Source organism: Pelobates fuscus, chromosome 2, assembly GCF_036172605.1.
Source record: "Pelobates fuscus isolate aPelFus1 chromosome 2, aPelFus1.pri, whole genome shotgun sequence".
Lineage (NCBI taxonomy): Eukaryota > Metazoa > Chordata > Amphibia > Anura > Pelobatidae > Pelobates > Pelobates fuscus.
In genome coordinates, this window is record NC_086318.1 from 68,222,120 (window position 1) to 68,510,477 (window position 288,358).

General features: G+C 43.0%; 3 protein-coding genes across 5 annotated transcripts in view; all 3 read left to right on the forward strand.

Moving 5' to 3' along the window:
* Nucleotides 1–27,907: 27,907 nt before the first annotated feature.
* On the forward strand, nucleotides 27,908–222,570 carry LOC134585477 (C-C motif chemokine 20-like). 2 transcript variants are annotated; one of them, XR_010086523.1, is made up of 5 exons: nucleotides 27,908–27,988; nucleotides 29,007–29,115; nucleotides 29,821–29,895; nucleotides 31,020–31,338; nucleotides 222,543–222,570. XR_010086523.1 is itself a non-coding variant. In XM_063440899.1 (4 exons), exons 1-4 carry the CDS (start codon nucleotides 27,913–27,915, stop codon nucleotides 31,078–31,080), a joined length of 321 nt encoding a protein of 106 aa, XP_063296969.1. In that variant the 5' UTR covers nucleotides 27,908–27,912; the 3' UTR covers nucleotides 31,081–31,512. The 2 variants fall into 2 exon arrangements, 1 of the variants encoding a protein (XP_063296969.1); XM_063440899.1 differs by lacking the exon at nucleotides 222,543–222,570 and having other exon boundaries at nucleotides 31,020–31,512.
* Nucleotides 46,718–56,557, forward strand: LOC134585476 (C-C motif chemokine 20-like). The gene is made up of 4 exons (XM_063440898.1): nucleotides 46,718–46,822; nucleotides 50,755–50,860; nucleotides 53,376–53,477; nucleotides 55,879–56,557. Exons 1-4 carry the CDS (start codon nucleotides 46,744–46,746, stop codon nucleotides 55,973–55,975), a joined length of 384 nt encoding a protein of 127 aa, XP_063296968.1. The 5' UTR covers nucleotides 46,718–46,743; the 3' UTR covers nucleotides 55,976–56,557.
* A 63,038-nt stretch (nucleotides 222,571–285,608) lies between the features above and the next one.
* The window catches only part of PPP2R3A (protein phosphatase 2 regulatory subunit B''alpha), a 191,941-nt gene continuing 189,191 nt past the window's right edge, over nucleotides 285,609–288,358 (forward strand). The window contains exon 1 of one of the 2 annotated variants that reach the window (XM_063442241.1): nucleotides 285,609–285,708. The gene's annotated coding sequence lies outside the window, so the exon portion shown is untranslated. The remainder of the gene's footprint in view (nucleotides 285,709–288,358) is intronic. The other variant, XM_063442239.1, reaches the window with a different exon arrangement.

Here is a 288,358-nt window from a genome sequence, read left to right on the forward strand (position 1 = left end):
GCGTCATTTTACACAGTCAATGATATCAGGCTTCATGTCCAGGTGCAAGGTCTCTTATGAATAGAACATTTCATTACTTCATTACTACTCGGTCCCGAGTAAGATGTCTGGTACCTTGAGATAGGCAATGTCCAAGGAAGATCACTGAAGATTGACAGAATTGTAGCTTGATGAGTGAAGCTTTGCATCCCTGTTCTGCCAAATAGGAAAGAAGACTAATTGAACACCTTTCAGTAGTAGGTATATCATCTCCACACAGCAGTAGATCATCCACATACTGAAGCAAGACAACTTCTGGGTGCTCAGCTTGCCATGGGTCAAGGATGGTACCCATGGCCTTTGCAAATTGACTTGGAGAATTTTGTGCCCCTTGGGGCATGACAGTCCAGGTATACTGTTGCATCTCATGAGTGAAAGCAAACAGGTATTGACAGGATGGGTCCAGTGGGACACTGAAAAAGGCATTGGCCAGGTCAATAACTGTGAAGAATTTTGCAGATGGTGGGACTCCAGAGAGCAGAGTATGGGGATTAGGTACAAGAGGGGTGTCCAGGACGGTAGCTTCATTGACAGCACGGAGATCCTGAACCATCCTGTACTTCTCTGGCTCACCCTTTGGAGTTTTCTTTTTCACAGGAAATAACGGGGTGTTGCATTCGGATTTACATTTTACCAGGGCACCCTTCTCCAAGAGTGCCTTGATGTGGACAGAAATTGCAGCAGACTGTGCTGGTTTTAATGGATATTGTGGTTTTCTTGGTAACTTAGCTCCTGGAATAAGCTTTACCACCACAGGGGGAACATTTAGGTGACCTATGTCCTCTGGGCCTGAGGACCATAACTTGGCGGGCACCTGTGTTTTTAATTCCTCTGGGAAATTGGACCTTAATTCTGCTGCTTCCTCACGGGGCTTTTCTAAATGCAGCATCAGAGGCAAGGAGCACAGGGCTGAGGTGTCTGATACAGATAGAGGTGTGAACATTTCTACTTGCCCGTCCGGGGTGAAGGTGATGGATGCTTGCAGGCGTGAGAGGACATCAGCACCTAACAGGTTAATTGGGCATGTGGAGGATACCACAAAGCGAGCGAGCAGGCTAGAACCAACTCGTAGTGGAGTTGTTAGAGGGCTATGTCTCGGCTGGCCATCCACTCCAACACAAGAGACATCAATATTTGACAGAAAAGATGGGTCTGGCAGGTCTTGTTCTCGCAGAACACTACGGGCTGCACCTGTGTCAACAAGGAATGTGGTAGGGTGGCCTTCAATGGGCAAAGTCACTGTGGCAAGTGGCCCCCCTTTATCCCCTGTAGACACTGCCATTACAGGGGTTACAGACACAGGCTTGCCAGTTTCCTAATCATCTGGTTCTTCAACAATTGGAACCTTTTTCACTGTCTTGGGGCCTGGGGCAGGCTTGGAGAACTTTTTGGGTGCCCCTGGTTCCCTTTTAGGTTCCGGACAATCACTTCTGTAATGTCCCTGAGCCCCACAATTAAAACAAATTACATCCTCTAACTTGACTCCCTTGGTGCCAGAGGTGATGGGGGTAGCGCGGGCCACCATGAGGGGAGCTGGATTGGGTCTCCTTGGGGTCTGAACAGATTCCAAACCTCTAGCAACTAAAAGCAGGGTATCCAAGGGAACAACCTTATATTCAGGGCGTGCAGCAATGATTCCCTTACGTATAGAGTCTTTAACACCTTGGACAAACGCACCTGACAGCATTTGTGAATGAATTTTGTCAGTAAGATCAAATCCTAAATCTGTAAACATTTGATACAGTCTTGCATGGAACCTTTCTACTGATTCCCCTTTATCTTGAATAACATCAGTGAGGCCAGCAGCCTGATCTGCAAGTTTGTCTTTAGCCCATTCTCTTAATTGGGTGCAAAAGGTTACCCCGGAGGGGTAATCAACATCACTGGAAAGCAGATCTGTACTGAGGTGACGGGCCATGCTCGGCCAGTATGCATCCCCTGCTTTAATAGCACAAATGCTCAGTAAATCACGCCATGCGGCGGAATAGGTCTTTTGAATTTGAACTATCCCTCGGTAAAAAGGCATAGGCTGTTTTTCTGGGTCGGGGAGCGATTTCATTAATGCACTAGCTTGAGTGGGGTTAAAGGCAACATATTTAGGAGGGGTCCGTTCACCCCGGCCCTTGTGTCCAAAGGGATCATCGATGGAACGATGAGTTGAGGCTCCTGCAGCGGCTCCTGCAGCCTCCGACGAGTCCTGGGATGAACTATCCTCGTCTCTCTCATCTAATTCTATGATCTGAGCTTTCTTTCGTGCAGGGCCCGGGTAAGGTGACAGGACCGGAGGATGAGCGGGGGTCCCAGATGCGGGGGTGGCTAGCGAGTCATAACCGGGGGATAGGTAGTCACCGGGAATTACTGGCATCAGGGCTGTACTGGGGGCCGCCATATTAGTGGCCGGAAAGGGTAATGTATTAGGGTTAAGGGAAGAAGTGGCGGCCATGTTGGATGTGGGCACATCCGGAGTAGACTGTGTCGGACTGGGCATGACCGGAACCTGGGGAGTGGCTTGGGGAAGGGGTAGTGGATATCCGGGATAGGGCAGAGTCATGGGATACGGGAAGGGGTAGGGCCAGGCTGGGGAGGGGAAGGAGGTGGGGTATTGGACTGGGGTGGAGATGGGAGGGGACGGAGAGGGATTGGTAGGGGTGGGTGTAGGGGGAGGAGCCGGGGCGAGGGTGGAAGAGGTGGTTAGCTGGGCGGATGAGGAGGGGAGGGGATCATGAACGGAGAGGGAGCGTAGGGAAGGAATGGCAGATGAAATGTTAGGGGAAGGTACAGTAGGTAGCGTAGGGATGGATGAGGATGATGGGAATGTTAGGGACGGGGAAGGGGAAAAGAAAGATCCGTCAGAATTCAGGACCGGGCAGACAGGGGAGGTGATGGGAAGGGTATTGGGAGGATTGGGAGCGGGGAACATAGTCAGCTGACTATCACTTATAGCTGATTGAACCTTGGGGATAAAAATCCCCTGGGCGCCATTCTGGGGCGCTGGCTGAGGGTAAACCCCAGTAACACAATTATTATGATACACAAACAATTTCACACCTTTGTGATTTATTTCTTCCTCAACCCAACCTTCTAGCTGAATAGCCTTCGCTACTCTGTACCATGCTTCAGCAGTCTTTAATAAACCATTATCTGTAAGCTTGCCTTTCATTTCTGCCAGTAACTTACGCCAACTTTCTGGTTGCAATCTTCCACCCGTTGGTACAGTAATTTTACATACTTTTGCAATCTTTACAACACCTTTAACCATCTCCTCACCCTCTCTGTTTTCTACCAAATCACATGCTAACCAGCCCTTACTGGGCTTGCTTAAATCCTGCCCCATAATCCCTTTACCCCTATACCAGCGTCCTAGATATAGAGAGAGAGAGAGAAAACTGAACAAGAACGTCTACAATGCTCGACTGCCACCCGAGAACCGTGGGACTTTCTCAGGTGCGTCTTCCCAAAACGTAGACTAGTCACTGAATCCGCCTACCCGGGGTGGTAGACACGGATTGGAGCGAGGTGAGAAGTGTGTGACCAATCACTTCTCTTTTAAGAGGAATGGGAGTGGATAGTATAATAATATAGGAAGTATAGTAAAGATGAAAGGCAAGGAAAATCCTTAGAGACAGACACAGGAGTTCATGAGACTCCTAATTAGACAAACAAGACAACAATACAATTGAAATACAGTGCATGCATCACAGTTCAAATGAAATCAACAATAATCCCTTTCCTTTTACATGTGCTTACTCCAAAGTCACCTCCCTCAACCTCGTAGTGTCCCCGCTCGGAGAATGACTTCCTCAAGTCTCACTACCACATGATGCGGAAAACAAGCAATGCCTGACTGAATCCCCCCGGGAAACTGAGTCCCCTGCCACAATTAAATAATCAGTGGACCTTCAACTCAACTAGAGCCGAAGGGTCCGGGTCAGGACGTCCCCAACTCAACTAGAGCTGGATGGTCCGGGTCAGGACGTCCCCAACTCAACTAGAGCTGGATGGTCCGGGTCAGGACGTCCCCAACTCAACTAGAGCTGGATGGTCCGGGTCAGGACGTCCCCAACTCAACTAGAGCTGGATGGTCCGGGTCAGGACGTCCCCAACTCAACTAGAGCTGGATGGTCCGAAAGCGCACAGTGAAGCTAGCTAGGCTATCAAAGTGACACAAAATTGGATCACAGGAAACTATGATTCTACATAGATCCCACAGTTCCACAAACTTCTTTTTCCATACAGCCACAGCCACGAGGCTCCTAAAAGAAGTAAACAGGCAACAGAAGACCCCCAGGAACACATCCACAGGTCAACCCCCCCTTTATCCCAAAAGAGGTAAAATACAAACAGATAGACAGACACACTGAAGACAAGTCCCCTCAGGTCCACCCCTTTATCTCAAAAATGGGGAAACAGGCAAACAATTCAAACACACCCAGGCAACAGATAGACTAAAATGCAGGTAAACAAGTGAGTAACGAGGCACCGGGCAAGATATTACCTGTCTTTGATGTCCTCCCGGGAAGCAGTCACAGACACGTGGACGGGTCAATCAAAGGGGCCGGAACATACCGGTGGCTCTGCAGAAGTCTCTACCGTGTACCTGGAGGTGATCAATCTCCTTTCCTTCCCCCCGGATTCCTCCGTCCACCCTTGTCTTCCTTAGGACGGCTCACCGGCCGGACATAGCCCGATGCCCCACGTTGGGCGCCAAGTTGTTATGGTACTTTTTGAAAGTAAACCAAAATGTTCAAATGTCTATCTGTTCCTGTCCAAATCAATAAAATTAAATTGCGTATATACGCTGAAGTAATTAAGTCTGACACACAAGGTTCAGGTTAAAATAACTTCGAGAAAGTTTATTGGCAAGTGAAGTAAAAGCGGGCGCGCAGGCCCTTTTAAGAGGCATTTTGCGTCATCATTGATTATTAGAATATCAGCAAATAAACATCATCAATTGGATTAATTGTTAAGTGTCGGTGTTAGTGTCTTACCTATTGGTTCAAAAAATTAAGAGGTTAGTCCCGTGTCCACCCACCAGAGGTGGGATTATTCTGGACACGGGTGGGGATAAGGGGGTCCTAAGCGTCATTTTACACAGTCAATGATATCAGGCTTCATGTCCAGGTGCAAGGTCTCTTATGAATAGAACATTTCATTACTTCTGTGTTCTGTGGCCTTCAAACTATACTATCTTACAAGTTCTAAGGAGTAGCCAGCAAGTCTTAAGGAGTAACCAGCACCTCCTGGTATTTGTCCTTGCAGGAAAACACAGTCTTTGTCTACTGTACTAATTGGGTTGAGAAGTTCAGTCACGTAATGTAGTTTTAAAATGAACAAGTTAAGTCATGAGGACAAAATGGAGGATTGAAGAAGTCAGGTTAGGAGGACAAAATGGAGGATTGAGGAAGTCAGTTTAAGAGGACAAAATGGAGGATTATCACAGTATAAAGTTAAAATGGAGTTAGTACAATAATTCAATACAAGTACAATAAGGATTTTTAATAATCCCACATCAGTTTGATGAACATGACAAAGAGTTTAAGGTATTGCCTTGCCCCTTCAAATTCCCCAGATCTCAAACCAATCTCAAATGCGGTTCATGGAAGCCACAACTTCTGGTTCGGGTCTTAAATGATCTTCTGCAAATGTCTTGGTGCAGGTACACATTCAGAGGCATTGTGGAGTAGATAGATAGATAGATAGATAGATAGATAGATAGATAGATAGATAGATAGATAGATAGACGGATAGATACATTTTCTTTCAAAACCTGATGGAAAGATTATTAGATTAAACTTTTTTTTGAGGTAACAATTGTCTTTTAATTAATATGGATGAAGTACAATTTAATGAAAGCACGGGGCAGTAAACTAATAAAAAGAGAAAGTAAATGCAAGATGAGTAAATGGCGAGCAACAACAAGTGTGCATACATTTAGTTCTTGATTTATACAGGGGATTGCAACTTGGTCTCAAAAACATCCCCCTTCACTTTGCTTTCACGAATAAGTGATGGCTGGGGTTATTTGTTTAGCCAGTTACAAATTCTTCTGGGCACAACTTCTGTTTTCCATTCGTTAGTTTACTGAAATACATTGTAGATAATGTCATACAAAAGGTGTTAATAATTTACAGATAAGTAGATGGGAAAAATTTTATCTACTGTCTTCCAGTGCAATCATAAATATTTTATTATGGGGTGTGAGCACTTGATCCTGGTAAAATGTGAATCTTATCAATAAAGTATATCTTATACCTAAATAAGAAAGAAACATTTTAAAAAATCACTTATTGAATAATAAAGTTAGAACACAGCGTAATTGTAATTATTGTAATTATATTTCTGAATATTTAACGTTAACAAATGTATCCACATCTTCTATAATTATCTTGAACATCTATTATCCCATATGTATTAATATTGTGCATATACTGTATTTATACAATACATAAGACCACAAATTGTAATCATAAGTGATTTATAATGAACAAATTTCACTTGCAATTCCCAAAATCATGTACTCATGATTCTGGGGTATGGGAATATACATTTCAAATCAGTTAAATATAAATTAAACAGTGAATGGGTTAAGCTGGTGAATATGAGGAATTCCGCACTAAACCCTTTCCCTCTTGTGAAACTTACCGCCATGAGGTGTCCTGTGCTCCTACTTTCTAGATCAGTTGATCAAACATTTGGAACATAACTGACTAGTATTAGTTGGAGTGCTACTGAACCCCACTACTTGACCAGCGATTGTTAATCCCAGTTACCAGAGGAGTCTTCACTTTCCTTGAGATACCAGGCTAAATTACGTATGTTCTATCTGATAGCACATACCCAGGATGACAGCAGATCCCATGCTGAGGTTGAAGTAGAAGCCCATGATGCCTCAAATCCCAGTGGACAATTGCTGATGCTATTTAATAGGAACTTGACATCAGTTCCCAATTTTGGGATAAACCTCCTCATCCTAGCGTCCACACTCTGCCTCAACCCATGGGCAGCAGAAGGTCTTTTCATTTAATAACAACATTTTAATATAAAAAAAAAACATGCAAGCCAACCAATCAGAGAGCTCTAACAGGCAAGACTGGCCTGGAAATAAAAATGTAATAATAATTCTAAGGTTAAAAATAAAGTTATTAAGCTAATAGCCACCTCTTGTTGACCATGGGTGAGGGCAGGGACACACACTAGAAGGTCCCACATTTTTTTTTTTATTAAATGTTTTTATTTAATAGCGCTTACCCACTGGCCATAAGTAGGGTTAGTGTAAACGGTGATATGTCTACTCCCCATTATTTAATTTACCAATCATGTAGAACATGCCAGTCAATTACAAAGTAAGATAAGGACAAAATGTATATTATTTTCTTAATTATGAAAGAACGTTGACAAAGTGTTTAAAAAAGTTTAACATTTGAATACAGCTGCTTTAACATCTCAAAGGCTAAGGTTTTTATTTTTTACTTAGAGTTTATGAATTCCACATACTACCAGGCCATACTTTTAAATCCTATGCTGCATAAGGACCATGTAAACATATTTAAATTTCCCAATGCTAGTGGGCCAAAATCTACTTAATAAATAAGAACTTGGAAGGGAATTTTCTGTGATCAGTTAATCAAATCATTTTATGCTGTGCATGCTAAAGTCCTTAATGCTAGATAGTCACTTGGCGCTACCTGTATTGAGAAACATACTTATATATTTAATGAACACGTTGCTATGACCTCGTACCTATTTCTGTAAAAAAGCACCTGTTCCCCAATGCTTAACTAGACCCACAAGCCGTTGTTCAGCCATGGTTCTCATGTGTTCAGTCTGATCTGATTCCAAATGAGTGACAGGCTAAAGTGAAGAGTACCTGCAAAAATACACTTAGATTTTACATTGAACTGGCTGCAAAGTGATCGTATAATTTGTGCTTTTGCCATTGTCACTCAAAGTACATCTACTGCATATGAAGGGGACGTTTTTACAAAACCTGTTTAACCACTTTCTTAAACAAATAAATACCCATTATAAAGGAAGTGGTAACGTGCCTTGAAAAATAAAACAACCATTAACATGGCAATAATACAATGTGTATCTTCATAGCGTGACTGTCATAAAATGATTATATGGTAATGCTGCCATTGGAAACGGGAATAAGGTTGTCACCACTCTTCGGAATTTTTTTTTTCTTTCAGAAATGAATGGAGCACAATAAACACTTCAAATGACTATATACATACCAAGCCCTTCTGTTGCTACTGAGATTAAAAAAAAATAAAAAAAGATGTAATACACACTGCTGTCTCTAATCTTTTCTATGTACAGTAATCGAATTTGAGTGGTGATATCAGCACTGTGGAAAAGAAATCTGGGGCAAGAAATCAGTTTTGCCACCCAGATCTCGACAACGGCCCTTTTCAAAGGATTCATGTGATGTACAAGTGGTATACAGAGTTGCACTCTGGTGGAATTCAAATTTTAGCCCTATATAGCTGACTTCAACATTTCCTTTTAATTTGTTTATCTTGGCTTAATTTTAAATTCTCTATTCTCTACCTATTGTACAGCGCTGCTGAATATGTTGGCATTGTATAAATAAATGTAATAGTAATTCACACTTTAGTGAATAATTCTGAAAGTGTGATGATATTGGACTGAAGACAAGATGCTACTTACTTTATATGTACATTGTTATGGGACCCAAGATGGGGGTCCCCAGCAGGGCCGGACTGGGACAAAAATTCAGCCCGGGCAATTAAAGGCAGAGCAGCCCACTATTAGGGGCGGGGCCAGAAAGGGGGCATGTCATGTCACCACCATTGACACGCACACCCCCTTCCCCCCCCCACCAAATGAGTATGTTAATGTGACTGCTCCAGAGCATCCAGTGCTCCTGGCTAAAATAAATGCCAGGATTTTTTTTGGGGGGGAAGGGGGGGGTTGAGTTTGTGCTGCGTTTGCTGGCGATTTGTCTCTGGTGTCCTCAATAGTGGGATACCAGAGATCAAAACAGGAACCGGACTGTTAAAGAGTGTTGTGCATGTGTGGGGATGTTCCTTGTGTTGTTGTAAATGTTTGGACGTTGCATGTGTGTAGAGCAATTGTGTGTGTGAAGAGGTCTGTTTGTGGCGTACTACATGTGGCTAGTGGCTGTAGTGTGTGTGTGTCTCTGGGTTGTAAAGTATGTGTGTTTGTGTGTGTGTATTTATATAGGCCTGTGGAGTGTGTGCATGTAAGGAGCTGTACTGTGTGTTTGTGAGTGTATCTAGGGGCTCTAGTGTGTGTATGCATATGGGAGCTGTAGAGCACATGTGTATAGGGGGGATAATGTATGCATAGGTGGTGTAGTGTGTACAAGGGGTGCAGAATATGTATTTATAGGGGATATAAATTAGTGTGGTTGCATGCAGGGGGTGTGATGTGTGTGTTTATAGGGGTATAACGTATGAGAGTGCAGGGAGTGTAGTGTAGGTTTATGGGGTATAGAGTGTGTTTAGTGTGTGTATGTGAGTGTCAGGGGAATAGTGTGTATATAAGGGGTATAGAGTGTGTGTAGTGTGTTTGTGTGTAAGTGCAGGAGGTGCAGTGTGGATATAGGGGTATAGAGTGTGTATTGTGTGTTAATGCAGGGGCTGTAGTGTGTATGTAGGGGTATAGAGTGTATGCAGTGTGTTAATGCAGGGGGTGTAGTGTGTTTGTGTGTTAGTGCAGGGGGTGCTGTGTGTGTAGTGTGTTAGTGCAGGGGAGCAGTATGTTTGTGTGTTAGTGTGTTAGTGCAGTGTGTGTTAGTGCAGTGCGTGTTAGTGCAGTGCGTGTTAGTGCAGTGCGTGTTAGTGCAGTGTGTGTTTGTGTGTTACTGCATTGTGTGTTAGTGCAGTGTGTGTTAGTGCAGGGGAGCAGTATGTTTGTGAGTTAGTGCAGTGTGTTTTAGTGCAGTGTGTGTTTGTGTGTTACTGCAGTGTGTGTTTGTGTGTTACTGCAGTGCGTGTTACTGCAGTGCGTGTTACTGCAGTGCGTGTTACTGCAGTGCGTGTTAGTGCAGTGTGTGTTACTGCAGTGTGTATTAGTGCAGTGTGTGTTTGTGTGTTACTGCAGTGTGTGTGTTAGTGCAGTGTGTGTTAGTGCAGGGGAGCAGAATGTGTGTGTGTGTTAGTGGTGCAGTGAGTGTTACTGCAGAGTGTGTTTGTGTTTTACTGCAGTGTGTGTATTAGTGCAGTGTGTGTTTGTGTGTTACTGCAGTGAGCGTTAGTGCAGTGTGTGTTAGTGCAGTGTGTGTTAATGCAGGGGAGCAGAATGTGTGTGTGTTAGTGGTGCAGTGAGTGTTAGTGCAGTGTGTGTTTGTGTGTTAATGCAGGGGAGCAGAATGTGTGTGTGTGTTAGTGGTGCAGTGAGTGTTAGTGCAGGGGTGCAGTGTGTGTAGTGTGTTTGTATGTGTGTAATGTGTTTGTGTGTGTATATGGCCTTAAATTATTATTATTATTAAAAAGTAAAAAAAAAAAAAAATCAATGTATTCCCCCTTTTAACTTTTATGTGGGGGAGGGAACATTCACATACCTGGTGGTCCAGTGAGGGGGGGGGGACTACGCCACACACACATCCCTGGCGGTCCAGCGGCAGGTAATTCAGTCTGTACCCCGCAGGGTACAGACCATCTCTCTCTCTCCCTCTCGCGAGCGCCGTTTTTCAGAGCGTTGCCGCCGGTTACCATGGCAACGCTCTGATAATCTCGGAGCTCGCGAGAAGAAGAGAACGGAAGCTGCTCGCCGTGCGCGGAGGGAGACCGGCTCACTTCCCGATCTCCCGATCGGCCCATGATGGGATAGAACTCCATCTTGGGGCCGGTGCTGCTGCGCATGGGCCGGCAGGGGAGATCTCTTGATCTTTCCTGCCGGCCTCGGCCCATGGCCATCGCGGCCCACCGGGCATTTGCCCGGTTTGCCCGATGGCCAGTCCGGGCCTGGTCCCCAGGGATCCCTAGTAACCAGGAAGAATCAAATGTTGAGACTTTCCCTATGAAACAAATATGAATAGCAACAAATAATGTTGGCTTTTTGTCAAACATGAAAGAAAATGAGCACTTGGGAAATAGTGACCATAATGCATGGTGTCATTTACAACCTATTCAAGCATATTGAATAATAAAATATCATATTAATAGGCAGATTTAAATAGGATAGCCACACCGCTGGTTTTAATCTTTCAGGGTTCTTTCCCGGAATTAAGAATGCAAACACCCATGTAATGAATGTATAGTGCAGTGTATGAGTCACATGTAAGGCATCAACATAGCTTCTAAAATAGTCTTAGGGATAGTACCCCTCTTGTCTAAATTACATAGATCACAGGCAACTGGCTCAATGCCTAAAATATTGGTACATTAAAGGAACACTATAGTCACCTAAACAACTTTACCTTAATGAAGCAGTTTTAGAGTATAGAACATGCCTCTCAGGTTTTATTGCTCAATTCACTGCCATTAAGGAGTTAAATCACGTTGTTTCTGTTTATGCAGCCCTTGCCACACCTCCCTTGGCTGATTGGCACAGCCTGCATGAAAAAAAAATGGTTTCACTTTCAATCAGATGTAATTTACCTTAAACAATGTTATCTCTTGCTCTGTAAATTGAACTTTAATCACATACAGGAGGCTCTTGCAGGGTCTAGCAAGCTATTAACATAGCAGGGGATAAGAAATTCTAAATTAAACAGAGCTTGCAATAAAGAAATGATAAAGTTTAGATAACTCTTTACAGGAAGTGTTTAGGAAGGCTGTGCAAGTCACATGCAGGGAGGTGTGACTAGGGTTCACAAACAAAATGATTTAACTCCTAAATGGCAGAGAATTGAGCAGTGAGGCTGCAGGGGCATGTTCTATACACCAAAACTGCTTCATTAAGCTAAATCTGTTTTGGTGACTATAGTGTCCCTTTAATTAAAGAACCTTTATTATTTTTAGGAATTGTGTAAAAGAATTCGAGAAATCTAGATAACTTGTCCATATTTAAGAAGGGATTATAAATGCTGTCTGTGTGTTATATTCAGGAATTCGGTGTGATGAATGATGTCATTCATGGTAATGAACATGTTTTTTTTATGAAATGCAGGTGACAACAAACTAACTTAATGGCATTCTGTAAAGAGGTCAATAGGACTATAGATTATGATGTAGCAGTGGATGTGATCTACATGGATTATCCTGGGGCATTTCATACGGTCCCATATGAAAGGATACTGTACAAATTAAAGCAATAGATTTTAAATGAAAACTGTTCTTGGTTGTACATTGAGTACAGTGTCGTTTTTAATGGAAAACTTTCAATTTGGACAAAGGCGGTAAATTGAATCACTTAAGGGTTTGTTCTGGCCCCACTTTTCCACAACCTGTTTATTGACGTCTTTTCAATAGGTATTGAAGAGTACAGGTTCGTGGTTACAGGTGACAGAATGAATAGGTAGAGTATGAGAATAGTATTACTTTTCCACAGAGGGATATGGACTCACCAGTCAACAGGCACATGAGATTTTGGTACCAAACAATCCTAAAACAAATATTTCTTAAATAGTTGAGTTAAGGAAAATCATAAATAAGAAGGACTTGGTAAATTGTTATATACAACAAACTAGGCCACAATGTGCAATGCCACATAGCAGATGCTAAGGCCAGCAAGCAGTGGCGTACATATCGGGGTCGGTATGTACGCCAGTGTGGCCAGCCTCTTCTCCTGGGGGGCCCAGGAGCTGGCTTCCTCAGGGCACCCAAGGCTGGCCCTGGTGTCACAGGGCGGGCTGGCTGGCAGGCGCACAAGGGAGCACTCTCCCCTGAGCACTCTCTGCCCAGCTCCCTCGCGCACCGCACTGATGCCGGAGCGGGAATATGACGTCATATTCCGGCTCCGGCATCAGTACCTGGCGCGCGAGGGAGCTAAACAGGAAGCACTCAGGGGAGAGTGCTCCCTCGCGCGCCCGCCAGCCAGCCAGCATGCCCGGTGACCGGCCGCCCAGCAACACCACTGGACCCCAGGGAATACCCTCAGCTCTCCCAAAGGTAGGGAGGCTGGGGGATTATTATTTTTTAAAACGTATGTGTGTGTCAGAGTGTGTGTGTGTGTTAGTGTTAGAGTGTGTGTGTGTGTTAGAGTGTGTGTGTGTGTGTGTTAGAGTGTGTGTTAGTTTTAGAGTGTGTGTGTGTTAGTGTTAGAGTGTGTGTGTGTGTGTGTGTTAGTGTTAGTTTTTGTGTGTCAGTGAGTGTGTTAGTTTGTGTGTGTCTGTTAGTGCGTCTGTTTGGTGTCTGTTAGTGAGTGTGTGTTTTGTAAGTGAGTGTGTATGTGTCTGTCTGTCAGTGAGTGTGTATGTCTGTCTGTCACTGAGTGTGTGTCTGTCAGTAAATGTGTGTGTCTGTTAGCTAGTGTGTATGCGTCTGTTCGTGAGAGTGTGTGTGTGTGCCTTCAGGACTCCCTTGGCGCTGGGGATCCCTCCGCCCCGATCCGCCTCTCAGCTCCGAATGCGCATGCGCGGCAAGAGCCGCGCACGCATTAAAAGCGCCCATAGGAATGCATTACTCAATGCTTTCCAATGGACGTCCAGCGTCTTCTCACTGTGATTTTTCACAGTGAGAATTGTGGAAGTGCCTCTAGCCGCTGTCAGTAAGATATAGGGTAAACGTTGCTTGTGAATTCTGCACTCTGAAGTGCATAACTTCTACATTAAATGTCATCTGCCACTTGTGTGCTCAACCCCCCCCCCTCCCCATTCTATCTAAATCCCTCTGCAGCAAAGTAATATCTTGCTCACATTGTATTACTTTACAGAGTTTTGTGTCATCTGCAAACACTGAAACATGACTTTCAATGTTTTTTTCAAGATAATTTATAAACATGTTAAATAGAAGGGGTCCCAGACACCATTTGCCACTTTTGTCCAGCTTTAACCCCTTAGGGACACATGACGTGTGTGACATGTCATGATTCCCTTTTATTTCAGAAGTTTGGTCCTTAAGGGGTTAAAATTTACCATTAATGACAACTCACTGTATTCTATCTTTAAGCCAATGTTCTTCCCAAGAACAAGAATATTCACCTAGACCAATTTATTTGAGTTTGAAGACTAACCTATTGTGTGGAACCGTATCAAATGCCTTGACTAAATCCAAGTAGATCACATCCGCTGCAACACCCTGATCTATACTTCTACTTACTTCTTCGTAGTTTGAAATTACCTATGTTTCCTAAAACCATGCTGATAACAATGTTCTTCTAAATGAATTCCTGAATATTATCCCTTAATAACCTTCAAATACTTTCACAGCCACATTTTGGTAGGGGCCAGGAGCTGCTGCTGTGCTCCATCTGTGTTACTTCCAAGATGGTTTCTTGCTTTTTTCTCCTGTCGACTGTAACCCCACCCCCTGGTGCCATCAGCCAATGGTGGCCCCAGAAAAGAGAGGCCAATAGCATGTATCCACTCAGCAACGTTTACCCTAAATGGAAGCAAATTATGGATAACAATACAGGAGAAGGATTTGGGAATTGTTATAGACAACAAACTAGATGACAATGTGCACTGTCAATCAGCAGTGGCTAAGGCCAGTAAGGTTTTGTCATGTAAAAAAGGGGCAATTATTCTTAAGATGAGAATATAATTTTGACTCTTTTTAAATCACTGGTAAGACCACATCTTGAATATGCTGTGCAATTTGTGGCATCTGTTCTAAAGAAAGATATAGCATTAGAAAAAGTGCAGAGGCAGGCTACAAAATTGATAAAAGGAATGGAACATTTCAGCTATGTAGAAAGGTTAACAAATTTAAACAGCAACTGGCAAAAATACACTATTCAATATATAATTACACCCTCTGTAACTATGTAACTATGTAGAATGTTATATTTTTCTCATCCCCAAGCCCCCCCCCCCCCCTCTCCCAAGGATGCCCAGAGGTTACAAGGGGAGGGGGGCATTTCTGGCACAATGATGCCTGTCACTAACAATTTTAATAACTACTGCACATACCCATGACATTTGCATAGTCGCCTTATCAACATATGCATAACACCACCATTACCCATTTACCAATAAAACACTGACACCATAATTTTGGCAAAATTATATCACAGCTTTATTAATTATTAACAGTGAATTTAAAAGGTCTTTGTCAACAGCATGTCAACATTGGCTTGCACAATTTCCATCCTGCATTTTACCATTTAAACCCCCTGACATTGACCCACTCCTACATAAACATAATACTCAAAACATTGTAACCATGTACTTAACATTGAACACATCACCATTGCCACCAAAGGGCACCACCCATTGCCACCAATGGGCACCACAAGTGTAGGGGCATACCGAGACACCCCTACACACCCAGGTTCGGAGCTACCGACGAGCTTGAACCTACCAAACCAGTCCAAAGGTGTCATGCCTTAACTATGGTATCCTCTTACTTCCTGGTTCCACGGAGCCTAGCCACACCCCTTTATGACACGGTCTGCCTATTTAATCTGACTGCACCAGCTGATCAGGGCTGGATTATTGAACTACGTTCCTTACTCACAACCCGGCTACAACTTCATTGTGAAAGCCTCTGCTACCAGACCGGACTGAAAGACTCTGCAAAGTTCCCTTCACCTCTCCTCATCCACGACTAAAGATTAAACACTCTTCATACGCCTCTGAGGAGATCTCGGGAACCAGTGTTCTATGTGCCGGAAGCTAAGTAAAACCAATGTGATAAGAGTTGCATCTAAAAGCTGTTATTACTTGTCTCCAAAAGTCCTTCGGTAAAAACAATCCCGTTACAGCTAACTTCAACTCATACTTCATATCAGTTATCTGCATCTGTCTTGCTTCAGTTAAAGTATGGAACAGCTATTGTAATTACTTATCACCTAAACCGTTAACTCTACTAAGAGACTCTTTATTGATTCAGTGTCTGCAAATTACTATCGTTTACTCCTTAAAGCTACAGTGCCTGTAACTGTGGACTTCAGTTATCATTTACTACTTAAAGCTACAGTACCTGTAAATTGGAATTAAAGTCTTTACCTTTTACTTTCTTTAATAAATATTCAACTATACGAAATCTGCAGTTGTGTTCCTTCATAACAAATGTTTAAACGTGACAGAATAATCCAGCCATTGTAATGGATCCAGCAGATTTCGATTCTACTATAGCTACGCTGAATCAAAGAGTTAATGCACTAGCCCAAAGTGTGCAAGACCTGCAAGTTACTAATGAAAGACTTCTCACTTATATCAGAGATTTACAAACTCATACTCCTCATACTACTCTGCACTCGGCTAGTGATCCTGCTGTGTGTAACCCTGAAAAGTTCTATGGAGATCGTTCCAGATACAGGGAGTTCCTCAACTCTTGCAAACTTTTAATTGCTTTGAAACCTAGATCCTATCCTACAGAAAGAACTAAAGTTTGTTCGGTTATTTCCTTTCTAAGAGGTGAACCTATGTCATGGGCTCATTCCTTTCTGGAAAACGATGACCCCATTTTAGATTCACTAGATGAATTTTTTGAAGCCATGTCTCTTCTCTATGAAGATCCTAACAAACAAGCTACAGCTGATTTAACAATCAGAACACTACAGCAAAGAAATAGACCCGTTGAAGATTACATTGCTGAATTCAAAAGATGGGCTATAGAAACGCAATGGAATGACATCACATTGCGCAACCAGTTTCGAATTGGTTTATCGGAAGCTGTAAAAGATGAATTATCTAGAACAGAACTCCCTACTAATTTGAACGCTCTAATTCGCCTATCAATCAGCATTGACAGAAGATTAAGAGAAAGAAAGGCCGAAAAAGCCCTTTCACATTCAAAAGACCGCAAACCTTTCACTCCCTCAAAAGCTCCAGATAAGAATTCCATACCAATCGAACCTATGGAAATAGGGATAATAAGAAGTTCCCTCACTCCTGAAGAGAAAAATCGAAGACGTATGTTAAACCTCTGCATGTATTGTGCCTCTCAAGTTCATTTAGTCTCTGATTGTCCTTCATTAAAACGGATAAAAGGCAGAAGGCAGTCTCATGCCTCTTCCATCCTAAGTGTACTTCCCTCTACAGCAAATACTCAAATGTCCCCTATCGTTCTTGTATTACAGTGGGACAATAAAAGAATCATAACCAAGGCTGTTATCGATTCCGGTGCAAATGGAGTATTCATCGACTCAGCCTTTGTAACAAAGAATAAAATTCCTTGTGTTCGTAAAAGAACTTCTGTACCTGTTAAAGTGATTGACGGGTCCCTCATCTCATCGGGACCAATACTTCATGAATCCGTCCCTCTAACAGTAACCATCAATCATACTCATACGGAAAGTCTTATATTTGATGTTATCTCATCACCATTTTTTCCCATTATATTAGGGATCAACTGGTTAAGGAACCACAACCCTCAAATCTCATGGTTTCCTTTCTCTCTCACCTTTAACTCACATTATTGTAAAGAAACATGTTTACAGCAAATTCCAATTCTTCAGTCTACGAAAGAACCAGCTAAAACCTCATGTTGTTCTGACACAGAACTGGAGTCTCCTCCTCCTACAGTCATTGGTGAATTAAAGAGAAAGTTTACAACAGCTCCTATCCTTCAACTTCCAAATCCTTCATATCCTTATGTCCTTGAAACGGATGCTTCGGAATTTGCAATTGGAGCTGTCCTTTCTCAACACAAAACTCCTCAAGAACCTCCTTTGCCTAAAGTCATTGGAATCTTATCTTCTCTTATTGATGACATTAAAGATCTCAGTGAAGATGCTCTCGAACTTCCTAAATCAATTCAATTATCCAAGAAAAACGGTCTCTACTACTTCAAAGACCGGATTTACGTACCTCCCTCTTTCAGAATTAAAGTACTCGAATTTATTCATGATTCTCCTCTGGCAGGTCATCCAGGTATAAAAAAGACCCTTGAATTGTCTAAAAGATACTGTTGGTGGCCTCGTCAAGACCAAACTATCGAATCTTATGTCAAATCTTGTTCTGTATGCCAAAGATCCAATCAATTGTCCTTGTTGAAGCCTCATCATCCTGACCCTTTCCAAAGAAATGTCACTACTTCTCCTGATCCCATATTGGTCCAGGGTGAAGAAGAATACGAAATTCAAAGTATACTGGATTCAAGGATCCATCGTGGCTCCTTACAATACCTCATCAGATGGAAAGGATATGGAATTGATGAAGATACATGGGAAAACTCCTCTGTCGTTCATGCTGACAAATTGATTTCCAAATTTCACAAGCGTTACCCTTCTAAACCAAGTCAATAGCACCCAGAGGTTGCTCATTAAAGAGGGGGTACTGTCATGCCTTAACTATGGTATCCTCTTACTTCCTGGTTCCACGGAGCCTAGCCACACCCCTTTATGACACGGTCTGCCTATTTAATCTGACTGCACCAGCTGATCAGGGCTGGATTATTGAACTACGTTCCTTACTCACAACCCGGCTACAACTTCATTGTGAAAGCCTCTGCTACCAGACCGGACTGAAAGACTCTGCAAAGTTCCCTTCACCTCTCCTCATCCACGACTAAAGATTAAACACTCTTCATACGCCTCTGAGGAGATCTCGGGAACCAGTGTTCTATGTGCCGGAAGCTAAGTAAAACCAATGTGATAAGAGTTGCATCTAAAAGCTGTTATTACTTGTCTCCAAAAGTCCTTCGGTAAAAACAATCCCGTTACAGCTAACTTCAACTCATACTTCATATCAGTTATCTGCATCTGTCTTGCTTCAGTTAAAGTATGGAACAGCTATTGTAATTACTTATCACCTAAACCGTTAACTCTACTAAGAGACTCTTTATTGATTCAGTGTCTGCAAATTACTATCGTTTACTCCTTAAAGCTACAGTGCCTGTAACTGTGGACTTCAGTTATCATTTACTACTTAAAGCTACAGTACCTGTAAATTGGAATTAAAGTCTTTACCTTTTACTTTCTTTAATAAATATTCAACTATACGAAATCTGCAGTTGTGTTCCTTCATAACAAATGTTTAAACGTGACAGAATAATCCAGCCATTGTAATGGATCCAGCAGATTTCGATTCTACTATAGCTACGCTGAATCAAAGAGTTAATGCACTAGCCCAAAGTGTGCAAGACCTGCAAGTTACTAATGAAAGACTTCTCACTTATATCAGAGATTTACAAACTCATACTCCTCATACTACTCTGCACTCGGCTAGTGATCCTGCTGTGTGTAACCCTGAAAAGTTCTATGGAGATCGTTCCAGATACAGGGAGTTCCTCAACTCTTGCAAACTTTTAATTGCTTTGAAACCTAGATCCTATCCTACAGAAAGAACTAAAGTTTGTTCGGTTATTTCCTTTCTAAGAGGTGAACCTATGTCATGGGCTCATTCCTTTCTGGAAAACGATGACCCCATTTTAGATTCACTAGATGAATTTTTTGAAGCCATGTCTCTTCTCTATGAAGATCCTAACAAACAAGCTACAGCTGATTTAACAATCAGAACACTACAGCAAAGAAATAGACCCGTTGAAGATTACATTGCTGAATTCAAAAGATGGGCTATAGAAACGCAATGGAATGACATCACATTGCGCAACCAGTTTCGAATTGGTTTATCGGAAGCTGTAAAAGATGAATTATCTAGAACAGAACTCCCTACTAATTTGAACGCTCTAATTCGCCTATCAATCAGCATTGACAGAAGATTAAGAGAAAGAAAGGCCGAAAAAGCCCTTTCACATTCAAAAGACCGCAAACCTTTCACTCCCTCAAAAGCTCCAGATAAGAATTCCATACCAATCGAACCTATGGAAATAGGGATAATAAGAAGTTCCCTCACTCCTGAAGAGAAAAATCGAAGACGTATGTTAAACCTCTGCATGTATTGTGCCTCTCAAGTTCATTTAGTCTCTGATTGTCCTTCATTAAAACGGATAAAAGGCAGAAGGCAGTCTCATGCCTCTTCCATCCTAAGTGTACTTCCCTCTACAGCAAATACTCAAATGTCCCCTATCGTTCTTGTATTACAGTGGGACAATAAAAGAATCATAACCAAGGCTGTTATCGATTCCGGTGCAAATGGAGTATTCATCGACTCAGCCTTTGTAACAAAGAATAAAATTCCTTGTGTTCGTAAAAGAACTTCTGTACCTGTTAAAGTGATTGACGGGTCCCTCATCTCATCGGGACCAATACTTCATGAATCCGTCCCTCTAACAGTAACCATCAATCATACTCATACGGAAAGTCTTATATTTGATGTTATCTCATCACCATTTTTTCCCATTATATTAGGGATCAACTGGTTAAGGAACCACAACCCTCAAATCTCATGGTTTCCTTTCTCTCTCACCTTTAACTCACATTATTGTAAAGAAACATGTTTACAGCAAATTCCAATTCTTCAGTCTACGAAAGAACCAGCTAAAACCTCATGTTGTTCTGACACAGAACTGGAGTCTCCTCCTCCTACAGTCATTGGTGAATTAAAGAGAAAGTTTACAACAGCTCCTATCCTTCAACTTCCAAATCCTTCATATCCTTATGTCCTTGAAACGGATGCTTCGGAATTTGCAATTGGAGCTGTCCTTTCTCAACACAAAACTCCTCAAGAACCTCCTTTGCCTAAAGTCATTGGAATCTTATCTTCTCTTATTGATGACATTAAAGATCTCAGTGAAGATGCTCTCGAACTTCCTAAATCAATTCAATTATCCAAGAAAAACGGTCTCTACTACTTCAAAGACCGGATTTACGTACCTCCCTCTTTCAGAATTAAAGTACTCGAATTTATTCATGATTCTCCTCTGGCAGGTCATCCAGGTATAAAAAAGACCCTTGAATTGTCTAAAAGATACTGTTGGTGGCCTCGTCAAGACCAAACTATCGAATCTTATGTCAAATCTTGTTCTGTATGCCAAAGATCCAATCAATTGTCCTTGTTGAAGCCTCATCATCCTGACCCTTTCCAAAGAAATGTCACTACTTCTCCTGATCCCATATTGGTCCAGGGTGAAGAAGAATACGAAATTCAAAGTATACTGGATTCAAGGATCCATCGTGGCTCCTTACAATACCTCATCAGATGGAAAGGATATGGAATTGATGAAGATACATGGGAAAACTCCTCTGTCGTTCATGCTGACAAATTGATTTCCAAATTTCACAAGCGTTACCCTTCTAAACCAAGTCAATAGCACCCAGAGGTTGCTCATTAAAGAGGGGGTACTGTCATGCCTTAACTATGGTATCCTCTTACTTCCTGGTTCCACGGAGCCTAGCCACACCCCTTTATGACACGGTCTGCCTATTTAATCTGACTGCACCAGCTGATCAGGGCTGGATTATTGAACTACGTTCCTTACTCACAACCCGGCTACAACTTCATTGTGAAAGCCTCTGCTACCAGACCGGACTGAAAGACTCTGCAAAGTTCCCTTCACCTCTCCTCATCCACGACTAAAGATTAAACACTCTTCATACGCCTCTGAGGAGATCTGGGGAACCAGTGTTCTATGTGCCGGAAGCTAAGTAAAACCAATGTGATAAGCGTTGCATCTAAAAGCTGTTATTACCTGTCTCCAAAAGTCCTTCGGTAAAAACAATCCCGTTACAGCTAACTTCAACTCATACTTCATATCAGTTATCTGCATCTGTCTTGCTTCAGTTAAAGTATGGAACAGCTATTGTAATTACTTATCACCTAAACCGTTTACTCTACTAAGAGACTCTTTATTGATTCAGTGTCTGCAAATTACTATCGTTTACTCCTTAAAGCTACAGTGCCTGTAACTGTGGACTTCAGTTATCATTTACTACTTAAAGCTACAGTACCTGTAAATTGGAATTAAAGTCTTTACCTTTTACTTTCTTTAATAAATATTCAACTATACGAAATCTGCAGTTGTGTTCCTTCATAACAAATGTTTAAACGTGACAAAAGGCCTACCTATTAGCCCTGAACTCCAAAGTTTACCCCATCTCACTCTTTTCTCCCCCCAACTTTACTCTCCATCCCCCGCCGCTGTGACCAGACGGGCAACACCTGAAAGCAAAGGGAGTGTGGGTGGGACAACAACAGGTAAGTGCAACTTAGATTATTATTATTATTATTGCAATTTATATAGCGCCAACAGATTCCGTAGCGCTTTACAATATTATGAGAGGGGATTTAACTATAAATAGGACAATTACAAATAAACTTACAGGAAACAATAGGTTGAACAGGACCCTGCTCGATCGAGCTTACATTCTATAGGAGGTGGGGTGTAAAACACATTAGGACAGGAATTTGCAATCAAATAAGGTGGACTGCCCTTTAGGAGAGGGCAAGAGACAGGTATGTGAGGTATTGGTTAGTCTTGGAGGCCATAAGCTTTCCTAAAGAGATGGGTTTTAAGGCACTTCTTAAAAGATGCAAGACTAGGGGAGAGTCTGATGGCGGTAGGCAGGCTATTCCATAGGAAGGGAGCCGCCCGCGAGAAGTCTTGCAAGTGCGAGTTGGCCGTACGAGTGCGGACAACAGACAGGAGGTGGTCACGGGCAGAGCGGAGAGACCGAGAAGGGACATACCTATGGATCTGTGAGGAGATATAAGAGGGGCTAGAGTTGTTCAGTGCTTTATAGGTGTGAGTTAGTACTTTGAATTGACTCATATAGCATACAGGAAGCCAATGTAAGTGGCTCCCCTGGGCCCTAGATCTAAAATGGCCCCTTTTTATACTCCCTTTATAACTCCACCCCACTTTCATTTTCTTAACCAATCCCCAGCTAACTGTAATAATGTGCCTGTCTCCTAGCAATGTCAAGGCCCACTCCCCTTAGCTACGCTGCTCCATGGGCTACATCATCTTCTTTTAAATGCTCAGTTACTCTACAGCTGAGACCCGCGACACTCATGCTGTGATTCTGATTTCAATCTGTTTAAATCTGTAATGATTGTTGATTCTATTAACCATGTCAGCTACTTCTTGGCTCCATATTACAGGTGCAGACTAATTATACTGTCAGCTGCAAAGTCTATCAGTATCTTGATGCTTTAACCATGTGCACACTGTGTGATGAGAGCTAATGGAGTAGCTGACATGTTTCATAACAGAAACAATACTTAACAGGAAACTAACATATCATAGCAGGAGCACTACTGAAGATGAGATTGTGTAAGGGAGAGCTAAGAGAGCGCTAGGGAGAGAGAGAGAGAGACAGTTAAAGCATTTTAGCATTTTACACAGACATGTACAGTGTGGGAATCCATCACAGTGATCCTAACTGTGTGGGATACTTACTAGTTCCCAATATTATGCCCAGCTCTGTGTGTTAGTTTCTCAGATGGCTACCTGTTGTGTGGGTATGTTTCTCAGCTCTGTTAGTGGTATGGTTATCTCTGTATTATACTCAGTTCTATATATTTTATAGATATCTTTATGTTGTGCCAGCTAGTTTTATTGTATTATTTATGTATTATGCGTGCGTATCTCTTTGCATTCTATTATTATCTCTGTGAAAGGAGGAGTATAGCGCCCCAACATCTTAAAACTTCACCAGCTGCCACAGTAAAAAAAATAATTGTAATTCAGTGGTAAGTCCCCACATTCAATACACTGTGCATTTTTGAGCACCTGTTTTGAAAAGAGAGCTGCTATGGATAATGGATCTATAAAGAGTGCAGAGACAGGTCACAAAATTAACTAGGGGAATTTAAGATTGTTAATTACAAAGAAAGACTGGAAAATCTGCACTTGTTTACCTTAGAAAGAAAAGGCAATAGGACATATGATAATATTATACAAATATATACAGTCAGTGCAAACACCTCTCTGGTAACTGGTTCATTAATGGGACTGTACAAATAACAAGATGTCACCCATATTACTTTGCTGCAGAGAGATAGATAGAATGGGGGGCTGGGCACTCAATTTGCAGATGAAATTTAATATAGATAAATTCAAAGTTATGCACTTCAGGGTAGACTTGAAGAAAGGAGATTTTGCCAATGGTAGTGGATTTTTTACTTACCTTTTGCCCCAGTAAATGCTACAATATCCTTTATTGGGATGAGGGAACAAGAAACTGTCACTTCTTTGGATTATGAATGGAAAGTATGAACAGTGTCTGTGCCTCATCTGCCACAGATCTCCATTGGTGTGCTACCTTGTGATTTATCCAGTGGAGAATCGATGGAGACACACCACAATGTATCTTGAAGGTTACTACCCCCTAACTCCAAGTCCCTTTTAAAGAGCACTATAATGTCAGGAACAGAAATGTGTATTGCTGACACTATAGTTATAAAACCACCATTTAGGTGGTCAGCCTCCCTTACCTTTTACTAGTTCCGCACGGGGTTCCTCGTGTCTGGCCATGCCGCAAATGTGCCTCCTTGGATTGATGATCTCAGGCAATCACAATGCTTTATCATAGGAAGCATTGGATTGGCTGGGATACTCAGTTTTGATGATCTCAGCCAAGGAGGTGGGGTGGGAAGCGGCACAGAACACTGCTCTGGGCAATCAGCATCTCCTCATAGAGATGGATTGAATTAGTGCATCTCTATAGGGAAAGTTCCTGTGACTATAGTGTCCCTTTAAATCTAAACCTCATTTAAAACAGTGCCTTTATTCATGGCTAGGCAATGACAGCGTTGACCATTTCAGTGTTTTCCTCAAACAATGCTGAACATTTCTAGCTGTAAAACTGACAGCAGTATTTTAATGCATATCTGATGAGCCCCAATGACTTACTCACCTTAACATGAATATCTTGAATGTAAGAATTTCTGTTTCTTAATTATTATATAATCAGTCACTAGTCCTACCTTCTTTTCTTTTTCATTAGGTTTGGTATAACCTTCTGTGCTGCAGTGCTCATTCATGTTTGGCATTGTGAGATGATGATTATTTTCATTTAAAATAAACCAAAATGTGCTACTTCAATATACCAAACAGAGTGGGAGCTAGAGCAGTGTTAACAAGAGAACTACCGTATATACTCGAGTATGAGCCGACCCGAATATAAGCCGAGGCCCCTAAAAAGTGGGAAAACGTATTGACTCGAGTATAAGACTAGGGTGGGAAATACAGAAGCTACTGGTAAATTTCTAAATAAAATTAGATCCTAAAAAAATATATGTAAATTCAATATTTATTTACAGTGTGTGTATATAATGAATGCAGTGTGTGTGTATGAGTGCAGTGTGTGTATGAATGCAGTGTGTGTGTGGATGAATGCAGTGTGTGTGTGTATGAGTGCAGTGTGTGTGTGTATGAGTGCAGTGTGTGTATGAATGCAGTGTGTGTGTGTGTGTATGAGTGCAGTGTGTGTGTGTATGAATGCAGTGTGTGTGTATGAGTGCAGTGTGTGTATGAATGCAGTGTGTGTGTATGAGTGCAGTGTGTGTATGAATGCAGTGTGTGTGTGTGTGTGTGTGTATGAGTGCAGTGTGTGTGTATGCGTGCAGTGTGTGTGTGTATGAGTGCAATGTGTGTATGAATGCAGTGTGTGTGTATGAGTGCAGTGTGTGTGTATGAATGCAGTGTGTGTATGAATGCAGTGTGTGTATGAGTGCAGTGTGTGTGTGTACTATGACCCCGCGGCTCTCACGAGACTTATACTGGGAGCTGACAGGGGAGCTGACCGGACCGGCGCGGAGGAGAAGGGAGCTGACAGGAGCTGCAGGAGAGGTAAGCGCTCTCTGCCAGCCCCCAGCCTGTATTATGGCAATGTAAATTGCCATAATACAGACAGTGACTCGAGTATAAGTCGAGTTGGGGTTTTTCAGCACAAAAAATGTGCTGAAAAACTCGACTTATACTCGAGTATATACGGTAACTAAAATGAAATATTCCTTCTTCTCAAATTAAAGGTACTCTGTAGGTACCAACATCACTTCATCGCATTGTCCCCTTAGCCCTTCAATGCAAAATACTAGAAAATATCTGCTGTTTCACTGAGTTTAACTCCGTAAAATTACCCCGGACTTCCTCTGGTTTTGCATGAGAACATCCATCGTCTTCAAATACCCCATAGGAGAGCATTGAAGCAATGCTTTCCTATGGGGAAGGCCTAATTTGTATGCGGAGCTCGCCACGCATGTGCATTATAATCCCCCCATTGTTTGACGTCGGTGAGGATGGGTCTTGGCGTTAGAATCAGGTACATTTAAAGTGTATTTAACCCTTTCCTGGCTGGGGACACCGGAGGGGGGCAGAGACAGAAGGATACTTTAGTGTTAGGGATTTTGTATTCCTATCACTATCGTGTTCCTTTATATAAACGCAATATCTGCTTTACCTAGATCTAAAGTTCAAAGTAATGTATGCTCTGCCAAATATTTATGGATATCCTGTGGAGATGTCCCGAATAGTTCGCTGGCGAATAGTTCCTGGCGAACATAGCTTGTTCGCGTTCGCCACGGCGGGTGAACATATGCGATGTTCGGTCCGCCCCATATTCATCATCATTGAGTAAACTTTGACCCTGTACCTCACAGTCAGCAGACACATCCCAGCCAACCAGCAGCAGACCCTCCCTCCCAGACCCTCCCACCTCCTGGACAGCATCCATTTTAGATTCATTCGGAAGCCGCATTCTTTTTTTTTTTTTTTAGACAGAAGTGTGTTATATTTGAGCATGCTAGGCTGAACGTGCGTATATCATGGCTAGTTGCACTGAGGGTATGAGTATATAGCAGTACATTGTTGTGAAAGATGGCTGTCATGTTTAGGGTGTAGCTTGCACGTTATCAACTGTGTCCCGGTGGTGCTTCACGTCCGGTGCGGGATTGTGGTGGCTTAAGGTGGAGGCGAGTGCTTGACGTGGGACAGGCTCTGCATTTCTGTTTGTGGCAGCAAGGCCCCGCCCCCCAGAAGCTGCATTCTTAGTGAGAGGAGGGACAGTGTAGCTGCTGCTGATTTAATAGGGCTAGGCTAGTGTATTCAGTGTCCACTACAGTCCTGAAGGACTCATCTGATCTCTGCTGTGAGGACAAGGAACGGGACATGGCTTGCTTGGTATCCAACCTTGTGCAAATGGGGAGTTTGCGGTTGTGCAAATGGACTGTTTGCGGTTGTTTGCGGTGCGTTAAACGGGGAGTTTGGTCTGTCACTGTGAAGCGGGCATAACCCTTACACTACCTGATCGATACAACATCATACCTGATGTTTTAAAGCACGTTATTCCAAACAATTTAGGAATGTTAGGTGATTTATGCCCTTTATGGATTAAAACCAGACTCTGCATCAACTATGTGATTTTCCATGGGAGTTTTGCCATGGATCCCCCTCCAGCATGCCACAGTCCAGGTGTTAGTCCCCTTGAAACAACTTTTCCATCACTATTGTGGCCAGAAAGAGTCCCGGTTTTAAAATTCGCCTGCCTGTTGAAGTCTATGGCGGTTCGCCCGTTCGCGAACATTTGCGGAAATTCGCGTTCGCCAATGGAAAATTTTATGTTCGCGACATCACTAATATCCTGTTGTCGCAAAACAGAGCAACCTAGGTCTTTTACAACAGGTTAAGTGGTATTGCTTTAACGTAATTCGAGAAACATTATTAGTGGCAGAGTATTTATTAAAAAAAATAATAAAATGTAAACAACCAGTTAATAAATTATCTAAAGATCCCCGTTTTAGTGGTGCGGTTTACATTTATAATTATATAATGTGCTGTCATGCATCACAGAACCTATCATTTCCCTGTTGTCTTTTGTGTTGTGTGGTTAACAATTATAGAGATGTCGGTGAATGAATGTTCTATGACCAAAAAGTGGAAAGTATATGGGAAGTCCCTAGATGAGTATCACCTGTAGGTGGTGTCTGGTCCTCTAGTATATAACTATCTAGTCTGTGCACAAGCAGTTAATCAAATGACACCTGATCACAAGATGTTAGGAGCCAGCACTTTGTCACTTTTATGTCTGTTAGCATTTGCAAGCCTGTTCTATGTCAATACAGCAGAAGGTGAGTTTTTTATTCTATATGTTTTCCTTCTTAACAGACTAATATGTTGATTTGCAAAAAATATATATTTTTTATGCTTATTAGATCTATATACATTTTTCTATTTGGCTTGGTTAAGTCAACACTGTTATGTTTTAATATTTTAAAGTTCAGCTTCTAAAGTCTTTCGACTGTAGATTACACCGCTAATATACAAAGCACTTCTCACCACAAGACGAGGACTGGGGAGAACAAGCTAATTGTAAACGTTGGTCAAAAATTCCCTTTTAGGAAAAATCTGCACCTTTTAATTTTACCATCTCGGTTATTTCTACCTAAAACGTGCAATCCTGTTTGCAAGCTATGCACATATCGGTAATAGAGAATAAACTTTTATATGGTGCCATTATCTTAAAATTCGGACAAATGCAGATACATATAGAAGGTTATGGATAGGGTAAGGTAGTATAGAAAAGATCCAAGCTTTTACCGTTTTAACTAAAAAGGTCTGTATTTATAAAATACTTTGAAAATGTAAATGCACTATTAGCACTATCCTGTCCCCCATATTATATTTAAAACTGAAATATATTGCATGAACAAAATATCAGATCTTTATTAAGTTGTATAAATGACATTCACATTTCTTTTGGATCGAATTGATCTTTACGGAAATCAGAGAAAAATGTTCTATAAATAGAATAGAAAGTAGTTTTTTTTTACTTATTAAACATTAACATTGTCTATTATCAAGTTCTTACGACAATCTGATTCTTTCTTTTCGTAATAATGGTATCCAGGCAGTGTATTTCTACTTTCTGTTTATATATTGTGGCATACAGACGAGTGTCTAGAACTATTTCCAGTACCGGAATACAAATAAATTATTTTTATATTTTATTATTTTACTACTCGGCTACCTTAAAAAAACAGAGCAAGGACAAGTGAATGTGTTTTTGCTATTACTAGAAGGTTTATAATTGCTACATAAAGTACATTGTACTGAGATACATTTTCTATTCCCTTTTTTATGCTGTAGGCTTGTTTGATTGTTGCTATACCTACACCAGGAAGCCTCTGCCTCCAAAACAAATTAAAAGTTATGTCATGCAGAATTCGTATGAAGTGTGTGATATAGACGCAGTAATGTAAGTTGTATTTAATTATTTTAAAAAAATCTATTTAATTTGTAGGCAATGCATATTACTTAGTTATATCATTTGTATGCATCTTAAAACAGATGGTTCTCGGTGTCCCAGACATTCCATGGTTTTGTCATGACCCCCCACAACTGCCTTTAAAATAAAATGGAAAAAAAAACACCTTTATTGACATGGTCAAAATAAAAAGTCTAACCCTTATTGTTCATTCTTTCATAAAATTATCTCTAAAACCCAAGGTGTACTGGGAAGGTAAGAAACACTGTATATATCATGTGTTCTCAAACTCCGGCCCCCCAGATGTTGCTGAACTACAACTCCCATGATTCTCTGGCTATCTATGTAATTCAAAGAATCATGGGAGTTGTAGTTCAGCAACATATGGGGGGCCGGAGTTTGAGGACCCATGGTATATACCTTGAATGGTTAAATATGTTGATGCTATTGTTTATTAATAGGTTATCTGCTGCAGATATCCTGTTTGCAAGATAGTGTTGGAGGATTGTCTACATTGTAAATACGCCAGCTATTAAGACACATGTTTGACGAGAAGACATTACCCACTTCTGAGTCAAATGTTGTGTTTTGTAATAGTGTTTTTGTGTGATTATTGTGTTTAATATGATGTTCTGCTAGTGTATGGTCCTGTGTGAGATCATGGGAGACAAATCAACTTTCTTACTTCATTTCCAGATTAATTACAAAAAGATTCAAAGTCTGTGCCAATCCCAAGGATAAGTGGGTCATGAATATCATTAAAACAAAAAGGTAGGACATTTTTTACTAACGCTTATTTTGTAGACAATAGAAGAGTCAGATATTCTCAAAATGATCAAATCGGATCACCCAAAAAATAAGAAGCAGGACTAAATAACATTTTGCAAAAAAATCACTTTGCTTCTAGTTTCAACCGTAATAAACTAAAACAGTCCATAAACAAATAGTGGTCAGTTAACCAAATGGCAAAATTTAGGGTATTTTTTTTCAACTTTCCATTTTAGCCTAAATTTTGCAAATTGGTTATTAATTCCTCTTAGTGCAGACATCAGTGATAAGGCTCTACAACAATGTACTGAATGCTTCAAAAAAATGCAAATCTATTCACCGAAGAAAAATTAAAATAACACAGAATAATGGTGAAGACAAATAGCTGCTGTACAGTTGTGTATCTCTGATTTTTTTTATTATACAGAAAGCAGTCCGGGTATTAAACCTCTCTCACAAGTAAGTGTATGTTGAGTTGTTAACACACTTTTTTGGAGTTAACATACAGCGAAATGTAGAACATATGATGTAGAATTATACCTCCCATGAAGCTTTTCCATCCTTAAGTCCTGCAAGGCATCCTGGAAGTGTAGTTCTATACAACAGTTGGAAATCTACATTTGCCTATTTTTGATCAGCGCTATTAGTAATAGTCTGTTTTGTTTTTTCTTCCATGTATATTTGAGATATCAATGAAATTAAGTAATCGGAGATGGTTAAACTACAAAAGAATTATGTCTTTGTGGTACTACAATTTTATGGTTTTGTGTTGTTTTTCACATAATAAAATCATTATATAGTTTTAAATATTTGATAAGTACACTTAGGACAATGAGCTCAATACTTCTCTCCTGTGGGAGAAGTAGGTATAATTTAATATTTTTTTTATTTTATTTTATAAACTGGATATGCTTTTTCCATTTTTTATTATTAGCATAATACACGTGCTAATCACGAGCAATGCCAAGTAAATGTCTTATTTGTAGCAGAGTTGCAGCTACTGCTGTTTGATGTTGGATGGCATTTTAACTGATGTAACAAAGATCATTATAATGGATTTAGGCCAAATACATTCCAATGCCAGGATCAAAGGGCTAATCATGTAATTTATTTATCATTATTTACAGCAAAGGACCGAAAAGCCCTGGGAAACGTGTGAAGCCTGCAAGTGACAGTTCTGGAAACTAAGCTCCTTTTTTTTTAACCTTTCATAATTTATATACTTGCATCATTATATTTACCTTTTTGTTTGCAAAAAGCTGCACAAAACTGGTTTCTGCTGAAACTGCTGAATATTTCTTTTCTATGACATTCTGATCATATTGCATCGTTATTGCGTGTGCTTTTTGGAGCATGTACACATACAGGATTATTCGCTAAAATGAAAACTGATCTCAACCTGAATTTTAAATTTAAGGTCATATAAGCCTAAATGGAACAATTCAAGTATGCTCCACATTCAGCTGACCTTAAATTTGAAATTCCGAATCAATTTACTTTGAATTCTCTCTTTAGTGTTTTTGTATATTGGGCTTTCAATGGTGTATGTGTATATTCCCTATTTCTTTGAATGAAAGTATAATAAAGGTCCTATATTTTGTCTTGCCTGGAGAAATTCAAATAAACTATAAAAAAAAAAAAAAAAAAATGTTTTGAGTCTTTGCTATTTTTCATATAAAAAATATAAACATAAACCGGATACCAAAAAGGAGTACTTTTCCTTACTGTAAACAACAATATGTACAGAGACTTGATGATGAAGAACAGGGTGAATTATTTTGGGAGGCATTCCACTCAGAACAGAATCGAATGGCTACAGAATCCACTATTCTGGGAATCACCAGGCAAACAACAAAGATCTCTAAAAGGAGGAGAAATAGAAAAGGAGGACAAGAGAAGAGAGAACAAACCTAAATATAGAGGACATTTTCAATCTAACAGGCCAATCACTAGAACCAGCTCAAGTGAAATTCTTGCAGAAAGACCTTAAATTTGCTGCCACTACAGATTGAAATGTTTTATTTTTTTTCAACGACCTGAGCCTTTTCAAAAGCAAATTGTTTTTGAAAACATTTTTTTTTTTTTTACAAAAGAGAGGAGAGGGGAATGGATGAGAGAAGTCATTTCACCCATGCAGATTTAACCCCTTAAGGACACATGACGTGTGTGACACGTCATGATTCCCTTTTATTCCAGAAGTTTGGTCCTTAAGGGGTTAAAAGATAAATCCGAATTATTTCCCAAAGGAATGATTTCAGATGAAATGGAAATATTTCAAACACTGATAACGAAAGACCTAAAAAATAACTTAATACATTTTAAAAAGTAAATAAATATCAACAAAACTTATCTTACAATGAAAATACAGCTTTAAAAAATATGCAGAGAAATAACAACATCACAATAAAAATAGCAGATGAAGGGGAGTAGTTGTTCTATTAACAAATAAATATATAGAAGATGCTGAAAGGATAATTGCTGATAACTACGTACGAGAAGCTTACAGCTAATCCTACAGAACAAATAAAAATACATTTGAAGAATATATAAAGAAAGGCCTAGGTGCGGGTATCTTAAAGTTAAGGAAGTGAAATATTCATCAATATCTAATCCAATAACCATCAAATTTGATCAATTACCAAAGATTCATAAGGATGTTAATAACCCACTGGTAGACCAATCATCTCTGCGATAGATTGTGCCTACTGTACTGCAACCTATAGTGATAGTGATAATCCAGCACATTTAAAAGATACTATCCATATTTGACAAATTTTAGAACTAATAAGGAAAAAAAAATTGCCTCCTTAACCTGTGATATACATTTCCTACACAGCATAGTTTCCCATAATATTGGCATAAAGGTAGTCTAACATTTTTTTGAAATCTGATATTAGAGAATGACAAGCAAATTTTATCTTGGAAGGAATCCAATTGATCCTTACCAATAATTATTTTTCACATTCAGAAGCAAAGAACAACGATGGGCATCAAATTCGCTCCCAGTTATACCAACTTATTCGTGTCCTGTTGGGAGGAACTCCATGTCCTCCAAGACCATGACTGGAGTGGGAGTTTGATGTCACTGTTTTATAGCTGACATATTTTTTATTTGGAAGGGTCATACAACAGATCTTAATTCCTTTTTATCATATCTTATATTTATTATATCTATAACAATAACGACTGGGGGATTTTACTAACATCTACTTTCAGGGCCCAATAAATCTGCATTGTTTTTGCACTGTATAACATTGAAATTATAAGATTTATTTATACTTTTAAAAATTTGTATTACTCTATAGTGAATATACCCCTCAGAAAGTAAATACATATTTATGATTAATAATACTAATTTCACTAATAATGTTACCTAAAAAAATAGACAAGATTTATCTATAGTAAAAACCAAAGAAAATAAAAAGTTACCTGCACTCTCTCCTTAATCCCTATGTATATTTAGACAAATGGAGGTCATTTAGTTGCTTCTATGGCCATTGGAGGGAATGCCCGCCTGCCAACGTCAAGACAGACCCCCCTAAAGCGGGTCCTACACTGACCTTTCAGCCTGCTTCCTTGGGCTTCTGGCAAAGATATCTCTAATGAGACGGAGAGGGGTATTTTTTATATACACCCCTATATACTTATTAACCCTTCATAGGGAACACATAGGTTGGGTGGCAGCATTGTAACAAGGCTGTGTGATACAACGTATATACAAATACAAAAAGATAAGTCCTGCGCTCACTCCCATCACTACTGGGCCGGCAGCAATGACCTCAGTACACATCAGCCCCAATATATAGTAAAAACCAAAGAAAAGAAAAAGTTACCTGCGCTCTCTCCTTAATCCCTATGTATATTTAGGCAAATATGGCCATTGGAGGGAATGCCCGCCTGCCAACGTCAAAGCAGACCCCCCTAAATTGGGTCCTACACTGACCCTTCAGCCTGCTTCCTTGAGCTTCTGGCAAAGATATCTCTAATGAGACAGAGAGGGGTATTTTTTATATATACCCCTATATACTTATCCCCTGCTGATTTTGAACGTTTGCCTACTGACAAAGAAAAGATCAGTCTATAATTCTAATGGTAGGTGTATTTTAACAGTGAGAGACATAATAACCAAAAAAAATCCAGAAAAACGCATGTCAAAAAAGTTATAAATTGATTTGTATGCCAATGTGTCCTCTTCGACTTAGTACTTGGTGGCAAAACCCTTGTTGGCAATCACAGAGGTCAGACATTTCTTGTAGTTGGCCACCAGGTTTGCACACATCTCAGGATGGATTTTGTCCCACTCCTCTTTGGAGATCCTCTTCAAGTCATTAAGGTTTCGAGGCTGATGTTTGAAAACTCGAACCTTTAGCTCCCTCAACAGATTTTCTATGGGATTAAGGTCTGGAGACCTTAATGTGCTTCTTCTTGAGCCACTCCTTTGTTGCCTTGGCTTTGTGTTTTGGGTTATTGTCATGCTCGAATACCGATCCACGACCCGTTTTCAATGCCCTGGCTGAGGGAAGAAGGTTCTCACCCAAGATTTGACAGTACAATCCATCGCCCCTTTAAAGCGGTGCAGTTATCCTGTCCCCTTAGCAGAAAAACATCCCCAAAGCATAATGTTTCCACCTCCATGTTTGACAGTGGGGATGGTGTTCTTGGGGTCAAAATTCCTCCTCCTCCAAACACGGCGAGTTGAGTTGAATCCAAAGAGATCATATTGGTCTCATCTGACCACAACACTTTCACCCAGTTCTTCTCTGAATCATTCAGATGTACATTAGCAAACTTCAGATGGGCCTGTACATTTGCTTTCTTGAGCAGGGGGACCTTGTGGGCATTGCAGGATTTCAGTTCTTCACGGAGTAGTATGTTACCAATTGTTTTCTTAGTGACTATGGTACCAGCTGCCTTGAGATCATTAACAAGATCCTCCTGTGTAGTTCTAGGCTGATTCCTCACCGAGGTGAGATCTTGCATGGAGCACCAGACTGATGGAGACTGACAGTTATTTTGTGTTTCTTCCATTAGTGAATAATCGTACCAACTGTTGTCACCTTCTCACCAAGCTGCTTGGCAATGGTCTTGTAGCTCATTCCAGTCTTGTGTAGGTCTACAATCTTGTCCCTGACATTCTTGGACAGCTCTTTGGTCTTGGCCATGGTGGAGAGTTTGGAATCTGATTGATTGATTGAATGTTTCTGTGGACAGGTGTTTTTTATACAGTTAATGAGCTGAGATTAGGAGCACTCCATTTAAGAGATTTAATTGGAGGAGTGCAATTCTCGCTTTTCTTCCCCAATTCTCCTCCATGAGGAGCACTGGATTGGACGAGAAGAAGAGTAGGCATGATGTCGCGGGAGGCAGGTCAATCAGTTGCATGGACTGGATCTTGGTGCCAGAAAAAGGATATAGGAGTAATTATTTCAGATGACTTAAAGGTAGGAAGACAATGTAATAGAGCAGCTGGAAATGCTATCAAAATGCTTGGTTGTATAGGGAGAGGTATTAGCAGACAATGTAATAGAGTAGCTGGAAATGCTATCATAATGCTTGGTTGTATAGGGAGAGGTATTTGCAGTAGAAAGAGCTACTAAACTGGTTCATGGATTGCAGGATAAAACTTACTAGGAAAGGTTAAAGGAACTTAACATGTATAGCTTGGAGGAAAGACGAGATGGGGGGGATATGATAGAAATATTTAAATACATAAAGTGAATCAACACAGTAAAGGAGACTATATTTAAAAGAAGGAGAACTACCACAACAAGAGGACATAGTCTTAAATTAGAGGGACAAAGGTTTAAAAATAATATCAGGAAGTATTACTTTACTGAGAGGGTAGTGGATGCATGGAATAGCCTTCCAGCTGAAGTGGTAGAGGTTAACACAGTAAAGGAGTTTAAGCATGCGTATAGGCATAAGGCTATCCTTGACTTAAGATAATGCCAAGGACTAATTAAAGTATTTAGCAAATTGGGCAGACTAGATGGGCCGAATGGTTCTTACCTGCCGTCACATTCTATGTTTCTATGGTTTTTTTTCGATTTAGACACTAAATACAGAGGAGAACACTTTAGCGTTAGGAACACGGGTATATTTATTTATAAAAGATTTCTCTCATGTTCAAATATGTCCTGGGACCACAAACAATGCATTGTTACAATAGGGTAAAGCATAATATATATATAAAAAAAAAGTAATATTAACCCCTTAAGGACACAACTTCTGGAATAAAAGGGAATCATGACGGAATATTTCCCTCATGTGTCCTTAAGGAGTTAAAATACCCAGAACAATATTAAAAATACAAAGTAATATGTAAATACACATATACATTTAACACAAAATAGGTAAGAAAAATAATCAACCATGATTACAGGTGCATTCTGCACTGAGATATGTGGACTGGGATTTCTTAAGGGATTTTAGTGTGGAGGAAGATTTAATTGTGTCCTGGAGGTTGTTCTATACTTGCAGTGCTCTATACTTGCAGTAAAATAAGGATCAGGCTACTTTTTTACATTGCAGTATGCTAAATAAAGTGCTGGTACACTGAGATTATAGGAAGTGGGAACGGCTGGAGAGAACATTCTACTCAAGTAGGGTGGGAGCTTTCCAGAATACAAAAGACAAAAAAGACTTGAGGGACAGGAGAGCCTGGCCCTAAAGTCCAGAGAAGGACTAAGTGGGCAAAGAGGACATAACCCAAATAATTCAAGAGAAAAAGAGTACCTTAAGCAGATTTTGAGGACCCGAGTGCCAAAGACACACAGATATTAATTCTCAAAGAACCGCCAAAGATTTACCCACATTAAGAGTAACGACTCAATCAAAAGGTTAAAAATACGAATATCAATATCTTTATTCAATACTATACATAAGACTGTTTCAAATACATAAACGTGAAGCCAAATAAACTAGTGATACAAAAAATCTACTAGTGACTTAAAGCGGCACTGTCAGGGCCGAATCACGTTTTTTTTTACGCCCACCCTCCCGACTCCACTACATCTAACTGACCCCCTAGTCACCCCAAAATGCCCCTAAACCCCCCATATTACCTATTTTTTTTTTAACTTTATTTTGTGCCCAGACCTAGGTCCTGGGCGCCGCCATCTTTGTGTGGGTAGATGAAGTGCCTGTGGGACACGTCATCTGCCCACACTAGATAGCGCTGTGAGATTCCCGCGTATGTCCAGTTAAACACTTGGGCATTCGAATGGGAATTTAATCTATTCATTCATCAGAAAGACGAATGAATAGAAATGTCAGATGAACAAACAAACACTGAATATTGGTGTTTGTTCGTTCAGTTTATTACAAGGAGGGAGCTACCGCTCAGGGGTAAATAACAATGAGGGGGGGACTTATTGTCCTTCCCCCCAGGCCCCCACCCCTAAGCGGCGGGTGTGGGCCATAAAAGAAAATGAAGGGGGGGATTGTCCTCTCCCCGGCCTCCACCCCTGAGCGGCGGGTGGGGGCCACAAATGATAATGGGGGGAGCAATTGACCTCCCCCCCGGCTCCCACCCCTGAGTGGTGGGTGGGGGCCATAAATAACAATGGTGGGGACCTATTCTACCTGGCCCCCACCCCTGAGGTAGTGGGAATAAATAACAATGAGGGTGGGGACCTATTGTCCTGCCCCCTAGCCCCCACCCCTGAGTGGTGGGTGGGGGCCATAAATGATAATGAGGGGGGGACCTTTTGTCCTCCCCCGTGGCCCCCACCCCTGAGCGGCGGGTACAGACCATAAAAATGATGGTGGGGACCTAGTGTTCTGAGCCAAATTGCAGGGTGGGGCAAGGCTTTATAAGCCTTTCCCCGCCCTGCGAAGCTCAGTCTGTGCCGTGCCCTCGCCGGGTGAAGATTAATAAAAAAATATATATTTTTCGTCTTAATTTTTTTTGGGGTGGGGGCTGGGGGGAGGACAATAGGTCCCCCCCCCCCCCCATTATCCAGCAAATCATGCCGGGGGGACAGGTTATAGGGAAATCCTCCCCAGCTCTGCCGGCCCCCCTCATGCTGCAGCCGCCCGAGCACTCTGCAGAGAGCCTCTGGCGGCTGCAGCTTTGCCCGGACTCGTGCGTCCATGAGGGCGCAACGCCTGGGCGCAGCATTAGGAGAGGGGCTGACAGGAGGGAAGTGCTCAGCGCTCCCTCCTGTCACTCCCTCACTGTAGCGTGGCCAAGCCCTGTATGGTCCGCAGGTACAGGGAGCATCTGTCTCCTGTACCCGGCCGGACTGAGTGTGCACTTCCTTTTAGCCCGGCCGGGTATAGGAAACAAAATCTCCCTGTACCCGTGGACCATACAGGGCTCGGCCACGCTACAACAGAGGTAGGGGAGGGTGGGGGGATAAATTGACGGGGGGGAAGAAATTGACAGGGGGGGAGGGAGAGGGAGGAAGAAATTGAAAGGGGGGGAGGAAGAAATTGACGGGGGGAGGGAGGTGGAGGAAGAAATTGAAGGGGGGAGGAAGAAATTGACAGGGATTGGGGGAGGAAGAAATTGACAGGTATGGGGGGAGGAAGAAATTGACAGGGATGGGGGAGGAACAAATTGACAGGGATGGGGGAGGAAGAAATTGACAGGGATGGGGGGAGGAAGAAATTGACAGGGATGGGGGGAGGAAGAAATTGACAGGGATGGGGGGGAAGAAATTGACAGGGATGGGGGAGGAAGAAATTGACAGGGATGGGGGGAGGAAGAAATTGACAGGGAGGGAGGGAGAAAGAAATTGACAGGGAGGGGGCAAAAAAGCTATTGACAGGCAGGGGGGAGAGAAAGAAATTGACAGGGAGGGGAATTGACGGGGGAGGGAGGGGGAATGAGAGTGGGGAGGGGGAGGGGAGAAGAGAGTGACAAGGAGGGGGGGTAGAAGAGAGTGACAAGGAGGGGGGTAAAAGAGAGTGACAAGGGAGGGGAGAAGAGAGTGACAAGGGAGGGGGGGAGAAGAATGTGACAAAGGAGGGGGGGGAGAAGAGAGTGACAAGGGAGGGAGAGGGGGGAGAAGAGAGTGACAAGGGAGGGAGGGGGGGGAAGAGAGTGACAAGGGAGGGAGAGGGGGGAGAAGAGAGTGACAAGGGAGGGGGGAGAGATTGACATCCATCACACGCACACAATCACACACAAAGCACCCCTTACACACAAAGACAATGCACCCCTTGCACACAGAAAAACACACAATGCATTACACACACAATGAATTAGACACACACACACAAGCAATGCAACCCTTACACACAATGCATCCCTTACACTCACAGAAACACACAATGCATTCCTTACACACACTCAATACACCCCTTACACACACTCAATGCACCCCTTACACACGCACACACTGCATCGCGTACATACACAGAAACACACCTTGCAGCCCTTACACATACAAACACAGTTTCACACAATGCATTCCTTACACACATATCAGGACATCCCCTACACACTCCACCCCCTGTGAACAGTTGGTGGAACATGAAGGTGGACCCTGGGACCCAGACCTTGAGCTGTGTAAAGGGCCCCCAAAAATGGAGCTGCTTCCCGTTCTCCCAGAACATTGATTTTTGTTACCACAGTTACAAACAGCCTCCAGAGAGCCTGTTCTACACCAGACCAGTGGAGCCAGACTGCAGCTAGAGCCCATCATCATCCTCATCTGGTTGTAAGTAGGCAATCTAGCATATTATTCGTGGCACTAATCTCTAATTTACCTCACATTAAAGAAACACTATAGTCCCCAGAACCACTGCAGCTTAATGTAGTGGTTCTGGTGTCTATAGCCTGCCCCTGCAGGCCTTTTAATGTAAACACGGCGGCACTCCAGCACTGGCGTTAGTTAACATGGCAGATCATATGGGTGGGGCATTGTGATGTCAAATGGGGGGGGGGGGCAAACTTTACTTTTGCCTAGGTCGGCCGAGGTCCCCCTGCTATGTCAGGTAAAAGGGGGGACAAAGGTAGAAAATTAATTGGAAGGGTTTAGGGGGGCTACTAATATGGATGGGGGAGGGGTAGGTAGAAAAATAATTGGAAAGGGTTAGGGGGCTACTAATAAGGATAGGGGGAGAGGGGTAGGTAGAAAAATAATTGGAAGGGTTTAGGGGGGCTACTAATATGGATGGGAGGAGAGGGAGGTAGAAAAATTATTGGAAGGGGTTAGGGGACTACTAATATGCATGGAAGGGGTTAGTGGGGTACTAATATGCATGGAGGGTGTAGGGGGGTTAATATGCGTGGAAGGGGTAGGTGGGGTTCTTTTGTGCATGGAAGGAGGTTCTAATATTCATGGGAGGGGTAGGGGTGGTTCTAATATTCATGGAAGGGGTAGGTGGGGTTCTAATATAAATGGAAGGGGTAGAGACGGGTAGTAAAATGTATGGAATGCATTTCTGACAGTGTCACTGAATGGCAGTTAGGAAATGTGGTCACCCTAAGTCAGGGGCAGTATTACACAATCTGTATAAAAAATATAAAAAGCAATCTGCAAAGTACAAAATGTTTGTGTCATATGTCGTGCTAAAAATTAAGCTAGGAATGTGCATATTTTTTTTTAAATAATTTTTAGAATAATGATACAGACATTTTATTTCTTACATTTGTGATGATTCTTTTTTTCCTCTCTATATTCAAGGGACACTATAGTCACCAGAACCACAACAGCTAAACGTAGTAGTTCTGGTGTCTATAGCATGTCTTTGCAGGCTTTTTAATGTAAGCACTGCCATTTCGTAAAAAGGCAGTATTTACATTACTGCTGAGGAATACCTCTAGTGGACACTCAGATGGCCACTAGAGGTGCTTCCTAGTCGAGACATGAATGCCGGCCTATGAAGTATCTGCGCATGTGCGGCAAAGCTGCGCATGCGCACCAGAGAGCAATGACGCTTCTGAATAGAAGCGTTTTATTGCTCCCTGCTCGCACCCTCCTATTTCGTCATTTTGGCATCAGGAGGATCCCGGCGCTGTATCCGGGTAAGTAAAACCCCTTCCCTGTAGTGACCCTTTAATGTTATTATTTAATCATTTATATAGCGACTGCAAATTCCGTAGCTCTGTACAATGGGATAAACAACTCCTAGTTTACGGAATAAGAATATACCCGGCGAGTAAAAATGCTATCCCCCCAGATTTTTGGGGGTTCCTACGCCCATGTATAAACATAATCGCCCCATCAGGACCAAAGCATGCCGTTTCCCCTGTAAGATACTTAAACACTATGCCTAGGTATTACACTCCACACTAACTATAAGTAGGATCGTTAAACTACCCCATTCTCAAAAATCCATCTGTTGAACAATATTCTGACTCCCTATCCTAATCCTGCAACACACTAGCTGCGTAGAAGCAGATCTAAAGAAAAATTATCAGGCTATATAGAGAACCTTACAAAGATTTAAAAAAATGCCTAACGGCAGCGTCTTAGCTCGATGCACGTTTCGGCGCTATGGTGCGCCTTTCTCAAGAACATTGAAGTCCAGGGAGCCCGTCGCCTATTTTAAAGGGTGAAGGATACACCCCTCAGGTTGCATCATGCGGCCAATCCAGTGCCACAACGTCAAAGTGGGAGGGGGCTGAAGATTACTCGCGGCATAAAGCCAATTAAATAAGCGTGGAAACAATCGAAAAGTAAACAGCAGGCACTGGGACCACCTGCAGAGCCGAGTTAACCCCTAAGAGTTTGAAATAGACCATGGGCAATAAAACCGCCTGTTTCTCTGAGCCAAATTAACCCCTAGGAGTCTGGAGGCATTCAGAGTAACGTTCCCTGTACATAATACAAGTCTTCTACTATATGATAAAAGATACATTATGCATTAGGATCACTGAATATTATTTTAAGTTTGTAGACCATAGGGATATATATTAATTAATGAGGATCAGGAGATATTTAAAAGAGATGGTATTTTATGGTTCAGATGTAAAAGTAGATGCTGATTAAATACATCGTCATATTTCTAGATATTATGAAATCATAAACTGTCAGCATCACTAATTAAGGGCCCCTGTTCATAAATGTCAGTTGAAGTGTAATAAAATATATGATGAAATTAGGATACTTTCACAGTAGCTATTTATAAGATACACTAGGCAGGCTGCATAGATTTTTTTCCTTTTTTAAGTCACTAGCATGGTTTTTGTATCACTGGTTTCTTTGTTTCACATTTATGTATTATGTATTATGTACTATATATACGTATAGTATTGAATACACATATTGATATTCATATTTTTAACCCTTTGATTGAGTTGTTACTCTTAATGTGGGTAAATCTTTGGCGGTTCTTTGAGAATTAATATCCGTGTGTTTTTGGCACTCGGGTCCTCGCTCTCAAATATCCGCTTAAGGTACTCGCTTTCCAGAAAAGGTTCTTAAACACAAGGCTGGAAAGATGGAGGGTGCGTCTGGATTCCAGCGATAGGTAGTTTAGCTTTTAATTTGTGTTGGTCATGTAATTAGTAATTACGTTGTACTACAAAGCGATAGAAAGAGTTATACAATGTAGTAAGGTCCATACCACTACATACTCATTTTCAATGACCGACATTAGCATTTGTTGTACAATCTGTTTCCTTACTGCGGGGCTTAGGCAGGGTTTGTTTCTGTACCTGGCACCTAGAGTTTTTCAACGTGGAGTCCAATAGATAGATTAGGGTCCAGTGTACTATGTGATTTTGTTTTGACACATAGTTCTGAATTTATTAATTTACGTAATTTAGGTACTGTTTCAAAAATCATTGTGACAGTTTTGTCAGTGTTTAGGAAACGTTTGTTATCCGCTATCCACTTTTCTACCTGTGCAAACTGGTCTTGGAGCACGGCCTGAAGCTGTGGTAAATTTGGTTTGCTAGCATAGATTACTGTGCTCCTTTAATACACAGCACTAGAACTTTCGTAGGGAAACGTAAATACTAATACAATAAAGGAAATTCAGTAATGGATGGGATATTTATAAAGCTATAAAGAAAGTGCAGGTAAACAAGTGAATGCCAGTACTAATAATGTTAACAAGTAAGAAGAAACAGTCTGAAATTCAGTTAGTCCAAATCTGCTCTCACAGTCTATGTTTCTTTTCAGGGTTGTACCTGATGGTTAAGGAACTCCTTTGTTACAATTTAATAACCTCACAGCTCAAAATATCTAATGAGTTGTTTTTAATTATTTCATGACGTGTAGCTGAAGGGTGTGACCTGGTGATGGGATATTTCTGGGGATTTTTCATATTGTTGCAAACCATTTATCTACGCAAATACATTTGTAAACACTCATTACTGTTTATTTTAATTTTTTTTTGTTTAAACGCCTTCTTACGTTCATACACACCACGCGTTACAGATAGTTCTCCTAAACAGTCCCAAGCACGATAGCAAAAAGGAGGAACTGAAAGATATGTGTTCCGAAGACAGATTGCTGTTCTGGGAGAACCTGGCAGTAAGAGGTGTGCATGACTCCAAATTAGGTCAAAAAGGCCAGTAAGTTCACAGAGTGGCTTTCACATTACCAAAATTTCCCAGAGTGGACCAATGGGCTTGTGAACTTAGCTCCAAGGAGCTCACTAAATTGTCACCTCTATTCTGGCTTGCTCCCCAGATTATTTTCATGAGCTATAAGTTATGGGATCACTGGGTTTATATAGTGATATATACAGACAATTGCTCCTTTAATAATGTATGTAAAAAGATAGATAGATAGATAGATAGATAGATAGATAGATCACATTTTCCTGCTCTCAAATTCAGCCCATCTGTTTAAGTCCAGTGGGATGATGCGTTGTCATGAGAATCTGTTTAACCCTTGGGGGTCGCAGGTTCAGTTCCCAGCAGTTACTCAATAGTAATATCCCCTGGATGTTTGGCAAAGGTGCCATCCCCAGGACGTACTTAAAAAACAGAGCAATCTGAATGTACCTTTTCTGGTTAAACACTTTTTTTATCATTGCAGACAATATGAACATAATGAGTGAAGGCTCCACCTAAAAATCTCTAGGTTTAATCTCTACCTTAACTCGGGTTGTGGGTGAACAGGGATGGTTTAGGACTGGGTCAGGTGCAGTACCAGTGGACTCCAGGCACTATAATCCATTCAATGAGATAAAATGTTTATACTGCCTACAGTGTCCCTTTAAGAGTATTCTATTTAGGAGATGGTGCTTTATTTAAAGGATACTCCAAGCACCATAACCACATCAGTGATTTGAAGTGGTCATGGTGTGTGTAGCCTGTATGTGCAGCGTTTCACTATGAAGACATTTGCTGATCGAAGTGTAACTCCAGCTCTATCAGCGTCATTAGAGTGTCATTGGCTATTACAAAACAAGAGAGACTCTGTGAATATTAGACAATAAACAGCTTACATTGCATGCTGGTGACAGATGACTAATGATGGCACGACTCCATCACAGCCTCAGCCCTTCCTCCCTGGCATCACTTCCACTCCAGCCAATGGGTGTGACATCACCAGAGGATGGGTGACATCACCAGAGGAGTGACATTACCGGGACAACTTGCCCTTCACCGTGGCATTACGGGTTTTTGCTTCATTCATTTATTTCTATTTTTGGGGTATTTGGGCGGTACCAGTACAGTAAGGGTTACTTAATTCAAAACACCGATTTTTGGTTGGAGTAACCATTTAACCCTTTAGTTAGGTTTAGTTCTAGTTTTTCAGCGATTGATTAGAAGACGATTCACCTATACAGTAACTAACACTGGAGCCGGCATACCTCGGGCACTCAGAGAGGTTTATTTTTTTTTGCAAAAATCATTGGGACGGCAATATCAGGACACTGTTCACACACAGAAATGACAGCAGAACGACTAAAAATTGGATCTTAAACATTCAAACTATTTGGTGACTGACAGTGTTAGCAGTAATGAGATAACTGGCCACCTCAGGCTAGCCAGCCGCTACAAAAAAAGTTAGAAACAAATATAAAATAATAGCCTATAGAGGTCTAACAATTATATAACTATCAGGAGGATTTTATTGGCTTTATTTTTTTATTTATTTGCTGTTTGTTTGTTTTATTTTGCCAGCCATCACACTGCTTAACTGTCTAATTTTGTCCAATTTTTTATATTAACCTGTCGTTAACATCATCTAGCAATAATAACTTAACAAAAGCTCGATGAATCCCATTAACAGTGTCCTTGGGGAAATTATCACACGCATTGAGTTTTTTTATCTCACCTATTATGGAAATAATAATCACAACAAGAATAATCAATTTGCCTCAATGGATTGAATTTGGCATTCTTATTATTGTTATTTTATGCATAAAATACACCATAGTGTTTTTAAACAAAAAGAAAGAAAGTTTCAAACAGAGGCTTAACTAGAAATCACCGGGCCCCGGTGCAAAAATTACCCTGTCATTCCTTCCCCCCCAGCTCCTCCATGTGTCTCACCCCTCCCCCCCAGCTCCTCTATGTGTCTCATTCCCCCACCCCCAAGTCTACCCATGTGTCTCATCCCTCCAGCTCCTCCATGTGTCTCATCTCCCTCAGCCCATCTGTGTATCTCCTTCCCCCCAGTCCCTCCATGTGTCTCATTCTTCCCCCAGCCCTTCTATGTGTCTCATTCTCCCCCCCAAAGCCTTCCCATGTGTATCATCCCTCCATCTCCTCCATGTGTCTCATGCCCCTCAGGCCCTCTGTGTATCTCCTTCCCCCCAGTCCCTCCATGTATCTCCTTCCCCCCAGTCCCTCCATGTGTCTCATTCACCACCCAGCTCCTCTATGTGTCTCATGCTTCAGAGCTCCTCAATGTGTCTCATCCCCCCTGCCCCGTGTCTCACTCCCCCATGTCCCTCCATATGTTTCAATTCCCCCAAGCTACTCCATGTGTCTCATTCTCCCCCGTGTCACATTTCCCCTCCATGTATCTCAATTCCCCCTCATCCTTGCATGTGTTTCAATTCCCCCAGCCCCTCCATATGTCTCATTCTTCCCCCATGTGTCTCATTCCCCCTTCCATGAGTCTCAACTCCCCCATCCCCTTCATGTATCTAATTCCCCCCCCCCCCCCATGTGTCTCATTCACCCTTCATTTGTTCAGCTTTCACCCTAGTCCCTTCCATGTGCCCCCCAGGGCCTTCCATGTGTCTTCCCATCCTCCCCCCAATGTGTCTCTCCTCATCCCCTTCTGTACTTGCTCTTCTCATCTATGTAGGATGGCTGACGTGACCGCAGTACCCAGTCTGACAGAGGAAAACAGAGGACCCTCTACCGCTCAGCCACACTGCATACAGTAACTGGTAGAAGCGGAATGCTGTGCATCAGTGCACTGGCCCTGAAGTTATGCCGGTGTGCTCACGTTCACAGGGGTTCACAGGGCAGCTTTTTTGCGACCGCTATTATTACGCTACAGGTTCCAAACTCAATAACACAGGTCACTCTATTCAAACTCAACGGGAATTATTCACTAAATTCCAAACAGTAGTGAATTGAATTTAAATTGTGAAATAAAGCAAATGTAAAAAGCTCCAATTCAGCTACAGTCACAGATCAGCTATTATAATCTGTATGTTACAGTTAGATTTTAAGGTCACCACGATTTACTGTTTAGTGAATAAACCCCAGCTTGTTTCCCATGGCCTTCCAAATAAAAGATTAAACCGGTTTTGTCATCATGGGAAATGCCATCCATAATAAACAATTTAGGAATGACCTTGTATTTGATTTAGAGTATGTTCAATCTTAGGAGGAGACAATGCAGGGGAATTCCTCAAGATAGGGGAGTGAACGTACTCGTGTGATCACTGACTACTACCGTATATAATAACCTGTCCTCAGTAGGAGAGACTAAAACCTTAGCACCTGAACCACGGATACATTGTTAAAGATTAATGACTACTTCAGGGATTATCATGCACGCCTTACCCTTCATCGTTATATCCCTTCTGTGCATTGCTAGTGTCACACAAGGTAAGATGTGTATGTTATTTCAGTGTCCATGTATCAGAGTATATTCAAACAGGATTATTCACTAAATACAGAATTAAAAGAGAATTTCAAATTGTAGAGCCACAGGCTTATTTACAAAAGTAAGACTTTTCAGGGACTCAAAGTGAATTTTACATTTAAGGCAATAATAGTTTAACTGCAAAAAAATCTCCAAGTCAGTTATATAATTCTAGTTTGGCTATTTTGGTCTAAAATTTGAAATTCATTTTGCTTTCTCAAATAGTCTTTCTTTAACCCAGCAATGGAGCCAAAATTTAAATATTCACAAAGACAGGTGTGTTTCATTTCAGGTCAAAAATGAGAAATTCACCACACCGTAAATAGCCTTTCTAGTGTGTATTTGCACATATATTATTATTATTCCTCAAACGCCGGCCCTCCAGATGTTGCTGAACTACAACTCTCATGATTTTCAGCCTATCTATTTCATTGATAGGATCATGGGAGTTGTAGTTCAGCAACATCTGGAGGGCTGGAGTTTGGGGAAACCAAGGGTACTTACTGGTGAGAGGATCTGGCTGGGATTGAGGGTCTGGCAGATTTTGTAGTTAGAAGTCAGTGACATCGCCACTATTGTAACCAGCTGATCCGTGTTTGTGTATATGTGTAATTAGTGCGCTTACATGTGTCAGAGTTTGCTGTTGATAAATAATTAAGTAACAAATATTCATAAAAGTTTGTAAAAGAGTGTAAATCAAATGATGTACAAAGTAGACACCATTTAACAAATTAGCAAACATAGCGCAGATAAGGAGTGATTTATTATATGGACAGACAGGGTATATGTAGTAATATTGTCCTCTTCACTGACATCTCGACTGTCAGAAATCGCAAAGGAAGTGTAATAGAACAGAGTAACTTATTAACTCAGTAGTGTGTTGTTATGCATGTGGTCAGCATTAAATCCCAGACTCTGCACCATGACTACTTAAACAAACATATCATATTCAATAACTACAACAGGAAGCTAATTAAAGGGGACGTAAACAAAACAAAAAAGCATAAACTACTAGCTATTTCTGTTCTGAGGCCAAGTTTTCCAATCCTCCACCACTGTTGATATTTTCCCTAATTGCCCAGGAAGGGGGGCCTTGTGACCATTGGCTGTTGAAAGCAGACGTATTTGCACAGACTTCATATTAACCCCTTAAGGACGCAGGACGCAGGACGTCCTAAATTTAAGATGTACTTACCCGATCGCCGTCGTTCCCCCGGCGGCGATCGGCGGTGCTCCCGTTGTGGGGAGACTGCCTGCAGCCCAGACAGTCTACCCATGGCAGATTAGGACCCCTGTGGCCATGTGATCGCTCAACAGGGCGACCACATGGTCACAATAGGTGTCCTAGTGTCTGCCTGCAGGGGGACTGTCTGTGCTGACAGGCAGGCTCCCTGCTGCTGTAAAATCATTAAAAAAAAATTAAAGTTAAAGTCAATAAAAAAAAATTATTATTATATATGTGTGTATATATATATGATATATAGACATATATTATACCTATATAATATACGTCTATATATCATATATATAATGTCATGCTAAGTGTATTTTTATATTAATATGTACATATATTAATATAAAAATACACTTATAATTAAATTACACACGTATATATATAATATATATAATAACTATATATATTGTATATATATATATTATTATAAAATACAAATAATAAGTAATTTAAATTAAATTAAACATAATAAAAATAATAAAAAAATTATATATCTATACGAAATTTTATTCTAACTGTATTTTGATATTAATATATATATATTTATATCAAAATACACTTAGAATGAAATTGTATATATATCTATGTATATATAAATAAATAAAAAGAATACGAACTATTCATATGTCCATATACAAAATTACATAAATAATTATATAAATATACACGTAGACTTCAAATATATAAATATGCATATATATTTAAATTCTACGTGCGTATTTATGTAATATTTTTACATAATTAAGTTATTTTATTGATTGCAATTTAAGGGACCTGCCTGCCAACCCAGGCCGAAAGTCCAGAGAATTTAATTTGCTATCACTGTATTTTACCCTGTAACGCTCTACGACACCCTAAAACCTGTACATGTTTTACTCGGGAGACTTTGCTGAACACAAATATTAGTGATTCAAAACAGTAAAACATTTCAAAGCGATGATATTGTCAGTGAAAGTGAGTTTTTTTGCATTTTTCACACACAAACAGCACTTTTACTGATGATATAATTGTTGTGATACATTTTCCAGTTTTGAAACACTAATATTTGTGTTCAGCAAAGTCTCCTGAGTATAACAGTACCCCCCATGTACAGGTTTTATAGCGTTTTTGAAAGTTACAGGGTCAAATATATGGGTCAAATATTTTTACATTGAAAATGGCCAGGTTGGTTACGTTGCCTTTGAGAGCGTATGATAGCCCAGGAATGAGAATTACCCCCATGATGGCATACCATTTGCAAAAGAAGACAACCCAAGGTATTGCAAATGGGGTATGTCCAGTCTTTTTTAGTAACCACTTAGTCACAAACACTGGCCAAAATTAGCATTCAATTTAGTTTTTTACTTTTTTCACACACAAACAAATATGAACGCTAACTTTGGCCAGTGTTTGCGACTAAGTGGCTACTAAAAAAGTCTGGACATACCCCATATTGAATACCCTGGGTTGTCTACTTTAAACAAAATATGTACATGTGGGGTGTTATTCAGTGATTTATGACAGATAATAGTGTTACAATGTCACTATTGATACATTTTAAAAATGTATGTTTTGAAACCGCAATATCCTACTTGTACTTATAGCCCTATAACATGCAAAAAAATAGCAAAAAGCATGTAAACACTGGGTATTTTTAAACTCAGGACAAAATTTTGAATCTATTTAGCAGTTTTTTTCATTCGCTTTTGTAGATGAGTAAAAGATTTTTCACATAAAAGTAAAAAAACATGTATTTTTTTCAATTTTTCATCATATTTTTTCATTTTTTAAAAATTAAATTACATGACATTATATAAATAATGGTTGTAAAGAAAGCCCCTTTTGTCCTGAAAAAAACAATATATCATTTGTATGGGAACAGTAAATGAGAGAGCGGAAAATTACAGCTAAACACAAAAACCACAAAAGTGTAAAAAGATGCCTGGTCGCAAATGTACAACATCGCAAAAACAGTCCGGTCCTTAAGGGGTTAAAGTTCTGGACTGGCTAATTATGTCCCAATGACGCTAAAGGAGGGGGAGTTATACCTCCAGCAGCAGAGTAGTTTAACTCCATATGTGCAGTGCTTCATAGTGAAACAGACTCCGGCCACCATGGCCACTTTAAATCACTGAAGTGGTCATGGTACTTGGAGTAACACTTTAAACATTAAATTGTAATGGCTTTAAAAAATGGAATTGTTGCGCCAAAATAGACGCAATTGGAAAAATGTTTCACTTTAGTTGTTTTTCCAATATGGATATTTTTGCCTCAATTTTTCAATAGCATTTTAAATTCATTGTTTATTTGCAGGTAGGTAGCAGACTAAACTGAGAATAATATAGAATGAATGCGTAAATTGCAACGTATGGTCAAAACATTTGCACAGGAAAACTAAGTTGGAATTTTTATTTTCTAATTTGGTAATGTTGGCTTAAAACTTCCAAATCCATTGTCAATTTTCTTTATTTCGCAAGCTGGTGAATTAAACCTCTCTTACCTAAGAAGTGTATGCTTAAATACATGAGCGTGGTAATTCATTGAGCATCAAATTTTAGCACATTATGATTGGCAAAATTCAAGATAAAACAGCTAAGCAGTGACTGGATGTTGTTTTGGCTACAAATCAAAATGTATCAAATAACCCCAAGACTTTACTTATATGTTCTGTTTGATTTTCAGCATTTTCCTGCTGTACCAAATATACAAAACAGTCCATACCTTCGAAGTACATCATATCCTTTTATGATCAGAAATCCACTGAGGTCTGCGATATTGACGCTGTTGTGTAAGTTACTATTTTCTGCTGTTATTAGTTTCTTAGTAAGCAGTTTAATTTTAATAAATCGATTTGCTACATATGTATGTTTATTGCTTAATGGATAGCAATAATTTTATTGATCATAACTAACAAGGATTTTCAATCATACGAAATCCCGTGTAGATTTACAGATTGGAGTGGTTTATTGAGATAAAATACAGCTTTATAGCGAACAAGTAACCTATAGTTTGATAATGTTTCAAAGAAGTGGCTTAGAGTGAAGTTTCAATTTTACAAGTATGTTTTTAAAACAGTCAGCAAGCTGTTGTGTTATGTCATTGTTAAAAGAGAGAGAGACAGAGAGGACTTATAAGATTGTATTGTTTACTATACAAAGTCCAAAAGATTGTTAACACCTTATTACCAATAAAGCGTATAGGTATCATTGCTTTCATTCTGTCTAGCATTGCAAAGCCAACAAAAATAACACTAATATATTTAATACACCCTTAACAAATCAAAGCAGGTCAATCAGTGCAGGTTTTCTGAAAAGCTTACAGGAAAGAGAAATACAGCATCCGAATTCTACAATGTATTATTAAAATACAGATACCTGGTCTTAGCCAAGCAACTATATTTTCTGCATTTTGCCATTATTCACTGTCAGAATGTCTGCATATTACGTATATTTTAAAAACCTACATTCTGAAAATGCTATCTTATTCCTTAAAGGGACACTATAGTCACCAAAACAACTTTAGCTTAATGAAGCAGTGTTGGTGTATAGAACATGCCCCTGCAACCTCACTGCTCAATCCTCTGCCATTTAGGAGTGAAATCACTTTGTTTATGAACCCTAGTCACACCTCCCCGCATGTGACTTGCACAGCCTTCCATAAACACTTCCTGTAAAGAGAGCCATATTTAGGCTTTCTTTATTGCAAGTTCTGTTTTATTAAGATTTTCTTATCCCCTGCTATGTTAATAGCTTGCTAGACCCAGCAAGAGCCCCCTGTATGTCATTAAAGTTTAATTTACAAAGATATACAATTGTTTAAAGGGACTCTCCAGCCAACCCGTTTTACTCACCTGGTTCCAGCGCCGGGAGCCTCAAATTACGAAATAGGCGGGCATGAGCAGGGAGAAATCAGACGCTTCCATTTGGAAGCGTCATTGCTCCCTTGTGCGCATGCACGGCTTCGCCACACATGCGCACATACTTCAGAGGGCGGCATTCATGCCGCCCTCTGAAGTCCTTAGCGCACTACCGCGCATGCGCGCGGTGTGTGCGGCCGCGAGCTGAGCTGAGTGACAGCTCAGCTCGCGGTCTTTGCCCGCCCCCCTCCTCTGCTGACAGGCTGGAGAGAGAAGGCGCGCACACAGTGCCTTCTCTCTCCTGCACACGTCAGACGTATTTTAATACGTCTGATGTGTACAGGGCCTTTTTAGGGCCCTGCATGATAGGAAGTCCCTCTGGTGGCCGTCTGAGTGACGGCCACTGGAGGTATTCCTATCAATCAATGTAAACACTGTATTTTCTCTGAAAATATGGTGTTTACATTAGATTGCCTGCAGGGAGCTATAGATCATACCTGAACAACTACATTAAGCTGTAGTTGTTCAGGTGACTATAGTTTCCCTTTAAGGTATATTACAACTGATTAAAAGTGAAAACAGTTTTTTTTCATGCAGGCTATGTCAATCAGAGCCAGGGGACGTGTGACAAGGGCTGCATAAACAGAAACAAAGTGATTTAACTTGAGCAATGAAACCTGAGAAGCATGATCTATACACTAAAACTGCTTCATTAAGCTCAATTTTTTTAGGTGACTATAGTGTTCCTTTAAATATATCATACATAGCAGAACATCTAACCACTTTATTTGTGATACTTTTTGTAACACTAACTGTATGCTATGAAATGATTTTCTGTGCACATTTCAAATTAATGTTACCCATATTTAAAGCAACACTATAGACACTATAACAACCTCATCTTGTTGAAATTGTTATAGTGTCTTCAGACTTACCCCCCCTCCCCCTTGTCCTATCCACCAAAGCCCTTTATGTTAATAATTAGACGACTTTGAAGCACAGTTTATATACAAGCTTTTAAACCATCTGGGTATAAGAGCTGTGACTTGTCATAGAGAATTATTCTACTTAATGATTCTTTATGACAGAATTATAGGTGCACTGCTGCGCATGCGCCTATGGTCCCCAATGCTCCTCTGAAGAGCATTGGATTGGAACGTCATCAGCCAAGTTAGTGACAGTAGCAGTGCCAAGTCTCCATTGGCGCATTAAAAAAGGTGAGTAATTTTGTTATTTTTAATTCGTTTGTTGTTTTTATTAAAATTGGTGGACCCTTGAACTATTAGGCACATTAATACTATAGCGTTAAGAATACAGAAATGTATTCCTAATGCTACAGTGTTCGTTTTATGAAGGGTAACAGTCAAGGTGATAAAAGAGCTCTAGACTCATGATAACGAGTGATTTGTTGACTAAGTTTTTTTGTTTGTTTTTTCTTCTCCTCCAGTTTTAGGGTAATTCCTAAACCATGTAAATATCTGGAAAAAGTTGAAAATATCTGCGCAGATCCCGAGCAGGACTGGGTTAAGAACCACGTGAAAGCTTTGAAGTGAGTATTGCACCATTTTGGCAACAAGCAATAGTTAGCAAATAAAGCAGAGCATGTTGCAATGACATTTTATATAGCTAAACATATGGGTGCATGGAACGGTAATTATTTAAATAAACAAATTCCCACATTAGCAGAATTTACAAAATGAGCAGGTTGCCCATAAAATACACTTAATTACAGTATAGTTTGTGGGCACATAATTACAGAGGTGGGTTGTTGGTATCTGTATTTTAAGATATCTCTGTGTTCTCTGAAATGTATTCACTAAACAATAGATGTAATAAATTGAAAACCACATTGCAAAGGTTAGGCAAGAATTTAAGAAAAAAATCAAAAACTCCAATTTACTTTTCAAACCACCACCATTCACTATTAAGTGAATAAATCCCACGGGGTGATCATATGCATTGGTTAAACTGTGCATGTTAAACAAGTGGAAGAACAAGATAAACAGCAATGTGAAATGATTATAGCTGTTAGCCAAGAAACTGTCAGCTCTCTAACAACTAAAAAGCATTTCAGTTTCCTATTTCCTCATCGGCATTCCAAATGTCTGTATATGCGAAACGCGCCGTTTAAATTCACACTATTGTTACTGAAAAAACATTGTGTGCATCGCTTATATGAATCAACCTACTAGCCTGCTATATAGGTGTAATATAGAAATTAGTATTCAAGAATCTTCTAAAGATTAAGTGGGTAATGTATAAATAGTGTCATATTCACGTACATTTTCTAATGTATAAAACTGTTACTTCATCCTTTTGTACATTGGAGATTTGTTTTACACCTCATCTGTAATGCGTTGAAATAATCAGTTTTTCCATCAATTTTTAACTCCTGTTTTGGATTTTTGCTCCTTTCTTTTCCTAATGCTTGTACCATTGATTACATTCACAAACTAGAAAAGCTACAATTTCTGGGGAAATTGTGTGAAGTGTTCTTGCCTCCACCAGTAGTCTACAACTGGAGTGAGCGGAGTAACTGTTATTATTTATATAGCACATTTAATTACAACGTTGTTGCACAGTTACATTAAACCATACATTTATAAAAACATTAGCAGGTGTACAAAAGGCTTTGTATATGACATCACTTGCTGCTGCAGCCTGGCACAGGTCAAAGTATTTTGGCGATTGCCATCTTCAAATGGTCGTATTTTAAAAACTATACATCCTACAGCGAAGAGCTTTATATTGTGAGAATCACAAGACCCAGACCTACATTTTGATGTATAGTATGTCTCTGAGATATTAACAATGAAGGCACAGTCGCAGTTTAGAAATTGCCCTTCAAATGTGAGCTTTGCAGAGTGGAGTTTCAATGAATGTCAATGGACTGCGTGAGTTGCAAACAAATGGTCATATTGTGAAAACTATAAAGACTATGGCTTGGCTGTGGACATTTTTAGTGGCAGCAGGGATAGCTGAACGTTTTGATATAAGATTTGTGTAGATGGGCCTGAAAATGAGGGAGTGGTGGCAGTTTAGAAATCATGTCCTGATTTTTCAGCTTTTGCCAGCTCCCACTCTAGCTTTGCCATTCATTCCTATGGGACAAATTTCGCCACATGAACGACGATATTCCGAGAACCATTCGCCGAAACGTTCCACAAAGTAATAGCAATCCGATCGGGAACAATCTGCACATTTTGGTATATTTTTGTCTATGTAGTGTAAAAACTGTGGGAGGAGTTAGGGTGGCAAATTTGGCTATAATAATATATATGTGAGATAACATTAAGTGGTCTTGCTATGCAAGAACACTTAAATAAGAGTGAGTGATATACAAAAAAAAAATAGAGAGACATTTGTAAAAGATTTATTTAAATGTCTTAATTAAAAATAATGAGAATAAAAAAAAAAGGTAATACTACTTACCTGTCTCAGAAAAACATCACTATGACCAGGATGGAAAATGTTTATAGGAAAAAAAAAAAGGTTTATTTTTGCACTTTGTTTTTTGTGCACTGGAAGCAACATGTTTGTTAACCAAAACAATGAACCGAAAGTTAACAGGAAAATAAAATAATTCAAGTGAGGAATATTTTGGTGCAAATAAGGGAAAATAATGGGAAAAGCATCATAAAATTCAATTAAAAGGTAACATGATACTTTTTGTAAATAAGCCCCATAGTTTTTACATTGAATCCACATACTGAAATAACATATTATCTAAATTCTATCAAGTAGGGGCTATTTACTAAGCAAGAACTTTTAAAGTTTATGTTTGTGTTTGCATTTTCTTTAATTCTATGATGAATTAACCACTAAAAATAAACCACCTAATGCACGTGTAGCATATTTAATATTAGATACATTTGAACTGATTATTTTATTTACTTTTTTAACATTTAGTATGTTTTTTTTTTGTTTTTTTTTGTGTATGTTCATTCTAGGAATTCCACAAATAAATCAATAAAGAAGAAAATTCAGAGGATGAAGAACAAATGTGGACGGCGCACAAAAAAGCAAAGAAAAATGTCTAATAATTAGACATTACGCCTGAAAATATGCTGTTTCTTTAAGCCATATTGCTTATGGCAAACTCTTCATCCAGTTGGATTTTATTTTCTTTATTTCTGTTTACCTTTCAAGCTTGCAACAAACGCAGAAGCAGAAAAATAAAAGGCAAAAAATAAAGGCAAATAAATATCCCCACCATCCACTGTCAGACTCACTTATTGTCAAGAGACAGTCAAAGGCCAGCCCGTCACCATCACCTGTCATAACCAATCTTTTCAGAAAATCAGTAAGAATATGTCATTTGCTGGAATCACTGACTATTTCTGGATAACAACAATTCCCTAACCATCAGTTTTCTAAATTGCAGAGAACTATCTTTTAACAGAAACTGGCTGTTGTCTGTTATTATACACCAAGAACGATGTTATAAACATTTACCTCTTATGTAGTAAGAGAGTTTATTGACATAAATCTTCGCTTGCAACTGCTACATAGGCCACGTTCAAAAGGGACATTTTGAAGCTACCATTCTGGCGCACTGACCATTTTGCACCAAACAGTAATGACACACGATGGATAGTGTATTCATTTTGTCAATTGTGCTCTGAGACAATACTTTACATCAATGTTGTGTCAGGATGGCCGAGCGGTCTAAGGTGCTGTGTTCAGGTCGCAGTCTCCTCTGGAGGCGTGGGTTTGAATACCACTTCTGACATTACTGCTTTTGGGAAGACTAGATGGGCCGAATGTTTCTTATCTGCCGTCACATTCTATGTTTCTATGTTGCCCCACAACAAAGTGGCCGGGGTCAATCCAACAGGCCAAAATACTCTAGGACTGTACCGTACATTTTCCATTTTATTAGAGTATTTGTCTTGCCAGTAGGCATTGTTGCCCCCTTTAATTTAGCTGTGTTTTTTAAGGACGTCCTTATCATGACAATTATATTTTAAATGTGAAATTCCATACAATATTGCAAAACAGTGAATGTACTAAGTCAATATTCAACTTGAATAATTATTCTGAAATGTCGCATGCCATCAATTGACACCAAGGACATCTTTTATGTCCACATCTGGAAAGCCGACAAACTTTATTTTTTAATTCTTCTTATTTATTTAATTATACATTGTATAATTTAATTTTATAATGTATAAACTAGATTCACGGCATTCCATAACATGTCTTTAATATTCTTAACCCCTTAAGGACCAAACTTCTGTAATAAGAGGGAATCATGACATGTCACACATGTCATGTGTCCTTAAGGGGTTAAAGAGGAACTGTCATTGCCCATTTACTATCATGTTTTCCCATACAGTATATTGGACAAATATGTGTTTCGGAGCTGTAAAGAGATAAGATTAAATGCAGAAATACGCACCTCTATCCTACACATGGGTGCCTCCATCTTAGCTGTCTGTCATTCAGTCACTGTTATAGACTCTGTCCTTTGTACCTGGCAGTCAGCATAGAGCAAGCATATTGAGAAAAGGAGAAATGGAAAAAAAATAAATGAAAGAATTCACCATTTTATTTACAATTCTTGTCTTTTCTAAACTGTTTTAAGATGTAATTTGTTAAAACTTAAATCTAAATGTAAAATATTAATTGGAGTTAGCTATGATTTTCAATACTTTACTCAATGGTGTAAATGACACAGAAGTGACAGTTCCCCTTTAATCCTTTATGTCTGTTTTCATACGCATATGTACTTATTACATTTCTAGAAGTCTCTGCTTTTTTTTAGCGGAACTCTTCATATCTTCTTAGCTCATTGACCTAAAAAGTCAGAATTTACAGTTTCCTCTGAAACTAAATACATTTTTTGTGTGTCGATTCATATTGCATCGTAAATGTAACTTAGCTTCTTGAAGCTTGAAAAAAAATGTTTCCATGTTTTCATATGTGCAAAATAAATGTTCATTAATAAACAATGAATCTATGAATTGTGAGAACATGTGTTCATTTATACTACAATACCAGATATTTCAAAAAACACGAACGGGCATGGTGTTGTATCACTTGTTAGGCTGCTGGAGCTATCTTATACAGTGTATTGTGAGTTTTTATAAGTGAACTGTAGCAAATTGTACTGTCTGGATACATAGGGTTAATTCACTCAACTAAGAATTGGGGATTTTAGGTTAACCCCTTAAGGACACAACTTCTGGAATAAAAGGGAATCATGACGGAATATTTCCGTCATGTGTTAAACAGGAGCATTCTCGGGCAGCTATTTTTCGAGCTCCTATGGTATGACCTAAAATCTTCACTTCTCAAAAATGAGGATATTGGCAAATAAGCCTTATATAATTACTTTGTAACTGTAGAGCTGCAGAAATGAGAGCGACAGATTCAAGAATAATATGTGTATTCCAGTACTAAAAGCTGACAAAATACAAAGCCTCAAAACCTTTTAAAATCATTTTCAGCCCGGTGTATTCAGCAATAACTACCACATCCTTCTTGTTGCCTTCATACAATTTACACCTTCTTAACAACAACAAAAAATATATTTTTTATAGCTTATAGGCATCCCAAGAAATTTATGGTGGGGAGATAATGCCACACACCTTTTAAGTCTCATTGTCCTTTAATGGGTAATGGAGATATTTTACCATTTCAGCAAGCTGTTACCCTCACTGCTCATGTGAGCAATAGTCTGCTCACTGTAAAGCTAAAATAGATGTTTATCAAACATGATTATGTACAAGAGAGATTTCCCAAGGAGCCTGTTGGTGGGTTATGATTGGGGCATCACTTTAACTGATAACCTCATGTAACCCCTCCAGTGCCTCTGAGATCATATAAACTTGTATCAATTATTTTAAATTAAGAATATGGTTTGTAAGGTTAAGTGTTAAATTGAAATGCATTTTTGTAACATATAATATAATCCTCGAAATAATCCACTGGGGTTTTCAAAATTGGACATCCTAGCATTGAACAGGCTCGTAAGGGAAGGGTTATCCGAAACCATGCACATTTGTGGCAAATCAATGCATCTCTATGCAGAGCGTGTAGATGCTGACCTTCAGTCCTGCAATTTTTGCATGACCGAACCCGGAAGGTCCCTCTAGTGGTTGTCCGAGTGACAGTCACTAGAGGTGGAGCTATAGAGGTGGCATTATTCTCTGAAAAGGCAGCATTTACACTGATCAGCCAGTAGGGACAGGCTACATGCCCCAGAAACCATACATTAAAGGGATACTCTAGTCACCCAGACCACTTAATGAAGTGTCCCTTTAATATATTGAAGACTGTTGTGTAAGAGCATATAATGTAATTAATTGGCTGCAATTGTATAAGATAATACAAACTATACCTAAGTGACCTGTAGCACTGTGTGAGAGTACTGTTTCTAGAGGCAGATAGATAGAAAAGTGCTTCTATTGGCAGTGTTTAGTGATAGTTATTCTGGGTTTTGTGACAATATTAACCCCTTAAGGACACATGACATGTGGGACATGTCATGATTACCTTTTATTCCAAAAGTTTGGTCCTTTAGGGGTTAAAGACTTTAAAACTGAAACTGACTGTAAATAGGTAAGGTAACAGAAATGGAATGATATGCTATTTTAAAAGGACACTCCAAGCACCATAACCAGAAAATCTTTTAAATCCTCACCATTTTCTTTCTTAGTCATCTTAATCTGGAACACTCAGAGTCCCTTTCCACTGGTTTCATATGAAGAAATATCATTTTTCCTTTCATCATCCAAGTGTTTACACAGTCCTTCTCTTGAACGTCCAGTAATTTGTGCTCCTTGTGAGTGTATGAATGAATAGAAACAGATCTATAAGTCCTGTGGGCATGCAGGATGAAAAAGGTAACATGGGAACAGATTTTATGCTTTTATGTGTTTTCACAATTTACATAAAAATTGTCTGTTTGTCATAATTGTTCACCTTATGACCTTGAGTGTCGAAGATTCCTTCTGTCTCTTTACATTAAGGATTGTGCTCCTTGGCATTTGAAGACGTTTCTGATCCATTGGCAGCATTTAAAAGAGTGAAAGTAACTTTGTCTTTGACCACTGCTACTTGGAACTATGGAACTTGCTTACGTTAGAACCCTACTGGATCCAATTTTTAAGTGCATGGTTGAAATCTGATGTACATGTTGTGAACAAGTATGTGGACGGCTCACTAATAGAACACCGATGGGAAAGGAACTATAGTCTGGACTTGACAAATATGATGAAAACAAGCAAATTGGTTAGGATTTTAAAAAGTAGGTTTACAGGGACTGCTACCTAGTAGCCTTAACATTTTACTATGCTGCAGTGATTGTGGTATTTGGAATGTTTCTTAAAGGAACACTCTAGCCCCAATTCAGGTCACATAACTTGTCAATGAAAAACAGTAGAAAATGCCTTAACAAAGAATGTCTGTCCATGGGCGCTCATCTCTCCACCTCTTAGATCTTTCCCGTTGCTTTTGCATCAGCTAGTGCTCTTAGCCTATCACTGCCCTCCTACAGCGAGTGACATTGTGTACTATGACTCGCAATGGGTGGCCAATGACAGGCTGAGATGAAGAGATTGAAATTAAGTTGTTATGGGTTGGAGTGGCCCTTTAAGTATTACTGAGAAAATTGCTATAACTTGTGAACTGCTGTTAACCGAAAGTTAAACAAGAGTAAATCTAATAATTATTAAACTGTGAAGCTGAACAAAGAAACCACTCACTTGGCAGGAATCCCTCAATGCTATTGATGATTCTTGCTGTCAGATTTTCATATTTGCCAAACACAAAATAACTGGTGGAAGGAAAATCATGACATTTGGCGGCAATCATGAGAAGGCTGGTCTTTACATTTGTCAGCCTATATAAAAATGTATTATTTAAAAAAGAATAAAATATATCATAGCAAAAACGATATACCTGTAGCTAGACTGTGAAAAACAACTATTGCACCATCCATAGTCAATGATCAACTTTATAATAATAACTTGCGCCTACAAAAAAGGTGTCTATAAAAGTTTTATAAAGATACAGATAGACGGGGACACCAAGATATCCCACGTAAGCAAGGATATTTAGCCTTTATCAACCATCCCCCAACCCCTTCCTAAGCCTTTTTATTCTTAAATGATCAAAATTCTTTATAAATGATCAACTATGGACCATTTGTATACTACGTAAATCACAATCACAAGCCTATGTGTCTGAAATATTATGTTTATTTTACAGTAGGCTGATAGATGCATTTTCATGCCATTTAGTTTACAGATCAAGTGAGAAAAAACTGTAGATAGAAAAAGAGGGGGAGAAGTAATAAAAAAAACTACATTTATACAATATTTATGTATTTAATATATGATGTATATAAGATATAACTAGAGATATTTTTTTATTGCTCCACCTTTTTTCCCCTCTATTGGTCACTTCTCACTTAAGCTATGAATAAAATCAGCATTTAGTGACTGCTCCCTAGCCATCAATCATCTATTTTCCCATCAGTCTTTTCTTCCTTTGGTGTCACAGGTGGATATAAAAATCACAAATCAAAACTGAAATGCTTGCTCTTCACGCTTTTCGTTTGGTTTTTCATTCGGCTATATTTCGGCTTGGAGTTCAAGAATTTGTACAATCCCAGTTTTGTAAGAAAAAAAAAAAAAAAACAAAGCTCCCAATCTAATAGCAAATATTAACATCATTGCCTTGAACTGCATGTGAATCGCTACCAGGGTAATGATGTTGAGATTAATGATATCTGTTACTATAAGTCTATACTGACCCCACTGATCCCCCTTATCCTCTTGTGGAAGGATGTGTCTCAGCTGTCACTCCAAGACTGTATAGATTTATAAACCCCACCCAGGGGTTGCTGCATCCTATATAATTTATGCAAAGAGCGCTACTGGCTGTATCTCCTGACTGCATGGCTCTGTCTGGGATACTTCCTCGCTGGAGATGTAGTAACTGGCCAGGGCATCAGTCTTCATTTTAAAGGTTAGTCTGTAGGAATGAGCTGATGGATACAAATAAAGCAGCTGAAAGGGATTTTAGGTAATTACTCATTAAAGGGAAACTATAGTGCCATGAAAACAAACTTTTTTTCTGGCACTATAGCTTCACCCTCTGTCAAGCCCCCCTCCCCCGTGGTGCAGAAGGAATTAATAACCTGGGTCGAGTGCCGATTTCCCTCAGATGTTATAAATAAATAATTGTCACTTTATCACCTATGCCCCCTAACCCCCCCAAAAAATATCCGTATGCAACTCACTTTAAAAATCAGTTTCTTCAGTTTTTACCAACATTAATAATACCCTGTTTCCATGAAAATAAGACATCCCCGAAAATAAGCCCTAGTTTATTTTTGGGGGATGCTCGTAATATAAGCCCTACCCCAAAAATAAGCCCTAATCGCCAATCACTAGTTCACTAGAATTTTCCCCCGAGCGTATTCCATTCGCAAGTAAGCTAATCTATGTTCGGGGAAGTTTCCCCAAGCATAGATTTGCATGATTCTATTCACGAGTAAACTAATCTATATTTAGGAACGTTTCCCCAAACATAGATTCGAGTGATTCCATTCGTGAGTAAGCTAATCTATGTTCAGGAAAGTTTTCCTGAACCTAGATTCGCCGGATTCCATGCACTATTGAATTGGTCTGGTCTATGTTTGGGGGAATTCTCCCAAACGTAGACCTGCTTTCTAGCGCATGCTTGAAACCGTTTTCCCCCGAAATAAGACCTCCCCAAAAAATAAGCCCTAGTGTGTTTTTTTGGGGAAAATTAATATAAGACCTGGTCTTATTTTCGGTGAAACATGGTACATTGTAGAACTCAGCTGGGCCCCATATATATCAAGAATCCATTTCCCTGTTTAAACACTTTGCATGAGGAGCAGGGACAGCACCGAGTGATGCCCACAGTATAAAAATGATTAACCTCTCCAAAACCTAAACAAACCCGTTCATTAGTCCCACATTTTTTAATTCATTTATATTCTTATTACATCATTATCAAACATTTCGATTAGTTATGATAAATGAGCAGCTTTTGGTAAGCAACATATTAGCTGACTACAACAACATAACTACTGGTGGTATGACTGTCTCTTGGGATCAACAGGTATGGCGACCTTTGAAAACTTGGTATTTGGAATCTAATGGTTAAGCTATCGGTGCTAGTTAAGTCCCGGTCTCTGAGCAGGAGGTGGTTAGGTCTTCGGACCCCGGACCCCACAGAACTGTGAGGCGTCTGATATGGTCTGGACTGATCAGTGTTCCCAGAGTGCCGAGGCCGGCATCCCGGCTTCTTAATGGTGGGAGCACTTTCTTGGGTATGGTCTTTGACGGTTGTGTAGTCGCATTGTTGTTCCTGGTTTCCCGGTCCCGGCCTTTGTTTTTTGCCTCTAGAGAAGTTTCCCGCGGGTTGATGGGCAATCCCAGTGTCTGCAGGAGCTGTTCTGGGTCTTCTGATGACGTCAGCGCTATGGTCTCTCCTCCATTCTCTACCAAGTGGGATCCCTCTATTCCCCAGCCGTATTTCATGGAGTGTTCTCTTAAACGACTAGCAATCGGAGCCAGCTTCCTCTTCTCTACCAGGACTGAGAACGGGATGTCTGCATATATAGCAACAGTATGCCCCTTGTATTGTATCATCCCCATCTCCCTCAAGCGGGTCATTATCACCGATCTCGCTGTGATATCTGTCGTCACTGCGATTATATCTCTGGGATCGTCACTTGCTGATTTTCTCACTCTGAATGCGGATGCTATCATAGGCTGTGCAGGGGTGTCTTCATTTCCCATGTGTGTAAGCATGTCTTTGATAAAGATAGGTAGTGTCTCTGAGCTTACTTGCTCTGGGATGCCCCTGAGTCGTATGTTTTTCTTTCTGTGACGCATCTCTAGGTTGGTCACCACTCTGTTGAGGCGTTGAACTCTGTGTCTTGTATGTGTTTGGACCTATCAGCCTCTCTCCCCTCCAGCTCACCTTTTTGTGAACTGCACCGAACTCTGCCTGGGCCACCTGGAGGTCTTCTTTCCAGACCCTCCATGGTCAATCAGGAGACTCCTGATGTCTACTTTCATGGAGGGTCCTTCGTCCTTGCCCGAGTCAGAGGTGGGGGTTGTAGCCCCAGAGCGGGGAGAGGTGAGAGGATCTTCTTCCTCCAGCGAGGCCTCTGACGGCTCCGGCACGTCACCTGGCTCCAGCACCAATTTAGACTGTAGCGGCCGCAGTCTCTCAAAGGAGAGCCGAATATCCGTCTGACAGGGAGCCTCTACCTTGCGGTTCTTCGAGTTTTTTCCCCCCATTGTCTCCGCTTGTGGGCGGTGCGTTTTTGGTGCATAATACCCTCTCTTTGTGGCTTTAAGTCTCTGATTTCTCATAGGCTGGTCAGAGCTCAGGGAACGTCTGTGTTGGATCTCTGTTGGCCACGCCCCCCATTAGTCCCAAATTTAAACAATCAAAGTGTACACATCCTAATCAAGAAGCTCAAAAGAGCACTCCACACACCCAAAGCACTTTAACTTAAACATAAATATACACATCACATAAGTATGTGAAAGTATCAGATGCATATATATTGTTTCAGACTTTTTTTACATTTTACATCTCCAATATTCAGTTAAAAAAAATAATTAAACTCACTTTCCCAGCCTATTTATATATATATATATATACATATGTGTGTGTGTGTGTATATATATATATATATATATTTATTTTTTTTTTTATTTTTTTTTAAGAATAGGGGTTATAGAAGGAGCTTTACAATTCTCTACCTACAGTCACCTGACATGTAAATATAGCCCTGCTCACAGCAGACACATGCATGTTTGTTACATTCAATGCATAGATATTGTCAAGAGAACCAGAAAAACAGGCCAGTCTCAAACCAAAAGAGTAATTGAATTTCCAACGTGGGATGAAACAAACAACAATTAAAAGCATGTCACAACAGACAGAGCATTACATTACATCTATACAGCAATGTTACTTATTTTTCCAGACGAGATTCATATGACAGACGTTATCCATTCAGATAAAGCAAAGTCCATAATTTCTAAAAAAAAAAAAAAATATCAAACAGAACATTTTCAACATCACATGTACTGTTGATCATCCAAACCCAGTGTGTGTTTAACGTGTTTCCATTCTTACGTTGTTTCTCTTTTTGCATTACGTTTCTCAGGGTTCCATCGACATTATCAGTCAATCTGTAAAATATACTAGTTCTTGTCGATTTTGAAATCCTGTCGAGTTTCAAATCTTTTAAGCTCTTTTTTATAAATAGAAGTTTGTCACACCGAAGATGCACTGGCAAGCCTCGTGAGAAACGAGACTTGCCTATCACGGTGGTCAACAAGCCAACTGGTGCCTACAAGTGGGGTGAAGGGGGCAAAAGTGTGTTCCTCGCATGTTTTTTTATTGATCTAGTAATCTTGCTCTGCATCCAGTGACCTGTCCACATCCCTACTTAATTTAACACGTGGGCCAATAGTTTTGTTTTGTTTGTTTTTTTAATCTAGGCCCGCATTTTAAACATCCGGATCCAGGATTCTCCAACCAGCAGTGTTTGGTCCAGCTGAAATCCAGACCAAATTATTGTTCGGAACAACTAGTACAAAATCCAGATATTGATAAATACTGTGAACAATGTCCAAATATTGCAGTACAAATGGCCCCAGTGTTGCATTAAATTATTTTTTATGTGGCCATTCAGACTTTAGTGAATAGACTACACTATCTCCACAAGACCTGAATCCTCATAGCATCCCAACTGCTGGGCATAAAACCATAAAAGAGAGCAACAAAAACTGCTTTTATAGTACTATTACATTGTTTTCACCTTTGATTTTCTTATAGAAGCAAAAGATTAAAATGTATTGCACTTAGTAAGAAGATACTTTTTAAAAATATATGACATTTTATACGCTGTACATTTTACAGTTTGTGTTTATTAAAAAAAAAAAGTAGCAATTAGATTAATTAATTATATATTTTAAAAAGTGTCACTTTAAAACCTTCACACACTTCCTTCTCATTTTAAAAATAGCACTCAGGAGTAGTTGATCAATCATTTACCACTTTAATCAGGCATGTAAATGTATTCTTATAGAGTTGTAACACCTCCTGATAATGTTATCAAAGAATGCTCAACCATCCACCCAGATTCCTATCCCTGTACATTTCCACTTGGTGCTTTCCAAACAATAAAAACATATTCTTCGCATGATGTAGTCATTCTACCATAAGGTGTTTAATGAATTGAGGGCAGTGAACTCAACTAAATAAATCTCTATTAGAGTAATTCATTAAACACTGAATTGCACCGAACTGAAATGCAAAGTACAAAAATTAAGGTAAACTAGACACGTTGTATCTATAAGTGTGAGATTTATTATTGTTGTATAAGCTTTCCAAATTATTTAACCAGTGGTGCATTTTGGATTTGTGCTACCAAAGGCATGACTAAACTAGGGCACCCACCTAATCTAAATTTGCCCCACCCCTTCCCATCAAGGTCACACCTCTTCCTGTTTAAAACCCACCACATCTTCTGTAAACTCCACCCTTCTTCCTTAGTGTCCACCTTTTCCACCTCTTCCTCTCTTACAGTAAAAGTGGATAACAGGCACCTATATACCACCAAACACTAGTATATATACATATTGCATGGTGTGGAGACTTAAATTTGTGTGTAGTTTATATGGTGCTTGTGTAGTGGATGTAGTGTCTGTGTGTGTGCGTATAGAGGATGCAGATTGTTTGTTTATGTAGGGGATGAAGTGTGTAGTGGATCCGGTGTGTATAGTGATTGCAGAATGTCTGTTTGTGTAGTGGATGCAGGGTAACGTTAATAATAATTTTATTCCCCCCTCCATGACTCTTACCTGGGGCCAGGGAGGCGATGCATTACACTTCATGGTTGTCCGGTGGCATTGTGCTGGCTGCAAGGCTTCAGGGTGAAGAGGTGTAAGGTGAAGAGGGGCTATCTTCAGCTTCCGGCAGCTTCTCTCTCCAACTCTCAAGAGCCTGGTCTGCGTGCCATGTGGAGTGTTGTCACGGTAACCAGAGGCAAAGCTCTGATAGCCGGGGGTCATGCAAGAGTTGGAGAGAGGAGCTGCCAGAAGCTCAAGAATGCATTTGCTGGGCACCCTCTTCACTATACATGCAGCCAGGGGGCCAATAGGGGTGATAATCACTATATATATATATATATATATATATATATATATAATATTCCACTGGTACCCTGCACACACACTTTCAGATATTAACAAAATGCCGGGTGCTTACAGCCATAGCCAAAAAAATTGTAGTGTATACAAAAAGAAGGCTTGCACTCACGGTCTGTCTCATGGTAACATTTTTCTCTTTATTCCAGTATTATTAAAACATGATTCAATTCATCAACGTTTCAGCCATCTATTGTGGCTTTCATCAGGATTAGTTTAGCACAACTTGAGCAGTTTTGCAATTTGGATTTTAATTGTTAACAATCTGGCTGTGTGTATATGTATTGTGGCAGGCTGGCCCGGTCTTGGGTTATAAACCACAGAAACAGTTCTTTCTTCCAATTTTTCCTTTCTAAACAGGCTTAGCAGTATATTTGACTCTGTCTCTCTGTCTCTCTGTCTCTCTGTCTCTACCCCAGCTCTTCACAGGAGAGACTGATTCCCCTCTGCATAGGGTTTATGTAGCTCCCCAATTAGTGTTCTAGAGTTCTGATTTTTAACCCCCTCTAGTCAGGGAGCACTGAAAGTGCCATTCTGGGGCTAATATAGTGGTGTTCCCTCACACTGCCACAGTATATTCACAATATTTTCATTTCCTAAATTCACTATAGTATCCCTTATGAACCCCTTAAGGACACATGACATGTGTGATATGTCATGATTCCCTTTTATTCCAGAAGTTTGGTCCTTAAGGGGTTAAAGACAATATTGATTGATTATTAAAGACAATATTGATTGACAAGCCTGTATTACTAACGCTATAGTGCCCCTGTCGCTAGTTTTATGCAACTCCCTCCCTCCTTATATTTTTCAGTGCTGAATTGGTGCTTTCTCATTGACTTCCATGTCACGTGACCTTGTTTTACTTGGTCAGTGAGGTGGCCGTGCCTATAGTGGTGCCTATAGTACTGTTACTATTTTACATTGTAGGGTTAAAAAGACAGGGCCACTGCAGCCAGACCACTTTATTGAGATGAAGTGGTCTTGGTGACTATTGTTCCTTTAAACTAAGTACTAAGTTATTGCAGTGCAGTTGAATGTAAGCAGCCATTAGCTTATTGGAAGTCCTCCTAGCCCATTCACACTGTCGCCTGTATGCAGCTGGGCTCTACTATAGGATCCCTACAGATTGTGTAGTCCTACAACAAAATGAGGATTTGCCTAAACCTGAACTTGTGTTTTTTTTTTTTAAATAATATTATTCCAGTGTGGTTGTGGACACTAGATTCTCATTGGCTACCAATATTCACCACTGAGATCTTCCTTTAAAAAAATAGATATGTGTACACTCACAGTGATATCACATACCCTATGTGTAGAGGAAAAACTCTAGCGCTACTTTATACTGTGCGCTCTAGCACCATAACCACTGCAGCCTGAGGGTACTGACCTCAGTGAACATTCTGCATGAGATCCCTCTCTATAAATACACTGCTTCCTTTCCTGGGCTATAATCAAGAGAAAGTGGGCCACACAAGCTGTTTTAGTAAAATTCCATGAGAAGTATTCAGGTTAGTGCCATTATATGACATAAAAAATGTGATATAAAATAAATATTAAATGTACTTTTGTACTATTGGATGTTCTAACCCCACAAGAGATGATATCTGTTTCGACATCTGTCTTTCCGGCTATATTTGCATTCCATTTGTAGATAGCCGTGTGTGCCAAAGTCAATACGTAGCACTCTAAGGCTGGGAAATTAATTAGCTAACGTTTGTGGGTATGAGAAGCATTTCCATTTCCATTCCTACAGTGAATATCAGAAAGAGTAAACATTGTATTCTAATGTTTAACTAAAGTATTACGAACCGGTTAATATGTAACAAGATATATTACAAAGTGTATTAGGCATCACAGCAATGATTACAAGCACAAGCGTAGGCGGGCAGAAATTTCTGATCTGATAAAGAGAAGGTTTGTGTATGTGTGTATTGTAGGATGAGATGAAAGCAGGTGTATTAGTAGTTCGTACTGGACTTTTGCACATATGCTTTTTTTTAAATCATTTGTTAATTGTCGGATCCCCTTTTTTACTCTGCTTGTCATAAAATAGCCATAAATTCCAAATGTTATTATTTAATTTTAAATATATTTTTGTCACAGCCTCTGTGTGTAATATGTTGTAACTTAAGGTATGTTTAATAAAATGCTTATCTTTCATGAATTTCCTGGCATACCCTTGTCTATCTTTAAAGGAATTCTAAAGGGTTAGGAATAAAAAGGTGTGTTTTACTTGCTCCCTTGTCGTGCTGGTCTCACCGCAATTGCTCTGCCACAGATGATCTCAGTCAATCTCATTGTTGCCGTTTCAAAGTTAAAATGACAGAACCACTGCACTCAGACCAGGCCCGAACTGGCCATCGGGCATACCGGGCAAATGCCCAGTGGGCCGCGATGGCCGTGGGGCCAAGGCCGGCAGGGAGATCACAGGACCTCCCCTGCCAGCCCCTGCAGGGCCAGCGCTATCCGAGCGCCGGCCCTGCTGTGTGCCTCCATGGGCCGGTGGGGAGATCAAAGATCAAAGATCTCCCTCACCGGCCCAGAGACAATTCTAAGTGGCCGCCGGCTGAGGAGTGAGGGAGGGAGGAGAGGACCGGCGGAGCTCTAGCCAACAGCTCCGCCGGGTCCTCTCGCGAGGTCTGAGTGTTGCCGCAGGTACCACGTCAACGCTCAGATCTCGCAAGAGTGAACTACCACCACTGGACCACCAGGGAAGGAAGCATGGCAGAACGGCTCCCCCCCCCCATGGCAGCACGGCTCCCCCCCCTCCCAGGCTAAAGGTAAGAAGGGAGGGGGGGGATATAACTTTTTTTTTTTAATAATAAAAAAATATTTAAATTTAAAAAAATACATTCACACACACACAGCACCCCCAGAAACACTGCACCCTCACACCCAGCACCCCCAGACACACACAGCACCCCCAGACACACACAGCACCACCAGACACACACAGCACCCCCACACACACAGCACCCCCACACACACAGCACCCCCACACACACACAGCACCCCCAGACACACACAGCACCCCCAGACACACACAGCACCCTCACACACAGCACCCCCAGACACACAGCACCCACACACTGCACCCCCAGACACACACAACACCCTCACACACACACAGCACCCACACACAGCACCCTCAGACACACACAGCACCCTCAGACACACACAGCCCCCAGACACACACAGCACCCAGACACACACAGCACCCTCAGACACACACAGCACCCTCAGACACACACAGCACCCCCAGACACACACAGCACCCCCAGACACACACATCACCCTCACACACAGCACCCTCAGACACACACAGCACCCCCAGACACACACAGCACCCTTACACACAGCCCCCCAGACACACACAGCACCCCCAGACACACACAGCACCCCAGACACACACAGCACCCCCAGACACACACAGCACCCAGACACACACAGCACCCAGACACACACAGCACCCTCACACACACACAGCACCCTCACACACAGCACCCTCACACACACAGCACCCTCACACACACAGCACCCTCACACACACACACCACCCTCACACACACAGCACCCTCAGACACACACAGCACCCCCAGACACACACAGCACCCAGACACACACAGCACCCCCAGACACACACAGCACCCTCAGACACGCAGCGCACCCTCAGACAGACAGCACCCTTGCTCACACACACAGCACACACATATATACATATATAATATATAAAATAACCCTCAGTGAGTTAACAGACAAAGAAAATTAGAAACCTAGAATGTGACGGCAGATAAAAACACCCTCACACACAGCACCCCTCTTACATACACACACACTGCGCCCCTCACACATACAATACGTCCATATAAATATATATATATATATATATATATATAAATATATATATATATATATATATATATACACACACTACAGCACCCCTCACACAGCACCACTACACACATTACACTCCAAATACACGCTAGATCCCTTACCCTATATGCACTCTTAAACCTCTTCACACACACACACACACACACACAATCTCCTATACACACTCTGGGTCCTTTACACACTAGATCTCCTACACACACACTGCACCACCTACACACACACTACATTCCTTGTCAGCAAACACATACAACATTCTCTAAACACACCCTCTCTACAACCCCTACACACACTACGTCACCTATACACACACACTACAGCCCGCATGCACACACTCGCTACATCCCCTATAACACTATGCCCCTATACACACACTCTGTACAGCCCCTAGCCACAGATATTACACCACAAACACAAATTAAATTGACCTATTTACACAATACCACACCACACTCTACACACACGCAATCCCACAAGCAGGCTCCAAACACATGCACCATATACTTTCCTGGCCCTTTTGTCCTCTGGTATCTCACTTGTGGAGACACCAGAGACAATTTAAAAGCAAACTGCAAGCATGTTATAAAATTTTCTTGCGCTGCGCAGAACAAATTCAGGGCCTTTTTCTAATGCTAGAGCTCTTCAGCGGGGCTCTGCGCATTGAACCAACATGCTCACTTTGAGGGGGGCATGCTTGTCATTAGTGATGACTAAACACACCCTCTCTGGCCCCGCCCCCTTCTTAGGGGGCCGCTCTGATTGAAAAATGCCCGGGCCTAATTTTCTTCCCAGTCCGGCCCTGACTCAGACCAATTCATTGTAATGAAGTGGTCTGGGTGATTGTAGTGATCCTTTAACCCCTTAAGGACCAAGCTTCTGGAATAAAAGGGAATCAGGGGCGGACTGACCGGTCAGGCACTTCGGACATGGTCCGAGGGCCCGGCCGGGAGGGGGGCCCGCCATCAGGGGGCCCGGCCGCCCCTTTTAATGCTGCAGCCGCCTGAGCGCTCTCTTAAGAGCCTCAGGCGGCTGCAGCTTCTCACCTCCCCTCCCCTGTAGCGTGGCCGAGCTGCTCTCCGGTCCGCGGTGCCCGGCCGGAGTGATAGGAAGGTTCAGTGTGCACCTTCCTGTCAGTCCGGCCGGGTACAGGAAACAGAAACTCCTGTTCCGGTCGGAACAGGAGTTTCTGTTTCCTGTACCCGGCCGGACTGACAGGAAGGTGCACGAGTGTGCACCTTCCTATCACTCCGGCCGGGCACTGCGGACCAGAGAGCAGCTCGGCCACGCTACAGGGGAGGGGGAAAGAACAAAGAGGGGGGGGTAAGAACAAAGAGGGAGGGAGGGGGGTAAGAATGAAGAGAGAGGGAGGGGAAGGGGGTAAGAACGAAGAGGGAGGGGAGGGGGGGTAAGAACAAAGAGAGAGGGAGGGGGGGTAAGAACGAAGAGGGAGGGGGGTAAGAACAAGGAGGGGGGAGAACAAAGAGGGAGGGGGGTAAGAACGGAGAGAGGGAGGGGAGGGGGGGTAAGAACGAAGAGGGAGGGGGTAAGAACAAGGAGGGGGGAGAACAAAGAGGGAGTGGGGTAAGAACAAAGAGGGAGGGGGGTAAGAACAAAGAAGGAGGGAGGGGGGTAAGAACAAAGAGGGAGGGTGGGGGTAAGAACAAAGAGGGAGGGGGGTAAGAACAAAGAGGGAGGGGGTAAGAACAAAGAAGGAGGGAGGGGGGGAAGAAGAAAGAGGGAGGGGGGTAAGAAGAAAGAGGGAGGGGGGGTAAGAAGAAAGAGGGAGGGGGGCTAAGAAGAAAGAGGGAGGGGGGCTAAGAAGAAAGAGGGGGGTAAGAAGAGAAAGGTAGGGGGGTAAGAAGAGAAAGGGAGGGGGTAAGAAGAGAAAGGGAGGGGGGTAAGAAGAGAAAGGGAGGGGGGTAAGAAGAGAAAGGGAGGGGGGTAAGAAGAGAAAGGGAGGGGGTAAGAAGAGAAAGGGGGGGTAAGAAAAGAAAGGGAGGGGGTAAGAAGAGAGAGGGAGGGGGGTGTAAGAAGAGAGAGGGAGGGGGTGTAAGAAGAGAAAGGGAGGGGGGTAAGAAGAGAAAGGGAGGGGGTAAGAAGAGAGAGGGAGGGGGGTAAGAAGAGAGAGGGAGGGGGGTAAGAAGAGAGAGGGAGGGGGGTAAGAAGAGAGGGGGGTAAGAAGAGAGAGGGGGGGGTAAGAAGAGAAAGGGAGGGGGTAAGAAGAGAGAGGGGGGTAAGAAGAGAAAGGGAGGGGGTAAGAAGAGAGAGGGAGGGGGGTAAGAAGAGAGTGGGAGGGGGCGGTAAGAAGAGAGAGGGGGGGTAAGAAGAGAGAGGGAGGGGGTAAGAAGAGAGGGGGGTAAGAAGAGAGGGAGGGGTGTAAGAAGAGAGAGGAAGGGGGTAAGAAGAGAGAGGGGGGTAAGAAGAGAGAGAGGGGGTAAGAAGAGGGGGGGGAGTAAGAAGAGAGGGGGGAGTAAGAAGGGGTAAGAAGAGGGGGAGGGGGAGTAAGAAGGGAGGGAGGGTGGTAAGAAGCGGGGAAGGGGGGTGTAAGAAGAGGGGGGAGGGGGGTAAGAAGAGGGGGGAGGGGGTAAGAAGAGGGGGGAGTAAGAAGAGGGGGAGGGGGTAAGAAGAGGGGGGAGGGGAGTAAGAAGTGGGGGGAGTAAGAAGAGGTGGGAGTAAAAAGAGGGGGAGGGGGAGTAAGAAGAGGGGAAGGGGGAGTAAGAAGGGGGAGTAAGAAGAGGGGGAGGGGGGAGTAAGAAAAGGGGGAGGGGGGAGTAAGAAGAGGGGGAGAGTAAGAAGGGGGAGTAAGAAGAGGGGGAGGGGGAGTAAGAAGAGGGGGAGGGGGAGTAAGAAGGGGGAGTAAGAAGAGGGGGAGGGGGGAGTAAGAAAAGGGGGAGGGGGGAGTAAGAAGAGGGGGAGAGTAAGAAGGGGGAGTAAGAAGAGGGGGAGGGGGGAATAAGAAGAGGGGGAGAGTAAGAAGGGGGGTAAGAAGAGAGTGAGGGGGGAGTAAGAAGGGGGCAGCCGGCAGGGGAGGGAGGAAGAGAGGACCCGGGAGCTCAGCCTTCAGCTCCTCTGGGTCCTTCTTGCGCGAGCACAGATCGTTGCCGCGGTTACCACGGCAACGTTACGGCTCTTGCGAGAGTAAACTTTAGCCCTGGAGCTACAGGCTAGAGTTCACTCTCAACACTGTGACCACCAGGGATTCCTGGTGGTCGCAGTGGTGAGAGTGAACTCTAGCCCCATAAACACACTGCCCCCACACACCATACACATTCACACACTGCCCCCCATACACCCACACACACCATACACATTTACACACATTGCCTCACACACACACACATACACTGCCCACCCATACACACACAGCCCCCCATACTAACATTGCCACACACATACACAGCCCCCTCATACACACATTGCCCCACACACCCTACACATTCACACACTACACCCCCTCACACACACTAAACCTTTCACACACACTGCACCCCTTACACATTGAACCACTGCTCCTATACCCTACTACAGCCTCATATCCCAGCAGACCCCAGGTAAGTTGTCAAACAGTTTGACTACTTACTCTGAAAGGGGGGCCCGGCCCTCCTGGCACCATAACGACTACACAGAGCAGTAGTGGTTATTGTGCATGGATTATTTCTTTAAATAATCTACAAGTGCCCCAGTAGCCAGCAAGCCAGCCCACAGGCCGGCCAGCCAGCCAGCCAGCACACAGGCCGGCCAGCCAGCCCACAGGCTGGCCAGTAGCCAGCCAGCCAGCCCACAGGCCACCAGTTAGGCTTACAGCCAGCAAGCCCACAGCCTGCCAACCGCAGCCAGCAAGCCACAGCCTGTCAGCCAGCAAGCCACAGTCTGCCAGCCGCAGCCAGCAAGCCAACAGCCTGCCAGACGCAGCCAGCAAGCCCACAGCCTGCCAGCAGTAGCCAGCAAGCCCACAGCCTGACAGCAAGTCCACAGCCTGCCAACTGCAGCCAGTAAGCCCACAGCCTTCCAGCAAGCCCACAGACTGCCACCAACAGCAACAGTAATTAAGGTAAGAGGAGCCAACTTGGCCTAGGTATCAGCGAGCTATGTTGTGTTGCTGTATTGTGAATAGGAACCAGAGTGTTGGAGAGACCCCCCCTCCAGGCCCCATTACACTCCATTGTAGTCTCTAATGGAACCTGGAGGAAATTCTTTCTAACACACTCTCTAAAGGACACTGAGATAGCCTCTGCTAGAATGCTCCCCCCCCCTCCATGGCCCATTAGCCCTCAATTGTAGTCTCTACTGGGGCCTGGAGGCGACTGTTTCCAGCAGGGACACTGAGATGGCCTCTGTTAGAAAGACCCCCTTCCAAGCCTATTAGACTCCATTGTAGTCTCTAATAGGGCCTGGTGGGGATTATTTCTAACACACTCTCTAAAGGACACTGCTAGAAAGACCCCCCTCCATGGCCCATTAGCCCTCAATTGTAGTCTTTACTGGGGCCTCGAAGGGATTATTGCACTTTTGTTCCTTGTGTCTAAAGATTGTGTAGGGTGTGGCTGGAGGCGGTGCATGGAGGTGGGACATGGGTGGCACTTGCTGCGGAGTATGGGTGGGGCCTGTAAGGGGGCCCTTGATTTATTTTGCCCGGGGGCCCTGAGGGTTCTCAGTCCGCCCCTGAAGGGAATCATGACATGTCACACATGACATGTCACAAGGGGTTAAATTAAGGAAAGCCAATAATAATTCACAAATAATTCATGAATCCTGATAAACACGCATATATTTTAGACATCTAAGACATCTAAGGAGAAAAAAAAGAGCTAAGAGCGGATTTTGTCGGTTCATATCATATTGTCTTTGGTATGATATTTGCTACTTTTAAACAAAAAAAGACTCGGAGATGGCTGATCCCATAAACCAAAGGTTTACCAGAATATGCACTAAAAAGAGATATTAATTTATATGTATGTAATACAAACAAACAGAATTTAATACATGGAAACTTGTATTTTCAATAGCATGGAATTTACTGTTTTCCTTGCTAAGACTATATTGTTTGCATATATGTTTACATTTTCAGATACAAAAATACTATAAATTCTGGTCTGTTAAAGTTCGGCTTGGCTGGCTGGACTACCTATCCTTTTTTGCTACATATTCTGAGTGCTGACACACTTCTGAAACAGAAAGTGTGGAATTTAGTAGGATTGGGGGGGTGGTTGATGTGGGTCGTTAGTAGGATTGAAGGTCGGGGCAAAAGAACCACCTTATTTGTTATGAGAACAATATGTCTTTTTACAAATTTAAACAACTGTAATTCGCACGAACAAAATCAAAACATTTTACTGATTATTCTTAAATATTATGTCATCGCAACCCCCTCTAACCAAGAATAGAAAATGTTACATTCTTATTGACCGGCCAGATTCCTCACAGTGGCACTGTTAAGCCATCAATATTTCTTTCTATGCTACGGCACAAGTTAAAGTACATTTCTCAGCAATGTTCAAAGTAACAGTGTTATTTCAAATAATTCCCAGACATTACAGACTGCCCTAAATATGGATTGTATAAAGTGATTCACATTATAAGTGCAGTGTAATAAACAGGATAGAGAGGAGTGTGTATGCTACTATACCTATGTCACAAAGTAAATTAACTAACCACAAGGTTACACATAGCCATACTGTATCTACATGTGGTTAGATGTTACATCACATGACTTTGCTTTGGGTCAACCACGCACTGCCAGTGTGCACTTCCCCTTCTTTCTGATTAATGTTTGTGACAAACGCTCCTTACCCTGTAAGTTTGCCACGAACTCCTGGAGGAGTGTAGAAGCTGGGTCATATTCCCTATTTTCCCTTATGTTCACCAATTCATTTCTTATGTTCAGCAGTTACAAAACTACCAAAGACCAACCACCCTCTGGCTCATTAACTACAAAGAAACCACAGACTTAAGTGTTCTCCCTGTGTGGCCGCTATTCGTATTAGCGAACAACAGGTGCTGGAGAAAATGGTGGCCATCTTTTAGCACGAACGCAGGCAGTGGGACTTGGTCGTCAAGTGTCTGTAACTATAAGTCGGACACTCGACCTTGTGAACACTAGTAAGATCACACAAACGCTTTCTTCTTTCCACGACAAGCCAGGAGAACACTGTTTGGTTGGATTGTGAACAATCACTACTTATGAGCCAGGGAAACCATTCGACAGTTTGTTAGCATGGAACTCCTGAAAATGACCGACCACTACCACTGAATCTCTGAAACTGATTTGGGAAGACGCCATGTGTGCGGTTGGTCAAAACTTTATCCCGGTGGCAATTCGGCTGTGTTCATGGGATCTGAGCGCTATTTGGACAACTTGGGCGCTCAGATACAGGCTATCCGGGGATATAATATTTGTGAGGGTTCCTGTTTGTATTACGTATATTTTTAATATTTTATGTTTTATGGTTTGTAAGTCTCATGCCTGGGAGATAATTAGTTTAGGCAAAGTACACTCAATTATCTCCCAGAGACTCCTGGACGTATTGAGGGAGTGTCATGGGCGTGTTGTGGGAGTGTTAAGCTATGTCTTTGCTTGAGACCCCCTCCTGGGGTTCTGTGTATATAAGTGGGCCATCTGGCCATAATAAAACCAGTCTTCTTGTGCTCTTCATCAAGAGCTATACAAACCTATTAAAGAGAGCAACACCCTCCCTTGAAACTGTACCCACAACCTACTTGCGAGACCATTGAGACCTACCTTTGAAAATTACATAAAATCACATGTAATCCCTTTGTTGTTTTCCGAGGGGAAAAAGAATACAGGTCCAAAAGGTGTCGGTCCGCCCCGGACGACACCTTTTGGAGGGAGGCTCCGCTCTGGTCCGCGGTTCAGGAGCTTCAGTTTCCTGTACCCGGCTGGACAGACAGGAAGTGCTTGCTCGAGGAACACTAAGGGGAAGGGAGGGGAGAGGGCCACTAAGGGGGGAGTGAAAGGAACACTAAGGGTCAGGGAAGGGGAGACACATTAAGGGACAGGGAAGAGGGGGGAACCACTAAGGAACAGGGGAGGGGGGGGGACCACTAAGGGACACGGAAGTGAGAGGACACATTAAGGTACAGGGAAGGGAGGGGAGAGGACCACTAAGAGAAGGGGGGAGTGAATGAGATCATTAAGGGATGGGGTAGTGGAAGAGACACACAGAGAGGCTGAGGAAGGGGTGAAAGAGAAGCACAAAGGGGTTGGTAGGGCAGAAAGAGACACACAGAGGGACTCGGGAGGCAGACACACAGATGGGCCTGGGGGTGAAAGAGACACACAAAGGAGTTGGGAAGAGAAAAAGACACAAAGTGGATGGGGGAGTAAGACACGTAAAGGAGTTGGAAGGATGTAGGAGACATCGAGCAGGGAGCAATCAGACGCTTCCATTTGGAAGCGTCATTGCTCCCTTGTGCGCATGTGCATATTTAAATCCATGAAGTTCCCTACTTCATTGCCCTGTCGTGGTTTCTGTTCCTGGTTCCTGAGAGTGGGTTTTCTTTTCCTGTTTTTTATATTCCCAGCATTTTGACGTTGGCTATTCCCGACTATTCTAAATTTCTGGTTTTCCTGACTTGGCTTGTTTAACAATATTTTGTGTATTTCTGGCTTCCTTGACCTCGGCTATCCCTTGACCATTCTCTGTTTTTAACGTATTAGTCCAGCCATTCTAAGGACCGGTTTACGTTCTATCCGTTTCTGTTCTGCCCATGTAGACGTTACATAGTTCTGCGTGCTGGGCGATACTAGCAGCTGTGACACATTACTGCCGCCCAGGAGTAGTGGGAGTTTGAGCTTAATTTTCTTAAAGGTCTTTTTCATAAGACCATTCATTACATACTCAGGGTCATTCATTAAACTCCAAATTTTCACAAATTAAATTTGAATTGCAAAACTCTAGCAAAATAGCCAAACCATGATTATATTGAATAGGAGAATCCTTCCAAACCAGCGATTTTGCCATCCAGGCCTAATTTACGAAAATTCTAAAATATAGTGAATAATACTGCAAAAGACACTTCTCTAATCAGTATGTTACTTTTTCCTGCCTGTGCAACATTACATCTTTATTGTCAAAATGCTGTCCTTCAAACACAGAGAAAAAAAACTCCTTTTTTTTCTAGGCAGGTCATTAAATAGAGTTACGGGAGTAGGAATCCAGAAACACCTGAAAAAGAACTGTTTCATATCCAACCCCCTCTCCCACTAAGGTGCCTTAGTGGTTAAGTCATAGAGAACGTACAGTCCTAGATGTCACTTGATGTACTTTCATTGGGTATTTCCCAGCTTCTTGTTTGGAATTTCCTGATTAACAGGTGACCTGCGTTGTAATTGGAAAAATGTATTTCAAACAATACTGTCAACCTGCTAAAATAAGGTAAATCAGCTTAACCCCTTAAGGACACATGACGTGTGTGACATGTCATGATTCCCTTTTATTTCAAAAGTTTGGTCCTTAAGGGGTTAAAATAGCAACACCATAAGAGGACCTAAACAAGCGGGACGGAATATTTTTACTATGTTGTAATTTAAAACGTGGGTTAAGGTTTGTCAGTTCAGTATTTTTTCTAGTTTACTTCCTTATTAAATACTCTCTCTTTTATTAAGAGATGGGAATACAACAATGGTATGTCCTGGAGGTCCTGGAAATTAACGTTCAATGGTATTTTTCATTCAGAGTTAGGGACAGGGTGAATGTGTGGGGGGGGGGAGGGTGAGTGGGATAGAGTGAATGCCAGGGGGGTGAGTGGGATAGAGTGAATGACAGGGTGACTGTGTGTGGGGGTGAGTGGGATAGCATGAAAGAAAGGGTGACTGTGTGTGTGGGAGGGGTAAGTGGGATAGAGTGAATGACACGGTGACTGTGTGGGGGGGTGAGTGGGATACAGTCAATGATAAGGAGACTGTGTGTGGGGGTGGTGCTGAGTGGGATAGGGTGAATGACAAGGTGACTGTGTGTGAGTGTGGGGATTATTGAGTATGTCAGGATGAGTGACAAAATTTGTTTGCAATAAAAGGATTTCACTATCAATATATGTATGACATATCTTGGCAATCATGTGTACACTAGTGACGGAATGAAGGGGTTAAAAATTAATGAGTTTCTGCTCTTTTTAAATGCATCTCAATGCAGCAGATTTGATTAAAAGCAGGTCCAGCTTAATTATAATTGAATAGCAATCTAATTGCAGCTAAACTACCCTGCTTCGAGAAAAATAAAGACGCAGCCAAAGTAAAAGTACAGTTGGGGTGGGGTGATGAATTTTCTGAATTTATCAGAAAAATTTGATCAAATAACTGACTGGGATTCCTTTCCAATTTTACTGTTTGTGATTTGACCAGGTTTAACTGCTTACACAAGTGAATAGAAGTGCAAATACTGCTGAAATAACAGTTTGTCTTTCCTAAACAGTCTTTTCTCATAAACAGTCCTATGCTCATAGCCAGTCCTTAGAAGTTACTAGCCACTGCAAGACATAGCATACACACCGGGAGGGAATTTCTACTGCCCCTGGCTAAATTTTCACTGGCCAATGGCTAGTGCCGAGTGGAAATCGTGAGCCCTGTGCATTGGACAACTAAACCATACACTGGGGTAATTCAGCCTTCTCTCGGGGAAAAGATTTACCTATCCAACTTTACTACCTTGTTCTTCATTTTGCACAATGTTATGTTTCATTAAGAAACTACATTTAATGGGCCAGTCTATGCACCATAACCTCACACACTGTCCAAAGTTAAGTAGACTGATTTCAAACTATTCAATATTCACCTGGTCCTATTGGTGCCTCCACTTCAGATATCACTAAAGTGGAAGTTCTCCTTCCTCTTTAGATTATAAATGTCTTTCATGTTTAGACAGAATATCCGAGGGAACTAGATTTCGCAATTTCTGATGTGGCCTGGAAGAGAGGCACCTGGGAGACTCAAATAAATCGTAAACCTTTCAAACACACTTTGACTAAATAGGGTGGCACCAGGGGACACATGGCACCATAACTACTGCAGCACTCAGTATTAGCTATATTGCTTAGATTGGCCATGTCATGTTCCTGGAAATCGCCAGCCTCGACAAAACACTGATAATGGTCACGATTTGGAAATCAACTCCCTATATAACCAAGCTGGGATTGTGATGGCATTGCACTGAGCAGGGTATCTTCTACCTTTGCTTTGTGTACATGTGTGGAACTCCGAGGACCTTAAATATATGTTTTAACACTGTGTTTTATATTTATTATTTATTTAACGAATAATTAGTTTGTAGGGAAGACACAGTAAGAACATTAGTAATAGTATAGAGATATTTCATAGGGCGCAATAGGATACGAAGTCTCTGCCCCATAGAATGTACAATTTCAATGAGAATCTGTTCTTGATAATAAATCAGTTGCACAAGAAATGTTAAATATGATGTCTGTACTAATTATAGAGCATGTAAAATCATAACTATGCAACCTTTCGGTTTTGATGTTCATATATACTTTGTTGACAAACCACTTCCTCCCAGTGCTGCAGTGCAGTAGAGGACTAGGAGCTGTCAATACAGCCTGGCCTGTTTTGCCTCAAATCCAGAAAGCATAGCTGGTCTCTTAGTCCGGCCCAGTTACTGGATTGCTTAGCACCTGCGGGCCCTAGGGCATTGCCGGGCCCCTTAATAGAGTACTAGCTGTCGCCCCCTACTGGCGGCTCTGATTGCAGGCCAACAGCTCATGCACAATCCCACATAATACTGGGCGATCAATGGCCCTGCTCACTTCTTGCCTGTTGCCTCACTCCTGCTGTACTGTGCCATCAGACATCCCAAAGTACCTCCAACTGGATTTTAATCCACAGAAAAAAAAAGATGTGAGGCAGCAGTCCTAATCACTGTACCCAGTCCTTCCATGCTAGTTAACCAAGGGGGCATTTACCCCCTGCCACCTTGCCAGCGCCCCATAGCATTCAAAGTAGTACTGAGAGAGATCTGCACCAACCTGAGAGCAGAATCCACTTCCTTGCAGGTATGTGTCCATTGCCCGGGGCCATTAAATAACTGGTTTCCTTAATGGAAAATAAAGTAGACTGTACAAAACAAGTATTGACATAAATGTTCTAAAGTAGCACCCGTTCACACGTTGAAGAATGTAAGTACTGACAGGAATAACTGTGAACACACACAATAAAATAAACTACTCATTGTTATATGCACTTAAAAGTACAGTCTATTTGACTTTAGAAATCTATCCAAAAGCAATCAAACATACCAATCATACCAATCATAACATCATAACACCGACAGTTTGGCAAACTAAACATGCAGTGAGAGACAATGTTAGTTTTGCACTGGTGTTTTAAAAAAATGTATGGTTTTTAATTATCATTGCTTTGTTTCTTAGGACCTCTAGTGGCCAATGAATGGTGTGACCTCTTTTTTTTATTTTTTTTTTTTTTGCTTTTTACCGAAAGAGCCATTTGAACTAAGAATTCTCCCTTTTACAAATGAACCTTGTTATACCCCCCTGGCTGTCAATCATAGGACCAGTCCTGTTACCTACTGATTGTTTATCTCAGTGGAGCTAAAGTCAGCAATTTCCCAGAGCACCTGCCTTGCAAAGACTTCTCATTGAGCTGCACTAGGAAGCCTGTCAGGGTTATACACCAAAGTCCAAATGTCCCCGTGCCATCAGGGGCAAAACCATTCGGCTGCATACCATTCGGCCATTCAGACTCAAAAATCCAGACATTGTCCACGTTATTCACATTATTCAACAATTCATTACCCCATACCAACTGTACTGGATTTTTCAATATAGGCCCCGAACAGTGACAGATTACTGAAATCTGGGAAAAATGCTTCAAATTTTAATGCATCAATTTCAAGCCCAGTATTAAAGTTAATATATACTATATATCCACAGGCAGCACTAGCAACCAGCGTGCAAGTAGTTAAATAACTCTGGACCAATGGTTAATTATGTAGCGGCTGGCCAGCGCATGCTAACCAGCCATTACAATAACTTCTTTTATTTTTTTTTATAATTAAAGGGACACTATAGTAACCAAAACAAATGTGCTTAATGAAGCAGTTTTGGTGTATTGATCATGACTCTGAAGTTTCATTGCTCAGTTCATTGCTCATAATTTAAATTATCATTCACTTGCAAAAAAACAAATTAATTATACTTTGCAAATGTGCATCCTGCCGTATGCATTTGGTTCTGAATTATTTTAAAATCGGTGTTTTGTGAATTTTACAAATCCAAATCTTTGTTCTAGAAGTCATGTGTTAAAGCACTTGTTTTAATCTGGAGACTGAATGCACCTGGAAGATTGCTTCCAATCCAGCTGGACCAACTGAATTCCGACCTTTTAGTAAACTTGCAAACTGTCAGTGCAATAGGAATTCAGCCATTCTGATGGACAGCCACGGAAAGTCTGGGCTGGGAAATAATGGGGAGGGCTGTCAAAAGATGTAGGTCGTTTGTCTGTTTTTAGGTTTTCGCATCAATGAAAAGTAAATGTATGCATGTTTTAAATGGCAGTAAATCTACTCAACAGTGTTTTGTATTTGATATAGGCTGTGGAGTAGGGATGTGCATGGGGAAAATATTTGATTCGGTTCGGCATTCCGAAATTCGGGACTTTGGCACTTCGGAACTTCGGATGTTATCTTGCAGCCGCTTAGTAGATTACTCCCTAATTCCCACGGTATTAGGGAGCTATCTACCAAAAAGCTGAAAGACCTAAATTGGTCTCTACATTTACCTGTCACAGCACTCTGATTGGTTAGTTTGAAATCCAACCAATCAGAGTACTCTGTGTCATTTTACACAGTGTGGGAAAGTTCTTTGGAATTTTCCCACGATGTGTAATTTCACTCATAACAACACTCTAATTGGTTGATTGAAAGCACATGTCTACTGTGGAGTGTCCCTTTAAGTGCTAAATAATAACTGCACAAATCAAATAGTTTGGGATTGCTCCTGCTCTGTACTCTCTTGCTATATTTTATGTACCGTTCTTTCCTGCTAAATACAATAAAACTAATTTTAACCAAAACAAATAAAATAATAATTAAAATAGAAAAGGAAAAGTTAATCTACAAAGGTATAAATAAATAATATGCCAGTATCATGGGAGAAATGTCCCATTGAGCACACACATGTACAGCATTAAGGAAGAAGATTGCAAGTCCATATGTGACTGACCCATCACCAAGTCCAACTTCACACTGCGTAAGGTTGACCTGCAAATTTCCAGCTTTCACAAAAAAAGGCAAATTCTTGTGTTGATTCTTGTGTTGCCTCTATGTAATTGGGGATTAAGTGCTAATTGATAAGAAGATACATGCTAAGGGCAAATAGATTTTTAGATAGACCTTAAACAGCTTAACCCCTTAAGTACCAAAGCTCTTTTGAGATGTGACAAATACATTTGTGACCAAGGCTTTTTTGGCATTTTTTCCTGAGTTTATTCTATGTTTACTCTACCAAAATCTCTTTTTAAAGGGACACTGTAGGCACCTAGACCACTTCAGCTCATTGAAGTGGTCTTGGTGCAATTTCCTATGTCCCTTAACCCTACAGTGGTAATTACTGCAGTTTCTGAGAAACTGCATTAATTACCTGCTAGGGTTAACTCCTGAACTGTCTCCAAAGTATCAATATCCTCCTGGAGATACGGTCTCCAGTACTGAGTACAATACTCCAAGTGAGGTCTCACCAGTGTTCTGTACAATGGCATGAGCACTTCCCTCTTTCTACTGCTAATACCTCTCCCTATACAACCAAGCATTCTGCTAGCATTCCCTGCTGCTCTATTATATTACAAAACAAACAATAAGCGTGCACAAACCAAAGTGAAAAAGTGCTTAATAAATATTAGCAGAGAGGAATTTCCTTATAAGGGTAAAGTATCCACAGGTTCCCCAAAGACTTCCTCTTGTCTTCAATACAACATATACAAAAAAAAAATATTAATACATTTTTATAATTCTAATAGCATGTTTTTGGTATGAAACACCAGGTAAATACTGATATTGGGACTCTCTAATAAATAATCCTTTGTGAACTTGTACCCTCTTGGCACATATACTAATGGGATGTGATATAAATACATTCATTGATATGTATTCTTTTGATACAAAAATGTGGAGTAAAAGTAATATGGAATAAAGATAAATTTTATTATTCTTAATTTTTTGCCTGTATGTTCATGAATAAGAGTATGCATATACATTACAATTTCGTCATATGTGTATATGAATTCAGTAGTGAATACAATCCAGAGTTTTTTTAACCTCCCTCCCCTCCCCCTTTTTTTTGCACCCTTTTGTATGTATATTGAGGAAAAGAACATCATCTAAAGATATTTGCCCTTCCGGATTCCAAGGCGGAACGCAGGATGAAACGAACGAACTTCCGGAAGTTCGTGATGGAACTCACGTCTGGAACGCACGCATCATGGCAAGCGCGTGCAATCATGAAGATTGCCGGCACAGGGAAAGTCCACCGGAAAGGAATTTCATCAATTATGAACTCATGGGGGGGTGTATATAGGACTGGGGAGGGAAAGTGGTTTTATTGTATTTTGTTTATGCTGTTATTACTGAAACACCACGCAAGTCCCTGAGGAAGTAGTGGATGAAACGCTTAGGACGCCTAGTGGTGACACAAATTGTTTTTAACTTGAATGTAAGTTATTAAATTTTCCTTTTTATACTCTCGATAGTCTATTTCAACTTTGTTTTATTTCCATTTCCTCCTGAGTCCATATACCTATGGAATAACATGATGGAAGTATCCAGCTGACCTCTAAGAAGGAATTCTTATTCAAGGCTTTTATACAACTGTGAAAGTGTCAGTGGCCATTTGTCACATAATTTGTGGTTCACTAATTAACACAGTTATACGCTATGTGATCTTGTCTTTCTCCAGTTAGCAGATTATCCCCTATGTTTTTGTATATGCTCTATTATATTGTCTGCCTACCTTTAAGTCATCAGAAATAATCACTCCTAAATCCCTTTCCTCAGATGTTGAGGTCAAGAATGTATCAAATATTCTGTACTCTGCCCTTTAGTTTTTACGTCCAAGATTCATTATCTTAATCTCATCCACATTAAACTGTCAGTTGCCACAACTCTGACCATTTTTCTAGTTTACCTAAATCATTTGCCATTTGGCTTATCCCTCCTGGAACATCAACCCTGTTACATATCTTAGTATCATCAGCAAAAGAACATACCTTACCATCAATTCCTTCTGCAATATCACTAATAAAAATATTAATGAGAATGGGTCCAAGTACAGATCCCTGGGGTACCCCACTGGTGACAAGCCCATGCTTCGAATATTCTCCATTGACTACAACCCTCTGTTGCCTGTCACTCAGCCACTGCCTTACCCATTCAACAATATTGGAATCTAAACTTAAAGATTGCAGTTTATTGATAAGCCTTGCTGAAATCTAGGTAAGCAATGTCTACTGCATCACCCTTATCTATTATTTTAGTTACCCAATCAAAAAAAAAAAACAATAAGATTAGTTTGGCATGATCACCCTGAAGTAAACCCATGTCACCCTATGCTACAAAGTGCCACCAAATGCCGCAGCACTGTACAATGAGTTATACAATTCCCTTGAGGCCCAGAATACATTTCAGATCTGTGTGTATGTGTACACTTGGCTGTGTTTGTACCTAGTAATGTGTGAGTGTCTGGCAGTATGTGTGTCTGGCAGTGTGTGTATATTTGTCAGTGTGTGTATCTGTCTAGCAGTGTGTATTGGTACAGGTGTGCGGATGTGTCTGGTATTATATATCCATGTGTGTGTGTGTCTGCGGGTGGGGGCCCTATAAGTACGTTTGTAAGAGGCCCCAAGTGTACGTTTAGTGAAGCACAACAATTGCTGAGCATGCTCCCAATACTTCTGTTTGAGAAACATTGGATTGGACAGAATTCATCATTACAGCTGACCACCATATAGAGAGTGGTTGCTCCTTCGAGACCCGGTGTTGAACTAGAGGTAAGATGGTAATTTTTAACTAGATGGGGGACAATAATTTAATCAGTAACACTTTAAAGTTCCAAATAAATGTTTTTTTTTATATGTTGTAGTGTTCCTTTAAGTTGTATATGTGCCTGGGATGTACTGAAATGTACTTTTAAATCAGAGATAAAGTCTGTATGTATTGTGTAATACCATTTTAGTTTAATAAAATATTTGCAATTGGAATACCACCTTTATAACAATGGATCTCAACAACAGTGCTACCCTCTGAAAAGCTAGATCACGTTTAAAATCCCACATAGTGGTGATGTCAGGACTGCATTGGTAGAGGTCCCGTAATCTCAGGAGAGCTGCTGGTATATGAATATCCTTCACCCACAATTCTACTATTTTTAATAGGAGCTGGGGAGACAGAAACAATGTTTAATGTCTCCCCAGGACCTCTGTGCGCATATCATTATTGTTAGAGTGAGTGAATTAATGGTGGCATCTGTTGTCCAGGAATATAACTCCCACTAGACGCAGGCTTCCCTAAAATTAAGGATATGTTCCCATATTGAATATTTCTGTTGTATGTTTACCCCAGATATGTGCGAGAGTGTACCCCAGCCTCAGGTAACGCTCAGGTAACGCTTTATGTACTAGGTACAGAATTTTGATTTGTCATCTCATATTAACTTTTAATACCACTATAGGGTATTTAGTAATGACAGAAATACATTCTTTCATGTTTACAATTTAATTATATTTATTTTTCCACAATCCCCATACCAGGGATAGTATCAGACAAATATATATGGCTGGATATTTAAACAGATACATTTCTGGTTTAAAAAAAAAAAAAAAAAAAAAGAATCCACGCATCTACATTATATATCTACATTCAATTTACATAGAAAACAATACAGGGCTGATATGTGTCTTTAAGTTTTGCAGTTTGTACCTTCACTTGCAATATTTGTATCGCACCTCCTCTATACTGTAATAACAACAGCTTGTAAAAGTGGTAAACACATCAATTAAATTTATGGAAATACAACATGAGTACCTACATTTCGTAAACCGAGATCAATAATTTTTTTTATTTTTTTTTTAAAAGACCGTAATGATCACTAGAGGGCAGCATAATGCTGTTTGTTGCGTATACACTAACATGATTATTTACTAAAGACAGAGACTTGTCAGGAATTCAATGTGAATTCAAGGCAAATTTCAAATTCAGGGCCAAAATGGACAAATTGGAAAAATTCTAATGCTTCCAGTCAAGCTACGTTGGCCCTTAGTTTAAATTCACTTTGAATTCACATTGCATTCACACCAATTCTCACTCTAGTGATAAACCAGTAAAATGTGTATCTATATAAATTAAAACAGAAATACAATATATATATATATATTTATATATGTATATAAATATATACACTGCATAGTGTGATCCAATACAAATATTTATACTCAGGGCTGCTGGGGCTAGCCAGAGAGAGGTATTGTGTCTCACACTCACCAATAGCAAAAAGGGGCTCACTTATTGTATAGTATTTACCTTTAGCGTGGCATTCACACAGGAGCAATGTGCAAGTTAGGTTACAGCTATTAATAGAGCATGCTTTTTTATTTATCTTCTTTTGTTTTTTTACAAATTATTTTTTTTACTTGTAAGCCCAAAACAGGGACTACTTTCTCTACTCCTTAGAGACAGAGTGTAACGCCGTGAGTTAAAAACAACCCAATTCATTAAACAGTGATCGAAGCTGGGTATAAACTAATAGTAGCAGCCGTGGGGATTTGGCTGCTACCAGTTTATTGAGCACTTTCAATAATCCTGTGTGATGATTGGAGCAGCTCTTTGAGGCTAAATCATTTATCCAAAACCACCCCATGTGCAGAGTATTATGGGATAAGAACGGTCCCCATTAACCAGAATGAGACATTCCTCAGTGGGATATCTCAACATGGTGTGAGTGAGGTCCTCCCATAAGTTCAGACAGATGCGCTCACCAGTGCACTGAGGGATTCTTTAAAAGTTAAGTCATTTCTTTCTTTCTTTTTTTATTTAAATTTTTTAAAATATTTTTAATGCATTATCTAATGTTAAAGCTATAGGGCCACATTTTACCTAGACAATCCCTTTAGTGTGTTATAATAAATAAATGGATCATATGCAGCACAGAGCGTAGTTTTAAGTCTGGTATAGCATCATGGGATACATTCTATATCAACTGGGCATCTAACTGCTATGTTAACCAATATGATTTGGAGTAATTTTACAATGCATAAACTGTTAACTATAAATGGTACTAGTCAGGTTACTCTGCCAGTGGATTGCATGTATGTTAACATAGTTTAATTGATAGCTAGTTAAAGGGGCACTATAGTCACCAAAACAACTTTAGCTTAATGAAACAGTTTTGGTGTATATATTATGCCCCTGCAATCTCAATGCTCAATTATCTGCCATTTAGGAGTTAAATCACTTTGTTTATGAACCTTAGTCAGACCTCCCTGCATGTGACTTGCAAAGCCTTCCTAAACACTTCCTGTAAAGAGTCATCTAATGTTTGCCCTTCCTTTATTGCAAGTTGTATTTAATTTAACTTTCCTTATCCCCTGCTATGTTAATAGCTTACTACACCCTGCAAGAGTCTCCTGTATGTGATGAAAGTTCAATTTACAGAGCAAGAGAAACAATTATTAATGGTAAATTACATCTGATTGAAAGTGAAAACAGTTTTCTTTTTCATGCAGGCTCTGTCAATCATAGCCAGGGGAGGTGTGGCAAACGCTTTATAAACAGAAACAAAGTGATTTAACTTCTAAATGGCAGTGAATTGAGCAGTGAAACCTGAGAGGCATGTTCTCTACACTTAAACAGCTTCATCAAGCTAAGGTTGTTTAGGTGAGTATAGTGTTCCTTTAGCAGTTTTTGCTAAATCTGTATTGCCATTTTTTAGCAAAATAGTTATTAGCTGATATCACAGGAGAATTATTTGTGAGTTGTATCTAAGCTCAAAATTAATACAACTGATTTTCTAGGCAGTGATTTTTTTCCTTTTTAGAAAATAGTGCCACAAAGCGTCAGTTGATAAATTATATTTTAAGTATGTGAATTTCAAATACATTTACTTAAAATTCGTACTTTCAATGGAGTCTGTCCACTGGGAGATTGCAAATCTACGTTATTTTAGAACAATGTATTCCACTAGACTCTGAGATTTTGTGAATTTTAGAATTTAAAACTTAAAACAGAATTGATGCTGAAGTGTATCTAAAAATGTTTATATGGCAGCGACGAGAAACGATACCTAATGAACACTGGGAGCAGTCAAAATCAGTAAAAGGGGAACAGTATTAGGTAGATGTAATAGTGGTAGAACAGTTGGAGTGAATTCATGAAATTTAATGTCTTCATATAAGTTAATGTAATAATTGTATAGATCAGGGTTTCCCAATGATTTTTTCCCTTGGAACCCTTTGACAAGGTATAGCAAAACTTTGGAACCCCAACAAAAAAATGTGCGCCGTAGAGTAGCGCAGCGCAAACCTTTCAATGAACAGAGTGTAATGTTCTCTTTTGCTGGCAAATTCTTTTTATATCTGGTGTAATTGTTGACAATTGTATTTGCATGTCTGCAGTTGCGTCAAGTCGATTTCGATACTTTGTTTTTGTTGCAGAGTAAAGCGAGAATCTAGTTTCACATAAGTACGTGCTGGCGAATGGCAACAGAACATTGATTGCCCGCTTGGACAATTCTGGGTATTCTTTGCGTAAATTACTCCAAAAAGCAATAAGAGAAACTTCTTGAAATTTTTGGCTTAATTGACTGTCAGAAGTTATATCAATCAGATTCTCAAAATCTACATCAGAAAAAATGCCTGGCTTGTCTTTTATGAATGGATTTCGAACCCAGTCATTATTGTTTTCATTCAAGAATGGAAAATACTGATTAATAGATGTGATTAAATGGCGAAGATGATCTACAATTTCATTGCAAATTTCATTTTCAAGTTCAATTTCTGATTCTTCAAGAAAATCCTTAAAGGGACACTCCAGGCACCCAGACCACTTCTGCCCATTGGAGTGGTTTGGGTGCCAACTCCCACTTCTCTTAAACCTGCAAGTGTAATTATTGCAGTTTTTAATAAACTGCAATAATTACCTTGCAGGGTTAACTCCACCTCTAGTGGCTGTCTGCTAGACAGCCACTAAAGGGCACTTCCTGGTTTCTAGCACAGGAAACCTGTGCTAGAGCGTCGCTGGACGTCCTCACGCCGTGTCAGGACCTCCAGCGTCGCTCATTTCCCCATAGGAAAGCGTTGAAATGCGCATTAGGTCTCCCCGGCCGGTGGGCAGGATCAGTCTCGCCCACCGGCCGACGCAGTCAGAAGGAGGAGCGGTGTGGAGGGAGAAGCAGCAACGTGTGACATCGTCGCTGCCTCTGGTAAGTTAATGAAGGGGTTTTCACCCCTTCAGCAACCGGGGATTGGGGGGTGGGAGGGAGGGAGAGGGGACCTGCAGTGCCAGGAAAACTGATTGTTTGGGGGGTGGGAGGGAGAGGGGGCCTGCAGTGCCAGGAAAACTGATTGTTTTCCTGGCGCTGGAGTTTCCCTTTAAGTGTTTACAAAGAGTTCAAATTATTTTGCTCAACAGATGAGGTCCAAAACTGCAGCTTACGAGACAGTGAAAATATTTTATCTCTTGCATTAAAAATATTAGTGTTTTTCCTTGGAGTGATAAACATACGTACCGTATATACTCGAGTATAAGCCGAGTTTTTCAGCCCATTTTTTGGGCTGAAAAACCCCAACTCGGCTTATACTCGAGTCAAGGTCTGTATTATGGCAATTTGCATTGCCATAATACAGACTGGGGGGAGAGGGGGGCTGGCAGAGCTGTAACTTACCTGTTCTGCAGCTCCTGTCAGCTCTCTCCTCCTCTGCGCCGTCCGGTCAGCACCTCGGTCAGCTCCCAGTGTAAGTCTCGCGAGAGCCGCGGCTCTCGCGAGACTTACAGTGTAAGCTGACAGAAGAGCAGAACGGACGGCGCAGAGGAGGAGAGAGCTGACAGGAGCTGCAAAACAGGTAAGTTACAGCTCTGCCAGCCCCCCTCTCCCCCCCACTGAACTGCCACTGGACCACCAGGGAAGGAGAGCCCCCCTCCCTGCCATATATCAAGCAGGGAGGGGGGACGAAAAAAAAAATATAAATAAAATAAGAAGAAATAATAAAAAAATAATAATAATAAAAAACAAAAAAAAGGGGTATAAGGACCACTATGGGAGGGGGGGGGTATAAGGACCACTATGGGAGGGTGGGGGTGGGTTAAGGACCACTATGGGAGGGAGGGGGGTATAAGGACCACTATGGGAGGGAGGGGGGGGATAAGGACCACTATGGGAGGGGGGGATAAGGACCACTATGGGAGGGAGGGGGGGATAAGGACCACTATGGGAGGGAGGGGGGGGGATAAGGACCACTATGGGAGGGAGGGGGGTATAAGGACCACTATGGGAGGGAGGGGGGTATAAGGACCACTATGGGAGGGAGGGGGGTATAAGGACCACTATGGGAGGGGGGGGGGTATAAGGACCACTATGGGAGGGTGGGGGTGGGTTAAGGACCACTATGGGAGGGAGGGGGTATAAGGACCACTATGGGAGGGAGGGGGGCTAAGGACCACTATGGGAGGGAGGGGGGGATAAGGACCACTATGGGAGGGAGGGGGGGGGATAAGGACCACTATGGGAGGGAGGGGGGATAAGGACCACTATGGGAGGGAGGGGGGTATAAGGACCACTATGGGAGGGAGGGGGGTATAAGGACCACTATGGGAGGGAGGGGGTGGGATAAGGACCACTATGGGAGGGAGGGGGTGGGATAAGGACCACTATGGGAGGGAGGGGGGGTATAAGGACCACTATGGGAGGGAGGGGGGGTATATGGACCACTATGGCAGGGATGGGGGGGGATAAGGAACACTATGGGAGGGAGAAGGGGGATAAGGACCACTATGAGAGGGAGGGGGTGGGATAAGGAACACTATGTGAGGGGAGGGGGAAGTAAGGACCACTAGGGGAGGGGAGGGTAAGGACCACTAGGGGAGGGGTGAGTCAGGACCACTGGGGGGGGTGAAGGAACACGGGGGTGGGGAGGTAAGGACCACTGAGGGAGGAGGAGGGGAAGTCAGGACATATGGGGGGGGGAGGGGGCGGCAAAAAATGTTTTGCCTACGGCGGCAAATATCCTTGCACCGGCCCTGCACACACTGCATTCACACACTGCATTCATACACACACACTGCATTCATGCACACACACACTGCACTCATACACACACTGCACTCATACACACACGCTGCACTCATACACACACGCTGCACTCATACACACACACATACGCACACACTGCATTCATTATACACACACTGTAAATAAATATTCAATTAATATATTTTTTTTAGGATCTAATTTTATTTAGAAATTTACCAGTAGCTGCTGCATTTTCCACCCTAGTCTTATACTCGAGTCAATAAGTTTTCCCAGTTTTTTGGGATAAAATTAGGGGCCTCGGCTTATATTCAGGTCGGCTTATACTCGAGTATATACGGTAATTTAATTTTATGAATATGTCTGCAAGATATGCTCTTTGGATAACCACAAAGTGTTTGTTACTCAATCAGATAATCCAAATTTATGATCCTGGAAATATGCAAACAGCTCTTGACTTTACCTCTTGATAGCCAATGGACTTCTAAATGCAAAAGCAGAGCACAGTGGTGACTACCCATATCTTCACATATAATTTGAAATAGTCGGACTCGTGACTGTAATGGTCAACTTTTTATAAAATTAATCATCGCGACCGATTTTTCTAGCACAGTTTTTTAAAGGACCACTATAGGCACCCAGACCACTTCAGCTTAATGAAGTGGTCTGGGTGCCAGGTCCAGCTAGGATTAACCCTTTTTTCTATAAACATAGCAGTTTCAGAGAAACTGCTATGTTTATAATAGGATTAATCCAGCCTCTAGTGCAGGGGTCAAGTCCTGGGGAAAAAAAGTGTGTGAACTCCCCCCCCCCCGACCCCTCCCAAAAAAAACACTCGTATGCATATATAAACGCGTGCACACACATACACTCACAGACACACACATGCACTCAGACACTCACAGACGCACACACATATTCAGACACTCACACAGTGGTGCATTTTAATTTTATTTATACCTGAGCACCCCCTAATCTAAATTTACCACCCCTTCCTGTCAAGGGCGCACCGCTTCCTGATTAAGAACCCACCCCTTCCTCTTTAGACTCCACCTTTTCCTGCTCCTTTTAAAGAAATACTATAGTGCCAGGAAAACAAATCTGTTTTCCTGGCACTATAATTCCCTATAGTGCCCCCCTCCCTCATGTCCTCCCCTCCCCGACTCGACACTGATGGGGGTTAAAATCCTATGAGTATTTAGCAGATGCTGGATGTCCTAATGCACAGGGTGAGGACGTCCAGCATCAGTTAGGTGACTTTTGGTCACCTAACCACCCGAAAGTCCCTCTAGTAGCTGTCTTGAAGTAATAATTACCTCAAGGTAATTATTGCAGTTTCTGAGAAACCGCAATAATTACACTTGCAGGTTTAAGGGGACTGGGACACTGCACCCAGACCACTTCAATGAGCTGAAGTTGTCTGGGTGCCTATAGTGTCCCTCTAAGCACACTCTCTGACAGACACCCACACTGGCAGATACACACTGACAGTAACACACACACTCAGTGACAAACACACAGACGTCACTGATTTGACACACACACATTCACTGACACACACTCATTCATTGACAGAGAGACACACACAAACACACTGACAGATACACACTAATAGTCACACACACACTAAATGACAAACAGACTCTCATTGATTTGACAGAAACTTACAAACATACACTAACAGAAGCACATACACGCAAACATGCACTAACAGAAGCACATACACACACACGTGCATACACTAACAGAAGCACATACACTCATACGCACACGCGTACATACGCTAACAGACGTAAATACACTCATACACACACACACTGACACAAACACACACATACACTAACAGACATAAACTAACAGACATACACACACATACATAGACTAACAGACATACACACACACTAACATACATACACACACACATACATACACTAACAGACACACACATACACTAACAGACATACACACATACATACACATACACTAACAGACATACACACATACATAGACTAACAGACATACACACACACACACACTAAAAGACATACACACAAACACACACACACTAACAGACATACACACACACATACACTAACAGACACACACATACACTAACAGACATACACACATACATACACATACACTAACAGACATACACTTACAGAAATAAACTAACAGACATACACACACATACATAGACTAACAGACATACACACACATACACTAGCAGACATACACACACACATACATACACATACACTAACAGACATACACACATACACTAACAGACATACACACACATACACTAACAGACATACACACACACTAACAGACATACACACACACATACATACACTAACAGACACACACATACACTAACAGACATACACACATACATACACATACATTAACAGACATACACTTACAGACATAAACTAACAGACATACACACACATACATAGACTAACAGACATACACACACATACACTAGCAGACATACACACAAACATACATACACATACACTAACAGACATACACACATACACTAACAGACATACACACACACATACACTAACAGACATACATATATACAAATTATTAAAATTAACATTTCCCACCCAGCCTCCCTACCTTTTAGGAAAGCTGTCATGGATGGGTCCCTGGGGTCCAGTGGGGCTGCAGTGAAGCGGGCGGCTCTCTCCCTGTCACACGCGGCAAGGGAGCTGTGTCCTCTCTGCTCCCTTTTGCCACGTGGGTTGTCTACTGATTCAGGGAGCCAGAATATGACGTCATATTCCAGCTCCCTGCATCAGAAAACGGCGCGCGGCGAGAGGGAGCAGAGAGGACACAGCTCCCTCGCCGCGTGTGACAGGGAGAGAGCCGCCCACCATGACAGAGGGAACACAGGGCATTTGGGGGCGGCATTTTTTGCCGCCCCCAGATTGCCTGCAGGGGGAACGGCGTTCCTCCTGGGAAAAAAGTGCAGGAACGCCGTTCCCGCGCGTTCTTGCAGGACACACACATTCACTGACACACACTCATTCATTGACAGAGAGACACACACAAACACACTGACAGACACACACTAATAGTCACACACACACTAAATGACAAACAGACTCTCATTGATTTGACAGACACTTACAAACATACACTAACAGAAGCACATACACGCAAACATGCACTAACAGAAGCACATACACACACACGTGCATACACTAACAGAAGCACATACACTCATACGCACACACGTACATACGCTAACAGACGTAAATACACTCATACACACACACACTGACACAAACACACACATACACTAACAGACATAAACTAACAGACATACACACACATACATAGACTAACAGACATACACACACACTAACATACATACACACACATACATACACTAACAGACACACACATACACTAACAGACATACACACACACTAACATACATACACACACACATACATACACTAACAGACACACACATACACTAACAGACATACACACATACATACACATACACTAACAGACATACACACATACATAGACTAACAGACATACACACACACACACACTAAAAGACATACACACAAACACACACACACTAACAGACATACACACACACATACACTAACAGACACACACATACACTAACAGACATACACACATACATACACATACACTAACAGACATACACTTACAGAAATAAACTAACAGACATACACACACATACATAGACTAACAGACATACACACACATACACTAGCAGACATACACACACACATACATACACATACACTAACAGACATACACACATACACTAACAGACATACACACACATACACTAACAGACATACACACACACTAACAGACATACACACACACATACATACACTAACAGACACACACATACACTAACAGACATACACACATACATACACAGACATTAACAGACATACACTTACAGACATAAACTAACAGACATACACACACATACATAGACTAACAGACATACACACACATACACTAGCAGACATACACACAAACATACATAACATTTCCCACCCAGCCTCCCTACCTTTTAGGAAAGCTGTCATGGATGGGTCCCTGGGGTCCAGTGGGGCTGCAGTGAAGCGGGCGGCTCTCTCCCTGTCACACGCGGCAAGGGAGCTGTGTCCTCTCTGCTCCCTTTTGCCACGTGGGTTGTCTACTGATTCAGGGAGCCAGAATATGACGTCATATTCCAGCTCCCTGCATCAGAAAACGGCGCGCGGCGAGAGGGAGCAGAGAGGACACAGCTCCCTCGCCGCGTGTGACAGGGAGAGAGCCGCCCACCATGACAGAGGGAACACAGGGCATTTGGGGGCGGCATTTTTTGCCGCCCCCAGATTGCCTGCAGGGGGAACGGCGTTCCTCCTGGGAAAAAAGTGCAGGAACGCCGTTCCCGCGCGTTCTTGCAGGACACACACATTCACTGACACACACTCATTCATTGACAGAGAGACACACACAAACACACTGACAGACACACACTAATAGTCACACACACACTAAATGACAAACAGACTCTCATTGATTTGACAGACACTTACAAACATACACTAACAGAAGCACATACACGCAAACATGCACTAACAGAAGCACATACACACACACGTGCATACACTAACAGAAGCACATACACTCATACGCACACACGTACATACGCTAACAGACGTAAATACACTCATACACACACACACTGACACAAACACACACATACACTAACAGACATAAACTAACAGACATACACACACATACATAGACTAACAGACATACACACACACTAACATACATACACACACATACATACACTAACAGACACACACATACACTAACAGACATACACACACACTAACATACATACACACACACATACATACACTAACAGACACACACATACACTAACAGACATACACACATACATACACATACACTAACAGACATACACACATACATAGACTAACAGACATACACACACACACACACTAAAAGACATACACACAAACACACACACACTAACAGACATACACACACACATACACTAACAGACACACACATACACTAACAGACATACACACATACATACACATACACTAACAGACATACACTTACAGAAATAAACTAACAGACATACACACACATACATAGACTAACAGACATACACACACATACACTAGCAGACATACACACACACATACATACACATACACTAACAGACATACACACATACACTAACAGACATACACACACATACACTAACAGACATACACACACACTAACAGACATACACACACACATACATACACTAACAGACACACACATACACTAACAGACATACACACATACATACACATACATTAACAGACATACACTTACAGACATAAACTAACAGACATACACACACATACATAGACTAACAGACATACACACACATACACTAGCAGACATACACACAAACATACATACACATACACTAACAGACATACACACATACACTAACAGACATACACACACACATACACTAACAGACATACATATATACAAATTATTAAAATTAACATTTCCCACCCAGCCTCCCTACCTTTTAGGAAAGCTGTCATGGATGGGTCCCTGGGGTCCAGTGGGGCTGCAGTGAAGCGGGCGGCTCTCTCCCTGTCACACGCGGCAAGGGAGCTGTGTCCTCTCTGCTCCCTTTTGCCACGTGGGTTGTCTACTGATTCAGGGAGCCAGAATATGACGTCATATTCCAGCTCCCTGCATCAGAAAACGGCGCGCGGCGAGAGGGAGCAGAGAGGACACAGCTCCCTCGCCGCGTGTGACAGGGAGAGAGCCGCCCACCATGACAGAGGGAACACAGGGCATTTGGGGGCGGCATTTTTTGCCGCCCCCAGATTGCCTGCAGGGGGAACGGCGTTCCTCCTGGGAAAAAAGTGCAGGAACGCCGTTCCCGCGCGTTCTTGCAGGACACACACATTCACTGACACACACTCATTCATTGACAGAGAGACACACACAAACACACTGACAGACACACACTAATAGTCACACACACACTAAATGACAAACAGACTCTCATTGATTTGACAGACACTTACAAACATACACTAACAGAAGCACATACACGCAAACATGCACTAACAGAAGCACATACACACACACGTGCATACACTAACAGAAGCACATACACTCATACGCACACACGTACATACGCTAACAGACGTAAATACACTCATACACACACACACTGACAAAAACACACACATACACTAACAGACATAAACTAACAGACATACACACACATACATAGACTAACAGACATACACACACACTAACATACATACACACACATACATACACTAACAGACACACACATACACTAACAGACATACACACATACATACACATACACTAACAGACATACACACATACATAGACTAACAGACATACACACACACACTAAAAGACATACACACAAACACACACACACACTAACAGACATACACACACACATACACTAACAGACACACACATACACTAACAGACATACACACATACATACACATACACTAACAGACATACACTTACAGAAATAAACTAACAGACATACACACACATACATAGACTAACAGACATACACACACATACACTAGCAGACATACACACACACATACATACACATACACTAACAGACATACACACATACACTAACAGACATACACACACATACACTAACAGACATACACACACACTAACAGACATACACACACACATACATACACTAACAGACACACACATACACTAACAGACATACACACATACATACACATACATTAACAGACATACACTTACAGACATAAACTAACAGACATACACACACATACATAGACTAACAGACATACACACACATACACTAGCAGACATACACACAAACATACATACACATACACTAACAGACATACACACATACACTAACAGACATACACACACACATACACTAACAGACATACATATATACAAATTATTAAAATTAACATTTCCCACCCAGCCTCCCTACCTTTTAGGAAAGCTGGCATGGATGGGTCCCTGGGGTCCAGTGGGGCTGCAGTGAAGCGGGCGGCTCTCTCCCTGTCACACGCGGCAAGGGAGCTGTGTCCTCTCTGCTCCCTTTCGCCACGTGGGTTGTCTACTGATTCAGGGAGCCAGAATATGACGTCATATTCCAGCTCCCTGCATCAGAAAACGGCGCGCGGCGAGAGGGAGCAGAGAGGACACAGCTCCCTCGCCGCGTGTGACAGGGAGAGAGCCGCCCACCATGACAGAGGGAACACAGGGCATTTGGGGGCGGCATTTTTTGCCACCCCCAGATTGCCTGCAGGGGGAACGGCGTTCCTCCTGTGAAAAAAGTGCAGGAACGCCGTTCCCGCGCGTTCCTGCAGGACTCGAGCCCTGCTCTAGTGGCTGTCTCATTGACAGCCGCTAGAGGCGCTTCCGCGCTTCTTACTGTGATTTTCACAGTGAGAAGACGCCAGCGTCCATAGGAAAGCATTGAGAATGCTTTCCTATGGACTGGCTGAATGCGCGAGCGGCTCTTGCCGCGCATGCGCATTCAGCCGATGACGACGAGAAGGAGGAAAAAAGAGGTAAATTTAACTCCTTCCACCCCCTAGAGCCCGGCACCCTCAGGGCACTATAGTGTCAGGAAAACGAGTATGTTTTTCTGGCACTACAGTGGTCTTTTAAGTGAGATTGAAATATTTTTAGCTACCAGTGCATGTCTGTGAAAAACACAGTGAGAACTGGTTCTGTTTTTTGCTACATTTCTTATTCGTGTCACAGCACCTGACACTTTCCCAACCATTGCTTTGCCACCACTGGATACAGTTAAATATGTTCTCACCAGTGGTATGAGTTTTCAAAGTTTCACACAGAAGCAAGTCTTCTTCAGTCTGTTTGTCAAAATTATATCTAACAAAAAACAACAAAATTGAAAGTCCTGCAACATCTTTGGACTCGTCTAATTGCAGTGAGTACCCATCACATTGATGCAGTTGAGAAATTAGTTCAGTATGGATGTCATCAGATCATGAATACGGCGCAAACCTGTGTTGTTGGAAAGTGCACAGCTTCAATTTTTTTTACTCAATTTCTCACTTAAAATACATGACACTATTTATTTTGCACATGGTTTTATTAGTGATTCCCCAATAATGTGTTCTTCTCCTGCAAGTGATATGCGGTAACTCACTCTGTAAGAAGCCTCTGTGGCTTTTTGATTAGCATTTTGACATTTTTTTGCTCATAAATTGTTTACTCTACTGAAATTCATTTAGCTTTCACTTAAAAAAGTAAATGTCTTTATCTTTGTATCTGCGTGGTTTTGCTCAAAATGACGACAATTTAGCAGGTGCTAATGAACTGTTTGGCAATATTTTATTGCAAAGTACGCATTGTGCTTCAGGACAATCTTCATTTCTGGCACTTGTGAATCCAAATGACAAGTAGCTATCATCATATTTTATTTTCTTTGTTTGAGAAGATTGGCTAGCATTGTGTGCTTTTCTTGTTGGTTTTTTACTTGTCACTTGTCTGCTATTTGAGGAACAGTAGATACAACCATTTCGGGCATGTCTTCTGGATTTTTAGTTGTATCTGCTTTCTCAGTTTCTATAAGTGCCAAACAGGTAGAAGTAGTAATAATTTTTCGCTGAAAAGTTCCCTGCTTTAACCAGCTTTCCAAATTCATGGTTGTTTATTAGTAAAAAAAAAAAAAAAAAATACAGATCTCACAACCTGACAAGTGATGTCCCGAACGGTTCGCTGGCGAATAGTTCCTGGCGCACATAGCATGTTCGCGTTCGCCACCGCGGGCGAACACATGCAATGTTCGGTCCGCCCCATATTCTTTATCATTGAGTAAACTTTGACCCTGTACCTCACAGTCAGAAGACACATTCCAGCCAATCAGCAGCACACCCTCCCTAGTAGACTCTCCCACCTATTGGACAGCATCCATTTTAGATTCATTCGGAAGCTGCAACCATTTTATTTTATTTTTTCAATGTATTATTTATTTATGTTTTTCAATGCATATAAATGTTACAAGCAGATACTCCTCCCAGACACTCTGTATTACTGCAGATACTCCCCCCAGACACTCTGTATTACTGCAGATACTCCCCCCAGACACTCTGTGTTACTGCAGATACTCCCTCCAGACACTCTGTGTTACTGCAGATACTCCCTCCAGACACTCTGTATTACTGCAGATACTCCCTCCAGACACTCTGTATTACTGCAGATACTCCCTCCAGACACCCTGTGCTACTGCAGATACTCCCCCCAGACACCCGGTGTTACTGCAGATACTCCCTCTAGACACTCTGTGTTACTGCAGATACTCCCTCCAGACACTCTGTGTTACTGCAGATACTCCCTCCAGACACTCTGTGTTACTGCAGATACTCCCTCCAGACACCCTGTGTTACTGCAGATACTCCCTTCAGACACCCTGTGTTACTGCAGATACTCCCTTCAGACACCCTGTGTTACTGCAGATACTCCCTCCAGACACTCTGTATTACTGCAGATACTCCCCCCAGACACTGACACAGAGCAGAATAGGGACTGTTCCCCCTACATAGGGTCACTTGGCAGATATGGATTGACACCTATCCTAAGGATCCCTGATACACACTGACATAGAGCAGAATATGGACTGTTCCCCCTACATAGGGTCACTTGGCAGATATGGATTGACACCTGTCCTCAGGGACCATGATACACACTGGGGGGACCTACTGTCCTCCCTCCGCCCCCACCCCTACGTGGTGGGTGGGGGCCATAAAAATAATGAGGGGGGGACCTACTGTCCTCCCCCCGGCCACCACCGCTGTGCGGTGGGGGCCATAAATCACAATGGGGGAGGACCTAATGTCCTCTCCCCACCCCCACCCCTGCGCGGTGGGTGGGGGCCATAAAAATAATGAGGGGGGACCTACTGTCCTCCCCCCGGCCCCCACCCCTGCGTGGTGGGTGGGGGCCATAAAAATAATGAGGGGGGGACCTACTGTCCTCCCCCTTGGCCCCCACCCCTGAGCGGTGGGTGGGGGCCCTAAAAAAACAATAAGGGGGGACCTACTGTCCCCCCCCAGCCCCCACCCCTGAGTGGTGGGTGAGGGCCCTAAATAAAAATCCCCCCCCCAACCAAAGGTGACTAGGGGCTTGGGGACCCCCCCCCCAAAAAAAAAAGTTACCCCCTACCTACCCTCTCACCCTAAAAATTAGTGAAGGGGGAATAAAATAACTAACCTGTAAAGAAAAATTGAACTCACCATTTGACGTCTTCTTTTTTCTAAAATCTTCTTTTTACAGCCCCAAAAAGGCCAAATAAAAAGCCATAAGAACCGACGCAATAAAAAAAAAAAAAAAAACAACAAAAAAAAACGAGCGCAAAAAAAAAAAATCCATCTTCACCCATGGAGGGCTCCGCGCAGACTGAGCTCTGCAGGGTGGGGGAAGGCTTATAAAGCCTTGTCACGCCCTGCAATTAGGCTAAGAACACTCTGATTGGCTGGTTTAAGCCAATTAGAGTGCTCTTTGTCATTTTACACAGCGTGGGAAAATTCCAAAGAACTTTCCCACGCTGTGTAAAATGAAACAGAGCACTCTGATTGGTTAGATTCCAAGCCCACCAATCACAGTGCTCTGTGTCATTTTACACTGCGTGGGAAAGTTCTTTGGAATTTTCCCACGCTGTGTAAAATGACAAAGAGCACTCTGATTGGCTTAAACTAGCCAATCAGAGTGTTCTTAGCCTAATTGCAGGGCGTGGCAAGGCTTTATAAGCCTTCCCCCGCCCTGCAGAGCTCAGTATGCGCGCAGCCCTCCATGGGTGAAGATGGATTTTTATTTTTTTTTGCGCTCGTTTTTTTTTTTTTTTAAATTGCGTCAGTTTTTATGGCTTTTTATTTGCCCTTTTTTGGGGCTGAAAAAAAAGAAGATTTTAGAAAAAAGAAGACGTCAAATGGTAAGTTGAATTTTTCTTTACAGGTTAGTTATTTTATTCCCCCTTCACTATTTTTTAGGGTGAGGGGGGTAGGTAGGGGGTAACTTTTTTGGGGGTGGGGGGGTGGGTGACTAGGGGCTTGGGGACCCCTAGTCACCTTTGATTGGGGGGGAATTTTTATCTAGGGCCCCCACCCACCACTCAGGGGTGGGGGCCAAGGGGGAGGACAGTAGGTGGGGGCTAGGGGGGACAGTAGGTCCCCCTTATTGTTTTTTTTAGGGCCCCCACCCACCGCTCAGGGGTGGGGGCCAAGGGGGAGGACAGTAGGTCCCTCCCCCTCATTATTTTGATGGCCCCCACCCACCACGCAGGGGTGGGGGCCGGGGGGAGGACAGTAGGTCACCCCCTCATTATTTTTATGGCCCCCACCCACCACGCAGGGGTGGGGGCGGTGGGAGGACAGTAAATCCTCCCCCCATTGTGATTTATGGCCCCCACCCACCGTGCAGGGGTGGGGGCCGGGGGAAGACAGTAGGTCCCCCCCCTCATTATTTTTATGGCCCCCACCCACCACGAAGGGGTGGGGGTCGGGAGGAGGACGGTAGGTCCTCCCCCCATTGTGATTTATGGCCCCCACCCACCGCGCAGGGGTGGGGGCCTGGAGGGGAGGACAATAGGTCCCCCCTCATTATTTTTATGGACCCCACCCACCGCGCAGGGGTGGGGGCGGGGGGAGGACAGTAGGTCCCCCCTCATTATTTGTATGGCCCCCACCCACCGCGCAGGGGTGGGGGCAGGGGGAGGACAGTAGGTCCACCCCATGGTGATTTATGGCCCCACCCACCACGCAGGGGTGTGGGCCGGGGGGAGGACAGTAGGTCCCCCCCTCATTATTTTTATGGCCCCCACCCACCACGCAGGGGTGGGGGCGGGGGAGGACAGTAGGTCGTCCCCCCAGTGTGTATCAGAGTCCCTGAGGACAGGTGTCAATCCATATCTGCCAAGTGACCCTATGTAGGGGGAACAGTCCCTATTCTGCTCTGTGTTAGTGTGTATCAGGGATCCTTACAGTGGTGTATCCTGGTTTTGTGCTGCCCTAGGCAGGACAAACCTCAGGTGCCCCCGCCACCCCCCCCCCCGTGCCTCCCCCACCCAACCTTTCCCCCTGCCCCGCATTCTAAATACACACACATTCACTGACAGATACGCATACACTAGCTAACAGAAACACACAAACGCTAACAGAAACACACACACTAACAGACACACTCACACTCAGTAACAGACACACACTAACAGACACACACTCATTCACTAGCAGACACAAACTAGCAGACACACACACACTCACTAACATACACACACACTCACAGTCAGACACACACACACAGTCAGACACACACTCACAGGCAAACACACTAACAGACACACACACTAACAGACACACACTAACAGACACACTCACACTCAGTAACAGACAAACACACTCACTAACAGACACACACTAACAGACACACTCACTTACAGACACACACTCACTCACTAGCAGACACAAACTAGCAGACACACACTCACTAACATACACATACACTCACAGTCAGACACACACACTCACAGGCAAACACACTAACAGACATACACACTAACAGACACACACTAACAGACACACACTAACAGACACACACACACACTAACAGACACACACACACACACTCACAGACACACACACTAACAGACACACACTAACAGACACACACTAACAGACACACACTAACAGACACACACACTAACAGACACACACACTAACACACTAACACACACACATTAACAATTTTTTAACATTTATTTAAACACCCTCCCCCCAGCCTCCTTACCTTTGGGAATGCTGGGGGGGGGCTCTTCCTCCCTGGTGGTCCAGTGGCTGCTGGGCTGGGTGGGCGGCATTGGCAGGTGGCTGGCGAGGGAGCACTTCCTCTGAGCTGTCTGCTCAGCTCCCTCGCGCGCCGCAGAGTGAGGCTGGGAGCCGGAATATGACGTCATACAGGGATCCTTAGGATAGGTGTCAATCCATATCTGCCAAGTGACCCTATGTAGGAGGAACAGTCCCTATTCTGCTCTGTGTCAGTGTGTATCAGGGATCCTTAGGATAGGTGTCAATCCATATCTGCCAAGTGACCCTATGTAGGAGGAACAGTCCCTATTCTGCTCTGTGTCAGTGTGTATCAGGGGCTTTGAGGATAGGTGTCAATCCATATCTGCCAAGTGACCCTATGTAGGGGGAACAGTCCCTATTCTGCTCTGTGTCAGTGTGTATCAGGGGCTTTGAGGACAGGTGTCAATCCATATCTGCCAAGTGACCCTATGTAGGGGGAACAGTCCCTATTCTGCTCTGTGTCAGTGTGTATCAGGGGCTTTGAGGACAGGTGTCAATCCATATCTGCCAAGTGACCCTATGTAGGGGGAACAGTCCCTATTCTGCTCTGTGTCAGTGTGTATCAGGGTCTCTGAGGACAGGTGTCAATCCATATGTCAAGGTGTCAATATGTCATATGTCAGGTGTCAATCCATATCCATTGTGATTTAGGAATGTTAGGTGATTTATGCCCTTTATGGATTAAAACCAGACTCTGCATCAACTGTGCAATTTTCCATGGGAGTTTTGCCATCGATCCCCCTTCAGCATGCCACAGTCCAGGTGTTAGTCCCCTTGAAACAACTTTTCCATCACTATTGTGGCCAGAAAGAGTCCCTGTGGGTTTTAAAATTTGCCTGCCCATTGTAGTCTATGGCGGTTCGCCGATTCGCGAACATTTGCGGAAGTTCGCGTTCGCCGTTTGCGAACCGAAAATTGTATGTTCGCGACATCACTAAACCTGACTGAAAAGGATGCTGATTTTGATAGCACTCTTAGAAAGAACTAAACTTGATCAGGATTTTTGTAGAGTTAGACCTGGAGCAAAAAGATTTTAACACTTTGAAAAATACAGTTAACAGTTTTTTGCCCCTCACAGAGTCTTTCAATGCCCCTTACTGAGCCTTTTAATGTCCCTAGCAGAGAAATTCAATGCCCCTGACAGATTCTTTCGATGCCCCTGACAGATTCTTTCGATGCCCCTGACAGATTCTTTCGATGCCCCTGACAGTCTTTCGATGCCCCTGACAGAGTCTTTCGATGCCCCTGACAGAGTCTTTCGATGCCCCTGACAGAGTCTTTCGCTGCCCCTGACAGAGCCTTTTAATGTTCCTAGCAGAGAATTTCAATGCCCCTGACAGAGCCTTTTAATGTCCATTACAGAGCATTTTAATGTCCCTGGCAGAGCATTTCAATGCCCCTTACTGAGCCTTTTAATGTCCCTAGCAGAGAATTTCAATGCCCCTGACAGAGTCTTTCAATGCCCCTGACAGAGCCTTTTAATATCCCTAGCAGAGAATTTTAATGTCCCTAGCAGAGAATTTTAATGTCCCTAGCAGAGAATTTCAATGCACCTCAAAGAGTCTTTTAATGCCCCTGACAAAGTCTTTCAATATCCCTAATAGATTATTTCAATGTCTCTACCTAACAGAGCTTTCTATGTCTCTACCTAACAGAGATTTATTTGTCCCTACCTAACAGAGCTTTCTATCCATGACAATAACCGAGCTTTAACTATCAGCTCCACTCTAAATCACACCTCTACCACGAGTGATAGAAAATAGCTGACGGCAGGGCTGACTGCTGGACGGACTCTCTCGCGGACGAGTTAAGTCTATGTGGCTAGCTGATGGCAGGGTGGACAGCAGGGCGGGCTCTGACGGCAAGGCGTGCTGACAGCAGGGCAAGCTTAAGATCGTGCTCCCGCAATCTCTGCTGTTTTCGACCTTCCAGGAATAGCAGGTAGTTGCGGCCATCTTGAATGTGGCGAAATGCTGCAGAACACTTTTAGGACAATTAGGAAACACTGGTATAGATACACCTAGTGTAATCATATGCTCCAGATTTGGAATAACTGATGCATCATATTTATAACAGTCACAGACTGGATTACTGATGGCTGACATAATCAGAAGTGATTCTCTGAGCCAATAAAATGCTTCCCCATTGGATTGGCTAAGACTGTCAAGGAGGCAGATCAGGGGCAGAGCCAGCACAAGTAAAACACAGCCCTGGCCAATCAGCATCTCCTCATAGATACAAACAGGTGAGTGGAGCACACAGTGCACCAAGTGCAGGCTAGCCTCAGACCATCGGGTCACTCCCACCCTGCTTTTAAAAATTGAAACGGAGCAAATAGAAAATAGGGCATCACAACCAATTAGGGATCCCCAATGAGTGTTGGCCAGAGGGAGGACACTAGGTCCTCCCACCTGAATATTATAATAGCTTTGTGAATCCTCCAAATCCCATAACTGGCACTGATTTTTGCTCGGACATAAATTGCATTCGGGTGATTGCTGCAGATTCCCTCAAGGTGACTGAATTCTACTTAAGAAAGCATGGCACAGACCATTACTTATGTGTATAATTAAATTGTACACATTATACAGATATAAATATATATATACCTGTGTGTGCAACATGGACAATATTATTACAGGACCACTCATCAGTAAGACACATGGAACATGAAGTCTAGTATCGTTCGTGTAGATTAAGGGAATTTTCTTTTCACACATGCTGCTATGTATTCAGGTAAAGGATGAGAAAATGCAGGTAAGAAGAAAATTAATTAATACAACAAGATGCTGCGTGGTCGAACATTATATAACTCTAACATATATATTTATTTCAAGTTTGAGTAGTTTTTTCACCAAAATATATTTTATGCGTTGTGCCCAGTCTGAGGAACAACCCCAGGGTCTGAATAGTTCTCCCTGCATGCCCCATGGCCGACAGTGTTGCAGCTGGGCCTTGCCATCACTATGTGTATATCACTATCAGTATGTAGTAGATTCTAGGGCTCTCAGCAACTGCTCTTTCTGTAAGTCCAACTTGTCTTGCTGCAACTACTTGTTTGTAAGTCCACCCACTGCACAGCGCTACAGAATGTATTGGAGCTTTATAAATAATAATAACAATGGGTGATCATCCTCTCAAGCTGCAATCACACAGTAGAGAGCATTCACTCTGTATTGTGTGAGTTGGGAAATATCTCTGTTGATATCAGTACTAATGTCACCACAGTAGGGTTAATTCTCGGTTAGGATTACAAGAACACTGTAGTATCAGTAACACAAACATGTATTCCTAAATCCTTTAATGTTCTAGTCCCTATGTAGATTCAAGTCCCATCCTCCAACTGCAATAAACAAATTGTTTCATAAGTGCCTGTAGTGGCTGGGGGGAAGACAGTCACTAGAGGGATGTTTAACTCTGCAATGTATACAAATACAAAATGATACACACCAAATGCTTACTCAAATATCAAAAGATCATTATTGCTTCCAAAGTAAAAATATACAGAAGTCACAACAGTAGCAACAAATCAGCCACGGCGAGACTAATGCGGCACGTGGAAAAGGTGAGTAAAAAACACATTTTCCATGTGATCAAAGGGGGTCCGGTACCTTAATAGTTTGTTTAACACTATAGTGTCAGGAATACAGCCATTCAATGACACCCACACACACACTCATGATAGACATATACACACACACACTTCCTCTCACACACTCACAATTTTTTTTATTTTTTTTAATGTACACCCAGCCTAGTTTTGGGAGAGCTGAAGTGGATCTTATCCCTAAGGTCCAGTGTGGCTGATTCTGTTATTTTGAAGCTCTTCTTGCCGTTTAGTAATGCCGGGGCTGGAGTGACATCATATTCAGGTTCCCGGCATCACAAATAGGTCCGCGAGGGAGCAAAGCAAGAAGATCAGGAAGATTACAGCTCCCCTGCCGTTGCCTTCATTCAGCACACCCTAAGGAGCCAGCTTTTGTGTACCCCATGACAGGCGGACTACAGAGAGCCCAGTCACATCTCAGCATTGACTGGGTTGACAAACACCCAGGCGCCTGGGTTTTGTCAAGCCCCACACCATAATAAATAGTAGTTTGGGAAGTGAGTGGCAACCAATCGTAAGTAAGAACATTTTCATATATTAAAAAATAAATGTAAAACACTGGGTCGTACCTCCCTACACCCTACACATTGCAATTCCCTGTATCCCCTACAGCAGGGGTAGGTAACCTTCGGAACTTTTCCGGCCTTATGGCTGTTAGAGCATTATGGGAGGTGTAGTCCACAACATTTGGAGTGCCAAAGGTTGCCTATCCCATCCTATAGAGGTGTGAAGAACCCTGCTATACTTTCCAAGGGAGCCATGATTTATTATACACAGGAAGCCTGTCCCAATGGTCTCAAGAAAGATCCTCCATACTATGTACAATATTCATCTCAACCGAGTCCAATTATCATGTTTTCAAACTATGATTTAACATAGATATAGGCATCAGCATTACCAAGTTGTAGTATGGCATTTAATATTTATAACAATTAATATCGATTGTTACACTGAAAAACACAATTTATGCAGCAGCGAAGATGGGAAGGAAATATGATCTGCAAGTCTGTGTGAAAGTAAAAGAAAAAGGAATGTCTGATCTAGATTGTATCTCTCTTTCAGTATTAAAATCTTGCATTAATAAACAAGAGCCTTGGGGTCATATGTCTCTCACACGGGAAATGGCCTATATTATAGAATTTCCACAACAAAGGGTTTTTTACACATAATTCTGCATAAATATTCTCAATTATGTAGCATTCAGTTGTTGCACTCTTTTGTAGCAGAGGATAATCCCAGGGTAAAGGCATAGTACTGCACTCCATTCTGTGTTCTAATTCCCCCGACACTCTGTGTTTGGAATGGGGTAAATATCAAACATTGTAATAGATCGTAAACATTAACTGTTTTCAGTTTAGTTTTTGTCTGTTTTCTTGTTTTGTTTTTGGCATTTGATAAATTATGTATTATCTACCAGGATGGTGTCAAAGAAGTAAAAATGTTTGTGTACTTAAATTATAATTAGTTATCCAAATGGCAATCCATTATTTTTGTCTGTTATGTTGTTTTAGTTTTTTTGTTGTCGCACCCGTACGGCCAACTCTCGCTTGCAGGACCTCTCGCGGGCGGCTCCTTTCCTATGGAATAGCCTGCCTAGCACCATCAGACTCTCCCCTAGTCTCCAATCATTTAAGAAGGGCCTTAAAACCCATATCTTCAGGAAAGCTTATGGCCTCCCAGAGTAATCTCTACCTTACATACCTGTCTTTTGCTCTCTCCTATAGGACAGTGCTTTACTCTCTCCTCCAGCTCTGCTTCACTCCCACCCTATTTGATATTTCCTGTTCTAACGTTTCTAATACCCCACCACCGATAGTCCACCTCCTATAGTCCACCTCCTATAGTCTCGTTTGAGCAGGGTCCTCTTCAACCTATTGTTCCTTTAAGTTTTCTTGTTGTTGTCCTATTTATAGTTACATCCCCCCTCTCATAATATTGTAAAGCGCTACGGAATCTGTTGGTGCTATATAAATGGCAATAATATTAATATTAATAATAATAATAGTTACTGACTGAATTTAGAGTTCACCTTTCCATTATCTTTACAATATCTGACATGCCATTCCAAACAGAAGATGATTATTGACTTTAATTTAGAAAACAAATATTTCACGAAATCCTTATTCAAATGGATGATAATTATTGCAAGTGTATCGAGCTCTACATGAAATATTTAAGTCACAGTTTCTGTTGCAGAAACTCTCTGAGCCCCATAACTGCTACAGTACTCTGTAATGGTTATGTGCCAGGAGCGCTCTGACTCCTTCCCATCCTAAACAGTCATATAATTTTAGAGCGGTTCTACTATCCATCTCAACGGTCTCCACAAGAGAGCTAAAAGCTCCTAAGTACACCTGCAATGCTGGAAATACTAGCATTAATTATCAAACATTATAAAAAGTTTTATGGATGGGGTGCGGAGCTTTCCACGAGCCGGAGCTGATGCTGCATTTTGGCAGCTCAGTGTGTGCCCTGCAAAATTTGTTTTCAAACAGCGAAATACATGATATTGATCACCCACACCTATTACAGGGGAAGTATGTCCTTCTTTCATACTCAGAAGATGCATAAACAGAAGTGCAGATGCGGGACCTACTACTCATCCGCCCTAGCTGGCTGGGAGTTGCTACTCAGTGGTTCGTAGGGGACTGAGGAAGAGGACGAAGCAGACCTGCTCACCCTGCCTCCTACCGAGCACATGCCGGCAAACAAATTACCGGGCCTTAGACTTAACATGTATATGAATACAATGAGAAGTATAGAATAGTCAAACAGACCAAGGTCAGGACTGGAGATGGAAGGATAAACATAGAACAAAGTCAAGGGTCAAGCATACCTGAAGAAAGGATTTGGAGCCCATACAATATATATATATATATATATATATATACATATATATATATATATATATATATTTGTTTTTCTTGTGGGCTCATACAATATATATATATATATATATATATATATTTGTTTTTCTTTTTAAGGATAAATACATCTTTCTTCATATATTTTAATGTTTTCATAATAAAACACTAAGTATGAAAATGATTTTTATACCAAATATATGCTCATAAATCAAATAACTCAAATTTGCACTGTATAAGAAGCACCATTAATTAAATTGAAATACCACCAAGAGGTAGATTTTTCAATATATCCTGCAGATTTTATTTATAGATTGTTTTTTCTTTTTTCTTTACCTAAGCATTACAAAAAAAAATGTGTATTATATTGTCTTTTTTTTTTTTTACTTGTACCCATGGATTTCTATTCATTTTCTTTCAGTCAATGACAAACCGCACAGGTAATAGATGTGCTTCTAAAGGCTACCACTAACTCTTCAGCAGAAATCCCACAGTAAATGAAACACTGGCACTTAGATCCATACTTTGAAGTTATTTATTGGTCCGGCATAGCCTCTATTACATCGGTGTTATAAATCATCTCTTTGCTGATAGTTTCCAAAGCCAGTTAGTGTTTCATTGCTATTTTATTTTAGAGTTTTTGTAGATTTTGTAGATTACATTTTGCTTCAAACGCAGATTTTAAAAAGCAAACAGTTAGATAATTGCAGCCACAGGAGCAGTGTAAAACAAATATGTATCTTTTACTTAAAGGAACGCTTTAGTCACCAAAACAGTTTAAGCTTAATAAAGCAGTTTTGATTTATAGCTCATGCCCCTGCAGTCTCACTGCTTAATTCATTGCAATTTAGGAGTTAAATCACTTTGTTTATGCAGCCCTAGCCACACCTCCCTGCATGTGACTTGCAAAGCCTTCCTAAACACTTCCTGCAAAGAGTTATCTAATGAAACTTCAGTTGCATAATCTATACACAAAAACTGCGTCATTAAGCTAAAGTTGTTTTGGTGACCATAGTGTCCCTTTAACTTTTATCTTTACTGTTTGCTTTTCCCACCACTCAGTCCTGCTTGGCAGCTTGTCTGGCTGACAGTATCTGTACCCCACTGGCCAATCAATGGTAGCTGACAAGGGAAAGGATGACGTAGACAGGGGTAGATAACCTCTTCGCAGTACTGTTGATTGTATGATTGTAACAGGGGTAGATAACCTCTTCGCAGTACTGTGCCAAAACAAGATCTTGTCTTGGTGTGTCGGTCCTATTTTTTCTAAATTGAAGTGTGTTTGTTTTCATATTCTACTTGTGTTATGTTATGCTGCAGTTGCATTGTATTTGTGTGCATGTGGGCTGTTATATTGTATATGTTCATGAGTAGTTTGTGGTATTGTGTTAGATACCTATGAATGTAGGCTGTGTACGGGGGCTGCTTGTGGAATTGTGTGTGTGCATGATATATCACGTTGTATGTTTGGTGGTGTGTATGTATGGGGTTGTTTGTGGTATTGCATGGCAGAGACTGCTTGTCGCAATGTATTCATGTATTTGGTCAGTCATGTTGTGTTTGTGTGGACTGTTTGTGTTTCTATGTGGGCTGTTTGTATTATTTACAAACATATAAAATTAAGCCCTGCGCTCAGACTCCAACTACTCTTGGGTAGATAACCTCTTCGCAGTACTGTGCCAAAACAAGATCTTGTCTTGGTGTGTCGGTCCTATTTTTTCTAAATTGAAGTGTGTTTGTTTTCATATTCTACTTGTGTTATGTTATGCTGCAGTTGCATTGTATTTGTGTGCATGTGGGCTGTTATATTGTATATGTTCATGAGTAGTTTGTGGTATTGTGTTAGATACCTATGAATGTAGGCTGTGTACGGGGGCTGCTTGTGGAATTGTGTGTGTGCATGATATATCACGTTGTATGTTTGGTGGTGTGTATGTATGGGGTTGTTTGTGGTATTGCATGGCAGAGACTGCTTGTCGCAATGTATTCATGTATTTGGTCAGTCATGTTGTGTTTGTGTGGACTGTTTGTGTTTCTATGTGGGCTGTTTGTATTATTTACAAACATATAAAATTAAGCCCTGCGCTCAGACTCCAACTACTCTTGGGTGGCAGCAATGGCTATAGTACACACCAGCCACAATACATACAATAAAAACCAAAGAAAAAAGTTACTATGCAAACTATTAAATAACTGGAGGTTTTTTAGTATCAATGGCCATTCAAGTGTGAGCTCACCTGCCACGTCAAGGCAAAATCTCTTAGAGATTTGAGATAGTGACAAATATTCTTGTTTGTTTGTTTTTTATTGTTTGTATGAGGGAGGGTTTCGTATGCAGCTTTGTGTATATTTAGCAGTGTGGGTGGGTACTCTAAAGTCCATCGGGGACTATGATGGCCAGGTACAGGTCAAGGCAAGAGCTGCGATCGTTGCTGCGGGCTGCTCTACTCCAGTGTGGTTTATCATTCACAAGTACGAGGAGGAAGTGATCTCTAAGTGCTGCAATGCGTAAATGAAGGATTGTCTGCAGACAGCCAAAGTCCCACTGAGACTCCTGATAGGCCAGAGCCTTTTCATCTCTGGCAGCCTGGAGTGACATGCAATGCACACTTCCCATAGGTTGCTGACCACTGGCATAGAGTATCTTCCTGGCGTAATAGTGGGTGGCAGTGATTATAATAGGAAATAGACAGAGGAGACCTAGGTAACACTGTGTCTGTCAATTCCATGCAAACACAAGCTATATACGGCATATAGCAGTGAGTGACTATTCTGCAGCTGTGCAGACTACACCTGTCATATTTATGTTAGTATCTATTTCATAAAACGAAATGTAATGAATTCTAAACAGGACATAATATTGTATCACGTTTCCCCGTGTGTTATTTTTTTCTAGTTTCTATTACAGTCACTAGAAAAAGTTTCACTTGTGTTACCTTACCCAAATTAAGTATAATTAAGCTTTCTATTGAAAATACATCAATTCTGTATTTTCTAATTTTTAAACAATGATGTGTAAGCTACTTGGCACACTCAGCGGATACCATATAAAATAATATATACATTAGTCCATTCACAAGCTGATTCATTCTTTAATACATGTATTTTTTTCCCCATAATGCACGAAGTGTTGTTTTAACATTGTACATTGCTTGTTAACAAAATGTTATCAAGAAATTAGTCTTTGGTTTTTGGGTTTGTTTTAGTTTTTTGGGGGGGGGGAGGGTTACAATCTTTATTTAAAGATATTTGGCAAATGGAAAAACAGGGTACATCGAGTTCTAACAGAACAGAAAACATAAGCATTAAGAACACATAAATTATCACTTGTAATGGTTGTACACGTGATAAACTTTTCAGCCGTACGAGGATTTATCGTAGCAAAACAAGCTCTGTACATCGAACATATCGTTCTATCATCACCAGGTATTTCCACCAATCTTTATCAATAGTTTGTCATTTATTTCAAACAATTACACATTAAGAATAGTTAACTGTCTCTAGCAAAAAGTAAACAGAAAACTAATGATGATCGTAACAGAAGACATATTGTAGACAGAAAGTAACAAGATTTGTGATTAATCACCTCAATAAACCTATCCGCATCAGGACCTGGGCTCATCAGTCTGTGATTTACCAGCTGTTCATAAGATTTCTGTCTCGCCCTGTCTTCTATATGTGCTAAACACAATGTCCATGCGTTCCACAATAATCACCATACATCACCTCGCTGGGTAGGAGCCGATTCGGGGGTGCCCTAAGGTGGCCATATGGCCACCTCCTGGAACCTTTGTGAGAGGGCTCCTCTCGGAGCTCCTACCTTTGTCAGCTCATAGTTGTAGGGGTCAGCAGAGTGGCCAGGCCCCCTGGAGTGCAGACCCGGTCGCAGCTGCAACCCCTGCGACCGTGGTAGTTCCGCCACTGGTGGGAAGGGAGGGAGTGGAGTGGAGTGGGAGGGAGGGCAGGGTTCATTACCCAGATATGTCTGTCTGCTTTAAGGTGTCTCCTATGCCTCTAAGGCCCTCTGGGCAGGGCCAGAGAAGTACACGAGCTTAAGCCAGCTGCAATTGTCCCTCCACCAAAGAAGATGCATAAGATAGCCACGGCCTTCAAATCTCCAAGAACTTCTCAGTTCCATCATACAGCAGAACAGTTTGTTCGTCCATGGTCCTGATTTTCCTTGATCCTCTCCACCCAACTTTGAAATGGCGGTACTGCTCTTTGCCTCCATTGTGCCATGAGCAGGTGTCTAACTACAGAGCATTTAAAACGTATCAATTGGGATTGTTGTATATGCTAGGTGCGAAATTGGGGTTGTCGTATATGTAATAGGTGTGAGGTGTTACATTTCAGTTTCTCCTATGGAAAACTACTGTTACATGATTGAAGACACTTCAAATGAAGACTGACATTAACAGGGATATTTTCTAAAATGAGAATTCAAAGTGAATTTAAAGTTTAAGGTCCAAAAAGCTGAGCTGCTACCAGTCAGCACCCAGACACACACAGCACACCCAGACACACACAGCACCCCAGACACACACAGCACCCTCACACACAGCACCCAGACACACAGCGCACAGTCACTCACACACAGCACCCTCAGACAGATAGCATCCTCGCTCACACACACAGCGCACACACACACACACATATATATACATATATATATATATATACACACATATATATATATATATATATATATACACATATATATATATAATATATAAAATAACCCTCAGTGAGTTAAAAGACAAAGAAAATTAGAAACCTAGAATGTGACGGCAGATAAAAACACCCTCACACACAGCACCCCTCTTACATACACACACACTGCGCCCGTCACACATACAATACTTCCATATAAATAAATATATATATATATATATATAAATATATATATACACACACTACAGCACCCCTCACACAGCACAACTACATACATTACATTCCAGATACACGCTAGATCCCTTACCCTATATGCACTCTTAATCCTCTACACACACACACACACAATCTCCTATACACACTCTGGGTCCTTTACACACTAGATCTCCTACACACACACACACTACACCACCTAAACACACACTACATTCCTTGTCAGCAAACACATGCTACATTCTCTAAACACACCCTCTCTACAACCCCTACACACACTACGTCACCTATACACACACACTACAGCCCGTATACACACACTCGCTACATCCCCTATAACACTATGCCCCATATACACACACTCTGTACAGCCCCTAGCCACACATATTACACCACAAACACAAATGAAATTGACCTATTTACACAATACCACACCACACTCTACACACATGCAATCCCACAAGCAGGCTCCAAACACATGCACCATACACTTTCCTGGCCCTTTTCTCCTCTGGTATCCCACTTGTGGAGACACCAGAGACAATTTAAAAGCCAACTCAGTGCAAGCATGTTATTAAATTTGCTTGCGCTGCGCAGAACAAATTCAGGGCCTTTTTCTAATGCTAGAGCTCTTTAGCGGGGCTCTGCGCATTGAACCAACATGCTCACTTTGAGGGGGCGTGCTTGTCATTAGTGATGACAAAACACACCCTATCTGGCCCCGCCCCCTTCTTAGGGGGCCGCTCTGATTGAAAAATGCCCGGGCCTAATTTTTTTCCCAGTCCGGCCCTGGTACCAGTGACATCAAGGTTTGCCAATGTTAACAGATAGGGAGGATGATTGACTGTCAAATGTAGCAAAGAGGTAATGAGAATGGATACAAGGGAAACAGAGAGGCAGGGTGTATCAATTACCGAGTCTCTCTACCCCTTAGTACAATATTTAGTTAATTTGACAATATCCTATCTTTTAAGTGGAAACATTTGTCTTGTACCCCGTTAGAACTCAAATTTAGTAATTGATCCTTAGCATTTTGTAAAGCACTGCCGAATAAGTTGGTACTATATTAATGCCAATAATAATAATAATAATAATAATAATAATAATATGGATGCACCAAGAGGTGGCAACACTTCAGCCCCACTCAGATCCTTCTCAGCTTGTAACATATTGTAGACAAGCCTATTTCTATACCAATATGCTATGGATTGTTTACTGAAAGTGTAGGTGAACTAAACTACCTTTTACCTTGTTATTTGCCTTTGTTCAGCTGACTCCGTGTATTGAGAAAGCCTATCCTGCTTTTATTGCAGCACTCTTTTCATTAGAATGCCAAATTAAATTAACATAATGTTTGGAAAAGATGTTGGATCCTGACTAAATAGTATGCCATTCAAATAATAAATTGGAATCTGAATGCATTTTTATCTTGCTCTGGATTAGAGAACACAATATTTTCTTTTTTAACTATCATATACCCTTAAAAAAGTTAAAACTAAATTAATCAGTGGAAATATTGACTATCTGCTACATATTCCTATCAGCAAGATTAATATGACAAAACTAGGCAGATAACTAACTAATTGCAGTGCTCACAGTCCACGAGGCAATTCATCTCTGTATAGGTTGATTTTCAAAAGAAATCAGAGCAACTTTACATTAAAATCAGAAAGGCCTTTTCAATATAGAAATAGAATTACTCAGATGAACTCCCTCTGTTACAGTTCTAAATCTGCATCTGTTACCGGACCACTTGTAAATGGCTTGTGCTTTTGGGTAATGTATAAAACAATGCTGCTCAGAAAGGAATTGTTGGATTTTTTTATTTACATTGTTTATGATAATGTTTTTTTTAGGTTTTTAAGTATGGCTCATGGTTTTATTTTGCTTTCTATTTTTTTTTTTTTTTTATTGCTGTAAAAGTATAATCTCTATCAGTCTTCACTGCAACATGAACTGTTGGAAATGTAATATTGTAGGCTAAAATAACTCAACTTGAAAAATTATCATATTCCAGTATCGCATATGTATGTTTTTAATTTGACCATTTTTATGAAAAATTGGAATTACATGCTTAAATTTGCATTTAGCTTTGAGTTGGACACCTTGAGTTGGTGAACATCCTGAGCAGTACTATCACAAAGTGAATTTCCATAGATTTAAATGAGACCCTCAATGCAATGAGGTATATGGAGATCATTAATCATTAATCACAAGTTATGTTACTCTAAGGCTATGTTAGTCTAAAATGTGTTTCCTGTTAAGGTCATCAATAACTTTCTGATTACCTTTAACTGGAGACAGTTAAAGAGACACTTTAGTCATTTCCAGTTAAAGGCATCTCACCCATCAGTTCTGATAGTGAAATTAGATGTGTATCAGAGGTGACATATAGCAAGTGGACAGGGAAACTTTGAAAGAGAGATATGTGTGTTGGGGGAAGCATGGGAACTGGGATGGTAGTAAAGTTATTGCTTTTATCTGAAAGACAAAGGCCCAGTTCTTGGCCGAAACGTTGTTTCTATTTTGCTCCAATAAATCTACCCACTGGATTGAACTTGAGAGCCTGGACCATCATTACTTGTGCAAATCACATTGTGAGGATTGGCCAACCTCGGCCAACAGTCCGGTTGCACCCTGGGATCCAGGAAAGTGCGGTATCAATATTGGTAATTATATTAATCTTAAAGATAAACGTTAAGAGTGGAGCCAATAAAAGGGTGTTGGAGAATGGTCAGTTGACTGTGATTCCGGTCAAGCAAGACCAAGGATGGTAATGAGCAAATTAAATCCCCGCTCAGGTCTCAAAATAGTTTTTGATTACTTGTGCCATTACAGAGAGAACTAAATTCTGTAGCATTTTAGATTGATCCCACCCATAATGGAAGTCCAGAACTGAAATGTCGGCAAGTTCTCTCCCCAATTTAAAAGGGTGATTCTGACATGCACCCCAGGCCCACTGTTCCTAGAGGGGTATCAGCTACACATTAATGATGAGGTCCAAAGAAGGTTGAAACGATTGTCTAGGGTTACTGTAACTCTCGTGAAGAGAGATCTTGCTGGCATTTCAGTTCTGGGCTGCCCTTAAGGGTGGGAGAAGTCTGATATGCTTTGGAATATGTTCTCTCTGTAATGGCACAAGTGAGCAAAAACATTTTTGAGACCTAAGAGTAAAATGTTTAACCGAAGTTCAAGCTACTGGGTTTCTCGAAGCTTTTGCCCGTTCTCGGAGTTCTCATATTCTTTGTTTTTGTTGCAATGCATTAACTTGGCTCTCCCCAAGTTAGAAGGGCGTAAGTCATAGAGGTAAAAAATTGCATGGGTTAGCTACTGGCATGGTCTGCAAAATATATAAATGTTCATTTTGATTGTATTCATCCATCCAGACCAAGATCATTAATTTTTTTTTAGTTAATTTATATTAATATTTATATTTGAAGAAAATCACTTGGGGTACCTATTCCACTCCCATTTACAGACAGTCAACTGAGGCAATACTCACTATTTAGAAAGTGTGTATACATGAGAAATAATGGGGTAAGGGCCTAGCTTGTTGCCTGGTGTTGTAGGTGGAATGAAGTTTATTTTTATTTGCTGGGTATTTCGTCATAGTATGATTTGTTTTGTAAAAAAAAAAAAAAAGGAAAATTCCTTTATAAGAATACACAACGCGTCCTATACAGTCCTCTCTGTAGTTGATGAATGAGTTCCCCTGGAAGCATTTACGTTTGACATACCACCAAAAAGCATTTTTCATGCAATGCTCTAAAATATGAAGATGTCATAGACATCAAGTATGAATGGTGGATATGTCAAATGTATACAACAAAGTTTTACTGGTTCTTTAGTTATTCACTTTTTTGTGAAATTGTATCTTTATGGATATCTTCTAATGATAATGTCAGTGAAGGACTGCTGGGAAAACTGACCTCTGCTGTTCCTCTGGCTTGTGATTACGTTATATATGTCATGACAACACAATAATTCAGTGGCTGACATGTGTTCCGGCTAGATGACAGTTCAGAGTCTGCTGGTTTAATTAATTATAACTGAACACCAGGCATTCTGCAGAAACCAGGTGGTCTGTTGATTGAGAAGGTTTTGTTACCAGCATAAAATTGTACACGTGACAGAAATTAAGGAGAGGTACAAAGATTGGTAAAAGTAGAACCTGGTGGAATAACTCCATACTTTAACTAATGGTGAACATAGGGTATCACTTCTTGTCTTAAAGGAATGCAATGCATTGAGAGAATAACAGTTTGATGACTATTCTAGGAACCATGATTCCATGGTTGGGTTAATAAAATGAGGGGGGGGCGGGGCCTGGCAGCCAAGATGGCCGGACGTGTGCTCTGAGAGCTCCGACATTAAATAATGCAGAAACGCTTATTTTAAACGACTCAACAGTGCAGGATGATCCTAATTCCGAGCCGAAACGACACGGGTACGCCTGTACCGGCCACGCGGCCTAAAAGGGAGCGGGAGCTGAAGCCAGGGAGGGGCGGCCGACCTCCCGGCTCAGTACCTGGTCACCAGCATGAGAAATTCAAGACCCTGCTACCCCCCCCCCCCCCTCTGGACCGGCGGGGGATATCCCGGTCCACGCTGGGAACAACCATCCCAGCAACGCTGCCCGATAAAACATCAAAGTCTACAGCAAAGCAGGACTCACAAGGCTCAAAAAAGATGGCGGCACCAACGCGCCCAGCGACAAAGCACACACTGTATAAGCCTCCCAAGCACACAATCGAGTTCTTTAACAAACTCTGTACTTACCTCTGGACGAGGTTTCACAGCCAAGAGCAGTCCTTCCGGCTAAGGAGGAGAGAAGCGGTGGCATGGATCAGACCGGCAATCAGGCGACAGATGGGCAGAAACTCCCCACGAACCTCCAGAGAGAGGCCCCAGAGGCAACGCCGGACATCAGCATGGCGGGAACCAAAGCAATGTCCCCCAGGTGCCAACACATGCACCAACACTCACCAGGGCGAGATCCCCATGCAAGCCCGACCCGCCCACCACTCGGCGGTCCCAGTAACCCGGGACCAGCGGAGAACAACCCCACATCTACAGGCACACACAGTCGGCAGCGACGCTCCCCAAGAAGCGGCACGGATCTCTACTGGTGAGAGATACAAGAGCAGGGCCCCTCCACGATCCGCTGGAGAAAGAAGCTCACTGGGGCATCAAGCCTACCCACAAACACAGCCCGCCAGCCCAACATCCAGAGCCGGCATCGGCTGAACAAATCAACCTACGCCAGGAACTGGCCGCTACCCTGACAACCAGAAAGTAGACAGGACATTATCCCCACCAAAACGTTTATACCCACTGCATATATCACTGATAACTGCATGACAATATTAATGCCTTAAGAGTTTTTAGATAGACTGCTACTGGCCAACTTCATGCCAAATAGCCTATATGTCTGACAGCTTACATGTTGTCCTGATCCCGAGTTCAACCAAGTCTTATCAGCAAAGTTTTTTTTTTTTGTTTTTTTTTTCTTGTTTGTTTTTCTTTTCCTTTTTTTTATTTTTAGTTTAATCATAGGTAGCCATGCATGCCCTATTGACGCTCCACACTCAATCATTCTGTAATTACAACACATAGGACAGACATGGTAAGCGTGTAAATCAGCAACTTATGTACATGCGGAGTCACAAATCTGTTATCAAACATGTCTCACCTAAACTTCCACATCTTCTATTTTAGCTGAGCCTAGGAATTATCATCTCACAAAAATGACAGTTTGTAATCCTATATTAGTGCCTCATACGCTGTAAAGTTTACCTGGCACATAAGATTAGCTCTAGATATAATTTAACATGTTCATAGATTCACTTATTTTAAACACTGTTATCGCTAGTCTTCTCGATATGTTTAACGTGTGCCTACTGCCATCTCATTATCTGATATACCGTGTTTTTGCTTGTTTATTACTCTTGAAAAAAAAAATGTGCATTTGTTCTTAATTGCCACAGACATATGTCTTTCGAAATACCTGTAATTATTATCGTGGCATATTAAACTTGCCTGTCAAGCTTTTGCACAACAAAAATAAAGAATAAAAAAAAATTAAAAAAAATAAAATGAGGGGAAGGGCTGGAAAAGGAACTGATTCATCTATGTGAATGTGGATATAGAATCACTTCTCTGTATTAACTAAAACAAACTGAATCTATTCAGAGTCCTACCCGTACCTCTCAACATTTCAAATGGACAAAGAGGGAGACTTTCATTTTAGGGGTGTGACCAGGGGCGGGACTTTTCTGAGAAAGTTGAGGCGACTTACTAATGGAAATTTATGCAACTAAAATGTGTTTTAGAACAAAAACAGTGTATCATATTTAAAAACACTGATTTCTAAATACATTTATTGTGTTGCGGTCACCGGCCCGCCGAGCCTCACGGCCGTGCCCGACCGGCACGACCGCACCGACTACACGAGCTTACCTGCTCGTCGGCGAGCCGGGAACCGCGCACTTAGTTCTTCCGGGCATCACGCCCGAATCCAATATGACGCCGACCACGTGGTCGCGTCTACGGATAGCCCCGCCCCCGAGAGTTATACTAACGTGTGCGTGACGTCACGACGTCAACGCACACGCACGTTTTGGGGTCAGAGGTCGCCCTCTGACCAATCATAGCTTAGAGAGGGGTATTTAAACCCCTAATTCACCCCAGTACTTTGCCCTGTCGTGGTTTCTGTTTCCTGGTTTCCTGAGAGTGCTATTTTCGTGTTTCTGATTTCCTGGTATCCTGATCCTTGGCTTTTCCCTGGTTATTCTGATCTCTGGTTTCCCTGACTTGGCTTGTTTAAACGGTATTGAGTATTTTCTGGCTTCCTTGACCTCGGCTTTCCCTTTGACCATTCTCTGTCTCTAGCGTATTAGTCCGGCCATTCTAAGGTCCGGTTTACGCTCTATCCTGTTATTTTCCTTTCCTTACTTATGTATATGTTTACATAGTTTCTGCGTGCTGGACCACATTACTAGCCGTGACATATTGTAATATAAAGACAAATTACTGTGACAATAATTTCAATGGAGATCTGTTCTGCATTCAGATACATCAAAAATATTGACCGCCTAGAAAAGAGGGACATTAGGATAGAAAATAATAATGTGGGCCCAAAAAACATAGTGGTCATCCTTTAAGATACCTACTCAAAGCATTGTTAATCTTGCCTATTTACTTGAACCAGTTTTTGAACAGGCTCCAAGGTAATGCGCTATCCTTAATGTTGTTTGCATAGGCCTCAACCCACTAAACCAGATTATCAATTTGCTGGGATTGTGTACTGAAACGTCTGCACAGAATATCTGCTGGCTCTGTCTACGTCCAAAAAGAAGGTGCTACAGAGGGTAGTTGAGAATGGAAGGACTAAGCTCCTGTTGGACTTCCAGATCCAGACACACAAGCAGATAGTAGAGAACAAATCAGACATCAAAGTGCCTTCACTTTTCACATCCTTTCTGATTCCTCTTTCAGGCCATGGTATTTGTCCATCTTCTCATGCTCCTTCTTCTTGATGTTAAGGTCAATGGATACTGCTGTATCCACCACCACTGCAGTATTCTAGTCCTTGTCTACCACAATGATGTCTGATTTGTTGTCTACTATCTGCTTGTGTGTCTGAATCTGGAAGTCCAACAGGAGCTTAGTCCTGCCATTGTCAACTACCCTCTGTAGCACCTTCTTATTGGACTATGATAGGAGCACTTGGGGCTGTAACCACCAAGCTGGACGAGTGACCTCAGCAGATTCCAGATGATATATCTGAGATCTATGTGCAGAGGAGTGCAGTTCTAGGAACAGCTAAGCCGCTGCGTCGAACCCTCAGACTCTGGTAGAATACCCGACAATGACTATGGTAGAATACCCAACAAAAATACCACCCGAAGGGGCGAGACAGTCCATTTTATTAAATATGGTGCTTCGGGCAATGTGCGTACACTTAAATTTGGAGTATCCATAGTTTTGTTTGCACTCCAAAAACAGAATAAAATATAACAATACAAAAATAGACTGACAATAGGTAAGTTGGCAGATAAAGGAGAAATGCAGAAAGAACAAGATACCGTATATACTCGAGTATAAGCCGACCCGAATATAAGCCGAGGCCCCTAATTTTATCCCAAAAAACTGGGAAAACTTATTGACTCGAGTATAAGACTAGGGTGGGAAATGCAGCAGCTACTGGTAAATTTCTAAATAAAATTAGATCCTAAAAAATATATATTAATTGAATATTTATTTACAGTGTGTGTATAATGAATGCAGTGTGTGCGTATGTGTGTGTGTATGAGTGCAGCGTGTGTGTATGAGTGCAGCGTGTGTGTATGAGTGCAGCGTGTGTGTATGAGTGCAGCGTGTGTGTATGAGTGCAGTGTGTGTGCATGAATGCAGTGTGTGTGTGTATGAATGCAGTGTGTGAATGCAGTGTGTGCAGGGCCGGTGCAAGGATATTTGCCGCCGTAGGCAAAAAACATTTTGCCGACCCCTCCCCCCCCATATGTCCTGACTTCCCCTCCTCCTCCCTCAGTGGTCCTTACCTCCCCACCCCCGTGTTCCTTCACCCCCCCCCCCCCAGTGGTCCTGACTCACCCCTCCCCTAGTGGTCCTTACCCTCCCCTCCCCTAGTGGTCCTTATCCCACCCCCTCCCTCTCATAGTGGTCCTTATCCCCCCCCATCCCTCCCATAGTGGTCCATATCCCCCCCCATCCCTCCCATAGTGGTCCATATACCCCCCCTCCCTCCCATAGTGGTCTTTATACCCCCCCTCCCTCCCATAGTGGTCCTTATCCCCCCCTCTCCCTCCCATAGTGGTCCTTATACCCCCCCTCCCTCCCATAGTGGTCCTTATCCCCCCCCTCCCTCCCATAGTGGTCCTTATCCCCCCCCTCCCTCCCATAGTGGTCCTTATACCCCCCTCCCTCCCATAGTGGTCCTTATCCCCCCCCTCCCTCCAATAGTGGTCCTTATACCCCCCCTCCCTCCCATAGTGGTCCTTATCCCACCCCCTCCCTCCCATAGTGGTCCTTATACCCCCCCTCCCTCCCATAGTGGTCCTTATCCCCCCCTCCCTCCCATAGTGGTCCTTATCCCCCCTCCCTCCCATAGTGGTCCTTATACCCCCCCTCCCTCCCATAGTGGTCCTTATCCCACCCCCTCCCTCCCATAGTGGTCCTTATCCCCCCCCTCCCTCCCATAGTGGTCCTTATCCCCCCTCCCTCCCATAGTGGTCCTTATCCCCCCCCCTCCCATAGTGGTCCTTATCCCCCCCCCTCCCATAGTGGTCCTTATCCCCCCCCCTCCCTCCCATAGTTGTCCTTATACCTCTTTTTTTTGTTATTATACATTTTTTATTATTATTTCTTATTTTTTTATTATATATTGTTTTTCGTCCCCCCTCCCTGCTTGATACATAGCAGGGAGGGGGGCTCCTTCCCTGGTGGTCCAGTGGCAGTTCAGTGAGGGGAGAGGGGGGCTGGCAGAGCTGTACTTACCTGTTCTGCAGCTCCTGTCAGCTCTCTCCTCCTCCGCGCGGTCTGTGCAGCTCTCTCTGTCAGCTCCCAGTGTAAGTCTCGCGAGAGCCGCGGCTCTCGCGAGACTTACACTGGGAGCTGACCGAGGTGCTGAACGGACGGCGCGGAGGAGGAGAGAGCTGACAGGAGCTGCAGAACAGGTAAGTACAGCTCTGCCAGCCCCCCTCTCCCCCCAGTCTGTATTATGGCAATGCAAATTGCCATAATACAGACTCTGACTCGAGTATAAGCCGAGTTGGGGTTTTTCAGCCCAAAAAATGGGCTGAAAAACTCGGCTTATACTCGAGTATATACGGTAAATATTTTCCCAGGAATGTAGAACAGTAAACTTGTCTCTCTTTCCTATTTATAGTAAGTTTGTTGATGATTTATTTGAATGATGTGATCCTCTTGTGTTTGATATTTTCTCTGTTTATATGAATGAATGTTCATCTCTTAGTCAGCAGGTCTGTTTTTTCTATTTGATGTTTTTTTCTCTTCCTTAGACCTTGCCAAGTTTTTTATTTTTCTTTTAATTTCCTAAGCATTTTTTAATGATGTTATACATTATTAATTAAATTTCCTAGCACAAGTGTGTTCTGTTTGCATGATCTTACATACAGATTCCATGGCTTGGGCTTGTTTTTTTGGTTACTGTTATATTTGTTTTTTTATGTATGAACCATCAGATTTTTTTTTTTATCCCCCGCCCCCAACAAACACATACACACACAGTATAGCAAATTTGTAAATGTACAAATATGTTTGTCTGTTCAGCAACTGAAATGTTTCTCTGGGGTTTTTTCACCTCTGTCCATAAATCAAAGCTGTTTTTCTTACAAAGACATTTCTGCACAGAACATTGCCCTGAGCAAAACTCTAATTATAGAAAACTCCTTCGATTTACTTCTGCCCGGCATGTTAGGAGCAGAACGTTACTATGACAAGACATGGATAAAGAATAAGTCAAAAAAAATTAAAATAAGAAATAATTATAAAAATATTTATATAATTCAATTGTTCAATAAATCTAATATTAAGCAAATCTTGGTAGAAAATATGCTTTGACTCTATTTTAGACCCTGAACAGGGGGATTTAACTTCTTTCCAAAACTGAAGCTAACTTTTTACTAGTCACCTAGTAAATTATTCTATTTGAGACATTTAATGTCTCGTATTACCAGGTACTGGGGAACAAATGCAATGTAGATATAAAGCACACTCGTTTTCTATTTTTTGTTTTTGTTTTGACCACTGATATAGTCCTCTACCCAGATCACTGACATAGGACATCAACTTTAACAAGCCATAGCCTCTTTTGGATTTATTAATTTATCCTTAAGGCATGGATAAACAAAAGGTAGATCTCCAGCTGTTGTGAAACTTTTCGCACACACTTCGCGTACCAACAAAATGTAAGTGTAGTGTTTTAGAATCATATTTACCCTGATCTTGACTACATTCAAATCTCTTTAGTTTTGCAAAAAAAAAAAAACATTTGGCAGCGTTCGGTTATGTAATTACACCTTCTGCCTGTTCATTTCACAAAAAAAGAGCGTATACTTAGTTAAAGTGTTTCTTTAAGACAGGCAAAACATCTAAGAGGATGTAGTTGTATAACATCTAGGGATCTACCTACCTGGATAGCCCTGGTTTAAGGTATATTTCACTAAATATTCTCTTTAACAATGCATTCCTTGAGTTAATAGACTATCACAAGAATAAATAATAAATAATAATGGTTTAGTAATGTAGTAAGATGGTCTTCATTTCCCAGGCCTGGGAATTATAACCTCTTAAAACAATTAGAAGCTACAGTCAGCAGATGAGCCCAGTGCACACCTTGGTCGAGCAAGAAAATAACACAAGATGCCTAGAGTATAAGCACTGTAATTGTACAAGTCTATATTACTCAGAATACTTGATATATTGCTACCATACAAAATGGAATGCGACAAAAACAAACAATTTTTTTTCTTATCTTTATCTTATCTTATGAATCCTTTATTAATACCAACACTTCCCTCTCCTCTTCAGATGAATGTCCCCATGAGAGACAAACATATGAGTTTAGAGCGGAAAAGGCTCATGTCTATGATTAAATGGTTACTTCTGTGATTTGAAGTGTTCATGGTGCTTGGAGTCTGTAGTGGAACGCGGCGCATACAGCAATATTGACCAGTGTCACAGCAGAGTCATTAGAGTGTCATTAGCTAGCCTAGAACATGAACTGTTTTTGGATGGAGTAACTCTTCAAGCCTCTGAGGAGGTGAAGGGGTGGCTCAGATATGCCTAAGCACACAGTACTGAAAGGAAAATCAAAAGTTCTGAGTATTGCAATGTTCACAAAAGTGAGCCATGTGTTCTAAACCCAGCGTTTATGAAGTATTAGACCTCTTTGTTATTATGATTTGCCGAGTGGCATTAATTAGATCCTCAGAGAATCAGCAGGATTGATTCTTGATCTCCATTCATAGATGGATGGTAACTTTTACAATGACTCTTGGTTGGTAGATTCAGTGTGATGAGCCAGTTATTCTCAGAATCATTTATAGCCGATCACACAGAATCACAGTTCTTGCTCACAGTGAATTTTTTTCTCTTAGTTTTAGAAGAGATTTTGCCCAGCGTTTTCTTAAACTGCTGAGTGGAGCAGGTGGACAACGAAAAGCACGTGCTGCCCTCTAATAAATACTTACAGAGAACACAAACACAGCCTGCAACAACAAGAAAGCAGTCCTGTGAACTTAACCCCTTAAGGACACATGACATGTCTGACACGTCATGATTCCCTTTTATTCCAGAAGTTTGGTCCTTAAGGGGTTAAATGAACACTATAGCATTAGGAATACAAAACTGTATTCATAATGCTATAGTATGTCCCTGTCCCTAACTTTAGATCCCCCACTAGCATTACAAGGTGAAAAACCCTCTTAGCACTCTAAAAGCACTGAATATCCCTCTTAGAGTCTAATGCGCATGCACGATGATCAACACACATGCATTAGAGCTTCCCCATAGGTAAGCTTTGAATCAGTGCTTTCCTATGGGCATTACAAAGACATTGGACGTTCTCATGCAAAGTCTGAAGACGTCCAGTGTTGTTTCACTCACAGAGTTAAACTCTGTAAGAAACCAGGAAGCGCCTCTAGTCTTAACCCTAACATTTCTCTGAAACTGCACTGTTTTATATTGTATGATTAAGGGAACAGGGGTGCTGTACCCAAACCACTTCAATGAGGTGAAGTGGTCTGGGTGCCTATAGAGTCCCTTTAATACTTTTGTTTATTTTTTTTTACTTAGTAGTCTTGTGCCTCCTAAGTTTTCCAAATGTTTTACCATGTTTTTTATTACAGTCTTTACATTTATATGTGGGCGGGCTTGTCCCAGGTTATTAATTAGTTGGTTTTATGGATATTACTACTTGTTTCATTTAAATGAAATACATATTTTTATTTTGGATAATGAGCACATTTATTTTTTTCTAGACTATTCATATACATAAATGAAGATATTTGGCCATTGAACACCTCTGATGATAGTGAAATCACTGCTGAAAGTCCAGTGGCCGCGGAGTGGCAGGTAAAGGTGTGTTCTACTTACCTGAACCTGTCTCTCGCGGGCATGGCTATCTTGGTCTGGTGGGTCCTCTTCACGAGAGTACATCATTGAGGTCTATGGAGGATCCTGCGAGATCCTCCATAGAGATACTCCCTGCACTGGTGACGGCTGTCAGGATCGATACTGTAGCTCTGCTCAGAGTCTGGGAAAGTGAGGCGGAGGAAATATACAGAGACAAAGTCCCTATTTTTTCTCTGTATATCTCTTGATTGGGTCAACTTTTCGCAGGGAGTGGGCTGAGCTAGTGAAACTGCCGTTTTAATCTTTGCCGTTTTCTATGTGCATCTTATTGCATTTCTACATTGTACAATTATAAATTATTTTCATAAATTGTTGTCTCTTTCCTGTGTATTAGCCTATTATGTGGGTATTTAATTGGTATTACTCCCCCATTTGCCGACATGTCTGTTTGCTATTTACATTAATGTATCTTAACCACTGTTAGTAAATTGCCCGTGGTCTGTTTGAGAAAGGTACTAGACTTCAGATTTGCTTCGAGTTGTTATTGTAAACTGCATAATTGTAACTGTCAAAATGAAAGATTAGCTGCAAAATAGGAAGATGGTGGAACACAATTTGTTGCAATGTGACTCTTTAATTACTGCTAATCATGGTTCTCATGATGCTAAACCAGATAGTCAGTTGGTTCCTGCTATGGATGTTATATTGTAGTGATAAACATTTTATTATAGTGATGTATACTTATGGTCCTCATTTAAATTATGTTATAAATTACCATAGATGGATTTCACCAATGACAATGAGAGAGAAATGATCATTCATCAACTACCAGATTTGTGTAAATTCCCCTAGCCTTGTAACAGCAGCAACTATCAACTGCCCTAGTCACACAACCATATACTTTATCTCCAACGAAAACAAAGCAGGCACCACCACAATGAATAATAACCAGAAATACTAAATGTACTTAATTTCTATTACGCTGCAGAGTCAGTAACAGTCGTCAACTGCATTCAAAGCAGAAAGTCATGTAATAGAGGTATCAGTCGTAAATTGTCCTATCCAAAAAAAATCAATGTGTCAGATTGCTTGCAAAAGAATAGCAAAGTATAATTTCCCCAAAACTGCCCCCCAAAAATGCCCCAAAGTCATTATACACTCGTTCCAATTTTAAATCAACCTCGCCTCCCTTTTCAATTATAATGTATTTTCCAACTTGCACTAAACAAAACGTATTTTGACCACCTGGTTAATGTTTGAATTTATTAACGCTTGCACTCACAGCTTCAGCACATGACAATACTTGTTCTGGGACTATGAAACATTCTTGATTCATATCAAAACAGTCATGCTTTGGAGGCTGAGTGTTAGATTCATCCAACTTGCTCCAACGTGTTTGGTGCTTGCGTGTATCTAAAGATGTCATTTTTTTTATTTTTTTTTTAAAAAGCCATTTTGGCAGCACATGGTGTTTAGTTCTGCATAACGTACAAATATATTAAAATTGTTTAAATGTGACTGCTGATTTATAAGTGTAGAAGAAAACCTCTTTGTAATAAGGGAGGGTAAATCACAGCATTCCACATCCATCCATTTATTTGTCTACCTGTGAAATAATTTTAATGTTGTCAAACTATTAAATAAGGACCAATTACTTTTGCTGACTTGTTGTGGTAGGATTGGGAATCAAATTTAATGGAGAGGAGTCTCCAAAGGAAAGGAACCAGATATATAAAATACCGTACTCCAATAAACAAGCAGAAAGATGGAGTCAGGAATCAGTCCAATTTAGAGGTATAAATCAAAAGAATCCTTAATCCAGGGAAGGTAGCTGAGGTCCAATAGCTAAGAATCAGTCCTAATAACAGGAGACACCATCCAGGTGTGATGGCCATGGTCAAGACCCTTATAGACAATCCGGGTAGAGCATTAGAGAAGAGACAAATCCAGTAAAGCAATCCGTTTTGTTACCGTGAAACATTCTGAGGTACAAAGGGGATAGACAGGAGAATAATCCTTGACGTATTCCGGTTCAGCAACCTAAGTGAAACAACAATTTTTAAGGCGATAAGAGAGAGAATAACCATTGACAGTCCAGGATACGCAACAGATAATCAGATGCAAAGCAGGGAAGTCCTTAGGGCGTCCAAAGGGTTGGATCTGGACTTGAAACGGCAGTGAGGCCAAAACAAGAGTTACTAAACAAACACCACGAGGCACACAATAACAGCTGGTCGAGGCACTGATGGTGTATGCTTAAATAACACTGTGTTAAGCCCACCAGTGTCATTTAAAGACACAGTATTAAAATAATGAATTGATATTTAAATCATATAATGTTAAATATTCAACAAGTTTCTGACAACCTGTGAGCATGTACAGTTGTAATTGTATTACAATTTCATGGCATTATCATATAGATTAGGTTTCCCATGTCATTATAGATATATATCAGCAGGATTTATAAACTGTATATGTCACGTACGTGCAAAAACATCTAACAACTAAGTAAAGGACCAGAGTTGATGCAATATTGTACTCAAATGAACATCCAGCCCATGATGTGTGAATTTTTTTTTTTAATGAGAATATGCAGCTCTTCCCCAGAATCAACCCCCCTCCAAAATAAAATAATGCAAAAATAAAATGAAAAGCTACGTGGCCAGTAAATAGGAGTAAAGTAAGGACTACTTGCACAAAAGCATTTTAGATATGGGGGGAAAGAGGGCAACATTTCTAGAATAGCAAGATGACTGCCACCAGGCCATATCTACTTGCCTTCTAAGACCCCTGCTATAAACTTGATGTCCAATACGAGTACCCAGAGTTCTAAATCCAACCTTGTTGGTGAAGAACTTTGTTTAGTATAAGTAAAGAGAGTTATCAAGCCCTAAAACAGGGTGAAACACGTTATGGAGGACACAAAAGTGACTTTGATGACTGTCTGGATTTAAATGCTTTGTAGTTTGTGATATTTTTGTTATTTTATTATTCGTTATTTTAAGCTTCAAACAGGTTTTATACTCAGGACCAGATTTGCAGATTTTATGATTCATAATTTTCATTTTCACACCCCGAGCATGAGGTGGGAGAAGTCGTGCTCACTCCTCTACAGATAGCTGAGTCATAGGGACCACCAATATTAATGTTTCTTAACCAAATATTTTTTTATTGGAGATGGAGATATAATGTTTATATTTACAGATATACATATGTAAGCCATATATATTCCTGGCACGTTTCCAAACATTATGCCTTACTTTTATATTTTTCACATGTAGTTTACTTCATGGATCTTTTTGCAACAAACAAATATTATTATTTGCTATGTGGTAACTTTTCTAGAGCTTTGCAGTACTTTTTCTGTACATTTTTCAAGTAAACATCTGTTTCTTCTTGTTCCGGTAGGATTCCTTCCATAAGACAAACTGCCATATCATATATAACAAAAAAAAAACCTCCCTGAACACACAGTATAAAATGGCTGGCGCATTTAACAAGGATCAATATGATATGTGTAATATGCTGACCTTTCGGTCAATTTGTGTGAATTTTTCAATTGCGTGTCAACAGCTGTGTTCCCTATGCAGAAATGCTGGTACACCTAGGCTCAAGTAACTTACAACTACTGCAGACTGTCAGTGAAGGCCTGAAGGAGGCTTCCACTAGGCTTGAATGTTACTATTATGGTTTAAGACAACAATCAAAACAGATGGAATAAAAGTCCATGGGGATAGGGGGGTGGAGACTAACCGCCAAGTAGGCTAGACGCTCCTTGAAAGAGCTCTAGGAGATATGAGTTATTTTTAGTGTTTTCACCCTCTAAACATAACTTTTCAATAACCGGAACACACATCAGACATCTGGGAGCTCCAGACTACTCGAGATTACTTTGGCTCGATACAGAGGCGCCAGTGTTAGGCACCTCCAGACACAGTCATAGTCGTGCCTACTATACGCGGGCAGGATGGAGGCATACGATCATTCTGCTTTTGGGCTTCCTATTCTGTGTGGAGACTGCTGGAGCATATCTATCCACATCCTCCGTCAGTGAGGGTGATTCCGGTACCCCTACGATCACCCTGACGACACCATGGGCGCAAACAGAAAAGGCAATATAACACAGAGAGGCCTACACTACCTGATTCTTGGCTGTTCTTGGAGTGACTGACACCACCACTGTCTGCCAAGGTGGTGCCTGATCACCAGATCAAGCATGCAGCGTTGGATGAGTCACATGAGGAGGAGGAATCATGTACCTCACTTCATGAAGCCAGAGTGTATCTCACTCATATGAGGACTAATCTCCCTCCACAAAAGGGGACACGAAAGGGAACATCAAGAGACTGCTGCTGGTAGACCTGAGGCAGGTCTGGAAGTCAGACCTGCATGAGACATGCTGTTTTACATCAAAAAGTGAAAGCGGTGGATGAACGGTAGAAGACACGAGAAATCAACTCCGAGATACCAAGCAGCATATCTCACTACAGTTGAACAGTTGCGTAAGAGTCCCATCACTGGTATCAGGACATACGCCTACGAGGCATACCTGAGCAAGTAGGCGGTGAAGAAGTGTTGTAATTTATCCAGAAACTGATAGTCTCTATGGGCATTCAAAGTGGTACAGATACGTTAACTATCCTGGCCACTTTCCGAGTATGCAAATCAGTTGCAGCACCAACAGATGCACCAAGGGACATTATTGCAACTACCAGAGACATTGTGGTGAGAACTGCTATAATAAACAGATCCAGAACTCTGGGAAAAGTGAATTTTGAGGGTCACACATCTACAGTGCCCTGCCCTTCTCTGTCCTTACAAAAAGAAGACAACTGGCACCAATTGCCAGGAAACTCAGGGATCATTCAATTAAATACTGCTGGAACAAAGAAGACTATCTTGCAATTACACATGGCACTGAAATATTCACCTTGTCCACCTTCGATAACTAAGAGACACTCTTTATAAACTGGGCCTAACGACGACCTCCACATCATAGGAAGCAAGTCGGGTAGACATACAACAAAAAAAGACCTTAATCACACACGGGATAGTATTATGCTGTTATCTTGCCACATTCTTGTCTTTCTTTATTAATTTTTTTTCATAGCTCTGAGACTTGGGCTTTATGTCTAGACGTACACCACCTCTTAACATACAAAAACCACTAGTGAGCCGATCGGTCAGTCGACCACCTGAAGCATACGATAGGCTATAGGTTGTATCATAGCTCTAACTTTATAGTTTCTCCATAAATACTACTTCCTTTTTATACTTCCTTTCAGTACTTTCATTTGTGGAGTTGCACCTAGACTTATTGCATCTTTACGTTGTTTATCACATTACATACAGTTGCAAGAAAAAGTATGTGAACCCTTTGGAATGATATGGATTTCTGCACAAATTGTTCATAAAATGTAATCTCATCATCATCTAAGTCACAACAATAGACAATCACAGTCTGCCTAAACTAATAACACACAAAGAATGAAATGTTGCCATGTTTTTATTGAACACACCATGTAAAGATTCACAGTGCAGGTGGAAAAAGTATGTGAACCTTTGGATTTAATAACTGGTTGAACCGCCTTTGACAGCAATAACTTCAACCAAACGTTTCCTGTAGTTGCAGATCAGACGTGCACAACGGTCAGGAGTAATTCTTGACCATTCCTCTTTACAGAACTGTTTCAGTTCAGCAATATTCTTGGGATGTCTGGTGTGAATCGCTTTCTTGAGGTCATGCCACAGCATCTCAATCGGGCTGAGGTCAGGACGCTGACTGGGCCACTTCAGAAGACGTATTTTCTTCTGTTTAAGCCATTCTGTTGTTGATTTACTTCTATGCTTTGGGTCATTGTCCTGTTGCAACACCCATCTTCTGTTGAGCTTCAGCTGGTAGACAGATGGCCTTAAGTTCTCCTGCAAAATGTCTTGATAAACTTGGGAATTCATTTTTCCTTTGATGATAGCAATCCGTCCAGGCCCTGACGCAGCAAAGCAGCCCCAAACCATGATGCCCCCACCACCATACTTCACAGTTGGGATGAGATTTTGATGTTGGTGTGCTGTGCCTCTTTTTCGCCACACATAGTGTTGTGTGTTTCTTCCAAACCACTCAACTTTGGTTTCATCTGTCCACAGAATATTTTGCCAGTACTGCTGTGGAACATCCAGGTGCTCTTGTGCAAACTGTAAACATGCAGCAATGTTTTGTTTGGACAGCAGTGGCTTCCTCTGTGGTATAGTTCCATGAAATCCATTCTTGTTTAGTGTTTTACGTATTGTAGATTCGCTAACAGGGATGTTAGCATTTGCCAGTGACTTTTGTAAGTCTTTAGCTGACACTCTAGGATTCTTCTTCACCTCATTGAGCAGTCTGCGCTGTGCTCTTGCAGTCATCTTTACAGGACGGCCACTCCTAGGGAGAGTAGCAGCAGTGCTGAACTTTCTCCATGTATAGACAATTTGTCTTACCGTGGACTGATGAACAGCAAGGCTTTTGGAGATACTTTTATAACCCTTTCCAGCTTTATGCAAGTCAACAATTCTTAATCGTAGGTCTTCTGAGAGCTCTTTTGTGCGAGGCATCATTCACATCAGGCAATGCTTCTTGTGAAAAGCAAACCCAGAAGTGGTGTGTGTTTTTTTTAGGGCAGGGCAGCTGTAACCAACACCTCCAATCTCATCTCATTGATTGGACTCCAGTTGGCTGAAATCTCACTCCAATTAGCTCTTAGAGATGTCAGTAGTCTAGGGGTTCACATACTTTTTCCACTTGCACTGTGAATGTTTACATGGTGTGTTCAATAAAAACATGGCAACATTTCATTCTTTGTGTGTTATTAGTTTAAGCAGACTGTGATTGTCTATTGTTGTGACTTAGATGATGATCAGATCACATTTTATGACCAATTTGTGCAGAAATCCATATCATTCCAAAGGGTTCACATACTTTTTCTTGCAACTGTATATTGGCATAGTTGTATACTATGTGTACGAAACCTTATAAAGTACTAATTTAAAGTTCAAGACAAAAAATAAAAAAACACTACCGTTTTTGGTTTTCATATGATTTGGGACAAGCTTGATGTGACTTAATGCACAAGAGTGTATTCTCAGTCATTTTGTGTACTTTGCCACAAAGATTCAGACTCTCCTGTCATTGTTGAGAACTACGCCCAGTATTCCTTTCCTTATCAAAATAATAAAATAGTGAATTATAGGAACTGTAGTTAAGGTCCAAGTGGGTGCCTGCCCTTACACTACGGTGAGCACTGTACCACTCCTGTACTAATGTCCTTACTGTTGAAACAATTACTTATAATGCAATTATTTTCATAAAACTCTAGATGTGAAAGTTTTGTAGAATTCTAGAATGCCTAGCACGCTGTCCTAGATCGCTTTAAAACATATACTTCAGGTACCTTCTCTACAGTTTCTTGTGGTTGTATCTATGATCATTACCGGCATTTATAAAACATTCTCTTTCAGTGCATTGTATTTCAGCAGCATAGGTACACTAGCAGAGAAATATAAAAAAAGAAAATAGTGCTCCCTATTTATCCTTTTTATTTCCTATTTATTTACATAGAGAGCACTATTTTCTATTTTTATATTTTTCGGCTAGTGTACCTGATGTGGAATTATTAAAAATTATTATTGTACTTGTATTGAATTATTGTACTAACTCCATTTTAACCTTATATTGTGACAATCCTCCATTTTGTCCTCCTAACCTGACTTCTTCAAATCCTCCATTTTGTCCTCATGACTTAACTTGTTCATTTTAAAACTACCTTACGTGACTGAACTTCTCAACCCAATTAATACAGTAGACAAAGACCGTGTTTCCTACAAGGACAAGTACCAGGAGGTGCTGGCTACTCCTTAAGACTTGTAAGATAGTATAGTTTGAAGGCCACGAGAACACAGTAGTAATGAAATGTTCTATTCATAAGAGACCTTGCACCTGGACATGAGGCCTGATATCACTGACTGTGTAAAATGACGCTCAAGCCCCCCTTTCCACCGAGTAAACCTCATGCTGGGAAAGATGGCGCCTGAGCCTTCTGTCCACACCCTTGTCCAGAACAATACCACCTCCCGGTGGGAGGACACCTAGCTGGTCACTCAAACCCCTGAGCCAATTAATAATATTGGTGGGTGGACACGAAGTTAGTCACATAATGTTTAATCCAATCAATGATGTTTATTTGTTATTATCTGATATTCAATGATGATGTCATTTTGCTTTTAAAAAGATCTGCACAACTGTTTTCCAACCAGATTGCATTAAATTTTCTGAAGTGCTTTTAACCTGAACTCCATGTGTCAGTGTGAGCTTACTTCTGCGTATACGCAATTTAATCATCTCAGATTTGGACAGGAACAGATAGACTTTGAACATTTTGGTTTACTTTCAAAAAGTACCATAACAACTTGGCTCCCAACGTGGGGCATCGGGCTATGGCCTCTGGCCGGTGAGCCGTCCTAAGGAAGATGCTGTTGGACGGGGGAATCCTGGGGGTAGGAAGGGAGACTGATCACCTCCAAGTACACGGTAGAGACTTCTGCAGAGCCACCGGTATGTTCCGGCCCCTTTGATTGACCCGTCCACGTGTCTGTGACTGCTTCCCGGGAGGACATCAAAGACAGGTAATATCTTGCCCGGTGTCTCGTTACTCACTTGTTTACCTGCATTTTAGTCTATCTGTTGCCTGGGTGTGTTTGAATTGTGTTTGAATTGTTTGCCTGTTTCCCCATTTTGAGATAAAGGGGGGGTGGACCTGCAGGGGATTTGCCTGGGGTTCTGTCTTGCTTGTTTTCCCCTTTTTGGGATAAAGGGGGGTGGACCTGAGGGGATTTGCCTGGGTCTTCAGTATATCTGTCTATCTGTTTGTATTTTACCCCTTTTGGGATAAAGGGGGGTGGACCTGAGGGGATTTGCCTGGGTCTTCTGTTGCCTGTTTTACCCCTTTTAGGAACCACGGTGCTGTGGTTGTAGGGAAAAAGGGGGGTTGACCTGTGGATGTGTTCCTGGGGGTCATCTTTTCCTGTTTAACTCTTTTAGGAGCCTCGTGGCTGGGGCTGTAGGGAAAAAGAGGATTGTTGGAACTGTGGATTTTGTGTAGACTCATAATTTCCTGTGATCCTTCTTGTGTCACTTTGAGAGCCTAGCTAGCTTCTTTGTGCACGTGGTAACCCACAGCTTCGGCTGGGGGGAGTCCGGTTTTGGTAACCCACAGCTTCGGCTGGGGGGAGTCCGGTTTTGGTAACCCACAGCTTCGGCTGGGGGGAGTCCGGTTTTGGTAACCCACAGCTTCGGCTGGGGGGAGTCCGGTTTTGGTAACCCACAGCTTCGGCTGGGGGGAGTCCGGTTTTGGTAACCCACAGCTTCGGCTGGGGGGATTCCGGTTTTCTTTGGTAACCACAACCCTGAGCGCTGGGGCTGGTGGAATTCCAGTTTTCTGTTTATTTGTGGTAGGGGACTTAGTCTTGTGGCAGGGGACTCTGTTTCCTGGGGGGATTCAAGTAGGCATTGCTTGTTTTCCGCATCACGTGGTAGTGAGACTTATAAGTGGGTTTTATAGGGGCACTACGGGAGTGAGGATAGAGGTGGCCACATTCTTGTGGACTGCTGTGTAGAGGGAGGCTGACGGAACTCGGACCGGTGTCAGTTGTTTTCCGTGGCCGCTGGTAGTGAAACTTATGAAAGTCGTTCTCCGAGCGGGGACACTACGAGGTTGAGAAAGGTGACTTTGGAGTAAGCACATGTAGAAGGAAAGGGATTATTGTTGATTTTATTTGAACTGTAATGCATGCACTGTATTTCAATTGTATTGTTGTCTTGTCTGTTTAATTAGGAGTCTCATGAACTCCTGTGTCTGTCTCTAAGGATTTTTCCTTGCCTTTTCCCTTTTCTATACTTCCTATATTATTATTCTATCCTCTCCTATTTCTATTGTGAGAGAAGTGATTGGTCACACACTTCTCACCTCCAATTAGTGACTAGTCTACGTTTTGGGAAGACGCACTGGGGGGGGACCCACCCCTCTCGAGTGTCAGTCCACCATTGTAGACACTGTTTAAAACCTTTTCCCCCTATATCTGGGACGCCTGTATAGGAGGGGAATGGGACAGGGTTAGAAAAGCCCAATAAGGGCTGGCTAGCGCGTGTGATCTAGTTGAAGATAGAGATTGCTAAAGTGTGTAAAATTGCTGTGCCTTCATGTGGTAGATTACTGACAGAGAAGAAAGCAAGCTTACTGGTACAGAGTAGCAATGCTATTCAGCAGGAAGGTAGGGTTGAGGAAGAACTAGATCACAAAGGGTTAAGAATGTATGTATATTATAATAATTGTTTTTGTATTTTGTGTTAGCCATTACCCTGGTAGAGGGTGGGGGTTTTGTATTGAGTTTCACTGAAGAGTATTATTAAATGTTGTGTTTTTGTGTCTCTTTGCTTTTGCAATAATTGTAACGTAACTGTCTTTCCAGCGCTGACATGGTTAAAAAACTTCATGCTGGCTCTCTCCTTGCCTTCTGTGAGACGCGAGGGGGGAGAGGGAGGGGTGACATTCCTGGTTTTTCAGTTCTGCGTTCAGTAAAATTATTCAGAAACTAATAAGATTTAGCAATGGAACAAAGTATTTTCTCCAAGACTGTTGTATAAGATAAGGAGTCAGGGATGTAGCTCAGTGTTTATTACGAAGGTTAGGAAAGTGAATCTGATGCAGGAATAGAGAATTATTTGGAGGAGTTAAAAATTTAAAGGCAAGTGTGATTTGTTGCATTACTATGCAATGTGGATAGAGGGAATATGCAAAGTTGTTAAGCTAGATTGTGAAGAGGAAAAGTGATTAATGGCTGTAGGTATATTGTTTGCATTCCGTGAGTTTATTTATTTTATTTATTTATTTATTTATTTTTATTTATTTTTTTATTTTTGCACCATGTTATTTCAAAGCTTCACGGGCTGTTACATGTATATTGCTTTCATTTGTCAGCTGAAATGCCCTAAAAGAAAATGGCCCCTAGAACAAAAGAAGGTTGTCCTTAGTACCCACGCCTCCTCCTGCCCTCACTCTGCCCTTACCATATCAGTGAGGTCATATGCCCGTGTATTGTGTCATGCTCATCCTATCTTAAAGACATGCTGTCTTCCTTAATTCCCATATATTATGAACAAAAAAGTTACAATTACTAAAATTATCCTACTATTAGTTTCCCTATATCAGGAAAGTGTCTGTGTTAATATGTAGATAGAATATATATGTCTATCGTTTCACGTATAAGTAACAAGTGTCTTTTAGCTTTGTGTACAAAGATTGATAACATGCTGAAAGAAGGGTTATCTTAAAGAACATTTACTAAAAGAAAGTTCTAATAAACCAAGATTTCTTGAACAAATGAATAAGCCAAGTTTAAAGACTGACTAACATAATTTTTGTTGTAAGCCCAGATATTTTATTATTGCATATGCGTAGGAATTGAGACTTTGGGCATTATAGTATATTAATTCTAGATCTGTTACTAGCAGCAAGTGCTTAGCCTTATGCCTATCCCACGCATGCTTAAAACACTTCTACTGAGTTAACCTCTACCACTCCAGTTGGAAGGCTATTCCATGCATCCACTACCCTCTCAGTAATGTAATACTTCCTGATATTATTTTTAAACCTTGGTCCCTCTATTTTTGAGACTATGTCCTCTTATTATGGTAGTTTTTCCTTCTTTTAAATATAGTCTCCACTTTTACTGTGTTGTTTCCCCTTTATGTATTTAAAAATGCTTTTATCATATTTCCCCTGTCTCGTCTTTTCACCAAGCTATACCTGTCAAGATCCTTTAACCTTTCCTGGTGAATTTTACCCTGCAATCCATGAACCAGTTTAGTAGCCCTTCTTTGAACTCTCTCTAAGGTATCCATATCCTTCTGAAGATATGGTCTCCAGTACTGTATCCAGTACTCTAAGTGAGGTCCCACCAGTGTTCTGTACAATGGCATGAGCATTTCCCTCTTCCTACTGCTAATACCTCTCCCTATGCAACCAAGCATTCTACTAGCATTTTCCGCTGCTCTATTACATTGTACATTGTCATCAACAGCCAGAAACTGGAGAACAAGAAATGTGAATCAATGTATAGCCATTTATAAGCTTAACAAAATCTCCATTATCTTTTCCATTTATTTTGCAGAAGGCAATGTTATTTGTCTATTTTGTATGTTTTAAAAATACATTATCAGTGAAGAGTAGAATAAATTTTATCCCATTTACGAGACATAAAATTGTGATAATGTATATTTGTGATATAAGTAGAAATTACATTTTGAGATGTTAGATATAAATTATTAAATTAAGAACTAGAGTCAGGGATAGCGTCTGTCTCCGCGGGCACAAGACCCCGTGTGGAGAAGTGGTGGGCAAGCCATCATGGGCCACCCATGGGAGTGAAACGTTCGAGGCTTGTGGAGACAAGATGAGCATGTTAGCCTTTTATTATTTTTCTCTAGGGAAAGCATAGGGCCAGTTAATAGTTGTTGTACATGGGCTATTTGCAGCCTCCATTGCATTTCTACCTAGTCTTGATTTCTGATGTCTCCTCCATTGCTACATCACCTGTCTGCTCCCTTACCTGCCCACCCCCGCTTATTCCTCCCACCGATCCCTCCCCTTCATCTGCAGTCCCCCACTTTCCCCTACTGCCCCTCCCTCTACTCCACCTTCTCCTCCTCCTACTCCTCCTTCCTGCTCTTACTCCTCCCCCTCTTCCTACTCCTCCCTCTACTCCACTTTCTCCTCCTACCCCTTCCTCTACTCCACCTTCTCCTCTCTCCTCCTACTTCTCCTCTTCTCCTCCTCCTACTCCTCCCTCTACTCCACCTTCTCCTCTCTCCTCCTACTTCCCCTCTACTCCTCCTTCTTCTTCCTACTCCTCCCTCTACTCCACTTTCTCCTCCTACTCCTCCCTCTACTCCACCTTCTCCTCTCTCCTCCTACTTCCCCTCTACTCCTCCTCCTACTCCTCCCTCTACTCCACCTTCTCCTCCTCCTACTCCTCCTTCCTGCTCTTACTCCTCCCCCTCTTCCTACTCCTCCCTCTACTCCACTTTCTCCTCCTACCCCTTCCTCTACTCCACCTTCTCCTCTCTCCTCCTACTTCTCCTCTTCTCCTCCTCCTACTCCTCCCTCTACTCCACCTTCTCCTCTCTCCTCCTACTTCCCCTCTACTCCTCCTTCTTCTTCCTTCTCCTCCCTCTACTCCACTTTCTCCTCCTACTCCTCCCTCTACTCCACCTTCTCCTCTCTCCTCCTACTTCCCCTCTACTCCTCCTCCTACTCCTCCCTCTACTCCACTTTCTCCTTCCACTCCACCTTCTCCTCTCTCCTCCTACTTCTCCTCTACTCCTCCTTCTCCTCCTCCTACTCCACCTTCTTCCCTCTCACTCTATCCGCTACTCATTCTTCCATCTCCCCACCACCATATCTGTATCCTTTATATGCTTCCTCCCTTCTTATTCCTTACCAATTTCCTCCACTCATAGACGACTCTGCCTCTACCTGACAACATTATATTTTGAAGAAAAGTTGCTCTGGCCACTCTTCCGCCACTTCCCAGGGGGGAATACCACACTAACGAAAAATTAAAATTATTCAGACATGAAAGAACTGTTTTGGGCACTCTCAAAGAAATAGTGCGGTCCTGACCCAGATTCCCATGGAAGTAAGACACCTGTAAGGGAGGTGGCTGTCCCTCATGTTTTTTCTACACTAAGTCCCCAGAAATCTCATGAAAGGAACCTGACTCATTAGAACAAAACATGAACATTCAATTTACAGATCTCTACAGAGGGGGGTCAGCAAGAGAACTGTGAATAGAAAGACAAATACCCCCCAATCTCACACAGAAATAGGTGAGGAAACCTCTTCTACTGCTCCTCATGGTTGCTTTGAACAGATGAAAGAAGAAACAAGACACCTTTCAACAGAGCATGCAGTAGCTTTACCAGATCCTGACTCCACTCTGTTTGCGGATAAAGAGGAAAGGTACCATACTGGATTTGCTGTTGCTACAGAAGATCAGGTACGTCAAGCACCTTCACTTTCCTCACTCACATCTGCTCAAGACGCTGAATTGACAGCCTTCTCAGTGGCATACAAAATGCCTGAAGGAAGACATGCCAATATCTACACTGACTCAAGACATGCCCTGGGTGCAGCACATTATTTTGGATCAATCTGGAAGATAAGAAGCACCACTCAGCTGACTAAAAGCTGCCAACCAAGCCACAAGTGCACCAAGGGAAGTGGACAGAATGGTGTCCGCTAAAGAAACTTCTATACTCACCATGTAGATCCTACCTACAGATCTCAAGCTTCTAAGAGAATGACAAAGCAGCTACTGACCCTGAAGAAATACAAAGCTGGAAAAACAGAAAGGGGCAACCCTTGAAGACGGGCTGTACTCCAACGCTCTTAAGCTCTGTTTACCCAAAAACATGTACTGGGCAGTGAGCCCATGGAACTTTATACCTATCCAAGACCCTCATGAACTCTTTGATCTCTAAAATACTCCTAAGCACCTAGCTAACTCTCAATATCCCTTTCAAGAATCCAGATGACAAAGAGCTACTGGGTCAAATATGCACTAGTTATCATAGACATTTTGTCAGGATGGCCAGAAGTCTAGCCGGTCATCAATGTGACATCCAAGACCATATACCCAGTAGTGCATTGTGAAAGTTGCAGAGATCACTCAGTGGATTCATTGTTCCAGATTCAAGACTCTCTCTGCAACATGAGAAGTGACATTTGTTGATTTTGACACACTTTTGACTCTAAAGAAAAAATGACTTGTTAAATAAAAAGATACCAGCAAGTAGGTGTTTGATGGCCATAATAATGCCTGACCACCTGCCATCGATGGAAAGCCGAGGACCCCAAAAGGAGACCTCGTGAAGCTAAAAAGATCCAAACGCCAAGCTCCCTCAGGATTATTTGCCCATCCTGAGTTTGTGGTGATATTAATATTGACTAAATGATCCGAGTCCACCTACGCTGATGTAGCGTGGGACAGGTTTAATACTACAATGCATAAGCAAATGCGCCCTAGCCAAGGTTATTATGTCCATACACATAATACATGACAAGGTACTCTTGACACACCACATTCATGCTTCAGAACATAAAGAGGAGCACCCCTCTAAAGGGAAAGTTTGATTGATATATATATATTGATGCCATAGGTGTGCCAAGGGGGGTACCAGATGATTTTGCAGTAAAAGGAAAGTTTGAGTCCATTTTCCCAACCGTCACTGCTAATAATAATAATAATATTTTGATTTGCATTTATTATATCTATTGCAACCAACAACGTTTACCTGTCACCATGACTACTTGTGCCTATATTCCAGATAACACAAGTCCATATGGTAATGTAAGCTTGTCTATTTATGATGTCCCTCTGAAGAACTAAGAAGACTTTGAGAACCGTTACTCCAGTCATTTTTGTGCCTTTGGGTTAACACGTCTTCTGATACTAACATAATAAAGTTTTATCTCTTAGAATCTAACATTTCATAGGGGGGACTGATGTGGAATTATTAAAAATTATTATTGTACTTGTATTGAATTATTGTACTAACTCCATTTTAACCTTATATTGTGACAATCCTCCATTTTGTCCTCCTAACCTGACTTCTTCAAATCCTCCATTTTGTCCTCATGACTTAACTTGTTCATTTTAAAACTACCTTACGTGACTGAACTTCTCAACCCAATTAATACAGTAGACAAAGACCGTGTTTCCTACAAGGACAAGTACCAGGAGGTGCTGGCTACTCCTTAAGACTTGTAAGATAGTATAGTTTGAAGGCCACGAGAACACAGTAGTAATGAAATGTTCTATTCATAAGAGACCTTGCACCTGGACATGAGGCCTGATATCACTGACTGTGTAAAATGACGCTCAAGCCCCCCTTTCCACCGAGTAAACCTCATGCTGGGAAAGATGGCGCCTGAGCCTTCTGTCCACACCCTTGTCCAGAACAATACCACCTCCCGGTGGGAGGACACCTAGCTGGTCACTCAAACCCCTGAGCCAATTAATAATATTGGTGGGTGGACACGAAGTTAGTCACATAATGTTTAATCCAATCAATGATGTTTATTTGTTATTATCTGATATTCAATGATGATGTCATTTTGCTTTTAAAAAGATCTGCACAACTGTTTTCCAACCAGATTGCATTAAATTTTCTGAAGTGCTTTTAACCTGAACTCCATGTGTCAGTGTGAGCTTACTTCTGCGTATACGCAATTTAATCATCTCAGATTTGGACAGGAACAGATAGACTTTGAACATTTTGGTTTACTTTCAAAAAGTACCATAACATACCTTTGCTGCTGAAATACAACGCACTGAAAGAAAACATCCTTAGCAACTGGCAATTGCTGCCCACGGCTGACAGGCCTGAGAATATCTCCTAACAGAGATATACCTATACCAAATAAAACAGACCTATACCAAATAAAACAGAAGATGGAATTTTTGGCACTTCTGTATGATATGTTGGCAGTCTGAGCTTCCAAAACCAGAGTCTCTTCTTTCTGGTAATAGGATGGATGTAACAGGTAGATGTGGGGAAGCAGCGCCTGCGATAATATTCTCACGTTCCAAGCAATATAGGGGATAAGATAGGAAAACATTATATAGTGTAGTATGTATTGAATACCTGATAAATACAAGAAAACTAAATGCACTTACAATTTTCTGGAGCTTGAAATCAGCTCCAGATTTATGCGCCTGGACAGTACAGTCTCCGTCCTTATGCGTATTCGAAGTCGTCTCACCGTCGTACAGTAGTCCAGCAGTCAAGTGTCCTCAGTGGAATCTAGGTGCATGGAGGGAAGAGGCACTCTCCACCTGAAACAAGCACTATATTCTGTTTTTATTCTCCTCCCCATATACTGAGGACACTTGACTGCTGGACTACTGTACCACTGTGAAAGACGCCTCCGAATACACACAAGGACCACCATCACATCCACAGACGGCTATTGTACTGTCCAGGCGCATAAATCTGGAGTTGATTTCAAGCTCCAGAAAATTGTAAGTGCATTTTGTTTTCTTGTATTTATCAGGTATTCAATACATACTACACTATATAATGTTTTCCTATCTTATCCCCTATATTGCTTTGAACTTGAGAATATTATCACAGGCGCTGCTTCCCCGCATCTCATTGTTACAAGACCTATACCAGCATATCAATAGACGGGGATCATACCGTCCAAGCGAATACATCTGGAGCTGATTTTAAGCTCCAGAAAATTGTAAGTGTATTTATTTATTTTCCTCTAATATCACCAGCAATGAAAATACTGCACTAGATTTCATTTTATTGTCTTTTTATCATTTCATATCAAACTATACTCAATTGGATTTGAGGACATAACTAAAGGCGCTGCTTCCCTACATCACCTTTTCACATTTAGCCTCCATTTAAAAAGGGCACATCTTCGTGCACACTTTATACATTGGCAATCAAGCTTGTGATTGAAAATCAAGGAAATGCTATATTTATCTCATGCTTTCCTTTTTCACTCTAAGCCAAAATAAACAACACACAAATCAAGCAGATAGAGTGGAGTTTCTTGATTAGCATGAAGAGAACGCGTGGTAACTTTATCTGCATTCTGCAACGCTCCATCTGAACACACAGGGTCATTTTCAACTGGATCAACAGGATATTGGGATGATTAGCACATTCCAGGCTGGAGAATTGTGCCAATTCCTTGATATTATTCCATCCGCCTGGATAGAGTCATCTGAAAGATAGTCATTTGTGTATAAGCAAATAGTAATTGTTTGCTAGTTTTATTGCCTGATTTTTTTTTGTTTTGTTTCTGTTGGTAAATAGCTTGTCATAGGTGCCGCTGTTTTCATTGCCTGCATTTTAACAAGCCTAGCTTTATTTACTTTGCCAGCATGGGATCTACCATTTGCCCATCCTTGAAAGGTTGTATTTGTGAGCAGTGTTTGTGCGTTTAAAGGTTAGCATGTTTTTGTATGTGTGTGTGTGTGTGTGTGTGCAAGTAGGGGTTTATTTATGCGCATTGTTGCCATTGAAATGTAGTGGATTACTTCTATGTAATGTTTGAATGCAGGGATGTAGTGTTGTTTTTTTAATGCAGGTGTATTTTTGGTTGGTGTTTGAATTTAGGCGTGTTTGTAAATAATTTTGGCATTGTAATACACGGGTGTATTTGTTTGTAATGTTTGAGTTCGAGTGCAGGGGTATGTTTGTACACAATGTTGACTTTTAAAATGCGGGTGGACATTTCTGTGTAGTATTGGCATTTGAATGAAGAGGTGTGTTTGTATATGATTTTGGCGTTTGACTGCAGAGCTATGTTTGCACGTACTGTTATCACTTGATTGTAAGGGTGTGTTTGCATGTAGTGTTGACATCCCTGGAGTCCTGCTGCGAGTGTGTGGCTGGAAACAGCACTCTCCTTGTTCTCCCCCACTTCTGCCTGTGCCTCCTCGTCCTTGTATTCCTTACCCTACAGTGTTAAAAACACGATTTATGTGTCCGCCCCACCTTAAATAGTGTTAAAACTTACCTTTATACCAGTGTTGTGCAGGTCAGCCTGTACTAGCTCCGCCCCCGGCCCCTAATCTTTGGGTGACATTCTCAGAATTGACAATCTCAGCAAATCCAATGCTTTCCTATAGGAATACATTGGATTGGCTGAGATCATCAATTCTGATGATCTCAGACAAGGAGGGGGGAGGGGGGCGGCAAGCTGCAGAACCATAAAATGTGATGGCCAATCAGCTTCTCTATATAGAGATGCATTGAATCAATGCATCTCTATGGGGAAAGTTCAGCAGAGAATGGAGACACTTAACGTCAGTGCTGCACATTGACCCAGGAAGCAGCTCTACTGGCCATCTGAATGACTGCCATTGGAGATATCCGTAGGGAGCAATGTAAACACTGCCTTTTCTCTGAAAAGGCAGTATTTACAGTAAACAAACATGTGAGGATATGCTATAGACACCAGGACAACCACATTAAACTGTAGTTGTTCTGCTGATTATAGTGTCCCTTTAAGGGCCTAAGAGATGCCTACTCTTCTGTGCCGTTTATATTATATATATTTTACCGGACTTATGGTAGACATTATTCTCTGGAAAAAAAAATAATAAATTGCATTGTGAAAAAGGTCCGCTAAGTTCAGTTGTGCAGCTATGCGAACAAGGTCACACAGATTAGACTTTTTAATTCCACATTAAACAGAATCAGTCAAATGCTGAGTGATGGCAGCATATCATATAACAAAGTAACATATGGCAGCAGGGTTGAAATCATTTTTATAAGGAACGCAGCAAACTGATACACTGCCCAATTACAGAGCATTAGATGAGCACAATTTCCTTCATGTGCATAGCAACAAAATTATTCTCAATTTAAAATACACGTCAAGAGGCAATGCTTTCAAGATGCGTCATGTTATTTCGCCAGAGCCAAGCTCTAGTTCATTGTATAAATGCAGTATGGTAAGTGCTTTTCAATTTCACCTGAAGAGGCTTTCTACAAAAGCAACTTACCCTTTACAAACGCTAAAATCAGTCAGCAATGAAACTGTTAACTAACGCTGCCATGGTGATGTTTTGAACAAAAGGACAAAGAATAGGAGGCAAAAATGTTGGAAATCATTTCATTATTTTTCATTTAATTCTTTTGCATATTTCATTTTTAGATATGCAAATTTAACACCATTTCTGAAAAATAATGCCCTTAAACGGTTAAAGATCCGTATTTATTCATCTGTCCTAGAAATGTGTTCAATTAGTTAAAATCAAGAATTACAGGCATTGCTGTTTCTGGTTCATGAACTGTAACACGAGTTATCTATATTGTCTGCTAGTTCTGCATAATTGTCCAAAGCACTAAAAGGGGCAATTTTCATGTTAACTTGTATATATTGGGAACATGTACTTCTACCGCATTTAACATAATTTAAATTGTTGGAAAACTCAACTGGATAGATCTAAATATTGTAATAGAGCAAGGATTATAAATCATTTCATACGAAGACTTTGTTGATGTAGCTGTTTCTGGAACTATGGTAGTAATGTGCCCAGGCAGATAAACTGATTATCCGTTTAAAGGCAAACTGTCACTCATCTAGATTTTTAATATCATGTTTACTAATCTGCTATATTTAGTAAATCTGCTTTTTTGAAGTCTAAAAAAAATAATATTAAATTCGGATATTCACACATCTATTTAGAAACTGAGTGTCTCCATCTTGGCTTTCTGTCTGTCATCTTTATAAATATTGGTGTTTTTTGCTCTTTGGCTTTGATTTAATATCGTTGTTAAGCTTTACAAATGATTTTATATTTTAGGATACATTTTCAAAGTTATTTAATATTATGAAAAAAAATTTCATTGTTGTAATATTTTGATATTTCTGGATATATTTTCATATGTTTTAATATATGAGATATGCTTTTATACTATAATATGTTGAAAAAATATATATTTTTAAGTTAATCCAAAAATATAGAATTATTTGGAAGCCTTATCCAAAAATATTAAATCACGGTGATAGATAAAAGGACACTATAGGCACCAACACAACTTTAGCTTGATGAAGCAGTTTTGGTGTACAGATTATGCCCCTGCAGTCTAACTGCTAAATTATCTGCCATTTAGAAGTTAATTCACTTTGTTTATTCAGCCCTAGTCACACCTTCTTGCACGTGACTTACACAGCATTCCTAAAGACTTTCTGTAAAGAGAGATCTAATATTTAAATTTCACATTCTTTTTAATTTAGAATGTCTTATCTTCTGCTCTGTTAATAGTCTTCTAGACCCCAAAGGAGTCTAGAGCAGGAAATTTAAAAATGGTAAAGTAAGTTAACATCTGATTGAAAACAAAATCATCTTTTGCAGGCAGGCAGTGTCAGTCACAAACAGAAACACAAGTTATTTAATCCTAAATGGCAGAGAATTGAGCAGTGAGACTGCAGGGGCATGATCTAAGTACCCAAACTGCTTCATTAAGCTAACAGTGTTTCAGTACTTTTCCTTATTTGCATTGTGTGCCTGGATGTGCCTGGACTAAATTGGACTGTGATATACGTTGCTAAATCTGTAATATACATTTTAAAAGAAATAGACCATCAGAAATCTTGACACAGAGAGATGAGCATTCCCTTTAAAGTTAAAGGAACACTATAGTCACCTAAATTACTTTAGCTAAATAAAGCAGTTTTAGTGTATAGATCATTCCCCTGCAATTTCACTGCTCAATTCACTGTCATTTAGGAGTTAAATCACTTTGTTTCTGTTTATGCAGCCCTAGCCACACCTCCCCTGGCTATGATTGACAGAGCCTGCATGAAAGAAAAACTGGTCTCACTTTCAAACAGATGTAATTTACCTTAAATAATTGTATCTCAATCTCTAAATTGAACTTTAATCACATACAAGAGGTTCTTGCAGGGTCTAGCAAGCTATTAACATAGCAGGGGATAAGAAAATCTTAATTAAACAGAACTTGCAATAAAGAAAGCCTAAATAGGGCTCTCTTTACAGGAAGTGTTTATGGAAGGCTGTGCAAGTCACGTGCAGGGAGGTGTGACTAGGGTTCATAAACAAAGGGATTTAACTCCTAAATGGCAGAGGATTGAGCAGTGAGGCTGCAGGGGCATGGTCTATACATCAAAACTGCTTCATTAAGCTAAAGTTGTTCAGGTGACTATAGTGTCCCTTAAAGCTATAGCCCAACTACAGAAATCTTCTAGGGGAAATACATGTTTTAATGTTGCAAAAAAAATTGCATTAAAACATATTGAAATAGTGTATAGCTTATCAGTATTTGGCATAAATATTTCTTGATCAAGTGCATGGCTGACAAAAAGGTTTGGTCTTTGTTAACCACTGTGAACCTAGCGGATTTGGCAGACAACAATCTAAGACAAAAGTCTTAATCACAGGAAATTAGTGAAAAAAGATGCTTAAAATTATCACCCTATTAAATCAAACATATGGTCTCTTCAGGCCATCTTATTGACTCATGATCCAAAACTCTGTGCATGTAATCAATGACATATTTAGGAGTCTTCTGTTTTTTGTTTTGTTTTTTTAGCAATAAGCTGTCCTTTTAAAATATTACTCAATGAGATTGTAATAACTTTGAACTGGTAGGCCCATTACTGGGCCCCAATTTTCTTTATGTTGTTGACAGAATATCTAAATAATATATTATCTGGTAAGACCCCTACCCCTCCCTTATGTGAGCAGCACATTTAAGACTTTATATGCTTTATAATTGGACCATATATGCATACTGCCTCGATGGGGCAAGCTTTACCCATCAAATGTCAGCAATGAGACATCATTATATATAGATAGAAATATATAATAAGCACCACAAGGATGCCAAGGAATAAAGATGCCATCAGTCTTTCGGCATCCCTCATTATAACTCTGCCATCACATGTCTTGGGATCATATTTGAATAAAATAGTCTCTTAGCCTTCCACACCCTCACAGAAGTACAGAAGAGGAATGTCTAAGTTTGTGCATGTATGCAACTAAGGCAAACCAGATCTTAACATAATTGCAACTTCTGTAATGCTTAGCAGCAGTCAAGACCCGTGATGGGGACTATACTTTATATCTATTTAGAATCAGCGGTCACCAACATTCAGTCTACAGAGGACTTTGGCAACCATTATGCACCCTCACCACTAAATAAGCATTGTGAATAATGAGAGATGCAATACTATTTTAGACAGGAAGCACATATTATGCTTGCTTTTTCCTTATTTAATCCCAAAGGAGCAAAGTAAAAAAATAACACCACAAACTTAAATAGACATTGTTAAATAGAATTTTGCCGTACCCAACCAGAGAGCAGGGACGTCTGTATAAGTCAAATCCGGGAAACATTTCTTCTCTTCTATTCCTTTGGTAATCTCTCACATATAGGTACCTTTACTACACAGTGGTTTTTTTATCCCTTGTTTTTTTATTCAGTGCGCATATCCCTTGTTATACACAGGTCCCCATGTGCAAAAAAATTAATAAAATAAAAGTGTCTGCTTTTTTCCTTATGCTGATTGCTGCACACTTATCCAAGCTTCCCCATAGGAAAGCATTTTATTCAGTGCTTTCCTATGAGCTTCTGCATCACATGACCAAGTTTTACGCTTTGATTACGGCAGACACGCCCCTGGCGGCTGCCAGGAACAGACAGGCACTATAAGTGTATTTAAGTTTAGTTTTTTTAAAAACTACAATGTTAAACGTATAGGGCCACGGCCATTGACATGAAGTGGTCTGAGTGACTTCAGCGTTCTTTTAACAGAGGAAACTTAACAATTGGGGAAACTTGGGGCAAGCAGACATTCCACAGTTTTTATATAAAAAAATAGTAATATTGCCATTAGTAGAGGACCACTAAGATTTTATTCTGAGAGGTGGAAGGGGGTAAACTGGAAATATAGTAAAAGGTCAATACATAGGTATTGCTTATGTGTGTTTAACAAAAAAAAAAAACTCTCTCTCTAATTCTGTGATGGGCAGGGCTGCCACCAGAAATTTTGGGGCCCCTGACACAGCCCACGGTCTGGGCCCCCCGGGGCCCACCCCCAAGTCAGTCCACATGACCCGCCCCAAGTCCGCCCACATGACCCGCCCCCAAATCCACCCACAGGGCCCATCTTAAGTCCACCCACAAGGATGAAGTGTGTGTGTACTGACTTTGTTTGTGTGTGTATAGTGGCTATAGAATGTGTGTAGTGGATACAAAGTGCGTGAGTAAAGTGGATATGCTGTTTATAGTGGATTCAGATTGTATGTTTGTGTAGTGGACAGAGTGTGTGTGTATAGTGAATGCAGAGTGTGTGTTTGTGTAGTGGATGTTGTGTATGTGTATAGTTAATGCAGAGTGTGTGTTTGTGTAGTGGAAGTAGTGTGTGTATAGTGGATGTAGTGTGTGTATATAAATAATGTAGAGTGTGTGTTTGTGTAGTGGAAGTAGTGTGTGTATAGTGAATGCAGTGTGTGTAGTGGATTATGTGTGTAGTGAATGCAGTGTGTGTTTGTGTAGTGGATGCTGTGTGTGTGTGTGTGTGTAGTGGATGATGTGTGTAGTGGATGCAGTTTGTGAGTTTATGTAGTGGATGATGTGTGTGGTTGTGTAGTGGATGATGTGTATGTTTGTGTGGTGGATGTGTAGTGGATGCAGTTAGTGTGGTTGTGTAGTGGATGATGTGTGTGGTTGTGTAGTGGATGCAGTGTGTGTGTTTATGTGGTGGATGATGTGTATGGTTGTGTAGTGGATGCAGTTTGTGTGTTTATGTGGTGGATGATGTGTGTGGTTGTGTAGTGGATGCAGTGTGTGTATTTGTGCAGTGGATGATGTGTATGGTTGTGTAGTGGATGATGTGTATGGTTGTGTAGTGGATGATGTGTGTGGTTGTGTAGTGGATGCAGTGTGTGTTTATGTGGTGGATGATGTGTATGGTTGTGTAGTGGATGCAGTTAGTGTGGTTGTGTAGTGGATGATGTGTGTGGTTGTGTAGTGGATGCAGTTTGTGTGTTTATGTAGTGGATGATGTGTATGGTTGTGTAGTGGATGCAGTTTGTGTGTTTATGTAGTGGATGATGTGTATGGTTGTGTAGTGGATGCAGTTTGTCTGTTTGATGTGTGTCTGTGTGTGTGTGTGTGTGGTGGATGTGTGACAAATGCTGCTGGGATTTTTTTTTTTTTTAATGTAGAATTTGTAGACGCCTGCCACACAGTAGAAAGCAGGCAGTAGAGAGACAGGCTCAGAAACTGGCCAAACCATCAGAGGGGGCTGCATCCTGGCGCTGAGTTACAGCAGCTGCAGCAGTTACAGCTACAGCAACGTTACGGTATTACCTACTTGAAGACCCCCACGACAGCGGTGTTCAGAGACTTTCAAATCAACCACTAATATCTTATATATAATGGCACAGTTGTGTTTTACTCATGAAAATTCAATAAAATACAAATTTTAAAAAAAATGTGCAATTCCCTTTTCAATTGCTGCACATTTCTGTTTTAGTGATAACAAATACATTTCAATGCTAAGTAGTCAAATCATTTTTGACCATTTGATTATTTACCTGGGGTTGACCAATTATCTCTCCCCACCTCCATTTCTAATGCCCCAGATAAGCCTTACCATGATTAGCTTATCGCTCTGAGCCCATGAGCTAAGCTCTGCATTGTCAGGAGAGCTAATGTAAGTTTCTGCTTAGGAACTTCCTGTTCCATGGCATTAGTAGTGGAAGCAGGGAGCAGCATTCAGTACCCCCCAAATAAGAAGTCAAAACATTCAATAGGGCAGATGTTAGGGCACTCCTGGCATCAAAACCACTACAGCAAGCTTTGGTGGTTAAGGTGCTTGGAGTGCTCCTTTAAAAATATTTGTTAGTCAAGGGCTATTTTATCCATGCAAAGCACTGGCTTTTACCTTTTTAATTCACATACATGCACTAACTTTCTACTTTCTTTGAACTTGCCAGGCATGTTCACTTTAATTGTTTTAATTTTATTCATATGTTTATTTTTTTCTTTTTGTTTATCTCCAGTACAAAATGATGTACATTTAGATTTCATAGATGTAGTACTACGCAGAAACCCATTACAAATATAAACTCCTGTTCATTCACTAATAATAAGTTCTATAGATCTATATTTAGTTATTTAAACTACGATTTTAAACAGTATATCCAGTTTGCCCCTTGCTTGACACCTCCAATCCGGTTAAAACTTGCAATCACCTATGGACTTATATATTTACATTTAATTATTGGGTTTGGTTAAAAACAGAAAAAATGTTATGCAATTCTTCTTCATCAATCATGAACATATCCAGTTTTCTGCTAACATTAAAAAGGTAATTATAGCTTTAAAAAAAAAAAAAAATGTATTCCCCCCTCCCTGCCTCTTACCTGTAGCCAGGTAGGGGGGACACTGGATTCCCTGGTGGTCCGGTGGCTCCGCTTGTTGGGGCAGCAAGGAGGAGCCCAGCAGACTCCCTCCACGTTCTCCCTCCTGCCAGCCACTGCTCTATGCGAGCCCAGCATGCTTTGCGTGCCGCGGAGCGTTGTCATGACAACCCGTGGCAACGCTTTACTGCTGTGGCTCGCGAGAGTGCTGGAGGGGAGGTAAGTATATCCTGGGCCCGCAGAGGCATATATACATAGCGGTACTCGCTATGTATATATGCAGATTGAAGGGCTGGGGGCCCGGGCATGCAGAGGATTACCTGTGCAGTCCGGGCCCCCCAGGACCGCCGGGCCCGTGACAACGGGTCATGGTTGTCACCCCCTGATGGCGGCCCTGGTGATGGGTCACAGTTTTTCAGAGTGCTTCTCCTCAAATGGCAGCTCTCTGGAAAAGTTGCCAGTTGTAGATTAAACCTCAGTGCCAAAGCTTCAGGCAACTTCACCCCCCGGTCTTGATAGGGCTTCTTGCCTTATGTCCATGGATCATCCCGTTCCCAGAGGCAGAATTTCTCGTCTCCGGGATCTGGCCATCCCTGTGGGTGCATGGACGGAGGAATGGAGGGGAAGATCAGGCAGGTAAGGTCTTGTGCTAAATTATTTATCAAACTGTCTTAATCTGTTATCAAAAGTCTCTCTCCATCTCTGGCCCTCAAGGCCTTCTCTGCACCTCTGATGCTTACGCTCAGTGGCCATCTTGGTAGCGCCACACATGATCCAGGATTAACTCTTAAAATCAGCAGGCAACGAATCTGCTACTCATAGATATAAAGTTCCCCACTGGGGACCATGATATCCCCCAATTTTTTTTTGTATAAATTGGAAAACGCTCTGGGTAAGGGCACCATAGAAGAACTGTTAAATAAAAATATATTCTGTAAAACAGAATAAATAAAATCAGACATGGTTGGTTTATTTTCTGTGTAATCTAACCTTGGCTAACATAGAGGACAATAGGAAACCCAGCGAGGCTCGGGGAGTTACAAGTGGCAAAATGAAAGTTCTCAAAGCTTCGTTCAGCAGAGGGATGTTTTAAGGCAAGCACTGTAGACGTTAACAGTATCAATTTGACTTTCCTTGGTTTCAGACGTTAAGGAATTGTCGGAAGAGACAAGCCTTTAAGCCATGCATTGCTTGCACTGATTACTATGCTCAGTTAGCTCCCTGGGAAAATATGCCGTGCTGAAAGGGAAGTCTAGGAGATTGTCAAAAACTTGCATTTTACATTTCTGAAGCAGAGCTATAGTAAACGGAAGGACACAAGCACCGTAAGTGTCAAAAGGGACCTATAAACAATAACGGGACTGATTATTAAACGGATGTATGAAGTGCTCTTGAACAGAAAAGGCTTGGTACAGAGAAACAAAGTTATGAGGAAATGAGTTGCAATGTTTACACCAATCGAGGTATTATGGTGTGTGAAATCCTATTATAGTTGGCAACAAGCTTTTTACAAGAGAACATGTTTTAACAATAAATGTTTGGAAACTCAAGAACTAAGCTATGTAACAATGATTATTCCTTTAGCTCTTCATAATGTTATGATCTGAAAGTACAACATAGGATACTAAGAATGTCAGAATGTAAGTGGAAAGTGATATATGATGTAGAGTAGCATAATGTAAAGAAATAAGCCTTATCTGTGCCTAAAATCTGTCTCATTTGGTTACATCTGGACCAATTTTATTGCAATGCATCAACTATCAATATTATCTAGTGAAGAGTGAGTGTCAAAGACTAATGGAACTTTGAATGGGTGAGAGCTTGGTAAAGAAGGGGAGAGTTTCAGTCCAGTTTCCTTGTTATTATTGATCAAAAAAACAATTCCTGGTAAAAGACAGCAGATCCCAGCATTTAGCAATATAGGTAGAATGAGTGTCATAGATCCTTTATTTACGTTTTTGTTATATCTATTTAAAGATTGACATAAGTAGAAATTTGGTAAAATATATTAAGAAATTCGTAATAATCATATACAAAAAATATTACCAGAGTTTTAGAGTGACTTCAAACATACATAAATACGATAAAGACTGCAGTGTCCGGGGCCTGGCCCCACCCATGGGGGAGTAAATATCATAGAGTTTTATGATTAGGGTAAATTTTCTTTAAACATAAAATGGTAAGATTCCCGATAAACGGGATCTATAGTGTGTCCATAGAACCTTAGATAGGGGTTAACCCTTGGATATATAACAAATAATTAGACTGAAGGTGGTCCCAAGCCTAAATAAGCCTGGGAGCACCAAGGAAAGGTTCTATGAGTCTGTCCCAATTGATAATAATAAAAACACCTTTATTATAGGGTATAAATCCCACCCCCCAAAATAAAGGAAACTTATATAAAATACTAACACATCTAATAGAACATATAGGGGAGATAGTAATTTATATATCTGGGATAGGAGTGAACAAATAAATTTAAAGATAGTGCATGGTTCAGTCCTCAGCTGTATCCATATAACAAAAAAGTTCCTGTTGAGAATCTATATAACATATATAAGGTGAATAGAAGCTCCTAATAATGAGAGAAACCAAGAACCCTATGAACAAAAGGAGTATCTCTTCCAAGTAAAGCTACTACTTAATATGATGCAAAGTAAAAGATAGATACAATTTAGACACTAAAGCCTTAATGAAGTATCCATTAAAGTATCCAGGAACGAGCAATATGTTGTTGCTTCCTAAAAAGATAGCATAGACTTGCTTTGCAGAGATATCTGAGCTGAAACGAACTATCTATTGTAAACAGATGCTATTGCATAGACCTCCGTCTATCCCATCTATCTCCCCCCACCCAGTGAGCACACAGACAGTGCTGGTGATCAAGTTTAAAAAAGCATAAACCTAACGCACGTTTCGGCGCTATGCAAGCGCCTTTTTCAAAGGTAAATATGATACTGGCACTGACTCGTTTATATACCCTACCGTTCTTGTAGGGCATCCAATCAAGGATTGTATCGCATTAGCCTCCCGCGCGACAAAATCAATGGGCGGTCTATGTAAAATAGCCCCGCCCCACGGCGTCATATTAGGGGCGTGTTTAATATGCCGATAACACGAGCGGTTATGTTAATAATGGCTCATACATATGGTAATACCCAAATACAAACGGGTTACTTATTGAGAATCTCCCAGTGTAATGGGGATTATAATAGCAGATCAATGGCTTTATCTTATACACATAGAGAATGCCTAAATACAAAACGGCTTACTTAATGAAAATCTTTATGTTGTAACAATATATGCTTGTGCATTATCACTAGTTAAATGGAATTATACATTTAAATCAAAGCAAAGTGTAGTCATTTCTATTCAAAGGAATATATAATATATATAGCAACCTAAAACAATCTAATTCTGGACAGTTGCATTACATTATCCTATTCCTCTCATACTTTGCCATGAAATCATTTAATATGCCATTGCCAAATAAATAATTCGGAAAAAATCACTGATTATCATCTCCGTATGATAATGTACTTGAAATCTTAAGCATAATGAAAAAAGCAGTTATCTTATAAGTGGCTAATCATTCAAGTGATGTAAATGCCTATTGATACATGTTCTGCCGTGCTTCAAAGGGATCCCATATGTGTGTGGTATATAGTGAGGGTATAGAGTAGAGTATTTCGATGTCAATGTCATAGATTAGTATCATAGTGTGTGTAAAATTATGTATTATACCTATATTTAATCTCTGGTGTTAAATAAAAATGGTCACAAATAGACAAACTCTTATATATATATATATATATATACATATTTACAATTGTGGAACTCCTTAATTTAATCAACTAATGAAGGGGGTAAATGTAAATCCTTCATTTAATCCTTTCGGTGACAAGGTGTCTAGTTTATGGATCCAGTAACATTCCCTTCTTTTAAGGGCCTGGTCCAAATCACCTCCTCTTCTACCCATTTGGATCTTTTCAATTCCTGCAAATTTTATACATCGAGGTGTGTCCATATGGTGAGACCTAATGTGTCTGGCGACCGGGGTGTCCCTGTTTGAGGTCACTGAATGGACATGTTCCATTATTCGTCTCTTGAATGGACGTATAGTTTTTCTGACATATTTGATGCCACATTTACATGTCAGTAAGTAAACAATACCAGATGTATTGCAGTTAAAAAACTGCTTTATGGGAATTGTAGTTGTATCAGCAGAATCTGTGATTGTTTTGGACCCTTTGGCGATAAAAACGCATGCTACACATCTCCCACATTGATATATACCCTGCACTGTGATCCAATTATTTAGTGTGTTCTTAGATGTAGAAAGATGGCTAGGTACTAACATTTCTTTTATGTTTTTCCCTCTTCTGGCCGTGACAGACACTCTTGAAGGGATGGTGTCTTTCAAGTGTGGGTCCTGCGTCAATAAAGGCCAGAATCGGCTTAAGATTTTTTTTGCTTCCTCCCAGCCTGCATCATAATTAGCTATACATCTAATTTGTTTTTCAGTATCGGATTTGTTATCATTTTGCAGAAGGATTTCACGGTCACAATCAAGTGCCCTTTGGTAAGCTTGCTTCAGGCATCTAATTGGGTACCCTCTTTCTCTAAATCTTTGTCTTAATTCAATGGCTTTGATCTTGAAATCCTCAATTGATTAGCAATTTCTTCTTAGCCTTAGATATTGTCCCACTGGAATACCCCTTTTTAGGGGGATAGGATGGTAACTCTCCCATCTAAGCATATTGTCAACATCAACAAACAATATGCTTAGATGGGAGAGTTACCATCCTATCCGGATAGCCTGGACCTGAGTGCCCAAAGTGTCCAAATAGTGTTCAGATCCCATGAATACAGCCGAATCACCACCAGGGTAACGTTTTGACTGACCGCACACATGGTGTCTGCCCAAAATAGTTCCATAAGAAAAGTGTTAGCGGTCAGTCACTTTCAGGAGTCTAAAAACTAAAGAAATACCGAACATTTCTCCTGGCTCATAGGTAGCGATTGTTCGCCTAGTTTGTGCAAACAATCCTACCAAACAGTGCTCTCCTGAGTTGCTTAGAAAAGAAGCAGGCGATGGTATGAGTTCAGTGGTGTTCGCAAGTTAGTCTGTCCAATTTTAGTTCCATGCACTCGACGTCCAAGCACCGCTGCCTGCTTTCGTGAGACTAGATGGCTGCAACTCATTTCCCACATTTTCATTTATGCAAATGCCGTCCACCCAGCAGAACACTTGACATAATTAGGTGCAAACAGATGAGTGAGGTGTCAGGAGAGGTCAACAGGGGTTAAGAAGACAAGAGGGGGTCCGATTACGTGGGGCTATTGTCGGGATCCCGCGGGCGGCTGCGAGGGGAGGCTGCACTCCGCTCGCAGTACTCACCCTCCAGCCGTCCGCGGTCCCCTCCTCCACGTGGGCTCGGCGAGCGGCATCCCTCCAGCCTCGGATGCCGCCCGCGTCTTCCTCCACGTCCCCCAGCGGCAGCATGCATGACGCTGCACGCTGGGAGACTGCCCAATATATGACACGCCGGGGTCAGTCACCTGACCCGGCTTTAAAGGCACAGTGCCTCAATCACAGTGGGAGGTTTAGATATCTCCCACGTGTGATTGTTAATTCTGATTGGAAATTATCCAATCAGAATTTACCTTATGGTTTAAATACTTACCTTTCCTGTTCCTCCCTGCCCTGTTGTGGTCTTTGCTTGCTAGTATTGCTACTGAACTTGTGTTTCTGGTTACGTTCTCTCTGGCTTGTTTATCTGACTTTGTGACTTTCTCCTACCCTTTGACCTCGGCTTGTTTCTCGTTGTTCTGTCTTCTGGTTCCCCTTACTCGGCTTGTCTCCTGACTATTCTTTGTGTGCTTAGCCCGGCCACTCTAAGGTCCGGTATTGCACCTTTTCTGTGTGTGTGTGTGTTAGCGTGTTGGGTTCCCCGAATCGTGACAGCTATATAGAGGGCAATTTGTGAGTTTTTTCGGTTCCCGAACCACAAGTAATAAACGAACTGCCAGCAATGGTTTGGTGACTGCGTGTCATGTCATATTCATACATTCTTTTTGTATTGCCTTTTGGTGCAAAATATCTTTATGCATGTTATAAATCACTGAGATTGAACAAATATAGATATATATATAAAACAATATAATAAATATAATGTTTGGGGAATAATATACAGTAATTTGATGATTTCATATTTAACACTAGATTCCCCCTCCAGCATCTACTGTTTTTAAATCAGACACTTTCATTGGTTACTGATATAGAACCATGAATGGCCTGATAATTTGTAACAGTACAAAAAAAAATATTTTTCTTTTTTTGAAACTTACACTAGAGGGGGGAAGGGATGGAGAAATTGAAAGGTAATGAGAAATGGAAAGAAATATATTCAACCATGACAGGTGCATTCTGTGCTGAGGTATATTGCCATAGATCTCTTAAAAGATTTTAGATTGAATGAAGATTTGACTGTGTCCCTTAGGTTATTCCATAATTACGGTGCTCTGTAGGAGAATGATGATAGAGCCACTTTTTTTTTTGTATTGCGGTATGTTAAATATCGTGCTAGTACTGGATCGAAAGTTATTGGAGGTGGGAACAGCTGAGGAGCTTCCCAGAAAAGCTTGTATGCACAAGGCTGGAAAGATGAAGGGTGCGCCGGGATTCTAGTGATAGCCAGTTTAGCTCTTTTAACATGTCACAATGGTGGGTAAAGTAATTACATTCTAGTGCAAAGCGGCAGAATGAATTATATAACGTATTGAGTTTTTTAAGGTGGGTTTGCGATGCAGGTGCATACACGACATCCCCATTATCAATGACCGGCATTAGCATTTGTTGCACTGTTTCTTTACTGTAGGGCTTAGGCAGGATTTGTTTCTGTACAGGGCACCTAGTTTTGGGTAAAGTTTTTAAGAGATTTTTCCAATGTTAAGGCCAAAGGATAGACTGTGGCATAGCAACATACCTAGATATTTGAAAGAACAGACTGCTGTCAGTGTGCTATTTGAATTTGTTCTGATACATAGTTGTTGATTTTGTAGTTTATGTAATTTAGGTACAGTTCCAACGATCATTTTAACAGTTTTGTCAGTGTTTAGGAAGAGTTTGTTAACCACTATCCACCTTTATACCTCTGTGAATTGGATTTGGAGCACAGCCTCAAGCTGCAGTAGATTGGGTTTACTAGCGTAGATTACAGTGTCGTCTGCATACATGTGTACAGTTGAGGATTTGCAGACGTTAGGCAGATAATTTATAAATAATGTGAATAGCAGTGGACCAAGTATGGAGCATTGGGGAACTCCACACATGACTGGAAGAGGAAGGGAGGCGCTATCAGAAATGGATACATATTGCAATAGGTCTGAAACATACGATCGAAACCAGGTTAGCGGACAATCACCAATGCCTGAGTTTTTAAGTTTTTGCAAAATAATGCCATGGTCTACTTTGTCAAAGGTCTTGGCAAGGGGGCGTGGCCTGGAAGCCGTCGGAGATGGCCGCTTAACTTCGGAGCTCCGACCCGCGCAGCATTGTAAGCAGCACTAAACGCCGCAATACTCTCCCGATGGGGCGCACCAAACGGGCGGACACCCACCAGACCCCCAGGAGACCGCTGAACAGCCCGCACGCCGGTTCCCTGGACGGCTACCTGCAAACACCGAGCAGCCAGCCACGCGGCGCACAAGGCCCCAAAATGGCCGACGGCCAGTGCTCACCGCTGGAGACGGAACCCCATGCGCTATCCCTAGCGGACATAAGAGCTGATATCAGGGCCCTTACTGCAACCATGAAGGACGACCTCAAAAGTACCTCGGACACGCTCCATGAGGCAATTAGAGCGGAGGTCGCCATCTTAGGAAACGAATTGGCAGCACAAGGTAACCGCATTCAGACCCTGGAGGCCTCAGAACAGGCAATGTCTAGCCGCATAGAAGCTAATAACCTAGCAATTACCCGACAGGGGACTATCCTTCTGCACCTTAGAAGACAAGCTGAAGATCTGGATAACAGAGGGCGCAGATCTAATATAAGAGTTCGCAACCTCCCTGAATCCAACGGAGAGGAAGACGTAGAGGCTATACTCACTGCCCTCTTCAAAGGTATATTAGGCCCGGATGCACCGCAACATATCCAATTCGACAGAGCTCACAGGGCCACAAGACCGAGAAACATTGACAATTCTCCCAGAGACATTATTTGCTGCTTGCGAGAATTCAAACTAAAAGAACTTATAATGTCCAAGGCCCGCTCCAAACAGTCCTGGCCGTTTCAAGGCTCAGAAGTGGCCCTCTACCAGGACCTGTCACCCCTCACTCTTGAGGCCCGCAGGGCACTCCGGCCGGTAACCCAACTTCTGAGGAGCCGCAACATCCCCTATAAGTGGGGCTTCCCCTTTAGCTTACTGGCCCGCCATGATAACGAATGGATCCCGATTCGGTGGCCTGAAGAAGTGCCGATATTCCTGAGGCGACTAGGCCTGCCGCCCACGGAGGTTGAAGACTGGATCCTGAGGCCGACAGAACCACGCCCTGGCCCGATGGCACAAAGACTTGCACAACGCTGCAGAGAAGAATCGCCGCACAGACCGCCGGCGCACCGGCCACGCAACCCGGCCCAGCAGGCTGACTAACGATTTGGCACTGAGGTGGACGACCTGGCGTCTCCCCCGGCTGGTAGGACAGAGGCATCCTTGCGACTGAGATCATGACAGCTAAGTACATTTATATTATTATACTGACAAGTATTGACTTTGACCCGAGACTATTGACTTTACTCGCCTAAAACACACGCTAGAGATGTTGGCATGGACTGACTCCCTGCGGACTGTTGCCACCCACCCGACGACATCTCCCTCACCTGAAGTGGTCAGGGACACTTACGCACCACCGAGACATTGACAGCTTGGCACTATTGAATGGAAGGGGTGGGATCCTAGACGCTCCTTGGGAGGGGGGGAGAAAGTTGGGAAATGGGACCTTGCCGCTTAATACTGTAGTGACACTGCACCCGGATCACCGCCAAACTAGGGGTACAACCCGATGCTACTCCAGGCTCTACTGGAGGACTGAGAATGTGGGGGAGGGGGATCAGGGTAATGTTGAATGTTGGAAGGGAAAAATGCTCGAGGCGGGTGGGAGAGGGTGGGGGAGGATGAAAATGTATAATGATGGGAAAGATGGTTGTATAACACGGGGCCCACTGAGCACTATACTTAGCACAGGAAAGTCTCGGGATCACTGGATAAGACAGGTACCATATATGGAGGGTTTAAACCCAGTGAAACCCCGGACACACATCCCAGACTTAGCTTAAACGCCTCAACCACCCCACTCTTAACACGGACTATCCCACACTCCAGACCGCACTCGCACTGCAGAGACAGGCACCCAGGAATCACGCCCATTGTCACTGACCGACGCCTAGATGACGCGCCCCACCACCATGACGACGACGAACTGTAACGACCTGCGCTTAACCTAAAACTAACCTAACTGACTCTGACTTGCCCGATGCCACCTGAGAGCTGACTGGTTATGGGACTCTGCAGAGCCTGGACCACCGGACGGGGGAGACTCTACTAACGCAATTTTAGATAGTGCTGACCCAGACCCAAAGGGAGAGTACATAACCGCTAGTAACACCAGCAACAAAGTGCACACGAAACGCTATATTTTCAGCGGGACAGGTAATCCACCTGAGACTTCCAGACACACCCGCACACCACTTCGACCTGGCATAGGCCACGACCCGAACCAAGCCCGTGTAAACCAGAACCACTGAGGGGGCCACAGCCGCGGCTACTCCGGTACATACCGTGTAGTGGTACGGCTCTGGACACCCACCCAGTTACACGGGACCACATCCTATACAGAAGGGTACACCAACACCTACTACATAAGTTGGTATACACACACGCACAGACACACCCTACATAACTGCCACACACACACTCCCACCACCACACACGACTAATCACCCACACCCACTCCAGGGGACAGCCAAACACAGGTAGGCACACAAGCGCCTACGGAGACACACCCCGCAGACGTTTTACGACTGTGACGCTGTGTCGCGAGGGACCTCATACCCACAGCGCTCTAACTCTTTGCTGGACGCCCCGGGGGGTGCTCACCTGGCCCCCCGCCCCCCCCCCCTCCTGCCTCTCTCTCCCCCCTCTGTGCTCTCCCTCCTTCCCCTTGCTCCCGCTCTTTCTCCCTGCCGCCCTACGGCGATTGATCCGGCAGGCCCCGGCCCCGTTCCCGCACACAAGAGGGGGAGACCCCTGGCTGGAGACACGGAGTGGACCGCTTACAGCTGACCAACGAGTGGGACGCGACAATGGCCTACTCTCCGGCACCCCTGATCATTACGACGCAGAACTGCAGGGGCCTCAACACCCCTGAAAAGAGATCACACCTCTTGAGAACCCTCAAGAGACAACACGTTTCGTTTGCTCTCCTGCAGGAGACTCACCTGAGAGTGGAGGCAAACTCGCTACTCAAAAACCGACACTACCCACTAAACTTCTATAGCAATCACCCCACAATGCGAAAAACGGGGACAGCTATCCTGATCGCAGCTAACCTCCAGTTCGTGCCCACAGACCATCTGTCGGACGGCGATGGCAGATACGTCTTCGTTAAAGGAATCCTGGCGGGAAGGACGTATACAGTAGCGAACATATACACCCCGAACTCGGGACAAGCCAGCTTCCTCCGCAGGACACTGAGAAAGTTAGCCAACTTCACGGAAGGAGTGCTGATAATGGGAGGCGACCTAAACGTCCCACTAGATCCTCTGGTCGATACATCCATGGGACGGAGTTGTGTCCCTGACTCAGCCCTGCAAACTATTCGACGATCCCTCAGAGCGCTTCGCCTGACAGACGCGTGGAGGGTGCTCCATCCTACAGACCGGGACTACACCTATTACTCCACGCTACACCATAGGTATTCCCGGATCGACTACTTATGCATACAACAGGAAGGACTCACATTCCTCCGAAAGGCTGACATCCACTCGACCCCCTGGTCGAACCACAGTGAAGTGAGGGTAGAACTGGAATCACCACTTTATCGCCCAGCTAGGATGACTTGGAGACTCAATGACGCCTTACTCCAAGATGTACCGTCGAGAACATTGATTGCGGATCACATTCGTCGATACTTCGAGGAGAACTCCACAGAAGACGTTTCGGACATGACCATCTGGGAGGCGCACAAAAGTGTTCTGAGGGGCCACCTCATCAGAATGGCCACACAAAAAAAGAGGGAGGCAGGCGCACAGATTAAAGACCTCACCAGACAGATAGCAGATCTGGAACAGATACATAAAAGAACCCAACACGACCCAACTTACCGTGAGCTGACCCTGAAAAGGAAACAACTCACAGACATCCTGGAACGTAACCACATGAGACAGGTGCAACGTTCAAAGGCATTCTTTTACACGCACGCTAACAAGGGGGGCAAACTTCTCGCCCAAATGCTCAGGGGACCGCAGAAGCAGGCGCAAGTACACACCCTGCGCACTAGACAGGGCAAGCTTACACAATTCCCAGATGACATCGCCAACGAATTCCGGGTGTACTACTCACAACTATACAACATCCCTGCAACAGATGGTGACACCAGTACCGCACAGAAGAGAATTGAAACCACCAATTACCTACAAGGGTTCAACCCAGACGCCCTCACCCCGGAAGAAGCGGAGGGTCTTGAAGCGCCCATCACCGAAGGGGAACTTAAGCTGGCCCTAAAATCGGCAAAAAACGGTAAGACACCGGGCCCGGACGGGTTCCCGGTGGAATACTACAGAAAATTTAGCGATGACCTAATACCGAGATTAGTAAAAGCCCTTAACAACCTACGTGATGGAGCTTCCTTTCATAAGGAATCCCTGGCGGCGACGATCACAGTGATACCTAAACCGGGGAAGAACACGGAACAGGTGGGTAACTACCGCCCAATCTCCCTCATCAACACCGACATAAAACTCTTCTCGAAGATACTCTCCCTCCGTCTACAGGCCTTCATGCCTAGACTGGTCCACCCTGATCAGACAGGCTTCATCCCGGGCAGGGAAGCCAGAGATAGTACGCTCCGGCTCTTCATGCTACAACACCTGGCGAAACACCTGCAGAAGAAGCTACTTTTACTATCCACGGATGCGGAAAAAGCATTTGACAGGGTGAACTGGCACTTCATGATGGAGACACTGAGGAGGGTCGGTGTCGGAGAGGGAATGATGACCTGGATCCAGACGCTGTACCATCAACCTAATGCCAGAGTCAGGGTGAATGGAGCCCTCACGGACAGTTTCGAGATTCGAAACGGAACCAGGCAAGGGTGCCCACTCTCGCCACTTTTGTTCGCGCTCACCCTGGAACCGTTCCTTGACAAAATCCGCAACAACCCCCGGATACTGGGCCTTACGCATAAGACTCAGGAACACAAAGTAGCCGCCTACGCAGATGATATGCTGTTCTTCTTAGCCGAACCCCTTGAGTCGCTCCCACTACTCATGAGCGAATTTCGGTTATATGGTACACTATCGGGGCTTAAGCTCAACCTGCCCAAATGCGAGGTCTTGAATGTGACGGTCAGGGGAGAGGAATGCGCCACCCTGCAACACCAGTTTCCGTTCCACTGGTGCACGGAATATATGACATATCTCGGGCTCCGGGTCACACCTGAAGCTAGAGATATATACGCGCAGAACTACACACCCCTCCTGACAGACATCCTTGACGACCTTAAGAGATGGAACTTCAACCACATCTCCTGGCAAGGTCGTATAGCAGTCATTAAAATGAACATCCTACCAAGGATATTATATAAGTTCCACACCATACCTCGCACAATCCCACCGGCATTCTTTAAAACCCTCCGCTCAGCGTTCCTCAGATATATATGGAAGGGAGAGAGAGCCAGGATCAAACATGACACACTCTGCCTTCCCAAACCGTGGGGAGGACTGGCCCTGCCTAACCTCCACAAGTACTACCAAGCCACGGTTCTACAACGCATCAGAGACTTGCACTTGGCGTCCCCTCACAAACGGTGGACCTCCTTAGGCTGGGAATTAGCGAACAACCACCTACACCTCTTCCTATGGTACAAGGAAGCAGACGCCAAGAAGGACCTCGGGGAGGACTCGCCAATCACCCAGACCCTTAGGACATGGACCCGACTGAGACAAACTTCCTATATCTCACCTACCCCGAGCCCCCTGATCCCATTGCCCATAACACTTACATAGGCGACGGAATACCGCCTCCAGCATGGCCGCTACCAAACCAAGACGGGTTCATACCACTACATATGGAGACAGGGGGATGAAGACGCTACAGGACATATCGGAAATAGAGAGACCCACGTTGATGCACCAATTTCATTATGCCCAACTTAAACACTTCTATCACAACTTGCCGCATAGAAATAGACTGCACAGAGACTTAACGTGGTTTGAACAGTTATGCTTCCAGACACCCGAGGCGGAAGGTACAGTCTCCACAATGTACCAGCGACTGGCGACAGGAGAGAGGGAGAGGAAAGATACCTTCAAGGGGCGCTGGGAAGACGCACTGGACAGAGAATACACAGAAAGTCAATGGGAGCAAGTACTATTGCTGCAACATAAGAGCTCTTCTAGCTCACAATACCAGGAGACGAACTACAAGTTGCTATCTCACTGGTACCGCACCCCATCTCTGCTACACCGAATCAGCCCAGAAATTCCAAACACATGCTGGAGATGCGGGACTGAGACCGGGACCCTCCAACATATCTGGTGGGAATTCGACGGTATTAAGCCATACTGGGTGAATGTTGGAGACGAAATACGAAAGATACTAGGTGAACCTCAGAACCTGACGGCAGACCTAGCCCTACTGCACCACACGGATAAATCGCTCTCAGCTTATAAAACGTCGATCCTTCGACACCTCTTGAACGCGGCGAAGACACTGATACCACTGCTCTGGAAGAAGACGCACCCGCCGACGATCGGACAATGGAGACGTAAAGTGGATGATATCCAAAAAGCTGAATCCATAATAGCCAACCTGCTGGGCAAACAAGAAAAGCATGCGGATCAATGGGGACCCTGGTTCTTCTACCGCTCGCAAAACACAGATGATGACTGAAGGGATGTGGGAATACGGGGCCCGGGCTTGCCTGATACAACTTCCCTACCTCCCCACTGATCTGCCATATCCTCGCCAGGGGCCGGGGGACAGGTGGGCAGGGACCCCGGTGGGACCGGAGCGGAGGCCTCACCACGGTTGGGAATGGATATCCGGGGGACGGGGTTAAGGGAACGCTATCAGCGCACAGAGTAACCAGACTTGCATGCAACGCGCGTAGGGAGATAACTATTTTCTTATCATATAGAATACACACACACTGGCAACCGATGCAACACAAGAGAGACTGACACCACACTGAGCCGCACGGGGGAGGGCGGGCGGATGGAGAGACAAGGAGAGGCACATATGGGACGCACACCACACCTATCACCACACGCACATACCAGCACCTATGACCACCTAAATTGACACCCACACATACACCTGAAGCAAGACTGGCCCAGAGATGACTCCCCAGACACTGGGTACCTTAGCAGACAGATGGACAGTGGGAACATACTGGCTATGGACCACAGGGAACGCATGACCCGACAGCTACCACTTAGATGGCAGGGACAAATAGGGGAGCAGGGGGTCCACAGACGCTACCCTAGCCCCGTACTCTACACTGGACACCCTGGTACCAGCAGAACACATGAACAAACCACTGGTGAGTCATATCAACTCCCAAACGCAGAACTACCTCAAGGCACCACATAATTCCCACCGACGGCTACCGGGGAGGGGGGTGGGGGAGCGGATGCCTCATGCACCCCAGAGAACACATGGTAATAAGACCGTGACAGCTAACCCCTGACCCAGCCTAGTAGTAAACTGTGTCCTGTACTGCCATTCCCACCACAACTGCAACCTGATACCTACCAACCCAAGCTCAAGTAGGGATATATAGGCCCATACTCGAAGTGCTAGACCCACTCTCCGAGCTCCGAACCAAGTCTTGCACCTAACATCATTAGACCCTGGTGTATGTTATGGTTGGATAGGTCGCTAAACAGACACCTAGAGCATGTATCTCTCGACACGTCCCTCTGTGAAAAGCTATGGATACTACGCTCAATGGCCCCACTTGTCACTTACAATGGCTCTCCCCGAGATCTGAGTGGCTGCACACGGGGGTCGGGGGGTGGGGGGGGGGGGGAGGCAGGGGGGGGGGAGGTATGGGGGGAAGGAAAACAGAAAACAGAATGTTAACATGTTGGCAGTTAATGATGATATGCTCGTGTTCAGAGGTGACCTGCGTGTCGCTTCAATTGAAAAGATAACTTACAGTTTTTGCATGTTACCGTTGATGTTTTGATCGCCGGGACCTGCGTGTCCCACTTAATGTCTACTCAAAGTTGACTAACTGAACATAACACTTCAATAAACACATATTTACAAAAAAAAAAAAGGTCTTGGCAAAATCAAGGGAAATGGCTCCAGTTAAGTCTCCTTGCTCCATGCCAATTTGGATGTCATTGCAAACTTTTAAGAGGGCAGACGAAGTTAAATGATTTGGACAAAAGACTGATTGATCAGGGGTAATTTGATTGTTGATAATATTCACATAGTTGCGTGTAGACGCCTTTTTCCAAGATTTTTGACAATACCGGGAGCAATGATATCGGGCGATAGTTAGATACCAAAGTATTGTCATAAATTTTATGGATAGGTACAACTTTTGCAGTTTTCCAAAGTTTGGGTATGTATCCTGACACCAAGGATTCATTGATAAGGGTAGTGACAGGTTTAGCAATTGCTGGCACCCGAGCTTCAGCAACATTGCTGGGATTTGATCTGGTCCACACTGGTTTTTAATTTTTAAATTATTAAGATGTTTATTAACGACACTAACAGGCACAGGTCTAAAATTGAATTTCTCTATATGAGGATTTGAATATTTGGCAGGGTCTCATCTTTATTTGTGGTCTGAAAATGAGTGTAATTTGTTATCTTAGCAACCAGGATGGTAGCACATCTGACAAAGTAATTATTAAAGGCATTTGCTACATCTAGGGGGTGTTGAAGTGTTTGGTTGTCAATTTTTTTTTTTTTTAATTCTTTATTTTGGTGTGCGCAAGAAATAACATTACGCCTTGGTGTGCCACAACAGCGACATCAAGGTACATCAATGAACATTTGCATTACATGTTGTGGCAATCGATTGTCAGGCACATGTTTTTTTGGTTTTTTTTAGGATGCAGATAACAAAATTGCAGCGGTTTAGGTTCTTAAGTAGCGTATACATTTGGGACTTCAGTGCAACTTTAAAATATAACTGTAAACTAATAGAAAACATAAATGCTAGGCGATATGCTTTTTACATGTCTATTGCTGGCATGAACAGTGCTGCTGTGTTTGCTAGTTTGCATGCTATGTGTGATATGAGAGTGATTACCGTTGGGCATTTAGGTAAGCTAAGTGTATGATTCAGCCAGTTTAGCAATAACAAGTGTTTATATAGGAAGAAGGTCTGCTTTAACCCTGTCTGGCCTGCACCTCTCTGACAGCATTAGAGTCCTATGCATACTACCACAACGCATCACAAAGTGGATTAAACATGTAAAGCCTCACCCGGGTATGTGAAGCATTGGTCTTGTGAGGCTCTTCAGTGGTTGCTTCATTTCGTGCTCCGTGTTGAAAAGTCCCAGTTGTTTCCTCTGCGGGTGGAGTAAAAGTCTCTGTGAGGGTCCTGGTTGTCAATTTTGACATTGGAGGGTTGGGAGTGGATTGTGGGGGTTTGTATGCTATTTATTATTTCCAAAAGTTTTTTGGGTTTGATAAGTTATTGTCTAAATTCTCACTGAAATATTGGGCCTTTTCTACTTTTGTTTGTAGTCTGTAGGCACAGTGATCATTTGTACGCCTACACTTTGACCACCGTGAATCTCTAAACTGGTACATTTGAATGAGGTCAGCTGTAACCCGTTGTAATCTGTTGATTCGCACTTTGCGCAGAGGTGCATGAAAATTCCAAACACGCAAGAGCTCGGACTGAAAAAATGCTATCGCAGAGTCTAGATCTGGGATTAGGCTTAATCTGTGCCATGGTATGTTCTTGAGATCGTTTAAAAAGGATTCAAGATTACATTTCTTGAATGATCTCGTGATTATACTCTTCGGAGGAGATTTAGTGGCCTTTATTTTGCGTATGCAGTATACTAGACAGTGGTCACTGAAACTGTTAGGGAGAATGCCCGCCTCCTGGATTCTGTTAGGACAACTGGATAGAATCCAATCTAGCAAGGTATGGTCCTGTCCTCCAGAAGGCTATCTGTTGCATATGGCAGTAGAACAGCTGATGGAGCTCTGTGTTGCTTGCAAATCTGGGGCTGGATAGATTTGAAATCAGGCTGAGGGAGAGAGATATATTAGGGTCAGATGGGCCTGCAATAAAGCTAAGGATTGGGGAAGATGCATCTGTGGACATTTGAGGTAAGGGTCATTCAAGCAAAAACAAAACGGAAAGATCAAAAAATCACAGAGATAAGACAGAGGTATCCATGTAGGGAAATAAAACCATTAAACAAATAACAAGAAAGATATATGGGCCTGAGCTAGTTTAACTAACTTTTAACATAATGGACAAGACATAAAGGTGATAAAATAAGCAATGTGCCAGGGATATGCAAAGTAGAACTAGCACAGGCTTATAAAGTCATGGAAATATATCCATTTAAAATAATAAAATTAAATAATAATCACTGTGATAAACTCCCACCCTGGAGCTTGTTAACACCTATTAACAACTTGGAATGGTTCTCACCGCAGTGTTCTAATTGTTCATCTGGGTGGCCGCAATTCCTATGGACAACCACAAGGTGGCGGCATCTTGTTTGCATGAATGCAGGCAGCGGTTTTTGGGCATGAATCTCATGGAGCTAAAATCGGACACAGAAACTCCCGAACACCGGTGGACTTCCATCATTGCCTGCGTTCAGTCCTATACAACTTAGAAGGGCACTGTTCGGTGAAATCGTTTGCCTGGATGAGAGCAACAAACTCCAGAGTAAGAATATTGACTCTGTTCGGTAGTTTGTTCGTTGTCAAACTACCAAACTAGACCGACCGCAAGCCCTGATCCTCTGGAACTGTTTTGGGCATGGGGCCATGCCTGCGGTCGGTCAAATAAATGACTTTCAGGAAATTCCTAAACCCCTGAACTGATCTGGTTGATTTTTGGATATGTTGGTCACCCAGATCAGGGCTATTAGGGGATGTAACTTTTCTGGGGGTTTATGTGTTTTTAGGTTACTTTTGTAGTGTTTTGGAAAAAGTGTTTTTTTTTTCTGTGCTTGGATATAATTGGATAGATTAGTACAGTACCTGATCGAATTATCTGATTTTGTATGGGAGTGTCCTGTAGCTGAGAGCCAATGTAATTGCGTATTTGTTCCTACTGTGGTCTACTCTCAGGTCAAGGGGGGAGTGCCCCTTGCATGGGGACATGCATGTAAGGCCAGTTGTGGCTGCCATTAAAGCATTCCAGCTTGTACTCCCAGAACTATGTGTTGTCCTGTTATTGGAGCTAATGAAGATTTAACCCCTGTGTCTGTTGTTCCAGCTTGCAGGGGATTCAACAGGAAAGTCCTTGTTTGGACTAGAGCTCCAAGGAATGAGTGTCGTCCAGTGACTGGGGGCGTCTAGAGCAAATTCACCATTGTGCTCCATGATGGAGCGGTTCCAGGGCCCCAGTCAAGCTACGGCGACTGTGGGCAGAAGGGATGCTGTTTGTCCCCTGTTCCAGCAAGGAAGCAGTACTTGGCAGAGGTTACCCAGCCAGGGGGTACAGGGAGCTCCGTCACAATGACTAAATATAAAAACACACACAACAGAAATAACAGGGTATGTAAAATATAATGAAATGATTTAACATTATAATGAGCCATTAAGGATGTGCCTAATGGGAGTTGCTCACTGTGGCAGCTGGTGTGCCAGACGCTGGCTATTATTTACTACACTAATGTTACTACACAAATGTTACAATAATGCAGTTTTTCAGGGTAAATACTCTGTTGGTTCAGAGCAATAAAAAACTTTTGTATTGAACTCCATAAGGTCTACCAGTTTAGCAGCCTTTATTAAATAAAACACCCCCGGTATTATTAGCACCTTTACTTACTTTGATGCAGCCCAAAGCAGAATACAAAATAGCTGGCCAACAGTGACAATATCACATTTTGAAACGAGTCTATCTATCTATATACAGTATAACACTGTGTAATCTGTTAGAGCTATTAGCTGTGAATAATGTATATCATCTTACACATATATAGAATTTATTATTTCTTTTTCGTAATGTGTGCTTTTCATTAGAGGATCATTTAAAAGGATAGCGGGTTTCCAATTAGAACAAAAGCCTTAACCAGACAATTCCATAGACAATGTTATTAAATTCTACTTGTGTAGTTGGATTCTCTTCAAGATATACAAGGATCTGAATGTTGTAATACCTTTCTGTCTGTTTCCAATGAGTGCTAATTAGATTTTCAGTTAATATTGTGGGTGAGATCATTATATTGTGCTGTTATTAGCCTTGGAGAATGAAATGATCATTTCTACACAGTTTAAAAAACCTTGCATGATCCGGAGTGTGGTCTAACTGTGCGATCAGGACATGGTGCCCAGATTATAAGCAGTCTTTAAATACCTTACTGGATAACTCATAACCATGTCTGACAGCAGTCTAATATATATATATATTAGTAATATAATAATATCGTTTTTTTTTTATAATTCCAGTATTGTTTTCTCATGCTTCTGTAATTCACTTCCTCAATAAAGTAATAAGGCTGTTAGTTTTTCACAGAGGTAGTAACTGACACCTGTCATATTACCAATGGCTTCATGCATGGATTTATGAACGGTGCTATAAAACTGCGAGTACACTGGCGTCCTTACAGAAAAATATGACCAAGCCATCCACAAAGGTAGGGAATTGTTTAGCATGTGGCCAAAACAAGTCTATATTAAATCCCTGTAATAAAATGATTTTGCAAGAATTGATCCAGTAGCTTTTTAAGCATCTGTACAAAGTCTGATAAAACCACCTCTTCAGGAAGATAATTCCACATCCTTGTTGTTCTTACTTTTAGGAACTCTTTCCTTTGCCTTTAATATATCTAATTTATTCTACTCTAAATTGGTGACTTTGTGTCCTATGTATAATCCTATTTATTAATATATTGCCTTAAATATATTTGCATAGTTTTTATTTATTATTATTGCCATTTATATAGCGCCAACAGATTCCGTAGCGCTTTACAATATTATTCAATCTATTACAGTCAAAATTGTTATTTTTTTTTAAATGTACACTACTGTTACACCAGATATGAGTTGCACTGGTGTGACACTGTGCCCTGGCAGGCCCTGAAACGCACACTAGTGAAGGAAACTGACTGCTATTATATTACAGTCCAAAAAGTTTTTTTGTTAAATGTGTTTTAATTTCCCACATGAGGTGCCATATTTCTAAACAAAAGAGATTTATATTTGATAATCTATCTTCATAACTAAAATCTTCCATTCTCCTTACATATTTTGTAGCCTGCCTCTGCACTTTTTCTTGTGCCATAATATTTTTCTTTCGAACGTGTTTCAAAGATTGCAAGTCATATTCAAGGTGTGATCTCACCACTGATTTACAAAAAGACAAAATTATGCTTTAATCCTGAGAATTAGTGCCCTTTTTATACAACCATACCTTATGCCTTAGTAACTACTGATTGACATTGGACATTGTTGCCTAGTTTTTTGTCTGTAACAATTCCTACCACATAACTAATCACCACATAACAATTATCACTGTAAAAAATTAGAAAAAAAGTACATCTTGACTCCCAAAAATACCAGGTAGTGGCACCCCATTATCTACTCCACTGGCGGCAGAGTAAAAGTTAATAACAATTAGGGCCAAGGAGATGCCTTGTCTCCTAGGGCTCTAGATTTGTGGTCCAAAACCTGCATCCAATATCATCAGCCAACCTATGTAGTCATAAATGTGGCCATAACGCACCATGCCCATAGCCACTCCCCTAACATGTTCCTACATACCCCTATCACACTAAATCAAAGCTAATAAATACCAAATAAAGACATTAACATGACTAAACTGATTAATTATTTGTATTTTTTATTTTCAGGCTCCAGGGCTCAGCATAAAGATGCGGTCATTCTCTAAACACCAGATTTTGTCTGAATGGACAAAATCTGTTGAAAATTACCGAATTGCAACTACATTGGCAATTCTCAGATTCACTAAAGCCAAATATGGTTGGAATTAGATTGGTCAAAATGGATTTCAAGCAATCACCCAGATACATTCAGTTACCGGATTAAAGTCGGTGCTTTCGCATCCGAATCCTATAGTAACATAGTTACATAGTTACAAATAACTATGGTTTAGAAAAATACCCCTCTCTGTCTTATTAGAGATATCTTTGCCAGAAGCTCAAGGAAGCCAGGTGAATGGTCAGTGTAGGACCAACCTCAGAGGTTTGTCTTGATGTGGCAGGTGGGCATTACCTCTAATGGCCATTGGAGTAAGTAAATAACCTCCATTTGTTTAACTAAGCATAGGGATTTCGGAAGAGAGTAGGTAATTTTTTTTTTCTTTGGTTTTCACTGTATGTATTGAGGCTGATGCGTACTGTGGCTGCTGCGGCTGCCCAAGAGTAGTGGGAGTTTGAGAAAAGGAATTGTTTTTGTGTATTTATAGTTACAAATAGTTTTTTTTTGTTTTTTGTCTTTTAAAAACCTCAGCGGAGCAAAGGTTAATTATGTGGCAGCTGGTCAGTGTTTGCTACACAGCAGCCACATTAAACAGTTTAAAAAAAAACTTAAATAAAAAGCCTATGGGGGGGTCATTAAGACTCTCATATTACCATATGGTAGGTAACCTCTATAGGCATGGCAGGTCTGGACATATCTACTAAACTTCCTGGCAATTTTTTAAGTTGACACTGAAAGCCCTCCAGTGGTCTGGATAATAAAGAGTTCCATGGGTCCAGGTTGAATGATCTCTGAAAAACATCTGTTAAAACAACATATGTAAAAATAAAACCTTTATTTCTGAGTATATTTACATTTTAAAGGCAACTCTTTTAAATGTATAGAACACTGATGATGGTGAACCAATTACACTGTTTAATAAACCTTCAATGAGTCCTACATGTTGTGTGTAATCACCTAACCCTCCATGGTGCTGGATCTGATCCAACATATCCCCGTACCCAGACCAGAATGTTGATATCTGAATAAACCAATCTGGCCACAATATGGGGAAAAAGTTCTTCTTTACTCCAAAGTGAATCAGATTTCTTCTTGGATCAACAAGCTGTTACCCCAAATTATAATGAGGTTGCTTAAAGGGATACTATAGTCAACCGAACCCTGTGGCTTAATGTAGTTGTTCTGGTGTCTAGTGCATGTTCCTGCAGACCTTTCAATGTAAGCAACGCCTCCATATAGAAATGCATTGATTCGATCCATCTCTATGAGGAGATGCTGATTGTTGCAGCACATGTGCAATAACCCCCCAATAGTTTCCTATGGAAAGCATTGGATTGGCTCAGATCATCAATACTGATTAACTCAGCCATGGAGGCAAGGCCAGTTACGGTGAAACCAGCACGACAAGGGAGACTATAGTGTTAGGAATTCATGTTTGTATTCCTAACACTATAGTGTCCCTTTAAGCGATACTGATGGTAAGCCACTGATGTAGAGGAATGGTAAGCCACTGATTTAGGGGAATGGGTATAAAAAGAGGAAGAACAATGTATCAATGGAGCATTGAGAGCACCAATGAAATATCCACCGGTTTTCATGGTTATTGCCCCACTTTTAGTACTTGTGAAACACTTTGATAAATCTGCCCTCTGACTGTATGAGTTCCAGCAGAAAAGCAGTAAATGTTCGAAATAAGAAAGTAATCTACTGAATGAGTTATAACTAAAGTGACACTGTAGTCACCAGACTATTACCTATGGGAAACCACTGTGATTGGCTGAGAAAATCAATTTTGATTATGTCAGCCTAGGAGGCAGGCAGGGGCTGGATCAGTGAGGGCAGACCCATGTGGCATTGGATATAAGGTGAGTACTCTAGTTATTTAAGGGGACAAGGGATTCTAAATAGTGTTCTTTTATTGGGCTAACAGAATTTTATAATGACATGCTTTCTGGACTTCCTCCCTTTAAATACACAACACATAGGCTTGTGTATTAGTTTCTCTCCCCTCCTTAACTTGCTATCTCTTCATCTAACTTGTGTTTTCTTTCCCCAGTTCTCCAATCCCACGGCTGATTTACAATGCCCTGGAGTGTTTTTTTTTGTTTTTTTTTTATGTTTGTTTCACTGTGATCAAAAATGCTTTTAGACTTGATTTGTCACTACAAATCTCTGCTAGTCCATTAAAAGAGGCATTACAATAAACTGATTTTTTTTTTTATTACTTTGCATCTAAATATTGCTAGACCCCCACTGGCCAGCGCTTTGGGTAAGAGAACCTTCAAATCTCGCTAAAATGTATTATGCACAGTTTAACCCATTACACAAAATGTCTAATCAGTTCTTCTTAAATATGCTTTGTAGCAATGTCTGCAGTGATCTCGAAACAATGTCTGTATTCCAGAAAATGTTCATTGGATTAGGTGACTTCCTGCCATGCAGACTCCATTTACATCCTGGCAATAACAACGCTAACCTTAATGGATTACTGGTATTTTTACACATCAGACTGTGGTTCTTGGACCAATCAATATTTGTTTTACAAAGACATGGAAATAGATTTCTTGTTAATGATTAATTTGTTAAACAGTTACGGCATCAGAGAAAAAAAAAATCCGTACCTTGTACTTTCTCTAGAATTCTCGAGCATGAAATGGGGAAATCGATAGGAAAATGGTCTTCTTTCACTATATCTGTAACCTAGAAACACTTGGTTATACATATAAACATTTAGATCTAACAAAATGGGATCTGATGGATTTTTTTCAATTAAGTAACAGCAGACAAATTATGAGATTTGCTTAAATCAAACAGAGAATAACCAGTCCATAAAATACTGGTACCCTAAGGAAGATCAGTGGTTAGAGATCCAAATGCAGCCTTTCAACGGGTATATAAAATGAGCACATTTGGGTAATACAAAAATTAAATTCCAAGATACTTCGAAAATAGTGGAAGTTAAATTTACCATTCCTAGAATAATTCACTAAACTGATATAATTATTACTATTATTATTATAACTTTTAGAGTAGCACCAGCTGATACTCCCTATAAGAAGATACAGATTAAGGTACAGGGCAAATTCAGACCAGATCCATTTTCGGTTGAGCACCTCATCCATCCACTATAGGTGCCACTTTAGAGGTGACCATAAATTTTAAGTAGTTAACAGAACTAATTTAACATACTAACTGCTTAATCTTCTATGTGCAAATTAGTGTAGGACCCACAATATTGGGGCTCTGTGACATGGTGGTGGGCTTAACATGATATAGGCATATGCAGTGGTATATTTTAGATTTGTGCTGCCCTAGGCATAACGGAACTCAGGCAGCCCCCAATTTGAATTTGCCACACCCCTTTCCATCACACCTCTTCCTATTGAAGACTAACACTAACAGACACACACACTCACTCACAGACACACACAATCACTCAGACACACACAATCACTCAGACACACACACATTCACTGACAGACACCCACCCACATTTAATGACAGACACACACAGATTCCCTGACAGACACACTCACACAATCACTCAAACACGAACACATTCCCTGACCGATAAACACTCACTGACAGATATACACACTCACTTTGACTGACAGACACACACACTCACAGATACACTGACATACACACACGGACATACACACTCACTGATTTGACACAATCTGACTGACAGACACAATCACTCAGGCACACACTGACAAACACATCACTCAGACACTCACTCACTCACAAACACACACTAAGAGCCATACACACACACTCACACACCCACCCACCTTTACTGACAGACACACACTCACAGACACATGGTGACAGACATACACAGATTCCCTGGCAGACTCACTCACAGACACATGATCACTCAGACATGCACACATTCCCTGACAGACACACACTGACAGATATACACACACACTTACTCACAGAAACACACTGACAGATATGCACAAACACGTCCACTGACAGACAAACACTGACAGACACAAACTTTCATTAACAGACACACTGACAGATATACACACACACACATTCACTAACTGACAGACACACACACATTTTCACCCAACACTCATAAATTATTATATATTTTTTAATTTAATATAAACCCAGCCAGCCTCTCTACCTTTGGGAGAGATGGGTGAATTTTTTTTTTACCTGGGGTCCAGTGGGGCTGCTGGGCTGGCTGTTCGCTAGGGTGTTGGGGCTTCTGGGCAGGCAGGCGGGCGGCCACACCAAGCTGTCAGCGAGGGACCTGTGAGCTCTCCCTGTTCGGCTCCCTTGCGCACCTCAGTCAAATTCCGGCTCCCGGCATCACTCGCCACCCTTCTGGGACCGAAGTTGCCCCCTTCCCCCCGGGGCCCAAAGGTGGCTAGCCAGCCAGCTCTTGGGCCCCCATAAAACAAGGCTGGCAAGGTATTGTCAGGGTACCTGAAGTCTCTACCTCCGAGAGAGGCAAAGACTTAGACGTCTATCCCTCCAGACGGGCTGTTTCCTCTGTTCCTCGCTGTCCTCCCGGTCACGTAAACGCCGGCCGCGAGGGAGTCACTTCCTTTTGTAGCAGGACGTCCGGAAACCAACGTCATGACGCCAGCCCGGAACGACCTGTCACTCAATCCTTTAGAGACTAATCAGATCTCGTCGGAGGCGTGTCTCTGTCTCCGAGCCAGGGTATTTAAACTTGCTTCTCCCATTTGCTCATTGCCCTGTCGTGGTTCTAGACTGTCTAGTCACACAGTGCTCTGGTATTTTCTGTTATCCCTTTGGTCCCGACCCGGCTTGTTTGACTTACTCTGTTTACCTCTGTTATCCTTGACCCGGCTTGTTCCTCGCTTACCTGTCCTCTCGTTCCCTCGACCTCGGCTTGTCTCTGACCATTCTCTATACTCTCCTTACGTTAGTCCGGCCATTCTAAGGTCCGGTATACGTATCCTGTACCTGTTTGTACTCTGCGTGTTGGATCCCTGTCCCGATCCTGACATTACGACAGGGCCAATGGATCCTGCAAGTACAAACAGTCAGCTTGGTCCTTCTGATCCTAGGTTTGAAGCCATGGAGCACAGAATGGATCAGATGGCGCTAGCACTACAGGCGTTATTGTCTCGTGCTAATAAACCGCCAGAGGAGACGCGTACTACTTCTATTTCTCCTGTGAGCTCAGTTCTAGAGGTAGCCACTGTAGGTGCCTCTTCCCGTATTACACCACCAGTACGTTATGGTGGCTCACCTGAGAAGTGTCGTGGTTTCCTTAACCAGATCAGTATCCACTTTGAATTACAACCTCGCTCCTATCCTACAGATAGGGCAAAGGTTGGATTTATTATTACCTTACTCATTGAGAAAGCTCTGGGATGGGCCAACCCACTATGGGAGAACGATAACCCGTTAGTATATAACTATAATGCCTTTGTAGCTGCCTTTAGAAGAACTTTTGACCCCCCTGGTAGAAAGGTCAATGCAGCCAGATTATTGTTGCGCCTGAGACAGGAGAACCGAACTCTCGTGGATTATGCACTAGAGTTCAGGTCTCTGGCGTCAGAAGTTAAGTGGAATGAGCAGGCTTATATTGATGTATTTTTGAACGGGTTATCAGACGTAATCCTTGATGAGGTTGCTACTAGAGAACTCCCTGAAAATTTGGAGGATTTAATTTCGTTCATTTCTCGTATTGATGAGCGTTTAAGAGAGAGACAAAACACTCGAGAGAGGAACCTTAGACCTTCCTTTAAATTAGCTCCCGCATTTCAAGGTCCTGATTCCACTACCTCACTGTTTCCTGAACCTATGCAGATAGGCAATACTCGCCTCTCAGAAGAAGAGAGACAGTACAGGAGAAGAGAGGGATTATGCATGTATTGTGGAGTCAGAGGTCACTTACGCCTGAATTGTCCTAATCGTTCGGGAAACGCTCGCACCTAAGTTTCTCTAGAGGACAGGTCTTGGGTGTTTCTATTTTGTCCTCTACTCATAATTATAAAGATCACAGGCTTCTGCTACCAGTTTCTTTAACTTGGGAGAAGGGAGTACTAAAGACTATGGCTTTGATAGATTCCGGAGCTGCTGAGAATTTTATCGACCAAGCCTTTGCTACTAAACACACTGTCCCATCCCAGTTAAGGGATACACCCTTGGCCGTTGAGGCCATAGATGGTAGACCTTTGCTTGAGCCTGTTATCTTCCGTGAGACTATACCCGTTAACTTAACTGTTGGTATCTTACACGAGGAGAACTTATTGTCAGGGTACCTGAAGCCTCTACCTCTGAGAGAGGTAGAGACTTAGAAGTTTATCCGTCCGGACGGCATGTCTCCTCGGCCCCTCGCGGTTCACTCGGTCTTGCTAACGCCGGCCGCGAGGGAGTCACTTCCTTTTATAGCAGGAGGACCGGAGGTCGACGTCATGACGCCAACCCGGAACGTCCTGTCACTCAAATCTCGGGAGACGAATCAGGACTCGCCGGAGGCGTGTCTTCTCTCCCTAACCAGGATACTTAACAGTGGCTCTCTCATTTACTCATTGCCCTGTCGTGGTTCTAGTCTGCCTAGTCACACAGTGCTTTGTTATTCTCTTGCCTTTTGGTTCTGACCCGGCTTTGGTATTTACTCTCCTGTCTTTCTGTTATCCTTGACCCGGCTTGTCTCTCGCTTACCTGTCTTCTCGTTCCCTCGACCTCGGCTTGTCTCTGACCATTCTATCGTAGTTTTACGTTAAGTCCGGCCATTCTAAGGACCGGTATACGTATCTGCTACTCTTTGTACTCTGCGTGTTGGATCCCTGACCCGATCCTGACATTACGACAGGGCCATGGATCCTGCAGGTACAAATTGTCAGCTTGGTTCCCCTGATCCTAGGTTTGACGCCATGGATCATAGGATGGATCAGATGGCTCTAGCACTACAGGCGCTGCTATCACGTCCTATTAATCCACCTGAGGAGATGCGTAATACGTCTGCTTCTTCTGTGGGTTCAGGGCTAGAGGTAGCTACTGTAGGTGCTTCTTCCCGAGTTACCCCACCTGTACGTTATGCCGGTTCTCCTGAGAGGTGTCATGGGTTTTTGAACCAGATCAGTATCCATTTCGAGCTACAGCCCCGTTCCTACCCTACTGATAGGGCAAAAGTGGGATTTATTATTACCTTACTCATTGAGAAAGCTCTGAGATGGGCTAATCCGTTGTGGGAGAATGATAATCCATTAGTCTATAACTATAATGCCTTTGTAGCTGCTTTTAAAAGAACTTTTGATCCCCCTGGCAGGAGGGTCAATGCAGCCAGATTACTGTTGCGCCTTAGACAAGACAACTAAACACTTGTGGATTACGCACTAGAGTTCAGGTCTTTGGCGGCAGAGGTAAAATGGAATGAACAGGCCTATATAGACGTATTTTTAAATGGATTATCCGATGTAATACTTGATGAGGTAGCGACAAGAGAGCTTCCCGAGAACCCGGAAGACTTAATTTCCTTTATCTCTCGTATTGACGAACGTCTAAGGGAGAGGCAGAATACTCGAGATAGAACCGGTAAATCTTCCTTTAGACTAGCACCATCATTTCAAATTTCTGAAACCAAAACTCCACAGGTTTCAGAACCTATGCAGTTAGGCCTTACTCGTCTGTCAGAGGAGGAGAGACAGTACAGGAGAAGGGAGGGACTGTGTATGTATTGTGGAGCCAGAGGTCATGTACGTTTGAGCTGTCCCAGTCGTCCGGGAAACGCTCGCACCTAAGTTTCTCTAGAGGACAGACCTTGGGTGTTTCGATTTTGTCCTCTACTCATAACTACAAAGAACATAGACTCCTATTACCGGTCTCTTTAACTTGGGAAAAGGGAACTTTAGAGACTATGGCATTGATAGACTCCGGCGCTGCTGAGAGTTTTATCGACCAAAAGTTTCTCACCAAACACACTATCCCATCCCAGTTAAGGAAGACACCCTTGGCTGTTGAGGCCATTGATGGTAGACCTTTAGTTGAGCCTGTGATTTTCCGGGAGACCACACCTCTTAACTTAACTACTGGTATTCTACACAAGGAGGAAATATCCCTACTACTCATTTCATCTCCTTCTGTTCCCATAGTCCTGGGATACTCCTGGCTTAAGAGACATAACCCCGTTATAGATTGGAGATCAGGGGAAATAGTTTCGTGGGGTCAGGATTGTCAAGAGAATTGTTTAAAGAAAGTGTCACCTCTTTGTAGTGTCAACGCACTTAATAACGCTACCGACTCTACCAAAGTACAGATACCGTCCTTGTATCAAGATTTAAAGGCAGTATTTGACAAAGGAAAGGCTGATACCTTACCACCACATAGGCCTTTTGATTGCAAAATTAATTTACTTTCTGGTACCATGCCCCCCAGGGGTCATGTATACCCTTTGTCTACGAATGAAAACTTAGTTCTAGAGGAGTATATTCGTGAAAACCTAGACAAGGGGTTCATTAGAAGATCCTCCTCTCCTGCTGGGGCTGGATTTTTTTTTGTTAAAAAGAAGGATGGTTCTTTAAGACCCTGCATTGACTACCGAGGTCTTAACAAGATAACCATTAGAAATGTATATCCGATTCCCTTGATCACCGAGCTTTTTGATCGATTAAAAAGTTCTAAGATTTTCACTAAGTTAGACCTTAGAGGTGCTTATAATTTGGTGAGAATTCACGACGGAGACGAGTGGAAAACTGCATTCAATACTCGATATGGGCACTATGAGTATACTGTAATGCCTTTTGGTCTCTGCAATGCCCCGGCGGTATTTCAGGACCTTATTAATGAGGTTCTTAGGGAGTTTCAAGATGACTGTGTGATTGTATACCTTGATGATATACTTATACATTCCAGGGATATTGAAACTCACCACGGACAAGTCAGAAGGGTTTTACACAAACTTCTTCAGCATGGCTTATACTGCAAATTAGAGAAATGCAGCTTTGACCAATCCCAAACTACCTTTCTTGGTTATGTGATTTCTGGGGAGGGGTTTGAAATGGATCCGGAGAAGCTCCAATCCATATTAGATTGGCCTTTACCTAAGGGTCTCAAGGCTATCCAGAGATTTATTGGTTTCTCCAATTACTACAGACGTTTCATTAAGGGATACTCCTCTATCATTGCTCCCATCACCAATATGACCAAACAAGGGGCTGATACTAAGAATTGGTCTACTGAAGCACTTCTGGCTTTTAAGACACTCAAGGAGCTGTTTGCTTCCGCACCAATTTTAGTTCACCCTGATACTACACTACCTTTCCTACTCGAAGTTGACGCTTCTGAGACAGGTATAGGTGCCGTTCTGTCCCAAAGGTTGGGTGTAGATAAACCATTACATCCTTGTGGATACTTTTCCAAAAAATTGTCAGGTACTGAAAGCAGATATGACATTGGTGACAGGGAACTACTAGCGGTTATAATGGCCTTAAAGGAGTGGAGACATTTATTGGAGGGTACTTTGCATCCTGTTACTATTTTGACAGATCATAAAAACTTATCCTATATTGGAGAGGCTAAACGACTATCATCTAGACAGGCTCGTTGGTCCATATTCCTCACTCACTTCAACTACGTACTCACATATAGGCCAGGTTCTAAGAATTCTAAAGCCGATGCCTTGTCTCGCCAATATGAACCTGCTGCCGTATCTGAGCCGGTTTTGTCCTCTATAGTACCCAAGTGTAACATTATCGCTAACACTACTCTCCATTCTCCGCTACTTGATCAGATAAGGAGCTTGCAGCATCTGGCACCTAGACTGACTCCGGCTTCCAGACATTTCGTTCCTCCTGAACTCCAATTGGAGCTCTTACAGTGTCTTCACGAGAGTAAGGTGGCTGGTCATCCGGGTGTTCGCAAGACGTATTCTTTGATCTCCAAGGATTTCTGGTGGCCTTCGTTACGGAAGGATATTAAGGATTTTATCGGAGTTTGTGAGGTCTGTACTAAAACTAAACTACCGCATTCGCTTCCTTGTGGCCTTCTACAACCTCTGGAAATTCCTGACAAACCTTGGTCCTGTGTGGCAATGGACTTTATTGTGGATTTGCCCGTTTCTAAAAGGCACACTGTTATCCTCACCGTAGTCGATAGGTTTACCAAGATGGCACATTTCGTACCTTTGCCTAAACTCCCGACTTCTCCTGAATTGGCGGAGATCTTTGCTAAAGAGATTTTTCGCTTGCATGGGATTCCTTCGGAGATCACTTCTGATAGAGGCTCCCAATTTGTTTCACGTTTTTGGAGATCATTCTGTTCTCAATTAGGCATCAAATTGAATTTTTCGTCCGCCTATCATCCTCAGTCTAACGGAGCTGCCGAACGAACCAACCAGAAGATTGAGCAATACTTACGTTGTTTTGTTTCCGAACACCAGGACGATTGGGTCGGTTTGATTCCTTGGGCGGAGTTTGCGCACAACAATCTCGTTTGTGACTCTACGCATTCAAGCCCCTTCTTCATGAACTATGGCTTTCATCCATCTATTCTTCCCTCGGTTTCTCCTTCCCAAGGAGTGCCGTCGGTTGATGTCCATGTGGCCAATTTGAGGAAGTTGTGGGATCAGACTCGACAGATTCTTCTACACAATTCTATGCTGGTTAAGAAACATGCTGACAAACGTAGAAGGGCGGCTCCGAATTTTGTTCCAGGCGATAGAGTTTGGTTGAGTACTAGGAATATTCGCCTTAAAGTTCCTTCCATGAAATTCGCTCCTCGTTATATTGGTCCCTACAGGATCTTGACTCGAATTAACCCAGTGGCGTATCGTCTAGCTCTCCCAGCTACTTTACGCATCCCGAACTCCTTTCACGTGTCATTGCTGAAACCTCTAATCTGTAACAGATTCTCCTCCACAATCGCCCCTCCGCGCCCTGTTCAGGTGGAGGGTCAGGAGGAGTATGAGGTTAACTCCATTATTGATTCTCGTGTCTCCCGGGGGAGAGTACAATATTTGGTTGACTGGAAGGGTTATGGTCCTGAGGAGAGGAGTTGGGTACCACAAGAGGATGTTCATGCTCCTCGTCTTCGCAGGGCATTTCACTCCCGCTTTCCATCTCGCCCTGGCTCCTTCCGCCCGGTGGGCGTATCTGAGAGGGGGGGTACTGTCAGGGTACCTGAAGCCTCTACCTCTGAGAGAGGTAGAGACTTAGAAGTTTATCCGTCCGGACGGCATGTCTCCTCGGCCCCTCGCGGTTCACTCGGTCTTGCTAACGCCGGCCGCGAGGGAGTCACTTCCTTTTATAGCAGGAGGACCGGAGGTCGACGTCATGACGCCAACCCGGAACGTCCTGTCACTCAAATCTCGGGAGACGAATCAGGACTCGCCGGAGGCGTGTCTTCTCTCCCTAACCAGGATACTTAACAGTGGCTCTCTCATTTACTCATTGCCCTGTCGTGGTTCTAGTCTGCCTAGTCACACAGTGCTTTGTTATTCTCTTGCCTTTTGGTTCTGACCCGGCTTTGGTATTTACTCTCCTGTCTTTCTGTTATCCTTGACCCGGCTTGTCTCTCGCTTACCTGTCTTCTCGTTCCTTCGACCTCGGCTTGTCTCTGACCATTCTATCGTAGTTTTACGTTAAGTCCGGCCATTCTAAGGACCGGTATACGTATCTGCTACTCTTTGTACTCTGCGTGTTGGATCCCTGACCCGATCCTGACACTTATCACTTATGCTCATTTCGTCCCCTTCGGTCCCCATAGTCCTGGGGTACCCATGGTTAAAAAGACATAACCCTATTATCGATTGGGAGTTAGGGGAGATACTCTCATGGGGTCAGGGCTGCCAGGAGAAGTGTTTACGCAGGGTTTCCCCATTGGCTGTAATAAACACACCGGGTAGTTCCACTCAGTCTACAGAGGGACAGATACCGTTCATCTACCAGGACTTAAAAGCAGTATTCGACAAGAAGAATGCCGATACCTTACCTCCACACAGGTCATTTGATTGTAAAATTAAGCTTTTACCTGGTACTATGCCTCCGAGGGGCAATGTATATCCTCTATCCACTCAAGAGAACTCAGTTCTAGAGGAATATATTCGTGAGAATCTAGAAAAAGGATTCATTAGGAGATCCTCTTCCCCCGCCGGGGCTGGTTTTTTTTTCGTTAAAAAGAAGGATGGCACTTTGAGACCTTGTATTGATTACCGAGGTTTGAATAAGATAACCATCAGAAATGCCTATCCCATTCCTTTGATTACCGAGCTGTTTGATCGTTTAAAGGGCTCTAAAATTTTCACCAAGTTAGATCTCAGAGGGGCGTATAACTTGGTGAGAATCCAGGATGGTCACGAGTGGATGACAGCGTTCAATACCTGTTATGGTCACTATGAATACACGGTTATGCCATTTGGTCTTTGTAATGCTCCGGCAGTCTTTCAGGATTTGATTAATGAAGTTCTTAGGGAGTTTCAACATGATTGTGTCATTGTATACCTGGATGACATACTTATACACTCTAGGGAGATTGAGACCCACCACAGACAAGTCAGAAAGGTATTGCTCAAACTTCTGCAACATGGCCTATACTGTAAATTGGAGAAATGCAGTTTTGACCAGTCTCAGATAGACTTTCTTGGGTACGTGATTTCTGGGGAAGGCTTTAAGATGGATCCTGACAAACTCCAATCTATTTTAGAGTGGCCATTGCCTAAGGGACTCAAGGCTATTCAGAGGTTTATTGGTTTCTCTAATTATTATAGGCGCTTTATTAAGGGATACTCTTCTATTATTGCGCCTATTACCAATATGACCAAACAAGGAGCTAATACTAAGACCTAGTCTACTGAGGCTCTTGTTGCGTTCAAGACGCTCAAGGAACTTTTTGCTTCTGCTCCGATTTTGGTTCATCCTGATACGACTCTGCCGTTCCTACTCGAGGTCGATGCCTCTGAGACGGGAGTAGGGGCTGTTCTGTCACAAAGGTTAGGTGTGGACAAACCGTTACACCCTTGTGGGTTTTTCTCTAAGAAACTATCTGGTCCTGAAAGCAGATATGACATCATTTATGTCATTATGGCTCTTAAGGAGTGGAGGCATTTATTAGAGGGGACCTTACATCCTGTTACTATTTTAACGGACCACAAGAACTTGTCCTATATTGGGGAGGCTAAACGCCTATCCGCCAGGCAAGCTCGTTGGTCCCTATTCCTGACTCACTTCAATTATGTGCTTACTTATAGACCTGGTTCTAAGAACTCCAAAGCCGATGCTTTATCTCGCCAATATGAACCGTCCACTATAGTTGAGCCAGTTCTTTCCTCGATAGTTCCTAAATGTAATATCATCGCTAACACGAATCTCAGGATTCATTCTCCGTTGCTTACCGAGATCATAAAGTTACAACATCTAGCTCCTAAACAGACTCCTGGGGATAGACACTTCGTTCCTCCTGCTCTCCAACTGGAGGTGTTGCGGTGTTTCCACAACAGCAAGGTAGCTGGGCATCCTGGCATTCGCAAGACATATGCTTTAATCTCCAAAGATTTCTGGTGGCCTGCTTTGCGTAAGGATATTAAAGATTTCATCGATACTTGTGAGGTCTGTACTAAGACTAAGCAACCTCATACGCTTCCATGTGGATTTCTGCATCCCTTAGAGGTTCCAGAGAAACCATGGTCCTGTTTAGCTATGGACTTCATTGTCGATTTACCTATCTCTAAAAAACAGACTGTCATCCTCACCGTGGTTGACAGATTCACCAAGATGGCTCACTTCGTCCCTCTGCCTAAACTTCCGTCTTCACCCGAATTGGCAGAGATATTCGCAAGGGAGATTTTTCGTTTACATGGGATACCCTCCCAAATTGTATCTGACAGAGGTTCCCAATTTGTTTCCCGTTTTTGGAGGTCCTTCTGCTCTCAACTGGGTATCAAATTGAATTTCTCTTCTGCCTATCATCCTCAGTCTAACGGAGCTGCTGAACGCACCAACCAAAAAATTGAACAATATTTACGTTGTTTTGTTTCTGAACACCAGGACGATTGGGTTGGTTTGATTCCTTGGGCGGAGTTTGCACACAACAATCTTGTTTGTGACTCTACTCATTCAAGCCCCTTCTTCATGAATTATGGCTTTCATCCATCTATTCTTCCCTCGGCCTCCTCTTCCCAAGGGATACCGTCGGTTGATGTTCATGTCGCCAATTTGAGGAAGTTGTGGGATCAGACTCGACAAATTCTTCTGCACAATTCTATGCTGGTTAAGAAACACGCCGATAAACGTAGAAGGGCGGCTCCGGTGTTTGTTCCAGGTGATAGAGTATGGTTGAGTACAAGAAACAACCGTTTAAAAGTACCTTCCATGAAATTCGCCCCTCGTTATATTGGACCTTACAGGGTGCTGACTCGGATTAACCCAGTTGCGTATCGTCTAGCTCTTCCAACTGCCTTACGCATCCCTAACTCATTTCATGTTTCATTGCTGAAACCACTAGTCTGCAACAGATTTTCCTCCACAACGTCCTCTCCTCGCTCTGTTCAGGTGGAGGGTCAGGAGGAGTATGAGGTTAACTCTATTATCGATTCTCGTATCTCCCGGGGGAGAGTACAATATCTGGTCGATTGGAAGGGATATGGTCCTGAGGAGAGGAGTTGGGAACCTCAAGAGGATGTTCATGCTCCTCGTCTCCGCAGGGCGTTTCACTCCCGCTTCCCATCTCGTCCCGGTTCCTTCCGCCCAGTGGGCGTATCTGAGAGGGGGGGTACTGTCAGGGTACCTGAAGTCTCTACCTCCGAGAGAGGCAGAGACTTAGACGTCTATCCCTCCGGATGGGCTGTTTCCTCTGTTCCTCGCGGTCCTCCCGGTCACGTAAACGCCGGCCGCGAGGGAGTCACTTCCTTTTGTAGCAGGACATCCGGAAACCAACGCCATGACGCCAGCCCGGAACGACCTGTCACTCAATCCTTTAGAGACTAATCAGATCTCGTCGGAGGCGTGTCTCTCTCTCCGAGCCAGGGTATTTAAACTTGCTTCTCCCATTTGCTCATTGCCCTGTCGTGGTTCTAGCCTGTCTAGTCACACAGTGCTCTGGTATTTTCTGTTATCCCTTTGGTTCCGACCCGGCTTGTTTGACTTACTCTGTTTACCTCTGTTATCCTTGACCCGGCTTGTTCCTCGCTTACCTGTCCTCTCGTTCCCTCGACCTCGGCTTGTCTCTGACCATTCTCTATACTCTCCTTACGTTAGTCCGGCCATTCTAAGGTCCGGTATACGTATCCTGTACCTGTTTGTACTCTGCGTGTTGGATCCCTGTCCCGATCCTGACAGGTATTTGCCTGGGCATTTGGGGACACTGCCCCCTGGAAAGTGCCACCCAAGGCATATGCCTTGTCAGCCATGTGGTAAATACAGCCCAGGGAACATGCTGTAACTCAATTCCCATTCAGTATGCTTAGATAGGTGATTTTTTTTTTAAATTTAAAACTGTGTGTGGTGTTCATTAATCCATATGTTGGATACATTTTTTGGTCTCTACTGCTGCACCACAGCCCAATTTTCCCTTTAAAGCGGCACTGTCATGCCGAATCCAGGTTTTTTTTTTAACCTCCCTCCCGCCTCCACTACATCCAATTGACCCCTTAGTCACCCCTAAATGCCCCTAAGCCCCCCATATTACCTATTTTATTAACCTTTATTTTCTGCCCCGATCTACATTCAGGGTGCCGCCATCTTTGTGTGGGTAGGTGAAGTCCCTGTGGGGCACGTCATCTGCCCACACTACACAGACTGTGAGATTCCCGCACATGCCCAGTTAAATACCTGGACATGTGAACGGGAATTTCATCTATTCATTCATTCGTCAGACAGACGAATGGATGAATAGAAAAATCAGACGAACAAACAAACACCGAGTATCAGTGTTCATTTGTTCATTCAGTTTATTACATGGAGGGGGCTACTGGCGCGCAACTCCCTCCTTGTAATATGTAAAGACAGAAGCGTCAGGGAGCAGTGCTCCCCGCCACTTCATAAGTCCCCCATGTCCTCCCACACTCTATGGGGGTCAATATGATAGCACAACATAATAGCATAAGGGAGAATAAAATCTCCCGAATGTCCCTACTCGCTATACCGCGAGTAGGGGCATGTCTACTAAACAGTCTGTGGCTGCTCACTGTAAAAAAAAACCTACTATCCGGCCCCCACCCCTGCGCGGCGGGTAGGGACCCTAAATAACAATAAGAGGGGGCGGACCTATTGTCCTCCCCCCGGCCCCCACCACTGAGCGGCGGGTGGGGGCCATAAGCATAATGAGGGGGGGACCTACTGTCCTCTCCCCCAGGCCCCCAGCCCTGGGCGGCGGGTGGGGGCTATAATGATAATGAAGGGGGGGACACCTACTGTCCTCCCCCTCTCCGGCCCCCACCCCTGGGCGGCGGGTGGGGGCCATAATGATAATGAGGGGGGGGACACCTACTGTCCTCCCCCCCCCGGCCCCCACCCCTGGGCGGCGGGTGGGGGCCCTAAGTCAAATTCCCCCCCCCAATCAAAGGTGACTAGGGGTCCCCAAGCCCCTATTTACCCCCCCCCCCCCCCATAAATAAAAAGGCCCCTACCTACCCACCTCACCCTAAAAAATAGTGAGGGGGGAATAAATTTAATACCCTGTAAAGTAAAATTAAACTTACCATTCAACGTCTTCTTTTTTCTAAAATCTTCATTTTTCAGCCCCAAAAAAGGCAAAATAAAAATCCATTATACCCGTCGAACTTAAAATAAAATAAAAATCTTGAGCGCCCCCCCCCAAAAAAAAACTGACGAAAAAGAAAAAACCAGAGCGCAAAAAAAAAAATCCATCTTCACCCATGGACTGAGCTCCGCAGGGCGGGGGAAGGCTTATAAAGCCTTGCCCCACCCTGCAATTAAGCTAAGAACACTCTGATTGGTGGGTTTAAGCCAATCAGAGTGCTCTTTGTCAATTTATACAGCGTGGGAAAATTCCAAAGAACTTTCCCACGCTGTGTAAAATGACACAGAGCACTGTGATTGGATGGCTTGAAATCCATCCAATCACATTGCTCTGTGTCATTTTACACAGCGTGGGAAAGTTCTTTGGACAGTAGGTCCCTCCCCCCCTCATTATGGCCCCCACCCGCCGCCCAGGGGTGGGGGCCGGGTCGGGGGGCAGGACAGTAGGTCCCCCACCCTCATTATCATTATGGCCCCTACCCACCGCCCAGGGTTGGGGGCCGGAGAGGGGGAGGACAGTAGGTTTCCCCCCCCCCTCATTATCATTATAGCCCCCACCCACCGCCCAGGTGTGGGGGCCTGGGGGGGAGGACAGTAGGTCCCCCCACATTGTAATTTATGGCCCCCACCCACCATGCAGGGGTGGGGGCCGGGGGGAGGACAGTTGGTCCCCCCTCATTATCTTTATGGCCCCCACCAACTGCTCAGGGGTGGGGGCTGGGGGGGGACAATAGGTCTCCCCCCTTATTTTGCTTTAGGGCCCCCACCTGTTGTTTAGGGGTGGGGGCCAATAGGTTTTTATTTATTTTTAAAGTGAGCAGCCACAGGCTGCTCACTGCTTAGTAGACATGCCCCTACTCACGGTATAGCGAGTAGGGGCTGAATTTACTAATACTAAGTAATCTTTACTTAGTATTAGTAAATTTGGCTGAAAGTACAATTGAGGTCTTTCAGCCTTTTGGTGGATAGCTCCCTGATACCGTGGGAATTAGGGAGTTATCTACTAAGCGGCTGCAAGATGCAGCCACAGCACGAATAGGATCGGAGTTTCATTCATTCGAATGAAATTCCGATACGAACAAAGTGCCGAATTGCTTTCTAAAACAAACGAACATACTGTTCTCATTCAGTTAGAATGCAATTCGGCAGTGTCGGCTAAAATGACAGGAAGCATCGTGGGAACAGGGAGGAAAGGTAAGAATTATGGGAAAATTGCTCTGACCAGCAGAAATTAAGCACACTTTGCTCCTCCGCTGGTCAGAGCTGGTCAAGCAGAGGAATCCTCCATAAGGCAAAGAGTCCCTACTTTGTCTTATGATTTTAAAGAAAACTATAGCAGACAGGAAGAAACGGAGAACAGATCCTGAGAGAGGGGGAGAAGAGGAAGAGATTGAGGAAAGGTAAGTTCGGCATGACAGTGCTGCTTTAAGAGGCATGCTGAATAAGTAAAACGCATTCATTTAAATTTCATACTAGAATTAAAATTGGGTTAAAATAGGGATATTTATGTTTTAATGCAATAACACATTCAAAATTTAAGGCTCCTGACACAATTTTCTTTATGAACTCCCAGTCAATGAAAAGGTTAAAGATTTCCATTGTTTATGTGACTGTATCACTCAGCCTCCTTCCATTGTATTCTAATGTGAGGACACAGCTGATGCTGTTTGTACCTGACTTCTGTAGATATGAATTCTTCCAGAAACTCAAACCAGATTGCTTCTTCTTAGCAAAGGAATGCTCAGAAACTGCCAAATCCTTTCTTCCCAAAATTACGTCATCACCAACAGTTAAATCCTGTTAGTGCATAAACCAGGCCATGAGAATTAACAGGTCAAACACATGAACATATAAATTACTGAGATACAGACACAGCCCTCTTTCCATTGTTAATGAGGCCCATCGCCCCTTGAGTTGTACACTTGCAATGTAAAGAAATAGGCAAATGTATCACAAGCTCTTTAAAAAGACACTACAGGCACCCAAACCACTTCATCTCATTGAAGCGGTCTGGGTGCACTTACCCTGTCCACTTAACTCTACATTGCAGGGTTAATACTGCCATTAGTGGCTGTCTACCAGAAAGTTACTAGAGACACTTCCTGCTGTTCCATAAAAGGTAACTCCATGAAACGACGCTGGACGCCCTCACGATTTGCATGAGGACATCCTCAATACCTTCATAAAATATACTGTATATTTTAAGTCAGGTTTGTGGTTTATTTATTGCCCCTTCTAAATCTGAGAATTCTACAACCCCTGCCCCTCCTCAGAAAATGTCCCTACAACCTGAGATTAAAGGGATACTATAGTGCCAGAAATACAAAAGGTATATTCCTGGCACTATAGCTCCCTCTGACTCCCTTGTGCCACCCTCTGCCCAGGTAAATAAAGGGTTTAAAAACACTCTTATTTACTTACCTTTTTACAGCATCAATGTTCCTTGGCGCTGGGCCGGCGCTCCGCCCCTCTGACGGCCGGTGATGAGCGAGTGCTAATGCGCTTGACTGGCATTGAACCAATGCTTTCCTATGGGGAAAAATCTGACGCTGGGTGTCCTCATGCGTGAGGACGTCCAGCGTCAGATACCGGACCAAAGGTCCGTTTCAATTCAGGAGGCCCTCTAGTGGCTCTCTGGTAGACAGTCACTGTGGGCCGACTTAGAGCTGCAATGTAAACATAGCAGTTTCTCTGTAATTGCAATGTTTAATATTACAGCACTAAGTGCAAAAGAGACACTGCACCCAGACCACTTCAATGAGCTGACGTGGTCTGGGTGCCTACAGTCAGGGCCGGCGCGTCCATAAGGCGGCACAGGCGGCCGCCTTAGGGCGCACCGGCTCTGGGGGCGCCAGATTTCAGTGACCGGCAGGAGGGAAGCGCTCCCTCCTGCCAGGTCACCTTCTGGATCCCCGGCGGGCGGCAGCGTTCTAATGAGAGGCTGCGAGGGAGCTCTAACCTGTGTGCTGATGCTGCGGGAGCCGGAATATGACGTCATATTCCGGCTCCCGGCATCAGCAGACAGCCCGCGAGGGAGCAGAGCAGACAGGTTAGAGCTCCCTCGCAGCCTCTCATTAGAACGCTGCCGCCCGCCGCACGGAAGCCCCACTGGACCCCAGGGACACATCCACACCAGCTCTCCAGGTAGGGAGGCTCGGTGGATATTAATATTTAATTGTGTGGTGTGTCTGAAAGTGTATGTGTGAGTGTCTGTGTCTGAAAGTGTATGTGTGAGTGTGTGTGTGTGTGTGTGTGTCTGAAAGTGTGTGTGTCTGTGTCTGAAAGTGTATGTGTGAGTGTGTGTCTGTCTAAATGTGTGTGTGTCTGTGTATGTGTTTGTCTGTGAGTGTGTGTCTGAAAGTGAGTGTGAGTGTCTGAAAGTGTGTGTGTCTGTGATTGTGTGTGTGTCTGTGTCTGAAAGTGTATGTGTGTGTTTGTCTAAATGTGTGTGTCTGTGTATGTGTTTGTCTGTGAGTGTGTGTCTGAAAGTGTATGTGTGTGTGTTTGTCGGTGAGTGTTTGTCTGTGAGTGTGTGTCTGTGAGTGTGTGTGTGTGTGTGTATCTGTGAGTGTGTGTGTATGTGTCTGTCAGTGTGTGTATGTGTTTGTCTTTGTGTGTGTATGTTTTTCTGTGAGTGTGTGTCTGTATGTGTTTGTGAGTGTGTGTATGTGTTTGTCTGTGAGTGTTTCTGTGTGTGTGTGTCTGTGTATGTGTTTGTCTGTGAGTGTGTGTGTCTGTGTATGTGAGTGTGTGTATGTGTCTGTGTGTGTCTGTGAATGATTGTATGAATGTGTGTGTCTGTGTGTGTGTGTGTGTGTTTGTGAGTGTCTGTCAAATCAGTGAGAGTATGTTTGTGATTGAGTGTGTGTCTGTCAATGAATGAATGAGTGTGTGTCAGATCAGCGAGTCTGTGTCTGTCAGTGACGTCTGTGTGTTTGTCATTGAGTGTGTGTGGCTGTTAGTGTGTATACACCACTGAGTGCAGCGTGGCGGAGCGGAGCACAGTACAGGAGCTTCTGTTTCCTGTACCCGGCCAGACTGAGAGGAGGTGCTCACTGAGAGAGCACTCCCTGTCAGTCCAGCCAGGTACAGAAAACTGAAGCTCCTGTAGAGGGTCTGCTCCGCAACGCTACAAGACAGGTAGGAGGCACACCAGGAAGGGGAGTGTGACCGCTAAGAGAGTGGGGGGTGCACCAAGGGACAGAGAGGGGAGGGGAGAGAAAAACCAAGGGACAGGGAAAAGAGGGGGAGGGGAGAGGAACACTAAGGGACGGGGAAGAGGGAGGGGCTGGTTAGGAGGCACATAGGTGAAGATGTTAATTTTAGAGGGGGGGGGGGCGGAAAAATTCATCTTCGCCTATGTACCCAAAAATCCTTGCACCGGCCCTGCCTACAGTGTCCCTTTAACAAAAAGTGTGTGTAATATCTAATGGAACCCCAGTTCTAGGTGCAAGTGATTGAGTCTTGTAGTCTGTCCTCTTTATTACAATCACAAGTGATGCTACATTATGCCCTGGTTAGCTCTAGATATTGTTTAAATAGTCTAGTCCCCATGAAGACCAGCTTTCCTATTGGACTCTTTCCAAGTTACTGATCTTTGATACTTGCCTGTACTTGTGTACCATTCACCACTGTCCATCAATGTTCTAGTTTATCCACCTCTTCACAATGACTACCTCCTAGGCAGAGTATTGTATTCCAGGCTTTTTCTGGTAGTTCCATGTAGGTTCTAGAACAAGCAGCAACATGAATCAAACCTTTGATATTTAATTCCATACAATATTTGTTAGGCAATCTAGCAATATTTGTATTCTGCTTTTTATGTAAAAGAATATCTGCACAATTTCTAGTCTCTGCATGAAGCATTGATTTTTCTTATTAGACAACCAATAAAGATAAAGGGAATGATTATAAAAAGGACTAGCTCCATAGATAAAGGAAACTTAAATTACTTTGGAGTACAAGCACTTCAAAGATAGCAAAAGAGCCACTTGGCTGCCTCATCAGGTATTACTGTAGGATACAGCTAATATTAAAACTGTCTGCCTTTGTATATTTTGAACTGTTGTGATTTTCTGAAGGGGAAATATAAATTCTATTAAATGTACACAATAGAATAAAACACTGAAAATCACTACTCCATACTCCATTATCTTTTAAATTTATATTACATATTGAGAAAATTATATCATAATCCAGTTCAGTCCAACACACACAGCCAAGGTAAATAATGAAACGAGGAGCAAAAAAAAGAGACTTTAAATTTCCTCTTCTTTGCCAGGTCCAAAGGACTGAGCCAATAATAATGATTGACGAAGAGCTAGGATGGAGGTACCCAGACGCAGGATATAGATGTATTGATTTCTACAATTAATTTTATTGTCCACATTTTACAAATACATATTTATTAAATACAGGTAAACATAAATATTAAACATTCTTGAAAGTGACAGTTCCATTTTAAAGGGATGCATCAGGCACCCACACTATAGGTGTAATGTGTTTGTTATGTCACAGGTACAGGGTTTTATTTTTCCTCCCAAAACCTACGCTTTCTGTTCCTCCCTCCAAAACTGAAGTATTTGCTCCAAAAGCCCCTTTGCACATAATATCATGATACTCTCTCCAAGTCTGGACATTTATACTAAATGCTGAAATTTGAAATGCGAGTATCTTGGACTTAGTGTTGTGGATTGTGACAAACTGAACCTCGTTACAGGTTTTTGGAGGGGCCTGCTGGCCAGCCTCTTGCCTCAGGACTATGGCCCCTGCAATATACCTTGCCCAATGCACTTGAAAAAGTTCTGTTCATGTGAAGTATGTGCTTTTGCACTCCAGACAGAGAGGCCGACCGTAAGCCCTGATTCCCTGGAACTGTTTTGGGCATAGGACCATGTGCACGGTCGGTCAAAAATAAGAAATTCCTGAAGCCCTGAACTGATCTGGGTGATATTTTGATATGTTGGTTACCCAGATCAGGGGATGTAAGTTTTGTGGGGATTTTGTGTGTTTTAAGGTACTTTTGGGTAGTTTGTAAAAATGTATGTTTTTTCTGTGCTTGGATATAATTGGATAAGATTAGTACAGTTCCTGATCCAATTATCTTCCAGGCAGAGGTGAGGGATTGTGTGGTTTTATATGGGAGAGTCATGCATTTAACCATTGTTGTTATTGGTCTGTGACTTGGTGCTGCTGTTCCCCACAAGGTCAAGGTATGAGTGCCCCTTGCATGGGGACTTGCATATAAGGCCAGTTGTGGCTGCCATTAAACAGATTTGTTTACCCCTTCATGAAGTCTTGGCTCATGTTTGGGGGATTGGAGAACAACATTTACTCTAGGGATTGCTATATTCACTATACTCCCCTGAGTATAATCAAGAGCTGTTCCTGCTACACTCTCTGGACTAGGAGAGGTCACCCACTGGAAGGCCTTGGATCCAGGGTGGGTGGAGGACAGCAAGACCCAACCAAGCTGTGGCAGTTGTTGGGGTCTACGGTGCTGATGATGTCTAGTTGAGTGCTTGGAGTCCTCGGTGAGCACTAGGAGCAGCGATTGACGGAGGTACCCGGGCAGGGTGCCAGGCGGTCCGTCACATGGATAAAAGGCATATTGCACTGTCTGTTGCTCTACAATTTCAGAGTGTAGTGGTGTTACGGAGACAGGCTCAGGCACCAATTGTAGTGTTACAAAAAACAAAAGGAAATCAGCGCTAATTAACAAACAATATGTAGATAGGCAGCAACCCAAACGAAGGAGACCCCTCAAATGCTTCAATAGATGAGACAATACAAAGAGATGGGGTAGGGCTGCGCCAGCGGGAAAGTAAAATAGTCCAAAAGAGTATCATTAGAGCAACAATGCTTGATGGGATATAGATGAGTAGTTATTTCAGTAGGGGTGCGTCCTAGTGTCTCAGGGTATTTGCATATATGAAAGACAAAGAAACAAGAACAACCAGTAGTGCGGTTAATTAATATAAGGAACACGGCGGCCATGTTGGTTGCTATAGCAAATACCTTTTGCAGGGGGAGTTGGTTAAGTTGCCATGCTGGGTGGGGAAACAACTTCCCTAATGTAAAAATAGAATAAAAGTCGCTTTATATAAAAGTGAGTAATATGGATAACAGATTACAATAGTTATTGAGATAAAAAGTAATAAAATAAAATAAAAGGAAAAAAATAAGGATATATTAAATGAGAAAAATCTTGGGAAGAGGGGGTTATGGTAGGGGTGTTCTAAATTATAATGCCGTAAGTGAAAACAATTATAATTAGAATAAGCCCTAAGATAACAACAGGGTATACGTAAGAGGAGTTGGTAAAAGTGGTGATTAAGCTAAAAACCATCAAATATTATTAAAATCCTAATAGTAAATCACAACAATAGAAATTCAGACCATCATAGGTGGGTAATACATAGGTAGGGGCACATAGGTAGGTAATACATAGATAGGGAAATATATACATAAAACATGGTGTACATAGTTAGATAAAATTAAAAAGATCGAAATCTACGTTAAGACCAGAGGGGGTTAATGTTTTCAAGTTGAACACCCATTCCATTTCAGCTTTGCCCAGAATGGTCTTAATGTTCCCACCCCTCCATGGAATCACACATTTTATAATTTTTAATTATTTAATTTTTAATTATTTTTTTAATACCTATGCATTTCAGTAATGTTATGTCATTATTGTGAAAGCAAAAATGTTTGGAGACTGAGTGGTTAAGGTATCCTTTTTAATGTTTCCACAGACCTGCTTCTGCTCCCTGTTTCCCGCGTGGGTGGAAAGCAGGAATAAAATCTCCGCCTCCAGCAGGATGACCAGACATAATTTCTGCAGAGCTGCCTCCTTTCCCAATAGGCTGACAGGGGAGATCCTTTCATCTCCCCTGCTGGCCCCATGCCGAGCAGGCTCTGCTATCTGCCTTCTCGGGCCAGTGATCTCCCTCACTAGACCCAAAGCAGTTTGCTGCTGCAGAGTGAGGAAGGGAGCTGGGCCTGGAGGCAGAACGCTCCTCCCACGAGCAGGCAGGTCGGAGCGTTGCCGCACGTTACCATGGCCATGCTCCGACACGGCACTGTACTTGCGGGAGGAGAGAGTAGTCAGAATGCAGCCAGAGATGCTGCAGGATTAACTCTACGCGCTTCCACTGGACCAGCTGGGTTTCAATAGTCCCTCACTCCTCCATGGCCAAAGGTAAGAAGAAGGGAGGGAGGGGTGATATATATTGTGTTTTAGGTTTTTGGTTTTTTTTCAGTATATAAACTTGCTCAATTATCCCCCTCCACACACACTGAACCCCTACACACAATACACCCCTCCACACATGCACCACGCCCTCCATACATACACACATAGCACCCCCTACACACTCACATAGCACCCCTCCACAGACACACACAACATCCGTTACACACACACACACACAGGACACCCTCCACAAACACGCACACAGCACCCCCTCCACACACACACACTGAATCCCTTCACACACACACACACACACACACACACTGAATCCCTTCACACACACTGCCGTCCCATCCCCCCCTTACACACTCTGCTGCCTATGTCCCTGTGCTGCCCCATGTTCCCCTTGCACATGCAAATTGTATGAATTTACTGCCCTTTGACATGATTCAGGATTTATGCATTTACTGCTCATTGGCATGATATACCAAGTTTATGCATTTATTGCTCACTGGCATGATATACAAGGTTTATGCATTTAATGTTAATTGGCATGATATACCAAGTTTATGCATTTAATGTTATTTGGCTGGATATACCGAGTTTATTTATTTAAGAGAATGGACTTAACAAAAGAACACATAAAAGTTGCATGATATCACATCAAAAGAATACAAAAATGTGTGGCAGAGTTGTATACAAAAAGTTGCAGTAAGGGCCTGATCTATTCAGCAATTGCTAAGGAGAGTAGCCACTTTTTAAATAAAAGGTATCTCTTTTAAAATGCTCTTACTCCAATCATACATACATATACACACATCTTCCTGCAAGAATACTGGCACTCTGGGTTGTTGTTTTTTTTTTTTTAAATTCTTTATTTTTGCAGTGCGGAAAGATAAACATAGACATGGGCCTGTACTGCCCCAACAGCTTACACAGGCATTACTTGTGACAGAAGGAAACAGTTGTGTCTCATTCAAGAGCCGTGGACCATTTTGTAAAAAGAAAGAAAAAAAAAAAGTTTGCAGGCTATGCCATCATATCTCGACATTGGGCAAAAGCTAAATAGTTAGGCCTGAGAAATAAGTTAGAAATGAGGATTAAGAAAAATTAAGAAAAAAGAAACAAACGTCACCAAGGCATGTGGTGTGTTAATTTAGAAATAATAAAATATGAATATCATGTTAATAAGACACAGCATACTAGGACTGGGCACTGACAAATAATTAGAAAGGGCAGAGTCAACAGGCAAGTAGGTCAAGGACACTAGGCGAAATACTAGGATACTAGGTGAAATTACTGCATAGGCAAGGTAAGTCACTGGCGAGGTCCGCTGGCGAAGTTGGTTCCGGCAATGCGTCAGTTGGTGCCAATGGCGATTTACCCGGAGGAACAGCTGGCAGGAACTAAACGTATGTGTTGGATCATAGGGATAAAGTTGCCCCATAACAGGCCTCTTCACAGTAGGGGGGGTCAAAGTGATGCGAGGGACAGCCCTGATGCCTCGCACCTCGAGGTTGCCGCAGATGTCTCCTCTGTCGGCCAAATATGCTTTGTGCATACCAGGTTTTCCCACAGTCGACTTTCCATCTCTCCATAAGGCTCTGGTGCAGTCCAGGGTGATCAACCTCTGAGGGGATAGAAGGCCTCTCTAGCAAGGGACAAGTGGGAGTAATACAGGACGTAACTTTGTGCTCAGCACTTCTTGTGTTCCTCATGTTGCCGCAGCTGTTCCCAAAAGGCTGCACAGATGCTGTCAAACGCCGTCATGAAGTCGGGACTGGGCATCACCTGCCTCGCAGAGTCATGCTCCATCGCCATATTGGATGCAGAAGTTAGCCCTCTTGACCAGAGAGCACTCGGGGCAGTCATAGATGATGGTAGGTAGTTGAAGGTGCCAGGATATCCCTCACTGACATGGGGTTGCTTCCGGAACGTGGGAATGTGGGTTAATATTGACCATGAGAGAAAGGAGTCAGAACACACAGTGCATCACAGTTTGCTGCAAATGGGGGCCCGAGTGCCCATGATGATCCCTGTCCACCGCCAAAAGCACTTTCACTGACATGAGCATCAGAACTGGACCATGGATGGAGGAATGAAAGAAGGTTACCTGGTCTGATGACTCATATTTTCTTTTGGATTAGGTTGATGGCCAGATGTGTGTGCGTCGTTTACCTCTGGAAGAGATGGCAGCAGTATGCACTATGGGAAGAAGGCAGGTGAGTGGAGGAAGTGTTATGCTCTGAGCAATGTTCTGCTGGGTCCTGGCATCTCTTACCTAGAGATTGTTGAAGACCACATACATCCCTTCATGAAAATGGTGATCCATGAGGGCAGTGGCATCTTGCAGCAGGATAATGCACTCCATCACACTGCAATAATTGTTCAGGAATGGTTTGCGGAACATGACTAAGAGTTCAAGGTGTTGAAATATAGAATGTGATGGCAGGTAAGAACCATTTGGCCCTTCTAGACTGCCCAAAAACTCTCATTAGTCCCTGGCCTTATCTTATAGCTAGGATAACCTTATGCCTATCCCACGCATGCTTAAACTCCTTCACTGTGTTAACCTCTACCACTTCAGCTGGAAGGCTATTCTATGCATCCACTACCCTCTCAGTAAAGTAATACTTCCTGATATTATTTTTAAACCTTTGCCCTTCTAATTTAAGACTATTTCCAATGTTGTGGTAATTTTTCTTTTTTGTTGCCTTAACTTTCAAATTCCCAAAAATTTCAATTGATTGAGCATCTGTGGGATGTGCCTGAACACCAAATCTGATCCATTGAGACCCCACCTTACAACTTGCAGGATGTAAAGGATCTGCTGCTAATGAATGTCTTGATGCCAAAGGACAAGTTCAGAGGTCTTGTGGAGTCGATGCCCTGATGCATCAGAGCTGTTTTGACAGCAGAGGGGAACTTACATGATATTAGGCATGTGGTTTTAATGTTGTGGGTCATCAGTGTGTGTATGTATATATATTATATATATTTATGCTGCACTCTTTCCTCTGCAAAAGTAAACTACTTCAACACTCTCATAAGCACAAACCCAAATGCCTATTTCACACTTTTAATGCTCTTCTTCACCCTTTTGCTCCCCCTCCTCCTACAACCTTGTCCGCCACAAACTTTGCAACTTACTTCATTGAGAAGATGTCTACAATCAGGGAAGAGATCGAATTTCTCTTCTTCCACTACTAATACTTCCCCCAACCCCACTCACTTCACTGTTCTATGCTCATTCGCACATGCTACAGAAGTTTCTGCTCTGGCCCTCCAGCCCAAGCACCTGTTCCCTCAATCCTCTCCTCATATCCACACTCTATCTCCTTCTCTTGCTCTCCCTCTCACTAAAATTTTCAAACTTTCCCTTTCCTCTGGCACATTTCCTTCATTCTCCAAACATGCAAATGTAACCCCGATTCTGAAAGAGCTCAACTTTGACCCCAACTCCCCATCCATATACCACCCTATCTCGTTACAGCCATTTGCCTCCAAGATCCTTGAAAGAGTTGTGTATGCGAGATTGACAGACTTCCTCAAATTCAGCTCTCTGCTTGACCCACTTAAGTCTGGATTCCGCACTCGTCACTCTGTCAAAAAGGCTATGACCATAGTATCCAACGATTTAATCGCTGCTAAATCTTGTGGTCATTATTCTATCCACATTCTCCTTGACCTTTCTGCTGCTTTTGACACTGTTGATCATCAACAGCTTATCATACTCATTAATCTCGGTCTATGGGATACTGTTCTCTCCTGGTGCTCTACCTACCTCTCCCAGCTCTCTTGCAGTGTTTCTTTTTCTGGGTCTGCCTCTTCTCCCCAACCCCTCTCTGTTGATGAACCCAAAGGTTATATCCTTGGTCCCCTACTGTTCTCAATCTATACTGTGTCCCTTGGTAAACTCACCAGCCTTTGGCTTCCATTATCCTTTTTATGTGGATGACACGCAAATCTACCTGTCCTCTCCTGATCTATCTCCATGTCTTTGACTGCCTCTCTGCGATCTCCAACTGGATGGCTGCTAACTTCCTTAAACTCCACCTGTCCAAAACAGAACTTCTGATCTCACCGCCCTCAAGAGAAGCTACTCTCGTGTCGGTTTCCCTTCAAAATCAACGATGCTACCATCACCTCTACCTCGCAGGCTTGCTGAATAGGTGTTCTCTTTGACACCGACATCTCCTGCACCTCTCATGTCCAGTCAATAGCCAAATCCTGCCGCTTCCATCTCAAAAGTATTGAGCGCATCCGCCACTATTTAACGCTAGATGTGGCTAAGGTGCTGGTCCATGCCATTTTTCTCTCTCACCTTGACTCATGCAATCCCCTTTTTAGTGGTCTTATGTGCACATCTTGCCCAGTTACAATATATAATGAATGCGGCGGTGAGGCTAATCTTCCTATCTGCCCACGCCTCACCCCTCTGTCAGTCCCTACATTGGCTTCCCATAAGATATAGGGCTCAATTTAAGATTCTGGTGCTTGCTTTCAAATCTCTACATAATGTTGCTCTCACCTATCTATCCTCACTAATACACAAGTATGTCCTGTCTAGGCCCCTACGCTCTGCCAAAGATCTATGTCTATCCTCTGTTCGTACTCCCACCTCTAATGCTCGCCTTAAAGATTTCTCTAGGACTGCACCATTCCTGTAAAACTCTCTTCCCTTCTCTATTAAACTCTCACCCAGTCTCCACTCCTTCAAAAAAATCATTAAAAACTCACTTCTTCATAAAATTTTATCAATTAAACTTTTAATAGCTCCCAATTGATTCCTCTCCTCGACCGTCATTAAAAAAACCTTCAGCAAGTACTATTCTACCAATCATCTTCTCTAATGCTATCCTTATCTTTTGTGTCACTTTACCCCACTCCCTCTAGCATGTAAGTCTGGTTACAATTACATGTTTGTTAGTCCAACCAGTGTAAAGTGCTGCACTGTATAAATAATAATAATAATAAAACTGTGAACAGCTTTCCCTCCCCACACCCTGATTCCTTTCCTGTAACTGTCAAAAATAACCTACTAAGCCATCAGTGAATACTTTTCTAGCAATCTACTTTTCTACCTTACCTTTACTCTTTGTGTCACTATACCCCACTCCCTCTAGCATGTAAGTTTATTGAGCAGGGCCCTCAATCCCTCCATTCCTGTGCATCCAACTTGTCTTGTTACAAATACGTGTCTGTTAGTCCACCCATTGTACAGCGCTACGGAATTTGCTGGTGCTTTATAAATAATAATATAACATGTATTATATATATATATATTCACAGCGATCTATATAAATCATGCCTCAGAAAGGGAACTTCGTATCATCCAAGCTAAAATTTATTGTCTTCTCAGTTAACCATTAAAACTATCCACTTTACACTTTTTTATGATTTGTTAATCACAAAAGTTCATCTAACCATATCTTTTCACTTGGATAACACAGAACACTCCTATCTCAATAAAACAACTCTGTAGGGATATGAAAGCCTATCAGCTTCAAGACACATCATAAATGCTCCATTGCCTTAGTGTTCACTAGGCACTAGTCCAAAACACATGAATACACCAAGTTACACACTGCCGAGTGCCAGGGAGGGGAACGTGACACAATGTGTCCATTGTTATGAAAGAGAGTGTGTTTCTTGCTGTGGATGTTTTGAAGTGAAGGCTGAGAGCAGAGAGAATGGAGGGAGTAGATGTAACAGTCAATCCCTAATTGTGCTTCCTGTGCACTGCGTGGGTGATGTAACAGACATACTTTCCTGCTCATGAGGTCATTCCAAGATGGGATGAACACAGGATTAATTCATAACATGAGATGCCATACAGGAGCTGAGAACTCTAGCAACTTTTCAGGAAAAGTTCACAGATTAGACATTCGTTCATAGTGCACCAATTTGATTTAACATGGATTTTGTGACTAATACACTTGATAAAGATCCGCGCCAAAGGGCACCATCCACTCATATATATTTTTTTATGTTATTTGGGCCATCCTTAGACAATAGCTGTTTTTCCCCACAGTATTTGATTTTAATTCAGTTTTAACTTGATGGCAGAAAAAAAACCTCTTGCATACATATGCGCCATATTTTCAAAGCAATTTGCAGTATACATTGAGAGAGAATTAAAATGATAATCAAAATACCATGACATGAACTTCTATAGTAAGATGTTGGTAGACATTATACAGGGAAACTGGCTCTTCTATAGTTGAATCTATCAGGGAGGTCCTGGTAGTATGAACATTACATTGTCTAAGGAATTAGTCGAGACATGAATCTTCTCCCCTAAAGATTAATCCAGTAAGCCATGATGAATTGCAAGCCACCGGTCCAGAGGGGGTGGGGGGTCATGGCCAGCTCAACTTCGCCTCGTGCTTCTGACAAGGAACTGGTAGGCAGGATAGCAGGGCAGCGGCCGTCCACCCCACTCACCGCCCGAGTAGTCCTCATCTTAGGTGACAAGGAGCTCCCCTCCAAGGGACTAAAACACCTTGGCAAGCCTCACCTCGGTACCAGAGTGCCTTCTTACAACAGGCCACAGCTGCCAGTCTTCAGGTTGGTTTTTAATCAGCGTTTATAGGCTGATAATATACGATATTGCAGGAGCTGCTCTTTTGTGCGACCGTTCAGCATGGCGGTCCGGCCCTGCCCCCCTGGAGACATATTTTAGAAGGTTCCATTGATAATTATAACAGCCCACAAGAACTTGATACAGAAGAGAATCATGTGCAAGAAGTCTCTCCTTTTGTACCTCCAGACTGCATTGTCACTACAACGTTACTTTCACCTTTAATGGACACTATTCTGGTAGCTCAGGTTCCAGCACCTCTTGAAAAACTCCAAGATACCTTATTTATTCCTAGTTCCAAAAGGAAAGAGATACTTTGTCTATACTGCTGGATATCCTGTTATGCACAAATACACTTCCGCTATTACATGAAGGTTTTGGGGGCCTTGTCTTAAAAACGATGTACAAGATTATGTTAAGGCATGCACTAAATATGCAATGATGAAGACTGCTCATCGATTACCGTGTGGTCTGCTACAACTCCTTCCAACACTAGAGGCTCCATGGTCCCATTTAGCCATGGATTTTATAGTTGACCTCTTTCCACTGTGAGGCTATAATGCAATTTTAATGATTACAGACCGTTTTAATAAAATTGTTTATGTTATTCCTCTAAAGAATTGCCAAACTCTTCAGCAAGGAGTTATTCCGTTGGTCTATGGTGGCCCATTGTATCCCACAAAAAAATGGTGTCTGATAGGTTACAAAGTTTGTGCCAAGATTTTGGAGAACTTTCTGTAGGGAAAGACTTATTGTTTCATCTTCCTACCATTCACAAACAGGGCAGTGGAAAGAACCAACCAATCCCTGGAGGTGTACTCACGTTGCTTTATTTCTAGCACTCATAAGATCTGGTCTGACCTATTTTCTTGGGCAGAATTTGCCAGAAACAACACTACCCATGACTCCCTTCTATGTATCCTACGGCTCTCATGCTAATGTACTAGCGGCAGGGTTTTCTATGAAAGGGATACCAGTCTTAGACCTACATCTGGCCAGCAGGAGAGATATCATCAATAAGGAGCTGAATATCGGAGGTCCAGTTGCACAGGAAATGACATTGGAGGTCAATAAGATCCCTGAAGTGTGTCGAATGGCACAAAAATTGGTTATTTGAATGGGCTATATATGTGTAGTAGTAAGCATTGTTTAGTATACACTAACACTCGAAATTTGTTACTGTATTTAGCATTCATTTTAGTGTGCTTCCTGATGTTTGCTGGTTTGAGAAGCTTTTTACTTACTTACATGTAAGATATTGTTATTTTATTTCAATAAATAGTTGTATATTGCCTTAATGTTGGTGCTTTCATACTCTCTTGAGGACCTGAGGAATCATGTTCTTCCAGTTGGTTGGGGATCCCTTAACCCATGCAGTTTTACTTGAGCCGACATAGTAAGGCTCAGAAAAATGTGAGTTTAAATTTGCTGAAGTAAACACCTTCCAAATATTAATTTATACAGATATATAGCATAATATATCTGTTCTTGTTTATTTTTTAGCTCCTTATATCTACAGGTATATTTAGAATGTTTTGTACACTACATTAAACCTTGTTTAATATGTATATTTGTGCTATGGTTATCTCTTTATTGTACTCAGTTCTATTTATTTTATAGATATCTTTATGTTGTGCCCATCTTATTTTATTGTAGGAGCATCTCTGTAATATGCTCAGCTCAGTGTATTGTATGAGTATCTCTGTACTGTATATTAAGGAGTAATTGAGTTTGTAATTATTATACTGCATGGAAGGAGGTATCATTTTTTTGTTTTTTTTCTCATCAAGATAATACCAACGGGGGGGGGCGTGGCTAACCGCCGAACGGAACAGTCGCATGTTGTGATCGCTCCGTACCTCACCAGGCCCAAAGCGGCAATTGAGCTGCGAAAATCCTCGACACATCGCTGAAATCAACAGGGTTGCCTTCCGACAACCTCATGGCACCATTGAAGCAAACCAAGCTCACTGATCCGGTACGCCAGGGTAAAAAAGACCGCGTGAAATTGACACAAGATGGCGACGGCCATGTGGATCTACCGCCATCGCCGGAGTGCCATATTGATTTGGACAGTGATCCGCAGGCGCCAGACGATGTACCGGTCATGAACAAAAGCCTACATTCCGTGCTCCAGGACTTAAAAACGTCCCTACGTTCCGACTTTCGCCAACTTACCAATGAATTGAAAAAATAAATTGTGGACCTGGGCGGCCGCACCAGCCACTTGGAAACCAAGGCAGAAGAGCTATGTGCAGCTCATAACGACGTGGTCGATAAGCTGCAGAGGCTCGAAGAGGACCAAACGGCCCTAAAACACAAACTGGCGGACATAGAAGACCGGTCATGCCGCAACAATTTAAGATTCAGAGGCATCAGCAACTCCATTAGCGCTGAGGCACTCCCACTATATCTTAAAACCCTCTGCAAGACACTGGTCCCGAATATTGATGACTCTGCTTGGGAGCTTGACCGAGTGCACAGGTTACCAAGACCGGCACGCTTCACCGCTGACACGCCTAAGGACACCATTGCTCATTTCCATCATTACAGCACCAAAGAACAACTTCTAAATGCAGCATGGAAACTTACCAGCCTGCCTGACCCTTATCAGCACATCCAGATCTACGCCGACCTTTCAGCGGCAACGATGGCGAAAAGGAGGGAATTCGTGGATGTCACCAAAACCCTGAGAAACAACAATTTCCCTTATCGGTGGGGGTATCCAACAAAGCTTCTGGTGTGGTACCGGGGAAGGTCTGTGCCGATTCTGGAGCCGAAGGTGGGAATGGCGAGACTGAAAGAGTGGGGCCTACATCACGCTCAAGGCCAGGCATTCCCTAAACGCAATTCCCCGCCGAAAATGGTGCCGGAGTGGAGAATGGCAGGGGCCGATAAAGAGCCTACTACACAGGACTAGATTGTGGTTCGCCTGGGGCCTCCCGACGTCCAAACATTGAGTATCACAACTGTATCGTTATAATTTATGCTTTACTGGGTAACCTTAGGCAGTGTTGGGTGAAGAGTACAGAGTACGAATGTTAAGGGTGTGCACAAGGTGATAGATTATCATAAGGGTAAATTGATGGGGGGACTGCTTGAGGTTTATACATGCTCTACGGTCAGTTTCGAACCGGCTATTGGCGGCTTGGCTTCCCAGTCCCAAATGAGCCGTAAGCGCATAAACCACATTTGGAAGGTGGTGTCCCTCACATCACAGCGCGCCCAGCCCCCCGGATGTGCGAGATCTGAGCGGCACTGGCATAGCGTTGCACCCGGGGGACAGGCGGCGTGAGGTGACCCTAATACGGCAAGCAAGCTGTTTAATACTTAATGACCCATGATCCGTGGATCTCATCCACCCCCCCATCGACGCTGATATGTTAACAGTTATTTACTATGCTTATTGTTTATATGTTCAGACTGCAACCCGTCAACTGGGACTCAATTAATGTGGGAATGTCACAAACCAATGGGGCAACCTGAGAAGGTTGGGGAAAGGGGCGACCCGGGACTCCGAAAGAGGGGTGCTCACAGGGGGATCCCCAGTAACGCAAGAGAGCCACTGGGTTGACTAATGACTCGGGAGATCGACTGACTGATGAGGGGCCCGGTGGAAGGCCTAACGGACTTGTCCGAGAAGTTGGGTCGTTCTGTGACCCCGCTTCCATCCTAACTCACACTTAAACTAACACCTAAAACCACACTAAGCATAGCCCCTAAGCAATAAGTCGCCACACGTGCCGAGGGTTGCCAGGCGGCGAGGATAGCACATGAGCTACACATGCAGTTAAGCAGACAGCCATCTCGAAGAAAAAAAAAAAAATACATCAATTAGGGAAAAACACTTTTTTGCTAGAGGTTATCACCCAAAAACCCGACACACCGAGGGGCCTACAGCTCTTTCTTTTAACAGGCATCATTAAGACCAAGGTCGAGGGGGACCCCGGCGGCCAAGCAGGCAACTGTGGGAGGCTATTAAGCATGATTCAGAATAGGATTTAATGACCGTGAGTAGGTTAGCCCCTACTGGTATCCATGCCACCAATCACAGTGGACGTGGCCGATCTCTTTCTCTTTCTCAAGGATGACAGGGCAATGTGATGACAACATGGGCCATATACTGGTGGGAGACACTCCACACCTCACGAACCGGTCTAGTGTGAGGATGGTCCTCACAAATGACTCGGCATTAAACTCTGCTAGACGCAAAGGTGGTACGTTTATATCCCAAGTTCTGTGGTATTCCCTGTTACTTCCCCTCCCCCTCTCTCCCCTTCGACATGCAGCACTAATGACTCCGAAACGCTGGAAGTACAATAAGCAAGGGCATAGAGCACATAAACCCATTCCAAGGATTCCAATAGCGTCCGCACAGCTGCCTATGCAGCTAAAATATAAGGTGGATAGGACCACGCTGACCCACAAGAGAGCCACAAAGGGCCTACAATTCACCCTTAAGCGAGAAAATCCCCGAGTGGGTTCATGCAGACAAAAACACACGATCATACATGGCACATCCTATATTTAAGGTCTTCTCCCTGAACGTTAAAGGCTTGAATAGCCCGCATAAACGTAGCCTAGCAATTAGAGACATGTACAAATCCCAGGCTGCAGTCATCTGCTTCCAAGAGACCCACCTCTGCACCCAAAAACCACCAAAAATACACACCAAAAGATACCCTCAAGCCTTTCACGCGTATTCCCCGAACAAAACAAAAGGGGTCTCAATACTTTTCCACTCTGACTGGGTATTCCAGCCTAGTTCACAATATGTCGATACTGTAGGATGCCTCCTAATCCTGCTGGGCACACTAAACGGCATTACTGTGACAATAGCGTCCCTTTATGCCCCTAATGAAGGACAAATGGCCTTCCTCCGGAAAGCACTCAAAAAGATAGACGCAATGAAACAAGGCCACGTCATTATTGGGGGGGACTTTAACTGCAGCCTAGACCCCAAGTTAGACATCAAACGCGATCATAACAGAAACCCCACAGCTGCCGCATGTGCGCTCAGCAGAACACTGACCACCTTAGCATTTGAACTAGATTTATACGACACCTGGCGCAATACCCATCGGGCAGAGATTATACGTACTTTTCACGACACACTCACGCATTGACCTGATCATGGTAGACAAGCTCACCCTCACAAACATAGAAGATGTAGATATAGGACTACGGACATGGTCAGACCATGCCCCGGTCACGGTAACTTTCAATAGCTTATACCCGGCTAGAGGGAGGGGGAAATGGAGACTAAATGAGGAATTTCTGGACGACCATGTATCGCTTCAAAAAATCCTTCAGACTGCGACTGGTTATTTTAGAGAAAACGCGACTGAAGACGTTACCATACAATCCCAATGGGCAGCACACAAGACAGTAGTCAGGGGGGTACTGATACAACTAGGTTCCCGCAAAAAGAGGAGACATAATGAAGAAACGGTTCGCTTAACCCTAGAACTCACAGACCTAGAAGAGAAGAATAAAACTAACCCATCCGCAAAACTAACAAAACTCATCGCTCGCACTCAGAAAGACCTGAACACACTCTTGCTACAGGTCATAGAGAGAAGAATGAGGGCCCTACGGCTGACACACTACACACAGGGCAAGACTACAGTCGAAAATCCCATATATAGAATCGCCACAAAATATAAAAATCTATAATCCAACTGATATAGTAAATACACTGGCCACCTACTATACAAAATTATATAACCTAAAAGACGACCCCTCGACGCCCCAACTGACACAAGATTCCATAAAAGAGTTTCTTGACAATACCGAACTTCTGGACCTATCACAAGCACAAAGAGAGGCGCTTGACAGCCCGTTTACGGAAGAAGAGGTTTCGAAGGCCATACTGTCCCTTCCGAAACATAAGGCCCCTGGACCAGACGGATTTTCAAACTACTACTACCTTAAACTAGTACGAATCCTGTCCCCTTTCCTCACTAAATTGTTCAACACCATTAAAGACACTGGGGATATGCCAAGGGAAATGTTAGAGGCACATGTAGTAACGCTCCCCAAACTGGGCAAACCTCCCTCAAAATGTGAAAACTTAAGGCCAATCTCGCTGCTTAATGCTGATGTCAAACTTTATGCCAAACTCCTCGCATCCCGTATTAAGCCCCTCCTCACAGACATAGTCTCGGTCGAACAACAGGGTTTGTCCCCGGAAGGTAGGCAGGAGACAATACCAGGCATTGCATGAATTTGATCAGTTGGGCAAGCACTACGCCCCAAAAGGGAGTGGTCCTAGGGCTCGACGCTGAAAAGGCGTTCGATCGTCTAAATTGGGAATACCTGAAAGCTACCCTGCTACGAATGGGATTTCCGCCCTCATTCTTGGGAGGAATCATGGCACTGTACCGAGCCCCGTATGCCAAAATTTTCAACACAGGGTTCCTATCTGAGCCTTTCGAAATTAGTAATGGAACACGACAGGGGTGTCCACTGTCACCTCTACTATTCATCCTATGCCTAGAACCGCTGATCTACCACATCAAAAACCACACAGGGATACTGGGCCTTAATACATCTGCTGGCACACAAAAACTAGCCTTATTCGCAGACGATGTCATATTATTTCTCACACAACCAGACAAATAAATTCCGGCACTGATGGCTTTACTGACCCAATATGGCTGTGTATCCTACTATAAGAATAATACCAACAAAACCCAAGTGCTCCCAATTAACTTACCCGGTGCGATAATACAAACGTTGAAGGACAGGTACCCCTTTGATTGGAGAAACACATCCCTGAAGTATTTGGGGGTCAACCTGACCGCCTCTTATTCCAAACTTACACAAGAAAACCACCGTCCTCTAACACACAAACTGCAAACTCAACTGGAGAAATGGCAGCCACTAGAAATTTCTTGGTTGGGACGGGTACAGACAGTCAAGATGATGGCCCTACCACACGTCCTATACCTGTTCCGCACCTTATCCATAGCCCTACCAGATACAATACTTAAGAAATTTCAATCTGTGTTCAACTCGTACATTTGGAAGAAAAAAAAAACAGAATCGCACGCAGACTAACATGGCTCCCATCTACAAAAGGGGGGCTAGGTGCCCCCAACATAAAAGCCTACTACAAAGCTTCAGTATTAGCACAGGGTCTAGAAGTCCTGACACGCCCAAAGCCACCACTGGAAAATGCCTGCATATACCCTGACACGATAAGCAAAAACCTGTGGGCCTCAAAAAGTTCCCCTCAATCGGCCTTCCCAACACCAACTTCTTACTTACTAGTTGGAGGAGATGGGCAGAAGTCCTGATGGGACATGCACACCCACTTTTCTTTGCACCCTTTTCCCGGCTACACGATCTAACTAGCGACCTACCACTGAAAGCGTGGACAGATAGTGGGATCGCTTCCATAGGATCCCTGATCACACCACAGGGCATAAAACATTTTCCTGAGCTAATCACAGAATATGCCCTACCCTCCAAAGAAATATTCACCTACTTACGAATTAAACATATCCTAACTTCTTTGAGGCTACAACACTGCGAAGCAGAACAACTGACGGCTTTCAGCCGGCAGTGTATATCCACCCGTCAAACACAGAAATCACTATCCCTGTGCTACAACGCGATTAACGATGCTGACAGCTCCAAAAAACACCCCTACATGCTATTATGGGAACGTGACCTAGATACCTCATTCATTGCAAACCACGCGATCATCCTCCCACAATCTAGCCCACGGGGAGGCATACTGCAAACTTCTGATGAGATGGTATTTAGTTCCCGCACGACTAGCCCAGATGTACCACTTAGCAACACAGTCATGCTGGAGATGTGGTGACGGGGAGGGCAAATTGCTGCATATATTCTGGGACTGCCCCAAACTAACACGCTATTGGCAGCAAGTCAGAGATCTAATTTTGAATGTCACTGCAGTTACTGTCCCCCACCGCCCTAAATGCTGCCTCCTACACATATATGCTGGGCTGCTGGCCTCGCCACACAAGGTGGTTATCTGCCACCTCCTAATGGCTGCTAAAACCAGCATAACTGGCAGATGGAAAAACACATCCCCCCACATATCCAGGAGGTGAGGAATAGGGTCCACTCGACCTCTGAGTATGAACGATTAGCGTATAGGCTTAAAGGGCAAGAGGTCAAACACACACGCTTCTGGCAAAGCTGGAAAAATAGTCAGGATATAGACAATGAGACTCGCAACACCACATGCCCGAACACCACGACCGCTCGATAGATGACCATTGCACTTCCACCCCAGCCGACAACTGTCGTGAGGGACACTTTGAACACAAACTTACGCAGGTCAAGGGTATAGTCGCTTCCAACCCCTGCTGTTAGACTCTGTAAGCCTCTATCAGACCCTGTTATGCTTAAAGGTGTTACCAGATGTTGACTCTTGAATGTTCGAAAGTTTATGTGTTGTGACAATTTCAGTCTATGCCAGCAAAACTCACCAATGTCCGTGTTCATGTCGATGAAATGTTCCCCCATCCCCTTCTTCCCTTCTGTACCCCTGTATTTTTCTATATCACGCAAAAACTAATAAAAACGAGACATTGAAAAAAAAAAAGATAATACCAACAAGCAACATTAAAGGGCACTGTACTGTCAAAAGCAACTGTAGCGCTTAAAAAAAAGAGCATAAAATGTAATCTATACATTGTGCTAACAGTTTTGCTAGCAAATATATAGATTGGTAGAAAAACCTATTTTAAAATAGGTATTTCTCTTATTTGTCTCTCCATTCGATGGCAGGTACTCACTACCGAGGAATTGATTGACAAGGAGAGCAGAAGACACCTCCCACCGGATGTCCTTTTTCTCTCCATCCATAGCAAACACAGCGCCAGCTATGGAGTATAGGAATGTAGTGGCATGACGTGACAACACTCCATTTAGATGCAGGCGCGGAGACAGCATGTCGTCCTCACTGTGGAGGTTTGCCCTACTTGGGGAACTGTCCTCAAGCAGGGCAAATCAGTGATTGATGAAGGCGGAGTAGGGACAGATCGTGGAGGAGCATGGGTTGGATCGCAGCAGGGAACTGTAGACCAAGGTAAGTGCCTACAGGTTCTCTTTAATGTAGTCAGGCCATGACCACTAAATGAGATTGGTAACATTTTACAATATCTGCTCATAGAAGGTTAACAAGAAATGTTAAAAAAAAATGTATTGCTAAAAGGTAAATAAATGTAAATCCTCTAATGCAAAGCAAAAATTCCTATATAGTAACAAGCAGTAAAAATGAGTATGAGATTAGGACCGTGAAACTGTCAACGGGTTATAAAAGAAAATCTCTGATTTATGAGCTACTGATTAGTAGTGCAATTCAATCCACTGACTTATACAATAAGGTTACTTAAAGTTAGGAAGAAAAGGTCATAATAAAGTAAAATAAAAAAAATGAATCTTCATCTGACTGTTACTTTTATAAACTTTGTATGTAAAATGAAAATGTTTTGCAATATTTACGGTTGTGCTATAACGTTTCTCTATTTTCTAACACCTTCCATTAGTTATAACACATAGTTAACATTTTTTTTCCAGCTTTTACTGGTAGCACCTAACGACATACTGGAAATAATATATTCAGGACAAAAATGTATAGTTGCCAATAGCCATTGGCAAGTAACAGTGTAGCGGTGTAGCCGAATAGAAATTCCATATGCCATGAACCCTCTAGGCCTGCAGTAGCAAGTACATTTTAAGGCCTGGCTAGTAGGCCTAGGACATGGTATTTTAAGCCATAATACAGTGGTTTCCAACCTTTTTCCCTTGAGTATTCCTTGGCAGCCCATTTCCATAAATTGCACCCCTCATATTAGCGAAATGTTTGTTATTAATATAGTTGCTGTTATTTCAAATTTATAATTTTTTCTTATCTTCCTTTTTTCTCTGCCCCAGGCTCCCCTGCTTCTCCTCTGCCCCAGTCTCTCTCTGTTTCTCACAGTGCAGAGAGACACACTGAGGCACATGCAGATACATGGACACACAGCCACACACACTGACACAGATGCAAACACTGACAGACATACAGATACAGACACTATCGATACAGATGCACAGGCAAACCAACACAAAAACACTATTATACATACAGATAGAGGCACACAAAATCACACAGATACGAACAGTGACACAAAAACAAACACAGATACACATATAGACACACAGATACAAACACTGACACAGATGTACAGACACACATATACAGAGATACAGGAACACACACTGACACACATGCAGATACATTGACACAAAGATACAAACATTGACACACATGCAGATACACACTGACACACATGCAGATACACAGATACACACACTGGCACACATGAAAACAAACAGATACAAACACTGACACACATGCAGATACACAGACACACAGATGCAAACACTAACACATACAGTTGCACATAAATACTGATATGGACAGTGGGACCATGGAATCTAAGGCCTACTTATTCTGGCATTGTACCTTTGAGATTGGCGTGTCACAGTTACAGAGAGAGCCTATATAACAAGTGTAATGGAGCCCCCTAAACCCCTGGCTCGGTACCTCCGCCAAGGACCGCTTCATAGCTAGAACAGGGGACAAACCGCAGCACTTCTGCCCACAGTCGCCGTGGCTTGACTAGAGTCCTGGAACCGCTCCCTTTTGGAGCCGAATGGGGAATTCACGCAAGACACCCCCAGTCACTGGACGACACTCAGTCCTTACAAGGACTTTTCCCGTTGAATCCTCCACACTGGAACAGTGATTAAAGAGTAGCCCTTTCCCCTCCCAGTAACCAGACGAAATTGTTCTGGGAGTACAAGCTGGAATACTTTTATTGGCAGCCACAACTGGCCTTATTTGCATGTCCCCATGCAAGGAGCCCTCCCCCCTGGACCTGAGAGTAGACTACAGTAAAAACATACACACGATTACATTGGCTCTGAGGTCCAGGATACTCCCATACAAAACAAGATAATCACTCCCCTGTGCCTGGGAGATAATTGAGTCAAGCACTGTATTAAACTCATTTATCTGCAGGCACAAAAAACACACATTTCCCAAACACCCAAAAAGTACCTTAAAATACATAAAACCCCCTAAAAGTTACATCCCCTGATAGCCCCGATCTGGGGGACCAACATATCAGTTCAGGATTTTCCTGGAAGTCATAATTTGACTGACCGCACGCATGATCCTATGCCCAAAATAGTTCCATAGAATCGCGGCTAAGTGCTGCTGGAGACCAACGGGGAACTGCGAAGTCTTCATGCCCATAATAGTTCCATAGAATCGCAGCTAAGGACCGCTGGGAACCGACCGGGAACTGTGAAGTCTTCATGACCAAATTAGTTCCAAGGCATTCGCAGCTAAGTCCCCCGGAAGTTTATTCTCAGTTTTGGTCCAAGCAAACGGCTGACAGGGAGCTAGCGTTCGGTTCTATGAACACGAATGGAAAGTGCTGAACCAGGAGAATAAAATATGGATATTTACAGTCGCTGACCTGGCCCATAGTCGGTGGGCAGAAGGCCAGCTTCCACACTCCTCCAGGAGTCCGTGGCAAACATCTGTGGAAAACAGCATTTGTCACAACAGGTATAATGGAATAGAACCCTCATGATTCCATCCATAGTTACATTACATAACATGCAGATTGTTACGCAATAGTAGACACCCAGTCTCCTACTTAGATGTCACTGGTAGCTCCGATGTCACACTACAGTTAGGACCCTTTTTAGAATACTAAACAATTAGCAGATAGATAAACCCAAAGGCAGAAACACTTCACATATTGAGTTATTTGCACTTGTGGGCTGGGGTCTAGTTGAGTCTTCAGTACAAATGGCATTGGCATGTTCCGGGCTGCTAATGTTAATTCTGTGCATAGTTTGCATCTGTTATTAGCATGCACTGCATGCTGACAACGGATGTAAGATTCTTCCCCTTGCAGGCAGAGTGCTTGCAAGGGGTAGATATCTTTCCCTTCCATCCCAGTGCGTCCCCCCCGCCTCCACCTTTTGCAGGCATGTTTAATAAAAAAAAAAATCCCCACAAAAACCAAAATCACCTTGTAAAGAAATCAAGTGATGTCATAATGACGAAGTTCATATACCACCTTGATTTTTTTTATTTTGAAACATGAAAGAAAACTAAGTAGTAAAAAACTAAACAAAATAAAAACATAGCAACATTAACCACAAATCTATATGCTGCTTCCAACATGTGGATCCTTGGTGTGCCCTTTAAATGACTAAAGAACTGATTGGTCTAATCTTTAGTTAGAAATTTCTTCTAATAATGCACTTTTGACATTGGACTAAGCCTTAAAAATGGATGCTTTAAAAAAAAAAAAAAAAGCTAATCGACTGAGACAGAATAATAGAATTAAGAATACACTCTCTGCATTCCTTGTCTTTCTACTTCAAACAGAAGAAAATGATAAAAGAATAGCACTATTGCGATTTCTCTTTCTAGATTTCAAATGAGGTGTGGAATAGACTTTTATACTTATGTTCTATCAAAGAGGAGCAGTTACATTTCTTTTGATGTTTTACAGCACATTTGTTCCACTATGTCAAAGTGCGTGGTTTTGCCAAAGAACAAACACTAGGTAGTGTGAATTCTTTTGAGTAAATTATTTTAACGTTCTCCTACTTTTTCTGCAAATATATTTATTTATTTTCTACTGAGCTTTTTCCTGTTTCTGCAAATTGTTTCATATCGATAAAAGGAAAATAATAATCTCTGGGATCTAGAGTGACAGGATTATTCACTAAAGTGAATTCAAAGTGAAATTCAAATTGAGAGCCAAAAAACCAAAAGCGATAGGCGTGGATAGTCCAAATTCATTGTAAAATAGCCAGACTGGAAAAATTTTTCCTCAGCTATGCTGACAGTTCAGCTACTTTGACCTAAAAGGAACACTACAGTGTAAGGAATACAAACATGTATTCCTGACGTAAAAGGTCTAAGGTTGCCGTTTAGGTGATTGTCCTTCTGTCAGAAGCTTAAAAAGTGTGGTTATTTACCTTTTTTCCAGTGCTGAGTGGGTCAATTTGCGGCTGGCTCTGTCCCCGCTCTTGCCATTGGCTGAGATCATCACACTTGATGATCTCAGCCAATAGAATGCTTTCCCATAGCATCTCTCTGGGGAGGATTCAGCATCTCCATGCAGAGCGTGGAGACGCTGAACAACAGTGCTGCACAAAATACTGACTTGGAAAGCACCTGTGGTGGCCGTCTGAGTGACTGCCACTAGAGGTGTTCCTAGGCAGTGTTTACATTAAAAGACTTACAGGAACAGGATGTAGACACCAGAACAACTACATTAAGCGGTAGTTGTTCTGATGACTATAGTGTCCCTTTAAATTTGAAATTCCCTTTGAATTCCCAGCCATTCTCACTTTAGTGAATAACTCTGTTAGTTCTCCTAAAATGTTCTCTTCTCCTGCTACTTCATCCACCCATTTTGCTATTGTTGTAATTATTTATAAATGCCAACATTTTACACATCATTGTGCAACTGGTTCATAATGTATGCATGTAAATTAAAGGAACACTATAGTCACCTAAATTACTTTAGCTAAATAAAGCAGTGTTAGTGTATAGATCATTCCCCTGCAATTTCACTGCTCAATTCACTGTCATTTAGGAGTTAAATCACTTTTTTTTCTGTTTATGCAGCCCTAGCCACACCTCCCCTGGCTATGATTGACAGAGCCTGCATGAAAAAAACTGGTTTCACTCTCAAACAGATGTAATTTACCTTAAATAATTGTATCTCAGTCTCTAAATTGAACTTTAATCACATACAGGAGGCTCTTAACATATCTTAATTAAACAGAACTTGCAATAAAGAAAGCCTAAATAGGGCTCTCTTTACAGGAAGTGTTTATGGAAGGCTGTGCAAGTCACATACAGGGAGGTGTGACTAGGGTTCATAAACAAAGGGATTTAACTCCTAAATGGCAGAGGATTGAGCAGTGAGGCTGCAGGGGCATGTTCTATACACCAAAACTGCTCCATTAATCTAAAGTTGTTCAGGTGACTATAGTGTCCCTTTAACCCCTTAAGGACACATGACAGAAATATTCCATCATGATTCCCTTTTATTCCTGAAGTTGTGTCCTTAAGGGGTTAAACAACAAAATTTAACATGCTTGACTTGGAGAAACAATAGGAGAAGCCTCCCCTCCCCAGAGCTGAATAAAGAGCCCATTGAGCCTGGCGCTAACAATTATAACGGGCCTAATTACAGAATTCAAGGGTCATAGATCTGGTGGAAGTGTTGCTGGAGGGAATCTCACAAGTTATATATAAGTTCCGATATAGTTATCGGAAAACACATACCCTATGCTAATCTCTCGCTTTCATCTTTTAAATAAAACCATACCCCCTAACAGCAGCGTCAGGTGAAGAAGGATTTTGGGGGGCCATTGATGTGATCATGTAACCACTACCACCCAAAAGGACAACTATGCTGAAAAAGAGGTGTGTCTGCATTAAGAATTAGATGGTCAGCCTTGCGTGAATGCATGTCAGGCTGCCTGCCAATCATGCAGAATGACCAACCAAGAGCATGGCATAAATGCGTCTAATAATGCTCCAGCTCTATGCTTTCCAAGGACTGTCCCCTAGCACTTACTGGTCCACTCCTCTCCTAACCTTCTTACTAGCAGGCAGAAGTTCCTGTTATACAGTCTGGGACAGAGAAGAAGTATATGTAGTGAGTGTAAAAGAAAGACAGTGTTAGAGAGACTGAAGCAGCAAGATCGTTTGCATATTGCGCAAAGTCAGCTTTACGTTAACTAATTTCATTGTCAGCCAGTCCACACAAGTTTTGTTCCCCTGCATCCCTCGTAAGTTTCCATACTTAAGCAAGAGCATGTGAAGAGTAGTTAAAAAAATAAATAAAAAAATAACAAAACATTAAAAAAAAAAGAAAATTGAAATCAAAGGGCCTATTTCATAGACATGGACCTGGATCTGCATATGCATTTCTAATGCTATAGTGTTCAACACTAATAAATGATGTACTGTTACATATTTGTGCTGATTTATGCTACAATGTAATTACAGGACCCACCATTGTGACATGCTAAAAGAACTAAACTGACTGTCGCTGGAATCCAGACACACCCTTCATCTTTCCAGCCTTGTGTTTAAGAGCTTTTCTGGGAAACTCCCACCCTACCTGAGCAAAATGCTATCCTCTGCTTTTCCCACCTCCTATAACCTCCGATCCCGTACAAGCACTTTATTTAGTCTACCTCAATACAAAAAGAAAGCAGTCCGATCATCCTTCTCCTACAGAGCATCGCAATTGTGGAACGACGTTCCGCGCACTTTACAATCTTCCCCAAGCCTAGAGTCCTTTAAGAGATCCCTCTCTATATACCTCAAAACAAAATGCACATGTCATGGGTGATTATATATTTCCTACCTGTTCTATGGTAAATTTGGTATATATTGTGTATTAATATTGTTCTTGTATTTTGTATTTGTATTGTATTTGTATTTTATTGTACGCTAATGTAACAATACAATGTGTTGTGGACCCAGGACATACTTGAAAACGAGAGAAATCTCAATATATCTTTCCTGGTAAATTATTTTATAAATAAATAAATATTGCCCCCATGGATAAATTGCAAACAAAAAAATTAATACAGTTGAAAATGTGCTGCCCTACACCTTGTTACCTGAAATAGATTAAAAAGTATTTTTAATAGGGCATAAAAACAGCAAGACAGTCTCTACGCTGAGCAAAAACGCAGTGTCTCCATGCTGAGATTTGAGGAATATCCCCAAAGCGATCATCTTACACAAATAATGCCTCTTCCTCCCCAGCCGTGGGAAAATGTGCAGGACAGAGCAAATAGGCATCAAATTTCTATTTTCCCCAAATGATGTTTTTCTTGCTAGAATAGTCAAATTATGGGGCAATTCTAGGAGGGAATACAAACATTACAACATTGCTCATTTCTTTTCAATGAGACTGAAGTTAAATCACGGACGTTTCTTGTTTATAATAACAGTATAGAATTCCCTATGTTTTATTGCCACCCACGTTATTTTGACACTGTAACATTTGGCCAGTAAAAACAGTTAGGGAACTGAGAGCCTAAAAGACGGACGTACTTACAATACACCCAAAATGAAAAAAAAATATATAATTATAAATAAACAAACCTCCAAATTTACCAAACTAAATTATATGCAAATGTGTCTGTCTTATTCGCAAAGCAAGTCAAATTATACACGATTAGAAACATTAAATGGGACATTTCAAGTACCATAACTACTTATGATACTTGCACAGGGTATGGAAATTCCGTATATCCCTGCACATATTTTCCTTATAACTGCAGGAATTTGCAAAAATCGTTACAGCTAAAAACCTACCTCCCCAATAACAGACATCACAGGAGGTCCTACTCACTTTCAAATACTTGCTCATTTTGTGCTTGCTTACAAAGTGCACACTACGTAAATCCCAACCTACACTAAGTTTACAGTTTACTGTAACAAAGACGAATTTGTGCAACTGAACTTTCATTTTTATAATTTATATTTTGTAAAATATATAAGTGGTGAATGGCCAGTAAGGAGGTACTAGACACAATGCAGTTGCTATCCGTTTATGCAGTAGTTCCATTCTTCTTATTTAATTATACATTTATTTTTATTTAATTATATAGATTCTATATAACACATACAAAATGGATCATCTCCTGTCTGAAGTGTCCTTAAACTCACAATTCTCAAACAGGAATGGGTCTTTAAATGGACACTATAGGCACCAAAATAATTAACTTAATGTAGTGGTTTTGGTCTGACTGCAGTCAGACTGCTCAATTCTGCCATTTACAAGTTAAATCACTTAGTTAATGCAACCGTAGCCAAAACTAAAATGATTTGACACTTAAAAGGACACTCCACTGTCAAAACTCACTGTTTAGTAGATTAAACCCTAAATAAAATCTTGCATGCATTCAATAGTTTTTTCATGGGAGTATATCTAAAACAGCTTGTAAAATCTGCATTTCTCTTGCTTGCAGCTGTTTTAAGCCCTCCCCTTCCAACCCCGCCCAGACTTTCTGTGACTGTCCAATCACCGACTTCACAATGCAGCTAAGTGAGAATTTTTTACAAGGCAGGTGCTCTAAGTAATTGCTGCCTCTTGAGTACAGCTCCACTGAGCTAACCAAACCAGGTAATAACAGGACCTATTGTCTGCTTGAAAGTCAAGGGGGTATAACAAGGTAAATTCATGAAAGTGTCAATTTCTACTGAAATCTGCACTTCTTGCAAATTGAAAAAAAAAGAGGACACACTCTTAACATATAAAGCTTTCCTGGCTAATCATGGCAGCATCACTTATGGGTAGCTCCTCCCTTAGCAGTCACAGGACAGGAATTAATGAGATTAATTAATTAGACTGATAGGTATAAAGATTCCCTCCTCCCCTTACACCTCAGTCTTTCTACAGGACTTTTTAAATTTTATTTTATGGCCGCCTTCCTGCGTTTGTCGTGGGTTCGTTCCAAATGAAGTTCAGCCTCTCTTCATTTGAAGGACCCAGTAAACAGCCTGCATGAGCAGGACTAACTGGGTCAGGTTCAGTGTAAGTACTGAACTGCTGCGTGGGATTTGGTGTTCTGAGGGAAACACGACTACAGGTAATCTGAGACTATGGGGTTGGCTATCCTTAAAAATTCCCCTTGTTGTCAGCTTGCCCCTATTAATTGGGGTTCCAAATTCTCCCCCATACCTTGATGGCAGTTCCTTTGAATCCATGGGATACGAAAAAGACAAATGTGTGGATTACAGGCGCTTATTTATTTAGTGATTATTTTAGATAATAGCAGCTTGAACACATCCTGTTGCTCCACCAGGCCGTCCGATAGTCTCTGGAATCAATTCGATTTCCAGTAGACTATCGGAATATATAGACCACTGCCTCCAACCCCTTGTCCAACAAACTCCAAGTCATCTTAAGGACACTATAAGCATACTTCAGACCCTACGAGACATGACCTGGAAAGAGAGCTACATACTAGTTACGGCCGATGTTAGCTCTCTTTATACAGTTATTCCCCACAACAGAGGAGAGGAGGCAGTGAGATTTCATTTAGAGCAGTCAGAAATGTACCAACAAGACCAAATAGACTTTATTATTCAAGGCATTCACCTTATATTATGTAATAATTTCTTTTGGTTCTCCAACGATTTTTATTTACAAACATGTGGTACGGCGATGGGAACGAGGTTTGCACCCAGTTATGTGAATCTTTTTATGGCTCTATGGGAGCATGTTTTTATTTTGGATAACGCGGACTGGTGTGCAAACCTTGTTTCCTATCGTCGTTATATAGACGCTATTTTCTTTGTTTCAACTGTTTCTGGCATATCTAAACTTCAATAATTGGGGGATCAATTTGGTAGCAGATTATGGTAGACATAGTGTGAATTTTTTGGACTTGACAATTTACATTGAGGAAAACACCATAAAAACTAAAACCCACTTCAAGTTGGTAGATGTAAATAACTATATAGATTTACAAAGTTGCCATTTCTCGCCGTGGCTTCTAAATATTCCAAAGTCACAGTTCCTTCGGATACGAAGGAACTGTACTGATATAACAACATATAATGCCCAAGCGAAAAAATTGAAAAGCCGCTTTATAGAAAAGGGATACAATAATAATATCCTGCAAAATACAATAGAAGAAATAAAATCTCAAGATAGACCACCACTTTTGGAGTATAAGAGCAAAAACGTTAATGCAAGTCAAAGTATTCCCTTCTTGTGTAACTTTAATTCGAAAAGTAGACAGGTGAAACAAATTATCACAAAATTCTGGCCAATATTGAGGGCTGATCCCATGTTATATAACTTATTACCAGAACAGCCAAAAGTTGTCTATAGGGGAGCCCCGAGTCTAGCATCAAAGTTAGTCAAAAATCATATAAAAAAAGGCAATCAATCCAAAACCTTTCTACACAAAGACGGCTTTTTTGGATGTGGGCTATGTATATCATGCAGGCGGACAGGGAGCATTAAGAGACATGTGACCACCTTTCTACATCCACAGGGTAAAAAGAAATACACGATTAAAAATATGATTACATGTTATACTAAACAAGTCATATATGTACTTAAGTGCACATGTAATTTATATTATGTAGGGAGAACAAAACGACCGTTGTATATAAGGATAAACGAACACGTTCGTAATATTAAGAGAGGATTTATGCAACATAGTGTTTCGTCTCATTTTAAAGAACATCATGGTTGTGATCCGCAACATTTGACTTTTCTCGCTATCCAAAAGGTCTGTCCCAATTGGAGGGGTGACGACATAATCAAGAAATTGGGTCAGGCGGAGATGCGGTGGATCTTTGATTTGGACACTCTGGTCCCGCACGGTCTCAATGCGGACTTTGAGTTGTACCATTTCCTGTGACCCACTGCGTCCCTGCCTGATTAATGTAGGGTTAGAAGTGATCCACTGTATCTCTGTCTGTTCCATGCCTAGTTAGAAATGATCTATTACATCCCTGTCAGATCCATGCTCAATTAGAAGTTTGAGATACTAATTATTAGTTCCTTTTCTGACTTGACATCAGGGATTCCTATATTGTACATAGTAAGGCATCATATAAGAATATTTGAGTTTTGGAGTCACATTCTTTCTTTATTTTATTATGGATCTGATTTAGCTTTTTTATCCTATTGATGCTTGTATAAATCTTTCTCTCCCTTTTTTCTTTGAATTTGAGCGAAATTCGCTATAATGAGACACTATTTTGCTAAGTATGATGGGATTGTCATTTCTGCCAAACCGGAAATGACAAAATAGTGCGGCCGCAATGCATTTCGGGAAATGTAGTCCCGTCTACCTATTGATGATCCAATGAAGCTATATCATTGAGTTAAGCTGTGAAAGGGAGGAGCCAAACGTAAGGACGCATTCCGATAGGATCGGAGTTGAAGAGGAAGTACCAGACTGATGATGTAAATACCAGAACCAGGAAGCAACACCATGCCGATTGAAAAAGCCTACAGGATAGGAGAAACGCGTTTCGGAGGATCCAGACAGATATTTTATATATATTTTGTATTTGTATTTTACTTGTATTTTTATTTGCATTCGAATTGCATTTAATTTTAATTACATTAAATAGCACTTTTCCGTGCATTTTGACTAAAAGTGGATCCAGTCTTTGGTGTTGCCCAGGTTCAAGAAGGGGTTGTCACCCTATATTTAACGCAAACGCCAGTTTGGAAGGCTCTGAGTCAGGTGAGCAAATTTTATAATTTTCACAATTTTGTTTTACACCTACAGATCTCACTTAGACACTTAGAGATCCTTTTCTCCCTTTCTCCACCATATATATTGGAAGTACGACCTGTGAGGAGATCCAGAAAAGGGGGGTGTATGTTACCCTATAACATACCAGCCGAAAAGTTTAGAGCCTGTTTCTAAAAAGGCTCGTTACCATGTGAGTGTGCCATTTTACAGACAACTCCAATTTGTGGTTTAAACAACCCTGCACTATATATTCTCTATTTGTGTTTTTTCTATATATATCCAACTCAGTTGAACCACCCAATCAATACCAATAGGGTGAGTCGACTTTATTCTGAATTAGCGCTGCACTAATAACGCACGGAGTGGAGACGATTCTTTCACTTTCTATCCTCTCTGTGTGTTTTGTTTTGCTTCCTTTGAATCCATGCTGAGGGTGTCCCCTGTAGGGTGATCTTGCTCTATGTTGGTTTTGATCTGATGGATTTTTGAGTGGTCTCCTGGGATTTCTGGGCATTCTGGTGTCTTTCTGCGGCGTGGAGGCACTTTCTCGACTGCCTGTGGCCCCCTGGGGGTTCGGGTTTTGTGGCTGGAACGCAGTGTGCGCTCCAGCAGACTGCCTGGTGGTCGCGGCCGGATCCGGCGAACCCGGAAGTGAATTTCAGGCCGGTCGCGAGCATTTGGAACGCATAGCATGCGTTCCAGCGGTCTGCGCATGCGCGGACCGGACGCTTCCTGGCTCTATTTAAACTCAGTGACACAGCTTACTCTGCCTAAGCACTGTATCAGCTGTTTGTGAGCTGGCTTTTCGGTCCTGAGTTCTCTACAGTTTCTTCCTTGGCTGTTATTACCTGGCTGCCTGGAGGAATTTCTCTGTCATTGAGGTAGGATTTTATCTCTTCTGTGATGCTGATTTGGGGGGTTTCTTTCTTGTCAGTTTGCCTCTGCTTCCTTGGGAATTGTGTATTGAATTCCCTTTGATTCTCCCTTTCAGTATGGATTCTCCCTCTGCCTCTGCAAGATCCCTCTCTAGAAAACATAGGTGAGCCATTTAATTTTTTCTATGGGGGGGTTGTTAAAAGAGTGCCAAACTAAGCCTGTAATATATGTTTTATATGGCTTTATTTCAGCCCCAGCAAGCATCTGGATTCCCCAGCAAGGAAATCAAGGGAAAAGTCCAATAAATGCATTAATAGTTTGTCACCTGCTCCCCATGGAAGGAACCTTTGCAGGGAATGCTTATTGGAAGCGGCAGATGCCCCCAGTTGGGGTTCCCCACAGGATGACCTTAAATGCTGGATTTCCCAAGCTATTGCTGAGGGCTTTAAATCTACCACGGTGTCTAGTGGCCCGAGTAAGAGACGCAGAGCGGAACCTCAGTCTTCCAGCTCTGGAGAAGACCCTGATGTGTGGGAGGTCTCAGATGATGGTGAGGAGGAAGTTGAATATACCTCCAGGTCTTTCGACTCGAAGTCTATTGATAGACTTATTACCCTTCTCAGAGACACTCTTAGTCTCATGGAAGAAAAGTCTGTAGTGAGAGAGGCTGACAGGTTCTTTGAAGACCTAAAACCAAATAGACCTACCTTCCCGGTGCATTCCTCGATCAGGGACATGATCCTTCAAGAATGGAATAAGCCAGAAAGGAAATCCACCTTGAAAAATAAATTCACGAGGATTTATCCTTTCTCTGCCGCGGACTGCTGCCTTTGGAATTCAGTTCTTAAGATTGACGCTGTGGTGATTCATATGGCAAAGAAAACTACGCTTCCTATTGACTCCATGGCGTATCTCAGAGAGCCTATGGAAAAGCGTATGGATGGAGATTTGATTAAAGCCTACTTGGCACTGGGCTCCACCCTTCATCCGGCAGTGGCTCTGACCACTCTCTCCAGGGCCTTAAGAGTGTGGCTCGCTAATTTGGAGGAGGACATTGACCGGGGTGTCCGTAGGGAACATCTTTTGAAGAGCCTCAGGGACTTTGGCCTTGCCACAGAATTCTGTTCAGAAGCCTCCCTGGACATCACTCGCATGATTGCCAAGAGTATGGCCCTGTCTGTGGCTTCTAGAAGGGCCTTATGGCTTCATTCGTGGGGAGCGGACTATGCCTCTAAGGCATCCTTGTGTGGTCTTCCATTCCAGGGGGATCTCCTATTTGGCAAAATTCTGGAGGACACTATTCAAAAAGCTGCTGATGGGAAAAAAGCGTTTTTTCCTCAGGTGAGCAGAAAGAGCTTTCCCTCCTCCTGGAAGAATAAGCGCTTCAAGGATCGGTCCTTTCGGGACAGCAGAAGCTATAAGCCGGGAAGGGAGTACTCCAGGAATTCTTCATGGAAATCCTTCTCACACTCTTCTTCCAATAAGGCTTCCAGAGGAAGAGGAGCTAGAACCTCTGGGAAGAGCTTCTGAAGGTCTTCAGGCCCATTCGGGGACTGTGGGAGGAAGACTGAAGTTCTTCTACCCCGTGTGGGCCAAAAATATTTCGGACGTGTGGGTCACTTCCATCATAAAGGAGGGTTACAGGATAGAATTTTCCTCTCGCCCAAAATCCGCTTTCTTCAAAAAATCCAGGGTGTTGGCAGGCACCAAACAAAGGGCCATGAGGACCTGCATTTCTACTCTTCTGGAACAAAAAGTGGTGGAAGAAGTTCAAAGACAGGAAAGGTTCCTTGGGGTTTACTCCACAGTGTTCTTGGCCCCAAAACCCCAGGGAAAGTGGCGTCTCATCTTGAACTTGAAAGGGGTAAACTCCATGCTCGATGTAAGAACATTCAAAATGGAATCCTTACAGATCATCTTGAAGAGCGTCAAAAGAGGAGACTGGATGACCTCCATAGACTTGAGGGACGCCTACTACCAAATCCCCATAAACCAAGATCATATGCAGTTTCTCAGGTTCTGGGCGCTATGAAGGCACTTTCAGTTCCGGGGACTTCCGTTTGGCCTCAGTTTGGTGCCAAGAACATTCTCGAAAGTTCTTGTCACTTTGATGGCCTTCATAAGGGAGAAAGGAATCGAGGTCTTCCATTACCTGGAGTACTTCCTTATCGTAGGTCCATCTCAAAGGATTGTAGCTCATCATACGTTGGTGGTTATGAACATTCTTCAAGACCACGGTTGGCTTCTGAACGTAGAGAAGAGCTCCCTGATTCCTTCTCATACGATCATATTCCTCGGAGCAGTGATAAACACCGTATCTGCCCATGTGTTCCTGTCTCCAGAAAGGGTCACGAAAATCAGAGACAAAGCAGGGAAGCTACAAGGTCTCGAGACTGCCTCTGCAAGAGAAGTCATGAGTCTCCTGGGCTCCTTGACATCAACTATTGGGTTGGTAAAATGGGCCCAGTGGAAGTTCCGTCCGGTCCAGAATTGCTTCCTTCTCCAGTTCGACAGAGTGGGAACAGATTGGGAGCAAAACATCTCTCTACCCCTGCCCGTGAGGAAACGGTTGAACTGGGGGAAGAACAAGAAGAATTTGGCAGCAGGCTTCCCGTTGGAAGAACCTCCTTGGAAGGTTATTACAACAGATGCCAGTTCTTTTGGATGGGGTGCCCACTTCAATTCCTCTTGGACTCAAGGGGAGTGAACTCGAGAAGAGAGTCAGCTACACTCAAACCTGAGAGAGCTGAGAGCGGTTACCAGGGCCATCTTGGTGTTCCTGCCACGGATCTTAAATTCTTGGGTGCTAATCAAGACAGACAACAGAGCGGTTGCTTCATATGTGAACAATCAAGGGGGCACAAGAAGCAGATTGCTCTTGAAGGAACTGGCTCCCTTGATGACAATCGCCATGGCCAATCTTCAGGGTCTAAAGGCGATCTATCTTCCAGGTTCGGAGAACGTGACTGCGGACTTCCTCAGCAGGAAGGAAATTCTTCCGGGAGAATGGAAACTTCACCCGGCAGTCTTTGCATGGATTGCCCGTCGGTGGGGCATGCCCCAGATCGACCTGATGGCGTCCTCCCAGAATCATCAGGTGGAGAATTACTTCTCTCTCCACCCGGACAGTCAGGCAATGGGCCAGGATGCTCTCTCTCTTCCTTGGTCATTCGATCTGGGGAATGCGTTCCCTCCCCTACCCATGATACCCAGGTTCCTGCGGAAAGTTTGGACGGAAGAAAAGAAGGTTATTGCCATAATTCCGATTTGGCCTCGGAGGCTTTGGTTCCCCCTATTGTCTGTGATGAGCCAGGAACAGCCTTGGCCTCTTCCTGCTATGGAAGATCTGCTATCGCAGGGCCCAATATTCTATCCTCATCCGGAATGCCTCAAATTGGGGGTATGGGTCTTGAAAAAGAAAGACTTCAACGTCTAGGTCTTTCAGAAGCAGTGGTCAATACCCTTTTGCAATCAAGAAAAGCTTCTACTTCCTCATGCTACCATAGGATCTGGGATGTGTTCCGGGAATGGGCTTCGGCCAAATACGTTGACTTCTTGTATCCTCGCAATACTGAAATCTTGGAGTTCCTGCAAGAGGGTCTGGAGAAGGGCCTTAGCCTCAGCACTCTTAGGGTTCAGTCTTCGGCCCTTTCAGCTTTATGCAACATCTCATGGACTTCAGATCCTTTGATCTCCAGGTTCTTCAAGGCAGCGCTCAGGTTGAGACCTCCTTCCAGATCTACTACTCCTCCTTGGGACCTTTCTCTGGTACTCGATTACCTGACTGAGGATCTGTTCGTTCCTCTTGAGAGTTTGGATGCTATCCTCCTGACGTATAAAACTTTGTTCTTGGTGGCAATTACTTCCGCAAGAAGAATTTCGGAGATTAAAGCATTTTCTACCTTATCTTCTTGTCTACATTTCTATCATGATAGGGTGTGCCTAAAGCCAAAACCCGAGTTTCTTCCTAAAGTGGTCTCTCAGTTTCATCTCTCTCAAGAAGTGGTTCTTCCAGCATTCTACCCCAATCCTTCTTCGCAAGAGGAGGTTAGGTGGCAACGTTTGGATGTCATGAACTGCCTGTCTATGTACCTTCAGCGTTCTGAGTCTTATAGAAAAACTGACCAACTCTTCATTTTACCTTCGGGAGCCAGGAGAGGTGAGGCGGCCTCCTTATCTACATTAAAACGTTGGATTGCACTAGTGATCAGGAAAGCATATATCTCAAAAAATCGATCACCTCCCATGAAGATAAGAACTCATTCTACCAGAGCATTGTCGACTTCATGGGCTAATTAGGCAGAGGTTCCATACGATGATATTTGCAGGGCAGCCACCTGCTCTTCCCCGATGACGTTCTTGAAACACTACAAGTTTGATGTGGATACTCCTCCCACTGCCTTTGGGAAGAGTGTCCTCTCTACGGTTTCCTTATCCCGTTGATATTAAATTGCTTTGCGGCATTGAGTCTGTTCAGTGTTTTTTCCTAGAGTTTAATGTTCCCACCATATAATTAAGTGAGCTTGGGTATTACCCATAAGTGATGCTGCCATGATTAGCCAGGAATAGAGAAAATTTATGACAGACTTACCGTAATTTTCTTTTCGTGGCTATTTCTCATGGCAGCTTCAGGGTTCCCGCCCATTCTTTTATTTTCAGCTTTATAATTGGACTGAGGTGTAAGGGGAGGAGGGACTCTTTGTACCTATCAGTCTAATTAATTAATTCCTGTCCTGTGACTGCTAAGGGAGGAGCTACCATAAGTGATGCTGCCATGAGAAATAGCCAGGAAAAGAAAATTACGGTAAGTCTGTCATAAATTTTCTCTATTTCAGAAAGCTAAAGTGCACCTTTAAATGGCAAATAATTGAGCAGTGAGACTGCAGGGGCATGGTCTTTAAATGAAAATGGCTTCATTTGCCTAAAGTTGTTTTGGTGCTTACAGTGTCCCTTTAAATAAACTGCTCCACTGACTATGTAAGGTGCCATCATCGTGGTATGTAATAATTGAAAATCAGACAGAATAATGGAGCTGAGGGCCCCAAAACCCTCTTACAACCACTCTGTCTTGTTATATTTACATTGGGTTTAATAAAGCATGCAGCAACTGCAGGAGGGCATGCCAAATTGAACTGGTAACATTGCCAGACTTTGCCTCCTAATTACTTTTAGTAAAAACACATGTTTTTTTTTCATGCAATTCTGCTACTGTATAAGTATTTTACAAATAATATGCAAATTGGAGCTTGGCAAATTTCTCCCCTAATTACTTTATGGAAACGTAAACATAGTGAATAGGCTTTTATTTAAAGGGACTCTATAGTCACCATATAAAAGCAAGAAAGACAGGTCCCCCAGCCTTTCTTCTTGCTTTTATATGAACTTTCATTAATTAAAAAAAAAATTTCGGTGTTTTTATATTAAAAACTTACCTCCGTTCCAGCGCCGAGCTCCCCGCTAGGCCGCGCCCCCTTTTTCGTCAAAATGACGAAATCGCGGGGCCCAATGGGACGGCTTCGCGCTGCACCAATCGCGTTCTTCATAGAGCGGCATTGAATGCCGCCCTATGAAGAACCTGAGCGCTTTACCGCGCATGTGCGCGGAATGCGCGTTCGCGAGCTGAGCTGTCTGACTGACAGCTCAGCTCGCTTTCTAAAATTATCAATAAGGGGGGGGACCTACTGTCCCCCCCCGGCCCCCACCCCTGTGCGGCGGGTGGGGGCCCTAAAATTATCAATGAGGGGGGGGACCTACTGCCCCCCCCGGCCCCCACCCCTGAGCGGCGGGTGGGGGCTCTAAAATTATCAATAAGGGGGGGGACCTACTGTCCCCCCCCGGCCCCCACCCCTGTGCGGCGGGTGGGGGCCCTAAAATTATCAATGAGGGGGGACCTACTGTCCCCCCCCCGGCCCCCACCCCTGAGCGGCGGGTGGGGGCCCTACAATTATCAATAAGGGGGGGACCTACTGTCCCCCCCCGGCTGCCCTAAAATTATCAATGAGGGGGGACCTACTGTCCCCCCCCGGCCCCCACCCCTGAGCGGCGGGTGGGGGCCCTACAATTATCAATAAGGGGGGGACCTACTGTCCACCCCCGGCCCCCACCCCTGTGCGGCGGGTGGGGGCCCTAAAATTATCAATGAGGGGGGGGACCTACTGCCCCCCCGGCCCCCACCCCTGAGCGGCGGGTGGGGGCCCTAAAATTATCAATAAGGGGGGGGACCTACTGTCCCCCCCCGGCCCCCACCCCTGTGCGGCGGGTGGGGGCCCTAAAATTATCAATGAGGGGGGGACCTACTGTCCCCCCCCGGCCCCCACCCCTGAGTGGTGGGTGGGGGCCCTACAATTATCAATAAGGGGGGGACCTACTGTCCCCCCCCGGCCCCCACCCCTGTGCGGCGGGTGGGGGCCCTAAAATGATCAATAAGGGGGGGGACCTATTGTCCCCCCCCGGCCCCCACCCCTGAGCGGTGGGTGTGGGCCCTAAAATTATCGATAAGGGGGGGACCTACTGTCCCCCCCCGGCCCCCACCCCTGTGCGGCGGGTGGGGGCCCTAAAATTATCAATAAGGGGGGGGACCTATTGTCCCCCCCGGCCCCCACCCCTGAGCGGTGGGTGGGGGCCCTAAATACAAAGGGGGGGGGGACCCTAGTTAACCCTCCCCCCCCCCAAAAAAAAAATATCTCCCTACCTACCCCCCTCACCCTAAAAATAATGAGGGGGGACCATTAACTAAAAACCTGTAAAAAAGAAAAAATGAGATAAAATCAACTTACCATTCGATGTTTTCTTTCTTCTAAAATCTTCTTTCTTCAGCCCCAAAAAAGGCCAAATAAAAATCCATAATAACCGACGCAATTAAAAAAAAAAAACGAGCGCAAAAAAATAAATCCATCTTCACCCATGGAGGGCTCCGCGCAGACTGAGCTCCTCAGGGCGGGGGAAGGCTTATAAAGCCTTGCCCCGCCCTGCAATTAGGCTAAGAACACTCTGATTGGTGGGTTTGAGCCAATCAGAGTGCTCTTTGTCATTTTACAAGCGTGGGAAAGTTCTTTGGAATTTTCCCACGCTTGTAAAATGACACAGAGCACTGTGATTGGATGGATTTCAAGCCATCCAATCACAGTGCTCTGTGTCATTTTACAAGCGTGGGAAAGTTCTTTGGAATTTTCCCACGCTTGTAAAATGACACAGAGCACTGTGATTGGATGGATTTCAAGCCATCCAATCACAGTGCTCTTTGTCATTTTACAAGCGTGGGAAAGTTCTTTGGAATTTTCCCACGCTTGTAAAATGACACAGAGCACTGTGATTGGATGGATTTCAAGCCATCCAATCACAGTGCTCTGTGTCATTTTACAAGCGTGGGAAAGTTCTTTGGAATTTTCCCACGCTTGTAAAATGACACAGAGCACTGTGATTGGATGGATTTCAAGCCATCCAATCACAGTGCTCTTTGTCATTTTACAAGCGTGGGAAAGTTCTTTGGAATTTTCCCACGCTTGTAAAATGACACAGAGCACTGTGATTGGATGGGTTGAAATCCATCCAATCACAGTACTCCGTGTCATTTTACAAGCATGGGAAAATTCCAAAGAACTTTCCCACGCTTGTAAAATGACAAAGAGCACTCTGATTGGTTTAAACCCACCAATCAGAGTGTTCTTAGCCTAATTGCAGGGCGGGGCAAGGCTTTATAAGCCTTCCCCACCCTGCGGAGCTCAGTCTGCGCGGAGCCCTCCATGGGTGAAGATGGATTATTTTTTTTGCGCTCGTTTTTTTGTTTTTTTTTTAATTGCGTCGGTTATTATGGATTTTTATTTGGCCTTTTTTTGGGCTGAAGAAAGAAGATTTTAGAAGAAAGAAAACATCGAATGGTAAGTTTTTTTTATCTCTTTTTATTTATTTTTTTACAGGTTTTTAGTTAATGTTCCCCCCCTCATTATTTTTAGGGTGAGGGGGGTAGGTAGGGAGAGAATTTTTTTTTTGAGGGGGGGGAGGGTTAACTAGGGTCCCCCCCCCCTTTGTATTTAGGGCCCCCACCCACCGCTCAGGGGTGGGGGCCGGGGGGGACAGTAGGTCCCCCTTATTGATAATTTTAGGGCCCCCACCCGCCGCACAGGGGTGGGGGCCGGGGGGGACAGTAGGTCCCCCCCCTTATTGATCATTTTAGGGCCCCCACCCACCGCTCAGGGGTGGGGGTCGGGGGGGACAATAGGTCCCCCCCTTATTGATCATTTTAGGGCCCCCACCCACCGCTCAGGGGTGGGGGCCGGGGGGGCGACAATAGGTCCCCCCCTTATTGATAATTTTAGGGCCCCCACCCGCCGCACAGGGGTGGGGGCCGGTGGGGACAGTAGGTCCCCCCCTTATTGATAATTTTAGGGCCCCCACCCGCCACACAGGGGTGGGGGCCGGGGGGGGACAGTAGGTCCCCCCCCTTATCGATAATTTTAGGGCCCCCACCCACCGCTCAGGGGTGGGGGCCGGGGGGGACAATAGGTCCCCCCCTTATTGATAATTTTAGGGCCCCCACCCGCCGCACAGGGGTGGGGGCCGGGGGGGGACAGTAGGTCCCCCCCCTTATTGATAATTTTAGGGCCCCCACCCGCCTCACAGGGGTGGGGGCCGGGGGGGACAGTAGGTCCCCCCCCTTATCGATAATTTTAGGGCCCCCACCCACCGCTCAGGGGTGGGGGCCGGGGGGGACAATAGGTCCCCCCCTTATTGATAATTTTAGGGCCCCCACCCGCCGCACAGGGGTGGGGGCCAGGGGGGGGGGGACAGTAGGTCCCCCCCCTTATTGATAATTTTAGGGCCCCCACCCGCCGCACAGCGGTGGGGGCCGGGGGGGGGGAAAGGAGAGTAGGTCTCCCCCCCCCCCCTTCAACCACTATTGTGGACAGTAAGCGTCCCTGTGGGTTCGGGCTTCAGCTGTCAGCTGAAGCCACGCCCACAGCAGTGCTGACAGGCTATCAGCACACAAAGCGCGTTCACAGTGCTTTGTGTGCTGATAGCCCGTCTGATGCATTCACCCAGAATGCATCGGACGAGAGGCCTTTTTAGGGCCTCTGAACTCGGAAGTCCCTCTGGTGGCCGTCTGATTGACTGCAACAAGAGGTGTTCCAAGCTTCCAATGTAAACACTGCATTTTCTCAGAAAATACAGTGCTTACAAGAAAAAGGCTCCGGGTAGCTGTAGCACTCACCTGAACAACCTCATTAAGCTGAAGTTGTTCAGGTGACTATAGTGTCCCTTTAACATAGATGGAATTCTAGTGCATGTGGTCATAGCAACATTGTAATTATTTTTTTTAACAAAAGGCTCACATCCATTAAGTTCAAGCTTTCAAAAATTTGAAAAATTATTCATTGCACATCACATGTCTAAAGGGATGCAATACTCACCAGAACAATAGCTTAATGTAGCTTAAGCTTATAGCTTAATGTAAGGGTTCTGGTGTCTATAGCATGTCCCTACAGTCCTACATTCTTAGCACTGTAAACCCTGCCTTTTCAGAGAAAAGGCAATGTTTACATTGCTAGTTATAAACCCCTCTAGTGTCAGTCACTCATACGGCCAGTAGAGGTGCTTCCTAGTCCAGTGCTGCACAGCGGGCAGTATTGAAGCCCACGGAACAATGCAGAGGGGGAGTGGGCCTTGACAGGGCCAGAGAGTGGGCAGGGAAAAGATTTGGGGGTGGGCTTAGGGTAATGCAGCGTGGGGGTGGTCTAAGAGCAAGTTAAATAGCGGCCATCTTAGAGAGGAGCCATTTTAACAGAATTTCACTCACCTGTTCTTTGTCAGGTCTGTGGGATTCTTCTTTTTTCTCGTTTCTGCAGGTATGGCGTCGTTGGAAGAGATCCTGGAGGGAGTCCGAGCGGCTGTCAGAGACCGAGGCATGGCGTGGCTGCATCAACAGCTCGGCGCTGCTGCAACGTCCCAGGAGTCGGAGCGGAGGCCTACACGGAGGACTAGGCCGCCTCAGCGCCTAAGCCCGGGTTTGGCACCCGCAACTCGTCGGAGGAGGAGCCCATCGGTCGATGGTTCCGGCAGCGGTTTGGCGAGGCGGGCGGCGCCGGTCTCTGGGACGGCTGGCCAGGCGAGGAAGGCCGCAACTAAAGGAGCACGCGGGAAGATGGCGCCCCGCGGTTCTGCGGCTGGCAGGAAGGCGGGAGCGGAGCCGATGTCCAGGACAGCGGTACAAATGATCGGGTCAGGAAGCGGCCAGGAGGCCAGGGAGGCCGGATTATCTGGATTCGGTGAGTCGAGCACCAGGGGGGGTTCGGGGAGTCAGAGCGAGAGTCTTGCTGCTGGCTCTTATTCAGCGGTCCCGCCACAGGAGCAGGGGGATCTGGACAGCGGTATACAGAGGGCCAGGTCGGGGAGCATGACGGAGGGAGGAGAGAAAGGGCGCAGCAGGGTCAGCCACAATATGAAAAGAGCGGCAACAGCCAGGGATGCTACTGGTAGTCAGTCGGTAGTGGTCAGCAGAGGACAGGAGTCGATGTGTAGTGGCCGGCCGGGCGGGGAAGGGCGAGGGACCACGGCGGCAGGCGGAAGCAGGCAAGGCAGAGAGGAGCGGGAGGGCCCGTCAGGCAGCTCCCAGGGGGGTGCGAATAGAAGGGCTAGCGCTTGGAGGGGAAGGAGTGAAGAGCGGCGCAGCGTTAGCGCCAGGCACAGCAGAAGCAGGTGTATGGACAGAGGTCGGATGAGTGGAGGTAGGAGCCCGTCGCGGGACAGGCGTAGCGACTCCAGGTCCAGTGGCGGAGTTAGGCAGCAGAGGTCAGTTTCCAAGAATTGGAAGGGGAGTAGTCGGCTGAGTGCATCCGGTTCGTCTGACAGGAGTGGCCGGGAACGGAGGCGGAGGTCTGTCAGCGGGGACAGTAGGGCGGCGAGGAAGAGCCGGGATTGGGACAATAGAGAAGAGCGTAGGGAGAATAGGCGGGCAGGGGACCGATCAAACAGACTGCCCAGGTTGCCTTCTCCTTACAGGTCGCGGAGTCACACGCCTGCGGTTCCGAGGAGAGACCAAGAGTTCAGGAGTCGGCGATTCATGGAAGCTCAGGGGCCTGACAGGGCTGGATCCCCTGGGCCTGAAGCGGCCGGGGGCAACGGCGGTGAGTCGAGCTCTGCATTACATACAGGAACACTCATAGGCTGTTTGAAATCTTTATTGGACACGTGGGAAGAAGGTAGGGAGTCACAGCAGTTTGGTAGAGTATGGGCCGCAGACGGGGACCAATGTAAGGTTACTACTAGTAGGGGTTCGATATCGGGAGGGGTTGGTAGTGGAGACGCGGGTGACGCGCCTCCGCTTATAGAATCGACCGAAGGGGTGTCGGAGCAGGCAGCGGGGTTCGGGGACATTTCGGAGGCCGCACGGCAAAACGTGCACGTGTCCTTCGCGGGGCCCCTGGGTTGTCATTTGAAAGGGGAGGTGAAAGAAAAGATATGGAAAGGTGAGTTCGTAGAAATCTTTTCCCTTCTCCCCCTAGAGGAGTTCTTAGACCTCAAGGAAGAGGACAAAAAAGACGCCAAGAAAGAGGAAGAAGAAAAGAGGCGTAAGTATAGGAAGATCCCGAAAACTTTTGGGAATTGGCTGAGGGCATTTTGTATTTTGGCCAGCGTTATAGGCTAAAAGCGTCCGGATTGCTGCTCTCAGCTATTTTGCTATCTCGACGGGATAGGAGATGCGTACCGGACTTATGGGGGGCTGGCGTGGTGGAAGTACGACGAGCAGTTTCGTCAGCGGCTGGCAGCGAATGCATCCATGCGGTGGGACCAGATGGACTTGCCGCTATGGATGCGGCTGATGATGGCGCAGAAATCTGCTCCCTTTCCAGGGACAGCCGGCACGGCCACTGGGAGCGCTGTGTCGGCGGGTCCGAAAAAAGGTTTTTGCTGGGCGTATAACGAAGGCCAGTGTAAATGGGGGGCTTCGTGTAGGTTTAGACACGAGTGTTCGGGTTGCGGCGGGAGCCACGTGGTCAATCGATGCTTTAAGAAAGGTAAGAGTAGCAGAGGGGGAGGTACGACAGGATCAGCAGCTACAGCGACTACCGCTGGGGCGGTCCCCAGTGAAAGTCGGCGCGATGTTGCCATGGCTAAGGCAATACGATAGTCGGCACGATGCAGAGTTTTTGTGGAAAGGTTTCACGGAGGGCTTCAGGATTCCCTTCAAAGCAAAAGGTCCGAGTGGGGTGTGCGCGAATCTTAAGTCAGTGCAGGAACACCCGGGGGTGGTGGGGGAAAAGTTGTTGAAGGAGGTCTCCTTGGGAAGGATGGCGGGACCGTTTGCGGCCCCGCCATTGGCGGATCTGCGGATATCCCCTTTGGGAGTGGTTCCCAAGAAGGACCCGGGTAAATTCCGTATGATTCATCATTTGTCGCACCCAAAAGGGGGTTCGGTAAATGATGACATTGACGCGGACCTGTGCTCGGTCTCCTATACATCATTCGACAAAGCCGTCGAGCTGGTACGGAGGGCGGGTCGGGGGGCGTTAATGGCGAAGGTGGATGTGGAGGCAGCGTTTCGGCTGCTCCCCATTCATCCGGATTGTCATCACCTCTTAGGTTGTCATTTCGAGGACGGGTTCTTTGTAGATTTGTGCTTGCCTATGGGTTGCTCTGTGTCATGTGTCTATTTCGAAAGGTTTAGCACGTTCTTGGAATGGGTGGTGCGCAAAGAGTCGGCGGGGGGATCGGTGGTGCACTATCTAGATGATTTTTTGTGTGTCGGCCCTCGAGATTCGGGTAGGTGCGGTCAGCTGTTGGGGATTCTGCAGTGGGTGGCGCATTCATTCGGGGTGCCTTTAGCTGCGGATAAGACGGTGGGCCCCACTACGTGCATTTGTTTTTTGGGTCTGGAAATTGACTCGTGTGCTGGGGAGTTCAGGCTGCCGGTAGATAAGCTGCAGACTTTGCGACACGTGGTAGGCACGGCAAAAGGGGCAATGAAGGTTACGTTGCGGGGCCTGCAATCACTTCTAGGGAGCCTTAACTTTGCATGCAGGGTCATTCCTATGGGGAGGATATTCTGTAGGAGGTTAGCTCAGGCAACGAGCGGGGCGCGGCGGCCGTCTCACTATATTAGGGTGTCTGCCGACATGAGAGAGGACCTAGAGGTGTGGGAACATTTTTTGAGCAACTTTAATGGGTTGGTGTTTTTTAGGGAGCTGTCTGTGTCGTCTGAGGCTATAGGGTTGTTTACAGACGCGTCGGGCAGTATTGGTTTTGGTGCTTATTTGGCGGGGGAATGGTGCGCGGAGGGGTGGCCAGAACAGTGGTTGTCATCCCCGCTTATCAGAAACCTGGCGTTTCTGGAACTGTTTCCCGTGGTGGTCGCGGTATCGCTCTGGGGAGGGGAACTTGCCAACAAAAGGGTCACATTTCATTCAGACAACATGTCGGTAGTGCAGGCGATTAATAGCCTGTCTGCGAGCTCGCCACCGGTGGTGCGTTTGTTGCGGCGGTTGGTTTTGCTTTGTATGTCATCTAACATTGTGTTCAAGGCTAGGCACATTCCGGGGTGTAAGAATGTGGTGGCTGACGCTCTATCTCGTTTGCAGTGGGAACGTTTTTGGGAAGCGGCTCCTGGTGCGACGAAGGTGGGGCGGGCGTGCCGAGTCGAAATGTGGCAACTCGGGATGGCCTGCTTGGGGAGTGCATAAGGAAGTCGCTGACGCCAAGCACCTGGTCAGCGTATGTTAAGGTCTGGAAAGTATGGGAGGAGACGGTGAATCAGGTACCGGGGGAGCTTTCCGTGGAGCGGAGACTGGATGTTTTGCTATGGATTCTTTGCCAGTTATTCGTTAAGCAGGCCTCTCCGGCCATGGTCGACAGACACATGTCGGCCCTGGCGTTTTTATTTAAGTTTAATGGGTGGGAAGATGTTACTAAACATTTCTTGGTTCGGCAGGCTATCAAGGGCTTCAGGAGAGGGAAGAAAACGGCTGACTCGAGGCGGCCGGTGTCTTTCGGGATGCTTCAAGGGTTGGTGGAGCTGCTGCCCTCGATATGCCGCTCGCCATTTGAGGTTGAATTATTCGCAGGTGCATTTGTGTGGGCCTTTTTTGGGGCTTTTCGTGTCAGTGAACTGGTGAGTGGGAACAAGGCGGGGGTTGGGGGTCTGCAACAAGAAGATGTGGTGATCTATGCTGACAGGGTGAGTATCAGACTGTGCAGGTCAAAAACGGACGTTTTTGGAAACGGCTGCACGGTGGTCTTGTATGGGTTGCCAGGGTCCAAGGTGTGCCCGGTGCTACGGGGAGCAAATTATTTGGCGCTCCGGCCAGAGGGTAAGGGCTGTTTTTTCATACATGCTGACGGGTCAGCGTTGTCACGTTTCCAGTTTACCAGGGTCTTCCGGTTAGGTCTGGGGAGGATGGGCCTGGAGCCCATGCAGTTCGGTACTCATTCGTTCCGTATTGGGGCCGCAACGGAGGCGGCGAGGTTAGGTTTGGGTGACGATAGGATTAAAAGGATTGGTAGATGGGAATCCTTGCGTTTCCGATCGTATGTAAGGCCTGACAGGTTGGTGTAAAATACACCTTGTATAAAAAAAATAAAAAAATAAAAAATAAGTGAACGATCTATAAACTGAGTGGTGTGGGTGTTGGTAACGGGACTGTGAGTTGGAGGCCGAGGTACTAACTTTTGTTTCGTTACAGGTTGGAAAGTGTGGGTGATCGGCCATTCGTTTGTGTATTGGGCACAGAAGAGAGCTACAGCTAGAAGAAGCGGAACACAGCTGGGCTTTCTTCGGGAGCGGGTGGCGATCTCATGGTTTGGTTTTAGGGGATTTAACTGGCAAGGTTTGAGCAGTGTATTGTTCAGGAAATTGTATGGGGGGGCGAAGCCTGATGTGGTAGTGTTGCATGGCGGGGGGAACGATTTAGGGCTTGTCCCTCAGAGGGAGTTAGTGAGGCGGATGAAGAGGGACATGGATCGGCTAGTGGGGCTGGTCCCTGGCGTGGTAGTGGTGAGGTCAGAGATGGTTCCCCGATTTGCGTGGAGGCACGCTAGGGACCTGGCTGCGGTGGCCCGCTGCAGGGGCAAGGTGAATAGGGCTATGTCAGTATTTATTAGGCGTCTGGGAGGTGTAGTTGTCCGACACAAGGAGTTGGAGGGCATGTTGCCCGGTTATTTCAGGAGGGACGGGGTTCATTTGTCAGACGTAGGGATTGACTTACTGAACCTGGGCTTCCAAGAAGGTATTGATAGGGCCCTGTTTTTGTGTGGTGGGGGTCGCGCATGTCCTTAAGGGGTCAAGGCATGTGCTATGGCGGAACAGGGCATGGTAAAGTCGGAAGTTGGCTGGAATTGGAAGTGGATAGGCCAAGGCCTAGGCCGGAGTAGGCCAGATGGATAAGAGTGTTGGTAGGTTCAAGCTCTTCGGTGGCTACGAACCTAGGGGGTAGGGGTGTCTGGGTACACCCCTACAGTAACGTTTGGTTGGGGTCTCTTTGGTAGGCCGTGTGTTAGAAGTTAAATGTTATTGAAATGTTATTTATTGTTTAAGTGCTAGGGTCATTGTCAGGGGTATTGTACGGGGGGATAGTAACGAAATGTCAGAAATGACAATGACCCTAAATTTGTTAATTTGTTTAAGATTTAATAAAAGCTGTGGACGTTATACTCCAACAGAATAACTGGTGTCCGAGTCTTATTAAAGGTAATTTAAACTAACACCTGCCGAATAACGACAGTGCCTATGTCAAGCGTTCTATGGAGATGTTGAACATTCCACATAGAGATGCACTGACCTAATGCCTTTCTATGAGGATATGCTGAATGGCCAGCACTGCATTTTGCCTCAAATGCGCATTAGCCTTTCCTATGGGAAAGAATTGGATTGGCTGAGATCATCAGGATTGCCATGAAGGCAGGGCCAGCCACGGCGAGAACGGCGCGGCAGTGGAGAAAATGAAAGTAAGCTACCTTTAATCTCTGCTGAGAGGGGGGGCCGGGGACATAATGAGGTATTCCAGCACTATAGTGTTCTTTTAATTTTCATAGCATTATTGCATTTGATTGATTACAAAGAAGAGAAAAATAGATTGACAAAACCTTAGTGACATAGTTTTAGTTTAGTAAAGAAGTGTCAGAATTCAGGACAAGGCACACTGTATAAACAGTAATATGCATTCACAATGGTGCGGGCAGTTTTGGGAAGGAGACTGGGGCAAAGTTAATTTAGAGGGGCGTAAATGCTGTAAAGGGAGTAGATTTGTCTTTTTGCTCGAAGAATGACGTGCTTGTATTAAATGTTATGACTGCTCGGTTTCTGCATCCAGATGTTGAGAGGAGGGACTTCCATTGGGAGAAACAAATCTAAATGTTAGGGTAATGAACATATCCCCCCGGTGAAAGGATTAAATTTTTGTAATTTTAGTAAAATAAAATTGTGTCCAGATGGGGTTCATTTAAGGGAATTTAAATTTTTAACATATATCTACAGTTGATTAAAAAAAAAAATGATATGTTTGTATAAAGAGAATTTAGGTTTGAAGATATTTTTGCTTTGTGCTCCTTCAAATGTTAGTAAGAATTCTGGTTGCCATAGCAACAATGAAGGGGACTTTTGAGTTCACTTCCTATAATGCTACATGCAGTCATATGTTCCCTTCAAACTTCATGACTGACAGCTTTTTTTTTTTTTTTTTACTCATCCGGGTTCCTAATATCCCTTAGTTTTAGCACTTTTTTCACAGAACATACAATGCTAATTCAAGCGCTGTTACGTATGTCACCTACCTGTTTCTTCTAGAAAGTTTCCCACCTGGCATGCGCCATAATAAGGTCATTCTATAGGTTGCCAGGGCGGGCTCCAGAGCTTACTCAGATATTGTACTGCCATGTGCTAAAAGCCAGCCGGCCTAGCTGTGGCCTTGCTACATTCCTGAACTTTCCTGCCCTGATCTTGCATTTGTTCTCCAGTTATCAGACCTGACCAGTTAACCAGTACCTTGTTCTTCAGATAACTCTTTGCCACCTGCTCTGACCATTGGAACAGGTTCTAAGCATGTTCTCCTGTCAGCCCAGATAATCCTATGGCTCAAAAACACAGAGATCCATACGCGTCACAACGAAGGGTAAAGGCAAAAAAATATACTTATGGTAGATCAAAAATGACAAAAATAGTATATGCTTTCTGCCTGTCGAATTACAGAATATACATTTTGAATATGTGGTGACCGAGTATTGTGTCCTTCTCTGTATATCATAAATGCATGCAAGGGTAAGGCTAAGATATAAAACAGAAAATGAGCCAAATACTAATGTATTCTATAGTATTCTTACTTCAAGTTCACCGAATTCTGATTCAGAATAGAAGAATAACAAAAAGTTTCCAAAATCCAATCCGCATACATTTAATATTGGCATCACAGCCAGGCTCAGTGTTGATAAAATCAAATTACTTCTTTTGCCGCATGAGTGGTCCCTCCACTGAACACTAGTGACACGTGTGCAGTTAATAGACTACACAGCACTGGCAGTGGTTCCCTTTGTCATAAAACTCTTTATAAATTACTTGATTCCTTCTGGCTGATAGAACAAAACAGTATGTACCTCATAAATACAATATAACAATGTCAACACTACTCTGAAAACGCACTAAAGTGTATGTCACCTAATAACCATTCATCACCAATGTGAACTATACTATGCCTGTATTAGTCGCTGGGAAAATCACTTGCCGTCTGTCTAAATGTTTAACTACCACTGTCAACACTGCTGCATCTCCTCGCCACTGTCACATTTAGGATCCTCTATCTACAAGTCAATGTCTATACTACAAATATGCAACCATTAACAATCCAAGTGCTTTGACCTACCTTTCCCATAATGCTCTGCCAGCTGATAAGGTTGCCTATATATGTGTAAAACTAAAGAAATCAACCCATAAATGGAATACTCAGGAACCAAAGCAACTCAGAATTTGCAAAAATCACATTATTCTCTTAAAGGAACACTATAGGGCCAGGGACAAAAATATGTATTCCTGACCCTATAGTGTTAACACCACAATTTTGGTGGCTTGTCCTCTTTTAAAAGGTAATAAAACTTACCTTATTTCCAGCCTTGCCCCTCATCCCTGACATCATCAGAATTTATGATTTTTAGCCAATCCAATGCTTTTCTAGAGGGGAAGCATTGGATTGGCTGAAATCAGCAAAGAGGCAGGATGGGGGCGGGGCAAAATGTCAGTTTGGCCAATCAGCCCCTCCTCGTAAAGATGCATTGAAGCAATGCATCTCTATGAGGAACATTCAGTGTCTCTATGCAGAATGCGCAGCCCTGCCCCAGGAAGCACTCCTCAGATGGCCAATGGAGGATTCCCTAGGGGGAAATGTAAATGCCTGCAGGGAATGATTATACTCACCAGAACAACTACATTAAGCTGTAGTTGTTCTGGTGACTCTAGTGTCCCTTTAAGTAAGAATTGTTGGTAATTCAAAGTTAATTCTAAGTAAACTTCAAATTCAAGGCCAAAATAGACAAACTGTAAAAAATACCTAATTTCAGTTCAGTTATTTTGGCCTTTAATTGGAAATTAATTTTGAATTCCTTACAATTCTCGCCTTAATAATTAACCTGAATATGTGATCTAGAATCTATGGCTTTCCAAACAACCTCTTCACATGTGGTAAGTATTTCTTTCCATAGTGCTTCCGTTTTCCTATACTTTTTTCTTCTTTAAAGAGGTTAAAAAGCAATTATTTACAAATGACAAGTCATTTATAAGCTGCAAGCTGTCATTAGTATAAATCTAAATAGCTGCAAAAAGCCTTCTCCGTCAATCTGCGCTGTGATAGTTAGGAAGTGGCATGGAATGAGCAAGATATACAGCATTTGAAGGCGAGCTCTGTGTCAGACAGGCATGTGTAACAAATTTAGGGTGGCAGTTCAAGGCTTTAAAAAAAGGGAAGATTTCATTAATCTTGCCATTACCTTTGTGCGAACGTTAAATATCCCTGTTTACAGAGCCAAAAAAATTGATCACGGCCGCATCAGTTCTCAGAATAGAAAGCTTCAAGTTCAAATGAAAAAAGCTTTTAAAAAAACACTTTAATCTGTTATAGAAAACTAGTTAGAGAAGATATTTTCAATGCCCTATAGCATGTAATATAATAAAATATGAATACTAAAGCGTTTGCATTCAATTTAACAGCGCTCACAGCCAAGCAATAAATAATGTGATCGTATTATCCTCTTAGATAACAATTTGCATCCGAAAAAATAATATAACACGATTTAAGTAAGCTTAAATTGTCTCTCTCTTGTGGAAATCAATATCTACATGAAAAGCCTTAACCCTGAGGTCAGGATGTTTGGTAATAATTATGCTGATACAATGTTTTTACAACACAACAATTCTGAATATTCCCTCCCAGATCTTTAAGGGCCAACAACCTTATGTTCAATCAAAACTGCAAGCCAATAACAAGCTAATACCAGTGTACCCCCCACGGAGTGTTCTGTGTACAGAGACTCGACTGGAAGCTCTGCCAATTGGAGCACTTCCAGGGTTCTGCGAATATCTACTCCTTATGATCTCCAAAATGACTCATTGAGCTTCAGTACTACAGTTAGATGTAAAAAAATAAAAATAAATAATAAATCCCAAATCCTTCTTTAGCTAAATCCAGGTATATCAAAGTCATTAAATAGTAACTTAATTTAACTGTCAAAAGCAGGAGTCCAAGACTAGTCTACATTGGTTGTATTAAATACATCTAATTTTACAGTTATGGTTATCCAGCAGAGTCCAAATGTCCAATAGTCCTCATCTCACTGCTCCATTGCCATACGTGGCAATTTTGTTTTTAGACATTTTGGTGGAACCCCATTTGTGTTCTCGCGGCACCCCAGGGATCCAATTAGGAAACGATGCACTACAGTGACAATTCAAAGCAAATTTTAGAAGTTTGCATATCAGTAGCTGAACTGAAAGCATGGCTGACTTTTCCATTTCCAGTGAATTTTTCCAGTTCAGCTATTTTGAAGTTAAATTTGAAGTTCACTTTGAATTCTCACTTTAGAGAATAACCCAGTCGGTGTCACCATATGATTAAAGGAATATTCGGGTTTGGAGTTGGACATAGGGCATTGTACAAGGTGGGGGTTTGTGAGGGGCTCAGGTGGGAGGATCCATATAATACCCCTGGTCTGAAGCCCCTGTTCTTTTTGCCAGCTAGCAATGTCCTTGGTCCAAACCATATTTTTATTCATCAATGCAACACGTTCATCAATATTTTTGTGCCATGGGAAGTGTTCTCTTCCACTTCAATTTTTACCTAAAATAGACTTAACTGAGAGAAATGGTGGCATTTAGGCAAAAGAATACCTGACACTTTTTAGACTATTTTTATAACAGTTTTATAAATATATTGTGAAAAGAGAGAAAATGAGTGCCCTTTAAAATATAACTATTAATAGTAATTCTAAAATCTAGTCTGAATATCCTAAAAGGAAATTATATTCAAAATATAGTGAAAAACTAAAGTATATACATTCTAATAGTCACAAGTATAATAATAAACCAACGTATTGACATTCACTGGTTAATGGCTTGTCGATAGGAAAATATGTAAAGAGATCCTGTGGACCTCTAATAGATAGAGTACAGGGCAATATGTAGAGAGATCCTGTGGACCTCTAATAGATAGAGTACAGGGCAATATCTAGAGAGACCCTGTGGACCTCTAATAGATAGAGTACAGGGCAATATGTAGAGAGACCCTGTGGACCTCTAATAGATAGAGTACAGGGCAATATGTAGAGAGACCCTGTGGACCTCTAATAGATAGAGTACAGGGCAATATGTAGAGAGACCCTGTGGACCTCTAATAGATAGAGTACAGGGCAATATGTAGAGAGACCCTGTGGACCTCTAATAGATAGAGTACAGGGTAATATGTAGAGAGACCCTGTGGACCTCTAATAGATAGAGTACAGGGCAATATGTAGAGAGACACTGTGGACCTCTAATAGATAGAGTACAGGGCAATATGTAGAGAGACCCTGTGGACCTCTAATAGATAGAGTACAGGGTAATATGTAGAGAGACCCTGTGGACCTCTAATAGATAGAGTACAGGGCAATATGTAGAGAGACCCTGTGGACCTCTAATAGATAGAGTACAGGGCAATATGTAGAGAGACCCTGTGGACCTCTAATAGATAGAGTACAGGGCAATATGTAGAGAGACCCTGTGAACCTCTAATAGATAGAGTACAGGGCAATATCTAGAGAGACCCTGTGGACCTCTAATAGATAGAGTACAGGGCAATATGTAGAGAGACCCTGTGGACCTCTAATAGATAGAGTACAGGGCAATATGTAGAGAGACCCTGTGGACCTCTAATAGATAGAGTACAGGGCAATATGTAGAGAGACCCTGTGGACCTCTAATAGATAGAGTACAGGGCAATATGTAGAGAGACCCTGTGGACCTCTAATAGATAGAGTACAGGGCAATATGTAGAGAGATCCTGTAGACCTTTAATAGATAGAGTACAGGGCAATATGTAGAGAGACCCTATGGACCTCTAATAAATAGAGTACAGGGCTAAATTAAATTGTATTTTCAAATATTTAGAAACCCTATCTAGAGGTATCTGTGACGAGCGTTTTGCAGTCCACAATGGCTAGTAATTGTCGCTAGCCACAGAAAAGTGTGTATATGGTGATACACCAAAGTAAAGTAGTGAATGTACAAAATAATGCACAAGAAAATAATTAATAAACTAAAGTATGTACAATTCGGTAAACTGATTGATAACTAAAATAAGTGCAATCAAGTAAAAAGTCCTGAACTCTAGCAGTGCAGAGAAATGAACTAATAATAGCAATATTTTAGTTATCAGTCAGTTTACCGAATTGTACATACTTTAGTTTATTATTTATTTTCTTGTGCATTATTTTGTACATTCACTACTTTACTTTGGTGTATCACCATATACACACTTTTTTGTGGCTAGCGACAATTACTAGCCATTGTGGACTGCAAAACGCTTGTCGCAGATACCTCTAGATAGGGTTTCTAAATATTTGAAAATACAATTTAATTTAGCCCTGTTCTCTCTTTATTAGAGGTCCACAGGGTCTCTCTACATATTGCCCTGTACTCTATCTATTAGAGGTCCACAGGGTCTCTCTACATATTGCCCTGTACTCTATCTATTAGAGGTCCACAGTGTCTCTCTACATATTGCCCTGTACTCTATCTATTAGAGGTCCACAGGGTCTCTCTACATATTGCCCTGTACTCTATCTATTAGAGGTCCACAGGGTCTCTCTGCATGTTGCCCTGTACTCTATCTATTAGAGGTCCACAGGGTCTCTCTACATATTGCCCTGTACTCTATTTATTAGAGGTCCACAGTGTCTCTCTACATATTGCCCTGTACTCTATCTATTAGAGGTCCACAGGGTCTCTCTACATATTGCCCTGTACTCTATCTATTAGAGGTCCACAGTGTCTCTCTACATATTGCCCTGTACTCTATCTATTAGAGGTCCACAGGGTCTCTCTACATATTACCCTGTACTCTATCTATTAGAGGTCCACAGGGTCTCTCTACATATTGCCCTGTACTCTATCTATTAGAGGTCCACAGGGTCTCTCTACATATTTTCCTATTGACAAGCCATTAACCAGTGAATGTAAATACGTTGGTTTATTATTATACTTGTGACTATTAGAATGTATATACTTTAGTTTTTCCCTATATTTTGAATATAATTTCCATTTAGGATATTCAGACTAGATTTTAGAATTACTATTAAAAGTTGTATTTTAAAGGGCACTCATTTTCTCTCTTTTCACAATATACTTCTTTGGTCTCTGGGTTAACCCCAATACGAGTGTTCCTCAAGATTCCTCTTTCCTGCTTTGCTTTTCCAGTTTAATAAATGCAAACAGATTACTGGCCAAAAATAAATGACAATTTTCATATCATTATGATAAATCTCCACAATTGTTCTTCCTCTTGTGTTCCGTTACTCCACTTTACTGCTGGATTCTATTGCCCAGAATGTCTGTCATTGACTGAGAGCAGTCAACTGAAGAATGCCAAAGCAGTGCATAATCAGACCATCAGGAAACCCAGGTAAATGGGCAACAGTTTGCCCTGTTACCGGGGAACCAGGCCAGGGCTATTATGATTGGAGAAATCCTTTAAATATAGGGGACTCGTAAACATAAAATAAAAAATTGTAAAATATTCCAGCAAATTATAGCTATATTTTGTGTTGTCTCGGCGGCCCATGCCAGTAAGAACCACCATTCCCTAAATGCAAGCTGGTAAGATAATAGAAATAATGCCCCATAAAGCTCCCACGCCTCGTCTATCTCACACTCCATGAGGACTTTGTGTAGGAGCGCGACCAACCCCCCGAACAGCACGGTTGACTCGACAACCCATGCCGACCACTCACGTTCATATGAACGCCGCTCACATTTATGCGAACGCCACTAACCAACATAGCATGCAAAATGCCGTTCGTACAGACGCCAGTTACTGATCACAACAAGAATAGAAGTCTCTTTGTGAGAACACCACTTACCGAACACAGCAATACAGAAGACAGAATTCAGTTTGTACAGACGCTGGTTACCGAATTCAGCAAGGTAGAACTCTGTTCGTGAGAACACCGCTGCTTCCACATGCGACCACCCAGAAGGTAGAACTTCAGGTGAATCAAAGGGAGCATGCGCCGAAACAGAGCCTTTTAAAAGTACAGGAGGTAAGGACCAGGGAGGAACCTCATTAGACCAGACCACTCACTTTCCCTATTGAAGATAAACACCCTTCACTCTTCGCTCAGTTGTACTGTGCTCTTGATTGTGTAAAGACCTTCAGTGATTATCCTGTTGTATCCTGATCTTGACCCTTGCCTGTATCATCACTTCTGAACCCGTGCCGCCTGTCCTGACCTTTGGCTTCCCAAACTACTCTCTTTGTCTGATCCTTTTGTACTGCGAACTTGGTCAATTGCCTGCAGCACTCCTATGCATAATTGGGCTTCGTCCACTAAACTCTGAACCCGACACCCATACTCCTTTCCTCATTTCCTTCACTGTCAGAAACCTCACTTGCTACATATACATAGATTGCAAAGCACAATAAATTAACAACGGTTGTGGAAATCTACAAAATATTGCAGCCACAATATTTCCATTCACAGGTTACAGCATCATGAAGAATACATCATCTGGTTTTGGGCCTATATCCCAGATCACAATACACTTTATCCAGACACATTTTACACATTCCAGGTCGTTCTGGCAGGGAGCCGGTGAAATCTGTCTAAATGAGCACATGGTAAAAGAATAGTTTGTATGAGGACACTCGAAGACCCTAAATCAAACCCTCATGACTTTATGGCCAGTCTGCCTTTGGATCTTCATTTAGAAAAGCCGTTCGGTTTATTTTATGTTTGTGCCAAAATAATAATTCTAGAAAATAAAAGCACACGTGTTATCCCTGCATATAAAACCTACATGGTTCATTCTTACTTTTTCTATTATTATATCTTGCAAGATTATATATGGGGTGATACAATCATTTTATTAACTTGGCTCCGTAGCAGCTTTTGTGTATTTAAGTGTGATTCAAAGTGCAATAAAAGATTTTGAGTATTTTGGGGTGAATATTTGGGGTGAAAGACATATGACATGAACATTGGCAGCATGATTGAGAGAAGGGCACCAAAGTTGTCCTTCGTTGGTGCTGTCATTTCTCTTTTTAATGTCATAGCAAATGATGTTGTAAAGGAGCAACATCATCATTGTAGTTTGATCTCAATGAAGTGGTCTGGGTGCCACGTTCCCCCCATTTTAACCCTGCAAATGAAAACATTGCTGTTCTGCGTGGAATTTTTTTCATTGCAAGGTTTAAATGCTTTGAGTGGCTGTCATTTAGACAGCCGCTAGAGGTTTTTCTGCAGAAAATAGCTGAGTGAAACGTGACTATTTCTTTTTTTTTATAAATTCTTTATTTTTCTTGTGCATGTTTATACAGTTAACATATTGCCTTACGATGCCACAATAGCATTAGCAGGCCAGTTAGGTACAGTGGAGTTGACATGGCATACGATTTGACAGCACATTTTTTTTATATTGATATCAGAGTTGTAACAGTTATGTCAAAATAAGAGATGCGATTTTAAACTAAAGAGTAAGATAATTCAAGCTTAGTCTCACGTAAGATTAATTATTAACTATTAACGTTTACACCATTATGCATTAACGTCGCCTTGGATCTTTAACATAGGAGGCTTAATAATAAGGCTCGAACATGTTAGACTTCATATTACAGCACTATTGGGCTTATTGGTGCTTAAAGGACCACTCTAGGCACCCAGACCACTTCAGCTTAATGAAGTGGTCTGGGTGCCAGGTCCTTCTAGGGTTAACCCATTTTTTCATAAACATAGCAGTTTCAGAGAAACTGCTATGTTTGTGAATGGGTTAAGCCTTCCCCTATTTCCTCTAGTGGCTGTCTCACTGACAGCCGCTAGAGGCGCTTGCGTGATTCTCACTGTGAAAATCACAGTGAGAGCACGCAAGCGTCCATAGGAAAGCATTATGAATGCTTTCCTATGTGACCGGCTGAATGCGCGCGCAGCTCTTGCCGCCCGTGCGCATTCAGCAGACGGGCAGGAGAAGAGGAGGATCAGAGGAGGAGAGCTCTCCGCCCACCGTTGGAAAAAGGTAAGTTTTAACCCTTTTCCCCTTTCCAGAGCCGGGCGGGAGGGGGACCCTGAGGGTGGGGGCACCCTCAGGGCACTCTAGTGCCAGGAAAACGAGTATGTTTTCCTGGCACTAGAGTGGTCCTTTAAGGAACAGATTCGCCATTTATATACCAGCGACAGGTCTGATGTGTGACAACATTGATTAAGTATAGCAGTAAGGCTCACATTAGGAAGACTAGTCTCGTTGACAGGATTTGTATATATGAGTGTGATGTACAGCATGGGAGGCTGAGTGCAAAGCTACATTAGTATGAGGCAAAATGTGAGAAAAAATGCACACTTTTTAAGTAAACATAAGATAAGCCTGGTTATGTTAACAGGCTTGATCCGTATAGGTCTGATTTAGGTAGTAAGCGTGCCGTAACATGGGGTTGACAATCGATGAGGCATTAGCAGATTATAGTAAGTAATAAACATGCAACAACATGAAGTTTACTAGCTATGAGACATCCGTAGATTATAGCAAGTAGTAAACATACCATAACATAAAGTTAACTAACTATGTGACCTCAGTAGATTATAGTATGTAGTAACCACGCTATAACATGAAGTTGACCTACTATGAGACATCAGTGGAGTTTAGTTAGTGGTAAACATGCCATACATAATATGAAGTTAATTAGCTTTGAGACATAGTAGTAGAATTTAGACATACTAAAACATAGTAATACGTGGAAATTTATGCTAGACAGTGTGTCTGAACGTTAAACCATCGGAAACGTGACAATTTCTATCGGATCGTTTCACAGAGACCATCTGATTGGTGCAGTGTGGAAAGTATTGGGTCTGCTGTCATCATCGATCTCGATGATCTCAACCAAGGAGGTGGGACAGCAGCACGGAGACCGGAGCTGCGACGGAGACAAGGTAAAAAATACCTTTTTAACTTCCTACAGGTGGGGGCTGGGGACCAAAATGGCTACCAGGGCACTATAGCATTAGAACACATTTTAGCTAAATGCATAATAAAGAAGGTAAGAGAGAAATAAACTAGAAAATCAATGATGAGTGTAATTATAAAGTAAGTGACAGCATACATAGAGAGGGGAGTTAGGAGCAGGAACAAGGTGAAACATCTGTACCTGCCAGAGTGGTGCATGGATGGAGAAACTCACTACAGATCAACATAGAAACTGATCCCCCAAAATAATTTATCACGGTACCTACAGATGTGCTATGTTGACCTCTCTTGTTATCAAACACAATGCTGTAGATATTTTCTGATAAGCATTTCCTTAATATTGCATTGTGACTTTTAAAGGAACACTCTAGACTGAACGTGACCCCATTTTCTATGCATTCTTTGGATAATATCCCGCATTTTCATAAAATCCCCACTTTTTGCAGTGAACTCTTTGAAACTAGCAAGTGGCTGACACACTCAGCCATTCCTAACTTTGGTACTGTTTTCAAGGGGGAGGGCATAACATTTTAAAGGGACACTATAGTCGCAAAAACAACTTTAGCTTAACCCCTTAAGGACACATGACATGTGTGACATGTCATGATTCCCTTTTATTCCAGAAGTTTGGTCCTTAAGGGGTTAAAGGAAAACTCCAGTGCCAGGAAAACAATCCGTTTTCCTGGCACTGCAGGTTCCCTCTCCCTCCCACCCCCCAATCCCCAGTTGCTGAAGGGGTGAAAACCCCTTCAGTTACTTACGTGAGGCAGCAACGATGTCCCTCGTCGCTGCCTCCTCCTCCGCGCCGCGCATGCGCATTAGCACTCCCCATAGGAAAGCATTGAAAATGGGAAATTGAGCGACGCTGGAGGTCCTCACACAGCGTGAGGACGTCCAGAGACGCTCTAGCAAAGAAAATCTTTGCTCTAAATCAGGAAGTTCCCTCTAGTGGCTGTCTAGTAGACAGCCACTAGAGGTGGAGTTAACCCTGCAAGGTAATTATTGCAGTTTATAAAAAACTGCAATAATTACACTTGCAGGGTTAAGAGTAGTGGGAGTTAGCACCCAGACCACTCCAATGGGCAGAAGGGGTCTGGGTGTCTGGAGTGTCCCTTTAATGAAGCAGTGTGTCACGATTCGGGGAACCCAACACGCTAACACACACACAGACACACACACACACACAGAAAGTGTGCAGTACCGGTCCTTAGAGTGGCCGGGTTGAGCACACACAGAATAGTCAGGAGACAAGCCGAGTAAGGGGAACCAGAAAACAGAATAACGAGAAACAAGCCGAGGTCAAAGGGTAGGAGAAAGTCACAAAGTCAGTATAACAAGCCAGAGAGTACGTAACCAGAAAGCACACGTTCAGAATCAATACTATAAAGCAAAGACCACAACAGGGCAGGGAGGAACAGGAAAGGTAAGTATTTAAACCAGAAGGTTAACTCTGATTGGCTAATTTCCAATCAGAATTAACAATCACACGTGGGAGATATCTAAACCTCCCACTGTGATTGAGGCACTGTGCCTTTAACGCCGGGTCAGGTGGCTGACCCCGGCGTGTAACAAATTGGGCGGTCTCCCACCGTGCAGCGTCATGCATGCTGCCGCCGGGGGACCCGGAAGAAGGCGCGGGCGGCACCCGTGGCTGGGAGGATGCCGCCCGCCGAACACATGGCAGGAAGGGGACCGCGGACGGCTGGAGGGTGAGTGCCGCGAGCGGACTGCAGCCTCCCCTCGCAGCCGCCCGCGGGATCCTGACATTACCCCCCCTCGAAGACCGCCCGGAGGGCGGGAAGCAGAAGGCTTCAAAGGAAACCGGGCATGAAAGGAGCGGACCAAAGAGGGAGCGTGCAAATCAGAGCTCGAAACCCAAGACCGCTCCTCAGGGCCGTACCCCTTCCAATCCACCAGATACTGTAACCGACCCCTAGAAACACGAGAGTCGAGAAGGGCAGCCACCTCGTACACGTCACTGGAGACCGCGCGAGGGGAAATGGGCCGCCCGAGGGGACGAGAGAACCGGTTACACAGCAAGGGTTTCAAAAGAGAGACGTGAAACGTGTTCGGAATACGCATGGAAGGAGGCAGGTCAAGGGAGTAGGAAACGGGGTTAACCCTACGCAACACCTTGTAGGGACCCAGAAATCTGGGAGCAAATTTCATCGAGGGAACCTTGAGACGGAGATTCCTGGAGGACAACCATACCCTATCACCCGGAATATAAGAAGGGGCCGCAAGCCCTACGGCGATCAGCAAACCTCTTCTGAGCAGCTGCTGAACGAGACAGCGCAACATGGACCTGATCCCACATCTTCCGCAAAGAGGCGAGGTGCTGGTCCAAGGCGGGCATTCCCTTGTCGGAGAACGCACCGGGAAGGACAGAAGGCCGAAACCCATAAGCAACCTCAAAAGGACTTAAGCCAGTAGACGAGTGAGACACCGTATTCCTGGCAAACTCAGCCCACGGAAGGAGGTGAGACCAGTCGTCCTGGTGCGCATTGGTGAAGCAGCGCAAATACAATTCCACAGACTGGTTAGCACGTTCGGCTGCACCATTAGATTGCGGGTGATAGGAGGAAGTGAACGACAAGGAGACCCCCATCTCAGCACAAAAGCCCCTCCAAAACCGAGAGACAAATTGAGGACCCCTGTCAGACACGATATCCTGAGGAACCCCATGCAAGCGGAACACTTCTTTGGCAAACACCTGAGCCAACTGAACCGCAGAAGGAAGCTTTCTAAGCGGAATGAAGTGCGCCATTTTAGAGAACCTATCCGTCACAGTCAAAATCACCGTCTGACCATCAGAAAGAGGAAGGTCTACAATGAAATCCATGGATAAGTGGGTCCATGGCTTCTTTGGTATAGACAGAGGCAAGAGTAGACCCTGGGGTCTCACATTAGGGGACTTACACTGCGTACAGACCCGACAAGCCTGTACAAAATCTACTACGTCCTGCTTAAGCGAAGGCCACCAGAACTGTTGAAGGAGGCCCTTATAGGTTTTGGTTACCCCCGGATGACCAGCAGTTTTGGCAGTGTGAAATAAAGTTAACAGCTTTTTTCTGTCCTTTGTTTTAACATATAGTTTACCAGCCGGCGTCTCAGGGGGTGCTTGGGTTTGGTATGTCTTAATACTATCAAGAAAAGGAGATGAAACAACCAAACGGGTAGCAGCTATTATCTGAGACGCAGGAACAATAGGTACAGGAGTCAGGTTAACAAATTCTAAAGGTTCATGCTGTCGGGAGATAGCGTCAGCTTTGGCATTACGGCAACCAGGTCTATAGGTAATAACGTATTGAAAACGTGAAAGAAATAGAGACCATCTAGCCTGCCGGGCAGATAACCTTCTCGCGTCAGCTATATAGGAGAGGTTTTTATGATCAGTAATAACCATGATTTTGTGTCTAGAACCCTCTAATAAGTACCGTATTTTTCGCTCCATAAGACGCACTTTTTTTCCCCTCAAAAGTGAGGGGAAATGTCTGTGCGTCTTATGGAGCGAATATGAAGCTTTACTTACCTGTCTTGCAGCGTTGGCCGGCAGCACAGGGCGCACCGCGGTAGTGGAACTTGAATTTCATGTTCCGGTTTCCGGCGGGACTGAAAGGAAGTGTGCACAAGCTGAGTGCGCACTTCCTTTCAGTCCCGCCGGAAACCGGAACATGAAATTCAAGTTCCACTACCGCGGTGCGCCCTGTGCTGCCGGCCAACGCTACAAGACAGGTAAGTAATTATGGGACAAGGGGAGGGGGACAGTATGGGAGAGAAGAATATGGGGAGGGGGATGAAGTCTATGGGGAGGGGGGGGATGAAGTCTATGGGGAGGGGGGGGATGAAGTCTATGGGGAGGGGGGGGGATGAAGTCTATGGGGAGGGGGGGGGATGAAGTCTATGGGGAGGGGGGGGATGAAGTCTATGGGGAGGGGGGGGGATGAAGTCTATGGGGAGGGGGGGGGGGATGAAGTCTATGGGGAGGGGGGGGGGATGAAGTCTATGGGGAGGGGGGGGGATGAAGTCTATGGGGAGGGGGGGGGATGAAGTCTATGGGGAGGGGGGGGGGATGAAGTCTATGGGGGGGGGGGGATGAAGTCTATGGGGAGGGGGGGGGATGAAGTCTATGGGGAGGGGGGGGGGATGAAGTCTATGGGGAGGGGGGGGGATGAAGTCTATGGGGAGGGGGGGGGGATGAAGTCTATGGGGAGGGGGGGGATGAAGTCTATGGGGAGGGGGGGGGATGAAGTCTATGGGGAGGGGGGGGGATGAAGTCTATGGGGAGGGGGGGGGATGAAGTCTATGGGGAGGGGGGGGGATGAAGTCTATGGGGAGGGGGGGGGGATGAAGTCTATGGGGAGGGGGGGGGGATGAAGTCTATGGGGAGGGGGGGGGATGAAGTCTATGGGGAGGGGGGGGATGAAGTCTATGGGGAGGGGGGGGGGGATGAAGTCTATGGGGAGGGGGGGGGGATGAAGTCTATGGGGAGGGGGGGGATGAAGTCTATGGGGAGGGGGGGGGATGAAGTCTATGGGGAGGGGGGGGGGATGAAGTCTATGGGGAGGGGGGGGGATGAAGTCTATGGGGAGGGGGGGGGGATGAAGTCTATGGGGAGGGGGGGGGATGAAGACTATGGGGAGGGGGGGGATGAAGACTATGGGGAGGGGGGGGATGAAGACTATGGGGAGGGGGGGGGGATGAAGACTATGGGAGGGGGGGACACTATGGGACAGGGGAGAAAAAAAATATTCTGTACAAACTGTCCCATAGTAAGAAACACTATGGGACAGTTTGTTCAGAATATTTTTTTTCAGGGTTTCTTCCTCTAAAAACTAGGTGCGTCTTATGGTGAGGTGCGTCTTATGGAGCAAAAAATACGGTACCTCCATTCCTTAAAAGATAACACAATAGCTAATAGTTCCCTGTTCCCAACATCGTAATTCTTTTCTGGATCGGACAACCTTTTTGAAAAGAAACAACAGGGATGGAGGGGTTCGTCATGCGATAACCTCTGTGACAGTACTGCTCCCACACCTGATTCAGAAGCGTCTACTTCCATAACAAAGGGAAGAGAAGGATTAGGGTGATGCAGTACTGGAGCAGAGGCAAATGCCTTCTTGAGAGTTTCGAAGGCCTTAAGGGCTTTGGGAGTCCAAACCCTAAGGTGTAGACCTTTTTTAGTCAGCTTCGTTATAGGAGAGATAAGGGGTGAAAAGTTCTTTATAAATTTCCTATAATAGTTGGCAAATCCTATAAAACGCTGGATAGCCTTAAGTCCTTGGGGAAGTGGCCAGGACAGTATGGCTTCCAATTTAGCAGGATCCATACTGAAACCCTGTTCAGTAATTATATAACCAAGGAATTGCACCGAGGCTTGATCGAACAAACATTTTTCTAACTTACAGTAGAGTCCATTCTGTAATAATTTCTTGAGCACCATCCTAACATGATTATGGTGTGACTTCAAATCAGGGGAATACACAAGTATGTCGTCAAGGTACACCACGGCACAGACATGCAAAAGATCCCTAAGGACATCGTTTATGAGGTCCTGAAACACAGCAGGGGCATTACACAGTCCAAAAGGCATGACCAGATATTCGTAATGCCCACTGCGCGTATTAAACGCTGTTTTCCACTCGTCATTCTCCTTTATACGGACGAGGTTGTAAGCCCCCCTGAGGTCTAATTTGGTGAAGAACTTAGAACCTTTCACACGATCAAACAACTCAGTGATGAGGGGGATAGGGTAGGCGTTTTTAATCGTTATGTTGTTCAGACCCCTGTAGTCTATACATGGCCTCAAGTTGCCCTCCTTCTTTGCCACAAAAAAGAAACCAGCACCAGCAGGAGAAGAGGACCTTCTAATAAAACCTTTACTTAAGGATTCCCGTATGTACTCCTCCATGATCTGGTTTTCTTTCTCAGAAAGAGGGTAGACCTTACCCCTAGGAGGCATAGTACCCGGTAACAGGTTTATGGCACAGTCATACTCCCGATGTGGGGGTAGTTTATCTGCCTCCCTTTTTTCAAAAAACAATGCAAGGTCTGCATACACAGAAGGGACAGAAACAGAAAGTGGTTTAGCCGTGGGCACATTGAGTGAACAAACAGGACGTACATGAGCCATACAGTCTCGTTGACAAGATTCCCCCCAGGAGAGTATATCTAAACAACCCCAGTCAAGTACCGGGTTGTGCTTAACTAACCAGGGAAAAACCCAGAACGATGGAAGCAGTAGGGGAGTCAATTATTTGAAAGGTTAACCTTTCCTTGTGCAAAGCACCCACAGACATAATGATTTCTTGGGTTTCATGGGTTACCAGAGGTTTCTCAAGCGGTCTACCATCTATGGCCTCAACGGCCAAGGGTGTGGCCTTTTGGATCAAAGTCAAGGCTGCGGTTTTGGCAAAGTTCTCATCCATAAGGTTGTCTGCCGCACCTGAATCGATCAAGGCTTTAGTTGTTATGGTGGTTTTATTGACCAAAAGAGAAACCGTAATAAACGGTCTGGAGATGGACACATGAGGGGACAAAGTCATAACACCCGAGGCCGACCCCTCTCTAGGCCTTAGGTGCTGTAGTTTCCCTGTACCTTAGGGCAGGCATTACAGTGGTGCCCCCTCTTTCCACAATAAAGGCATAACCCCTCCCTTCTACGGTACGCTCTTTCAGCCTCAGTTAAGCCCGTAGCGCCTAATTGCATGGGTTCAGGGGATGGTGGCCTAGGAGCGGGTAGTGCAAGTAATGCAGTACTGGGTAGAGCAGGTAACACCCGTGTACCCAGCCGTCTTTGACTACGCCTCTCTCTAATACGGTTATCAATAAGGATCACATAGTCTATAACATCATCCAAAAGAACAGGCAATTCCCTGGATGCTATTTCATCCAGTATGTAAGCGGCCAAACCCTCCTGAAAGGCTGTTACGAGGGCGTCATTGTTCCAAACCACTTCAGCAGCTAGAGTGCGGAATTCGATAGTGTAATCCGCTACAGATCTATTACCCTGTCGTACCCTAAGCAGAGCTTTGCCAGCAGAAGCAACCCTACCGGGTTGATCAAATGTGCGTTTGAAAGCGGTCAAAAAGTCTGCAAAGGACATTGGGGAAGCATTCTCCCACATGGGATTAGCCCATGCTAAAGCTCTCCCTGACAAGTGGTTTATCAAAAAGGCTATTTTAGATCTGTCAGTGGGATAGGAACGTGGATTCATCACCAAATGGATGTCGATTTGGTTGAGGAAACCACGACACAATGCTGGGTCACCGCTGTAGCGCTGTGGCGGCGTCATATGCACTATATGAGCAGGAACGGGTACCGGAGTGGGAATGGGCTCGGGCACAGCAGCAGCAGCCTCCTGAACGGCAGGCTGCAAGTGTGCAGTACGAGCCAGTATGGTTTGCAAAGCTTGAGCAAACTGATCCATACGGTGGTCCAAGCCATCCATTCTAGCCTCCTGATTAACTAGGAGCTGTGGTATGTCAGCAGGTTCCATTATGGCCCTGTTGTAATGTCACGATTCGGAGAACCCAACACGCTAACACACACACAGACACACACACAGAAAGTGTGCAGTACCGGTCCTTAGAGTGGCCGGGTTGAGCACACACAGAATAGTCAGGAGACAAGCCGAGTAAGGGGAACCAGAAAACAGAATAACGAGAAACAAGCCGAGGTCAAAGGGTAGGAGAAAGTCACAAAGTTAGTATAACAAGCCAGAGAGTACGTAACCAGAAAGCACACATTCAGAATCAATACTATAAAGCAAAGACCACAACAGGGCAGGGAGGAACAGGAAAGGTAAGTATTTAAACCAGAAGGTTAACTCTGATTGGCTAATTTCCAATCAGAATTAACAATCACACGTGGGAGATATCTAAACCTCCCACTGTGATTGAGGCACTGTGCCTTTAACGCCGGGTCAGGTGACTGACCCCGGCGTGTAACAAATTGGGCGGTCTCCCAGCGTGCAGCGTCATGCATGCTGCCGCCGGGGGACCCGGAAGAAGACGCGGGCGGCACCCGTGGCTGGGAGGATGCCGCCCGCCGAACACATGGCAGGAAGGGGACCGCGGACGGCTGGAGGGTGAGTGCCGCAAGCGGACTGCAGCCTCCCCTCGCAGCCGCCCGCGGGATCCTGACACAGTGTTAGTGTGTAGAACATGCCCCTGCAGTCTCACTGCTCAATTCTCTGCCATTTAGGAGTTAAACCACTTTGTTTATGAACCCTAGTCACACCTCCCTGCATGTCATCTAAAGTTTATCCTTCCTTTACTGCAAGTTCTGTTTAACTTAGATTTTGTTATCCCTTGCTATGTTAATAGCTTGCTAGACCCTGTAAGAGCCTCCTGTATGTGATTAAAGTTCAATCTACAGAGCAAGAGATAACATTGTTTAAGGTAAATTACATTTGTTTGAAAGTAGGATGCAGGATGTGTCAATCATAGCCAGGGGAGGTGTGGCTAGTGTGGCAAAACCTAGCCACTTCAGACTATAGAACTGTGTCTCTAAAGGTTGTCCTAAGCACTGCTGCCATATTGTGTTTGAATGTAATTTGCATCTTGTATTGAAATGTATGATTGCCTGTATTCCTATAGTATTCGTATGCTAGCAGCTGAAAGCCACTAGCATTTACAGGGGTGTTTCACGAACAGCAACTTTACCGGCTGTTCGTGAAACGAACTAAGTACCGAGCCCAAGCCCACACACTGAGGGTCGTGTGGCACCAATTACCAGATTGCAACATTGTTGCAATCGGTAGTTAAGTGCTTTGCTGGGTGGCTGTCGTTCGACTACCGACCACGCGGCGGTCGGCCATCTTGGAGTTGGCCGAATGGGTGCGAGCAGCGGACAGGAGGTGATTACGGGCAGAGCAGAGAGACCGACAAGGGGCATACCTATGGATCTGTGAAGAAATCTAAGGGGGGCTAGAATTGCTCAGTGCTTTATAGGTAGGGGTTAGCACTTGAATTGACTCATATAGGATACAGGAAGCCAATGTAAGGACTGACAGAGGAGTGAGGTGTGAGTGGACCGACTAGAGAGAAAAATCAGTCTGGCGGTAGCATTCATTACAGACTGTAGAGGGGCAATACAGCTTTTGCGAAGACCAATCAGGAAAGGATTACAATAATCAATGCGGGAAATTACTAGAGCATGGACAAGCTCCTTGGTAGCATCTTGCGTAAGAAAAAGGCGGATGCGGGCTGTGTTTTTAAGATGGAATCTACAGGATTTGGCAACATACTGGATGTGAGGCTCAAAGGTGAGGCCAGAATCAAGTATGACGCCAAGACAGCGTGCTTGCAAGGATGGACTTATGTGGATACCACTAACTTGAAGGGAGAGCGAAAGAGGAGGATCAGTATTAGGAGAAGGAAAGACAAGGAGCTCAGCTTTAGAGAGATTGAGTTTCAGAAAGCGGGGGGACATCCAGTCAGAGATAGAAGAAAGGCCAGCAGTGACACATTGCAGGACAGCAGGGAAGAGGTCCGGGGAGGAGAGATATATCTGGGTGTCATCAGCTTACAGGTGATAGTGGAATCCCAAGAGAGGCAGTATAAAGAGAAAATAGAAGGGGACCAAGGACAGAACCTTGGGGATCTCCAACCAAAACAGGACGTAGGGAGGAGGTATGATTAGAAAAGGAGACACTGAATGAGCATTGGGAGAGATAAGAGGAAACCCACGAGAGGACAGAGTCACAGAGACCAAGTGAATGAAGAGTTTGAAGAAGAAGAGCATGTTTAGCTGCGATTAGGTAGTTTGTAACTCAGTAGAGTGGAGAGGGCGGAATCCAGATTGAAGAGGGTCAAGGAATTGAGGAAGTGAGACACACGGGCAAAGACAAGTCTTTCCAGAAGCTTTGAAAAAAAAGGGAGCAGGGATATGGGACAATAGTTAGAGGGGGAGGACGGGTCAATAGATGTTTTTTTCTGGGTAGGTTCTTCAGTGGCATGTTTAAGGTCAGCAGGGACAATGCCAGAAGAGATACAGCAGTTGAAGATGTGTGTTAAGGAAGGCACAAGACAAGGGGAGAGAGATCTGATAAGGTGAGATGGGACAGCATTGAGCGGGCAAGTGGTGGGGCGAGAGGAAAGGTGAAGCTCAGCCACTTCTTGTTCAGTACCCGGGGAGAAAGTCTGAAGGGTAGGAAAAGCATGATCTACGTGTGGTTGAGAAAGAGAACGGCAAGGTGGGGAGAATTCTTTCCTTAGCTGTTCAATCTTGTCGGCAAAGTATCATGCAAAGCTATCGGCTGTAAGGTTAGTTTGGGGGGTGGCCAAGGCAGGGCAAAGATGAGAGCAAAAGGTGTCAAAGAGATGCCTGGGACTGCGGGAGCATGAACTAATGAGAGAGGAAAAGTATGACTGTTTGGCGAGGGCAAAACCTGCGCTGTATGAACACAATATGAATCTATAATGGAGAAAGTCTGACTGGGTGTGAGACTTCCTCCAGGAGCGTTCAGCACAACGGGAGCAACTTTGTCGGTAGCATGTTGATTTATTATGCCAGGGTTGGGGGCGTGTCCTCCTTGAGGTGCATGTTTGGAACGGGGCTGCAGCGTTCAAGGCAGATGTGAGGGCAGTGTTATATGTGGAGATGGCCAGTGAGGGACAGGAGAGGGAAGGGATGGATAGCAGTTGTAAATCAATATCAGCTGACAGCTGCTGGAGGTCAATAGAATTAAGTTTACGCCTGAGTTGAGGGGGGTTAGGATGAGGTTGTTGGGTGAGGGGGTACTCGAGAGCAAACGATAAGAGGTGGTGACTAGAGAGAGGAAATGGGGTGTTGCAGATATTAGATCCTGTACATGCATAAGAGAAAATAAGGTCGAGGGTATTGCCAGCTACATGGGTGGGAGAATTAGCCCACTGCGATAGCCCGAGGGAGGCTGACATATGCACAAGCACTTGGACAAGGAAAGTAGTAGTAATTTTTGTAAATCCCTGCAGTTGTAAATAATCCCAAGATAGGAGACAGGCGTTCCTTGAATTATAATCAATGCAAGAATCCTGATATGGTTCCTGAATTGCACATTTGATTCAGAAAAACTCACCGACCAAGGTGACCATTCACAAGATATTTTTTTAGCTCTGGGAAGTATTCTAGGAAGCGTTGCATTGCCTTCTATTATGTCGCCTTTTCACAACATATTGTAATAAAGGAAGTCGAAATGGTCTTATTAGAACCACAAAACAAGATGGTCTCAATTGATTTGCGGAAGGAATATGGAAGGGACAGCGACTGAACAAACAAAATGATCCCCTGCTAAAATGCAAATACACTTTCTATACTGTTTTGTATTATTTAAATGGTAACCTCTTTCTAAGGCATAGCAAACTCAGCAGTATACTTCTTCATTGGCAGATTGCCAGTTTGGCCACAGGAAATATAAACTGCAGGTTTTTTTGCTTTTTCTTTTTTTTCTATTTTTGCAAATACTAAGCTCTGGCAACACATTTTAACTTGGATCAATTTCTGTTTTGTTGATCTTTTTTTTTTCATCTATGGCTCTCACGCCTCAATGAGGTGAGAGGCCACAGTCAGATATTCAGCTTTTCACATTTTATTTAGAGCTTAGCAGGTTATTTGCTGAACAGTGGGTTGTGACAAATTGACAAGTGACACAAATTTAGTAAAGAAGGTGCGGAGTTGAATCATTTTTTTTTCAATCCAAATGTTTAAACCTAAATATTATCACACAAATGTCTGTTCATCGAAGTTCACTGATAGTAAATAAACAGGTGCATGTTCATCTGTTCATCCCTGAAACATGATTTCTCTAATCAAGGAATTAGAAATTTGTGCTACTAAATTATTGCTTTATTTTTTAGTTACCAAGCTGGGGGACTGAAGCAGTCAGGAACACTTTTATGTGTATGATTCCTCCAAAGAGAATTAATGTATTTAATGATTCTCTATGGCCAGGTGTGATGGCACTGCGAATGCGCAAGTGGTGTCGCGGTATGTTATGGTATGAGAGACAGGAAGTAAGATTCCTAGCTCTTATACCAGAGGGCTTAGAGGCATGGCTTGAAGTCGTGCTTTAAAGCCTTCTAATTAGTTAAATAAACATAAGGGGGTTCAGGACTGCAGGCACTATAACAACTTCAATAAGATCAAGTTGTCAAAGTGCCTAAAGTATTCATTTAACTAGCTCACAAGCTATTCAATATTTACATATCTCACAGATCTCTGGGTGAGTTCTCTGGTCTTTTTACATCTGTTTATGTGTATTGTCTGTCTATATTCTGTATCATTACCATAGTTCTTTTTACATGAATTGTAAAGCGCTTTGGATAAGATAAATAAATAAAGATTAATAAATAAATAGGTAAATAAATGCTATGGTTATTTAAGAGGAATTGGACCCCATCAGGATGTTTATTGTTTAGAACACACTTAAAGTACATATTTTGCTTGTGGGACTTCAATGGCTATAGTGATGATAGGAATTTGTAAAAGGAAATTGTATAATAAACAGCCGGAAAACAGGACTCTGGGACAACTCATGGGAAATATGTATATTATTATATTAAGCGACAATCCCGACTTGAACTGACCCACTGTTTTGTAATGTATTTAATAGAGCATTAAAAATAAAAAAAATAACTAAAAGCGACCGCTCCCCCCTCCCATTTCAGTGGGCGGGGTAAAAGGGTGGGCCATTGACACTAATCACGTAACCAAAACCGCTTAAAGAGACAATCATGCCCCAAAAAAGCTGTCCAAGGAATTAGAAGGTCAGTCTGGGACATATGGACGTACTGGATCCTTGAGACAGCAAAGGAAGGATTCCAATTGGAACTCAGAACTGACAAAGACGGGCACCACAACACAGACAGATAGGACTCAGAACACACACTCCAGACGACAGAAGACGACTGACAGATGACTAACCCAGACCCCCCCCCCTTTCTCTCCCCCCCCTGACTAACCCCCCATCTTCCTAACGACCCAAGCGATACAACTGCCCTAATCTGCTCTACCGCACCTACCGCAACAAGGGATAGTCGAGCCCTGAACAGAAACACACATGGAACCGCACGAACCCCCCCGATCTACCAGGGATAACACCCCTACAGCACACACGACGAACGAACATAATAACCCCCGACAAGCTCGGGTGCAACACAAACATGGACACAACCACCCATTCGGAACCGTGGAACCTAATTACCACAACACAGACACACCCCTAAATAAGCACGCAACACACAAACAGTGAAGGTGATGAACACACAAACCCAACTTGGGTAAAACTGCGCAACCCAGGACAAAGGGCCCTACAAGTTGCCCGACAATAGAGGTTGGAAGAGAGGCCTGCGAGCCCCAACACATACACAGTACGAACCACAATTGCAATGTATGAACCGAATAATATCTTGTGAGCACCGAAGCACTGGCTAAGCTTGTGTAAGATATTTGTGATATTGCGAACGCACCGAGGTTATTGTATTTCTAAAGGTCGTAGATACCGGTGCTTACTTCATACACGCAGCCTTTCTCTCTTCCTATTGTATATGCTTACTCCATACACACTGACAAAGTACATATTATTATCTAACCTTAACCAAAGACGGTTACTGTGAATGTGACTTATTTCAATTATAACACGTATAAAGACTTGTATTATATGAGATGCATAAAGCCTGATAATTGGGACCTGCGAGTCCGCCAACGCTGTGGGCCTGCGAGCCTGAACTAACACTAGCATTTTACTTTTTGCAATAACTCACCTTGGAGACCTGCGAGTCTCACTGTTTCCTAACACTTGCACAACGAATAAATAAAAATTATATTTACAAAAAATACATGTCAGGCTGCTTGCCAATCATGCAGACTAGCCAACTAAGGGCATACTATGCAGATAGCACCCTGAGCTTGGCATAAATGCGTTTAATGATGCGCTCGCTCCATGTTTTCTAAGGACTGTCCCTTAGCACTCACTTGTCCACTTCTCTCCTAACCTTCTTACTAGCATGCAGAAGCTCCTGTTATACAGTTTGGGACAGAGAAAAGGTGTATGTAGTGAGTGTAGAAGAAAGGGAACATAACACAAAGTTAGAGAGACTGAAGCAGCAAGATCATTTGCATAGTGCGCAAAGTCAGCTTTACCTTAACTAACTAACTTCATTGTCAGCCAGTCCACACTAGTTTTGTTACATCCAGATGTGAATAGCTACAGCTCCATCAGCCCCTATATTAATTTGGCCCTGTCTACAGCCCCTTAGTACTAAAGGATTGCATGCAAACAATGCATGTGCCTTCCGTGCATATGGGTTTGCTATAATAACAGGATGGAGTTTACATGCTTTCTTATTGCACTCCTCGCCACATTCCTAAATTAAATGGGATGTGGGGCAAATAATAGAACTGTACAGTTTACAATGCTGCCGTACATAATCACTGTAAAAATAGTGTACACCTATTAGTGCTTGATAAATAAAATGATCCGTATGAGGCTCCTGTTCGCTGTCCCTGGTTTTTGCTTCGCTGGTGTCCTGCTTTTAGGAACATCAAGGAATTGTCCCCAGAAAGTGTAGCGTGAGATGGATTCATGCCATACTAAGGACACTAGAACCATGCAGAGAGTGCCATCACAGCGTTGTGAGCATGGAAAGCCCTTAATGGCAGCAAAATTGGCAGTCAGCCTGGTGTGCATTCATGCCAGGCGTCAGTCATGCCCATTTTTTTGGCAGGCTTGCCCCTTTTTGGGTGGGCCTGACCCAGTGCAGGCTGCGTCGGTAACCCATGCACACATCGGAGTCCTCAATTAACATATTTTCCTATGTTGGGAGGTATGCTGCATGAGCTTGTACACGGTCAAAAAATGTGGTTCTTCTGTAAAAAAAAAATAGTTTTGGACGATGTGGGTTCATAGTTTTGGTTTGGATGAATTTGGCCAATGCAACCATTTACGATGTAGGAAAACTTACCTTATATTCAGCGCTTCGCAGGTCCGTTGGCGCTGGCTCCATCCCTGATCCACCTCCTTGCTGACATAATCAGAATTAAAGGAACACTGTAGGCACCCAGACCACTTCAGCTCTTTAAAGTGGTCTGGGTGCTGTGTCCCTTTTGCACCTAGTGCTGCAATGTAAAACACTGCAGTTCCAGAGAACTGCAATGTTTATATTGCAGCACTTAGTCTGCCCTTTGGTCCGTTATCTGACACTGGACGTCCTCACGCTCTGCATGAGGACCTCCAGCGTCAGATTTTCCCCATAGGAAAGCATTGAATAATACTTTCCTATGGGGAGTCCTAATGCCCGCGCAGCCATTGCTGTGCATGTGCATTAGGTTTCTTCCGCTGGTTGACGTTGGTGGGGGAGAAGCGTGGGCGGAGCCAGGGACATCGGTGCTGATTCAGGTAAGTGGCTGAAGGGGTTTTAACCCCTTCAACCCCGCAGGAGGGGGGGCGCATGGGAGGTGGACCTATTAAACCTATAGTGCCCGGAAAACGGCTTTGTTTTCCTGGCACTATAGGATCCCTTTAAAGGATTTCAGCCAATTGAAGATTTTCCCCCCAGTGGCCTTCTGAGGAGTGGTTACTGAACGTGTCCCTAGGGGCAATGTAAACACTGCCTTTTCTCAGAAAAGGCAGTGTTTACATGAAAATGCCTGCAGTGAATGATTATAGTAAACTGTAGTTGTTCTGGTGTCTATAGTTTCCTTTTAAACTTGATCTGTGAGTAAAATCAACATTTATTATTTTTCCTCTAAACCTAAATCATGTTTTTTTGGTGCCACAGATGGAATTTCAAATCTTGGAACAAACAAAACAGTTTGTCCATTGCCTGTTTTATAATTCATTCATACCGCGTTTCTGAGTTATGGAATTCGGATGAAAAATCACAATTTATTTGAAACTGAATGCACAAGTCTAATGCAATTTTTATTTTGTCGAAATTTTTCTATTTTTGCTGTCCTGAAAAATAACAATAACACCTGCAATGCCACAACAGCTGAAGCAGACACATGTCAGTCATAGTGCAACAGACATGGCATTCGACAAGGAGCACAATATTGTCAAAATAATGATAATCTATAGGTCAAACATGTCTAAGAAATAATCTTGAGGGGGAAAAATTGCGAGAGATCTAATGCTATTTTAATACACTAACATTTACAACTTGCTGTTTTGACAAGCACTGGAATGGTCAGAGGACAATGACGTGGCATCCCCACCAGACAAAATTGTATAAAGTCTCTTATTATTAGTAGTAGTAGTATTTATATAGCGCCAACTAATTCTGCAGCGCTTTACAATACTATGAAAGGGGTATATTTACAAAGTGACACAGGAACAATAGGTAGATAAGGGCCCTGCTCTTCAAGACGTAAAACCATAACAACAGTCTGGCTGACTACTGACAATAGATGATGCATCACCATGGAACCTTGTGTATGGAACATTCAAAATTTTTCTCTAGATAGTATTTTCGCTTTTCATTCAATATTTTGAAGCACTATAATATAATTCCGTTTAGGAAATTCTTTCTGATTAATGTAAGTTTCATTACTGTTTGATTTAAACGGCGCCCAAAAGACTGCATATATTTAGGAGAGCAAGCTGTTATTAATTTCTTCATTCAAAGACATTACAGCAAAATGAAGACATGACAGTGATATCAATGAACCACTTTAAAGATTAATCAGCTATTTAACTACCAATTTCAGCCATGGGATCAGATACATGTTCCGCCAATCAATGGCATTCCCAAAAATCACGGTTGCTCAGCACATTTCTGTGAAGATTCCGTCTCCCCATCCCGTGTCGTTTTTCTGTTACAGTGCATTCAAATGATGAATGATGGACATGCCTCAGAGAAACTCCAGATCAAACATTCATTAATGAGGTGATATGGATTGTCTGGGGGATACACATTATGAAATGTGCATGCTATCCACAGAAAACACATAATTAACCCATGCATTGTATGGGAATGTGATCTGATTACTGTGCCTTAAAAATACAATACAAAGTTAAATGCAAACATATTTTGCAGTTACATATAATTTGTAATTAAATTAATATGGCATACTGTCCACTTTGCAGATCTACATTTCAACTGCAGAGTCTTCTATCCCATAAAGGGAAGAGAGTAAATGCCTAGGACTTCAGGGGCCCATTACGACTTATTTTGCCAACTGACTCTTGTTTAAAGGAACATGGCAAGTACCATAACCACTACAGTGTGCTGTAATGGTTATGGTGCCTGGAATGCCTAGTACTAACCAATGTAAGCAGTCATACTGTTTTAGAATGGTTTAACTTCTTACACTGGGTGCTCTGTGTCCCACTCCTCACCTCCACTACTAGGGATGCACTGAAATTTCGGCTTCCGAAATGTTTGGCCGAAAATGGACATATCCCATTTCGGCCGAAAAAGGGTAAAATCTGCCGAAAATTACACCCTCCCCGCTTATGAGAGAGTACAATGCCCGGTTAGTAGCCAGCAGTATGAGAGGGCACAATTTTCAAGTACCACAAGAGAGAGAGATCACAATACACGGGGAGGAATGAAAGGCGGGTTTCTACCATCAGCCACTGTCCCCGTGCTGTCACTGTTTCTCCAGCCAGTTCCAGTTACCAGGACTCAAGTTCCGCGGCAGTCGGTGACACAAGATCACGGAGCTTCAGCCGCCAAAGCACGTGAGACCCCAGCGTAACCCCTCCCACCTCAGGCCGGTGATCCAAAGTACGCAGAAACCACGGCAACCGTCACGCGACTCTGTCCTTTTGATACAGCCGAGAGTTAGTCAGTGAGTGTTATTGTTGAGGATAGCCACGCCCATTAGCCCATGCTCACTGCAGGTTTGGATCAAATCCTTGGCTGGATCCAAGGTTGGAGAGACCCGGCTGGCAAGGAAGGCGGCGGACAATTCTTCACCCAGTTAAAAATGTTGTTTGGCTACAAAGTGCTATAGGGACTGCGTTTTGCAATTCCTCACCCAGGCTCCACAATTACCAATCTGGTAAATAAAAACAAAAAATAACAACTGAAAGTTTAAGCTATAAAATCCTGGTTGGAAAAATACGTTTAGTCGAGTTATTCTCTAAAGTGTCTTTTCTTTTTATTTAAAAAATCTGAATAAGTACCTTTCAGGGTTACTTAGCAAACTCCTGCATGTAGCAAAATTAGATCTGAATTTTGAAATAGCTGGGAGAACATAGGTGGCTATTCTCCAACTCTAACTATAGCATAACTCCCAACTTTTGGTAGTTATGGAAGCAGGACAGACCTAGAGACCTGCCAGTGGTGCAACTTGTGTCATTAGTCATGTCAAGAATGGGTGGGCCTGCATGCCTCCCAACATTGGAATAGAGTAAAGGCCCATTGCCTTAATGTGTTTTGTCTGTTTTCATAAATTGTGTAAGCATAAATAGAATGTTTGCACTTGCATAATGCTAGCTTAGAGCTGCTGTTTGAGTTCATTACTGGACATAGGGCTAGATTACATTTGATTAGAAAGCTTTACCAATGCTCTGATTATATTTCCAACTTCATATAGACTTTAATGGAGTTGGAAATGTAATCAGACAGAGCATTGGTAAAGCTTACCAATCAAATGTAATTTATCTAGCCCTTACTGTTTTGCATATAATAGTTTTCTAGGACTATATTTGGATAATTGGTAAAAAAAAGGAAATTTAGAAAAATCTGTTAAATCTGATTCTGTTACATAGAACTGAATGAAGAATGTATATTGATATTACATTAATATCAACAATATATTATTCTTCAGTCCCATATAACAAACAGATTTAACATATTTTTATTAGTTTTTTTTAAAGTTATTTTCTGTCCAATTTTGGTGTGTTACTTTCAATAAAAGTGTGGTTATTTATTTTATTGGCTTGTAGTTTTTCATATTAGATTAATTAAATTCATTAAAAAGTCTACTATTAATAAAATTATAGAAAAAACTATTTTCAGGTTTTCGGCCAAGGGCATCCTGAATTTTCGGTTTTGGCCCGGAATTTTCCACTACAGCCTTCAGGGAGTAAGAAGCTCTTTGAGCTAAGACTGACAGTGCAGGTATTGGCTCAAAGGCATTGAGCAATCAGCTGACATGACATGCTCAGCCAATGAGCTAACTGTCCAGTGAAAGGCTTAGGTCAGAAGAGTTAATGGAACCTCCTATGTGGGAGCTTCTGGTTCTTTGATGGTCAGTGGAGTAATTGACTATAACTTATGCTCGATCTAGCTAGATGTTTTGATTTTGGGTACCTCATGCTTCCAAAGACTGGCTATTTCCTGACTATGATTTTACGGTTAATTCCCGACTTTACAAACTAATTGGTTCTGAAGCCTAGTTCATAAAGTGAGAACTAATTTCCCATAGACACAATGTAATAAACAAGGGTTCCGTTCCTGACTAACAAATCCTATCATTGAAAACCTAAATTATTAAGTAAGAATATAAAATAAAAGCATGGCAAATACATATATGTTGAATGAACATTAAAGGCATACATACCATATTGAAATCTTCATCAAATTATCATCAATCCTCATGCTCTTCAATGAAGATACATGCTGCATTTGTTGAATGGGGGCACCTCTCTTAAGCCCTTTTACTTATTTACTTTCTTCTTTATCAAGTTCCTCCTCTCCTTTATCACATTTTTCTTCTCCTTTTTTTTTGTAGACCTCTCTCAATCACTCCTTCCCCTCTCTTTCCTTCAAGCTTTCATCTCTTTTTTTAGCACTTTTCTTTTACTTCTTTTATTTTTACAGCCCTCCAACTCTCTTCCTTTTCCCCTTTCTTCTGACTCTTCAGCCCTCCTCCTGCTCCTCACTGATGCTGCCTGCCAAAACATGGCACAATGGCAAACAAACACACAGACAGACAGCAATGTGAGACACACACAAATCAAGTAAAATCTATACTCAATAGTACACAGTCCAATAATATTACAGGTATGCACATCAAAGCGTAGAAAGACTACAGTACAGTCTTAACCCGTTTTTTAGACTTACCTTTATGTTCAGAAACTGCGTTTCTGATCCTCTTCCTTTTTCTTGTCTAGTCCTTGCCACAAATTCTACTTCTTCTCTTCTTGTTTGTGCTCCAAAGCACTCTCTTTGGTCCTGAACCCCGTACCGATGACACAAAATAGCAGCGAAACAAAATGGCAGCGCAACCAGGAAAAAGTTCATAAAGGCTGGAGTTCATAAAGCGAGAAATGCCTGTACTTTTTATTGCTTTAAGCCGGGCTATTCAGAGTCTCAGTAATATGCTCTATCTCAGATGTTCTATTTACTGCATTATATGTTTTATCATGTTTTAGCAGTCACCTGTTTATATATACTGGATCAGAGAGGATCCTAACACACAGATCATTCTATAATTTTTTCCTATATCTGCTAAGTATTCTTTTTCAACAATTTTATGAATTTAGGATTAGCTGTTATTTTTTTTATGTGTTAAGCATTATATTTTAGAGATGGGTATTAATATCAGGGTTTGAGGTTTAGCGCTACGTTTAAATTTTTGGAGATTATAAAAGTATATACATCTGAAAGGTCTGGAATCATCTTATTTTGTCTTTCAATTAATTTAGCTTCCTTTCAAGTACTCCTTCTATCAGTTTGGTTTCTATCAGTTTATATTCTGTCAAATGACACATAGCAGTACCCCGCAGGTCTTCCAAGACTTTTGTTATTTGATTTTTTGCCTTCAGTATATGTAATGTCACCTTCAATAAATGGCTGCTGGTTATCCATCATATACCAAACGTTTCCTTCGAACAGTGAAAATAATCACTGTAGCTTTTGTATCCATTCTTGTGCCACAAATACTACCAATGTACCGACTGCTGTCAATTTTGTGCTGTCCTGTCATGCCAATCTATTCCCCTCAGTAGTTACATCATTTTTTCCATACCATGTTGCTGACATGCACCCAATTTTGATGAAGATGGAAGCTCTGGAGATACAAGACTGACTCAATCTAATACGAGCCCACTCTGGATATAGTTCCTCACCATTTTGTGGTTCTGTAGAGCCTAAAGCACATTTATTGATATTATGGTGTCTTTCTAATTTTGACCTTGGCTAGCTCACTTATTTGTTGACCTGGAGAATCCTGACCTGGAGTGCTTATCCATTCTGTAACCTAAGGTGTTCCTAACCTAGGTTTGTTCTGACGACGATCTCACTTCTTCAGACATTCTATGCATTATGTCTTGCCATTCTAAGGCTTAGTAATAGAATTTTATAATTTCCATCTCTTTCAGTAGTTATTCATACTTTGCATGTACTACCTTTAGGCAAATCACTTTTCAACTCATATTATCAACTGTAAACTATGATTCAAATTTTTTATAACACTTAAAGTCGTACTCTTTACACCATGACCACTACACCCCAGTGGTTATGGTGCCAGGAGCTCCCTAGTACCGTCCAATCGTTAAGAACCAAACATTCATTCAAATGGTTTTACAATTACTTGGATCCCCAGGCGACTAAGGTCTGGCCACGCTAAACTGATATCGCTAAAATGAACGTTTCGCCTCAGTATTTTGTCCTTCCGCCACCTTCCGTCAAATAAATCCATCTTTGGACAGAATTCATAGTGACAAAGCAACTCTCTAAACCATGGGTGCCCAACCTTTTGGCTTCCCTGGGCCACATTGAGCAAAGAGGAATGGTCTTCGGCCACACATAAAATATATAATATAGTTAATTGATATAAAGCCCTTTTCTTAATTTTGAGATTCCATGGCAACGCTCCGTTCTCGCGAGAGTGAACTCTAGCCTGAGCTGCAGGTAAGAGTTCACTCCCCCACTAGAACCACCAGGGACTGAAAGAAGGCAATGTCTCCCCCTCCCTTAGCAAAGGTAAGAAGGGAGGGGGGACATTTAGTTATTTAATAATAATAATAAAAAAAAATATCTTTAATCTGCCCCCCTACCCCCTCACACAAACTATAGCCCCCTACACACTGCACCACACACAAATATACAGCCCCCCTTTACACACAAGTCCCCCTCTTACACACACAGCCCCCTCTTACATACACAGCCCTCCTCTTACACACACAGCCCTCCTCTTACACACACAGCCCCCCTTACACACACAGCCCCCCTTACACACACAGCCCCCCTTACACACACAGCCCCCTTCTTACACACACAGCCCCCCTCACATACACAGCCCCCCTCTTACATACACAGCCCCCCTTACACACACACAGCCCCCCTTACACACACAGTCCCTCTTACAATTAGCCCCCAATACACACAGCCCACAATACACTCACTGCCCCCCATACCCACATAGCACCCCTCACACAAAAACACACTGTGCCACTCACACACAAACACACTGCTCCCAATACACACACTGCACCCTTTACACACAAACACACTGCTCCCAATATACAAATTGCTACCCCATACATACACTGCACCTGACTCACGCACGCACTACCCCTTCATACACATACTGCGACCCTCACACACACTGCACCCCTCACACACATACACACTACAACCCCTATCCTGGCAGACCTGGGTAAGTTATCAAACGTTTTTTTAAACGGTTTGACTACTTACTCTGGGAGGGCGCCACAGCAACTCCTGGCACCAAAACCACTACAGAGAACTGTAGTGGTTATTGTGCCTGGATTGTTTCTTAAAATAATCTGCCAGTGCCCCAACCGAGATTAGCTTCTGGATCCGCCACTGTGTGGGATTGCCATATTTAAGGACACCAAATAAGGGAGCTATCTCCTAAACACATACACATGATTTGGTGAGTAATTAATACAGTTTTCTTATATATTTGCACTGTACACTATGTAATATTGATCTTGAAAAAGACCCTATAGGGGTTGAAACGTTGATCAAAATTTTTTGAACAAAATATGTTAGGACAATATTTATAATTATATACACCAGGCCCGGACTGGCCATCGGGCATACCGGGCAAATGCCCGGTGGGCCGCGATGGACTTGGGGCCGAGGCCGGCAGGGGAGATCACAGGATCTCCCCGGCCGGCTCCTGCAGGGCCAGCGCTACCCGAGCACCGGCCCTGCTGTTTGTCTCCATGGTCCCCACCGGCCCAAAGGCACTGAGATGCGGCCGCCTGGGGAGTGTGGGAGGGAGGGAGGGAGGTAGGAGAGATCCTCTCGCGGGATTCTGAGCGTTGCCGCGGTTACCGCGGCAACGCTCAGATCTCGCGAGAGTGAACTCTAGCCTGCAGGGGCTAGAGTTCACTCTCACCACTCACCACTGGACCACCAGGGAAGGAAGCACCCTCCATTACAGCACGGCCCTCCTCATGGCAGAACGGACCCCCCCCCCACCCTCCCAGGATAAAGGTAAGAAGGGAGGGGGGGGGTCATATAACTTTTTTTTAACATTTTATTAATAAAAAAATATTTTTAAATTGAAATAAAAAAACACACTCACACACACACAGCACCCCCAGACACACACACAGCACCCCAGACACACACACAGCACCCTCAGACACACACACAGCACCCAGACACACACAGCACCCCCAGACACACACAGCACCCCCAGACACACACACAGCACCCTCAGACACACACAGCACCCCCAGACACACACACAGCACCCCCAGACACACACACAGCACCCCCAGACACACACACAGCACCCTCAGACACACACAGCACCCCCAGACACACACACAGCACCCCCAGACACACACACAGCACCCAGACACACACAGCACCCCCAGACACACACACAGCACCCTCAGACACACACAGCACCCCCAGACACACACAGCACCCTCAGACACACACACAGCACCCCAGACACACACACAGCACCCTCAGACACACACACAGCACCCAGACACACACAGCACCCCCAGACACACACACAGCACCCTCAGACACACACAGCCCCCTCAGACACACACACAGCACCCTCAGACACACACACAGCACCCAGACACACACAGCACCCCCCCAGACACACACAGCACCCCCCAGACACACACAGCACCCTCAGACAAACACACAGCACCCCCAGACACACACAGCACCCTCAGACACACACAGCACCCTCAGACACACACAGCACCCCCAGACACACACAGCACCCTCAGACACACACACAGCACCCTCAGACACTCACACAGCACCCAGACACACACAGCACCCCCAGACACACACAGGACCCCCCAGACACACACAGCACCCTCAGACAAACACACAGCACCCCCAGACACACACAGCACCCCCAGACACACACAGCACCCTCAGACACACACAGCACCCTCAGACACACACAGCACCCCCAGACACACACAGCACCCCCAGACACACACACAGCACCCCCAGACACACACAGCACCCTCAGACACACACAGCACCCTCAGACACACACACAGCACCCTCAGACACACACAGCACCCCCAGACACACACACAGCACCCCCAGACACACACACAGCACCCCCAGACACACAGCGCATCCCCAGACACACAGCGCATCCCCAGACACACAGCGCACCCAAACACACACAGCGCACCCAAACACACACAGCGCACCCCCAGACACACAGCGCAGCACACAAACACACATTGCAGCACCCAAACACACACAGCACATCCTCACTCACACACAGCACCCTCACTCACACACAGCACACCCTCACTCACATACAGCCTAGGGCAGCACAAAACCAGGATACACCTCTGCCTATATGCACTCTTAATCCTCTACACACACACACAATCTCCTATACACACTCTGGGTCCTTTACACAGTAGATCTCCTACACACACACACACACACTGCACCACCTACACACACACTACATTCCTTGTCAGCAAACACATACAACATTCTCTAAACACACCCTCTCTACAACCCCTACACACACTACGTCACCTATTCACACACACACACTATAGCCCATATGCACACACTCGCCTCATCCCCTATAACACTATGCCCCCTATACACACACTCTCTACAGCCCCTAGCCACACACATTACACCACAAACACAAATTAAATTGACCTATTTACAAAATACCACACCACACTCTACACACACGCAATCCCACAAGCAGGCTCCAAACATATGCACCATGCACTTTCCTGGCCCTTTTGTCCTCTGGTATCCCACTTGTGGAGACACCAGAGACAATTTAAAAGCAAACACAGCGCAAGCATGTTATTAAATTTGCTTGCGCTGCGCAGAACAAATTCAGGGCCTTTTTCTAATGACAGAGCTCTTCAGCTGGGCTCTGCGCATCGAACTAACATGCTCACTTTGAGAGGGGGGCGTGCTTGTCATTAGTGATGACAAAACACACCCTCTCTGGCCCCGCCCCCTTCTTAGTGGGCCGCTCTGATTAAAAAATGCCCGGGCCTAATTTTTTTCCCAGTCCGGCCCTGATATACACTCTTCTGTATTGAATTGTCTAAGACCTATGAAAGACTCATAGGTCTTTCTTCACTGGAAAGAAAGACCTACAAGTGCTCCTATTACTCCGTGTTTATATACTGCATGCTGGGGATGCACCTGGGCAAGATTTGATTAATCTACAACGCTAGAGGGTGAGTGCCAAGAAAATCCTGTATGTATGTATATACATATACAGATAACCACAGATATACACATACACATACACACACAACCACAGATACACACACATAATCACAAACCTATACACACACACAATCACAGACCTATACATGCAATAATATACATACACACAATCACAGATAAACACACATACAATTACAGACATACAATCACATACACACATAATTACTGGCATACACACACAAAAGTCACATTCATACACACACATTTAGTAATTAAGAGGTCCACCCAGCCTCCCTACCTTGCTCTGGGAGGGCTGGAGTGGATCCTCTCTTGTGGCCAGTGGTTGCTGCTGTGATGGGATCACTGTGCTCTTCCTGCACAGGTCCCTCGCACGCCCAGTAGCGATGCCAATTCCGGGATAATGTCAAATCCCAGTTGCCAGCTCACTGCTGGGTGCGTGAACAAGCTGTGTAGAAAGAGCACAGTGAGTAATGGGCTCCCCTGCCTCCTTCGAAGCACGGTAGCCCAGACGGCAACTGGGCCGCATTTCAAGCAGCCACAGGTTGGACACGCCTGCTCTAAACATTTCTATTTGTTACTATGCCCCAAATGACCTCATGTGCAAATTTCCTTCGATTACTTAAGCACCAGTGAAATTGATATCACCATCAGCAACTTTTAATTACCACTTTTTTTCCACTGTCAACAGGACATGATTTCCCCCCTCTGATTTAAATTCTGTTTTCCTTCAGTGGTGGCAGGATCATTTGCCATTCTGGCTTTCCATAGACACCTCCTCTCTGTTTACCTTTCAAAATTACTCTTTTGTTTCTTTAACAAATTACTTATTACAGCTCGTTGATAATACACTGGCATACTTGCATTTTCCTTGCTATTGTTGCTTTGTTTTATTATCTTTCCTGAAAGCGTGTCAGATTACCATAATTCATCATCATTATCTGTTTGTTTATCATTAGTTTAATTGTTTAGTGTTTTTTTTATTTAATGCAAACAAGGTATTTATTTTGATAACTTTTTTAAAAACAACAACTAATTCTTGAAAAAATGGATCTACACAATATACAAATATACATTTTTGTTATAAAGCTACCAATATTATTTTTTTGGGCTGAATGAAAGGTCAATTTTTTCTAGATTAAATTGCTACTTTAGGGCTCGACAAATCCCAGGCGCCAGGTCGCCATGGCGACTAGAAATTTCGCCCTGGCGCCTGGGATTTGCCAGCTCCTTAATGTGGCCGCCGAGGGAGCTTTGAAGCATGGAGCCGGCCGCCCGAGGGAGCAAGGAGGCAGCAGTGACCCACGACTCTTTAGTGGCCGTCTGAGTGACTGTCACTAGAGGTGTTAATAAGCAGCAATGTAAACACTGACTTTTTTATGAAAAGGCAGTGTTTACACTGAAAAGACTGCATGGGCAGGCTTTAGACACCAGAACGACTACATCAATCTGTGGTGGTTCTGGTGACTATAGTGTTGCATTTTTCTCGTTAAAAATGACTGGCTCCTAACTTTTTTAGCTGGCTCCTAGATTCCAAACAAATTTGTCAAGCCCTGTACTACTTACTGTGGTGAAGGTGGGGTTAAAGCTTTGCGTAGAATATTGGCAAAAACCTGGAATTATTTTCTTGAAAAATGTTGTGTGTGTCCCTTGTGTGTGCAGTAATTGCTTTCTATGGACTGTTTGTCAGATCAAAATGGATATTAGCAGAGAGGCTTGTCAGTATTACTGTTGTGTAAAAACTAGTAGCGCATTATCACCTATTAGTATTGTAATGTAATTATAAAGAAACAATTTCAGATTTACTTCGCACAAACATTCAGTTTCGGATCAGGAACAAAAATTGCAGAAGAGAAAATTTCTTTGCACAACAACTAAGAAAACTTAGAAGGAAGAGGGATCATGGCCCCTCCCCCTTTTCACACCTCCAGTCACACCTGCTAGAATACACCTGTCCTTCTATGCAGAGCCAAATGCTTTTAGTTATAGTAATTGGGCTTTTGTTGTTTTTTTTTTATTATAATAATTTATTTATGTGTAAGGACATAAAGCTATAAAATAGGCGATTTATTACTTTTCATTAAAATAAAAAATTCCCCAAATAAACTACCAAATCACTTGCTCAAAACACAAAGCTAGTCTAGCGAAAACCAAGCACCACATTTATGTAATGTATATAATTTAAAAAAACTAGGGCTCTGGAAAAGGTTACCGCAGGCAATGGATATGACGCGCGTCCCCGTTTCCCCGAGCTGTGAGCCTGCCAGCCGGCGCGCCCCCGCCGAGCAGCCGCGCGCGGCCCACGTGCGCGCCGCCGTCTCTGCCGCCTTCTCACGCTATTGGCCCGAGGCCCACACCAGCCCCTCCTTTCTCGACGAGCTATAGGCTGGCCGCCCGAGAGCGGCTGGCTCCTCCCCCCCTCTCCCTCCCTTTCGGCACAACATACACACCCTGCACATGGGGAGGGGGCGTAGCGGCAAACTTCGGACCACGTGACAGCAGCTGGCAGGGAAGCCGGAGAGAGGCGAGCGGCAGAACTGAGTGAGAGCAGGAGGAGAGAGGACTGGGAGAGACAGGAGAGAGAGAGGCAGAGCCGCACTGTGTCCAGGTACCCAGCATTCACACACTGCACACAGACATAGCATGCTGCCCTCTGACATGACAGACATTCCCAGATTCCATGTACTGAGCTGTGTATGTAGTGTTACTGTCTGTACTGACACGTACTGCACACACACACACACACACACACACACACACACTGTCACTCACACACACACACTCACAGACAGTCACTCACACACACATACAGATACAGACACACACACAGATATACACAGACACACACACAGATATACACAGACACACACACAGATATACACAGACACACACACAGATATACACAGACACACACACACAGATACACAGACACACACACACACACACTGTCACTCACACACACTGTCACTCACACACACACTCACAGTTACAGACACACACACTCACAGACAGTCATTCACACACACATACAGACACACACACACAGATATACACAGACACACACAGACAGATATATACACACACACACACTGTCCCACCATCACTGACAACTACTGTCACATAGACTGGATACATACCTGACATGTCATGTGACCCCCACCTAATATTAACCCAATATCTATATACCATTACATAGGTAGACTGGCAATTTATATATATAGATAGACAGACTGACACCTGAACAAAATAATATAGATAGACTGGTATCGACTAATATAATATGGATAGACTGACACATGAACAAAATAATATAGACTGACTGGTACCTGACTAATATAATATGGATAGACTGACACCTGACTAATATAATATGGATAGACTGACACCTGACTAATATAATATGGATAGACTGACACCTGACTAATATAATATGGATAGACTGACACCTGACTAATATAATATGGATAGACTGACACCTGACTAATATAATATGGATAGACTGACACCTGACTAATATAATATGGATAGACTGACACCTGACTAATATAATATGGATAGACTGACACCTGACTAATATAATATGGATAGACTGGCACCTGACTAATATAATATGGATAGACTGGCACCTGACTAATATAATATAGATGGAATGGTATCTGACTAATATAATATTGATAGACAGGCACCTGACTAATATAATATAGATGGAATGGTATCTGACTAATATAATATGGATAGACTGGCACCTGACTAATATAATATAGATAGAATGGTACCTGACTAATATAATATGGATAGACTGGTACCCATCTAATATAATATGGATAGACTGGTACCCGACTAATATAATATAGATAGACTGGTACCTGACTAATATAATATGGATAGACTTGGACCTGACTAATATAATATGGATAGACTGGCACCTGACTAATATAATATAGATAGACTGGCACCTGACCAATATAATATGGATAGACTGGCACCTGACCAATATAATATGGATAGACTGGCACCTGACCAATATAATATGGATAGACTGGCACCTGACCAATATAATATGGATAGACTGGCACCTGACCAATATAATATGGATAGACTGGCACCTGACCAATATAATATGGATAGACTGGCACCTGACCAATATAATATGGATAGACTGGCACCTGACCAATATAATATGGATAGACTGGCACCTGACCAATATAATATAGATAGACTGGCACCTGACCAATATAATATGGATAGACTGGCACCTGACCAATATAATATGGATAGACTGGCACCTGACCAATATAATATGGATAGACTGGCACCTGACCAATATAATATGGATAGACTGGCACCTGACCAATATAATATGGATAGACTGGCACCTGACCAATATAATATGGATAGACTGGCACCTGACCAATATAATATGGATAGACTGGCACCTCTCCAAAATGATACGCACAGATTGGCACTTGGCTACAATTATATATTTTGACTTAAGTGGTATACAGAGAGAGACACCTGTCTAGAATAATATGCATAAACTGGCACCTGGCTAAAATGATACCTACAGACTGGCACGTGACTAAATTTTACTTGTTTGTGTAGACCGATAAATACCCAACAGTTTGTATATACAGTGGTTCCTGCATAGCGTGCAGACTGGCGTTTTCACATTATATGTATTAACAGGCATTCACCTCACACACATACATATATATATATATATATATATATATATATATATATATATATATATACATATACCAGTAACTACCTGAAATGTTTATATGCAGAAACTTGCCTTACCAATACAAAGGCTCTTATCTTTGGTAAAGTATGCACATATTAGTACCTAATCAATTTGGAGAAGGCTTGTATTCATCTAACGTTATATATATTTATCTAAAATGACACCAAGATAATAAAGAAATGTGTACTGACACCGGATTAAAGTGGCTTTGTCACCTCAAACGAAACCTTTGTGCTATTGTTCCCTCTTTCAGGATCGATTCTTTATATCTGATATGTTTCTTTTTAAAACTTAAAACAATATAGAGACAGCTTTGTTTTGTTTATTTTTCCTACGCTTGACAATTTTGACAAAGGGTGGAGCTTGGGACAAGCTCCACCATCTTTACAAAGAGATCCTACTTTGTCTTTTGTTTTAAGAGAAATAGATCAGAAATGAAGAAAATAACAAATTCTGTTGCCTGCATATTGTGCGAGCCGATGGCAGTCACACAATATGCACAGATTTAACA

Excerpts from the sequence above, each read along its gene's own strand:
- LOC134585477 (XM_063440899.1), top strand. The coding sequence starts at position 27,913 with ATGTTAGGAGCCAGCACTTTGTCACTTTTATGTCTGTTAGCATTTGCA. Across the intron at positions 27,989-29,006 it reads CTATGTCAATACAGCAGAAG|GCTTGTTTGATTGTTGCTAT; the intron begins GTGAGTTTTTTA and ends TTTATGCTGTAG. Across the intron at positions 29,116-29,820 it reads TGTGATATAGACGCAGTAAT|ATTAATTACAAAAAGATTCA; the intron begins GTAAGTTGTATT and ends CTTCATTTCCAG.
- LOC134585476 (XM_063440898.1), top strand. The coding sequence starts at position 46,744 with ATGACTACTTCAGGGATTATCATGCACGCCTTACCCTTCATCGTTATA. Across the intron at positions 46,823-50,754 it reads CATTGCTAGTGTCACACAAG|CATTTTCCTGCTGTACCAAA; the intron begins GTAAGATGTGTA and ends TTTGATTTTCAG. Across the intron at positions 53,478-55,878 it reads AACCACGTGAAAGCTTTGAA|GAATTCCACAAATAAATCAA; the intron begins GTGAGTATTGCA and ends TGTTCATTCTAG.